This window comes from Ursus americanus, chromosome 24 (genome assembly GCF_024610735.1).
Source record: "Ursus americanus isolate L20-20 chromosome 24, mUrsAme1.1.p, whole genome shotgun sequence".
Lineage (NCBI taxonomy): Eukaryota > Metazoa > Chordata > Mammalia > Carnivora > Ursidae > Ursus > Ursus americanus.
The window spans coordinates 2221161-2467212 of NC_142150.1; the positions used below are offsets into that span (position 1 = coordinate 2221161).

The following is a 246052-nucleotide window of genomic DNA, read 5'->3' on the forward strand; positions in this document are numbered from 1 at the left end:
CCCGCAAAGCACTCTGAAGTGGCCTTGTTGTTCTAGGGTATGTTTAGTTCTACCCTTGCCCCGAGCGTACCACACACTCCTTAGAAGCCACACTTAAAATCGACACACACCATTGGAAGTCCTGAATAATACATAATGCAGGTAAGGGGTTGAGTAGGTACTAAGTTGCTTACCTGTGTTCTTCTGAGGAGATGGGGAACTGTGCACGAATGCCCTGGGAGGCTCCAGGCTTGAAACTAAAAATCTCCCTCTCATAGTTTGGTAGTTAGAAACTCAACCCAGTAGATCCTTTAAAAAATTCGCATCTATCTCCACAGAGAGCCAGCAATCAGTCCCTTTTCATTGTATTTTTTTTTCCGTTTAAGGAGGACTAGTGGAAAAGGGAGAGCAGTCAAAACACAGAAATCAGTTTGCAGCCTGGACACTTTGAGGAGGTCAGACCCCTGTGGAAGTGGGTGTTTGGGGGCGGCTGAGTGGTGGAGCAGAAGGGCTTAGAAATGGGAGGAGAAGGATGCCAGAAGCCATTGTACTTCTGTCCAGAGCAGGGACACAGGAGGCCATCTGTCCTTCTGCCCATGGTCGCCCTTGCCAGCCAGGAGAGAGTGATCTCTTTTTGTCCAGGAGCAACACCTTCCCTTGGACTTGTGTCCTTTCCTAGGTAATGGGGTCAGCATGCACTCAGGTACCCAGACAACCCTAGATGCCTCCCTCGTCCTAGTTTCTCCTGTCGACGGGTCATGACGATTCTACGTCCTCAATATTGCTCGAATCTTTCTCTTCCTCCCTATCTCCACGACTCATGTTAGTTCAGACCCTTGCACTCTCCTCCTGTCCCTCTGCCTCTAATTTGCTGTCCGTTCTGCCCACGATGGCCTTGTTGAACTGTTCATCTCATGACACCACTCTTGTGCAGAATGACTGCCACCTGCCCCTGCAAATCCACTCTGTCCTGCTCTTGGCCCCGGGGGGGCTGACCTGTAGGGACCACCATAGTGGCCTCCCTTGGCTCCTGGCTGGTTTTGGCTAATGGGGAGTACCAGCAGGTGTCAAAAGGGGGGGACAGGGAGGTTGGGGGATTACATTCTGGCCGCCTCGCTGTGGAGCCACCCTAACCAAAGGCCACAGGTCCTTTTGAGGTGGTATTTGCATGACTCTTTAAGGAATTGCGTCTGCCCCTCACCCCTTCCTACCTAACAGCCCTGATGCTGCAGGCATAGCATTACACCTGGTGGTTTCACTACCTGCCACCCAGACCTTAGGAAATAACCCCTTCACTTAACACTCTTCACATCATCCTCATTTGAGTGTGCCATTTCTTTCTCCTGGGTCCCTAGATGATTGCGTTCTCCTATGCAATACCCACAGAGGCTTCCGTCAGCATTTAAGATCAAGTCTACACTGGTGATCCTAGAATTCAAGCTCCTTCATCATCTGGCTCCCATTTACCTTTCCAACCTGGTTCTTGACATTGGCCTTTGCTTTAGAATCTAATTTCAAGAAGTCTTTGGCGTTGTACTTCCGAGTATGCTGTTCCTTATGCCTGAGCTGCCTCTCTCCGCCTCAGGAAAACGTGACTGTTTTTTAAAGCCTATACAAAGGTATTAAAGGTATATATGGTAAACTTAGTAATTATATGATATGAATAAATGAGAATTTTTGAGAACCTCCCACTTTCTTCCAGGTCCAGTGTCATGCAAAGGCATATCATATGGCTTAATGTTTAAGAAAAAAGGATTTCATGCTCATGCAATCCCCAGGCACAATGTGGTCTTCTTCTCTAGGTTTTGGGGACAAGTGGCAAAGGGAAAGTGAGGGGGCTTCCAGGCGTAAATCAGCACAAGATTGTATAACCCTGATCAAAGCTTGGGCAGGCAACGGCATCTTTCCCAGCAGCCTGTCTCTCATGATCCCTGGATGAATCACCATGGAAAAAATAGAAGATGTTCTAGGGCGCCAGACATATAATCAGTAGAAAAATCTTTCCCTTCAGGGCGTTCTCATTCAGTAAATATTCCCCTGCTGTGAGCTTCCTCCGGAGGGGTGTGCTGGTAGGGACAAGGCAGGAGTGGGGAGAGGAGGGTCAGTGTAGCCCTACCCATTAACTTGGAGCCAGGGCAGGGGGCCCTGCCAGAGAGAGAGCCAGAGGGCCTGCAACAACTTGAGTCTCCCCTCATTTAGGTGGAACAGAACAATTCTCTAACAATCCTTTACTCTGGGTCTGATTGCTAAAGAAACAAGTTTCTGGAAAGCACATAAGAAACTCTGACTAGTGGGTCCCTGTGAGGAAGGGGAGCTAAGGAGGAGGATTTTGCTTCTTTGTGTTCTCCTTTTCCGTATACATAGAATGTAGAGCTGGTATTTTTGAAAAATGCCAGGGAGGTTATCTTCATCAGTGGGATTTTGGACCAATTGCTTTTACTCTTTTTTTTTTTCCGTATTAAAAAAAGACCTAATAAATGTTACTAAAAATCAATGCAGTTACTATACCTCTGAGATTTCCAAGACAGCCCTGAGCTCAGATATTTTCTCCTTTTGATCTCACACATCGCAGAAATGTCCCAGAAATCCTGACCACATGTTAGAATCCCAGTTTCCTCGCCTACCTGGAAGCAGCGTCAAATCTTAACTCAGACCCTGGTTCCCAATTTCTAGTATAGAAAGGATATTTAAAATTTTCATGTCTACTACAAACATTCACTTTTTCCTTTCCTCTCTCAGAGTACCCTCCCAGATGCTCAGAATACATTCTTTTTTTTTTTTTTTTTTTTCCGGGCATCTGAGGCTGCAAACATGTCTCTATAGGGTCGTGTGAGGATGCCAGTCCGCAAGCTTCAGTGGCTCCCTAGGCCCTAGGAACACTCTGCAGGCACCCACTGTATCCAGACACAGGCGCAGGGGATCGCGCCCAACTTGCCCCCATCATAGATCCTGCTGAGACCTGGCCTCTGTGTGGGTTGCTGGTTTTTGTTCTTGTTCTTGAATTTTATCTCTTCTGTGGAGCTTTATCTTCCTCTTCTGGATTAACCTTCTCTTGAAGGCAGGCCTATCATTATATGTTGTTATAAACCAATACATTCTCCGGTTTAATAAGAGTATTTAAGTTGGGTTTTTGCTGCAGTATAAAGACTCATAAGTGATCTGCTCTGCTGAAGCCAGTCCTGGCTCTGCCTCAGGTCTCTGGGCCTAGTGAGGGTCCTAATATCTCCTCTTCCCTGTTTGTCTGGTCCCAGACATGACAGTGCCATCCTGCTGTCAGCCCTGCTCAAGCCTCCGCCATGTATAATCTCTTCTGACTTCCTGTCTGATGGCTGGGGTTCCACTACCCTTGGACTAAGCTTCAGATGACAACTGCCTACCATGTCCTTGACCAGATGAGTCTGGCAACCACCATAGAGTGAGCCTGAGGGGGGAGAGTAGTGGGCTCACTATGGGAGCTCCACTCACAGAGGCTGGGACAGTGAGGCAGGAGCTGACGGGCCCTATCAGTGACACAGGAAAAGAAACAAAGGCACACACAGATTTTTCTCAACAGAAGTTCTTCCTCCTGAAGCATCTCTGTGGACCAATAATTCTTAACCTGTGATCTCCTCCCCTTGGCATAGCTGCTACAGTGGTGCAAGCGAGAGAGGAAGAAGTCATACGACAACTTGGAAAACCATTGGCTGTTATCTCATAAAGGGGAAGATATGCCCATCCTTTACCTAGCGATTCCACTCCTAGCTACACTGGAGAAACGCACGCATGTTTGTACCAGGATACGCATACTAGAATGCTCATGGCAGCACCGTGTACAGTAGTCAAAACCTGGAAACAACCCAAATATTCAGCAGCAGCAGTAGCAACAAAAAGGCCATATCCAGTAGAATATTATACAGCCAGGAAAATGGCTACACCATAGCCACACCCAACCACATCGATGACTCTCATAAACAGAACTGAGCAAAAGAAGCCACACACACGCAAAACCCAACTATGAGTCTATTCATTCAAAGCTCAAAATAAGCAAAACACAAAACTATTTTCTTTAGGGATGCAAACTCAGGTTTAATTCAAGGGACAAGGAAGTAGATGCCATAAAAACCTACAGGAGAGGAAGGTCTGATCAGATAGGGAGATGCAGGGGGCTTCAGAGTGCTGGCAATGTTAAACTTAAAAAAAAAAGATTTTATTTATTTATTTGAGAGAGCAGTAGTGAGCGAGAGCACGAGCAGGGAGAAGAGGGAGAAGCAGATTCCCTGAGAGCAGGGAGCCCAACATGGGGCTCAGTCCCAGGACCCTGGTATCATGACCTGAGCTGAAGGTAGATGCCTAACCGACTGAGCCACCCAGGTGCCCCGATGTTGCACTTTTGTTGGGAGTGATGAGTACATGGGTGATAGCTTTATAGTTGTTATTATATAAAAGGTCCGATGCACTTTTCTGTATGTATATTCATTTTTATCACTTAAAAAATAGAAGCAGGAAAGAGCTTCATTCTAAGAGGAGCTCGGATAAGGGTCTCACACTCTGACACCCTCTGCTTCAGAGTCCATCATCATGGTCCCAGAAGAGGGACATCCCGCCCTGCTCCTGGATCACCCACTCCCTGGAAATCAGTCTCCAGGCCTCAGCTCTGGCAGAAGCAGTCTCATCCTCGACTAAATCTGATTCGGCTGTTCTTGACTGCGTCCTCTGGGCTCTCGCACTCCCAAAAAATCCGATTCGGCTGCTCCTGACCACGTCTTCTGGGCTCTTGCACGCCCAAGGACGTAGCTGAGCATGCTCTGTAGGGAGAGAGTCTGTAATAAATTTCCCAGGATGGAATCTGAACGGAAATCAGTTTTGCCAGATTGCTGGTGCATCATAGCTCAGGCGTAGCCCTGATGGGCCTGGGCCGGGGCTGGCACCTGGCACGCACGTCTCATGTTTGAATTCCTCCTCCTCCTCTGCTCAGGGCGCTGGCATGCATGCTCGCTCTCTGAGTGGGACGGGAGGGTCACACTTAGTTCAAGTACCTTCTCACCAACACTATTTCTGAGCATTCGGAGGGTTTGTCTCCACAGCACTCAGCAAAAAGTGGTGCTCAGTGACCAGCTGGTGTTAGGGAGCCCCGTACACCTCGAGGCCGGGACTGAGAAGGCCGTTGTCCCCGAGAGCCTAGAGTGAATTGTCTCTGAAGCCCCCGGGAGCTCTGTGCAAGGCACACGCGCCCCCTGGTTTGGGGCTTGAGGAATGGTGAAGCTACCCCCAGAGAGATCACAGTCTGTGGGATGCTGGCCACCTGATGGTTTGCTATGTGAGTAGAAGCTCCAGCACCTCTCTGCCTTTCCCTCTTTTGTCCCCAGCAAGGTGGGGTCCGAAACCTGTACTCACCTCCCTCACTAAGGATTTGTAGAGGTTGACCAAAGCTCTCAAGGTGGCCAGGGGCTGCCGGGGGATGTGGATGACCTGCTAAAGATTTTCAGCAATGGATCCCTTGATACATTCCCCCTGGCCCAGGGTGTGCATTCCAGGCAAGCGAACCACATGAACAAAAGCATGGGAAGGCGAAGAGGCGTGGAGGGCTTGGCTGCTACCTTTTTGCCCACTCCCTTGGCTGAAGTTGCCTCTTCCTTCCCTTGGCATCAGAGGTCACTGCTCCTGGGCCTGTGAATACAAAAGCTCAGCTCAGGTCAGCGGCCCTTTACTCAAATGAAGCTGATAAGTTCCTGAGACAAAACATGCTTGGTGAGACCTGTGCTTGGAGAAAGCTCAGAGCAGCCTAGGCAGGCTACAGTGAAAAGGAGAGATGTAGGGGCCGGCAGGAGGAAGTCAGGAAGGAGCCTCTATCACTGACTGCAAATAGAAGCCTCAGTTTGTGGTGCGATGAAATCACCCTATATGGCTTGGGAGGAAATTCTCTACAAGGAGCTGCATGCAAATAGGTCATCAAGTAATGGCAAAAATATGCAGCCAAATGGAGGTGCCTCTGCAGAGTCTGTGTCTCCAGGGACTAAGTAAACTCCAGGAAGCCATAAGGACTCAGAGCTTCATGTCACAGAGGATGGGGGACAACAGATGCTCCCTCTGCCTCCCTGCCCAGCCTCCTGCCCCCTGCCTCCTGCTTCCTGCTTCTCCCTTCCCTACCAGGACCACCCTGAGTCTGATCAGCATCCCTATTCCCTGCTGCTGAGATCAGGCAGGGACTTGGAGATTGCCTGGTGACTAATGCAGTACTTGAACAGGAAACAGACTGAAAAGGGCTTAGGAGGAGCTATAAATAGCCCATGTCCTAAAAAATCTAACTTGGGAAGAAATGGAATTAACACACTGGAAGGAGAACAAGGAGATCACAGGCTCTAAGCAAGACCAGGACTTCTCCTGGGAGATGAGCTTTTCTTCCAGATGGAGCTCCATCTGCCTTGTAGGAGTCAACCCCCCAAGTATACCCTGTTCTGCTTTGGGGTTGACCAGCCAGCCCGGCCTGCCTGCCAATACGATGCCCTGAATTGGTGGTGGTTCTGGGGATCAAGCCATGTAGGGATTATGTGAGGGTATGTGTGCGTGTATGTAATGGGGGTCAGTGAGGTTCGAGGCTCAAGGACAGTGAATGGTCTCACTTCTTGGGGAAACAGGTAACTAAAAAGGTGTCAGGAATATTGCTTCTGCTTGCCTTGATTTCCTCCTGTATACTAGGGTACAGAAGACTTCTCCCATCTGGAACCGAGTGAAGGGCAGGGAGAGTATGTTAGGAGAACTAGCCTTGGATTGGATGGTGGGTCCGCAGACTGGCCGGCCAAGACACTCATTTGCTGAGTAACTTGGAACAGACACTCAACTTCACTAAGATTATCTTCTCTAAGGTGGAAAGGCTGGTCTAGTTCAGTGGACGTCAAAACTTTTCTTTTTTCAAAGCTGCATAACATTTCTCCAAAGGAAATCACAAGGCAGCAGCGTGGACTGGTTAAGGTGGGGCCATCACACTTGTCCACACCCACTCCCCTGTGGTAGCTGCCGAGAAGCCACCATAGGACCCCAGGACTTTACAGAGCACCATTTGCAAACCACAAGATGGGAGCCCTTGACAAGTGTGGCTGGCCACCCAAAAGCTACTCTTCACGGTCCTTTTCTCCTTACCTTCATGTAGAGGCTGGAAAGGTAAAATAATGAAAAATAATACTGAGTACTGAGATTTAAGTAAAGACACCAGTAAAAAACAGAGGAGGGATTTATGTCTCACAACCCTTAGCAAACTTCTTAATATCCTCATTAGATATTGGGATAAACTGATTGCAGAAATGGCTACAGTCCTCCACCCCTCCCATAATTCATATCTTCTGTATATTTACTTATTTATTTATTTATTTGAAAGAAAGAGAGCAAGCGACGAAGAGCAGTGGGGAGGGGCAGAGGAAGAGGGAGAGAGAGAATCTCAAGCAGATTCCCCACTAAGCGTGGAGAACAATGTGGGGCTGGATCCCACGACCCCGAGATCATGACCCGAGCAGAAATCAAGAGTCAGATGCTCAACTGACTGAGCCACCCAGGTGCCCCTCACATCCTCTGTAAATTTGTAGACCCTCTCATCAAGAGACAGAACTGACTTCCCCACCCTTTGAATATGCACCGGTCTTGAGATTTGCTTTGAACAATATAATGGAAAACAGTGTGCCAGTTCCAAGCCTAGGTCTTAAGAAGCCGGTGTCTCCTACTCTGTTAAACGCCTGCTACTGCCACGAGAGCAGCCTAGATTAGCCTGTGGGGAATGAGAGATCAGGTAGCAGAGCTGGGAGGACCTAGCTGGGGCCACACCCAGACCAGCCAGCCCCTGGCCCACTGGCTGAAGACACATGAGCAACGAGACTCCTGAGTACTAATATACGGTGGCTGTTTCTGGCATGTGTTTTGGGGTAGTGTTTTTCTGTTCCAGCTATCTGTTGTGGCATAACAAACCACGCCAAAACTTAGTGGCTTAAAACAATTATCATATACTAATTTATTATGATCTCCCATGTTTCTGTGCATTGACTAGTCTCAGCGGGGCAATTCCCACCTGGGGTCTTTTATATGATTCCAGGCAGATGTCAGTTGGGGCTGCGGTTATCTGATGGTTTGACTAGACTGGGGGGTCTGAGATGCTTACACAGATCAGATGGCTGGGGTCTGAGTCTGGCTATCAGCTGGGGGCTCAGCCGGGGCTACTGACTGCACGTGACCCCTCCACAGGGCATGGGCTTCTCATAGCATGGCTGCTGGGTTCCAAGAGGGAGGAAGATGAAGCTACCAGGCCAGTTAAGGGCTATGACAGTTCTGCTACAGCATCACTTCCTTTGTTTTTTAGTGGTCAAAACGGTCATAGCATCCTCCCAAATTCAACAAGGTAAAGAAACAGGTCACCTCTTGATGGGGAAATGGCAAGATCCCATTTCAAAAGAGAATGCAGGATGGGAGATATTCTTGGCACCACCTTTAGGAGGCAGAATCTGCCACACTTGCACAATATTTTTGTGGCAAAGGATAACAGCTATTTTAATTTTGTGTGGTCCCTTCTCTCCAGCAGCACTGCTTTCTGTCCATCCTCTCTGGCTCCTCAAGGAATTACATGGGGATTGGCAAAGGCTGAGCAACTGGAGAGGAGAGGAGGAACTCTGGGGCCGTGAGAAGGGAGATGCTGCTGCCCAGAGGACAAGTAGCCTTGGCAAATGCCAGAGATGCTTTCTGTCAGAGCCCTGCCCACCTGCTTGGGAGCCCCTGCCAGGGCAGCAACCCGTCAGTCAGCCCCCATGGGGCCAGCTCCCACTACTCCTGTCCCAGCATGCCTTGTAGCCGAGCCCAGCTGCTCATGGCAGAAAGCTTGCGGATGCCTCCCCGGCTGACTAGGGTTTTGGCTTGCTTTGGCACCAACATCCTGTCTGTCTCATTTCCTACTGAGGGGCAAACCGGACTGGTTTCCAATTAATCCCATACCTCAGACAGCCTGGAAGAAGAGACGGCCTTGTAGAACTCCTTCAGGAGCCATCAAGAAAGGGAGGAGTTCCAGAGAGCCAGGAGCAGGGAAGTGGGAGGTAAAAGTAAGGTCTAAAGTCCAGAGTGTTCCTTCCTGGCTGAGGTAATGCCCCAGCAATGCACCTTACGGAATGTGCAGCTCACCTTAGCGTCTGTTCACAGGAGGCCAGTCCCTCCTTGTAGTGGCCTCCCCTTGCCCACAGCCGCTCCCGCTGCTGACACACACCCTGTCCCTTCCATCTGTTGAGAGGTGGGGGTGATCTTTGAGCAACACCCTGCAAATGAAGAAAGAGAATGAGAATGACATTCACTGTAAAACATGCACACAGTGGAATATCTGAACAGAGAAAGTTCCCAGAGTTCCACCCCTAGAGATAAATACTTCTACGTTCTAAAAGTGTTTGTCTTGTTTGTTTTTATAATATTTAACCCAGTTACACTCTTCAGATCACCTCTCTAGTACTCCAGGACCCCCTTTGGTCTGTAGCTGAGCTCTCCTCCCAGGCCACAGCCGTCATGGGGTGGCTAAGGCTTGTCTGACCCATTGTAAAGGGCAGAGCTATCTTGGTAATTGGGTTCAGGATTCCCCTCTGCACCTACCAGGCCTCAGTGAACGGTGCCTTCCTCTTCAGAGACGATCCTCAACTGTAAAAGTCTGCCTTCCCCCTCTCCTTCCTCCAAGGGCAAACAAGAGCACTCTGGAGAGACCGTGGTAATGGAGCTTCTAGATACACAGGCCCCTAGGAGACAGACCCTGGGAGAGGGAGGAGGAGGGCAGGCCTAGACCCTCCAATTCCACTAGCCTCCCTCCCTGCCTCCCCACCCTCGGCTTCCTCTTTCCCTCTCTTTCCTCCATTGTGTCCCCCTGCCACCTCTCTCACCTGTCTCCCTTTTCTTCCCTCTCTTCTTCCTCTCATCAGTAACAGGCAGAAGTCCTTGGCACTAGACCTCGATCCCACAGCCACAGGTGGATAGAGACTGGCTCACAGTTCTCTCATTGACTGTCTGTAGGACTTTGGTTGCATGAGTCACTTTAGCTCCCTGAGCTTTTTTTTCTCATCTCAAAAAAAGGTGATAATGCCCCGGTGCTGAGGACAAAATGGGTTGGTATCTTTGAAGCACTTAACCCAGTGCCTGACCCATGATGGATACCGAATAAACGGAAGCCGACTCGAAGCTGCGTCAGGTAGGCCTCTGCCGTGCGCCCGATGCAGAAGGTCCAGGGGGAGCAAGGTGGAGACCGTTAACAAGTCTTTGTCCTCATCTTTCCACGATATACTGTAGCGGTTTGTTTCCATCAAAGGTGTAGGGAAGCATAAAGAGCTTCCCCTGCCAGCCATTCAGGGACCAGATTTCAAGGGCTTCCGCACGCTTAAAAATGCAGAGCAGCCTGCTAGCAGGGTTGGAAAGTCAAAACCAGATCCTGCCACGAAGCATGTCCCCGTCGCGTCTCCTGGGCTCTTCGGTTTGCCTGAAACCTCCATTTCTACCGAAGCAATCTACAACGGGAGAAGTTCACGTGTCCTACATGCTGGTGCACCTGTCTGTGGAAGGCAGCAGCCCCAGAGCCCCGCGCAGGCCTGCAGAGCCCTCAGAGTCCCCGGTGTTGGGTTTCCCAGGGCCTCAGCAAACGCGCGTCTGCTGAGAGAGATTTAGGCCGGATGGCACAGTGGTTTCGCTCAGAGTGCCAGTTCTGACAAATTGGGGTCGCTGCTCCAAGTACCAGGTTGGGAAGGAAGCGGAGAGTCCGGGTCCCGAGGACTGGCAGTATCTGCTACCGTGGGATCAGCCAAACCCTGGCAGTCTGTTTGAACAGCATGCTCTCATTTCCTGCTGGCTCAGCTCGACCCACGCCCAGTGATGGCTTTCTCAGATGCACTTTCCTCTTCCACTGGGAATGATGCTCTGGCCTTTACCGCCACATCCCACACAAAAGGGAACCTGAATAAATGGAGAGCATTACCTGACTCATGGATTGGAACACTCAATACCATAAATATGAGAATTTCTCTCAAATTAATATATAAGTTTACTGAAATGCCTGTCAACATCTCAATGAAGATTTTCCTAGACATTTACGAGCGAATTCTAAAATTCATGTGGAAGAGAGAAGGCCAAAGAATAGCTTAAGTGACTTTGAAGAAAAACAAGAAGAGACTGACCCCTTCCAGCTATTAAGACCTATTATGAAGTCATTGATCTGAAGGAGTTCATGCAGGAATGGAATAGACCAATGGGATAGAACAGAGAGCCCAGAAATAGATCCGCCTGTGTCTGGGTACCTGGCATATGACCGCGGTGACATTCATAAGGAAAGGACAGCCCATTCAGTTAACAGGGTTGGGGAGTTGGTTATCCATATGGAAAAGTGAGAATTCATGATGGCACATAAGAAAAAGAACGTAAGACTTTTTGGAAGCGAATGTACATATAAGGGACTATATTTATGGCATTGGGGTAAGGAAATATTTTTTAGAGAGGAGAATAACAACAACAAATCCACAGACCAGAAAAGAAACAATGAATTTGCCTAAATTAAGATTAAGACTTTTGTTCAAGGAAAGACACAACCAAATAAAAAGATGAGACACAGACCACATTGTAAATAAGTAAGAACTCCTACGATCAATAAGGAAAAGGCCACCCAGCAGAATATAACGAACAAAGGGTGTGACTTGGAAATTCACAAATAAATGACACCCAAATGTCCAATAAACATATGAAGCTTCACCTTCACAGTAATGGGAAAATGCAAACTAAAATCCCAATGAGGTATATTATCCCCACTGGATTGGCAAGACTTTTAAAGTCTGGCAACACCAACTGCGGATTGCCCAGGTGTGTGCTGGGTAAGATGGGACCTATGGCGGGAAACGGGAGGAATCACTTTGGAGAGCAGTGTATTCCTACCGAGTAAAGGTGAAAATGAATATTCCCTATGATCCAGCCATTCCAATTTAGATATGTAGGGAAAACTCCTACATGCACACAAGGAGACATACACAGGATGCTTTTGTGATATCAGTTATAACAGCAAAAAAAAAATGTCTATGGACAGGGGAATGAGAGCAGATGTGTTGTCTTCACTCAGTAGAATACTAATCAACAAAGCAGATCCTTATGAATAAAATTCAGGTATCAACATGGATAAATCTCAAAAAGGGGAAAAACCAGTCACAATTCGTGTAGTGTGAATCCTTATCAAATTAATATGTTTAAAAATATGAAAACCAGTACAAAACCTTGTTTAGAAATATATGCTTATGCAGTGAAAGTGTGAAAAAATTTATTAGAATGATAAACACCAAATTCATGGGAAGACATGCATGAGGAAACGGATCCCTTTGGGGTTATGATTAACTATAATGTTTATGTTTCTAAAAAACGAAAAACATCTGAAGCAAATAGGGCAAAATGGTAAGATTTGTGAAAGCTGTATGGTGGGTACAAGACTGATGTGTTATGCTTTGTTTGCTTATGCTTGTGATATTAGAAAAAAGTCCCCAGGTCCCTGGTCTTCTGGTTTCTCCCAGATGCACGGTTATAGCTTCGGAAAACAGAGGGCAGAAATGTGTTCGCCTTGTATTTATACCCAGGGGTTTTCCTAGAGATTGTGCCTCTCTTAATGCTCTTCTCACATATGACATTTGATGACTTCACAACGATTAAATTAATTCAGTAGCAGCTAGGTGCCATGCACTGAGGAAACGGAATAATTCGGGCCTGCCCGTCCCTTCACATAGGAGCCTGTAGGCTCGTAGAGGGGACACAGGTAAGTGCCCACGCTGTCATGCATGCAGCAGCTGAGACCTGTTTAAAAACGCTGGGGCTAGCACGGTAGGAGCGGGCCCTTCATTGCACCAACAGGGTGGGTACGCGAATGCAAGGCCCTGACGGTTGAATACGAGTTTGCAAGGCCCTGGGTTTGTAGAGAGAATAGCCTGAGGAAAGGAAACCAGACACGGAGTCCCTGTCATCTTATGGGGCTGGAGAGCAGCCTCCAGACTGGACACGTGCTTCAGAAACCTCCTCCCCGAGGTGGCGGAGACACAGAACAAAGGCAGGGGACTGGTCAGGAAGCCACCGAAGGTGTTTCAGTGAGAGGTGATGGAGACCTAGACTATAACACAGTGATTTCTGTTATCGTTTCCCTGAAAAACTGCAAACGAACAGAGGGCTGGCACGATGGCTGAGTCAGGTTTCGTTTATCTGTGCCGCGCAGCGCCTACAGTTGCATCCTGCATCTGATGGGAGCTCAGTGAAGGCCTGTGGGTGGAAGGGAGGCAGGAAGGAAGCGGGCAGGCCCACGGTCCCACTCCCTCCTTTCACAGATAAGAAGACGGACGGACGGCTGCAGAGGGAGTGATGTTTTCAAGGGCATCCTTAGCTGGACGCTCACGGCTCTAACACAGCAAAGAGCGCTGCAGCCACTTTGCTAACAAATGCATAAGCACATACACCTTTACAGACAGAGACCCGGCAGGTCAAAAGTTCTGATACAACGAATCCTGTTAGAAAGCTGTGCTCTTCATAAGGAAGTGCTTTCTTTTCCTCTCAGGCAGAAAAAGACTTCCTTTAAGACAGATGAAATTCTCTGAGATGAATAACATGAAACAATAGCCCTTCCCCGGGCCTCATCCAAATAACAGGCTCTATTCAGGCGGCTCCATAAACACCTGATTGCGCGCCGTTGGCACCGTGGGCGGGGCGAGCCCAGCAGCACTGGGAATTTTACGAGACTTTTGTTCTGCCACTAACCAGGAATTGGCTCTCCACCCCAGCATAGTCACCCTCCAGTCACCTGAACAAAATTCACCCACACTAACAGACTGCATGCAAAACAGAACCACCTCCAAAGTGCATACAGGTGTGAAATCCTTGCACCCCCCCCCCCATTCCTCCTGTGTCTGGGAGAGACGCATCTTCCTCCGGTCTGGGGCTCCACCTCCTCCCACCTCCTGTGGATCTGGCTCCCACATGCAGGGGTTGAGTCTGCCCCTCTCGCCACTTGACATCTTCCTGTCACCTGGCTCTTTCTTTCAGCACCTAAACACGCTCGAGGCTTTCAAACATCAGAAACCACTCTCTATTCTGCGTCTTCCTAGTCCATGTGTCCCCGTGTAATCATGAGATTCTGCAAGGAGGCCTCCACACTCACTGTTGTCTCCCCCCACCTCACCTCCCATTCACCACTTAGCCAACCCAGGGAGTCTGTGCTTAGTAGTTATCGGGGAAAGAAGGAAGGGAGGGAGGGAGGAAAAAAAGAACGGAGGAAGGACGGATGGAAGGAAGGAGGGGAGGAAGGAAGGAAGGATGGAAGGGGCTGGCATTTATTGTGTGTTTACTATGCACCAAGAAATGTTCTAAGAAATTTTACGTGTATCAACTTACAAAATCCTGACGTCACCGTGATGTGCTATTATTATTTACAGTTTATAGATGAAGAAAGGAGTCATTGAGCAGTTGAGTATTTGCCCTGAGTCATATCAAGCAGAATTTAGGCAAAGGCACTCTAGCTCCAGAGCCAGAACATTCTTAATTTGTACCTAGTACGTGGTACCTTGTAGTTAAAAATGGACTTGTCCCATTCGTTCAGTCAGCTGTTCATTATTTAATCCTTATTGAGACCTACCATATGCAAGGCAAAGGGATAAAGATGTGAATCTGCCATTAAGATGCACAAAGTCCAAAGCGGGAGATAGCCAGAAATATGGGGTGAAAAGAGCTCTGGTAAGTCGGTGGGCAGCGAGCTGGGGAAGCACAGAGAAGGTAGCTTGCTTTGCTTGAAGCAGTGGTTCCCAAACTTCATGATGCATTGGAATCACCTGAGAGCTTTAAAAATTACTGATGTCTGGCTCCCACCCCCACATGTTAGGATTGAACTGGTTCTGGGTGTTTTAAAAGCCCCGCCCACCAGGTGATCTAATGTTTAGCAAAATTTGGAAAACACTGGCTTAAAGGGTAATGAGCAGGGACTTCAGTTTGCAAGCAATACAAAACCCAATTCGAACTATTTTAAGAAAAAATTAAAAAAATAAAATAAAAAAGAGTAGGGGAATGTATTGGCTTACATTAAAAACAAACAAAAAACCCCCAAAAAACAAAGGGTATGTGTCTATGGGTAAGATTTGCTCCAGGTCTCAAAAGATGTCACCAGGGTAAGTGACAGCTCCAGTCTCAGGCTCCCCTTGGTCATAAGAATCAGCCGTCCTAGTCTCTGTACCTTCTTTCTTCATGTCCAATGCAAAGAAGAGGCCTGATTTCCTCAGAGCTCAAATAAAAGCCCAGAATTGTGTTTCATGGGCTCCGCTTGGGCCTGCACCAATTCCTGGGGCCAGAGAGGTGGAGGCTGCCGATTGGCTCAGGCTGAGTCATGTGTCCCACCTCTGGGGCCAAGGATTGGAGGCAGCTTCCCCTAGAAGCCCACCCACAGTGGAGAGTGGAGGATTTGTGAAGGTTCTAGTATGTTCTGGGAGCTGAGGGTGAGGAGTGTCACTCTATTTTCTAGAAGACAGAGATACTCAAAGAGGAGAACAACCCGATCACTTTTGTCTTTTGAGCATGTCATTCTGACAGGGAAAGGATATATGTGGGTTTTATTTTTTTTAAGATTTCATTTATTTATTTGAGAGAGAGAAAGAGATAGCAAGAGAGAGTGCGAGCAAGGGGGGAGAGGGAGAAGCAGGCTCCCTGCTGAGCAGGGACCCCTGACACGGAGCTTGATCCCAAGACGCTTGGATCATGACCTGAGTGGAAGGCAGATGCTTAACCGACTGAACCACCCAGGTGTCCCCATATATGGGTTTTTAAAAAGTCACTGTAGTTGTCAGGAAAAGAGATCCTGGGATCTGGACTGAGACAGTGGCAATAGGGTGGGGAGGAGGGGGGACTCAAGAGAGGGTTCTGAACTCTACGGACATGATTTGTTATCCATCTGGAAAGGAAGATTTAGAAAAAAGAGAGGAACCACAGATGACTCTGAAAATTCTAGTTTGGGAAATTGGTACATTATTAGTGAGATTAGGAATATATATCATTTAGTGCATTTTGGACGATTCAGCGTGACTGTTGAATGAGATGCGTCGCGGACCTCTGGGAGGTCCAGAGGGCAGGTGAACGCAAGGATCTGGAATTGAGGAGTGAGCTGGAGTGGCCGGTGTCTGGGTGATAGCTGACATGGGGGCCAGCAGATATGATGACCTGAGGAGGGCTGTGGACGGTGGAGAGCAGAAACTGCACTCGCCAGCTTGCGGGAGACTGAGGCTGAGTGGCCAGAAAGCTACAAGAGCAGTGTTTTGGAATCAAAGGAAAGGGTTTCGAGAAGGGGGAGGGGTCCACGGCATCATGCAGTGCAAAAACATGACGGGGGGGCGGGGGGAAGGCTGGAAATAGAACATGGATTTGACAACCAGGAGACCCCGTCATGCTAACAAGAGCCAGGCGACTGTGTTTGGGGTGAGTGAGCCTGGAGGCAGATGGACCAAGCAGGGACCTGTCACTCTTGTGAAAGTTCCGCAATAAGACTGTGGGGGCAGGGCCCCAAGGAGAGGTGCCAAATCATTTCTCCATGTTTGCTTTGCAGTTTTGTGTTTGTTTCCCCTTTTTAAAGTTTGACTTAGTTTATGAGAAAGGTTTGAATGCAAAGCTGTCAGGTAAAAACTGAGCGAGAGACAAAGGTTGAAGAGAAAGGGATTTTCCATAGAGACAGAAAGCCGATTAGTTGTTGCCAGGGGCTGGGGCAGAGGGGAGTGCGGAGAGACCGCCTCATGGGTGGAGGATTTCCTTTTGGGGTGCTAGAAATGTTCTGGAACGAGATAGTGCTGATAGTTGCACAACACTGAATTTACTAAATACCACTGAGTTTCACACTTAGAAATGGTTGAAATGGTCAACTTCTTATTATGTGTATTTTCACACACAACACACCCCCCAAATAGTGATTTTACATACATGCTTGGTGGGCTTCTGTGGGTCATTTCATTTCTTCCTTATAACAACCATATGACAACTTTGTGACAACTTTACTGCCCATTTTACCCAGATGACTGAGGTGCAGAGACATTAATGTACCCAAGGTCATACAGCTAGATTCGAGGTGCCCATCCAAGGCGATACAAGTACAAAACTCAAACTCTTAACGCCTCTCCGACCTCGCCCCTCTAGCTGCACAATTTCAGATACGTGTATTGATAATGTAAATTGGTCCATAGCCACCAACGTAGTGATGCCCCAGGTCTGTGGGTGATGACATTATTTTTCATATTCCTCTTTTTGATTGGGCACAGCTTTGATTAAAAAAAGGAGAAAAGCCTATTTTTTAATATAAAGAAGAAAAGGAGTTTAGAGATACAGCCCTTCTCTGCAGATGTTACAGGCATGTAAGAAACAGCTGGAGTGCCTCAGGGACACGCTGTTCCCAGGATGTGCAAGGAGCATGAACCAAGGCGGTGAGGAGACCGCACAAGGTGGTGACATAGAGAAGTCTGAAAGGGAATGATGGTCCTCAGTGGGTGGAAATGAAGAGGGAGGCCCTTTGGAGGGAATAGCAAGCATGAAACCCTGAAGCCAGGGTGGGACAGGGGAGGAACAGGGAGATACAGGCTCAAACCAATGGGGAGGTGTTTCTTGTCACCCCCCCCTTCCGCCCCTTTCCCAGGTCTCTCTCCTCCTACTCTTCCCTGACCCAGCCATGCCACATAAATTTGCTTTGCTCCATTCTGTCCATGGGACAGGCACATCCTCCTTCCAGGATGCTTTCTCGGTCCTCAGGGAGATAGAAAACCTCGAGGGCTGGCCTCTCAGGCATTCTTAGAAGGCCGCTGTGGCCGTGCCTTCCTGCTTTGTCCGGGGATCCTGTGACTCTCGGGCACAAACCCAGAACAGCCCTCACTCAATTGCTTCTTTGATTTTCTCCCAGTTGGGCTGTCAGGGATTGTTGGCCAGTGGGCGGTGCTGAGTGATGAGTTGTGCAGAGAAACAGTGGATTTCTTTCCGCCAGAAGTCAGATTGCTTTTCAGACATGGTGGTACAGAGAGCGATCAGCCCCCTTCAGCTAAGACACGGCCTGAGCCAGTTTGCTTCATGTGCAATTTCAGCGTGATGACCAGCGGACCTACAACTGATTCCCTCTTGGCCATGTTAATACATCTCTGGGGGTATGTCCTCCTCGTTTTCTGTCATGTCTTTGGCATCTTAAACATTTTAAACTGATATGTCGAAGAGTCTTTCCTATTCCTAATGAACATACATCACATTTGCGGCCTTTTATAATCAGTGAGATAATGCTCCTGATGAGATTCAGGGTGAGTGAGTGACAGGATTCAGGCGCAAGAGCGAGATAGACCAGGGTTTGAATCCCACTTCTGCCAGTTCCTAAGACACAGTGTTTAACCTCCATGATTTGAGTTTGTCCAAGTGTGGTGGTTAAATTTATGTGCAAACTTGACTGGACCACAGGGTCCCCAGATATTTGATTAAACAATATTTCGGGGAGTGTCTATGGGAGTGTCTATGAGGTTAGCATTTGAATCGGTAGACTGAGGAAGGCCATTGCCCTCTCCTTTGGGAGTGGACCTCATCCAATGCCTTGAGAGCCTGAATAGAACAAAAGGGCAGAAGAAGGGAGAATTCACTCTCTTAGCTTGATTGCTGACCTAGAACACTGGTCTTCTCCTGCCCTTGGACTAGGACCCTCACTCTTGGCTCTCTGGGTCTCAGGCCTGCAGACTCAGGTTAGAACTACACCACTGGCTTTCCTGGGTCTCCAGCTTGCAGATGGTAGACGGTGGGACTACTTAGCTTCCATCATCACATGAGCAAATCTCCCATAATCCATTTCTCTATCTCTATATGTCTCCTATTGGTTCTGCTTCTCTGGAATGCTGACTAATATACAAAGTGTAAAACAGGGATGATAATCTCAATCAGTAATTCTCAGAAGTAATCCCATAGGGATGTTGTGAAGAATAATAATGTATGAGCCCATGCTAGACTCCCAGGAAGTGGCAGTTTTATTTCCCCTCGTATCAGGGTTTCTTCAGGGAAACAGGACCATTAATGTGATATGGAATAAGGGATTGTCATAGGGACTGGCGTTCACAGTACAATCGTGGAAGCTGGTGAAGTGGTCTCCGGAAGGCAGGCGCCTCGTGTCGGCTGGTGGGCCTGAAGCTGTGTCCATCGGCAGAGCCGGCGAGTGCCAAGAAAACTTGTGAAGCAGGAGAAATCAAAAGGAAACTGAACTCGGACAACCTAGAGCCCTTGAGGAGAAGCCGGAATTTGTGTTTATTTCTTACCACCTCCACCCATAACACTGTGGGGACCCTTCGAAGTAGCTTATACCTTCTGCCAAATTGGTGCGTGTGCACAGGCCCTGGACTCAGAGATGCGGGAGCAGGCGGTCTCTAGAAGCCCGGCTCCCGCCCCCGCCCCCACTCCATCAGCAACACGCACGCGCCGCACGGGTGCCTAAAGCCCTGCACTGACCTTCCCGGCGTGCGGCCTGCGGTCACTTCCACCTTCCTCATCTCGTGCACATGTGCCTAGAGGCCAGTCCTCCCCGGGAACCATCCAGCAAAGGGAGTTCTGGGAAACTCACTTCTAGCTTGGCAAGTTGCTGGGATATAAAACGACCACGCTTACAAAAGAGGGGAGAAAGCAACTAACGCTTGCATGAGGTCAACAGTAAGCCTTCGCGTCTGGCGTCTGATGTGATCCATACTCTGTGCTTACGAGCAAGGGCTACTCTCTTCATTAACTGGCTCGCTGGAAGTCACGCTGCTGGGGAGAGCAGGGGTTGGAAGCAGGTTGTTGGAGCCCGAGCGTGTACACACACCAGAACTTGACCCGTGAGGCTGGCTCTGGCTCCGCCGTGGAGAGTCCCTGCAGACCCCACTCGTCTGACCAGGGGTGAAGGACCCCTTCTGAACCAACCAGGGGCCAGGTTGCCCTGCGTGGTCTCCTGCCATGTAACCTGCATCGAGGGGAAACGTTTGAAGAGAAAAGCAGTTGGGCAGGAATTCGATTTTAATTACAATGTATTTACTACAGAATGCACTGAAGCTAGAGAAGAGCTTAATGGGGGGTTGGTATGTGGGTGGGTGGAGGTGAGGAGTGGATAATAGAGGGGAGGTCAGCATGACATGACTATCCGCGAGGTGAAAAGCATGAACTCCTTCTGCGAGTTAATGCGCGTCCTGGTTTGTACCAACCCAGCAAATAGCCATGTGTCCCTCCTTTCCCTTCCTCCCTCTCTCCCCTGCAGCCTGGGGGAAGCCGAGGCCCCTGGGTGCTAGGCAGGGGCCCCTCCTGGCACAGCCAATCAGCACATTCCAGTCCTCTGGCTACCCTACGGGTTCAGGTAGGCATGTGACCCAATCCAGGCAGAGTGGGTCTCAGGACTCCTGCTTGGAATGCTGGGTCAGAAATGTTCTCTTTGGGATAAGGTTGCTTGTGGCAACAAAAGCTGTTGGCACTGGCTGCAATGAGGAAAAGCAGCCAGAAGACAAAGCCAACACGGAGCCAAGAGGATTGCAAAGAAAGGTGGCTGGAGCTCTTACTTCTGGTCTCTTCTGTCCTAGGAGTCTCTTCCTCTCCTGTTATGGGTTAGGTCTCTTCTACTGCATGTGGAACACACTGACTGCTAGCCCTGACTTCTGTGGAAAGAGACAGCTCTATCTATAACTGCTCCTGAAGACCGAATCTGCTTGCACCACGGGCGTGTTTGTTGCACCAGTCACCACTGGGGCCTACGGTTGGCCAGGCCTAGAAGCTGTGCCCAGTCTTGTAACTAGGAGAGTGTATAGAGCACAGGCTCAGATGTTAGCTAGGCAGATTCACCCTGCCCTGTGCTGGCTCCTGGGAGAGCTTGGGCGAGGGGCTTGACTTCTCCAAGATTCCATTGTCTCCTCTCTAAGGTGTGGATAATTGTATTCACTTCAACTCAAGTTCAGTGATGGAAGTGGCTATGTCCCTGACCTGGAATTGCTCATAACAGTGCCTCGTAGAGACTCTTGTTCTCGATAGCCTCATTAATATCAGCCCTCAATTTATTATTCAAAACCCCTTATACGTCATTTCCTATGTACCGGGCACTTTACTAGGCACACATGTCCCTATGACTATTCCCCTATTTCAGGTGAGGAAGCTGCTGCCCAGAGAGGTTAAGTCACTTGCCCAAGATCACACAGTTAACAAGTGGCAGAGCTGAGATTAAAACTCAGGCTGCTTGACTTCAGAGACTATGTTACTAACTCCTTAGTTATGAACCTCTCAGAATAACTGCACTATACGTATTAGTGGGGTAGATAGATGATGGATGGATAGCCAGATCAACTTGAGTGACTGCCTTCCCCCCCCTGCCCCCATGAGCTAGAACAGAGAACAGTATCTCTGGCTTTGCTCCTAGCCAGCTGCACTGTGGAGGGTTTGAGAGCTGCCTCCCTCGCTCCATTCAATTACAATAGAGTGCTCTAGAATGGGCTTCCGGTTTGCATGAACGGGAATCTGCCTGAGCTGCAGGTGGGACCCAGCCTGCCTTGACAGTGCATTTGTGGCATTGTTCAACCTCTTGTGTCTCTAAGGACCAGAATTTTGCCCTTGTATTTCACAGTTGGCTTTGAGCGTGCGTGGGCACACATACACATGCTCCCCAGGCTATTTGGGGCTGGAGCTAGACTACTTTCATAACCCTGTGTCTCCTCCTCTCACCCCCCGCGCACCTACTCTGTCTCTGTTTGCTTTGGTATGTCATCTCCTGCCTGCTCTCAGCTCTCCAGCACCGACTTTCCCATCATTGCTGCCAATAGGCACACATTTCCCAAAGTGCCACGGTCTCTCTGAGGGCATTACTGATGTTGACATGGGCCATTTCTCCCCCAAACTGTCTCTGGAAAATCCACTGAAAGTGTGGTAGGCCTGATGAGTGCCTAATGACCTTGAAAACATTTCTATGTCTTATCTATGAAACAGAGCATTCTGGGGCCTATCAGGAAGATAACAGGCTAGAACAAGGCCCCAGTGATCTTGCTTCTCACACACTCCTGGGTCTGTTTGAGGGAGGTAAAAATGTTTCCACTTCCTGGCTTAGAAAGTCCTTCTCCAAAGATAGCTCCCAAGGTGGCCCGGGGCCAATCAGCCTTTTCTCATTATTTAAGAAGGTCTTTGGACTTTGTATAGATACCAGCCTTCCACTTCCTTCTGAAAGCCCAAAGGCCTTTGATAGCAGCATGGGCAAGAACCAGTGAGAACCATAATCACTATTTTACCCCTTCCTGGAACATAAGTACATGAGGAAGGGGTCCAAGGGCAGGGACCATTTCTCATTTGGAGGGGGAGACGTAGGTGGTCTAACTCTTCTCTCTGCCATTCAAATGCTGTGAGAGGCACCCCGGCTTCTCCACAAAAAATCTTTGCATTGGGAATCCACTTAGTTCAACTCTGACCTTTCTTCAAGCAAATTGCTAGGCTTGAGATAAAAAGAAGCCAGGCCTGACACCCCCACAGCCGTCTTGGAACACCGTCAGGTAGATAACCAATGATGATGGAGATCACCAGCTGAAGTTTTCTCAAGGAAGGCACGTATGTGCTGGTAAACCCATGGCTTCTAGTCTGAGATGCAGATATTTTTAGGGATGAATCTGGGCCTTCCTTCTCTCCCTCCCTCTGATGCTAATGTGGCCATCTGCATCTCCCAGACAACCTTCAGCAGCACACGTTCACCGTCCTGAGAAGAGTGGGCTGGGGAAGAGATTATTATTAAATATAGCATCCTGAGCCGTGGCACAAGGAGCTTGAGCTTGTCTGTGTGCTAAGAGGGAGGCCGGGGCCTTGGAGACCTGGAACCCATTCCTGCACTCTGTGACACTCACAAGTGCCTTCCCTTCCCTGGGGCGCCAGCGCCGTCGACGTCTTCTTCTTCTTCTTTTTAAATTTCTTTAATCTGTTAAGTGAGGGATTTAGATGGTGTTTCCTCTATGGCCTGTTCTAACTTTGCATGATCTTCTCTTTGAAGAGCTTAGTTGTATAAACTCTCAGACACACAGTCCAGTGGGAGAAGCCATGGTTGCTGCTGTGTCCAGAAGTGGTGCTGTCATCTCATGTCCCCCATTTCTCTCTACTCTCCAGTGAGATGGCTGGGAAGCGTGGCTTGTGTGTGGAGGTGAGGGGCCCTGGCTCGAGAGGTCCCATCCATGCACTTAGCCCCAGGAGCTCCCAACTTGCCCTAAAAGCTCACCTAGTAAAGGTCTTTCTTACCTGAGCCCCTGAGTTAAAAAAGGCGAGGTGGGAAAAACAAAACCAAACAAAAAGTTTGGGTGGGGGAGAAGAGGCAAAGCTCCTAGGACGACATGCGTAGGTTTTACTTTTGGAGCTACTAGAACTTCTGTACTGAGCAGTGTTCTCCTTGCAAGACTTTGTCAGCCCAAAGTGTTCCTGAAGTAGTGTTAAATGTGTTTAACTTGGAGAACATTGTGCTAGAGATAAGGTGATGGGAATTATAAAAGATAAAAGTAATAAAGAATAGAGCTACCATAGCACCTTGTACTTCTGGTTATTTATCAGCTAGGTTGTAAGTTACATGAACGCAGGAATTATAGCAAGCTCACAGTAGCATTTGTGAATTGAATGAAGGACTCTCCAGCTCCATCCCCAACAGGGGTGTCTCAGACCCAGGCCAGAAGGGAGACGCCTTGTGTCCAGTGAGGCTTTGTGCTGGGGGGCAGAGGCAATGCTGTTTTCTGAAGCTCCTCTGTGTCTAGGGTTTCCTGTATCAGTCTGTAAATAAAGCAGGGCCATGCTGGTCTCACCTCCTATCCCTAGCAGTGCCCAGGCCTGAGCTCATCAGAATGTTTGGGCAGGTCAGGTTCCAGAGCAGTCCTTTAGAGATAGACACGGGCTGCCCAGTGCTCTTGAGCCCCGAGCAGGGCTGTAGCGGCCCCAGTGCATAGTGATAGGCATGCAGAGGCTGGGATCAGATAGCTTTAGGCTCAGATTCTGACCCTGTTACTTATTAACCATGTGATCTTGAAAAGTTACTTTCCCTTACTGAGTCTCAGTTTCCACATCTGTTAAAGGGAACGATAGCAAAGATGCAGACCTTACAGAGCCATCATCAGGACTGAGAAAATGTGCACAGAGACCAATACACTGGCATCACAGGCAGCGTTCCGCCAGAGGGGAGAGCCGCCCCTCTGGGAGTCACTGCTGACTTCTACAAACTGAGCAGGGACAGCTTTTGCTGAAGTTCAACTACAGGAAGTTGATTGAACTCTGAAGATGCTCAGAGAGCTACCAGGTAAGACAATCCCTGGGAAACCCCAAAAGGCCTAGAGTGGGATCCCCTGGTAAGGAGCAGAGAGAACAAAATATTCCCAGGTTTGATGAGGGGCAACCTGTTCTGTTTGTACGTGCCTGGCCAGGGAACACAGGCTCTCTAGAGGGTGGCCTGGTGCTGTGGAAATTCCAGCAGCCTGGAGCCACAGCACACTTTTCTCACTGCCCATGCTTCCCTGTTCTCCTCTCCTGGGTCAGCTCAGTTCCCAGAGCGTTTATGGATGCCTGCATGGGGCCCAGCCGGTGACGGAGCCTGGGCCCTAGAGGTTGACTAAAACACGGCTCCTGCGCATGGGATTCCTGTTCATGATCCCTGCTAAACCCGGGGCAGTGTGCACAAGCTGTTGGTAGGATTTACAGTGTACAGCCGCTTCGTACCCCTCACTAGGCCCCACACTGTTCACACTGTGTTTTCCGTGGACGGTGCTCTCTGCAGCTGAGAGGGTATGGGCAACCCAGGAGCATGGGCAGAGCAGAGATTAAGGCGGCCATTTGACAGCCAAGAGAAGAGGGTGCTTAGGTGATGTGACTAAGGTCACACAGGTAGTCTGCACTACCGCCCCTTTTCCCACCAGCTGCATTCTAAGCAAGGCCAGTCCAGGTGAGGGGAAGAGCCTATCAGCTAACAGGGCGTTTGCTGAAGCCCCGGTGGTCAAGAGGCAAAGCAAGGACGGAGGTCCACAACCCTTACAGGAAGTGCCTTGCCCCTCCTTCACTCCCAAAAGGGGAAGCTGAGGCTTGCTTTCCAGCTGCGCAGGCCAAGGAGCCTTTGGCCCAGCGCCTGCCTCTCCCATGACACTAGGATACTAGCACCCAGGTTTTCCTCTAGCACCACCATTACGCCCCGCTGGTCTCAGACCTGTGCGGGTCTGAGTGGGAGGGCCCGGGGCTCCCTGCGCTCGGGGCAGGGCTACAGCCCACGTGCGCCCGCCGGCAGACGGGGTGACAGCTGGCCCCATGGGGGCGGAGCGGGCGTGGAGCGGGGGTGGGCTCCGCGCCGCACTGCCATTGGCCGCGGGCCTCGGGTCGGGGGCGGGCCGCGCCTGTCATTGGACGCGCCGCCGATGGGGGCGGCTCCCAGCGCAGGCAGCCGCGCGGCGCAGAACTGCAGGCGCTCGCCTGGCTAAGCCTGTGCGGGGTTGCCTTCCTAGTTCCCAGCTCCGCAGGCGGACTGCGCGTCCTGACCGCCGCGTCCGCGGCCCGAGGCGAAGGCAGAAGCTGACCCGAGGCTCGGTGGCTGGCGCGGATCTCGGTAAGGTGGGTGGGGTGCGGGGCTCCAGGGAGGGAGGGGCGGGCGGGCGGGCGCGCGGAGACCGTGGCAGCGGAGCCTGGACTCTGCGCCCTGGCCGGCGCCGGGGAGAGTCAGGTGAGGCCGCAGCATCTCTGGCCTCAAACCCACCCCGCGGGGCGCCCGGCAAACAGGTGGCCCTGCCCGGGGGGAGACCGTGGCTGCCCAATAGGTCTCTGAATCGATTAGAACACAATAAAAGCCTCCCGAACTACCTCCTACTCCACCCCAACACACAAACCCTGCAATTCTAAGCCGAGAAAATCCCCAAACGTCAACACGGAGTGGGCGCGACGCGCCAGCAGGACTGCATGCCACCGGGGCCGACCATCCCCAAACTTTGCTTTCCCATAATTTGGGCTCCGCTCTATTCATGCTCTTCCTTGGCTCTTCAATGGGCGCTCCCCTACCCGCCCCGGTTTCCCTCCCTCCTTAACAACAGGAAGTTAAGTTGGGCCAAATGTCAGTGGCCTGGCCGCCTGCGGGCTGGGATTGGGACTAAGTCTGGGGCCGGGGCGTGGAGGTGGCCAGGGAACCGTGGCTCTGTCCTGTCTGTCGTGTACTCGCCAGCAGCCCAGGCGCACCCCAGGCCTGGGAGCACCCGGCCGGGAGGTCTTTGGCTCCCGCCTTGTCGTGGCTCGACTAACCCTGGGGAGAAGTGGGGTCTTGCCAGCTGTGTCTGCCACCGCTGACCTGACTTCCAGACTGGAGCAAGTGGGGTTAACTTTATCCTGGGTCAGCCTCCACCTGGCAGAGCTGGGAATCATCATCGCCTTGCTGGATAGGGAAGAGGCGTGTTGAAACCAGAGTAAACGTGTGCCTCTTTCCACATTGTTAATTCTGTAACCTGGGTTCTTAAGGCCAAAAGAGCTTTTATTTGGAGGGCCATTGGGCCTTGTGGGACCTAGGGTGGCAGTGTGTGGACCCTCTTGCTGTCAGTCTCCCTTGCTCACTGTAGTCTTCTGTGGTTTCAGTGGGTGGGGGCCGGGGGGGGGGAGGTGAAGCCACTAACTGGCCTCCTTGTGGGCAGGTCCCTGGGAAAGACAGCCAGCAGCAGGTTGGCCCTCTGGTGTTTATGTGCCTGGGTGCCTGGCACCTGGACCAGTTCTGTTCTCGTGCTTTTCCCGGGGCCAACAAGTGGGCCTTAATTCTCCATGACAGCCCCAACGGATGTTCTGAAGACTCCTCGCAGTAAGAACTTGCCTGCGGGCAGAGGACAGATTTATTACGTGCCTGCGGACAGACGGACCCTGCCCTGTGGCTCTTTGGCAGCAGATTTCATGGTTATTCTCCAAAAACTCAGTTTTGCCCTCTTCATTTTAGACGTGGGGAAACAGACTCAGGTAGGGTAAGTTCCCAAGGTCACACAGAAAGGGTTGAGCCAGGATTCAGACCAGGCTTTGCCAGACTAAATTCAGTGTTCTTTCCTACTGCCCTGTGGCTGTGGAAGTGATGTCTGCAGGATCATGGCGCTACTGTACGCTGATATCAGAGAGCCTCCTGGCCTTTGAAAAGATTCTGTGTAAAGATTCGGAGGCCACTGCTTTGGCAAAGCACTTGAACTGACCCTGCTTGGCCCAGGTTGTTCAACCTGCAGACCACCTGCTCACTCTGTCCTCCAGTCAGGGACGAATGGCTGGTATTGGTCATGCTGTACTGGGGAGGGTTTGACCTGCTGGTGTTTGGGTACCATGGCGGGGGGCGGTGGGGAGGAAGCCTGCCTGTGCCATTGACTTGGTCTCACCTCTGAAAGTTGGCTTCTGGGATGGTCTAGGAAGACTTTTAGCTGAAACAACGTCTACCTTAGATCTGATTCTGGTTTTGTTTGTTTTGTTTTGGGGGGACAGTTGTTGAACTCTACTAATTATGGTTGTGAGGTGATTGAGATCCTCAGTTTGAGCGTACCCCTATAAAAAACGGCTTCACTCTTATCTGTGCCTCCTTCCTTTTTCAGTCCTGGAGCTCTGGCTTTCTGCTCATCCCTCTCTTCTAAAAGAAAATCATGATTAGCCTAATACCAACCAATTGTACTTTAGTAAAAAGCATCTTAAGGACTAAGGCTGGTTTTAGGTGTGTTCATTGGAGGTCCATTCCCAGGAGCTGCAAGGAGCAGAGGAACAGCTGGGTAACCCCCCTCTGTCGGTAACTGGGGCGTGTTTCTTCTCTCCGCCCACATCCATACCCTCATCTGGGTGTGCTGTCAACCATGGACCTGTCCCTTTCGCTCCCTGTTTCTGAAAGGTAGAGGTCCTGCCTTCTTGATAGAGAGCCTCGATTCTGGCGGGAGGGGTAGGGTATGGACGCAAGAAGATTTGGGCTGAATATTACTCATCTTAGAAGCCCTGCCAGGGCTAAAAGTCTCTATTGTTTAAAGAGCCAGGGAAGGGAATACTGTTTATCATGCTGGGACTTTTCATTGTTTATATCAGTAGGTCCCCACATTAGCCCTCCAAAGAAGTAGCTGGGGTTGTCTCCATTTTACAGATGAGAAGATTGAGACTAGGAAGGTTGAAACCACCCCTCTCCTTCACATGGCTTTTGAGTAACCAAGCTAGGATTCTGGTCTCAGTCTGTATGAATGAGATTGCGGTGCTGAGTTAAGGACTGAAGGAAGCAGGAAAGCCTGGTGCTGTGCTCTGCACTCTGGAGGGGTGGTGTGTGTGTCTCCCTCGCTGCACTCACTGTTCCCCAACTGCTGTTGTAATTCTTTGCGAACATGGCTTCCCACCCCGCTATGAAGTGGCTTTTAAAACCCTCGCAAAGCTTAACAGATTTCTTTCCTGGTTCTTACAAATCCTCCTTGCTCTTTGCTCCATACTCCCTTAGCTGTTTGTACCAGTCTTCATTAGGCTGTCCACCACAGTGTATGGCAGTCCTCTGTTCTACCATATCCACGAACATTTTCAAACACAAAATAGAGACAATAGTATAATGAGCCCCATATACTCATCTAGCTTCAACAGTCCTCAAGCTTACGCTGGACTGGCTTCATCTCTCTATTTTTCTTCCCTTCCGTCCTTTCTTCCTGAAGTATTTTAAAGCAAATCTCTGATACTAGTCATTTTGCTCCTGTCTAATCCATTATATATCTCTTTTTAAAAGAATGTTGTTGTTTTTTTCCTCATAACCACATTGTCATTATTGCATGTAGTAAAATGAACAGTGGTCCTTTGGTCTCATCTGTCTGTATTCAGAGTTCCCGGATTGTCTCAGAAAGGACCTTCGGAGTTGGTTTGTTCGAATCAGGATCCGGTCTGTGTGCTGCTCTTGGTTGCTGGTGCTTTGATGCCTGTTTGAATCTGGAGCAGCCTCCCCTCCACGTTTTAACCAGCCATAACCCTCCCTTTCAAGTGCCCACCTTCCCCACTGGCCGGCAAACCCTTTGAGGCTGGAATCCACTTCTGTGCCCAGCTGGATCGCTGTGTGGCGTCTGGGATGGGGCGGAGGCTGGCTGAGCCTCTGTCCCGTGGCGTCACAGCCACTGGATGCGTTTTGAGTGAATGAACCCTGTCCTGCACTTTGTGACTGCTTGTGACTGTGTTTAGATAAGAGGTTTAAAAAAAAGATGACTTGCTCGCGTGTGGAGGTTTCCTCAGCAAGCGTCAGTCTGTAAACATCGTGACATAATAGGAGAACTATTCCCTGGGCTCCCCACAGCACTCTGGTTCGTGCTGGGGAGCCCAGATGGCCGCCTCTATGCCCCGATCAGCAGCCGGTCTCCCCCGATCATCTGTGGGGCAGGCGGGGACTGAGGTCATTTCTGCCACGGCTTGGAATCCTATCTTACTCAGCCTCAGGCACCACCACATTCTGACCCAGGCACTCGGCATCTGGGCTGCACGGAGAACTCTGCACACCTCTATCTGGGCGGCATGCCTTCCCTGTGCCTTCCCGAACCCCCTCTGACCTGCCCCACACCTGACCCGGTGTGGAGCCTTTCTCTACCCACAGCTGGGCTTTCAGTGTCTTGTCTGAATTTGTGGTGAAGAGATAGTGTTGCCTCTGGCAGCTTTGTGGGCATGGTAATGAAGGAGACCGGAGGCTCAGGAGGGAAGGAAGAGGTATGCTTCACTCCTGGAGTCCCTGTCAGACCTCTGTAAGATCTCACCCACCCGGGACGGGCCCTCTCTGCGAGCAGCACTCAGAATGAGGCGTTGTTTTTTCTTCTTCTTGTCCTTTGTTGTTGTTTATTTTGTCTTGGGTGGTGGTGTTGTGGTTTTTCACAGTCGTTTCCACCAGGCAAGTCCTTCTTTTCCCACGGCAGTGCCAGAGTTGATTCATTTTCCTTTATCTTTAGTCATCTTTTTTAGTATTTTCCCCAAATTTTTACAATAAAAACATTTTTCTAATGGAAAATCCAAACACTTGGGGTCCTTTTCCTCTTAAAAAAGAGAATTTTCTTCAATATGGATGGGTGGCCAAAATTATACATGCATGTTGTACAGTAGTGTATGTGGGTAAGGTCACAGAGCTGTTGGGGTTTTGATATTTGCTTCTTTTGTTTATTTGTTTTATGACATTATCTTAAAGAACTTACCTGGGCTTCCTCAAATTAGGGAGTAAAGCTGGGGCTTAGGAGACAGGGAGCCGTGGAGCCCACACAGCCTCACCCTCTCTCCCATTCTACCTCCTCCCTTTCCATCCTGAGAATTTCATTTTGGTTTCCCCAAAATGAAATCGTTCTAATGGTAGGCTCTTGATTTTGATTTTTTTTTTTTTTTTAGTTCAGGGAGGTTGAGCTCTCAGAGGAACACAGAATGACATGGTTGTTAAGGCCAGGTAGGCAGGGCAAAGCTTCCCCGTTGGGGAAGTGCCTGATAGCCAACACCCCACGGACCTCACTCTGGGGGGGCACTGACCGCTCCCTCCACCATTTCTGTTTCCTCCCTGCATCTTCTCCAGAGGTAGAAAACGTGGCTGGTCTGCACTGATAAGTCTCCTCCTTTCTAAAGCACTGATCATCTGCTCTCACAAACTCAGGGCTGGCAGGGATGATAGGGGACATGCGTCCTCTGGTCACAAACGAACTTTCACTGCAAGACCGGATCACCGTGCAGTCTGATTTTTGAGACCCTTCCCTTCTCTGTCCGCTGCTGAGGAAGTGTCCATCCCTGAAGAGCCTTTGGTGAAGGCCAGGTGTGATATCGTTTCTTAAATGTAATCGCTCGGTACCCTCCACACACCTAAATACTACTGTGGTCCATCCTAGGAGACTCTGGCCTGTCGCCGCGGTGGCCCGGGACTGGTGTGTGGACAGTGCTGGTGTTTTTAGGGTTGGGATTGTAGCGCATTCTTTGCACTAGTGTTTCTCTCCCCTGAGGGGCCGGGTAATTTCCGTGCCTGCATCCCACCCCGAATCCCCACCTCCCAGCCCGGATCCCTGGCTGCACTGGCATTCCTTCCAAGGCTGAGGCAGATTGCTCTTTGGGGAATGCACAGGTGTTGGCGGGTCTCCAAAGAGGGACTTCTTTCCTGCTGGTTTGGGGCTCAGGTGTTTCTCCTTCCCGGGTGTGAGGGATGTCCAGTGCAGATGTCCTTTCTGCAGGCAGCGAGAGGAGGGCTGGCGAGGAGCTGGACGGTGGCTTTTGATCTCTGAGCTGCCACAAGAGAAGGTTTACGGGACGTCTGCAGACTGGAGCTCCTGACACACCCAGTCCAGAAGCCCAGCCCTGCCAGAGGCGGGAGTGGGAGTTTAGGAACATCCCGTTCTGGCCTTGCCTCGGTAGTATCAGTGTGTTATAGCAGATGTGGAAACCATGGCTTTGCTCTTGTGACTCAGAATGGCTGGCCTTGGCTACATATCTTAGTACCGACTGTAACTGGCAAAGATTTGTAGGATCGCAGAGTTTAACTTGTTCCCCGGGGCCAGGAGACGAGGTGTAGGCGAGGATGAAGAAGTTCCAGAAAAAGCCACTTGGGCCCTTTGGTCCCTGGGAGAGCTGCTGCCTGGAGCAGAGGGGGCCCAGGGCCTGCTGGGAGCTTGGCAGAGCCACTGACCCCTCTGGCAGACAGCCATTCGTCCTGGAGGTGCAGAAGGGGTCAGTGAGTGTAGTGTGTGCCGTCCGTGGCTGCTGTGAGGTCAGAGTGCTGACGGCTCTGAGTATCAGGACACAGAGGCTTTTGCACAGCTTGATGCCAAGGGCAGGTGAGGAGACCCCTGCTTGAAGGAGGTAGGGGTCTGATGGCAGATGAAAGGGAAAACAGAAGAGAGGAATAGGTGGGGCCCTTGGGGAGGCCTCTTTCCAGAGTTCAGAGAGAGGACTGGGTCCATCTCTTTCCTCAGGGAATATCCTGTGGGGCTTGAGCAAGTGGTGGAGGCCAGGAGAGCTTCTGGGCTGTCTGCCTGGAGCTGTAGGACAGGACTGTTGGGAAGGAAGGAGGAGGCTCTGGATGAGGTCTCCGGCTTCTCCCGGGTCCCCGGTTTGTGGCAGCCAGGGGCCCAGCACGCCTGCCTGCTCCAGGTTTCCATCTCTAGCCTGGGTGTGTCTGTTATCTTGTACCTGACATCATGGACTCTCTTAAAAAATGACTCACTCACCCACACACAGACACACACAGATGCAGGGCACCCCCCCCCCTTCATGGATGAGGGTAACATACTCATTCACTCAGAACAAAGGTAATTCAATGAAAAGTCTTTCTCCTTCCCAACCTCCAGCCCTCCATTCTCTTCCTCAGTGGCATCTGCTCTCCCTAGTCTCCTGTGGATCCTGGCAGACAGAATCTAGGCATCGGTTTGTGCCTGTCTCCCCCTTTGCTCCTCTTTGGACCTGCTGGGAAGCACCCAGGTTGTGAAGTAGCAGGACCCACATGGCTGTTGACACTCGGTGGTTCTTTCAGTTGGCCAGAGCTTAACTATTTATTGCCCTTCCCCCTTACTTTGCCGCTTCTCCCCATGCGGAATCTCCTGGTGTTAAGATTTGTGGGTGTGGAGAGCCTGGACATTAAGAATAAACCTCAGGGGCCTGTTCTGTGATAATAGGCAGAAACAAACAATCCCACTAAGACCTGGGTTCGAATCCTACCATGTGGCCTTGGGCAAGTCTGTGAACACTAGTATTTTAGTCTATATAAAGGAAGTCATTACACCTACATCAAGGGGTTGATGTAGAGATGAAATTAAAATATTTGTCTGCTAAGCACCCTGCAGAGGTGGGCACTCAGAAATGTCTTTACTTCCACTTTTAAGGAGTGACCCATTTTCAGAACAAGTGACACGGGCCTAGAATCCTCTGGATGGCTTCCTGGAAATCCTCTTGGTGGGTTCCTGAGCTCTTACATCCCTGCAGCAGGTAGCTGGTTCTCCATTTTCTGTCCAGTGCAGCCCCTCCCACCACCTCCTCCTGCCCTGGGGAGCCCAGAGTCTCCGCACCACCTCCTTCTGTGTCCCTCCCCACCCCCACTGGTGAGCAGAACACTGCTGGCCGCCTGGAGAGGGCTCTGGGCTGTTTATGGCTGCTCTCCGGGGTGTTTATGTTGTGATCTCTTCAGAAGCTCCTAGCAGATGTCTGGTTATTGCTGAAACTTCATCTTTATCTTCAGCACGAGAGAAGAGAGAGGCTATTTTTAAAGATGTTTAATTGGCATGGCTGCACAAAGCGGCATAGATTGCCTCCAAGCTTTGTTCTGCGTTGTTCCTGCTCTTTACCCACTCTGAAACCTTCCGATCCAGGCTGAGAGACCTTATATGTCCTGATTTTGGAGCAGCACTTAAATTTGGCAAGCAGTTGTAATCTCTTAAAAAGGTAGGTCAGGGAAGCAAAGGCGACCAGCTGCCTTTTTCCAGGCTGGGACAGATGGCAGCGTGAATGAGGAGCATTTCTGTGTCCATAGAAACCAACACCTGTCCCCAGTTCTGACCCTTCTTTTCACCTTTGGTGTCACCCCCCCCCAAGCTGCCTGCTGATTGTCTCGGAGATCTTTAGCATTGCCTTTCCCTTTGGACTCAGGTGGGGCTCCAGGTGAGCAGGGAGTGGAACGAGGGTAGTTTCAAATGATACTGACCTTCTAGGAGGGAGGGGGAGAGAGAGATGGAGGCCATGACTCATAGGACCTTGGGAAGGGCCCTCTGTGATCATCCAGCTCTCACTCCAGCTGCCATGGTTTTTACTTATGGGGAAACTGAGGCTCAGAGGTCTGTTGGTACTGAGCAGAGGCCAAGGAGGTGCGGTTCCTTGCTCAAGATCACCCAGCCAGGTGGGAGTCAAGTGTGTTGTCCCTCCACCATTTCTGCCAAGCCATAACCCTGTGGTTTGTCTTGGGCAGCTTTAACTGCAGTTGGCCTTCCCTTTTGGGGACAGAGCCCCGCCCCCTTTCTCACAGCTCTGGCATTCTTCGAATTTAGGATGTATATACTTGGAGCACTGGCTTGCTCAGTTGCTTGGTGCAAGGTCTTTCGTTATCAAAAATACCTCCCCCAGAGACTTGGGGCCTAAAATTCCTGCCTTTGTTTTCAGTCCTTGTCTTCAGAGGGCCTTTATAAAAAATATAGGATTGAACTGGGAAGGATATGTTGACAGGTTAGTTTATCTCTGATTAGCTGTCAGCTGAGGACTGAACCAAAGGGGATGAGTCAGCTGGGAAGAGGTGGAGGAGGGAATCAGGACTGTAAATAGGGTGCTGTCAGGGAGGGCATGGAGCTCCATGGCCAGGGCTCTTGAGCTCAGTGTGCAGCTGCTGTGCTGGGGTTGCTGTGATGAGTGACAGGAGCAGAGCCCTCACCTGATGCACGGAGGGGCATTAGACAAGCTATACCGATGCCCACATATTAAGGTAGAGTGTGGAATGTGCTTCGGAGAGCCTCACAGTGGAACCAGGGGAGACTTCCTGTAGGAGGTGGCACTTGGTGGTTGAGATGGGCCTTGGAAAATAGGATTCCCATAGGCAGAGATAGCCAGGGGTTTGGCACAAAGAAATGTGGAAAAGTGTGGGCACATTCAGGGAGCCACATGGTAGAAACATGGGAGCTTCCTGGGGGAGCTGTGGAAGTGTGGAAGGCCAGAATTGGGCCAGCCCTGAGAGCTGGGGGTGAGGGTGGGGAAGGGGGGGGGTTCTGCAGGTGTCAGATGCTCCTGGAGCATTGTGGGCCAGCCTCTGAAGTAACTGATCCTCCCTCGCTTGTGGTCTCACAAGCACCTGAATATCCCCTTCAGGTAGGTGCTGCCCCAGGCTTCTGGTGCACACTTTGGGTTTACTTCCCCAGTGCAGGGAGATGCTTGGGAATGCAGGTGGGGCAGGACTGGATGTTTGCAGGCAGCTGGAACATGTAGTGGCTTGGCTGACTCCCCAGCCTTTTCCCTGGCCCTCTGGACACCTGGCCATGGGGAGGGGACAGAAGCTAAGCTCAGCTTCCGCAGTTCCAGTGTTAACCTGGCAGGTGGGAGGCATGGCAACCCGGTGTGCTTAAGGCTCTGACATTTGAGCAGGGTTGCCAGCACCTGTTCTCTGCCACAGAGGTCTCAAAAACACCCTTGCTGTGTGTCATGAAATCAGTTGCTCCTGCAAGCAGCAAACGGCATGAGTTCAGTGCCTGTGGGAGCTTTGACGGGGAATGTTGGGGGGATGGGAGGTGGGGGGGTAGGGCACTGAACCAGCTTTCATCTTTCTTTTTTCTAGTATTAGTGCTATGAATCTGAGACCACATTAGTTCGTTGATCAATTTATTGCTCATTTATTCATTCTACAACTAAGACTCCTGCAGTTTCCTTTATCTCAAGCATGTTGTCCCATTGACCGTGGTTTTCAGAGTGGTAAAACCTTTGGCAAGCCGCTTACTTTTTCTGAGCCTCAAGTGTCTCTTCTGTAAGATGGGTGTGATAATACTCACCTCCCAGGGTGGCTGTGAGAATTAAATGGGGCAGTGTGCACAGCACACTTGTCATGGTGCCTGGCCCCTAGGGAGCACAGAGGCCCTTCCTCCTCGAGTCTATTCCCCAGTTGGCCCACAGGAGTCAGAGAGCATAGATGTGGAGGGCTCCTCTTTGCTTCTGGACTCCCATTAGAGTACTGTTCTCTAAGTGACTTCTACCTTTAAGTAGTGACTTGTTAAGAGAATGGCTCAGTCGAAGCACCTACGTGTGCAATGAAGAGAGATGAGGCGCCTTTCCCTTTGTGGTGAGATCCTCACCATCAGACCTTGGTACCACAGGGCTGTTCTGTTGATGCGTGATTTCTCCACTGTGGTGGTCCAGCCTGGGCTTGCACATCAGAGCTGACCTGTGGCATCTGTGGACTCCTCCAGTCACCTCCCTAATGGCTCCCGATAGCTTCTGGCATCTGAACGAGTCTTTTCTTTCCCTCCACATGTCAGCTCCTCGGACATGAGGAGTTTTAAAGATTTTTTTTAATTAATTTATTTGACAGAGAGAGAGACAGCCAGCAAGAGAGGGAACACAGCAAGGGGGAGTGGGAGAGGAAGAAGCAGGCTCCTAGCGGAGAAGCCTGATGTGGGGCTCGATCCCAGAACGCTGGGATCATGCCCTGAGCCGAAGGCAGACGTTTAACGACTGAGCCACCCAGGCGCCCCCGACATGAGGAGTTTTTAATTCCAGTCTGTGATACCACCAATTGGAAGAAGTACCACTATTTCCTGTACCTTCAAGAAAGAAAAAGTGCTTCCAATTAAATTGTGGAATGATGCTCTGTTATCCCTGAAAAGAAAGAAGAATCCTTTTAGACTTCAGACGTAAGTTTATATCCCATAACACTTGTATGTACAAAAAAAGGAAAGCAAATTGGTTAGGCGTTTCTAAAACATCTTCAGTTTCAGAATCTGACTCTTCCAATTCACTTTTTGACTCTGCCATCTTTGTGGCTCCTTTGACACATTATTATATTTTAGTAAAGTGATGATGCATTTCTCAGTCTTACTTAGATGTTAAGGGGCTAGAAGATACATTCTGCTTTCAGACGTTTTATAATTGAAAAATGCACATCTTCTAATTAGTAAAACAAGGTATTTAAAGACAGCCCCCTTGTTCTCTCTTGAGTTTTCTTCCAGATTAACAATCTGTGATGTGGGTTCAGTTCTTTTTACCTTCCCGGTGGTTCTCCTCTGAGCAAACTCCCATTTGTTAAGATTCTCATACACTGAGGGCAGTGCTCAGACCACATATGGTATTTGTGGTGTGGTATGACCACAGCAGAGGAAGGGAGCTATCACCTCCCTGGTTTAGGCCATTCTACTCCTCATAATGCAGCCCAAGATTGCGTCAGCTTTTCTGACAGGTACATCACACCATTGACTCACTGACATTACTGCTGACCAGATCTTTTTAACATGTGCTGCATTTCCTCTGTCCTAAACGTGTGTGGCTTTAGAACTTAAACGCAGAGCTTCCTCTTTTGTTCCCATCTGATTCAGAACAACCATTTTTGTTAAATTTCAACTTTGTTAAATTCGGTGCAACCATGTTCCATTGAGCTCTTTCAGGATTGTATTAAGTATGCCTTCCATATCCTTGCTGGAGGGGAGGTGGGTGGGGGGATGGGGTAAGTGGGTGATGGACATTAAGGAGGGCACATGATGTAATGAGCACTGGGTGTTATATACAGATGAATCACTGACCTCTACCTCTGCAACTAATAATACACTATATGTTAATTAACTGAATGTAAATAAAATTAAATTTTAAAAAAGTATGCTTTCCATAGCATCACCTGAGTTGCTGATAAAATGCTTATCAGGAGAGAGCCCTCCGGCTTGCTACTAGAGCCCTCCCCTCAGGCACCATTAAATCTTTCATCAGCTTGCTTTGGGAATGGCCGCCTAGGCTGTCCCTTTCCTGAATCACCACCCGTTTGCTTTCCTGACTTCTGGCCAGACGTCTTGAATCTGGATATGCCGCGGCTGTTGTAGTTTTCCATCTCCCACCAAGTATCCCGTCACAGGAGGAAGCGAACTCTCGTTGACAGCACATGTCAGTTCCCAGAGGGCCCTCAGACTGCTTGCGGGTGTCCCCGGGCTGCCCCGCAGAGATACAGCAGGAGGTTCAGCGGTCTCATCTGCAAGAGTTTCCAGTGCTCTGGGCCAGGGGACTTTCAGTCACTGAAAACATCTAAATGGACCAAGCTTCTCCCCCATCCCAGCGCCCATTCTCATCTCAGTGTCAGATCCTTGTCAGTCTAAAATGGCTCTTACAGAGGGGCCCCTGTGCACCCGGAGTGGGGGCCAAGGTCTGACTTCCCAGGGCCCCTTTCTGCCCCTGGACTTATTGACTCCAGATGCCCCCGCAGACCTTCCTGCCCTCTGCCCTCTGCTGTGCAGCCTGAGCGCATCCCAGGCTTGCCTCCTCCGCGTGGCGCGGGGACAGGCCTTGCACCACTGTCTTAGGGTTCTCCTGGTTATGCACTCTCCTTCCAGTGAGGGGATGTGGGCTTTCTTACAGCTGGCCTTGTCAGGGGCCCCTGTTCTGCAACATGTACTGTAGTCGTCTGCGTGCCAAGCGCTGGGATCAGGGCTCTGTAAACATAAACTCATTTAGTGCTTGTGCCAACCCCATGAGGGAGATCTTGTCATTTGCCCCACTTACCACTCAGGAAATTAAGGCACAGAGGGGTTAACTGATTTGCTCAAGGTTTCACAGTTAGGGCAAGAGGGGGAGTTGGAGTCTAGCCAGTTTGCCCCCAGAGTCCAGGTCTTTACCTCTATGGTGAGCTGCTTTAAAAGGCCCCTCCCCTTCCCTCCTCCTCACTGCCCCTCCCCCCTCACTCCTTTGCACAACTGGAACTGCTTTGGAGTCTGAATCATTGACTTCCTCAATTTCAGGTCCCAGAGCCCTTCCGTGCTCCCAGCCATTTGAAGTCTGTGAGAGTCTTCAGCACCAACTTCCCCTTCTTGGTCTCATAAATTTCAGAGGAAATGATTGCTTTTCCTTCATAGTTCCTGTATCCTCCTGGTCACTAACCCATTTTGCCATTGTTGTGGGAATCAGGTTGGTCCTGTTTCTATGGATACTTCCTCCCTCTTCCTCAAGGTGAGGCCAGCCAGGGATTTCAGCCAGTGGGGTTTCAGCACTTCCCTGTGGTGGTTCCCCTCCCCCCCCACTCACCGCCACCCAACACCCGAGCTCTTCTCTGGCTGGCCTGAGATCCTATCAGCAGCTGACCCCACGGTGCCCACGGGGACCTTCCCTTTATGGTTCACGTCTTTTCTGAGCACACCTGTGTTCTCCAGAATATTTTCCTCTTTGTTTCATGCTTTTTTGTTACATAGAGATCCCGTCTTGGGGGCCCCACCCAAGTCCATCCCTTTAAGAGATAAAAGCTGGACATTGAGAAGTGTGTGTCAGTTACATAAAGAAAGAATAAATATTTATGTTTGTGGGTATATACATAAACATTGTCAGGGGTAGGCGCAAGCCATGAGAGCAGTTTCCTGGTTCCGAGTGGGGGCAGACCGGGTAGATGCGGTCTGTATACTTTTGTGAGTTTTGATTTTTGAATGTATTTCCGACTCAAAATTTAAAACAACAGAACAAAAAACCCCAACCACAGACAACCTGGTTGAGTCAGTGCAGTGCCTCCTCGTACCGCATGGGCCTCTGCTCCTCAGGTGCGCACGGGGCTAGTGACAGCCCACCTACCTGGTAGCGGGACGCAAGGGGACCCTCTCCTACAGCCTGGCACTTGGGGGGTCTGAGTAAACCGCCTCCTCCCTGACTCTCTTCTTTGAAGCTCCGAGGGAACTTGAGACTTTGCTGCCTCTTGTAATCGCAGTTTACTAAGAGCTGGTGCTCCACACGGGCACCTGGGCCTCAAGTGTTGGTTTTCCGCTGTGACTCACCAACAGCTCACACTGCGGTCTTTCCCCCCTGTTGAATTCCGGGATTTGAGGTAGCTGGAATGCTCCGAGGGCCTGGGTTTGCCTCCAAGAACGATGTCCTTTCCTTTTCCAGACCTGCAGGATTTTACAGATCATCTCTTTTCCCACCATACTCATCTGCCCAGCTCAGGGGCGTATGATTAGAATGGGTCTAACACCCTTTGAAAACAGAAGCCCATAACTGGGCTTGCAGATAACCAAGGTCAGAGCAGACCCTGAAGAAAAAAATGCAGGGCGTTGGGAGAAGCCAGTGCAGGCACCTGTAATTGAGGAAATGACCTGGTTAGGAAAGTGACTTGTTTACCTTGGGCAGGTAATTGGGAAGCAGACTTTGAGCACCTACTGTGTGGCCTGGGCCCTGTGCTATGGGGAGGGCAGTGTGAGTAGTGTCCAGCCTCACCTCTCAAAGCGTTCACTACATACTCGAGAAAACAAGACATACAGCTTTAAAAAAATTAAGTAGGAGATTGTGGTAACGGTTCAGATCATAGAAGGCAAATCACAGGGTAGTTCATGACTAATTCCATAAGATGGTGGAAATAGCAGTGGGTAGTTTTCTGGGGGCTGGAGAGGGCCTGGAAAGCTTGGAAGGGAAAGAAGGAGGAGGAGGAGAGGAGGAGGCTGCATTTGATCTGGATCTAGAAGGGTCCATGAAGTGCAAATGGGTACGTGGGAGGAAGAGGAGAGCATTTCTAGTGGGTGTAGAGGCCTGGGGAGATGGGAAATGGCTTGGTTTGAAGGTGGGCAGAAGGAGAGGAAGCTGGACATGTGAATTTAGGACAGAGGCAGGCAGCCTTCAAAATGACAGGGAGATGGAGAGAGTGTGTGTGCATGCACACGCCTGAGTTCAGAACAGGGATGGGAGGCTGTGGGCCCAGGGTCTCGTAGGGCACTCTTGTAAACCCTAGGGAGAATGAACAAGAAAGGGTCTGGCTGCCAGGCACCTTAATCTAGACATCTACAGCGCCTACTCCAGAAACGTCTTCCGGAGCAGAGGAGGAGGCCAGAGGCATGCTAGCCATTCCCCACCATTGTTCTCTTTGCACATTTTCTTCTTAGGCATGTCAAATGTCGATTCACTTGGCAGATATTTATGAGTTCTTATTCTGTGCCGGAAGCTGTTCTAGGTGTGATGGTTACAGAAGGGGAAAAAAAAGGTAAAGTTCCTTGCCACATAGACCTTATGTTCCAGGAGGGGGAGAGAGACTATTAACAATGAGGTTAAATGTATGAGGCCAGGCAATGAGGTGGACAAAGAGTGCTAAGTGGAGAAAAAGATAGGATGTTCTGGGTGCAGGCGGAGGGAAACAGTTGAGGAGAAGGCTGGAATTTTAGTTGGGGTGGTCAGGGAAGACCTTACTTGCCCTGCCCCTGAGACTTAGAAGCTGGCAAAAGAGAGGTCTGGGGCCAAAAGGAAGGAGGCCAGGCCAGATCCTGCAGGATCTCGAATCCCCAGTTGAACCTCTTCCCACCCACTGGGGGCTTCGGCTTTAGGCAGCAGGGAGCCTTTGAGCGTGCTTGAGCGGAAGAGTGCCACGTGTGGTGAGATGTCCCTGGTGACTTTGTAGAGGATGGGATCTAGGGGGCTGAGGTTCCAGATGACCAGGACCCACAAAAGTCCACTAGTTTGACACCTCTGAGTTAGGTACAGTGGGGTGGAGCTGGGAAGCAAGAGCAGTGGGGCAGGGGAGGGGGAGAGCAGGTGCTGGCAGAAGGGGACTGATGGCAGAGCTTAGATTGGAGGGGGAATGACGACCAACGCACTAAAGTTCTTAGAATTTAGGGCTTGGCGTCAGTTCAACATTCTTGCTGTAACTTTATTTTAGAATAGTGTAGTGCTTAAGAATGTGAGCTCTGGGTTTGAATCCTGCCAAAGTGGCCTTGGGAAAGTTACTTATCTGCCCTGCGCTTCGAGCGCCAGCCCCGTCAAATGGGGGTGAAGTAGTACTTATCTTACAGGTACAAGAATGCTTAGCACAGTCCCTGGTATATGGGAAGTACCCAGGAAGTATTCGCCGCTCTGACCCTCCTGCTTCTCTCTCCGTATTTAGGTGTGTGTCAGTAAAATTAGTGTGTTGGGCATATCTTTCCTGTGGTCCTAAAGCTAAGTCAAATGAAGAAAAGTATGCTCTTAAGGACTAAATGAGGTAATGCATGTGATGGGTTTAACTTAGCGGCAGATGAATACTAGTTCAAAGTACTATTATCACCGCATATCATCATGCAGAAAATGATTTTCCAGTGGAAGTCCTTTGTAAGGTCATTTATTTAACCATCGCTTACCGTGCCTGTGCTGTGCACTAGACACACGAGGTCATTTCATCTTTGCAACACCAGCCGGAATCAGCCTTGTTAACCACATCTTACAGATGGGGAAACTGAGGCTCAGAGACATGAAGATTTGCCCAAGGTCGCACAGCCAATAAGTGGCAGAGCCAGGATTTGAGAGGTTTTTTTTCCCTCTGACATTGAACTACCTTTTATACTAAGAACAATTATTCCAGGAGTGATCTGTTATGTAAATGTACATTGACAATTAGGCTACGTCAGTCTCCCTTGGTGCTGGTGGTGACCTGGAGCCTTGGGGAATACAGAGCCACGGCCAACTTCGCAGATAGACCAGGGGCAGTGTCAGAGGTAGGACCCTGGACCTGGAGTCAGAGTTGCACGTGGGTGGGAGATACTGTGGGTCAGTCAGCACCTTCCCTCAGTGACTCATCCCCTCACAGCCCTTATCAGAGCCTTTCAGCCACAGAGAGAGTCGTCGGCCTGAGACCTGCGTTGCTTGACTCAGCCCCTGGTATGCTGGAGGAGGAGCAGCGTCTGACGGGAGCAAATCCCAGCTCTACCACCTACTAGCTATGTAAGGCCAGGATAGGAGTGAATTTCTTTGTGCCTCAGTTTTGTTATCTGCAAGCCCACTCATAGTAATTTCATGACAATTAAATGCGGTAAGCCATGCAAATACCCAGAATTCCCTGGCCCCAGCAAGCCCTGAGAGTTAATATTATGCTAGTAACTATTGTATTATAATGTTATAAAAGCCTCCTTTGACCTCTGAGGCCAGAATAAAGTGTCCCACCCTCTCTGCATGGGCCCTCCATGTGTGTGTAGCTCTTTACAGGACTGTGAGCGCTCCAGACCAGGAATAGGTCTTAGTGTGTGTGTGTGTGTGTGTTTGTTTGTTTGTTTTGAAACCCCTGGAGACAAGTGCCTTGTCCTAGAAGATGTGGAAAGAAGTTTGCCAAATGGAACGGGTTCCTAGTTTTCCACTTCGCCAGCAGCCGCATATTCTGACGTGCACACCCACCTCCCAGGATTATGGAAAGCGTCTGCTATTTCTCGGGCTGCTTCACAGTTAGCCAAGCACACTCACATGCAGGTTTTACTCGGTCTTCACCGTTGTCCCCTGTGGTCATCGGTTATTATCCCCATTTACTAGATATGGAGACGGAGCCTCCGCAGGGTTCAGTAATCTGTCCTCAGACTTGCAGGCAGAAGGTAGTGAAGCGGGTGGTCCCCTGCCCATCCGAGGAAGCCTGGATCTGGAGGCTCAGATCCACAGAGCCTCTCCATCCATTCCCCTGTGCCCTTCTCCTGAGGAGGGCTGGGAGGAGACCATGGGACCAACAGACCTTTCTACACCTCTGCCTTCTTCCCCCCACCTCCTTCAGGACCTGTTAGTTCCAGAAAAGCACAGGACAGTGGGCTTGAGCCAGGCCAGGGATGGGACTTGCTTAAAGCACCTCCACTCTAATTTCCCTTCTCTGTGGGTCTGAGGCCTGGGCTGGGGCTCTGGGCTCGTGGGGAGTGGAGACATGGGGAGGGTACTGTAGCTTTAAGCCTTTGGAGGCTGGGGGATGGGGGGGTGGGGGGCTGGGGTCTGAGCATAGACACTCCTTAGGGGTACCTGGCGCTGGAGGCAGAGGAGGCTGACACCCATGCTTCTCCCAGGAGGAGGAACAGGCGCTAGTTGCAGGGCCCAGAACCATATCCAGGGTGCAGGGGAGCTCCTGGGGGTGCCGAAGTAGCAACTGCTAGGCGCGGGAGGCACTTCCTTTCTAGGGGGAAAAGAGGTTCCAGCAAAGGTGGTACTCAGCCCAGGGCTCTAGGACAGACCTGAATCCAGACTTCTCAAACTCCAGAGCTGTTGCTTAAGCGGAAGAATCTTCTGTTTAGTTCAGCTTAGCGGGCTGTTTTTGAGGAAATACCTATCATGTCCCAGCAGGGGTGGGGAATAGAAGTCCAGTGGGATAGGGAGCCAGCCGTAAAGAGCTCATGTCCTGCAACTCCCTTTTTGCCTCTTCTCCCTCTGGGGAGCCTTGAATTCTGGGTTGCAGTGGTGACACTTCCACACACGTGGCAGCGTTCAGATTCCTGGTGTCCCAGCGCGTGGGCTGGAGTTTGGGCCTGGCCGGTGACACGGCAGCGCGGGCAGGGAGCTTGCAAATCACATGCTCATTGCGTTGGGTGCTGGGCCTGCTGTGTGGACAGGGGTTATTGGGCCTTTCAGGTTGTGATTCTTGGTTCCCTCCAGGATTGTCATATGACCAAGGGAGCAGACACAAGAGTGTCTCTGGGGTGTGGGTGAGAAAGATCCTAGGTGGAATGGCCCCCAAGATGATGGCTCGGGCGGTCCCTCCCTCCCTCAGGCCAGCCCTGCTTCTTGTCCTCTGCTGAGCTCTGCCTGCCTGCCTGGCCATCTCTGCCTCCAGCTCCTTGCTTTCCTGTTTCTGGTCTGCAGTGCTTTTCTTCATCCTCTTTGCCTCTCTCCATCTCCAGGGCCTGGATTTAGCCCTGCCTACTCCAAAAAGTCTTCCTAAACTCTCTCAGCCCAAGCTGCCCCTCCTTTCTCCCCGCACCTCCTGGGCGGAGAGGGCAGCCCCGAGCTCAGCGGTTACGTGTTATGTAACGTGTTTTGAGCACCTACCCCAGGGCAGGCAGCAGACAGAGGCGAGGACTTTGGAGTCTGGCTGGCCTGGGCGTGTGTTCTAGCTCTGATTCCTGTGAGCTGAGTGACTTTGGGTAGGTGTTTTCATTTCTGAGTCTCCCTTTCCTCTTCAGAACTTGAGAATGTGGTACCCACCTCACAGGGAAGTTGTAAACTTCTGCTGAAGTAATCCCTGCAAGGCACTTAGCCCGCCTGCTGTTCCTGGCTATTGTCAGTGGCTCTCCTGTGGCAGCGGTTACTAGCCTTTGACAGGCACTGCTGTATTTAATCCACACCCTAGCTTTAAAAGGTAGACCTCATCCCCCGGAGAGGAGCACAGGAGCGTCAATGTGAAAATGATGTGCCTGATGTCTCAGGACATGGAGGCAGTGAGGCTGGCCTTGAGGCCGGGTGCCCGCTGGCTGGCTTGGCCACAGCATTCTTCCATCTACTGCCTCGGCTTCTCGTTCCCCTGCTTCCCTTACTGTTGGGAGCTCTTCACATTCTTTGCCAGGACACTCAGCAAATGCTCATTGAATGATTTTTCCTAGCTGGTTTAAAGGAAACCAGGTGGGGTCAGGCCAGGGGCAGGAAATGGGACCCCTTGAGAGCATTCCAACCCCTTTCAGATTCCCAGCTGATCCAGCTTGGCCACGGAGCCCTGGGGGTGGGGGTGGGGGTGGGGAATTGCTTGCCACCCTAGCACCAGGCAGTGCTGGGTCCTGTGGCCATCACACCCAGCCCAGGCAGTGCGACCAAATCATGCCCTGAGGGAAAGTCAGCCTGTTCCTTTTGATTTATTTATTTTTAAATCGCAGAGCTATTTAAATAGCAATGCTATGAAAAGAAAAAGAAAAGTAAGGGAAATACCTGTCTGGGTAGTCCCCTGTGACTGGGGCAGCCACTGCCTGAACCTGTCTGCTCCAAAACAAAGAAGAAGAAAGCCACCAGCTGGCAGGGGGCTCGGGCGCTGTGTGGCACTGTGACATGGGTGTCTGCAAGGGTCCGTGGGGGAGGCCTCTTACTGAACGGCTCAGCGAACCTCCCGCACACCCACAGGGACAGCCCGTGCCCTGCCAAGGCTGCTCTGCGTGACGGAGCGTTGTCCCCGGGGAGGTTGGAAGCGACCACTTTTGCTCCAGCCAATCCCGTCTGTCCCAGCCGATGTCGGCATCTGCATAGGCCTCACTCAGCTGGTTGATTGGCGTGTGCCTGCACAGACTCTGGTGTCGGGGACTCGGTGTGCAGAGGTGTGTGTCCACCCCCAGCTAATGCTGCCGGAGATGGGGAGGCAATCGGTGTGATTTTGCTCCCAGGCTGGGGTTTTGGTTTTTTGTTGTTTCTGTTTCTCTGAAACTCTTTAAAACACACCTGAAGATGGAGCTGCTTTTCCTGGAGGGAACTGAGAGGACGCTGTGGGAAGGCCCCAGGGGGACAGGAGTGGACTCTCTTTGCTGGCGGGAAGAGGAGACACTGTTGAGCATGGTAGCTTCACCTGTCAAGTCAGAAGCTCTTGGGAAAGGTGACTGCGAGTCAAAAAACAAAAAACCAAATCCTGGGAAACTCTGCATGGGCTCTGACTGGCATATCCTGCTTAAAACCCACAGATACGTGCCGTGTCCATAGCGTCACAGTGTGGTTCTTGGGGATTAAAGTAACTGATGAAGGAAACGTGCCCAGGGACTCCCTCCAGATACCATAATGCTCCCTGTCCTGTCAGCGCCTGAAGGCAGCCCCTTCCTCTGGGAAGCTGTCTCTGGGTGGGGCTCGAGGGCGGCTTGTAAATGAGGGGCAGCAGCCCATGAGCATCTCCCCTGGGTATTGGAGTACAGGCCTGAGTGGCAGCAGAGGGGCCTGCGTGAGGAGGAGGCCTCAGGCTCGGGTCCAGAGTATGCTGGCATCCATGGCAGTGTCCCTGGCAGGTGGACTGGGCATCGGGCACCAGAAGCGTGACCTCGATGAGTTAGGCATTGAGCTCTCTGAGCCTCAGTTTCCTCCACTGGAAAATGGGTTGGATGAGCATCCAGCTCCTAGGGCTGACCTGCAAGTTGAAGGCGATTGCCCCAGGGAAAGAGTCACTCATTTAAGGGCTCAGACAAGGTGGTTTCCCTTCTCTTCCACACCTTCCTTCCTCCTCTAACAAGAGTTCTCTCAAACAACTGCCTGGAGTTTTTTGCCACACCGCTGTGAAGTCCATGAAAATCCTCTCTCCTTTCTCTTCTTCCTCTTTCCGACCGCTCATTGTGAGGAGGACCTATGTCTGAGGCTGGGTTCCCAGCCAGGGTCCGCAGGACGGCACTGTTCGCCTCTTTGGTTCCAGCATCTTTCTCTCCCAGGAAGGGCATGGGTTTGCAGAGACACCTTGCTGCATGTCTGCTCTTCCCTGGCTGTCTGGGCCTCACGGACAGTTCACGGCCGTCTTTTCTCCCCGGGTGGGAATTAGTGACGAGGACGCAACCAGTTGCCGAGTGCTGTAGTTAGTTGAGACTCTTGGTTTCACGTGACAGGAATCCAACTTGAATGAGCTTCAGCAACAATGGGATACTTGGAAGCTTCTAGGGGAGACTCAGACTCAAAGGAAATGCTGCAGAAACAGGTGACCTTCCCCTGCTCAGTGGCCCATGGCTGCAGGCAGCTCCCAGCTGACCCCACAGAGCCCTCTACTCATTCCAAGAGGACCAGGGCTTCCCCAGGTTTTCAGATTAGAACCTGGCCCGACTGGGAGCAGGTGCATGCCTTGTGTACTCGAGATCGTGGCCAAGGAGGAAAGATACCGGATGCACCCATCTTGAGTCCCATACCTACCTTTTTGGCTGAGGAGTGGGCGATGGGGTGGAATCTGTATTGGAACAAAGGGAGAAGGATGCTTGTAATATTAATAATTAAGAACGATACTAACTCACTTGTATGGAGTGCTTGCTTTGTGCCAGACATTATTCTAAGATCTTTACCTGCATCACTCATTTAATCTTCGCAGTCAATTCCATGTTCTCTACTGGGGAGCTGAGGCACGAAGAGGTGAAGCAACCTGCCCAAGGTCACACAACGGGCTAGTAGGAGAGCTGGGGCTGCAGCCAAGCAGGGGAGTCTGCATGCGCTCTTCACCGTCCGCTCTAGCACAGACAGTCACACCCTGTGTCCTCTCGGTCTCCATGAGCTATGCGCACGGGTTCATCCTGACCCACGTTATCTCACTTCATCTTCAGAACAAGCCCGGAGTTAGGTACCAACGTCAGTCCCATTTTCACATAAGAACCTGAGGCTTACAGAAATTACATGACTCGTCTGGGGCCATTGGACTAATTTCAAGCGGCAGAGCTGGGGTAGGAAGCCAGGTTTGCCTGATTCCAGGGCCTGAGCCCATGACCACGTCTCTGGGTAGCCTTCACATTCAGATGCTTCTCTTGATCTGGCAGATGCTCACCTGGTACCTGGGAGGAAGAGCAGAGCTGGGTCAGCCTCTGAGCCTTTCTTCTCTTTCCAGGGGATTGGGGAGTATGGTGTGGAGACCTTGGCACACACTCCTGAGGGGCCAGCTTTGTGGTTCTGAGCCAGTCTTGGTGTGACTCATGCTAGCTTACACCAAAGAGTTCTTGAACAAGCCTTGAGTGCATCTCACCTCTGGAGTTTTCCAGTTCTTCATGCAGCAAATGGTGACGGAGCATCTAGTGGTGTCAGGCCCTGTTCCCAGTGCTTGGGCTCCCTCAGTGGAGACCTGACTCTCTGGAGCTAGGCTGGGAGCACAGCGGAGAGAAAGGTCCCCTGAGATACTCTCACGTCCCTCGCGATCATGAAGTGACTCAATCACACAGGAAATCTTTCCTGAATCACCCAAGTCAGGTGCACAGAGGCCTGAAGACTTGGTGCTTCTCTGCTTGGGACTGGCAAGATGGTAAGTCTGGGAGGAGACATTGTTTCCTCATTCTGTTCCAAAGGGAAGCATTGTGTCAAGGAGCACACACAGGAATGGTGTCAGGCCAGCTCCACTGTGAGTCCCAGATGCTATGGCCAGGTGAGGCGCTTGCTGGGCCATGCCTCAGTATCCCCCCGTCGCGGGACTGTACCACCTGCCTCCCAGGGTTGCTGGGAGGATTGTCTGAGCTGGCACATGCTAACTACACACTGCCATGCCTGGGCATGGCTTAATCTTTTTAATTCTTCCTTTTAACTACTGACGAGCTTTGTTAGGTGTCTCCTAAAGTCAGAGCCCTTAGAGGGGAGCAAGTTAGAAGGGGTCTTTGGTGAGGAAATCACCAATTAGGTCAAACTTCTCATTTTATAGATAAGGAAACTGAGAGCCCTCAGGGGGAAGGGAGGTGCTGGGCCCTAGGACTTTCTGGTTTAGTGGAGTTAAGGGAAGTCAGAAGTATGTTTAGCTGTGGGTCAGACAGGGTTTGAGTTGGTCCTTGGAGTGGCTGGATTACAATGTGCCCAGGCCTCTATGGGAATCTGATCAATGGTCGGCCCTTATAGACTGGTCCAGAAATGCCCACCTGCATCCCACTGGGCAGTCAGTCCAGTGTGCTTCCTTTGAGAAGCAGGGGGGGCAGAGAAGTGGAGTCCTCCAACCTCTCTGAGTCTACAGCTCGGGCTGATAGAGAGTGGGTGAGGCAGGCCAGCCTATTTGTTGGCTGCCATCGGCCTGAGAGGTGTGCCTTGATAATGATTGATCATGGTGGGAGTGATTGGAACTTCTGCCCAAGTGGCTGTGGGGACCCGCCGCAGTTGTGCTGGGACCCCTCTCTCCTTAGTGTAGTGGGAAAGCCCGTGAGCACTGGGTCAGCCAGCCGTGGGCTTGAACCCTGCTGTGCCGTGGAGCTGTGGCAGGTGCCTTCTGCTCTCTCGGCCTCTCCGTCCCTGTTTGTGAGGAGCCACTGGAAGAGAACACATCTGGTCTACCAGCGTGCGTCATGCATGGTTAGTGCTCTGTAGACAGTAGCTGCTTTCCCATTCATAGACTGAGAATTCTGAAAGTGAGTTCAAGTCTGAGGCTCTAAACACAGTCCATGGTGTATAGAGAGCATACATGTGTAATCGATTCTGTGGGCAAGTTGGCCCACTGCCCTGCTGAGCAAAGTGTGCCTCTGTCCGTGGAGTATGCGTGTTACCTCTTGTACAGCTCAGATTTCTCCTCCGTGTTGACTTTTGTCCTCCTGAGGCCACCTCTCAGGAATTTGGAGTTGTGAAAGTAAATTCTTAGAAGTGCTTCAGAATGCTGGGCTCTATTTCCAAACAGGTGCAGGGGCATTTTTCTGCAGAAGCAGTCGGATATGTCCACACCGTTTGGGTGGTCAAGGGAAGCCAAGATAGTAGTTTGTTTAGGAAACTCGGCCATGACCAGATGGTCTGCTTTTAGAACTTCCTAGTTTATTTAGTGTTTTGGACCCTTTCCACCTCAGGAAATATGGCAGATTTCACATTGGTGACTTATTACCGAGGTTTTACACCAGCTTGACTTACTTTCAACATGTCTTCACCTTAGAAATTCTGGCACTTTCTGTTTCTACTAAAGCAGCTACTGAAGTAATCTTTTCCAGACCATCTTACTTTCTCTGTAAACCTTTGCATAGCGATGTGATGAACCCTAGAGTGCACATTCAGCAGACACGGTGGGATTTGTTTAACCACCTAGCAGTTCCTTTCTTCACATGCAAAACTTGGAGCACAGAGAGAAATTCTCTGGGCATTTCCTCTTGTTGGGGAGTGTTCCTAGAGGGTAAAGTCCACAGCCTGTGGGACCTCGTGGCAGGGAGAAGATAGGAGGCCGTAACATAAGGTAATGTAACTGACATCCATTGCGGGGCTCTTGTTTTTAAGGGAACGTGGCAACCTGTGCATGGCTCGTCCCACGAGGAGATGACTTTAGTCACGGCGATGCCTAAGAATCAAGTAAGTCTCTTTCGTGCCATCGAGTTGCCCTTGAGGAGCTGGCTTCAGGCTTTGGAAAGTGTAGGGGCACTTGTACTCTTTCTTTAAGCCCAAGTGAGCGTGACTCAGTTTGGAGACACACTGGTCGGTGGAGGCCTCCCTTGCCCTCCCTGGCCCTCTTTCTTTGCCTGCAACTACTGCGGTCGGTCGCACGGCCCTCTGTGCTATCAGAGGAGGGAGGGAGGCGGGGTTGAGACTGAGGCGTGTTTCGAACCCATGTCAGTGGTCTTCAGGTGGGCGGACTCTCTGCCCCTTGTCCTTTTAGTAAGAGCAGCAGCTCAGCTGTCCCGACTCCAGTCCCAGCCCCTATTGTGTTTCTGTCTCCGGCTGGCCCAGATCTGGGCCAAGGCAAGAATCTGGCCGGGCAGCTTCTGGAGGGAGTGACTGTAGAGCACTGCACCATGAGTCCAAGATTTGAAACTGTGATTACAGCATCTTCCTCTGCTTGGGTTCCCCTCTGAGGAGAGCAGAGCCGTTCACCTCTGTAAATTCAGCAAGTCCGTAGAGGCTTAGGGCTAGGTGGGTGGGTACGGACAGTAATCCATAATGACTGGTTAGCACAGTCACCCTCAGGAACTGTTGTGGGAGCCCCGGCCGCTCTCCCCAGCTCCACTCTGTTCCCCTGCTCTGTCCTCTACAGTGCTGCCAGAACTTTCTGGAAGATAGTCTGACCATCACTGCCCTAGTAGCCCTCGGGGCCCCCTCCTGTTAGACCTCACCCTCACTTCATAGCCTTGTTTTCTGCCTCTCTCATTTACCCTGGCTTTAGTCCCACAACTCCTGGAACAGATGTCCACACTGGGGACGTGCCATTCCTTCTAGAAGCTTCCTTCCCTTCTCCAGGCAGAGTCGACACCTCCTCCTCCTCTACACTCCCATAGCGCTTTATTTGGACGCCAGGTACATGACTGGCTGAGTTAAGATTTGTTTGCTTGTTTGTCTCACTCCCTCGCTGTGGGAGCCTTGAGGGCAAGGACCCATCATCCAGCCTCCCTGTCTGAGCCAGGCAGCACCATCCTGGAGACACAGTATTAGGCACGTGGCAGGTGGTCAGCAGCTGTTTGTTGATTGAGGGAGTTCAAACCCCAAGATTTCTTCAGGGCTTTGTGGTTCATGAAGCTTTATGTCAGTGTCTTGTGGGAACCTCACTCCCTGGGATGGGTAGTCCTATCATCCTCACTTATTTTATAGACATGGAGACTGAGGTCTAGGCAGTCAGCTAACCTGCCCCCCGGCGGCAGCTCCTAAGGACCAGGACACATGTCTCCTATGGCCATGCTAGTCTGGTTTCTTTAATACTGAATTTTATAATTAGAGAGAACCCAAGAGATGATTTGGCACAAACCCCTTATTACCAGATAGGGAAACTGAGGCCTGGCCTGAAGATACTTTCTCAAGGTTACTTGCCTAATTGGTGCCAAATGGAGAATTGGGACGTGGACCCTGGACTTCCAGTCTAGCATCCTTCCTCTCCTCCTCCTTCCTCCTCTGCCTCCCTTCTTTATATAGACATCAGAAAACATTTTGGTACCATCATTCTGCATTTACAAGAGGGTGAAGGACTTACAGAATGCCCTGAGTCAGAGGGAACATAGAGATGAATAGAACTGGCCCTGCCTCTAGGAGCTTCCCTGGAGGTGTGAGACCAGGGCAGGTCCTGGTGGAGGGGTGGGTGAGTGGAGTGAAGAACGGAGGGGTGGGGAGAGCATCAGTGCCCAACCCAGGGCTGGAGCAGGGTGGAGGTCCCCATGGAGGGGCAGCAGGCAGTTGGGTCTTGTATTTAGAGGCTGGCCTGGTGGGCACCAACGATCTGCAGGAGGGGAGATCCTGAAGAGCAGGCTAGGAAGGGGTTGGCTAGACCTGGGGAAAAGCTACTGCAAGAATTCTGATTCTTAGTGTCGGGGCAAAGAGGTCCTGATAAGTCCATCTGCTATGACCTGAGAATCCTTCCTCTTTCCTGGAGAAACACCGAATACAGAATGTGTCCACAGAGGAGGGTCAGGCAATGGGCAATGTGTCCCATCATTGTCTAGAATGTATATGGGGAGGGATGTGTGTGCTGGCTCACCCCTGTTGTGCTCCCATGGAGTTTTGTTTTGTTTCTGATTGACCACAATTCCAGCTGGTCTTTTCCTGTCTCTCAGTCACAAGGCTTTGCTGGGTCTTTCATTCACCCAGGCTTGATACAGGGCCAGGCAGGTCCTGGTTACTCTGTTTTCACTCTGTCCCTTCTTGCACATTCTGGGGCTTACAGACAGGACGACTGGGACTGACCACAGGCTTCATCTCTAGTAGCAGGTTGAAACATAAGCTTTGCCCAAATTACAGGGAATGTGATGTTTCCCAAATATGTACCTTGGATTATTTTCTGAAGATGACCAGGTTATAAACTTCTCGAGGGCAGGAGAAGCATGCAGTGTTTTATCATTGTTGTTTACACCTTAGGTTTACCTTGCACTCTACATTTTATGAAGACTGTTTCATCTTTATAATAAGCGGGCGGATTCCTCCCATTTCACAGATGAGAAAATTAACTTCAATTTTTACCCTGCCCAGGGTTGTATAGCCACCTAAGGGCTGAGCTGGGACACAGCCCAGGCCTCCTGTTTATAAATTCCATGATCTTTAGACTCTGCTAAGCTCCAGCCATATGTAAATCCTTGGAGGGCATAGGACTTAAGAGGAGCTCAATCAATATTTGTCGAATGAGTGAACTTTGGCTATTTGGAGGGGGGGCAGGTGGGAGGCACTCTTAACCATAAATGGATCCTCTTTGGCAGCAAAGGGAACACTACCCCGTGAAGTATTTGCATTTCTTGCCATGATAAGGAGCTGGTAAGTTCTCTTCTCACCCAGCCTCACCTCCGGGAACTGGGTCATGCACACTGAATAATTAATTCCTTGAATCTTTTACTCTGAGTTTCCCTCTCCTGATGCTGAGGTGATCATTGGTCTTCGAAAAGTTCTTGGCAGAGGCAGATCCTACTGTTTGTTGTCAGAAACATTCGGATGACCCATCTGATTGCTCATGATGACTATTCTTGGCCTTATCAGGTCAGGCTTCCAGTGAGTTAGTTCAGTCTACCACTTCTCCCCACCAGCCTCCTTTAGGCCAAGGAAGAGGGATCCTTGTGATTATCTTAGATATTCAGGGTTCTGTAGGGACAGGAAGGCCCACCCCTCCCTTCTCACTGACCTCTGAACTCCTCAAGATTTTGCGGCGAGGGCTGGGAAAAGAACAATTAGACATGTCAGCTTGGGAAGGAACCCATGGGGTCAGGGAGACTGTTATCAAAATATCTTCCGGGCCTGCTCTTCCCCTAAGTGGCACGTGGGTCATGTTTCTTAGAGTCTGCAGGGGATCCAGCTGGCCTCATCAGAGTAACCTAACTAGGTCTCGAGGTCAACAGAGCAGAGTGGGAAAAAGTGAGCTAAGGCCAAAGACCCACATTCTAGTATCAATTGTGCACAGCGTAGCTGCATGGCTTTGGGCCACTCACAGAACTTCACCTGCCTTCCGGTTTCTCATCAAGGAGATAAGGGAGGTGTAAAGGGTTAGGTAGCATCCAGGGAGCTTCCTAAAATTCTGTGACTTTTCAGTGCTCTCTCTGTCATCGTGACTCGCACCGCCTTCTTCTCCAGGTCACCCCCTCCTCAGGTAGCTGGAGCTTGCTTCTGTTGGCCCTTTTCTCCTGGCCTTTGTAGCCTTGCCACCTCTCTCTCCCCTGCCCAAGCCTGGGACATGCCAGAGTACAGATAAGAACTGCCTGTTGCAGCCCTAGCCTCTTGCCAAGCTGCATGGGGAAAGTCTAATGTTTTGCTAGAGTTGGGAACCTACGGGGTGTAGGTGGCATTGGAGGGGGGTGAGGAAAATCTTTGAGTGAGAAGAAGCCAACCCAGGTGACCAGAGGTTGTTGGGATAGCCACACTCTCAGTGCCACAAGTTTTCTGGAGTTGAGTTGTTGAGTTGTTTGACCAGAGAGAGTGGATATGTTCTGAAGAATATGGCCCCAAGCATCTCCTCTTCTTGCCCGGCCAGGCTCTGCGCTCAGGAGTGAGCAGACACTCTGGAGCAGTAAAGGTCATGGTGTTGGTAGAATTCTGCTCCGTGGGAGCCATGAGATGTCTCAGACGAATAACTAACACAGAAAGGGGAAGGGCTGAGAAAGGTGGGTTTGTCTCTAAGATCAATGATCGTAGGGTGTCAAAGCCGGGAAGGATCTACAGATCATCGAATCTGATTCTTCGGTTTTATGGGTAAAGAAACTGAGGCCCAGAGACATAAACGAGGCCCATGAAGCAAGCTAGGGGTAGAACTGAGATGAAGGCCAGGTCTCCTGATTCCCAGCCTCAGGAAGCCAAAACATCCCCCGAAGTGGCTTCTCCCCGAGAGTCATGTTGCCTCCTCGCGTGGGTCCAGCTTGCACACTTCCCACGTCTCTCTGTGACCCTGAGCGTGATTGTCTCACGTGTTAGCAGGGCCCCCCTGCTGCCACCTCATTGTTTATCGGGGCTAATAAAACCCGGGTGCAGCCGCACGGAGAGGTGGAGGCGTCTCCTCATGCGCAGGCTGTTGGGCTTGAGCTTCGTGACCTACCACGACTGGGTCGGCATTCTTCTGTTTTATGGTGTGTCTTGGGGTGAAAGGTTAACCGAAGACGGGAAATGAAGGCTCTGAGTGGCCCCTTGTGGGTCTGTCATTCAGATAAAAATCACCTTTGTTGCTAAACTAAGGGTGTGGGTTGAGTGCAGCCTGTGCCCTCTCTTACCCCGAGAGAGGCCACTTTGGGTGGGAGGCTGGCCACCTTATCGCGGTGATAATGGCACGTGAACCAGGGCGGGAGCCATTCACTTTTTTAAAAAATAGGACTCAATTTGGCTTAGCTTTTCCTACTGAGCTCCAGGAAATGAGCAGGTATTAGGTGACACCTATGACCTTGTCAGTCCCTCATAGCAGCCCTCAGAGAGGTGACGTGGTTCCTGATTGTGTGAGAAGGAAACTGAGCCAGATACAGGTGAATTAACTCACAGGGGCCAGGGCTCAGAGGCGGGGTGTCTGACTCCATGGTCTTTTCGCACTCCACATTTCACATGGCCTCTTTCTCAGCACCGAGAAGGGTAGGCTGGAGCTAAGCAGGCCGGGCATTGATTGGGGCATGAAACATTTATTATGCGACTTCTGAGTGTCAGATCCTGGGCTGGGTTGTGGGGACGCAGGGGTGAGTAAGCCCTAATCCCTTTATTCCTGGGAGATTGTGCCCTGGGCTGGCAGCTGGGCAGATGCGTATGAAGTGACAGCTACTGTCCTAAGCACTGTCATAAACACATCAAATGCTCTGGAAGCTCTGAAAAGAGAGCCTCACACAGGGAACACTGCACCAAGCAGGTGCTGGGGGACTTGGGTTTTGAAGGACAAAGAGGAGATTACCAGGCAGATAAAAATGCAGAAGGTTTCCGAGTAAAAGGTGTGGTGGTATGAAGGGTCTCCATTCGGTACTTGTGAGTAAGGGAGAGTTGTGTGCCTGTTTTCTTCTCAGCTGAGGGTGAAGGGAGTGGGCATTTAGTTGAGAGATAAACTGGGGGAGGAGGAGGGGTTTGGCACCAGACTTGCTAATTATGTGAGCGTCGTTGAAATAAACATCCCTAGGGACCAGCAAAGATTCTCCAGATATGAATTCTCCAGGCACGTGAAGTACCTTTCCCTGTAGAAACGTGCACGGAGCTTGTTTTCAGACGGCGTGTGTCCATTCTGTGTCTTGTGTCTCACGCAGCGGCGGAGTGTTTATGGATGGGGCGAAGGCATCCGAGTGGGACCCGCCACCCTAGCAGCTCATGTTCAAAATGTCTCTGATTCCTCTTGCCAAATAAGCTGATAACAAACACCCTTGTGAGTTCATGTGCAGACTGTCTCTCCAGGGACCGTTTTTGCATTCCAGACAGGGCCACACAATCATTCCGCAGGAGCTGGGCTGTGGGGTGAGAAGGCTACTTAAAAATAAAGACCAATGAAAAGATATAGCTGTTTTTAAGGATGATATTTACGAGACACAAGGATCCAGGAAGTGGATGACTTGCCGTGAGAGAGAGCCAGAATCTTTAAAAATATCAGCTCTGTAGAGCGGGAAGAGTCATGGGGGAGAGAGAGCCCTTCAGGAATCCTAGACTCTCTCCTTGTAGATGAGTTCTCACCGAGATCTGCCCCAGGAAATCCATTTGGGAAGCAGAGTTTTGAGCCTGACTTGTCCTGCCCTGGGAGGAGGCGCGTGAACTTGGAGCCAAAGGCTTCTAGGTCCCACATCACAGTCTCTTTCGTGGCCCTTGGGTTTTGCTTTATTTTTATGAAGAAAGAGAGAAGATCCTTTCAGACAGTTGTTGCTTATTTTAGTGAATATGTTTTTCAGAACGTAGACCAAACACCAAGAGAGGAGTCCAGCATCTTCATTCAGCCAGCCCAGATTTCTTACGTTGGGATGGTGGGCCACTCTCTCTCAAATCTCCACAGAATATTCATCAGCGCGGTCCCACCTATAGTCTTCTCCCCTGCACTGCTGTCTGTTGGGCTGCGGGTCAGTGAGGGGCACTTTGACCACCGAATGGGGAGTGATCAGTGTAGGCTCTGGTGCTGGAGCGCTTATCCCAGCACCTCTGAGCTCACAGGAACGCGGCCTTTGCGTGTCACTGGGAGCACGGGTCATCCGTGTCCTCAGAGCTGTGCTGTCTGCCCACACAGGTCCACGTTGCCCTCAGCACCAGCCTCGTGGCTGCCAGCGATGGCACAGCACAACCTGGCAAGCCGGTAATCTCCTCAGAGGTCAGCTCAGCGGCTGGGTGTCTCTTAGGGGCTGGTTCTGCCCTGTCTTATTGGAGACGCCTTTCTGTATTTACTATCTGGAAACTTCATTGGTTTTAAACAGCTTTTGGGGAAATAGTCCCCAGCAGTCATCAGTTTCTCTGCACGGTGAGGAAGTAGACAAAACTCTCTTTCTCTCTGTCTTCTGCTCAGACACATTAACTGCCTCCCGATAACAGTGTATTTGACTTGGACGGAGAACCCCCTCGGTGGGCCCTGCTGAAAGGAGACACACTTTTTCAGAGCTTCCTCACTCTGTCTGTCTCTGGCTTGTTCACTCCCCCGAGGTCCCATCTGAGAACTTTTCAGCAGTGTTCATTTGCCTGGCACATGGTCATCAGTGTCTGTGGCGAAGATAGGAACAAATAAATAGCCGGCAAGTAAATCCTCCGATTTCCCAGCAGAAGCAAAAGGAAGCGAACAGGCCTCAGACTGAGTTGCCTGAGTGCTTTCCACGATCCAGCCTGCACTCCAGGAAAATTCCCTCTGGTCCTTGGTGCACAGGGATTTACAGATCTCCCCTCCCTGGACTGGGCCTCGAGGGAGGGCCGGATGATCTTTGAGCCACATCCAGAAGGTTCCCTGCTCAAGACGTGAGTCTTGTTTTCAGGGCTTAACACAAATAAACAAACCACAATAACAACAACAAACCGTGGGCCATGCTGGGCCCAGGGAAAGCAGAGTCTGTCCGTTCTGCTGGCTACCCCGGCTTGCCCAGCACGCTCCCACTTGGCTGACTGTCCCACTTAGGAACCTCCTGCGTGTCCCTGTTCCGTCATGCGGCTTCTCGACAGCACAGGGGACTGCATGTTTAAATCACAGAGCTCGGCTTCTCAAGCGTGTTGACATGTGGGTAGGCTTTGAACAGCTGTGGGGCTTTCTGACTCAGGCAGGGCTGAGCTGTCCGTGCAGGGGCGCACACCTGCTCACAAAAGCTGAACGCAGTTTACAGGCCCCTGTATGGAGACCGGGGTGAGGCGTGTGGCCGGCCCGACTGCTAGCTGGGGGGACGGCCTCATGGAAGGAATGGGCAAGCATCTCCCCTTCCCCTGCCCTGGGCACACCCACACCGAGGCCAGCTGGCTGTCGAGGTCCAGGAAGGTATTATTTACGTGGCTAATAACATTCATGATGGTATAAACAACAGAGCAGTCTAATTACATATCAGGGAATTGATTCTGAGATTAAAGGTCTATAATTCAAATGAAAAATTTTGGAAGTCTTTTAAAAGCTAACTCTAAAGTTGGTATGGTATCTGCTGTTCTGTTCCTCCTGAAACAGATTTTTACTGGTAGATGTTCATTTATTCAACAGACGTGTACTGGCTACCTACCAGGTGTGGATACCACACTGACACTGAAATTACAAAGGTAAAAATGAACAGACAACTCGAAAATGGCTGAATTAGTCACAAAGGGGCATGATATAAAAAGTCAAATTATTTGAATCTTTAATGTTGATCGAATGCCAATTGTGTACTTAGAACTGAGCTGGGTACTCTGGCAGATAGGGAAAAACACCAAAAAACAAAAGGCAGTTTGTTTTTTTGTTTTGTTTTTGTTTTATATATTAATTGTCCAGGCAAGATTAATGCACAAAAAAAATGTGTTAGGTTCAAGGCTAAATGATGTGCCAGATAGTCTGGCCTCTGCCCCTCTCCCTGTGTTGTGACTGTCCCCCCACCATCGTGTACTTCCCCACCCATTGCAATTTCTCAGAAGCTGGGGACAGAGCTTGGGGACAGAGCTCACCCACAATGCAGGTTCTCAGTAAATGTAAAGGGTGGAACCGGATGTGGTTAGTGACTCCCAGACCTGGCTTTGGGCCACGTGTTCCCCAGGGAGCTAAAAACATCTTGCCCCTTGGCCCTCAGGCTATAGAAGTTCTGTTGGGGAGCGGGCCCAGGAAGTGGACCCTTCGGGGTGAATCTGCAGTGCGGCCGGGGTTGGTGGCCTCTGGCATGGACTCCAAGAGTGAAAAGAATGCATAGGAAAGGAAGGTCGGTAAGGTGGTGGGGCAGCTGTGGTGCCCGAAAATTCTAGCTCCTCCCTGAAGAGCCAGCTCTGATGCCACTGCTTGGAGCTTTTCTTCTGGCTGCCGGTCATTCCATCCCGTGTCCACATGTCTGGTATCACGGCAACCGTTATCCGTAATTATTATTTAAATTTGATCCCCCCAATAGATGGTGATGTTCCTTTGGGACCCAGCGCATAGTAAGCCTTCCGTTAGTACCATGGGGCCCGCCCTGCTCCCGAGGATGGGTAAGATTGGAGCAGGGGCAGGAGGAGAAGGCCGGAGGCTGGATGTGGGGCACTCCAGGGCCCACCTGCCTGAATCAGCCACGGGAGCTGGAGTGCTAATACCTCTGGGAATCGAGCCTAATAAGGAAATGGGGGTTGCACGAAGGGCCTGGGGAGCCTGTCAAGGGAGTGCAGACGTCCACAGACAGGTGTAGGAAGCCCCAAGGGCTGTGGGAACAGGGTGGAGGCGGTGCTGGCAAGGTGGGAAGTAGAGGCTAGGTAGGAGGCCTCTGCAGTCATTCTGGTGGTGGTGAGACAAAGGGCAGTCACCCTTCAAGCCACCACAGAGCCTGGATTTTGCAGCTGCTCTTGCTTGGATTTTACCCCTAAGCAGTGGTTGTTGGGCTTCTACCGTTGCCAGGCCGTGGGCTGTGCCCGGGGAGCTTGCAGTGCAAGGACACGGGCAGACCTGTGAGTGGAGCAAGTGCAGCAGGACGGAGGAAGCCATCACTGGCACCTCCACAGGGTACGGTGTGGGAAAGGGGTGAAGGGAAGTCCAGCTAAGACTTCAAAGAACAACAGTGCTGTCTGGAAGACTGCCTGGCCAGGCATCATTGTGTTTCATCCTCACGTAGCCCAGTGGGGTCAGGACTATTATTATCCCCATTTTATGGATGGGGGAACTGAGGTTCAAAGAGGTCAGGTAACTCATCCGGGCTCACGCACCTAGGCACTGGTGGGTCATGTTTGTAACAAGTCTGCCTGACTCCAGGGTTCAAACTGGGACCCCTGGTATTCGGCTAGCTTCGATGTTCTGGCCCTGGAGCCTCCTGGGACTTCACCGAGTAAACTCACTCCGTGTGGCCATGCTAGACAGAGCAGCACGGGCCAAGGCAAAGGCAGGAAGAGTCCGGTTTATCAGGAGCTGTCGGTGGCTCAGTAAGTCAAGAGTACAAGGGAAGGGGAAGCATTTGGGGGCAGGTAAGGGGGGAATCATGAGGGTGGTTTCTGTTTTGCTCTGCTAGGACATTCGGACTTGGCCCTGGAGACTGTCGGGGGGCTGCTGAAGGATTTGAAACAGGAACAGAACCTGACCAAGTGTGTGTGTTTGGTGTGAAGGTGTCTTTGGTGGAGCTTGAGAAATAGGCATGTGGGTTGGAGGGAGGTGATCTGGAAGCAGGAAGGGCTTTATGAGGAGATTTTGAGGGTTCAGGTGAGAGCAGAGAGGAAGGCAGGTGGTAGTGGATGGGGCTGTTGGGGAGACAGGAGTGGGTGATGGACGGCCCGGGAGGTGGGCAAGAGGGGCAGGGAAGGGGGGACTCTAATGGTTTGGCCTGAGGGTCTGGACGTAGATGGTGCTGTTCACTGAGTTTGAGGGTGCAGGGGAAGGACAGGGGAGGTAAACTGACCACACCGGAGGTCTCTTTACGAGAGTCACTGCAGTTGACTCACGGGCTTACGAGCTTATGGGCCCAGCATGCCACAGAGCCCATGGAGGGATAGCTTGATGGGTCACCAGGACATAGATACTGAGTGAACTACAGGAGTGTCAAGGTCCTTGAGGGTGAGAGGAGAGTGAAGATCAGAACCTTGGGACGCATCAAAATCTCAGGGGCATTTAGAGAGAGAGGAGTCTGCAAAGACTGAAAATGGGAGTGACAGTGAGCAAGATAGGGTCCCAGATGTGATGATGGGATTGGTGTGACAACCTTGGGTGTGAGGCCTGGACCAGACTCTGTGTGAGTGGGAACCAGACGGTGGTGGATGGATGGAAGGGGAGGTGGAGGTGAGGGAGTGGACATTGCCAGGCAACCTAGCCTGGGAAAGGAAGGAGGGAGAGTGCCATTTTGTTTCCTCCAGTGAAAGCGATATAGACCTAACTATGATTGAGTTTGTGCACATTTTTGGGACTGACTTCATGTTGACAAATTTACACAACAACAACAACAACAACAAAATCGCAAAGCTTTTGTCAGGCAATGGTAAAAACTAGCGTTTTTTTTGGCTTGACAAATGCGGTCACTTGGCACAACTCTTTAAAATCTGGGGCCTTTGGAAGACAGACTCTGTGGGACACTGCTGGGCTGCGAGCTTCTCGGGGCCGGGACTTCTCTGTGTCGTCCCAGACTTCTGGTCGAGGAGCTGTGTGCAGAGCAAGCAGGCATTATTGAGAAATCCTTTTCATGTTCATTTTGCTAGGATTTCTGGCTCCTCCCCAGCATGCATGTCTGTCGTCCAGACCAGTTACTGGGGTCCAGGTCCCTGAGAGCTAATGTCGGCGTGTCAGGGGATGCGATGCCATCCAGATACAAAGGTTCGTCTGGGGAGTGGGCTTAAGGACGCGCCAGGCAAGGACTCGGCGGGAAATGCGGGTTTAGCTCTCCCGTCCCGCATACGTTAGAGTAAAAGGACTGAGCTACCTTTTCCATTTGTGTGAAAATGCACCAATTTCTGCCTTGGTTCGGCTTGGGCTGCCTTGAGCTTGAGGTGGTGGGATTCATCCCCCTGCAGATGCCGGAATAACGCTTAGCACATCCATGAGCGTGCACCGTGAGGCTCCTCATTTAAATTTCACAGAGACTCCATTGTTTGTTCAAGGGAGGGCTCGGTGGCCCAGAGTCCGTGAAGTTTCCGCCACACCACATCAGCTTCCAGGGGCTCAGGAGCTGAGGGCTGGGGGGCGTGGGGGCGGGGGAGGGCATTGAAACCAAGGAAATGACTAGCGTCTCTGTCCTGTTCTCCTGTCCAAGGCCATTCTCATTTAGCGAAGAGCTGTGGATTTTACAAACGGTATAGATGTGTGTGTGTGGTGGGGGGTGGGGTGGGGGCTTAAATGGAGGGGTGGGCAGGCTTATTCTGAGGGTCAAGCGACTTTTCCAGGATATTGAGGTCCTAATGAAAAGTAAGCTATAAAATGGCGGAACTGGTTGTTTTGAAAGTTGACCGCAACAGTGCTGGTAGTGAGAGATCCCTCTCACGTATCACTGGGAGAGAAAGCTTTCTACACAGGACAAATTCGACACACCTACCACACTGTGATTTCCCTCCTGCCTCATTGAAGGGGATGCTTCCTGCCCAGCAGAAAACCCCTCGATTCTCGGTGACGTCCTGCACTGACGCTCATGTCTTACGTGTGCGAAGTCCAGATGTTCCTGGTCACAGAGGGCTTTCCCACGGGTGGGCACTTGGGGAATCTGGCTCCTCTCTTCTCATGGCTGGGTCGTCTTCCAGCTATGGTTTCCAGGGCTGCCGTGCTCCAGGGGAAGTGAAAGAGCATGGAGGGTCCCCAGGGGAGGTTCTTACGGGGCGTTCCCAGAATGTGTGCGTCGCTTCTGCTCCCAGCGCATTACCTAGAACGGGTCATGGCGGCTCACAGCAGCAGGGAAGGGCCCGGGGGGAAGGAGCAAGGCGTCTAGCGACAGCTAGCCTGTCTCTGCCGTGCCCACCAAAGCCCAAAAGTTAGCGTCAGCTGGATTTCTGTCGGCATATTCGCCACTGGGAGTGCCTCAGTCTGACGGTGCTTCGAGATCTCATGACCCAGACCTGGGCATTCTGGGGTTCGACGGAAGAAGAGGCGTCCCGGGCCTAGACCGGAGACCATGTCTCTGCTGTGGTACACAGGGCAGTGCTTCCGTACCTTTTGGCTCCGTCCACTTCGTGTGGGAGCACTACAGGTATAGCGGTTAAGGACGTGGGTCCTGAACTCTGGCTGCGGGGCTGCGTCACAGCTTCACCACTTCTAGGCGCGTGACCTCGGGCTGTTGGCTAACTTTCCTAATTCTCTGAAAAATGGGATAACAATAGTGTCTAACAATGCCTGGCTTCGTTACAATGATTAACTTTTTAAAACATATGAAGCGTGTAACACATTGCCCAAGACTTTGTAGATGCTCATTTAGTGAGAACAGTTCTTCCGTTCCCAAGGATCGGGTATCCATTCATTCATTTAGCACATACCGTATACAGAGGGTCTCGTGCTAGGAACTCGGAGTAGGGAAGTACAAAATTCACAGAGGAACTTGCTATAATCGAGGCAAGTACAGGATGCCGTGGGAGGGATCCGACCCACTTGGGGCTAGGGAGCTAGGGTGTCTGGAGGAGAGGGGCCTTGGAGGAGGACTAGGAGTTAGGAGGGTGAGTATTTGCTCGCATGCCCTGCTTAAGAGTACCAAGTATGCTGTGTGATATATCGCACTTAATGTTTTTTGAAATGGGGAAGCTTCTTCAAAAGGATCCTTACCCAGTGTCCCTGAAATTGATGTTAGCCAATGAAAAATACGCCCAGCCCTGACTTTGAGAGACAGAAATCCCATCTAATGACACGGCCATTGTTTCCACTCATTCAAGCGTGATGGCGTGCCCAACAAATCTGAGCTGATCTGGACCTTTCGTTAGGGAGCTTTTAGGGAATCTGTAGGCTGCAGGGAAGAATGTTCCCTGCTTTCACAGAACTGCAGTCTGCTGGCAACACTGCCCGGAATGGTCAGAATGCAGGGGCATTCTCCCCGGGCAATGCATGGTGGGCTCAGGCAGCCAAGACTGGGGAGCCAGGTGTTGGAGGAAATTTCACAGGTGCCGAGTGTATGGGGGGCGGGTATCAGTGGTGGTTGCCTGGGGAAGACAGAACAAGAGAGAAAATTTCAACTCATCAGTACTGAGCTCTTCCATAGGCTTTCTGGAGTCAAACAAGATTTGGAAGGAAGGAGGAGAAAAGCCTAGATGACTTTATTTTAAAAAAAAAAAAAGGTTAAAAGTTATTTCACTGAGCAAGATTTTTTCATTAGCTGAATGATTTATTTTGCTTATTACACTTTAATTCAAAAGTATTTTAGAAAATTAACTTCAATGTTAAATAGGCCACAAATTCTGTACTCTGGCCTTGGACAGCTCCTACTATTAAGCGGCCATGATGGTTGTTTTTTAATGCATTTCATTTTTTTTTTATTTCTGTGGGAAAATATACATAACATAAAACTTACCATTTTAACCATTGTTAATTGTCGAGCCCAGTGGTATTAAGTACACTCGTGATGTTGTCCAGCCATCACCACCGTCCACCTTCAGAACTTTTTCATCTTCTCAAATTCAAAGTCTGTACCCCTCAAACACTAACTCCCCATTCCTCTCTTCCCCCAGCCCCTGGCATCTACTTCTCCACTTTCTGTCTCTGAATCTGCTTATTCTCAGCACCCTCATTAAGTTCTGAGATAGGAAGCCCTCCTGGAAATCAAAATTGAGAGTTCACAGTGTTCCTGGGCACCCTGTGTGTGACTAAGACGATAAGGGGGACACACGCAGAATAGACTAAGTTTTTATTGCTAAGATGAGCCCAGTGTGTGTGTGTTGAGATACATGTAATTTTGTTACCTCCTGGCCCATAACCAGGTATGCAGGTTTCCTCCTTGTGGGTTCATGGGCAAGGCATCCTGCAAGCCCAGCAGGAGATGGGGGCAAAGGTGTGGCTTCTTGGAAAGAGGCCCGAGGTCCAGAGAACAGAGCTGGGGGGCAGGGGGAATGCAGCCTTGGGGCCTCGTCCCTCACCTGCTGGAATGCAAGCCCATTTATCGGGTCAGCGTGGTGCCCTGGCTCTCTCTTTTCTGGAGAAAAATCATGCTGCTGGTGTGGTGGAGGCCTTTGGGCGCTTGCTGGCCTGAGGAAGGTAAGATTCCCAAAGCCTACCTCCTGCTGTCAGGACCATGGGCTAGTCAGGGACCAGAGACTCCTGGACTTGGGATGTGTGTACAGGAGGGGCCTTGTACAAGTCATACACACTCCTGGTAGAACATTTGGGAAGTGCAGAAAATATAAAGCTAAAAGTAAAAGTCATCCGAAAGACCATCTCTCTCTCTCTCTCTCTCTCTCTGTCTCTGTCTCTCTCACACACACACACACACACACACACACACACACACACACACTGTCACATTGTTCATGTTTGGTTTGTTTTTCCTATTCTGTAGATATTGCTTCATGGAGTCAGAATCCTATTGAACCTGAAATTGCATTCTGCTCTCCTCACTCTGCATTAGGGTGTAATAAGCATTTCCCCATGGATTAAATGTCTTTCTAAGTATTATTTTTAAAGGACCGCCTAATACTTTATTATTTGGTTGCACCATAACTTATGAAACCGTGCCCTGTTGTTGACGCGTGTAGACTCTCGGAGCCTGAAAGATCTTCAGAGACTCCAGGACTGGACCATTTTTTGTACACGGTGACTTCAGCAAAGGCAAGCCATACTAGTTCTGTCTATATGGCGCCCATCAGTTGGTGACTAAGTGTGGGTTTTGAAGTGAGCTGGAACGGGGCCCCTTTCACAGCATCCCTTGTTGCTGCCTGTGGGAGTCAAGGTTACTCGGTAGTCTGTCTTTTCTTCTGCCAAACAAGGATGGGTCAATGAGATCAGGGATATAAGTGTCTGGGACAGGTCTGGCACGCTGTCAGCAGCTGAGCCACGCTGCCTTTGGTGTCCTCATGAGGTGGCGTGAGGGGCGGGCCCAGACTCCTCATGCCTAGGCCGGGGTTCTGCCCACCTCAGAGTCTTTGCTTCTCCTGGGAAGTCCTTGAAGAACGGCTTAGTGGTCTAAGCAGAGGTGTGGAGCACTGGCTAGAAATGCTTATTGAAGAATGTTTCAAGTAGGGATGTGTGTACATACATACATAATGCACATGCATACACATACCTGTACATACATGCACACGTGCACGTGTGCGCTCACACACGTACACACAGACACACACAATAGGAAGCACATATGGCCAACTTACTCTTACATGATAGAAAAGCAAGATGGGCGAGTTCTGGAATGACTCCTTGCCCCTGCCCCCCAAGGTCCTTGTTGCAGAGCAGAAACAGAGGAAAGAAGAAGACCACCCCACCCCACAGACTTGTTGTGAGGGCTCCTTAGGATAATGCTGATGGAAGACCCTTGCCTGCTGCAGGCTTCTGGTCACATGGGCCTCTTCCTGGACCCGTGACTGGTCAGTTTAGAGGAATCTGGCTCATTGGAGCGGGGAGGGATCTGCTGCTGGGATTCCAGGAAGAGGTGGATGGAGGTGAGGAAGTGGGAGTGTGTGAGGTCACTTTAAGCCAGACCAATGGCACCAACTCGCTGTTGAAAGAGTAAGGGAAGGGCTGGGGCTGGAAGGGCAGGAGCCCCAGGACCTTCGGCTCTCAGTGGGGAAGCTAGATAGAAGGCAGGGCCTGAGCTCCCCACCAGGGCCAGTGTAGACGGAGGGCAATGTAGATGGAGGACAGTACCTAGCCCCATGTGGCAGGCTAGGAACTTGTTTGGGCTCTCACAATGTGTCTCCTGGATACATTTTCCTGGGCCTTTCCTCGCAGGGCTCCAGATGGCGTGTGTCAGAAAAGTGCACATGTGGGTTCGGCCTGCGTGGAAGGAAGGGCTTTGACTTCCTGTGGACGATCTCTGGGGTTAAAAATCAGGAACAGAAAGAAGCTTGTGGACAGACAGGGTTGATCTCCCTGGGGAGTGACTAAGACGAATTAATCTCATTCAGAGGAGGCAGGGGTGGAGCATGCGTTCCCAGGAGGCAGTGTGCTCTCCATCTGGGGAGGTGAGCAAGGGGAGGCTGGGGACCACTGGCTGGAAGGAGGTGACAAGGGCAAGGGGGCCCTTGCAGTCCCTTCCTGACCCTGGGAGATGCCCCTCTTGGTTCACCTTGGTGGCTGTATGTCCTTGTAGATGGAAAGCCAGGCCTCCTTGGCCGGGTGAGAAAACGAGGCCTGCGGGCATCGCCGTGATCCTGGGCTCCACAGGGATGCAGTAGATGTGGGGGGCATTTCTCTGGCTGCCTCTTGCCTCAGCTCAGGTGTTGGGTCCAGGTTGCTGTGACCGAGGGTCTTCTGTGTGTGAGGCTCAGAGCTGGGGCGTCTAGTTCTTCTGATCACCCTGCGAGTGCTTGGGGGGTAAACAGCCTTGTTTCATTGCTTAGGAAACTGGCCCTGCCTGGAGGCTTATTGGCGGGGTACCTGGGAGATGATAGGTTTGAGTGGGGAGCTTGGCAGTGTCCGTGGCAAGGAGATTTGGATTCTATTGTTTAGTTCTTATTGAATCTGCTTATTTAATTGAAGTGCAAGTTGACATGATGTATTGGTTTCTGGCGTACACCACGCTTGTGCAGTCGCCGTCTGTGGCCATGAAAGTTATTACAGCGTTACTGACTCTGTTCCCTGTGCCGTCGTTTCCATCCCTGTGACTGTCTTTAGAACTGGAAGTATATACCTCCTAGTCCCCTTGTCCTGTGTCACCACCCCCCACCCCAAGGGGTTCATCTTTAGATTACGTTTACCTTGAGACATACCTTGCCTTTGAGCTTTGAGGGTGTGGTTGAGGGCTGAGCGTTTCTCCTGGGCCAAACCGCTGCTTTGTGAGAAGGTTCTGCCTGGTGTCCCTCCGGCCCTCAAGTTTTTACAGAACTCTGTCATTTATCCACCACCTGGTCACCCTGTGTGCTGCCACTTGGCAGGTGACGAGGCCAAGGAAGACAGAAGGCGGGGAGGGGGGGTTCCTAGATGTGAGCTCACTGGAAGCTCTTCGGCCGGGAGTTTCCTTCTGTCATTTGAGAGGTACTTAGGGGCTCTGTGTCAACCTCGAACTTGTCTCCCAGATGCCCTGGACCGAGCCCATTACTCATGTTGTTGCCAGCAACTGGAGGCCCTGAGTTTTTTTAATTTGTAGCAGCCAGGGGCAGGGCAAGGGGGTTGCTTTGTGACTCATAAAGTCACACAGGCAGAACCACAAATAAGGGACTCCAGTTGGCAAAACCAAATTGCTTCAAGGCTATTCTTGGAAACTAAAGCATCACGTCTTGTTTCTTCCCAGAAAACTCAGAAACCTTTCATATTTCTGGGTGGTTTTATTTATATTTCGTATCAAACTCTAAAAAGCAACAGCTGGGTGGTGGTTGACAAGAAAAATTTTAACAAGAGCTACTACCCAGGATCCTCTGATGTAACTTATCCTTGAGTTTCTTTTGGGGAAGGAGAAAGGGTATCCACCAGAAGAATTCCACTCCAGGCTCTGGAAGAAGGGGCTTGGCGCTCAGGACACTTTCAGTTCATGACTGAAACCTCCTTCCTCCCCACTTTATATTTGAGGGAACTGAAATCGCAGAGGTTAAGTGAGTTGTCCAAGGCTACACAACTAGGAAGTGGATTTGAACCCACATCTTCTGAGTTGAAAACCCATGGCTTCTAATTTTAAAGTATAGATAATTCCTTGACCTGGGCAGCTGGTCCCTTCCTTCTGGTTTGAGGACGTTTGGGCCATTTGAGGAATAGTAATTACTGTTGGTAATCATGTAGCTGCCTGTGCTAAACATGTCATGTCTGTGATGGAGTTTATTCCTTACGGCCCTAGGAAGCGCGTGCAATCACCTCATTTTACAGATGAGGAAACAGGCTGAGATACGTTAGGTCACATGCCTCGCTGGTACGTGAGACCAGATTCACACCCTTGTCTGGCCGACTCGAAACACTCTGAGGCTCTTCCGGAGGGAACCTACCCCTCATGGGTGTGAAAGTCATGTTTAAGGTCTTTGACTTCAACTGGAAAGCTGATTTTACAGGTTGAGACCAGACCCTTCAGCCCGGGGAGGCAGGTCTGAGCCTGGTACGAGCTGCTGGGATACAGTCCAAGGCAGCGCTGTCTGCTGTCCTGCCATCTCTCTCCACCACCCCAGCCGCCCCCGTATCTCCCTCCAGATAAGCGCAAGCTCCTGGAGCCCTGGTGCCCAGCCAGCCCCCTCCACATCACCTTTGGCTCTCCACTGGAGCCCTCAGATTAAGTTGTTCATTTTCCTTTTGGGGGAGGAGGGGCGGCAGCTGGAGTTGGAAGGAGACAGGTTCTTCCGGTTCGTAAATGATTCTCTGGGAGTCAGGTTTGGCTTGATACCTCCAAACAGTTCACCATTTTAGACAAGGAGGAGTTGGCGACTTAAAGAATTGATTTACAGAAGTATTTTTCAAACCGGTATGTTCCCCAGATGCAGATGTGCCCCACGTGAGGGATGCAGCACACATTTCCACCTCTGCCAGGTGCCTCCCAGGGCCGGGCTCTGCCATCACACACCTGTCTCACCCTTCATAGCAACCCTGCAAGGTGGAGATTATTGCGTCTCTTACAAAAGAAGAAACTGAGGCCCAGAGCTTTTGTGGCTCCTGTGAGGCCATGAGGGCAGCCAGGGGACACACTGAGCTTTGGACTTGGGCTCCAACAGCCCTGAAGCCTGTGGCTTTCTCTGCACCACCTGCCTGTCCCCAGAAAGGACTGCAGGATACCGGCTGAATTCGAGTAGTTTTGTATCTCTCAGTCAGCGGCCTTGTCCTTTGTTCAGTGCTGGGCACAGAGTGGTTCCAGAGAGAGAGACTGAGGCTATTCCTTGGCTCTGAAAAGCAAACGAGCCTTGCTCCGTGTTTATGCTCTCTGGGTGGCAAGTCTTGTACCTGGGGGAGAGCTGAAACAGTAGAAGGCAGTGTTTATGTGAGTGATGCCAAAGTGAGCACTGCAGATGTTTAAGGAGCCGAGAGAGCATCTGGGAGGGGATCCATGTCTTATCAGCACCTGGCAAAGCACAGGCCCAGCTCTCCACGTGTGGTGACTTTGCTGAGGTGCAGGGAACAGAGCCACCAGGTCAGTGCTCCTGGAGGACAGAAGCCTGGCTCAAGACTGGAACTTGGCTAGGCCTGGAGCAGGGAATGTACCTTCAGCTGAGCACGGTGCCAGGCACGTTGGAGGCTCCCAGGGTGGAGAGGAGGAGGGGGAGGGGTCCCATGCTGTTGCCGCTGCCCCCTTGGCCAGCAGCGTCTGGGTGTCTGCCCCCAGCTGGCTGCTCCCTGCAGGTGGTACCCGCCGGGCTGCCGTACAGCGTTCATGTGTGTGCTTCTCTCTCGCGGGGCTCTCCCGGTGGCTTTGTCCGTGGCCGCCTCCCTCTCCCGTGCATCCCTGCCACCTCCTCTGCCCAGAGACTCCTCTCGGCCGCTGCTCTGTCTCCTGCACCCTGCAGCCCACAGGAGAAGCCAGAGCCCCTCCATGATCTGCCCGGGATGCCCCCACCACCCCTTGTCATGAGGTTGGAACTTCAGACACCTTGAACTTGCTGTCATTCTGCAGCCATCCTGGCTGTTTCCAGACTCACACCTGTGTGGTGTTTCTTTTGCCTGAGAACTTCTGTTCCCTGGTCTTCTAATGAAATTCACCTTGTTCCTAAAATTGTAGTGTTTGGGCATCCCCCGTCTGCCCTGTGGCTCCTCTGGATACCTCTAGGCTCTGTTGGACACTTCCTTATCTGGCTTCCACGCCCTGTGTTTGTCTTTTAAAAGCGCTTGCCTGTTGTCTTATAATCAACTCTTTATACACCTGTCGTCCTCACTAGGCCCCATCTCTGCATCTCCGAGACCTAGGGTGATGCGTGGCTCTTGCTTAGGCACCAGTAATTGTTGCTGAATGAATGAGTAAAGGATGAAGGAAGAAAATAAACACCATTCTCTGCTTTTAATATTATAAGGCCAGCCCACAGTCCAAATGCACCCACAATAGTGTTTCTGTCTGGAGAGTGGGAAGCCGCCCAGCCCAAGGGCCTTGTCTCTGTGTTTGCTGACCTCCTGCTGCCAGGCCGCTGTCTGGGGGAGCGTGGTATGCTGTATCGTCTTGTTTACAGACCCTCTCGAGCCCTCCTGACAGCTGGGCCAGCCCTAGATCCTCTACGCTTGTCTTCTTGCACTAGCTTTGGATTCTGGAAAAATAGCTATTGCTTTGGAAAATCGACCCTAACTTATTTTTGTTCCTTTGAAACTTGAATGACTTTCCTAAGAAATGCCTGAGGTTAGAGTGGTGCAGAGAGACAGGCCAAAACCCAGGCGAGCTATTTTCGTGATGTGAATGAATACCCATCGCATTTTTCCTTCCATCGGCCTGAGCACTTGTTCCAAATAGCTCACAGCTTGGGCTCACAAAGCACAGACTCCTTTTGTACGTCGGGAGGAGACCCACGTGTGTCTGTGTCTTTCTGTATGCCTGAGTGGATGCCGTGCTTGCTGCGGATACGAGGAGCAGAGAGAAGTTTTGAGAAGTTGCCGTTTCTCGTCTGTATAGGGCAAGGACCTGCCCTCTGGTAACTAATGGAGGAAGACTTTCAAGTTTGGTGTCTAGGGATAGGTGGGAAGGCCATGAAATCAAGGGAGGCACATACTTTGAATGTTTTGGTCCCTGCACTGTTCTGTGGTTAGGTTACACTCATATTAGTCGACTAATTTACAGCGCCATGAATTAAAGGTTTTCAGTGGTGCTCACAAAATCTGTGTGTTTCTCTGCTTTGCCCTCCCCCCCCCCAGTTGTTATTTCTAGAACTGTCTGGCTCATAGCAAGATTGACCAGGTAATGCTGACATCAGCCAGGGCGTATCTTTGAGCAATCTCTAGTTCTTTACAGCCTGCGAGAGGAGTGGGGGTGTTGGGGGGGGGAGATTGCCAGCAAGACGGCATTGCCAGGTCAGAAGGGATGACTGTACATTTTCTATAGATGGTTTATGTTTAGCATTAAGTATTAATATTTAGTATGCTTAACATCCCAAAGGAATTTTATTTTTCCCTCTCAGCACCCATCCCCCCCACCCTGCCCGCATTGCCACGGAGCTCACCTCTGCCCTCACGTACCTTTGCAGGCGTGACGCGTCTCCAGGTACTTCATGGTGTTCTCCTCTGGCCTCTCCATACCACCGCTCGACACAGCTCCTGAAACATGGGGGAAAACGAAGATGAGAAGCAGAGCCAGGCCGGGCAGGTTTTTGAGAACTTTGTCCAGGCTTCCACGTGCAAAGGCACCCTCCAGGCCTTCAACATCCTCACACGACACCTGGACCTAGACCCTCTGGACCACAGGAACTTTTATTCTAAGCTCAAGTCTAAGGTGACCACCTGGAAGGCCAAAGCCCTGTGGTACAAACTGGACAAGCGTGGATCCCACAAGGAGTATAAGCGAGGGAAGTCTTGTATGAACACCAAGGTAAGGGAAAACCCTGTGATTTCTTATGTGGGGCATGCAGGTTGGCTGCTGGGAGGTTAGGAAGCTGTGGCCATTCTGCCATTCTAAGGTTCTCAGTAGGCGTGGGCGTGTGTTAGCAATTTGCTCAGTCGAAGATTTCCTTTGTCTGTATGTGCAGAGCTTACCCTGGGGGGGAGCTTCTGTCTAATCCCGATGGCCTCGGCTTCACTTCTTGTGTCCTCTCAAAGGCAGAGAGACAGAGGCGTGCTTGGCATTATCCTCCTTCTACGATTACCACGACCACTACTACTTCTAGTAGCTACGATTTATTGAGCAACTTCCGTGCGCACTTCATAAACATGGTCTTGGCGAACACCTTCATGGTCCTTGAGGCCATTTTAGAGCTATGGAAACTGAGAAGTCAATTATCTTGCCCAAGATCACACAACAAGGAGGCAACCTTGGTCTTTCTGTTTCTAGAGGTTACGGCCTGAATTCTGTTTCCCTGGGAGCCAACATTGTAGAAAGATCCCTTGACTTTAATTGGCTAAGAAATAGGTCTTTGGGGCACCTGGGTGGCTCAGTCATTAAGCATCTGTCTTCAGCTCAGGGCGTGATCCCAGGGTCCTGGGATCGAGCCCCGCATTGGGCTCCCTGCTCCGCCGGGAGCTGGCTTCTTCCTCTCCCACTCCCCCTGCTTGTGTTCTCTCTCTCGCTGGCTGTCTCTCTGTCAAATAAATAAGTAAAATCTTAAAAAAAAAAAAAAAAAGAAAGAAATAGGTCTTTGGTCCTTACTGCCTTTTCCCCCCTCTGTCTTTCCCTTCTTCCCCCCAGCCTCTTCCCCAGGATGCCTTTCTGGGCTCAGGGTCACACTGGCACTTAACCGTCCACAAGCTGATTACTTCCCCCACTGTTTGGCCATAGGCAACATTGGTGAACATGGCCTAAGCAAGCCACGCATCATATCACTTCTCTCACTGCGATGCCTATTGCCTAAGGGGCTGTCAGCCCCGGGCAGTGGTCCAGACTGTATGTTTAGGTTAGAAGTGAGCGTGCTGTATTTAGACCTCACAGGAGGTAAGTCAGCCAGAGCCCTTGGAATTTTAGTTGGTGCCAATCCCAGACAAGAGGATTGAACTCTCCATGGTGATCAGGACTGTTGTGTTTTTGTTTTGGTGATGAGGAGCTGGTGAGTATACCGTGGGATACAGCCGCTTTCCCTTGCCCCCAAGGGGACAGCCGCCAAAGCTGCTCCAAGCCTGGGGCGCACTGACTTTACGGGGCATAGGAAGAGCGTTTCACCGGCCAGAACTTCAGCCTGGAGCTCTAGCCATCTAGGTAGTGCCCATAAGCTGCCAAGCTTTAGCCCTTTACACTTAAGCGGAGACAGAGTGTTGAAGAAAAAGGAGAGAAAGGGGTGCGGCTGGTCCCCGAGGCACCACCCCCACCTATCTGCTGTAACTTCATGGCTCCTTGTTCACTGGGAAGCTCTTCAGACTTGGAGAGGGAGGCACTGTTTGTTTTCAAAGCATCACCCTTTTCAGTAACAGCATGTGGCGGCTTTCTTTTGAAAAGGTCCCGTAGAAGTCAGGTGGCCAGCCTGCAAGATGTTTTCTCAGGAAGGTTTTCAGAGACCTTATTCTGTGAGGAAATGCCAGGGCCTCATGCGCCCAACAGTTTCGGGCTGTTGAGAGGACTCTCTTGGTGATCTGAAGGAGGGAGTGAGCCGGCAGGGGGATGGGATGGAGGCCTGGCCACCAGGAAGATGTGCTCTTTTTCGAAAGTCACCAGTTGGTTGGTTGCCTCGCCTGTCTGGTCAGCCCTTATTTTACAAGGTTTGATGGTTGAAATAGAAGAGTCCTTGTGGACTCCTGTGCTTGGTAGGTCACCACTGGTGCCTGAGATACAAAGGGATAACACTAATATCTGTAGTTAACGATGCTGAGTTGAGAGTGCATCTTGCTCAGGAATTTTATGCCTCGTAGGAGGAGGAACAAAGAGTTTTCACATGTGCGGTAGCCCATCTCCTAAAATCTAGCTAGATCCTGAAGCGTGGAACACATTTGGAAATGTCCTCTAAGTATGGCTCGGACTGTGTGAGGTCACGTGAGCCGCACACTTCAGAAACCCAGCTCAAAGCTAAACAAAAAAGGGAACCGTTAACTGGTATAAACAGGAAGGTCCAGACAGTCTTTCCCAGCCTCTCTCCTTCCATCTGTGTCTTAGACGTTTTGCTCTAGGTTGGCTCCATTCTTCCGTCCTGCAAACAGATTTTCTCCATGTTGGTGGCCTCTAGCTCGCATCTTTATAGCTCTGTGACCCAAAGGCTAGACTCTCTCCTCTTGCTCAATATTGAATAAAATCTCAGGGAAGGATTTTAATTGGCCTGTCTGTGGACCAATTATTGTGCCCAAACCAGGAGCACTGGCTACTGTCTTTGGTAGCCCTTTCAAGCGTCACATGATTGACGTCAGGGAGGACAGGCTCCCAAGGTCATGGAGGTGTGAGATGGATAAATAGCAGGGGCTGTTTATGTGCGTTTCTGTGTGTAGAGTCTCTCTCCATATTGGATTCATGTGGATGGTTAATACCCAGCTCGAAGAGCCTACAGCGTGTAGTCCTTGTGAGTCAAACAAAACACAGAACATGGGTCCTCCCTCTCTCTAACGTGAACAGACCTTGTCTCACTCACTCACCTGGTACAGGTGTCCTCGGGTGGAGTAGTTCATGCTGAGCATAAGCCAGACAAGAAGTGCTGGGTATCAGCATGCACGCAGATGAGCACTGATGCTACGACATATAGCACAGGCTATGAGGCGCATAGCCAAGCTCCCAGCTGGCCACAGTTAGAGTAGAAATAAATGCAGTTCAGCCAGAACCCTCACCTTTCCATTGTTGTGGACATCTCAGCACCATCGGGAGTGGGTCTGGGCTTTAGCATTTCACAAGCATTTCACAAGCTACCATGTGCTAAGCACTGTGCTGCTGTCTTCATGCCGGCAGTGTGTGTGTGTGTGTGTGTGTGCGCACGCACGTGTGAGTGTATATGTGTATATGTATGTATGCATGTATGTTGTCAGTGGTGGTTGGGGGAGAGGGACCAGCATCTATTTGGAGAAGAGAGCCTCTGGTGGGGGTGCCAGGGAACAGGGAGAAGGACCTACAGTGTCTTTAGAGCAGTGGCTTAGGTGTCAGTTGCACAATCTAACTTGGGATCACTGGTCATTATTGGTTAGTTATGAGGGTTTTGTCAGGCACCTAACGACTCTGTCCTTGGGTGTGATCTGTTTTGATAAGGATACAGTGAACCAAGGATCAAGCCAAATTAACTCTTTAAGGACTAATACTGGCTCCGCATCAGGGTAGTACCCTGATCAAATGTCATATCCAGTCGCGTAACGTTCCTGGGGGAAAACAGCCCAGAAGGAAAACGAAACAAAGCAAAACGATACAATGTTTGATATGGGAATTGCCATCATCAGGAAATCATGAAGCCTTGTCTTTTATATGTACCTAATGTCAGAAGGAACTTGAGAGGATGTTGTGTACCATCTCTCCATTTGACCCGTGACATCGAGAGACCCAGGAACCTGAAGTTATTGATCTGAAGCTATAGGGTGGCTTTGTCAGGATTTGGACTCTACTGATGGGTTTCCTCCAATATTCTTTTGTTCATTCACTCAGCAGGTGTTTCTAGTGTTCCATGCCTTACTAGGCACCTGATGGGGGAGGAGGCTTGAAAGAAGAAGAAGTGGCTCTGAGCAGTTCGGGAGACACATTATTTCTGTATTTATTGACTTATTTAGCCATTCATGAGGTGAATAATTATTGAGCAGCTGCTACGTGCCAGGCACTTGTCTAGGTACCAGCCAGCCATGAACTAGCTCCGTGGCCTGGGGCAGGCTACTCAGATCGCTGATCCGCAGTAGTGCTGCCTGTAAAATGAAGGTGGCAGTGGTCCCTCTCTCACGGAGTTGCTGTGAGCACTGAGGCAATCTGTGTGAAGTATTGAGAACATCATAAGTGATCAGCAAATGCTTAGCCGATATTTTCGTTAATATCCTAAGTGTATGAGACAGGTGCATCCACTGTCCTGCAGAAGTAGAGAAGAGCAATGACAGCGGGACTGGGGCAGTCTGGGAATGCTTCCCGGAAGGAAGGTATGATTTGGAGCTTGACATATGAGAAGTTTGCCTTGCTTAGCTGAAGGCAAAGAGCTGTATTCCAGGGAGAGTGTGTTGCTGTGTAAAAAGAAAGAAAGAAGGTGTGGGTGGGGAGAGAGGGTGAGAGCCAGGGAGAGCAGAACAGATGGATGCAGGAGGAGACCCAGAAAGAACGGCCTCCCGGGGACAGGCTGTGAAGAGAAGGTCTTGTAGGCAAACAGAGGACCGGGGACCATTGAGGATGAGCCTGGATTCCTGTTCCAGGGTTCTTTCTACCACCCTCTGTGGGGTCGCTCGGTGACCGCAGATAACCAGTGCAGACCAGAAGGCATTTGTACATCATAAAAACAAGAGTGCAGGAAATGACTCATGAACTCTTGTCACCAGCAGGAATGAGGCCAACCTATAAAATGAAAACGGGTGGGTTCTCTGGTGAGTAGGAAATGTCTGGATTTTGTGAACATCCAGCAGGGTCACCGCGTACTTTTTGTTCCTGACTGTTACCCTTGCCCACCTCTGCCTCTGCAGGGGCCCCCCCGGTGGTGGGTAGCCCAGGCTTGGGTGATGCAAGGGCTTCCCGAGACTCCTAAGCCAGCACGGCAGGAGGTAGGGAGATAGGGTGGGAGGGGCGGAGCTTGCAGGGAAGGCTGCTATCTCCTAGTCTAGATAAGCCTATCTGACATTCCGGACCTCTGAAATCACTCACCGCTGCCCTCACAGCGGGGCTCTGCTGTGCTGGCGGGGGCTCGTCAGGTTCCACTCTGCCTAATATGGACAGCTGCAGGCAGAGACGATAGGGCAGAGGATGATCTCTGGGGTACCCGTTCCTGCAGGTGACCTCTGGCTTTGCCTGCTTACCTGTAACGGCCTCCCGGTGCTGCTGTGTTCCACGGGTTTTCCAGCCTAGATTACGAAGGGTTTGTGTTCATTGCTACCCTTGTCACCACTGACTCACATGGAGTTGGCGGGCTCAGTGTGAGTGTGTGCGCTGGACATGAGATATGAGCTTGAGTGAATCCAGTCCCCCAGATATTACCCTGAGATAAAAAGCTCTCTTTTTTGGCTGTCTTCATAGGAAGTGGTTAATTTGGGTTCCCTCTGGTTCATTTTATAAATACAGTTATCAATAAAGACTTCTTTGTCTTTTTAAGAAAAAAAACTAGTTTCCTTTAAAAAAAGAAATGTATGCTTATGATTAAAGAAAAAAAAATTCAAGCAGGACGAGAACAGGTAGTGTGGTAAGTGTATCTTTTCCCCAGGTGCCCAGGTGCCAGCTCAGGAGGCAATCACCGGACCACCTGCTTTTCCTGAAAGTCTCTGCACGTGTGTGCGTGTGGGCGTGTGTGCGTGTGTGTGTGTGTGTGTGTGTGTGCACGCGCGCAGGCCCTGATGTGGGCATCCCCCCGGCTACTTACTTTTTTACTGGAAAATGGTTTGTTTACATATTGGCACCTTGCTTTTTTCACTCAAATATATCTTGGAGATTGTTTTATGTTAGTATGTGGGGCTCTAATCCTTTTATTATTTTCATGGCTTCCATTTCACAATTAATTCACCTGCTTCCTCATTCCGAGTCTCTTGCCATTTTAACTAGTGCTACAGTACCTTTTCTCCCACATACTCCGTATCATGAAAACGGATCTGTGAGATAGTCGTGAGGATTCCGAGCCAAAGGGTAATGTGCATCACATTGAAAATACCTTAGGCACTGTGGCGTTCTCCCTGGAGGTTCTTCCAGTGGCCAGTCCCCACCGACAGTGCAGGAGAAGAGTCCTTCTCCGAAAGGGGAGCTACCACAGCAGGATATTGCCTGCTGGGATCTCCTTAGCCTTACTGAATGGGCGTTGGGATGGACACCCCCTGAATCCTTGAGTCTGGGCTGGGGGGCTTGAGCAGGGCCACTGAGTGAAGAGCAGTCCAGTAATAGTAAAGCAGGGACGGCTGCCACCACTGTAACAACCACAGCCGCAACCACAGCTTCATTACTGTTACTAACACCCGACGTCTGCATAGCACTTTAAGTTGAAAAATAGTTGCATATACATGGTTTTGTTCAGAGGTTTGCTTTATCAGTGACTATGAATGCTCTTTAAAAGGGGAACAAATACAAGTGTATACTTTCCTCTTCAAATTTTGTCAAATAATGGGAGCTCTTAGAGCCTTAGCCCACGGAGGATGTATACTGCTTGTGCTGAACAGGGGCCCCTTCCTGGCTTAGCTAGCTTGCTCTCTGTGTGATTCAGTTTAAGCAAGCATCACCTCCTTCAGGGGGCCTTCCTTGAGCTCTTCTCCACTTCCTCTTCTCTTATTCCATCCTCAGCCTGGGTTTGGTGTCCACTGGGAGCTCCAGGCTCTGGTCCTACGAGATCTGGTTGATCGGCATCCCTCCTTGATTGCTTTTTATGTCTCTTTCTCACTGTGGGCTCTGTGATGATGGGGACATGCCTGGCTCATCCCCAGGTCTCAAGCACCCAGCTTATTTTTAAACCAGATATCAGTAGAGAGATAGTGGCCTGAGGGTTAGTGGCTATATTCTCTGATTCTCTAGGCCAGTGCTGTCTAGTAGAAATACAAGTCACATATGTAATTTAAAATTTTCTCATAGCAACATTTAAAAAGGACTAAAAATGGTGAAATTGATTGTAATAATATATTTACTCTGATATATCCACAATACTGTTTTAACCGGTAGTCAAGATTAAAAAATATTGATATATCTCATATTCATTTTTTTATTAAGTCCTAAAATCATGTATGTATTTTACAGCTCATCTCAATTCAGACTAGTCACATTTCAAATGCTCAATAGCCACATGTGACTAGTGGCTGTTAAACTGTATAGTGCAACCCTAGGCATTCCATCACACTTGTCACCTTGTAGTAGCAAGATGGCTGCTGCAGCTCCAGCCATCACATCTGCTTCCAAGACCAGAAGAAGGTAGAAGGTGCTGCTTTAGCTACAAACATTGCCTTATCATGTGGGCAAAAGTGTTCCCAGAAATCCCATTAAAACCCCATGAGGGCAGGAGTTGTTGTCTATACTTGGCTGATTTCCCAGGACCTAGATTAATGCCTGACAAATGGTAGGTATTTGTCACAGGTTAGATCTTCAAAAACAGATGCTTAGAAGGCGTTCGGAATATAAGGTGTTCATTAGCAATCACTGCCTGTGAAAAGAATGGGAGAGGAAGCAGGATTGGACAGAAGACTGAGCCCAAGAGAACCAAATGCCTGCAGGTTCAAGCCATTGGTCATTTCCTACTTGGCCTTTCAGCAAATGAGTTTTGCAAAAGACAAAGGGTGGGAAGCCACAGTTCTCTATATAACAAGTTCCACAGGTAGGAATACAAGCAGTATACTATGTAACTTAGTTCTAAGAGTGTATACTTAGGGATGGTAAGTTGTAAATATAACAGTATATACATACATTCTTCCATGCATTCTTTTATATTACATAAAAGCTCTTCACCTTAAACTTCACTGTAGCTTCTTGGGAAGAAAACCCAAATATGTTCTAACTTCCGAGCCTGCTCAGAGCCTTCCGCTGTATGTACCATGTTTTATTGCCACCTGGCATACTCCCCACCCCCTCTTATGTGTCATAGTCTTAAGAGATATAAATACAGGGTAGCAAGCTGTCACCAGACGCTTGTCCACGGAGTTCAGCAGTGGGAAGGTTTGTATTTTCGCATCCTTTCTCTGGGAGAGAGCTGTCTAAATCTGGGGAAATTCCTTTATGTCCGAATCCAGGGAAGCTAGCATGGCGATGCTTACTCCACAGCTCTTTGATGTTCTCTCTAGCTTTAAGAAAGTGATCTCTTCCATTTACTTCTTTTCCCCATTCTTTATGCTTTTTTTTTAACTGTGGATATATATGAAATTTGCTATTTTAATTTTAATTGCCATTTTATGTGTACATTAATTAATTATATTTACCACGTTACAGAACAATTACTGTTTCTATTTCCAAAATTCATCACCCCAGACAGAAACCCCGTACCCACCAAGCAAGAAGTCCCCTTCCCCCTACTCCTCTGCCCCTGGTAACCTCTGATCTACTTTCTGTCTCTATAAAACTTCTATTCTAGGCATATCAGGTAAGTGGAATCATGTAATATTTGCTGTTTTGCGTCTGGTCCTTGTCTCACTTAGCACAGTGTTTCAAGGTTCGCCTGTGTGGTAGCAGGTATGAGAATCTGCTCCTCTCTATTTTTTTTCAACTTTAATAATATATTTTATTTAACCCAGTGTATCAAAAATATGATCATTTCAACATGTAATTACAATAAAAGGATAAAATAGTTTATTTTTTTAAAAGATTTTATTTATTTATTTGACAGAGATAGAGACAGCCAGCGAGAGAGGGAACACAAGCAGGGGGAGTGGGAGAGGAAGAAGCAGGCTCCCAGTGGAGGAGCCTGACATGGGGCTCGATCCCAGAACGCCGGGATCACGCCCTGAGCCGAAGGCAGACGCTTAACGACTGAGCCACCCACGCACCCCTAGTTTACATTTTTTAACTAAGCTTTCAAAATATATATTTACTCTTAACAGCACATCTCAATTTGAAGGCTAAATTTTAAACAGAAATTTTAAACAGAAATACTTAATCTGTATTCCGATTCCGTAAAATTTATAGTTGAGAAAGTAGACTCACACACGTGCAGGTTACCCAACCACACTCCACACTCAAAAGTTTTCCAATAGCTGACTCGAGTAGGAGGTGCGGTTTTTTTTTTTTTATTATGGTAAAATGTATATAACATTTACCCTTTAACCATTTTAAGTGTACAGTTCAGTGGCATGAAGTGCATTTACATTGTTCTGCAACCATCACGCCATCCAGCTCCCAACGCCCCCCCTTTTTATCATCCAAACTGAAACATCCTAGACTATACTCATTAACCAGTAATTCCCCAGTTTCCCCTCCCTCAGCCCCGGCCGTCACCATTCAGCCTTCTGCCTTTATGACTCCGACTACTCCAGGTGCCTTACGTAAGTGGAATCCTGCAATACTTGCCTTCCGTGACTGGCTGATTTCACTTTGCATTACGTCCTCAAGGTTCATCTGTGTCGTAACATGGGTCAGAATTCCCTTCCTCCTGGAGGCCGAAGAGTTCCACATTGTACGTGTGTAGACCCCATTTTGTTTGTCCGTTCATCCCTTGATGAGCACTTGGTTTGTTTCCACCTACTGGCTGTTGTGAATGCCGGCGCAGTGAGCCCGTCGAGCTCCTGTTTTCTGTGGTCGGGGCGATCTACCGAGGAGTAGAATCGTTGAGTCCTGTAGTAATGCTGCGTTCCACTTTTGAGTAACAACCAGACTCTTTCCACCTACTTGTAATTTTTTTAATCGCCACCCCTGAGTTAAATTTCCCACAATTATTAATCCATGAAAGAAGTAATTTTGAGTGTCTACTGCAGGCCAGGTACCAGGGAGACCGCAGCAACGAGAACAGCCGAAGTGCCTGCCCTCTTGTAGTTTGTGTTCTTCCCGGAGGCAGAGTAAGAGTGTGTGCGTGTGTGTGAGTGGTGAGTGCTAGGGAGAAAGTCGAGGAGAAAGCAAGGAGAAGGAGCTGTGGGTGTCCTGAGCAGAGGTGGGTTGCCGTTTTACAGAAGGATATGCTAGGAAGGCTTCTCCATGACAGTAATATTTGAGCAGAGAACTAAAGAGAGCGAGAACATGAGCATGTAGGCTCTTGGAGGGAAGAGAATTCTAGACAAAGGGAACAGCAGCAGGCCTAGACGTGCTGACAAGCGAAGGTGCTCAGTGTGTTCTGGGAACAGCAAGAAGAATGTAGAGGTTGGACGGCACCAGGGTGGGTCCAGGACGGGGGCCCGGATGTGTGGACCGTGAAGCCTGTGGGAGGACTTGGCCTTTTACTCTGAATGAGACACAAAGCCATGGAAGGCATTTGCGTGGAGAGTCGCATGAGCCTTGGTCATGGAAGGGATGTGGAGTCTGAGTGATACTAGAAGGGGAGGTACACCGGTCTCCCAGCTGTGAGTAACAGCTGTCTCAGGCGTAAGGAATTCACCGCATCCTGTGCACGTCATGTCTTCGAGGCGCTGCGTGTCCTTTCACCACAAGCAGCAGATGAGGGAAAGGCTACAGCCAGCCTTGCTGCCCAGATTCGGGCAGACTTGGTCATTCTGGTTTAAAGTCTTCTCAGAAGGAAAGAATCCTCCTGGGTGCCCACAGAACTTAACACTACCTAAGAAGTATGTCCGTCAGTTTACTCTACTCCCTCACTGAGTAACTGCTAAGTGCTGGCTCTCTGTGCTGGACACGGGAGAGGAGGATGAAGACAGGGAAGACCCCGCACTCACAGGCCTTTCTGTCCACTTAGGAGAGAAGAGAAACACACAGAGATCATTTTATCATGTCATCCCCAGAAGGTCCTTATGTCGTGGGTGTTGTGCTAGAACTGGGAGAGAGGAGCTGATTCTAGAGAGGTGGCAGGGAGGTGGCATTTAAAGCTGCGATCCCTAGGTGAGAAGCAGGCAGCCAGGCAAAGAGTTGGTTGTTCAGAGAGGACAGCAAGTGCAAAGGGCCTGAGGTGGGAAAGCTCTTGGCCAGTTGGAAGAAGCAGCCAAGACAGGGCTGGGGTGAGCAAAGGGGATAGTGGAACGAGGGGAGGCAGGGGGTGAGGGCCAGGAGGCAGATCATTGAAGGGCCTTCCATGTAGCTGTTGTAACAGTGTTTGCCTTTATTCGGAGAACTCTCTTTGCTTACTAAGTATCGTGATGTTGCCTCTGTTTCTTCATCTGTGAAGTGGGAATACTAAGAGCTATCACCTCACAGGCCTGGGGTGAAGGTTATATGCGAAATACACCTAAAGCACTTAAAGTACCTGGTAGCGGTTAGTTTCCTCCCTTTTGAAACTGTCGTTGCATTTGTGACACAACTTTCTTGATTCATTTTTGAAAGTCATCTTCATGCTCTTTCTCCTTTTCCATAGGACATACGAGGGGTCCTCTAGGGGCTTGTATCTGACTCCTTTGGCCTCTACTGGGGGTGCTTTCTCAGGGGTACCTTCCTTACACTCAGCTGTCACTCCCCGTGATATGATGAGAGATGACTCTCCACAGTCGCTACCTTTTTGAGCCCTGTGACCCCACTTGTGTACCTGTGGTTTCTTTAGGATGCCCCTTGGGCACCTTTAAACCACATTCACCAACTTCTTTTGGATACCTGCTTCTCCTCCCCTGTTTCTTCACTTCCCCTTCCTTGGCTATTCATTCATGCCCATCCCTTGTCCTGCATTCCCATCTCCCCCACTTTGGTGGCAGCAGTGACCTCCTACCTAGGTGGTCACAATCGCCAGTCTCTGGACTCCCTCTTGCCTTTCTCCCTCTCCAGCCCAGCTACACACCCCAGTGGGGCCATCTTTCCGAAGCACAGATCTGACTGCGGCTCTTTGCTCAAATCTGTGGCTCCCTGGCGCCTGTCGTACGGTCCCGCCCCCAGCTTGGCCTGGTGCCCTGACTGATCCGCCCACCCCTACCTCACCAGCCTGGTGTTCCAAAACTCCCTTCCCACGTACCCCATCCTAGCCGCACAGTGCTCCTTGCTCCCCACCCCTTCCCCATCCTGCTCTAGCCAGCATTCCCACATGTCCGATGCCCACCCCCCTGGACCCTGTCCTCAGAGGCCCTCCGCCTTTGCGGTTCCAGCAGCTGCCACCCACCCCTTCCCCCTCAGCCGCCCATTCCCAGGGCCACGCCTAGCAGTTTGCCACCACCCAGAACTGCTCCACCTCAACTCACCTAAAATGCTCCTCTCCAACCCCACTCAGAGCTGCTGCTCCTCTCGCCAGGCCGCCCTCTCCGCACCTGCCCCTGGTTCCCATCCTTGGCCGGCTCGTCCCTTGCCTGCCCCGCCATCAGCCTTGCCTCTCCCTGCCTTCCTCTGCTTGCCCATCCTGGGGCAGTGTCTCGCTGCCCTGACAGTGGGCTGACCCCACCCTGGGAGAGCCGCCTTGAACTTGCCCTGGGGGGGAAGGTAGCAGAGTGGACGGTCTGGGGACAGACATAGGATAACTCCGTGCTGAGCGGCCTGGTACTGCCTTTTTTGAAACAAAGCCTAGCCTGTTGTCTAACTCCCTCCCTTCCTTCATCTCCCTCCATCCGATGCTGCCCCCTCCCTTTAAGCAGCTGCCCCTTCTCATGAAACTGATGTCATCAGATCTGTTTCTTTCTCTCTTCTCAACCAAATTCTTGGGGAAGATGATCTCTGTATTCCTTGCTCCCGTGGCTTCACCTCCCTCCCGTTCCAGCTTCCTTCCCACCATGCTAATAAAGATGATCATTTTCAGGGTCCCTGGGGGCCTCAGAGTTAGCCAGACCATGACAGCTGTTGTATCCTTGCCTACTCCGTGACTTTCAGACATTGGACGTGGCGGGTCATCATCTCCTTGAAACTGTCCTCCCTAGAGAGGTGCCTAGGTGAAGTCCACGAGCCCTGGTCACTGGGGGAGGGGAGAATGCAGATTATGCTCCCTTGCAAGGAATTGTAAACCTGAGTGTCACCAGGTCCAAATTCTCCCAGTGTTTTCGTGCCTTCCTGGCAGGAAGAGTTGTCATAAAGAGCCCATCGTTGGCCTTTCTGCTGCCGCTGCTGCTGAGGTCAGCGACAGGTGTGGGCAGCGTGGATTTATGGTCCCTGCTAGTGCTGCAGGAGTCTCTTGTATTTCCCCCCTCTCCACCCAGCTCAGACTTACTGGGCGCTCCAGATCCTCCAGAACGACTTACCCTTTATTAGAGTTTAGTGATGCGTCACAATGGGATTAAGTGTTTCTGCTCAAGAAGCACTTCTGCACCTAGCATCTGACTTGATTCTCCTACTAACTCTGTGAGGTAATAAGGGCTGGTGTTGTCATCCCAACCTTATAGATGGGGAAACTGAGACTGAACCGTATTAAAGGGCTTGCCTAGAATTTCATGGGATAAATGGAGGAATGAAAGAATGTTCAGAACCAGGGGTCTCAGACTACAGTGCCCAGTGAACTGACCTTTGTGTGAGGACCTCACTGTAGGCACTGACAGTGTCAGAAATACGAAATCCATTGTACCTCCAACCACACTATTTCTTCACTTAGTATTGAACGTCAAAGTTAGGGCGGGGGTGGGGGGTGGTTCTCAGACATCATTCCTACCTTTATTTTCAAAAGAAATCCTGTCTGGGGGCGCCTGGGTGTCTCAGTCGATTGAACATCAGGCTCTTGATTTCTGGCTCAGGTCACTATCTCGGGGACATGGGATCGAGCCCCGCATGGGGCTCTATGGTCAGTGTGGAGTCTGCTTAAGATTCTCTCTCCCCCTCTGCCCTTCCCCTGCTGGCACTCCCAGTCAGTCAATCAGTCAGTCAATATCTTAAAAAAAAGAAATCCTTTCAAAAATATTTACGGTGGATACCATGAATTTGTACTTCCTAGTCATAGTTTTAGAATTTCACATTTGAGTGTTTGCTTATTAGATACTCTCAGTTCACGTTCTGGCACCATGAAGCTCTTTTGACGGATGTAGTAGTTTGAAATTTGGGGTTAAAGATGGAATTTGGGGGCGCCTGGGTGGCTCAGCCATTAAGCGTCTGCCTTCAGCTCAGGTCATGATCCCAGGGTCCCGGGATCGAGCCCTGCATCGGGCTCCCTGCTCGGCAGGAAGCCTGTTTCTTCCTCTCCCACTCCCCCTGCTTGTGTTCCCTCTCTCACTGTCTGTGTCTCTCTCTGTCAAATAAATAAATAAAATCTTGAAAAAAAAAAAGATGGCACTTGCAGCCTTATATCAGCTTTAGCATCTAATTTATTTTATTTGCACAAATTTAAAAATACGGCGTTGTAAGTAAAAGGGTTTTCAACAGCTTGCTTTGCAGTCTCTCTGATGACATTGATCCAGTAACTCAAACGTGCAGTAGGTGGATCTAGCTTGTTTTAAGGTTCAACTTCGATATTCAAATTTTTTGATCCGTAAAATGAAGGTAATATTACCCCCTTCAAGGAGTTGTTCTAAGTAGGAAATGTAGCCGCTTAGATGAAAGCCCGCAATTTTGTGAGCATTCAGTAAATGCAGACTTATTATTTTGCCCTACAGGTTTGAGGCAAAGGTTTACAGGTGTCCCCCATGCTGGGGATTCCTCACAGTACTGCTCTGCTCTGTGGTGGTTTGGGTTTGGGTTTGGGCCTTTAAAAAATTTTTTTTCCTCAGAGCAGTTTTAGGTTCACAGCAAAATTAAAGGGATGGTACAGAGATTTCCCACATACCCCCTGCCTCACCCATGCACAGCCTCCCCATTATCCTCACCCCCCACGAGAGTGGTAGATTTATCACAACTGCTGAGCCCACACTGACACATCCTCATCACCCAAAGTCCACATTTATCTTCGGGTTCATTCTTGGTGGTGTTCATTCTATGGGTTTAAACGGAGATGTCATGTATCCGTCATTATGATATCATGCAGAATATTTTCATGTCCTAAAAGTCCTCTGTGCTCTGCCTGTTCGTCCCTCTTCCCACCTTCCCTGCCACTGGCAACCATGGTCTTTTTTATTGTCCTCACAGTTTTTTGACATTCTTTTCTAAAATGTCACGTAGTTGGAACATACAGTATGTAGCCTTTTCTGATCAGCTGCTTTCACCCAGGGATATGCATTTAAGTTTCCTCCTGGCCTTTCCTGGCTTCATAGCTCATTTCTTTCTGGGGCTGAATGCTATTCCATCGTCTGAATGTAGCACAATTTATCTACTCACCTACTGAATGGACATTTTGGTTGCTTCCAAGTTTTAGCAATGATGAATAACGCTGCTGTAAACATCCTTGTGTGGGTCTTTGTATGGACATAAGTTTTCAGCTTCCTTGGGCAAACACCAAGGAGCCCGACTGCTCCTTGGTCATATGGTCAGAGTATGTTTAGTTTTGTAAGAGACTGTCTGTCTTCTGAAGTGGCTGCACCCATTTGCATTTCCACCAGCAATGGATGCGGGTTCCTGGTCTCCGTCCTCATCAGCACTTGGTCTGTCCGTGTTCTGGATTTTGGCCCTCTAATAGCCACGTACTGGTATCTCATTATTGTTCTAATTTGCATTTAATTTGCATTTCCTTAATGACATGTGTTGGCAAGTATCTTTTTGTGTGTTTATTTGCCACCTGTTATGTTGTGAGGTTTGGTTAATTAATTTTCAGGAGTTTGGGAACTTGGATGGTGCAAAATTTTTATTTTCACTCACCCCTAACTGAAATGTAGCATTGTCCCCAGTCATGAATGTAGGCAGCAAACCTGCATTAGGAGTGCCTGTGGCTTTATCAACAATAGAAATCACAGATGTTTCCATTTGTCCTCTTGCTTGTTATGGGTTGCTCAGACTCTTGCTTACACTCATTATTATTTGGAAATCATAGGGTATTAGGCCTGTGGCTAGATCTTATTATTTAATATGTTAGATCTGTTCAATGTGTTAACATTCTGTTTTGTGCATTTCAAGATGTTATTCTAAGAAGGTGTTTATGGGCTTCACCGGGTTGCCAGAGTAACCCATGACATATAGAGGACCCCTAGTTTGATGAAACAGAGCTAGGAATGACGGCTAAGAAGCTGTGTGGGGTCTGCCCATGCACAGCAGTCGAGCATGCTGGGAAGAGCCTGGGTGCAACCCGGGTCAAGTCTCAGCTTCTTCACTTACTAGCGTGTGACCCTTAGTCAGTCACTTGAGTAGCTTGAGTCCCAGCTTTCTCGTCTCTAAAACAGCAATGTTAAAGCATACCTTACCAGCTTTAGCACCACATAAAGCATCATTGCTAGCCCAGAGGAAGTCCTCAAAAGCGTAAATTCCTCTCTCCCCCCCTACTCTGTTCTGTTTCCTCTTCAAGGTTCTAGCAGATGGCCTCTTTAAGACCTTTTTGAAATGTGGTGTAACTCTGTGTCTTTCTTTTAATTAAGACCAGACCAGGTGGTCCATTGTTCAAGTCAGAGCGAGTGTCTTAATGCCCTGTGGGAATGGCAGGCTTCTTTCCCGGAGCAGCAGTGAGAACCACAGGCTCTCAGACCTTTCCTGGCCCTTCCTCTGTCCACCTTGGCTTTCCCTGGCTCACCTCCAGGCTGACTCACAGGTTGGGAATGCGTAGGCTGATCTCCCTGGCGGGCCTGCGATAGGGCCTTTGGCGTAGCATGTTCTAAGAACAGTGCCTACACTTAGTGTCTGGACCAGCTGATAGCAGGCCTGGGAAACCCATTAATCGGTGTCCTCGGTGGCTCTGCAGGCCCTCGGCCGCTCGCGCCATTTCTCCTTCTGTTGTTTCAGGCCAACTGTTCTTAGGTGGAAAAACGTAGCCTATTGTTATCTTGGTGATAAGGTGCTAAAGCGACAGAATGCTTCATTATACAGGAAGTTAGGAGTATGGGGGGAAATGTGGCTAGATGCCATCATGACTCCATATCCTCCTTTTTTGTTTTTCTTAATTAAGCACTGAATCAAAAAAGGCTTTGTGGTCGCTGAGATCAGATGACATGTGTTGTGGTTTTATTTTCTGTTGTTTAACTGTCCTGGGCCTTGGAACCATATTCGGCTCCAACTCAATTTGCAGAGTAGGTGAAAATGTCTGGTGTGCCCGGCTGAACATCGCACTACTTGTTAGAAAGATTGCCAGAGTCTCAGCCTGATGGGCCTCCTTTCGGAATACACTAGGGGAAGAGCATTGTCCATACTCTGCATGTCCTCCTCCCTGTTCCAGCCAAACACAGAGCCTCCGCTCCAGCTCAGAGCCCAGAATCTAACCACCTCTGTTCCTCCCAAGCTTGTGAGAGAATTGAGTGCAAGGAAGCAAATGTTTCTGAGACTGAGCTGAGCTAAGAGGGATTGGTGGTGTGTCTTGTATCTTTACTATCACTGGTGGGATGCTGGCTGGAAACTTTTATGGCTGTGTGACTTTCAGTGTGTTACTTAACCTCTCTGTGCCTCAATTGTAAAATAGAGAAGATAATGGTACCCAACTAATTGGATAAGTATAAGACCTGAAGAAATTCATACAGTAAAGCACTTAGAATAGTGCCTGACACAGAGTAAGATCATTACCTTGGTTAGGATTACTGGTTGTCAGAGCAAACGAAATCTGAACAGTGGGGCTCTTTAGACCTCCGCTGTCTCCACGCCCTGGGAGCTGTTTCCTGTTCACCTTCCTCCTAGTGGTGTCTGTGCCCCAGGGAAGGGCGCCCTGCAGGCTGTAACCACTGGGCATAGCTGCCCCCTGAGGCTGCAGAGCTGGAGCTCAGCTGCCCCTCTGCAGTCCCAGCCCCAGAGAGGTAAAGGGGAGAAAGGGCCAGTCTACAGTCTGCCCATGGGACACCAAGCTCCCGAGTGTCCTGGCCCGTCTCTCCCAGAAAATGACATTGGGGTTTTGTGACGAACTTGTCTCGGCTTTCTGGGAGGCTTCACAAATCGATTCTAGACATTTTATTAGACCAAGCCCACCCCTAGGTCTTTCCATGTTTTTACTGACACAAGAATGAGCTCATAGGAATGACTTGAGGGACCCCTCACTTCAGGTTGCTAGGAGAAGGGGGTTGGGTGGAGCTGAATCTGGGGGTTAACAGCCGCAGTGGTAACCACTGCCTACTGGGTCCTGTAGTTTTTAATTTCTCTGTCAAGCCTACGGGGCTGGTGAGGTTATCCCGGTTGCTCAGCCTCTGGGAGCCCAGAACCTCTCCAGTCCTCTGGCCCTCCTGCGTCTCTGCCTTACACATACGTAGCAGGAGGGGAGGAAGCAAGGTTTTGTGTGGCCTGGAAAGTTATTTAAAAGAGTCAGTGGCCAAAGGAGGGGATCCTCACCTGTCTCCCCCCAAGATTCCTCCTGTTTCATGAGGTGTTATAAGGGACTTAGAGTAATGATTAGCTTTCATCCAACACACACACGTGTATTTAGGGTCATGATCTCTAGATGCTGGACAGAAAGCAGGGAGCTCCCACTAAATGTTCGCTGTTAGAATAACACCATGATTTAGTGCTGGAGGGCACAGTGGGGAATACTCCACGCTTGACCAGGTCTAGAGCACTTTCCTACACAGAAGACCTTCCTTGCCTGCATCCTTTCTTGTTGGAAGCCCCTCGTGCTTCCAGTCCAGATGACAGCGTCTGGCCATCTCTGAGCCATCTCCTGCTGTGTGGGCTGGGGCTGGAATCCGAGCATTTCGGCATCTCTGTGATGTCGGTAGATGTGGCTGGTACCGTTTCATGGATGAGCAGACTGAGGCTGGGGGAGACCAGGGGCCCGAAATAGAGGAGGACTTCAGTTCTTAGTTCAGTTCAGTTCTAGCTGGTAGTGTTCTTTGACTGCACTGCGTGGCTCAGCTGTCCTCAGGGAGGAGGCAGCAAGGATGTCCACGCTCATCTACAGGGTGTGAGAAAGGAGAAGCTCTGGCCCTCTGGAGGCCCGGAGGAGGCCGGGGTGACACCTCATACCCTGGCATGCTTCCTCTAAATGGCTCCACCTTGAACCCCAACCCTCTCCTGCAATCCTGTTTCCAAAATCGGGCCGGAGACTTTGACATCCTACACGCCCTTCAGCAGGTACCGGGTGCCTCCCGGGTGCATAGTGGGTGCTCAGTGGTAGAGTCCGAGGACTACAGGGTGGGCCGTGTTGCTCTGACGGGGTTGGGGTTTCCGAGCTTCCTCACTCGGGGAGCGGAAGCTCTGGAGCTGGCTGCAGGGGGAGACGATCCCTTAGGATTAACTGGAGCCTGCAATTTGCTGGGAACGGTGGGAAGCAGCAGAGAGCTCTCCAGTGCTTAATAAGTGGGTTTTGAAAAACAAACAAGACCTTGCCCACGCAGGGATGAAGCAGAGGTTAGATATGGAGCTTTTCTTTTTCTTTTTTTCTTTTTTTTTTTTTTGGCTTAGTTGAATAACAGACTGGAAGGAGTTCTTGTAGGCAGGGCTTAGTCCCTTTCAAACAGGTCCGTAAGTTTATTGAGAGGACCATATGCTGTCTATATTAAGAGTCAACTTAATAACGATCATTTCTAAGCCTTTATAATTTATAAAGCCCTTTTCACATGTATTCAGTGTATATGTGTAAGCACCATCTGTAACCTTCTAAGGTTATTATATTAATAACACACACTCTTCATTCTGCCTGTTACATAGTGGAAACCACACAGGTTGGCCTGTAGTCTCTGGGCCTCAGTTTTACCCATCTGCACCGTGGGGATGACAGCTCCTATTAGGGGAGATGGTGTGAGGGAATGTGCCCCTCCCTGGTTCAGGTGCCTGGTGGGAACCTGGGGAGCAGGGGCTGAGTTGGCTCTGAGAGTGTGGGCAGTTCAGGGGTACCCAGCACAGCTGGTGGAACTCCAGACATCAGCTAAGGGGTGGTGCTTTTCTGGAACTATCTCCTCAGAGGGTGGGATGTGCCTCTTCCTGGAGGCAGGCAGGCGGGAGAGGCGCAGGCCCCAAGGACTTCTGACCTGCCTACCCAGGCTGCCCTCCAGACCTGGTTCTCAAGGATATCTGACAGGGCCCCTGGTCCACCACCATCCTAATTCTCATCAAGGAGGGCCTCTGAGTGGTGATCTGTGTTTCTCCCCCAAAAGTTTGAAGAGCAGTGCCCCAGTCTCTGTGGAGTGGAAGTGGACAGCACTCTTCTGCTCCCACCTGAGGCCCAGTGCTGGTCCTTGCATCACTGTGAGCTCCAACCCTCCCCTCTCTGCTCTTTTCCCCTGTGGGATCTGCCTCTCCCCTGTCCCTTTCTGTTTGTCTTCCTCTGTTCTCTTCCTGCCCCCTTGCCTTTCCCATGCCTTCTTCCTTCTTCAGTCCACAGAGCTGTTTGCTTTTTAATTGCGAAGGGTTTTCTGTCTCTTGTTCCTTATTCAAAGCATCAATTAGTTAATTGGTTTCATGTTCAAGGGAGAACCATCTCTAAGTCTGAGCTTGAATTATGTGCTTCAGTTAAGTTTTCTTCTTTAATAGTTAGTGAAGTGTCATGGCCGCAGCCCTTCCCAGCGGTGTGGTCCCTGCGTTTGCATCTGTGCAATGGGGAGAGTGATGCCCCTGTCAGGGCTAGCAGTGGCCAGATGGGTGGATAAATGCAATCCAGACAGTGGCAAGCCCCCCAGGTAATTTGAATTACCCCAGGGATGTGTTGATGGTTGCTGAGTGGTCCCAGGCAAGGGCCTCAAGTTTTCTGGATCTGGCTCCAGATTGACTAAGACTCTGTGGTTTTGAGGGCTTTGTTTCCATGGTTACTTGGGCTGGAATGAGCCCTGTGTCAGCCGCTGCTGGTGGAGGTGACCCTGGGCGTTCTCTGATTGCGGACGAGTTGTCTGCATCTGTTTGACTCCCTGACTCTGCCTTACTTGCTGGATTCTGCGAGTTGCCTCCCTGGAAGCCTCCCTAACTCTGTGTCGTCTGCGTGGGTGGGCCTCCCAGCCCCCCCCCCCCGGGCTCCCTCTCTCCCGTTTCCCCTCCACCCTTCCATACCAGATACCTTTCTTCGCTCTCCGCTTCCCCCACCCCATCCCATGGGGTCAGTGGCTTGCTGGTAGGGAGAGGCAGTTCTTGGAGGGGGAAGGAAGAGCTTCAACTGACATCGCCAGAACTTGTCTATTATACTCTCTGACCATCTCACCATTGTCTTTTGCTCCTCTGCCTCCACCCATTCTTAAATGTGGGCGAGCTCCCTCTTTTTCCCCTAGACCTGTACTGTCCAGCATGGGCGCCATTAGACTCATGGCTAGGGCACTTGAAATGTGGCAGAAGTCCAAACTGAGCTGTGCTGTCTGTGCAAGATACATCCCTCATTTCAATGACTTACTATGAAAAAGAAATTGTACAATATCTCATCAATACTTTTTATATTGATTACATGTTGAAATGATAATATTTGGGATGTGTTGAATTAAATACACTTATTATAATTAATTTTCTCTCTCTTTTCAGTCCCCCCCCCCAAATTTAACTACTAGAAAATTAAAAATAGCATGTGTGGCACACATTATATTTCTGTTGTAGTGGTTCTTAAGTGGTAGTGATTTTGTCCCCCAGGGCATTTGGCAATAGAGATATTTTTTTACTGTCATGCTCAGGGGAGAGGGGGTTGCAATTAGCATCTGGTTGGTAGAGGCCAGGGAATGCTGCTAAGCATTCTGGAGTCCATAGGATAGCCCCCAACGACAGCAAATGACCCAGCCCCAAATGCCCAGAGTGCCAAAGCTGAGAAACCCTGTTCTGTTGGACACTCTCGCTTTGGGTGATGTAGTCTTCTCTTACAGGCAATGACTTCAAGATCAGAGGTCCCAGGGCATCGCAGAAAGAGCATAATGGCCATCGTCAGATACCTGCAACCACGGGCAGGTTACCTGACACTTCAGAGCCTCCGCTTCATCATCTGTAAAATAGCCCTAATGATGCCTACTCTAGAGATTTCTAATTAGTAAATGAAATTGACATATACCACACCTGACACAGAGTAGGCTTCCACTGAATAGAAGTTACTGTTCTGTTAAAAATTGGAATCTCTTCCTCTCTTGGCTCTGTGGATCAACTGTGGGGATTTCTACACGCCTTCCACATTTTTCTATGAGTACCTGACACGCAACAACTTGGAAACGAAATCTCTTTATGGGTTATGTGTGTCTTGTGTAACCCTTTCCATTCCCAGCTAATGGGACCTCTTCACCCAGCCTGAGAGGGGCTTCCTTCCAGAATTCTGCCCCTGCTCTTTCCATATCCCTCTACTGTGTGCTTGGTGAACTCCATCTTGTTCAGGAAACTTCAGTTCTGTTTCTTTTTTTTTTTTCTTTGTGCTAAAGTGGGAGTACCTGTGGGCAGAACATGCGATGTGTCCACCTCTATCCAGCACTCAATGTCATGCCTAGAAAAAAATGTGTTAGTTGAGTGGTTTTTGAATGAATGCATGAATGAATAAATGATACATATCCTTTCCTCCTTGGCTCATGGGTAGAAGCAGGTACCACAGGAGCTAGGATAGTGTTTTCCAAATGCCTTATTTTTCCTTTTAATAGCTCTGCAGAGCTGAAACCATGTCCTTACCTACTCATCCCTCCCCCTTCTACCCGCGCCTTGTATTTGCCCAGGGGAAGCAGTTCATGCTATCTGGAGGCTTATGGTAATTCTTCCCCTCCGGGGTCACAGCCAGGACGCAATACACCTCTGGATCCCAGAAGTCCTGCCTTCCACATGTGGACTTCCTTTACCAGCCTAGAAGGTGGTGCCCCAGACATTCCACTGGCCCAGGCCTGGCCCCTTGCAGAGGGTGGGTGACCTAGACGCCCAGGCATGCCTTCCTCTTGGTGGCAGAAAGAATTCCCCAGTAGCCCCTAGCCCGGCTATGAGGAGAGGCTTTCCAGAAATGTGCCCTTGAAGATGCTTTGATAAAGAAAACGTGTTCTTTAGCAGGTGGTAATCATGGGCGGGCACGAGGGTGCAGGGTTGGAGTCTCCCAGTGTCTAGACGCTGTGATCTGTTCACAGTTTTGAAAACATTTTAATTACAAGCCACTTTACAGTGTAAGGTAACCCACTTTGAAGAGCTTCTGGGCAAGTTTGCTCATCTCTTTTGTGGCAGCTGCAAGTGGAGTCAGAACCCCTTCGCACTGGTGAGAGTGGCCCGGAAGGCATGTGTTTTCTCTGCTGTTTTCTGCACGATGTAAAGCCCCTTCACTGGGGAGGAGCCTCTCTGGAAATACTCCGGGATGTGTCTTCGGGAACTGGCAAGGCACATCCGGATTTGGGACTTCCCTATACAGCCTTCTGTGGGTTGGGTAGCGGATGGATGGAGGTACAATGACCAAATGGATTTTCCCTTGGGCAACATCAGGATTTGCTCTCACCTCTAACTGGCTTCGTGACTTCGGAAGTTGTTTCCCCTACCTGACCCTAACTATTGCACTGGTGGGAGATGAGAAAATCCCTGCCTCTTTGCAAGTTTCCTTTCTTTCCTTCTCCCCAAAACCTATGCTTTGAAACAAATTGTTTCACAAATAAGCTTGCATATCTTAGATAATATCTTCCCTCCATTTTTGAAAAATCCAAAGGCACATCACTACTTAATGAGCATTTCTTTTTTTTTTTAATTTTTAAGATTTTATTTATTTATTTGACAGAGAGACAGCCAGCGAGAGAGGGAACACAAGCAGGGGGAGTAGGAGAGGAAGAAGCAGGCTCCCAGCGGAGGAGCCTGACGTGGGGCTCGATTCCAGAACGCCAGGATCACGCCCTGAGCCGAAGGCAGACGCTTAACGACTGAGCCACCCAGGCGCCCCATGGGCATTTTCTAATAAGCCGCAGATAATCTGTGTACCCACTAAATTGATAAAACCCCAGCAAAATTAAGCAGGAGTGGTGGTTAGTAGCTTGGGGCTGAGTTGGACAGACCTGGGTTTGAAACTTTGCTCTGCCTCTTAGCAGATAAATGTTTTTGAGCAGTCAATGTCACCAGAGACAAGGAGATAAAATAGTTCCTACCCCATAAGTTAGTTTCTGTCTCATTTAATGAGATAGTATGTGCACAGCCCCCAAGATAGTGTCTCAATAAATACCAACTTCCAATATTTTGGTCAGTCTCTGCAAGCATCCCAATTTGGGGTAAACGTATGGTTTGGTTGGGTTCCTTTATTTACTTGGCAAGCAGCTCCTGTGGATCAGGGGCTATTCTGGCCCCTGGGGATACAGCGTGAATGAGCAGGGCAAGTTACTGGCTTTGATGGAGCTTTCATTTCAGAGGGAGAGAGACAGACAGTGAACTAGTTAACAAATAAAAAGGAGATTGAGGGTTGTGGCAAGCACCCTGTGAAAACAAGAAAAGGTGATAAGAATAAATGGGGGTGGGGTGTGGAAGATACCTCTGAGGAATGTGATCTTTGAGCTGAGACCTGAATGGTGAGAAGCCACCTCTGCACAAGAATCCAGGGCAGGGCTTCTAGGCAGCCGGAGCAGTAAGGGAAACCCACCAGAATTCGGGGGATGTTGACAAAGACTCCGGGCTATCAGGAATCCCTCCTTGGATCCCCTAAGGTAAAGGGGTCACTGTGGAGGGAGGCGTCAGATGGGATGGTCTAAGCCAGCAGTTGGCAAAAAGTCTAAAATATTTGCTGTCTGGTCCTCTACAGAGGAAGTGTGCCGACCCCTGATCTAAAGTCCCTTCCAGCTTGGACCGTACACACCCCTGTGGGCTCGGGGGGCACAGGGCAGCTCACTGGTGCAGGGGCCAGCAGCCTGGCAGACTCCCGGGTGCCGAGGCTCCAGGCAGGGCTCAGCGGCCATGCTACAGATAACCCTGATAAAGGCAACTGCCCCAAGGAATGTGAAACACTCCCAGCCTTGAAACTGGCCGGATTGCAGCATCCATGTCCCAGGGTGAGCGGGACCATGAGGTCTCAGAGGCAGAAACGCTGCTTTCACTTAAAGAACTTCTGCTCAGGAAGAGGGGAGGGGGGCGACGAGCTGTCGGTCATTGCTACCGTTTATCGAATGCTTACTCCATGCTCTGCTAGGTGCTTCTATGAACAGTTCTCGAGTCCACTCCCATCACAACCCTCGTTGGTAGGAGCTACCCTAATTCCTTGTCTGTGGTTCGGGAAAAGGAGGGTCAGGTAACTGGACAGGAATGAGCTGCTGTGCCGAAAGTCACGCAGCTGGAAAGTGGCCTTCCTGCTTCAGAACCCGGGCCGCTCACTTCATGGCCAGGTGAACGGTTTCCCAGTTTCCCGGCAGGGAGTGTTTATCTGTTTGCATGCCTGAACAAAGTCCTGCTCAGAGCCGGAGCCGTAGTCATCCAGTACCTGCCTAGGAGGCTGGAGACCCTATAAAGGAAAAGGATGAAGGAAGCCACCCTATTCTTCACAGTATGTTCTTATAGCGTATTCTTACCTGCCGTCTCCTCCTTGGGGAATACCCCGGGGCTCTTGGTGGAGGGTTTGCTGGTCCAGATGTGGCTGTGGAGTGGCAGGGGCCCTCGGCCCAGAAACAGCTGCTGGGCTCAGGTAAATAGTCTCTCCTTTGCTGACCTCAGAGCAAGAAGGGTCGGTGAACGTGGAAGGAGCGCCTGGCCTTTCCTCACGAAGATCCATTACCAGGCCCACGGTGGCCTTTCTGTAGAGGTCAGCCTGGGCCAAGGCTGCTGTCCACTGATAGGGCCAGCCTGGCCAGTCACCCTGTGTGGCCATGGGATGAGGTGGCCCCAATGGAGGAGTCAGAGTACCCATGAGAGAGAAAAAAATGGGCCAGAAAGGGGCAGTGGGCCCGAACCCTTGGGAGAAGTGTGTCAGAGAGGGCAGTGTAAGAAGAAAGAGCCTGATGGGGAAGTCATGAGGACCACGCAGGGACTCTGGGCTCTGGGCTTTGTGAGCTGTGTGATCCTAGGCACGTGTGCGACTTGAGTGTGTGTTTTGGAACCAGAAGCCTGGCTCAGGATGCCAGCTCCTCCTTCCTGGGATGCAGCCTTGGGCACTCCATTCTACCATTCTGGGCCTCAGTTTCCTAATTTGGGGCTGCTGTGAGGTTTGCCTGAGTTAACACATGTGAAGCACTTAGCTCAGTGTGCGACACCGAATTCAGGTTCAGTCAATGCCAGCGTCCCCCGAGGCTCAGTTCCTCACCTGCAAACTGGGAAAAGCCGTGCCACCATTACAGTGGAGGTGAGTTCGTATACTTCAAGCATCTGCCGCAGGTTGGCTTGCGCGCTTCTCCTGACCTCAGGCAGCCCCCGGTCATGGCACCTGTTGAGTGGAAACGTGTGTCACCAGGCTGCCATGGTGGGGGTCTCCGGGCTGGAAAGGCGTGGGGTGATGGAGGCCCAGCCTGTGTTCAGCCTTTCTCACTGGGTTAAGTTACCATGGCTCCGGCCGGAAGGGCTGTCCTGCCATTGCTGTAGTTTTCTTACTGGATCCTGCTGGCGCCTGCTGCTCTCCCAGCCGCCTCACCAGTTTGGCCCCCAAAGGGCGCTGGTCCACCCAGAGCCTGCCAGCTAGGCTCACCTCTCTTTTTTTCTCATCATCCCTGAGCGCTGAATCTGTGCCAGTCTAGTTGCTTGGGATACAAAGGCCAGCCGGAGATGCCTCTGCCTTTGAGGAGGTCACCCATAATTAGAAGTCACTGGCACAACGGAGGGCTGTGTGGATTCCCAGTCTGCTGCCTCCTGCCCCCGTCACCTGCAGCAGTCTCCATGGCCAGTGACCAAGGGCGCGGTCTCCGACGCACCTCCTGGGTTTGAGTCCGGGCTCTGCCTCTCACTACCTTCAGCTATGGCACTGCCACGCTGGGTTCAGGTGGCTGCGAATGAGGGGCTGAGTGCTGGCTATCGTCACGTACTGTGGGGACCCCCACCTGACCGAACTCACAGGCTCTCAGAGCCTCGGCAAAAAAAGTGATAAACACGGACTAGTGGATCTATTTCTGGATGCTCGATTGTTTGTGTATCTTAGCTCTACTTTTCCCCACATATGGATCATAACTGGCCTGAGATTTCTTAGCTTTGAATATATCTGGCCTCAGCCCATCTCAGAAGGCTCCTTCCGCTGTTCCTCCTCAAGGAATGTGAGATTCCTCCACACCCCTTTTTTTGGGGTCTTGGAAGGGCCTGGGACTTCTGTTTTCCTGAGGGAGAAAAGGGAGCCAAGACAGCCAGCTGCTCTGCCCCAGACCCTGCCCCTTGACTAGAAACTTCTGGCTGATAACTGCAAACACCAAAATGCCAGCACCAGAGCCCAGGGGACAAAAACTCCCAGGAAGAAAGACCATCGACGGAAGAAACCCACACTCCAAGAAGCAAAATAGAGTGCAATTTGTCACCTCAAAAGAATATGTTTAAGATACGCACATTTCATCATATGTAAATGTTATCTTAAAAAAACAAAAAGGATTTGTACAAATCTTGAACTCCAGTCAAAGATATTCATCCTCAAGTATTTGGGAGGAAATGTACTGATTCTGCAATTTAGTTGGAATGCACCAAAAAATAAGATTAAGTTGATGAATGGGTAGAGGGACGGACAGACGAATAAATATGTGATAAAGTAAGGAGAGTAAAATGTAATTATAGAATCTAGGTGGTAGGTACTTGGTTATTCATTAAAATTCTTTCAACTTTTCTGTATATTTGAAAACCTTTGGGGAAAATGTTGCAAAGAAAATATTGTAAAGCTCCTAGATTACAAACAGAAAAAAACAGCCCACAATGGAAAAATATATCAGTAGACTTGGAAATATTTACCAACATTTAAAATGCTGTTTGGAAAGCTGGATGTTAATATGAAGGAAAATAAAACTAAGCCTATATATTTTCTACAATAGATTCCCCTTTTTTTGTATTAGAAAATACATAGTTTTATTTTATATATTATGTATATAATTGGGGAGTGGAGAATGTTCCAGACAGGGGGCAAAGCAAATGAAAAAGGCCCTGTGTGTACTTAGGCCATTATGGCTGGAGTGCAGAGAGGGAGGGAAGTGTGGCTGGGGCAGAAAACAGGAGAAATTGGAGGGGAGGGTCATGTAGGGCCCAAGGCCACGATAAGGTCTGATTTTGAGCTCTGTGTGCCGTGGGAAGACACTAGAGGTTGTGAGCTGGGAGTGAATGATTTGACTTTAGAAGGATCTTTCTGTTCCTTTGGGGGAGGGGACAAGGGTGGAAGCAGGGCCCTCCCCCCACTCCCTCCAAACCCCTCCCTCTTTCTGGCCCAGACCTCAGTGTGCCATTTCTTCTGTCTCCATATCCTTGGCCTTGAGCCTTCACTCACGGGCCACCTCCTAGAGGGGCCTTTCTTACCGGTCTCCAGTTTGTCCCTCCAACAAGCTTCTGCAGTCATCACAGGTCATCTCCAAACAATCCAGCTCTCGTGGTTTCTGGTGTACTTTTTCCCTCATCCTAGCCAGCCAGTCTCTGAGGCTTGGGAACACCAGCCCTCTCTTGCATCCTCCATCATCGTACAGGCTGCCCAGTGGTCCTTACGTGTCATGGTGGAGGAGGGGACACGTCAATCCTCTACCACCTAGCGCCCCCACGAACCCTGGACGAGTGGATATATAAGCTTGTGATTTCAAGCATGGACTCTGGGGTCACGGGTTAGCTCCCACTCTAGTTCTGTGACCCTGGACAAGTCCTGTAAGCTTCCAAAAGTCCGGTTTTCTCAGCCGTCAGACAGCGATACGTATGATGAGTATGCCTAACTCGGGGTCTCTGTGGGAGTGAACGGGGTACATTTCTTACAAAGGGCTCAGGGCTCCTGCACATTGTAAGCAGGCGGTAAGCGCAGGCCTGATTTCTACCGCTGCTGTCATGACCACTTTGTATTGCTCTGCCCGGTACGGGAGTACAGGCACCAACAAAGGTGGGACGGGCCGGAGCTGGCCTGATTGATTGGGCGCGTTGTCATCTGCGGAGGGACATCTTGCGCTCTGTTGCTGGGTGGGGGGTGCTGGGCGGGGGCTGACACGCCTGCCCTGACGTCAGGGGACTCACACCCAGGTGGGGAGGTACCATGATATACCCACAGCACCAGGTGGCAGGAAGCACAGTGCTGAGGGTCATACGTAGAAGTTCAGACCAGGGATCCAATACCAGTGCACTCACAAGGCTGAGGGGCAGAAGGTGTGCCAGTGAAACTGTCCCCGAAAATTCAGCCCCTGTGGCCACTGGGTATAGTTGCTCCTTGGAGCACTGGCTCAAGCTGGAAGGGAAGGACAGGGGGAATGGAATATTTCTCAGAGGGATTTGTGTGTTTTTGAGAGCAGGCAGGGAGAACAGGATATCTTTTTCCTTTTCCTTTCTGTAAATTTCTGAAGTCAATAAGTGGTGGTGATTGTTACTCAGGAATAACTGGGTGTGACCCAGATATAGGAGAGTCAGGAGCGGAGCAGGGCCCTGTCCAGTCCAAGGAGATTTCGCTCCCCACCCAGAGTGGCCCTTGAAAGCCCCAGGAAGAGCCCCTGCCTGCCCATCCAGCCAGCAGAGACTCCTCCCTGGCTCGAAACTTCAGTGGCTTCGTCTCTCCACTTGGTGCTGCCCCGTGGGGTGGGGATGTGAGCCCCGGCCTCTGCCGCAAGTCCCCGGACTAGCATGTGGGTGGCGCCTACGATCGGAAGACTCTCGGTCCTGTGATTCCAAGGTGATCTGTTTACACTCCTGGTAACCCACTAGCAGTCAGGGCCCTCCTGCCTGGCTCAGATGAGCAGCTTATCCCAGTGGCCAGCCATGCCGGGAGCCAGAGCCGGGGAGCCAGCCTGCAGCTCAGCATGCTACCAGGGAGATGACACCGTGCACGACCTCACAGGGCTCAGCTCGCTCGCTGCCAGGGCCGCCCGCGCCCCAGAGGCTGCCGGAGGAGGGATGCACGGCCCGTGGCCAGACCCTCACAGCCACGGCCACCTGCCGAAGTAGCTTCCTGGACTTACATGAGCTCTGGCTCCCTCCAAGCACAAGAGGCTTGGCCTAGACACCGGCTTAGGCCCTCTGCGCAGCGGCCCCGTGCACACAGCCTGCAGCCCAGCTCCGTTTTGCAGGCCAGGGCGTGCCGGGAAGCAGTGAAAGTCCCCTCGCTTCATGCCGACGGCACCCCGAGCTCTGCTTTACCGTCCCGTCAGACGCGCAGTTCGGAGCACAGGCCTGGGACCCACTTGGCTTCTATTTGTATCCAGACTTGACCACTTCCTCATCATGGGGCCAAGCCAAATTTCTTACTCTCTTTTGCCCCTGTTTCTCCGCTCACAACTGGGGATAACAAGGGCACCTGGAGCAAGCGCTGAATTTCTTCTGGTCCTCAGCTTGATTTACAAAGCCGAGGTGATGATGACGCTGACCGCAGAGGGCCGTGGGCAGGACTCGATACATGGTGATTGGGATGGCGCCTGGCACCTAGAAACTTCTGAGCGCGATATGGTTTACATACTGGAATCCTCCTCTGCAACGAGCTAATGGATGGCAGGCCCTGGTCTGCCCACTGCCTGCAGGTGCTGGCTCTCTGCGCCCCGCCCCCCGGAAACGTCTGCACACACAGCTCCCCAGGAAACTGGAGGCAGAGTTGAGGAGCGGAAATCAAGTCTCCAGACTGCTAACCCCTGGCTTGGGGTTTCCCTCTGGGGACTGAATACCTTTTGCATTCTTGGCACAGTCCCAGGACACCCACCCACTTGTGGATTGGAAGCTGCGCCGTGTCATTAAGAAGTGGGGAGTGCTTGCGGGGCTCCTCCTGGGTGGCGCGAGAGTCCTGCGTGGCCAAGCCTGCCCATCTGAGGGCCTTTGACCGTGGGCTAGTCCCCTCGTCCCCTCTTCCCACCCCTCGATAAACAAAAGCTGATTTTTCCATGTGGTGTTTGTCTCTCCACGAATGCGGAGGCCTGAGCATGGCCAAGCTTATCTATACAATGGACTTCCTGCTGGTGTTGGATCTGCCCCACTCCCCACTGGGTCATAAATTTATGTCGCCCGAGCACACTGATCTGCTGACCTCCGTGATGCTGGTGGCCTTGGCAGACCCCAGCTCCCCCCTCCCCTGCCCCCCGCCTGGGTGGGAAATGCAGACATAAACCCTGGCTGACATGAGCAGACCATCCCAGTGACTGACGGGGAACCAGAACTGGGTAGGCGGGGAGGGTGTGAGAAGTTCATTCATCTGTCAACTGTTTATTGAGGCCTCTTGTGTGTCAGGCCAGGTACTGGGCTCTGAGCATACAGAAATGCGGAGGACACGGGGGACAGCTTTTGAGGAGCACTCCCGCCGGCCTGGGAAACAGATGTGGGTAATTATAACACGCAGAGCTGAGTTCTGGGGTAGCATTAAGGACAGAACCTGTGGACGGAGTGTAATTTGGGGCTCAAGGAAGGCCTCGGGGCTGAGTTTTAATGAAAAGTTTTCTTCCCTTGGTAACGAATCCTCAGCAGTGAGAGCCCAGACGGGTGAGGGAAATATGGAGAGTTTTTTTTAAGTGTGTTATCACAACCCCTTGCACCTGTGGTCTGTTTGCACCAGGCCAGACATCCAGCGCATCACCTGTGGGCATGCTGGGGCGGCCGCCTTCTCTCCTGTCCTCTGCCCAGGCCCCTGGCAGCTGCAGCTTTCGGCCTCGGCTCAGAACTCCGAGTTCCCATGTTAATCATAACAAGTGTGTTCTGAGAGGAGCTGGCGTGGCCCCTGCCAGCAAGCCTTCTCTCCTGTCTTGATAACGTCTGCACCGAATTTTCTCCCTTTGTATAATTAGGTATTTGCTTTGACTTGAGATTACAGTGTGACTGGCGTCTCTGAAATTTCAGGCCCGAAGTATGTGCTGGGGCCCAGAGTGGTGGGAAAACTGAGCTTTCGCCAGTTTCAGGTTATCTGGGAGGGTGGGGAACAGTTCACCGGCTACTGTCGGCATGAACACTGCCCAGCAGCCCCACAATGGGTGGAAAGGGAGCTCCTGCCTTGCTCTGGGAGCAGTGCAGGGTCAGGCCTGGTGGACAGAAGGACGCAGGATGCTCTCCCTCCTTCTCTTCCTGCCCTTCTTCCCCCCACATCCTCCTACCCCCCTTCCATCCCTGGCCCTGGAGTGATAGGACTCAGCAAACAGGAAAAGATGCACTAACTGCAAAGAAATGCAGTGAATCCAGGCTTAACCCCAAAGGCAACCTCAGAGTGTTAGGGCTTGGAATCTTCCTTTGAAATGCCCGTCATGGTCTGGCTATGTCAAGCCAGAGAGGCTGTTTGGGGTGTGAGATAAGGAGTGGTTCTCCTCTGTCTGCTCCAACCAGAAGGGAAGCAAAAGGATTTGCATACCCGCTCCCCGACATCTCTGGAGTGAGCTGTATCTCAGCAGTGACTTCATTTCCCCTAATGGGGTTTCCACAAACTCCCTGGAAGGTTCCAGCCAGTAAGCCATACTGATTGTGGTGTGGGAGTTTCTGATATGCTTGTTTGTACTTTCCCTTGGAGACCCCAGAGGCCCCAGAGGAGTGATAACTGGATGATGGAATATTTGCTAGGGGAAGGGAAATGCACTTTTTAAAGATAAGGTTTGATCCTGAGCAGAGGGGAAGTTCCCAGATGCCTCTGCAATGTTGAACAGTGAGGTGTGGGTACAGGTCTTCCCTATCACCTCACTGGAGTATCCTCAGGGATCTAGACACCCACCCCCTCCGCCCCAGGTGGACTCTGGCCTCTTGAAGGTGCTTCAGGGGCTGCCTGGGGGTGGGGTGGGTGTGGCACAGGGTCTCTGACTCTCTCAGCCAGAATACCGCTGTTGTCCTCTGTCTTTACATGGTACTGGTGACTTTGTTTAAGTAGAAGGGCTTTGCCCAGGACATCCAGTTAGGTCATTCCATGTTGTCCCTTCTCTCCTAATAGGCGTAGCTTCCTTGGGGAAGGACCCTTGTCTTGCTCACCATTGCAGGATCCATTGAGACCTAGTATGGGACTGGTATAGAATCTGGTTTTTTCCCCTCTGCTCCCCATGGCCCCAGTGTCCGTGGGACCAAGGCCATACTCCTTCACTTGGTGTTTAGGACCTTCAGCATCTGGCTCCAGACTGACCCTCATCTCTTTCCTCTCCTTCCTTTCCGTCCTCCCAAAGTATCCTCCTCTCCATCCACCTTGAACTTCTTTGTCTTGGAATGGGTGATCCCCTCTGCTGAAACGTTCTTTCTTCTTTTTATTCCTGGCAGAAGTAGGACAGAAGTAATAACAGCATGATGGGCTCTGGAGTGAGATTACCTGGGTTGGCATCCTGGTTCTGTCCCTCTGGATCTGGGAAACCAGGGGCCCATTACCTAGCTGTGTTGTGCCTCAGTTTTCCCATCTGTGAAACGAGGATAACAATAGTTTCTTCCTGTCTGATGTTTTGTGAGCTAAAACACATGACTCATGTAAACTGAGTGTCTGGCATGTAGTAAGGGTTCAACAGATGCAGGCTCTGCTGAGGGTGAGGATGGTGGTGAGGGTGAGGATGAGGGTGAGGATGGTGGTGAGGGTGAGGGTGATGGTGAGGATGAGGATGATGGTGAGGATGGTGGTGAGGGTGAGGGTGAGGGTGAGGATGATGGTGGTGAGGATGGTGAGGGTGAGGATGATGGTGAGAATGGTGGTGAGGGTGAGGATGATGGTGAGGATGGTGGGGAGGGTGAGGATGGTGGTGAGGGTGAGGATGATGGTGAGGATGGTGGTGAGGATGAGGATGGTGGTGAGGGTGAGGATGGTGGTGAGGATGGTGGTGAGGGTGAGGGTGAGGGTGAGGATGATGGTGGTGAGGATGGTGAGGGTGAGGATGATGGTGAGAATGGTGGTGAGGGTGAGGATGATGGTGAGGATGGTGGGGAGGGTGAGGGTGATGGTGAGGATGAGGATGATGGTGAGGATGGTGGTGAGGGTGAGGATGGTGGTGAGGGTGAGGATGGTGGTGAGAATGGTGGTGAGGGTGAGGATGATGGTGAGGATGGTGGTGAGGATGAGGATGGTGGTGGTGATGATGGTGAGAGTGAGGATGATGGTGAGGATGGTGGTGAGGGTGAGGATGAGGACGGTGGTGGTGATGATGGTGAGGGTGAGGATGATGGTGAGGATGGTGGTGAGGGTGAGGATGAGGACGGTGGTGGTGATGATGGTGAGGGTGAGGATGATGGTGAGGATGGTGGTGAGGGTGAGGATGAGGATGGTGGTGGTGATGATGGTGAGGGTGAGGATGGTGGTGAGGATGGTGGTGATGGTGAGGATGATGGTGAGGATGAGGATGATGGTGAGGATGGTGGTGAGGGTGAGGATGAGGATGGTGGTGGTGATGATGGTGAGGGTGAGGATGGTGGTGAGGATGATGGTGAGGATGGTGGTGATGATGAGGATGGTGGTGAGGGTGAGGATGAGGATGGTGGTGGTGATGATGGTGAGGGTGAGGATGGTGAGGATGGTGGTGATGGTGAGGATGATGGTGAGGATGGTGGTGATGATGAGGATGGTGGTGAGGGTGAGGATGATGGTGAGGATGGTGGTGAGGGTGAGGATGAGGATGGTGGTGGTGATGATGGTGAGGGTGAGGATGGTGAGGATGGTGGTGAGGGTGAGGGTGAGGATGGTGGTGATGATGGTGAGGGTGAGGATGATGGTGAGGATGGTGGTGAGGATGGTGGTGAGGATGGTGGTGATGATGAGGATGGTGGTGAGGGTGAGGATGATGGTGAGGATGGTGGTGAGGGTGAGGATGGTGGTGAGGGTGAGGATGAGGATGGAGATGATGGTGATCATTGTTAAACACCTTCTCTGTTAAATCTTTCCCAGCTTCTCAGGCCGGGTCAGCATTTCCTCTTTGGGGCCCCCAGTGGAACCAACCACAAAGAGTTCTGGTTTCTTATCCCACAAGTCTGAGTTTGCCCCTAGACGGGGTGTCCCTAGAAGACAGGGACTGGGTCGCAGTGACAAGAGTGAAAGCACTTGTCTACACTAGTGTGTACCAAACTCCATAACACGTGCTTTTTCTTCTCATACGAGTATTTTATGGAGATATAATTCACAGACCATATCATTCACCCTTTTAAAGTATATAATTCAATGGTTTTAATATATTCACGAAGTTGTGCAACTGCAACTACTGAACTCTAAAATATCACCATAAAAAGAAACCGCATGCCAATTAGCAGTCCTTCCCCACTCCCCTCTCCCCCTCCCCTGGCAACCACTAATCTACTTTCTGTCTCCATGAATTCGCCGATTCTGGACATTTTATGTAAATGGAATCATGTCATCTATGTCCCTTTGTGTCTAGTTTCCTTCATTTAGCAGGACGTTTTCAAGGTTCCTCTATATCTCAGTACTTCATTCCTCTTTAGAGTTGAACAATCCGTCGTATGGATAGACCACATTTTGTGTGTGCATCAATTAATGGACACTGCAGTCGTTTCTGGTTTTTGGCTATAATGAATAACGCTGCCATGAACATTCATGTACACGGCTCTGTGTGGACGTGTGTTTTCATTTCTCTCAGGCTTTTGCATAGGAATACAATTGCCGGCTCATATGGAGACTCTGTGTTTAACTTTTTGAGGAACCGCCAAACTTCCAAAGCATCTGTACCATTTCACATGCCTGCCAGCAATGTATGTGGGTTCCAGTTTCTCCACATCTTTGCCAACACTTATTTTTGTCTGTCTTTTTGATTAAATCATCCTAGTGGGTATGAAGTGGTATCTCGTTGTGGCTTTGACTCGCGTTTCCTTGATGGCTAATGAAGCTGAGCAACTTTCCATGTGCTTATTGGCCACTTGTATAACTTCTCTGAAAAAAATATCCATTCAGATTATCTGCCTGTTCCTTAATTGGGTCATCTTTTTTTATTGTTAAATTCTTTACACATTTTGGATGCTAGTCCCTTATCAGATTTATGATTTGCAGCTATTTTCTCCCATCTGTGGGCTGTCTTTTCACTTTCTTATGGTGGCCTTTGAAGCACAAAAGGTTTTAGGAATGAAGTCCAATTTATCTCTTTCTTCTTTTGTTGCTTGGGCTTTTGGTATCACATCTAAGAAACCAGTCCTTTTTTTTTTTTTTAAAGATTTTATTTTTATTTATTTGAAGAGATAGAGACAGCCAGCGAGAGAGGGAACACAAGCAGGGGGAGTGGGAGAGAAAGAAGCAGGCTCCCAGCAGAGGAGCCTGACGTGGGGCTCGATCCCAGAACGCCGGAATCACGCCCTGAGCCGAAAGCAGACGCTTAACGACTGCGCCACCCAGGTGCCCCTAAGAAACTATTCCTAATCCAAGGTCACAGTGATGCACCAAAAGCTTTTTAAAAGCAGTCTTAGTTTTGAAAATTCTATGGGGAAAGAGTAGTAGACCCATTCGCAGAAGCTAAGAGGTCAAATGCCACAGCTGGGGTTTAAGCCCAGGTTAGTCTGACTCAGAATGGGTCAAGTGTATCTTCGGCTGCCTTCCCCCAGGTCCCCATACCTCTGCGTCCTCCCAGGTGTGGCACAGTGTCTAGTTAGGCCCATAGGTAAGGTACCATGGGTGGATGAATGGCAGGCCCCAGCAGGTGCTTGGTTCGTACATGGCTGGTTGATTTGAGTGGACCATTACATGGCCGGTTGATTGACTAGGGGTTTGTGTCCACAATGCTAGAAGTCACTGAATGTCTCTCTCCTCTCTTGCCTCTGCAGTGTCTCATCATTGGGGGAGGACCGTGTGGTTTGCGCACTGCCATTGAACTTGCCTACCTAGGGGCCAAAGTGGTGGTGGTGGAGAAGAGGGACACCTTCTCCAGGAACAATGTGCTGCATCTCTGGCCTTTCACCATCCATGACCTGCGGGGCCTGGGAGCCAAGAAGTTCTACGGGAAGTTCTGCGCCGGCTCCATCGACCACATCAGTGAGTAGAGCCGATGGTGGCACCCCTTTCAGGAATGGGGCTGGCCCTGGGTGGGGCACGCCTCTCCACATTGAGGGGTCTCCGGGATGTTCCAGCTTACACGCCCCTGGGGGATCCATACATTCAACCCGCAGACATTTTGTGCGGGGCCTGCGTTGTGCCCCACTGTGCTGTGAGCACCACGAGGTCAGGGCCTGCGGCGTGCCTTGTTCGCCGGTGTCTCCAAGGCGTAAAGAGTGCTTGACACGTGGTAGGTGCTCAGTCCACTTCTGTGAAATGAATGGATGAAATACGGGAAACAGAATTGGAGGTGGGTAACACGGTCCGCACTGTCAGAGCGCTCACCGAGATTTTGTCAGGAAAAAACTGCACGTTAACAGAGTCGTCAGACTTGCTGGAGGAGTTCCGGCGAGGGAAGCACGCAAAACCATGAAATGGGCCAGGGTGTTGAGGGCCTCTTGGACATTGTGGTGCTGGTTCTGGGGGAAAACGTGGCAGGTTTTAGAACAGAGGAATGACACAATCAACAGGCCCTGTTCCAAGTTTCCTTGAGTGGTAAAAAGAAAGAGGGCATCATGGCAGGGGTTCACCCAGGCAAGGAGGGGGAAGTAGAAAACATGGATTTCAAGGCCCTGGGCCAGCGCTGCACGCCGAGCAGGCTCAGGTGAGCCCCGAGGCCCTTCTGCTCTGTGTTACTTGAGCCTGGGTCTCTCGAGGCAAGATCTGTGCAGACGGGCTGTGGGAGTACAGACTTCCCTGTCGTGCTGAGCAGGGAGGAGGTCTCTAGCCATTTTGTATATAAAACTGTGTCCCATAAAAGTCAGGAAGGTTAACACTGTGGCGAGAGTTCAAGGGCTTAAACAGATCTGCGGCCCAAATCTGTCTTGCCCGTTTGCTGTGAAACTTGGGTCAAATTCCCTGCCTTCTGTAAGTGCCGAGTTTTGTCTTCCGTACGTGGGATGAGTGCCTGCCTCCCAGGACCACCGAGAGGACCAAGCGAGGTCAGGTTTGTGGTGTGCTTATCACTGTGCCTGGCAGGTAGTAGGTCCTCAGAAATGCTTTGCATCCATTGGTGTTCAGTGAGTAAGAGGCAGCCAGGGTCCCCGGCTTCAGATGTCAGAGCTGCAGTCTCCCAACCCGTGGGAGAGCCATGTTCTCATGAGGATGGGAACTGGCCGGAAAGGGCATGCGGCTCAGAGGAATGACTGGAGACGGTGGTCAGCCACATAGGGTGTAATTTAGTCACGGATACAGGGAACCTATCAGCAGTGGCCCCAGACTTTATTCCCACTCTGGGATGAGAAAATTCCAGGAGTCCATTGGAAAGAAATTTGGGTTTGCCCAGAAGGCTGCAGTGTCAGCTTTCGGGATACTCTCAGCCAGCCACAGAAGAATGTATGTTGGTGCCCAATTCAGAGCTACAGCATTGAGCACCTTTTTCCCATCAGGACCTCCTGAGAGGCCGAGCTGGGCACCAGGGGACCTTGTGAGGGACCCCCGTCTGTTGGGCTGCCTTCCCTGCTGGCTGGGGGCCCCTCTCTGCCCCATTGATGGGGCTCCCATTTAACCCCTCGTTCTCAGAAAACTCCCAGTGTGCAGAAACATTGTCAAGACTCCGGATCTGAAATTCTGACATTCAGGGCACTTGTTGTCAAGAGCGGTTCCATTGCCTGTGAGAAGGGAGTCAGGGAGAATTTATTGAACATCTACTGTGTGCTAGAACGAGATAGATTAGGAACCTTGACACGATGAGGAGAGGCCAAGCCTCTGCGTAGGCCTGTTTCCAGGCAGGAGAGGGATTGGATTCTTTTAGCCCCGGCTGACTGCCTTCCTTTCAGACCAACCCTGGTCTGCAGCCCCAGCTGGGCCCCAGCCCCCAGCACGGCTCAGCAGTTCCCGACAGTTCTGTGTCAGCATCCTCCTCCAGTTCCCATAGGGCTGCTCCAAACCTCCGCCACAGCCTCCTGCTGCTGAGCAGATGGCCTTCCTCCTGTGCTCTGGGGAGGAGAAGCCACTGGCGGGCACTCCTGGCCCCAGCCCCTCTCCTTCCTCCTGCACTGGCCTCCGCCCAAGTACCCGAGTACCGGTGCCTCCCCTCGCCCCATGTCTGACGCAGAGCGGCTGCTGTGCTCCACGCTGCTGCCTCCTGGTTTCCTGCCCCTTACCTCACTGCCCCTCCACCCTCTCTAATTTCCTTTACTTTTTCCTATTTTAAAGCATGCACTGTAGAAAGAGGGAATGTAGACTTTGTCTATGTGTCCCATTCATGCCTCCTTCCATTGCAATCTGACTCCTTTGCCAGCCCCCGTGAAGGAGATTTTCACTGAGATTTCCACCCCCAGAGCCTCCTAACTCCTAAGTGCCCCAGCCTCTTGCAGCCGTCATACTCCCTAATCTGTCTGTGGGATTTGGTACCCTGTTGGCTTCTGTGACTCAGGCCCTGTTCTGCCACTCCCCTGCCCCGCCCCAGGCCACCGTGGCCTGCCCTAGTCTGTCCACCTGCGTTTCCTCCACTAGAGTGAGGTCCGTGTCTCTGTGTCCAGCACAACACCTGGCCCATTGTAGATGCTCAGTAAATGTTTAGTGACCAAAGCCCACGAAGTACAGAGGGACCCACAGGAAGTCTCTCGCTCTACAGAAGAATATCTGGAGGCATACTCATGTGTGCTGAATGGCCAGGGACGAGGTAGAGAAGCGAGGTGGTGACACTCGTTGGGGGGTTTAGGGGAGTGGCTACGAGGTGAGTTACCATGAGGCCGGCTCTGTGGAGAGAATTCTCCTTCTGACGCTGACCCTGGATGGCTCAGAGCTTAGGCCCGGTCCCCCACAACATGAGCCATTTCGTCACTGACTTTACTCGTGGCCATTACTCTCTAAGTCTACTCCTCTTTCTGTCTTTGCCTTGTCAGACCTCTAGCCCGTCTCAGGGAGGAGGCAGGAAAGGGAGAGCCTCCATCATGACAGCATTTTCTAAAAGCTAAGGCACAGTCTTGAAATAAGACAGGTCTGGGTCCACATTCTAGTTTTGCTGCTGTATGACCTTTACCAAGTCACTTTGCCTCACTGAGTCTCAATTTATCATCCATAAAATGGGAATAATTACCCCACAGGGTCACGGTAAGGGTTGAATGAGAAAACACTGAGTGGTTGGCACATAATTAGTTCTCAGTCGTGATCATTGTCACTACGTTGCTTTTGCCAGAGATCACTGAGCAGCGATGATAGAGGACCCTGTATACAGAGGCACTCAAGCACTGCTACTGACGCTGCTTCTCTTCCCCCTTCTTTTCTAACAGGCATTCGTCAGTTGCAGCTCATCCTATTCAAGGTGGCCTTGATGCTGGGAGTTGAAATCCATGTGAACGTGGAGTTTGTAAAGGTTCTAGAGCCTCCTGAAGATCAAGAGAATCAAAGTACAGTATAACCTTCCTCCTACGTCCAGAAGTCAGGTGTTGCCAAGGGGGGATCGCCTTTGTAGCCTCAGAGAATGCTCCCGTAGGAGTTATTCTTGACGGCAGATGTTGGGCATGATTCCATCGAAGGATGTTTTACCTTTTCTGCCCAATGCTGGCACTTTAGGTTTGCTCTCTCCTCCCGGGGGATTTCTTAAGCCATTAAACCTATAATTTGGTTGCCCTGTCAGTGGGAGGTGGTACTTTGACAGACGAAGTCCTAGGTAATTAGGATAGAAGACCTAGATTGGGTCGTTTGATGAAGTTCGTTCCTATGTTCTTCAGGCAGCGTGGGAACACACACGGCCATGTGGCTACACTTGTACCCACGTGATATTTTGAAAACCCAGTTAAAAAAAAAAGTGAAGCTTCTAGAACAAATAGGAAGTAAATGCTTGTGATATTATTTGGTATGTAATGTTCTGAAGCCTTACTGAAGCAAAATTGACAAAGCACAACATTCGCCCGTGGTGGGTAGGTCTCATTATTTAGCCATGTTTCCCTTTTTCCTTTTAGTGCGTTCACGCAGGTGCTGATCTCACACACAGCACGGTCAGAGTGTTCATGATGCTTCTGCAGCTTGTTTCTTATCAAAAGCTGCTGCTGCCTGGGCAGGGCCTGTGGTTTGGGCAGCTCCGTGTCAGAGACCTCAGAGCCTCACGGGCTCGTTTCGACTCTGGCCTCTCCTGTCCTCCGCCCAGAATATTTCAGAATGTAGGAGAGGCCCTCGGTGGCTTTTGTAGCAGGACGGCATCTGTTACTGAACTTCTAGGGACACGTGTGCCCTTAACCTTTCTCAGACCCAATTCTGAGTGACCAGCAAGGTTTTACCTGGAAGTATTCTCATCGAAGGCTGTGTGTTGCCCAACAGAACATTTTGAGCGTAATGAAGTGGGAAGTTAAACTGTTTTCATGACACCCTGCACGTCCTTCGGGTCTGGTTGGTAATGGGAAAGCAAGGAGGAATATAGGGGAATATGAAGAGAACACGGTAGAATATACTGAGACAAACAGGGTTCAAGTGAGACTGGCCTGAGAATCATTGAGGATAGACTCCCAGCCTTTAGAGAAACCAGTTAAATCAGGCATGGGGTTGGCACTGCTGGTTTGCCTTGTCCTGGATTGAACTGATACTGAAGCCAGAGGGACTCCAGGTAGAGCATGAATTAGGATAACTCTGGGTCTTTCCTCTGGCAGCTCTGTCTAGGGTGCCTCTACCTAGTGATATTATCTCTTTTTTCCTGGCCAACACCGAAGGGACCTCCCACCTTTCTCTGCCAACTCAAAGAATTGTTCTGTTCTGCAGAAATCGGCTGGCGGGCAGAATTTCTCCCTGCGGACCACTCTCTATCGGACTTTGAGTTTGATGTCATCATTGGTGCTGATGGCCGCAGGAACACACTGGAAGGTGAAGACTCTTCTTCTTGGAGCTGAGGAAGGGGGGCATCGGAGTTGAAGGGGGGCTGCAGAATGGGGGCAAGATGGCAGGTGCCATAATCGGACGGGGGCCTTGAGAGAAGGGCAGACTTCTGCCGTGCCTGAGGCTGAGCATTGAGAGGGCGGGCATTTCATGGTCTCTGAGTGTCAGGCTTCCCAAACCTGTAAAATGTAGACAATAGAATCTTCTCAGAGCATTGTCATGAGGACTAGGAAAGGACTCGTATGTGAAAATGCTTTATAAAGGTAAAGTGTTATGGAAATTGAAAGTCAACATGCATTTATTGAGCACCTGTCCACGAATCCGTGGTACTAAGCATTTTCCCACTTCATCTAGGTAAGACAACCATTGTTATACTCTCAGTGGCCTTCTTGTTCTGTCACGTGTAATACCCCAGCAGGAGGAGCCCATCTCTTCTGTAACTTTTAAGCACACTTACTGCTGGGCAGTAAGAAAAACTTTTCCCAGACTGTCAGGGTGCAAAACCATGCTTCTCTGAGTTCTGGTGTTGAAAGCATAACACGTTTTCTTGTAGTAAGATCTGGTCAGGTTGGGAGAAGAGTGCCACTGCCAGAAATGTCTTCAATCCCTTAACCCGTCCCTCAAAGGTTAATTGACCCGGAGGTTGTACTAATTGGTGCTAACTGTATGAATACGAGACCACAGATTGTAGACAAACTGGTCCCATGTGACCTTGCTCAGATCGGTGGCTCGATCTGCTCTTCAAGCTTGCCCTGCTTGAGGGCTGCAGGCTGCGGATTTCTGATGGGGAGGACACGTCCTCTGAGGACAGAACACACTCCTGGAAAGAGAGCTGATGCTGGAGGATTCGGGAGGTGTGGGCCGCCTAGCTGGCCTTCTGTGCCATCAGGACCCTTTCCCCACTCCTGCGCCTCTTTCTTCATCTCCATCCCTATACTTGCCTGACCCCTGCAATCAATAACCCATATCAGACAAAGACTTTTTAAGCTGCTAACCTGGCTGTTGTGCTGTTGGAATTTACGGGGCCTTTTTGGTGGTTGGGTGAAACCGTACGTCTGAATATTTGCCAATCCAAAATCCACACTTCGCCTGAGTATAGGCATTTTGTAGACAGGAAAAGAAAGGTGAGAAGAAGGAGAGCTATTTAGGCAGCTTAGCACCAAATAAGTAGACTAGAGTGGGGTTTTTCTATATTGGCACTATTGACATTTGGGGCCAGATCATTCTTTGTCCTGCACACAGTAGGATGCTTGGCAGCATCCCTAGCCTCTCCCCGCTAGACACCAGTAGCACCCCCCAAGTTGTAGCAACCAGAAATGTCTCCACACATTGCCAAGATGCCCCCTGGGGGCCAAGGTCACTCCCAGTTAAGAAATACTAGACTAGACAATAATGGCCATTTCTGACTATTTGAATAAAAGTTGAATGAAGAATGACTTAAAGAGGAGGTATTGAGAAAAAACCCAAGGTTTCTAGTCAAAGGGAGTATTGACAGAGAAGTTTGGGAATCAGCATGAGGTTTGAGTATGCGGTGAGCAAATGTAGGGGGAGTTCCCAGAGGAGGCTGAAGACAAAGGCATGTCCAGAGAGCCTGCCCTTGTGATGAGAACTTTGAGTTCAGCTAAGTACAGAACAGTGTCTGGGGCAGAGGGAAGATTCAGGACTGTGGGATAACCAGATGCTAGAAAGAAAGGGGATTGGCAGAAGATGGTCCGCTGAAGTGTGACCACCTGCTTGGGATCCTCTGTGTCACCACCATTAAAAAGCAATTTTAATGTAAACCATCAGCAACTAGAAGAACCCCAAGGAATCATTGTATTAAATCAACTGCAAGTCAGACTTTTGTCTGCTCATTATATGTTTACTGAGTGTGGACTAAGCTCCCATCATGGGAGACTATCCCCACCCCACAGGAATTCAGTCTCAGAATCCTACTTTGCACAGGGGGGGATCCCTGAAAAATGCTAACCACCGAGTTTTAATCGCAGAAGTTCCCAGTGCACGTGTCATGGGTGTAGGTGGCAACAGTGCCTGACAAATCTCCGGCAGGATGAGCCTGCTGGGAAAATCACTTTGGCCTTTTGTTTGTAGAAGCCTAACCAGACTAATTAATCCTATAGATTTTAGGAAAGGAGAAAGTCCCCCTGACTGAGGCCTCTGGTGATGTGTTTCTTCCTCGGGTATGAACCTTGGCATTTCCACCTGCCCCTGTTCTCCAGAGATCAGAACTCTGGTTTCACTGGCCTCTGAGGCATCTGAGAACAGCTTCCTCCGTAATCATTCTCAGTTTTCACACCAAATGCAGAAGAAAGACTCCCTTTTTCCCTTTTTCCTCATGCAGGATTCAGAAGGAAAGAATTCCGTGGGAAGTTGGCTATTGCCATCACCGCCAACTTCATAAACAGAAACAGCACAGCTGAGGCCAAGGTGGAAGAGATCAGTGGTGTGGCTTTCATCTTCAACCAGAAATTTTTTCAGGACCTTAAAGAAGAAACAGGTGGGACCTTCACCTTTCTCTAAACCAGACCATTGTCTGTGCTGGGCATTCCCAGCTCTTGGGATTGAGAGACTCATTCTGATAAAGAGGAAGCAGGGACTTCTCCATAGGATGGAAATGGGCAGGGTTCCTTCAAGGACAAGTGAGCCGCTCGAGGGAAAGTTCCGGAGGTTGTACATGAAAGCGGATAAAGATGTATTTACTCAGCATTTACTCAACATGCCCCTTGTGTGCTGGTATTCAGTGTCGTGGGATACAAAGTGGAAGTTGACGTGGTCTGCTTCCCAAGTGGGTCCTTGTCCAGTGATGGAGACCCGGGTAGACCATCCTGATGCAGGGACGTTGGTCTCTGCCTGGGGTAGCTTCAGGGAGCCCTCTGAGGAGGGAGCCAGTAACCAGGGGTTGGCCTTTGAAGAAGTGTAGGTGCTTTATTTCAGTCTGCCTGCTGCCCTTCCCCATAACGGACACCCAGGGATGCCCCGGGAACAGGTACTCGCCCCAGGGCATCGGTTGTCCCCTAGCCATGGGCCTTGAGCGTCTTTTGAAGATACTCATTCATTTACTCAACGAATACTTACTGACTGCCTACTCGGTGCCAGATGCTGCTCAACGGCCTGAGAAAGAGCAGTGGGCAGAACAAGACCCCTGTCTTGGAGCTTATAGTCTATGGGGGGAGATTGTCAATAAACAAACAGCTAGCCTGTCAGTCAGAAAGATGGTAGAGAGAAGTCAAGCGCAGTGAGAAGAAAGAGGGATGAAACCCTCTGCCAGTTAAGTAAATTCCAGCCTAAAATCTGTATCTCTCTTGGAAAGGCAGTGTAACAACAGTGTTAAGTAAAATATTTTAAAAAGATTTTATTTATTTTGAGAGAGCGTGGGTCAGGGGAGGAACAGAAGGGGAGGGATGAGCTGAGGGAGAGGGAGAGAGAATCCTCAGGAAGACTTTGCACTGAGCGGGGAGCCTGACGTGGGGCTCGATCCCAGGACCCTAAGATCATGACCTGCGCTGAAACCAAGAGCTTAACTGACTGAGCCACACAGATGCCCCTAAAATTTTTATGCTAGAAATAAATCATCCACACTTAGCGTCCCCTAGCACAGAGATAGTTCTCATTTCCATACACTGCTTTTCAGTAACTGTCCACCTGCACCCTCGCTTTTTACATGGCTCCAGCTCTTAGCAGAGCGTCACTACTGTCTGTGATTCTGGTTTTCTCATTCGGCATCGTAAGCACTGTCCATATTGCCGCCGAGTCCTCCTGCTGATCAGTTCTGCAGGCTGCAGACTAGCTCATGAAGTGGACGTGTGTCCCTGCCAGAGCATCTAAATCTGTGGCTGGAGAACTGTGGTTGGCCACATGGGTCTATATTCTCTTCAAGCTAAGAATGGTTTCAGTATTTTGGAATGGCTGAAGAAAAAGCAGAAGAAGAATATTTTGTGACAACTCGAAAGTTATATGGAACTCAGGTTTCCAGGTCCGTAAATGAAAGCTTATTGAAACAGCCACACCCGTTTGTGCACGTGGCTGCCTGTGGCTGCTCCCCCGTGAGTGGTTGTGGGCCCAGGTGGCTCGCAAAGCCCGAAATACTTACTGTCTGGCCTTTATGGCAAATGTGTGCTGGCCTCTGATTTAGACCTTTCAGTTGCTGACCGTTACAGAGCAAACCGCTCCTGCTGGAATATCTCCAGTCGGTTTTCTAGGAATGGGATTCCTTGTTGAGCAGACTGTGCCGCTGCCTGGCCACGAGGATGTGTGCTCGTTGTGTCACCCTCTGAGTTGCACCATGGTGGCACAATTTTATTAGAGTATTTTCTTCCAGCATATTGTGTTCCTCTGAATGATTTAAGAATTAGTCCAACCCTCCCTTCCTCTCAAATACTAAGAAGATAAATACTTCAACAAACCACCAAATATGAATTATGACAGGACATTGAGTGTGTTTTCCCAAATGTTTCAATGAGTTTCCTTTAAATTTCGCTGGGATGGTCACCTTTGGCCATGTTTCACAGTGCCCCTCACACGGTGACAATGATGAATTTCCTCCGATTCTCTGGGGGGCCCAATGCATGGATGGCTGTTTCCTATTTAACGGTAATAAAGGGGTTCCTGTGGTTACCCAGCACGCCCATGTCGACTGCTGATAAGTGATTTTCTGTCTGTTCCTTTCTCTCCTTTTGAAGAAGCGAAGCCAGTGGTTCTCTAACGGACCCGTGCATCAGAATGACCTGTAGGGTTCGTCAAAGTGCACACTGCTGCCCTACCCTCAGAGTTTCTGATATACTAGACCCAGGGTGGGGTCCTGGTCATTAGCATTTCCAGGTTCTCAGGTGATGCTGATGGTGCTGGCCAGGGGGGCCGCACTTTGAGAACCACTGAGCTAAGCTCTCACAGCATTTTCTTAAAATGCAGAAACCTAGTCTATGAAGTGTTTTTGCAATTGCTGGAAGTGCAAAGCTCTACAACCCAGCCCTTTAAACTGAGTTGTTCCCGCCAGGGCATCTGGATTTCCCCACACACAGGGGGATAGAGGAAACATTGCTTAGCACAGTCTTGAAAGAATTCACACAGCTCTTTGTTTTTGTTTTTTTTTTAAAGATTTTATTTATTTATTCGACAGAGATAGAGACAGCCAGCGAGAGAGGGAGCACAAGCAGGGGGAGTGGGAGAGGAAGAAGCAGGCTCCCAGCGGAGGAGCCCGATGCGGGGCTCGATCCCATAACGCCGGGATCACACCCTGAGCCGAAGGCAGACGCTTAACCGCTATGCCACCCAGGCGCCCCTCACACAGCTCTTTGAATCTCTGGCCACATGGAGGGCATGGTGGATGGAACTTGGAATTAGATAGGCTGGGGTTCAAATCCTGTTTCTGTTGTCGCTAGCTGCTATGCCCCGGTCAGCTCTTGGCCCTTCTTCAGTACTTCGCTCTAACTTGGAAATACTGTCTGCAGCCCCTAGGGACTTGGAGGTTTTTCTTTTTCTAAGTGCTTTAATCATATTGCGATATGTAAATCTATCAGATCAACATGTCGTGCACCTTAAACCGACGTCACGTTATATGTCAATTACATCTTAATTTAAAAACACATAATGTCTTTGGGGCACCTGGGTGGCCCATTCGGTTAAGCAGCCAACTCTTGATTTTGACTCGGGTCATGATCTCAGGCTCTGTGCTCAGAGAGGAGTCACTTAGGATTCTCTCTCCCTCTGCCCCTCCCCCTGCTCCCCTATGCGTGCTCTCTTTCTAAAATAAATAAATCTTAAAAAAAAACAGCACATAGTGTCTTAGTGGTACAATAAAAGCTAGCCGTGTGGAGTTGGGTAAGGTTTATCTTTTCCAGCTTTCCGTGCTTTAAAAACTTGCCTGACGTGAGTATATGCAGGTAAGTAGTGACTTGTGAGGCGGTGAGGCACAGAGACACTGAGGGAGTAACACTGAGTCCATGCACGCTTCTCTTTGCAGGGATCGACCTTGAGAACATTGTCTACTACAAGGACTGCACCCACTATTTTGTCATGACCGCCAAGAAGCAGAGCCTGCTTGACAAAGGTGTCATCATTAATGTATGTATCTCTTGGCTGCGATGTCCTGTCTTTCCCTTTGTGACCCAGCAAGTGCAGGAGCAGATGCTGTCCTGCGGGGAACTGAGCAAGGGGTGGGGGAGGCGGGAAAGAACCACCACCCGCCACTTTCCTCCTCCGTGCTGGGTTTGAGTGTTGGATGAAGGCGTCCGCGCCAGTACACGCAGACGTGTTTCTGCAGAGAGCTGTGGGCTGGGCTGAGACCCTCACCCAGGTGTTCGTGTAAGTCTTTGCCCCCAAGAGATCAGCCGAGTCTTTTCCTTCCCCATGTCTCATGCAGCCCTGCCCCTGTCTCGAGAGGTCCCACGCCATTTGCAGGCTGATGGGGCTCCTTGTCCTAGTGGGGCGCTGAGACAACATTTGCTGGTGAATTTCCCTCTGTGGCTGCCTTGTCATGGTGGGTGGCGGGGAGCTCTCTGTTCTTGCGGTCAGAAAGGCTCCACTTGAATCTTGGCTCTGACTCGGATTAACTCAGGACTGTGACTAAGCGGCTCAGCTTTTCTGAACTTCAGTCTCCTCTGGAAACTCGGAATAATGGTTTCTGTCTGAAAGGGTTGTTTGCAGGAGTAAATGAGAAAGTGTATCCAGAGCAACTGTCCTAGTGCCTGGCCCGTATAAGGGGTTTATAGATTCCCTGCGTAACTTCTGTCTGGTTTGGACACATGCTTTTTTGTCCTTCTGGCTTCCTGGCCTCTGGCCCTGCCTTTACATCTTCCTTCTTCACCAGAGCACCAGGTTGGAAGAAAGCACATGGAATTGGGGTCCCTGGGCTGGAAGCTTCTTTGGTCAGGTTTCCAACCCTTCCAGAGCCTCCGTTCCTGCCCCGGCTGCTGCCTGGTGCCTCGAGATAAGGATCCTGCCATCCGAGGTCAGCCTGCTCTCCACGTGTCAGCCTGGAGCCTGGGCGGCGTGGTGACCATTCATTGTTGCTTGTCGGAGAAGAATGTGTCTGTCCTCTTGCCACTTTGTGCTGGCTGCCGGCCGGGTGGCATGAGTAACCCAGCCGTCCCCTGGGCCTCCTGCATGCGGCTCAGGTCCCTGCTGAGAGCCCGAGTTGTAGACAGGAGGACAGCGGTTGGAGGAAGCTGACTGGGCCCAGTTAGCAGATGTGTGAGCAATGGCTTCAATGTCTGGTACTCCATAGCTGACGAGGTCTGGGGGAGGTGGGGTGATGCCCCCTTCTGTCCTCTGCTCCACAGGCATCCCTCCTGAAGTTGCCTCGTCCATCGGGAGGCCTATGGCAGATAGTGAAGGACTGTTTGGGTTCCAGGGCTGCAAGTGCAGTGGGCACCTCTGCAAAGGAGGGACTGAGGAGGCTTTTAACAGCACCCCCACCCCCAGGGATTCAGGCAGAGTTTGACGTGGGTTTCCTATTTCACTGGCTGAGTACTCCAGCCTCTGGGACACTAGGCTCCCTCAGGGCATCCCAGGGCATTTGTCCAGGCCATGACATGTTGCTCATGGTGACTCAACTCTTTGGCAGTTGTCAAAGCCCCCACATACTCCCATCTCTCTGTCACAGCACAGGTGGGCAAGCATGACTCACTGTGAACCCATCATGACTGTGGAAGAGCTGGGAGCAGATCCCAGGCTCGTGGGTGTCCTCACCACAGCTTTTCTTTCCTTCACAGACTCCAGGGGCATCTTCTGAGCTGGCGCTGAGGGTCCTCTAGGTATAAGACAGGAATTCTCATCTAGAAATTACAGGCCCCGGGCCAGACATGAGAGAGCTGGACGGCCATTCGATTCAGGAGCTCTGGCCTTGAGTGTCCCTGTGTCCAGCCAAGCTCTGTAGCATTTGCATAGCTGGGAGCTGGTCCATCTACCCCGAGCCACTCAAATTAGCATTCTTGTCCTGCTCCCAGAGGAATGGCAAGTCCTCTCACATTTCCTCTCCCTGCTTGGGTCAGCATCTTCCTAGAGGCACACAGAGGTGCTGAGTGAGTGTGTGTTGAATGACTGACTGATCTGCTTCCCCATCTATTGCTGCTGACCTCTGGGCTTCTTTCCATGGCTCCTGAAGGGAGAGTGAAGTTTCTCCTCAGGAAACCATGCCTCTGGGCTCCCAGCTCTGTCCATCTTGCTCTCCGTCACAAGGAGGGTGGCCCCTTGCCCCGGGACCCTGCCTGTGCCGGGCCACATACATACAGGCTAGGGCTCCTGGATGCAGCAGCCTTGGTCTCGCCACTGTGGGAGGGAGTGCTGTTGCCAGGTGGGCAAGGTGAGCACACATCATAGCTGGTCTCCTGATGCCGAGCCCACCCTCATTGGAAGCCATTGCCTGACCTTCTCTTCTGGTCTCCAGCCTTCTTTTCAGCTCAGTACGTGGGGTGACTGTTCTTCCTGTCAGATTTTCCACCTGTGCTATTCCTGCTGCTTCTCCCTCTGCTGCCCCTCCTCTTTGCCTAGGACTCAGCCTCTCCTTGGTACCTGTGCCTGTGGAAAATGGGACCCACCCTCATTCTCCTGCCTCTGTCTTAATTTAAAACTCCTTCTCCAGGCCTGCCCATTTTACTTAGTGCCCCATTCCCACCTTTCTCTTCCTTGTCCTTGCTCTCACCCCATCCCCGTGGTCCTGCTTCTGTATCCACCCAGTCCCCTGGAACCTCCTGCCCGACAAGGTCCCGTGGCTCCTCCCAGCAGCCCTGGACCAGGTGGGCTCTCAGCCCAACACAGCCTGGGGGTCTGCTCCCTGGGCAGGTTCCCATGCTCCTGTCCGGGCCACCAGCACCAGTGACCTTCACTGTGCGGTGCTCACACTCACTGGCCAGCCAGCCCACCTGTGGCATGCTTTGAAGAGGGGCTATTTTCAAAACCTCCCCATTCACCCTTCCCTGTCTCCTCTCCACACCTTTAAGGGTGGGAACTGGTCATGTGACTATAGGAACAGGTGCGAGAAAGGACAAGTGAATAGCAGGAGCCTGAATGCCACGACCTGACAAAGGGCTCCCGGGCCAGTGCTGGTGCGATCCGGGTGATGTAGTTTGGTGTGAACATGTTAGACTTTCTGGAACAAGGTATTTGAAATCATGGTTATTAGGAAAATTGACACGGGGGTCGCTCTGTTTGTAGATGTGGCTGTGCCCTCTAAGACCTTTGTGACTGCTCCTGTTGGGGCCTGGGTGGGTCCAGGAATGTACTTCACCATACACTATGTTTTGTGCCGTCATGAATTATAGGGGACAGAAATTGCCATCTACTGAGCACTTCCCACGTGCCAGGCATCAGGTTGGGGGTTTTATGTATATGATTTCTTTCGGTCCTCACTGTGTGAAGTGGGTTTTGTTATTCCCATTTTACATATGAGACAATGGAAACTCAAAAAAGTTCAGCAATTTGCCCAGATTTGCTCAGTGAGCAGCAAAGGTGGAACCTGACCTCATGCTCTGGATAACCCCAAGGCCTAGTTGGTCTTACACACGGGTTCCCGCCACACCCCTGGCCCCCTTGGGATCTGCACTTTCTGTGTCTCCTTTTGGGAAAGATAGCCTTCTGGTTTCTTAGCCATATGACGAGCAGATCAGACTCTGGGAAATGTCCCGCGGGTCCCTGCCAGCATTCCTCAGGGATGGATATCCTGCTCCTGTAAGCCGGGGCCCTCCTCCTTCCAGTGGGGGGCGTGACAGTTAGCACCTTATGTAAGAGCAAAGCAGAGCCCGGAGCAGCCCTAGCCTCTCAGGAAGAGAGAGAAGGTTTGAGAGCTCTGCCAGGCACCCATGTCTTTTCTGGTCTTGTTTGACCACTAAACACAGCGTGTCTGGACCATATTAGCTTAGCTTAGTCCACTATGAAATCACTATTCCTTACTTGCTCTCTTGTCTATTAATTTTACTGAAAGTTATTACAAGAACCAGCCGTCCGAAATTTACCACAAATTTACCATTATTGAGTAAGCTGGTCATTACAAGACTACACTATGTTCTCTGTCAAAATTCCTACGTGAGACAGTTCTTTTAGAATTTAGTGCCAGGAAAAAATTTCCTCCCCTAGGAATTTCTCCGCCTCCTTCTTTCTGATAAGGAGAGCGTTGCCGTAGACCACATTTCCCATTTGCCTTGGATGCCAGGAAGCTCAAAGCCAAGGGTGAGGCCTAATCACAGCTCTGTCAACCCTGATGGATGACTGATTTGGTTCCTCTTGATTCCTTTGGCCCTGATTTTCTGTTTTGCTTAGCTTTGCTGTGCAAGCCCAGTCCAAGTCCTTTTGCAAACATGTGGGTACGAACGCTTGCCCATTGCAGGGCGGACTCCTGCACGGTGCTCTCGTTCTCTCCCCAGGACTTCATCGACACAGAGATGCTGCTGTGCGCAGAGAACGTGAACCAGGACAACCTGCTTTCCTACGCCCGCGAGGCTGCAGATTTCGCCACCAATTACCAGCTGCCATCGTTAGACTTTGCTCTGAACCACTACGGGCAGCCCGACGTGGCCATGTTCGACTTCACCTCTATGTACGCCTCCGAGAACGCAGCCTTGGTGCGCGAGCGCCAGTCACACCAGCTCCTCGTGGCCCTGGTGGGCGACAGCTTGCTCGAGGTAGCGCCTGCGTTTGGAACCCCCCCTACTCCCGGTGGAAGACAGATCTCTGCATTTCTGCTCTCGTGCAGCCAGGGGAAGGACAGGCTCCCTGCCAGCGGGCCAGACTTGGCCAAGCCCATCCTGGCCTCCGGCTTGCACCTGGCCTGCCCTGTCCCCTGACCCAGAGGGGCTCATTCTGCCTTCCTCTCCCCACTCTGGGCTCTCTGGGCTGATCACTTGGTCAAAGTACGAAGCTAGTCGGCCCTGCTCCAGCCTTCACAGGTGGTCCTCTTCAGAACCTGGACCTCTTCAGAATCCTCAGCTGGACCCCAACTTCTTCCTCACGTGGGGAGCTCTCTGGGGTCCTATAACATGGAGATCGTAAAGGGTGCAAAAGGGCACGTGGGCCCCAAAGTCCGGTTTCCATCCGTGGCCTCCCTGCTCAAAATGCTTCCCAGAGCATCGGCAAATGCAAGCATCCTTAGACTGAACGAATGTTTTCAGCAGGGTTACATTTTTATCTTTAAAGTAAGCACTAACCAAAAAATATTTATCCCGAGTAAGAGTCAAGTTCCAAACCATGTTTTGGGTGCCCATGGGACAGTTCAGTTAGAACTTAGCTTGGCCAACCAGCCCTCGGTCACCATGGCGTGTGGACTGTGATCTGCCCCCCTCCACCCCGTCCCCGGCTCCCTTCTCAGCATTCTCTCTTGCTACTCTGCGCTGTTCCTCTGTTCCTCCATCAGGCCTTTGCCCACGCTCTCCTTGAATGGATCAAGATGAGAAGCCTACCCGTTCTTTAAAATCAGCATAAATGCAACTCTTTTGTGAAGCATTCCCCGATTTTCATCTCACTGCTGGGGGGGGTGGTGGGGGGAGTTTGCCTGTGCCTTGTTTGAGCCCCAGAGCAGTTTTGCTGTCCCTGTGACACAGCACCCCTTCCGTGTGACTTTGTGCTGTAGCTGAACATGTTTGTGGTGAATCCTGGGGAGGTGCCCTGTCACCCCACACTCCCTCCAGTGCCTTCCCACGGCTCAGCAAGCACTGAGTGCTGGACAGAGTGGGATAACAGGCTGGGGCGGGGGTGGGGGGGCGGCATGAGAACCAACTGGAATTTTGCATGTTTTTTTTCTCCAGCCATTTTGGCCCATGGGCACAGGCTGTGCCCGAGGCTTCCTGGCAGCCTTTGACACGGCATGGATGGTGAAAAGCTGGGACCAGGGCACCCCTCCCCTGGAGCTGCTTGCTGAAAGGTGAGTACTGACTGCCAGGCTCCCAGCTGGGGGCAGGGCTGGTTCCAAAGCTCAGACAGGAAAGGGAGCAGGGCTGGATGAACCTGGAGCCTTTGTCCTCTTTCATTTCCTTCCCACATGTGGCCTGATTTGATCCCCAGGATCCCCAGGGAAACTCTCTGTGTTACGTTCTACTCCCTCCAGTGACTTCTCTGGGGGCCAGGACCTTAGGACCTGAATGCAGAAGAGAAATCCTGACCTGGAGTGGCCCTGAAGTTGGGGTTCCCAGCACAGCCCAGTCACTGTGAGCAGGAAGAGGTTGAGGGGAAGCCTCAGCTGTGGTGCTGAGTGTCCTCCCTTGTGGGGGGGCTGGGTTTTGGACCTCTCAGGCCTCTTCTGCTGTTGTTGAGATCCAGGGCTCCCTCCCAGATCCCTGCTGCTGGCCACGTGGCTGTAACAGCTGGCAGAGTGGGAGACGTCAGGATGGGCAGGCAGGGCAGGCCTCTGCGGGTCTTGGGTGTGGAGGCCTGTGGTCATGTGGGACAGGAGGCCACAGGAGGCAGCGTGGCTGAGTGGTGGTTATAGCAAAACCACAGGTCTCTTGGCTGCCAGCTCTGGTGTCCCTGCCCTCTGCTTAGGGGAAGGAGGCTGGCATTACTGCCTCTGGACCCCGTCCCACCCCTCTCCAGCCCTTCAACTGTCCCCCACTTTGTGAGTCTCAGGAGGCACGGGGGCCAGACATTGCAGGGACGAGGTGCACAAACACCTCTAAGAAGCCCTTAAGAGCAGGGGGAGGGGTGGACGGGGACACAGGCAGGAGGCTGCCCGAGCAGTCCCTGACCCCTGGGCTCTGCCTCATTCTAGAGAAAGTCTTTACCGGCTGTTACCTCAGACCACCCCGGAGAACATCAACAAGAACTTTGAGCAGTACACGCTGGACCCAGGGACACGGTACCCAAATCTCAACTCCAACTGTGTCAGGCCCCATCAGGTAAGTCCTTCCCTGGGCCCCATCGGGGCCACCCTGCCCTGAGCGGTGGGTGGGAGGTCACGCAAAACCTTGCCGTGCCCCTGGGGCGGAGGCCACCAATTGGACCAGTTCCTCTGTAGGAGAGCACAAGAGACAATGGAGTCAGCGTCTCTTAGCCCACAGGAAAGAGCTAGAACACACGCAGTGTCTGTCCTCGTCTGCACACACGCTGATGTGTTTACTGTCACTGTGTCGCTAAGCACACCTCTCTCACAGTCTACTCGGCCAACCATCAGGTCCTTTCAGTTCCCAGTCTTGGAGTCGCATTTCCTCCCGTTGACTCAGGAATCCACAGCCGCTGACTTCTGGCAAAGCACAAAGATGGTGTGATGTTTGTAAAATCCACCAGTTGCGTGTTTTCACACTTGAGACCCCCCCATTTGGGTGGACAGCTGAGATCCTTTGCTCCGCATCTCAGGTTCTCTGGGCCCCTGGACTGAAGTCATGCCCTCCAGCGACAGAGGGAAAGGATGGTGATGTGGAGTAGAAGCTGGGCCGGCCCTGAGACCGGCCTCGGGGAGATACCGGTGGGCAGCTGCGTGGTCTCTTTGGCTTGTAGGTGAAGCATTTGTACATCACTAAGGAGCTGCACCAGTGCCCTCTTGAGAGACTGGGCTCGGTGAGGAGATCCATGAGCCTCTCCAGGAGGGGTAAGCTGCCATTCCAGGTCCTGAGCCAGGCTGCTGGGGTGCAGGGTGGGGGAACGCTTTGCAGGGAGGAGGCCTGCGGGGTGGCCGTGGGGCCCAGGCCCTGCAGCCCACTTGGCTCTGCTGCTATGACCCATGTGACCTTGGCGAAGCACCTCTCCTCTGTCCTTCCATTTCCTCGTCTGTAAAACCAGGACAAGGACAACCCCAACCGCAGATTGGTTGTAAAGGAGTGAATATGTGTCGAGCACTTAGGACATTAAAGTGAACCACGGAATTACTGCACCGGGCCTTGCTTTTCTTTCCCTGTTGCTTCCAGTATGGAGATATTGTCTCCCCAGCTAGATAACAGGCCCCATGTGCTACGCTCTTTTCCTAGTGGAGGGAAGGGATGGTTAAATCAATGACTGCCCAGCATCCGTCCAGCCTTGTTCAGGTCACCATCCTGCTGAGAGACCGCTCCGGCTTCTGTTGCCTGCCCAGACCCCACCTCTTCCCCGCCACTGGCACACACAGCCTTATCAGCCTCCCCTCCCTCCCCCTCACACCTCATGCCCCACTGCTGCCGCCCCTGTTGTACACAGCCTGGCAGGCCTTTCTAGATGCTTCCTGCGGCAAGGCCCTTTTCTGTTTTCCTGGAATGCTTCTGTCTGATGACTCCCTCGACACTCCTCAAGAAGCAGCTCAGTCGCACCTGCTCCGTGACTCTCTCCACCCCTATCTGTCTCCCCCTGCCGCAGAGTTAGACATCCGGCCCAGCAAGCTCTTAACCTGGTGCCAGCAGCAAACCGAGGGCTACCAGCACGTCAACGTCACCGACCTGACCACATCCTGGCGCAGCGGCCTGGCCCTGTGCGCCATCATCCACCGCTTCCGGCCTGAGCTGATGTGAGTCGGGGTGCAGGCTGCACCTGCTGAGCCCTCCATGGCCCAGGGGGACTCTGGAGACAAGGGGAGCCAGGGATGTTCTGCTGGATGTGGCATCTTGGCTCAAAATACACCTTTGGTTTGAGTCTTTCTTAAGTTTGTTCTTTGCTGTTTGCACTGATAAAGGTCAGCAGTTCAACTGACCTGTGTTTACAGGCTCCGTGCTCACACTTGTCCCCGCATCCCCTCCGTCCCCGTGCTGGGGAAACCGAGCATTCACACCTGGGCACTGTCCCCACAAGGGAGAAAGTATTCTGGGGACCAGTTCAAGGGTTTTACAGCCAAAAGAATTAGATCTGAGATGCAGACCAGTTAGCTGTGTGGCACTGGGCAGGTCACTTAGCTTCTCTGAGTTTGTTTCCTGGTCTGTAAGTTGGGAATAATGGCAGCATTGACAGGGAAGATTGGACACACTTTGTGATGTTGAAGGGCCAGTACATCTATTAGTGTTAGATTCAGGCCGACTGCAGAGTGACCACACACCCACAAGCACGTTCATCCGGAACCTGAAAGGAGACCTACCGGAGGGTAATCATCTGGTACCTTTAGGGAGTGAGGCTGCTTCAGGAAGGGGATGGGGCGCTCACTTGTTACTTTATATGTTATATATCCCTTGATTCTAAAAGCACAAGCACATAAAGAAACTATTTAAAAATAAAGAAACAGATAAGTTTTCCAAAGGCATAGAAATTATTTTCTGATTGTTTCAGCCCGGGCAGCAGTGACATTGTCATGGCCTACATCTGATTTGGTCCCCACCCCAAGCGAGAAGGAGCCTCCCTGGGCAGTAGTGGGTGGGGGGCAGTGGGGTGGGGAGGGCAGCCGGGGGCTGGGGTGATTGGGGGCAGGAGCTGGGGGCACGGCTCCCTTGCCCCTCCCCATGTGCCGATACCCAGCAGAATGTCACTCACAGTGCCGTTTATGGGTAAGTTGGTTCAGCTCTTCACACCTCTGTCTCCTGTCCCTTGTCTTGATTCTCCAGCAACTTTGACTCTCTGAACGAAGATGACGCTGTGGAGAACAACCAGCTGGCCTTTGACGTGGCCGAGCGCGAGTTTGGCATCCCCCCAGTGACCACGGGCAAGGAGATGGCGTCAGCCCAGGAGCCCGACAAGCTCAGCATGGTCATGTACCTCTCCAAGTTCTACGAGCTCTTCCGGGGCACTCCGCTGAGGCCTGTGGGTAAGGCCCTGCTTTGGGACAGGCTTTGCTGTGCCCTTGGACCATCTCTGCTCTGTGCCCATATCTGGCTGCTCTCCACACCGGTGTCAAGTGTGTTGAGGCCGGCCCCTGCCTTCCCTCACACTTTGAGGCCAAACTGGGGTGGACCCCACCCGCCCAGACCCGTGTGTGCGAGTGGGCGTGCGGGGCAGGGGCCACGTGAGGCCGAAGGTCTGCCCCTGTGCCTGGGACGTCACTGAGTAGAGCTGCAGCAGGCCCCTACACAGCCCCTTTTTATCTTCAGTTGAGGGTGAGGGAATTATTTGGGGTCTGATCTCAGTCATATTTTTATTTCCTAACAGATTCTTGGGGCAAAAACTATGGAGAAAATGCTGACCTCAGCTTGGCCAAATCCTCCATTTCTCATAACTATCTCAACCTCACATTTCCAAGAAAGAGGACTCCACGAGTAAGTTTCGGCCTGGTTTTTGTTTGACTTGTCTTTGCCCATGGCTGGGGCAAGGGAAGGAAGAATGCCATGCGCTCGGTCTGTTAATGCTGATAAATGACACAGATCAAGTGCCCACGGGAGACATGAGTAAAGCGCAGTTTAGTGACCCGGTGCTGTTGGACGTCCCCCCGGCGCCGTGTAGCTAACTTCAGTGACATAAACTCGTTATGGAAGGGCACGGCACAGAACTGACAGGCCATGCCGCTGAGTATTTGTTTAAGGAAATCGGATTAGCCCTGCCTCCTAAGAGAAAGGTGCAGACGATTTCTCACTCGTTAAGCAGTTTAGACTCGTTATACCGTGGCCGTGAGGGACAGAGTGTGTGGTGACGCTACATTTATACATATTCCGTTCCATTCATTTCCTTCCTTCCTTCCTTCCACACATGGTGCCAACTTCAGGGCTGAATTTTTTCTAATTTTTTTTTTTTTTTTTTTTTTAAGAAAGAGACATAGCAGGGGAGGAGGGACAGAGAGGGAGAGAGAAAATCCCAAGTAGGCTCCACGCTGAGTGTGGAACCTGACGCGGGGCTTGATCTCACCACCCTGAGATCACGACCTGAGCCAAAATCAAGTGTCAGACGCTCATTTCGGCTGAGCCACCGATCGCCCATGTTTTATTTGTTTTTGACGAGCGTAGCAAATACACAGAGGAGAATAAGGTATGCCTTTGAGGAGCTCAGAGCTGGAAGAGGTTCCCAAGCTTCCCTGACTGAACAGCACCTTTAGTGTCTCAGTGATTTTTATCACAGTGCCCCTAGATCAAAAGAAATATCTAAAAGGTCTGTTGACTAAGTAGTTAAGTCCAAATAACTTGGTAGGGGTATTTTACGAGGTGTATAACAGACTTCACCGCGTTTCCCTAGAGAAGTTAAAGTACCCTACGGCTCCTCTGCAAGCTCACTATGGGGCCGTGGGGTGCTTTGGTACACAGTTTGGGAACTGTGACGTTTGGGAGCCATTATAATTTCATTCGAATGATGGCATGTCTGTAGTAGGTATGACACAAGTTATCTTATGTAATGTGCTCATTTTACAGATCAAAAAGTGGAGGCCCAGAGCTGTTAGGTGGCAGGTAGTCCTACAAAGCTTGCCTATCTCCACAGGGCCCCAGAGGGTTGCAGGCCTCTGTGTGTGTCTCAGACTCTAGGTTGCCGACAGTCTCCTACTCGTGGTCAGTCATGTCTGGTCCTGCCAGCCCTTCCGCCCAAGGTGGGGCTGTGGCCACGTAGCCTTCTGTCTTTTCCTCAGCTCTGTGAGCAGTGGTCACTTTTTCCACTGAGGTCTGCACCCTGGAACACTGGAGCCTTCGGGCTAACTCCAGGAGCGGGCACACACTGCTCCGCCATGACCTGTCTATAGGAAGGAATGGGCTAGCAAGGCCAGGGCTGGGGAAGGAAGGCGTGCAGGGCTGCTGGGGTTTTCAGCAGAGCAGCAAAGGAGCTGAGCTGCACCCAGCCGCTCTCTCCCCCTCTGCTCCCTGAGCTGCCCTGTTCAGAGGCTCTGTGTGAGGGTTGCGTGGCCTACCACATGTCCCACTGAGTGAAAGTCGTCTTCTGGAGGCCAGTCATAGGCTCGTTCCTCCCCAGCCCAGTTATTGTTTCTGTAAGGATCCCCACTTCGGGCTTCCTCATCCGAGCAAGCCAGGGCAGCCTTTTTGGAAACTCTCTGAGCCAAACATTGAAGGCCTTTCTCCATCCACCTGCTTTCTCCCACCACTTAGTCCACAGCTGAGAACAGCAGGGGAAACTGGAGAGGAATGTTTAAACCTTTCACTCGTCCCACCTCTGTTTACAGAATGACGGGATTATAACAGTCTGGCCAGCCCTGGGTCACGTGGTGGGAATGGTCAGCAAGGCCAGCCAGGCCCTCCAGGGGCTGAGAAGTCCTCACTCCACTTCCCACTGGCTCTGCTAGAAAATGCAGGGGGTGTGGGCAGGCTCTGTCTGGCCCGGCCCTGGCTGAGTCTGAACCATGTGTGCCCAGGGGCTGCCCATCCTGAGAGGAGTCCAGTCCCCCGACAGCTCCATTTATGTCTAGGATTTGCCTTGCTGTTTGGATAGGTAGAAAGATTAGGTCATGGAAGTAAGTGCTTGGCATGGGCATTATCTGTCCTCTTTCTCCTCATACTGACTGAAGGCTTCCTCTGGGCGGTTGGCGGATTAGTAAGGCCACTGGGCCACATTCTGCCTTAGTCATCACCAAAATACCCCAGACGCTGTCCTTCACTCAGCGTCTGTGCAGCGATCGGACGACATGCAGAGTGTCTCCTCCCCAGCGACCTCGGGTCTTCTTCTATCTGGATACTTTTTGGTTTGGGGAACCTATTTGCAATGCTCTTTGGTCTTGACATTTCTCACAAGCAAAGAGTACTAAGTGCAGTCCAGTTTCCCCAGGAGGGGCATGGACCGTGGGCACACCCAGAAGACGGCAGCGCAGTTAGGCTCACACCCTCTGCGCTGTCGCTCCTGTGCCCCAATGGCCTAGAGACACAGGCTCGGCCACGAGTACCCGCATGAGTATGCCATAGCACACACCCAGCGTCTGGACACGCAGATGCGTCTGCATTCAACCTCACCCCTCTGTCCCCAGCCCTCCCCCACCCTCCCCCCGCCCTCACTATCCCTCAGAGGAGGTCTTGATGTGGGAATTGAGAAGCCCGCGTTTGTTCACAACACGGCATCTTAATCCGGAGAGGCTGCTGAGCCGGCCTTAAAAATCTCTCTCTCTCTCCTGGTTTTCACGGTTGGTGTTAAATTGTTGTCTCATCCCTAACCCCTGATAGCATCCAAATCCCAACAGAACTGATCAGCTTCAGGCAAAATAGAAGACCTTGTTTACTTTTAGAGAATGTGACTTCCCATCAACCTGCCAAGAGAGTTGTCCCTCTGGTGAGTGGTAAACTATTGAGGTTGACCGATTAGCTTCGAAGACCAAGGGCCAAGCCTGGGGAAAGGAGCAGAGCTTTGGGATTATATGTTCCTCTTTAAAAGCCCTCGGTCCGCTTCTGGAGGTCTGCCTCTGACCCTAAAAGCATCCGCACAAAAGGCTGTGACGTGGGAAAACTGCTGGGGACTCCCGATCTCCTGTCACCATGGACCTCAGGCGGTATCTGAACATACCTACACGGTCCCTGTCCTCCCGCGTGTCCCCTCCTAGACCTACGACATGTAGGTCATTGCTGGTTTTATGGCCCCTGTCCTCATCGCACACATGACAGTATGGACACACTCAGGCACCTGATGCTTGTTTTCCCCATTCTGAGCCCACTCCTTTGAGAACAACACAACACAGAGGTGTCACTTGTCTGTGAAAAGCCCATCCCAGAGGCCAGGGTGGTGGCCTCAGGGTGTTTGTCCTCTCAGCTGGCTGATGGTGACGCAGGCTCCCCTCCAGCACTGTTGCCGAACAGTGGAGTTCACAGAGCACGGCTCGTGTGGGTGTCTGGTCTCAGCAGTTAGGGTGCCCGCCCAGCTCTCCTCTCCTCACCCCTCCCACACAAACACTTTCCAAAGAGCCAGGTGCATGAGGTAAGGAAACATGTCCTCCATCCAGACTACCCAGTGCCTGTTTGATGCTGGGTTCTCGTCTCGGTGCTGGGGATAGAGCAGAGAACAAGACAAACAAGGATGCTGCCCTTACAGGGGTAATGTCTGAATTCCTCTCCCCTTCCCCAGCTGCTCTCACAGAACCCCCACCCAGCAGCCATAGCTCCCCATGAGGTTTCTTTTCTTTTCTTTTCTTTTTTTTATTTATTTGACAGAGAGACAGCCAGCGAGAGAGGGAACACAAGCAGGGGGAGTGGGAGAGGAAGAAGCAGGCTCCCAGCAGAGAAGCCTGATGTGGGGCTCGATCCCAGAATGCTGGGATCACGCCCTGAGCCGAAGGCAGACGCTTAACGACTGCGCCACCCAGGCACCCCCCCATGAGGTTTCTGGTGCTTCTTGGTTCAGAGACGTGAGGAAAGTCCCGGAGAGTTGAGAGCGCAGGTGCCAAGGCCGCCCGGCAGCGCAAACACAGCGCGTGCGAGCCGCCCCTCTGGCCCCCGTGGTTTTAGGCTGACCTCTCCTCTGTCCTCTGTGCAACACAGCCGGGCATTCTGACTCACTTACAGAATGGGAGTACATTGGAAGCCAGGCAGACAAATATGGATTCAGGTCTGCTGGGGATTTGGCACACGCTTGAGCCTCTCTGAAGGTTCCTTTGCTTGTCTGCAAAGTGATTGCAATCACATTGACATGGCATCACATCCCGTCGCCGTGAAAACGGTGGGAACAGATGCGTGCTGCAGGTCTGAGCCCCGGCCCGGCCGAGTGGGAAGGGCTCCGCAGATGAGCGCGCCTGTCCCTCGGGAGTCCCGATTCAATGCAGGTGCCTGTTTTCTGAGAAAATGAGTCAAGCTAGCGGGATTGGACACTTGGTTCTGCACTGCAGCCATGATCAGGGCGGCACCTGACGGCGTGCAACAGTTTCATAGGTATCTCCTTTGCTCCTTGTGTTCACTTCGGAGGAAGGCAGGGCCTGTATTCTCAGCCCAGTTTTAGAGAAGGGAATCTTGACTGTGGGGAGATTAAATTGCGGTGTCCTGCAGGTGGTAAAAGTCAAAGTCAGAACTAGAATTCAGATTTTCTAATTCTGTTAACTAGCGTTAACCTGAGTAACAGTGCCTAACACTTACATAGCGCCTTATGAGAAGTGTTTTACATCCGTGACTTCATTAATCCTTACAACAGTTTGTGAGCTAGATAGGATATCCAGGTGAGGAAGTAATAGATAAGGAAACTGCAGTCAGAGAAGTTAGGTGATTTTCCTAAGGTCACGCAGCTGGGAAGTAAGTCATGCCGGAACTCGAACTCATGACTCCTTCCTACTCTGTTACGGGCTAAGAGAAGAGTTCTCTCACCAGCGTCACTGGCCTAAATATCACTGCTGCCTCCCACTCAACCAGGCTGTTGCCTGCAATGGCCAATCCTTCTTCCTATGCCCCAGCTCTGAATTTCTCCAGGGTTAGGCTATACTAGCTAGTTAAATATAAAGGTGGTTTCCTGTGGACTAAAATCACATGAAGTCGGGCTTTATGGGGACATGGTTATCTTGATCAAATAAATAATGATCAAATAAATAATCAGACCAACAAATGCATATCTTTTTTTTTTTAATGGAGACACCAATTAGTTTAATAAATGCCCTCTGGTGTATGGACTCTTTCAGATCTTTGGGAAATCATGATAAGAAAGTGTTCTTAGGGGGAAAGACAGGAAGACATTAAGAGCAAAAGAAAGTGAGCTCTTTGTGTATTCTCATGCTCTCTCTCTCACTGGGCACCATAAGTATTTTCTTCCTCCTTGTACCCCATTCTTTGTAGAGCAAAATAGAATGCAAGGAGATGGGGGTACTAAGGCAGTATTGGCTTGCAGATAGAGCTATACAGATAAGAAAAAAATAGGTAAATCCCTAGGTTTGAGTTTTCTCCACTTTTCTGTTTTACCCTCGCTCTTTGGTTGAGAATCGGTGCTTCCATGAGAAATCTGTAGGGAAGGGTAGACACCGTTTGCGTATGTGTGTTGCCAGCCTTTTCATAGAGACTGCGTTTTATTGTCCTATGGGTCAGGCTGAACTAGAGGAGTGAACGTTGCCCCACCCACTTCTTTTATTTTCCCTGAAGGATCTGGGGTCTTCTCAGGTGCTGGGCACACTCCCTCCCAGGAGTGCTTCTTGTGAGCCTGTGGCTAACCAACTGGGTTTGGATCTACTTGGCTCTGATGTTGAAACAGTCAAGCCCTGAGCTATTGAATGCAAGAGAGAGTAAGAGGTGTTGCTCTTTGAGAGAAAAGCCAAGTCTTCGTTTAAGGTGGAAACAACAACAGAACAACAGAAAACCCTAAGATTATGCATGCAGCGTCCGTGTTGGGAAGGACATCCTGTACTTTCTCAGGCCCCAGTCGTGGCCAGCAAGCCATTCACAGGCAGTGGAGGTGGGGGCCCAGATGGCCTGCGCCTCCAAGACCCAACATTGTTGCAAATAAGGTCATCTGTTTCTCTTGGTGTTTGCCCAAGCGTTTGGGTTGAAATCATTTCCATTCACAGAATGATGATTTATTAGAAGCTGAGAAAAATGTTAGAGGGAAGGCAGGACCCTTTGATCTGTTGTTTTGTGCTGCCTGAACAAGGGAAGGGTCAAAGTTTTGAACAAATATCAATGCCTTTAAAAATGTCAAAGGTGCTGGTAAATGTGGGAAGGGGGCAGGGGTGACGGGAATACAGAAGCAGGGGAAGCACGTACTTTCTGCTGGGAGCAAGTGGGCACACAGTCATGTGTGCTGGGGGCTCCAAGTTCTTACTGTAGAACAGGCAAGAGGTAAAAGAATCTTCCTGCGGTGCATGCAGCAAGGGTAGGAGGGGTGGGGCAGACTGGGCTGTACCGCTGGGTTCGAGGGGAGAGAATGGCCAGCAGCCCTTCCCTCTGCCTGCCCAGTGGGACAAAGGCCTGCTCTGGGGGCTCTGAGTGTGCAGGAGGCTTGGGGGTGGGGGTTCCATGGCCCTCAGGGGGCTGGCCATGTGGAGAAGGCCCCAGCTGGAGACCGGCGGTAGTAGGGTCTCGCTCGGTAGTCTCTCCATAAGCATCTTTGCTGCAAGCACTTTTGCTCTGTAACTAGCCATAAGGCAGTGTGCTGTAAATGAGAAAAACGCGGAACACAAGATGGGCATTCGTTAAACAGGACATACTGAAACATGAAAAACAAATAACAAAATTAAAAAGACTTTATCGTGAAATACAAAAGATTTGAATCCTTCAGAATATGTCGCGTAGACTCAGGGCAGCACTGCGCCAACAACTGGGTTCATTTCATGGTCTTTGGTTCATACTATTACACATTTTTTGCTTACTGATTCTTCTCCATGTTTGACATTACACATTTTCTTTTTTCACTCAACTTTCTTCCTTCATTAAGAGAGGTATCCAGGGGCGCCTGGGTGGCTCAGTCGGTTAAGCATCTGATTCTTGATTTCAGCTCAGATCATGATCTCAGGGTCTTGAGATTGAGTCCTGCTTTGGGCTCCGTGCTGGGTGTGGAGCCTGCTTAAGATTCTCTCTTCCTCTCCTTCTGCTCCTACTCTCTCTCTTAATAAATAAATAAATAAATAAATAAATAAATAAATAAATAAATAAAGGAGGTATCCATTTCCAAATATGAGGATGCTGTCTACGGCCATACCACCCTGAATGCGCCTGATCTCGTCTGATCTCAGAAGCTAAGCAGGGTCGCCCCTGGTTAGTACTTGTATGGGAGACCAAATATGAGGATGCGTATTTGTGACTGAGCTTTATATTGCCTTGTGAACACCTTCCGCGTGTTGTTTGCACTTGGATATTGTCACGTGTCCGTCAATAGACATCCCAAAGTTCTATGGGAAATGTGGGTTCAAAACTCTGCACCACTGTATAGACCATCATGAGGGCTAAGGTTTATATAATATAAAAACAGGAGTACTGTGCCAGGGGAGAAATGAAACCAAGCTGTCAGTCAGCTGATGAAACCAAACTGTTAGCCCATTATCTTTGTATGTGTTACAGCAAAATTGCTTTATATCCAATGAATTGCATGGTAAAAGTGCTTGTGGCAAAAGTGCTTGAAGCAAAGCTATCTGCAGCAAAGTGCTCATGGCGGAAATACTGGACATGGGTAGGTAGACAGGTGTAACTCCAGTGGCAGGATAGACCCACCTGGCAGGGCGCAGAGGAGGCGCCAAGTGCCTCCCCACAGCCTCACTCCTTCTGTGCAGCTCTGCCCATCCCCTGCGGGAGACAAGACTGACATTGCGTGTGCCCTTTGGTGACCCTTGCTGGGTCACTGCAGTGGGCTTGTGTAGAGTGGGGCTCTCCAGATTTCAGTGTTCAGATTCAGGGAGCAGAAAGTAGGCTGGAAGGGCTTATTGGTAGGACATCCGTGTATTTGTTGTCTAACCAGGATACTTTGGAGAATGGAAGGGAGCACTATAAATAATTCTGCTGGGGAGACAATGAATCAGAACGCGCCTGGGCACACAGAGCTGTATGATCACCATAGTTTTTAGACCATATCTGATGCTCCCTTGAAGTTGATAAAATACGGTTTACTGGCATTTCCAACGGTGACCAAATGGCAGATGTAATTTGCCATCAAATCCCTGGACAGCTGCTCTGAGCCCCGAGAATCCCCACCTGTGAAGTGAGCAGTGGCAGCTCCTTGCAGGAAGGGGTCTCCTTATGGCAACGTGCCGAGTGGCAGCAGCAGGCCTGGCTGTGACTGCTCGGAGCCCAGGGTCACATCGACCACAGAGAGAGTCCCCGCCCTGCCCGTGTCACGGGGATTCTTTGTGCTTTGGGATGTTGCAGAATGATCTTTGGGGATGTGATTTCACCTCCTGTGACAGAACACCCCCCGCCCCCCCGCCAGGGTCAGTAAGGCTCCCTCCTCTGAACAGAACTCTGTGATCCCATTTGTCACAGTACAGGGTGAACCGTGTCCGTCTGTCTCCTGGCCTGGCAGCTGTTTGCGGGCAGGGTGGCATCCCCAGGGCTGGCGCAGGGCCCGCCCTATGGCTTCAGGGCGGCTGGTGGAAACGCAGACCTCGCTGGCCCTGAGCTCACCATGCTTTCTTGGCCGCTGCAGGTGGACACCCAGACTGAAGACAGCGACATGAACAAACGGAGGCGGAAAGTCTTCAACAACCTGGATGAGGTTCGTGCACACGGCGTCCATTAAACAGGCTGATTGCCTGACGGCCAGCAGCCACAGTGTTGGCCTTCCTCCTTTCCTCTCTCGTGAGCCACTCGGTTCCAAGTGTGGCTTGATGGAGAGACCATCAGCTCTGGTCCTTCCTCTGCTGCTTCCTAGCTGTGTCACCTGGAGAAACGGAGCCTCCCAGACTGTGGCTCACGTCTGTGAAAGGCAGATGATACGTTTGAAATGCAGGCAACTTTTTGCAGGATTTTTGAAAATTAAATAAGAGGGCAACTATAATGTGCCGAGCATGCTGTCTGGCACCTGTGCTAATCAATACAGCATCACTATTAGCAGGAAGTAGTAACCAGGTACCGGCAGTCCCTCTTGTCCCCTAGCCAGTTTCTACCTTTTGTTTTCTGCACTTGCCTTTAAGGCAAATGTCCCGGTGCCCACAAGTGCCACCTTCTGGTGAAAGCAGAAAATTACAGACTACTTTGTCAAAACGAGGCACGAATCTCTCTCCAGACACAGGTTCTCAAAAAAGTGACCTTTGTAACAAATAGAGCTATAAGGCCCAACCTAGGGGTGTGAGGAAGCTGCCTGTTGCTTACCCCATTTTCTGGAAGGGGCAAAGGGGCGCTCTGATAACAAAACCCTGAACGGAGTTCAGTTCACGTCTTAAAATGTGCACAAACACATTTTATCCAATGAGTTCAAATCACCTTTGTCCAAACCTTTTCTAGAACTTCTTCGATCCCTTCAAGAGCAGTCGCTTCTCCATGTCTTGGTGCTAGTGTGAGCAAGAAGCCAGTGAATAGGGAGATAGCTGAGAGGAGGAAGCAAAAGCTGATGAACAGGGTGGGGAACAGGCTTTCCCGGTTATGGGGTGTTGGCTCTCACTGTAAGTGCCTGTGATTTGCCTGTGCGTCCTCCCTGGAAGTTTCCCTGTGATGCATGACGTCTAGGTGGAAACCTGCTCCTGCCTTTCATCCGTGGCTTCTTTGAGGGAGTGTCTGTGCTCTCTCTGTTGCTGGCAGCACAGGAGTCCGAGCGTGGGAAGAAATCGGTTGCACCTGCCCCTTCTGAGATGTTTCTAGGCTGACCCGAGCCAGCTGTTTTACTGAAGTCAGGTTTCCCTGAGCAATAATTCTTTCCACATTCTTGCTACTCCGAGTGTGGGCCAGGACCCAGCAGCATCAGCATCACCTAGCAGTCGGTTCGAGATGCAGTGTCAGGGTGCGCCCTGAGGGACGAATCTGAATCTGCATTTGAAAGAGCCCCGCAGTGATTCCTATCTGAGAAGCTCTGGTCTGGGTGACCCACTGCCCTGGCGGACTTTGGCCTTGTGCAAACAGTGACCACTCCAGTAAACCCACCCCTTTCCACTCAAGCCTATATCGATATGCAGAGTTGCATTCCCCACTTTGACGTGGGGAGTGCCTCTTTGGTCTGTTTGTCCAGTACTAGAGAGTGGCTGTGCATACAAGGTTCCCCGGCGCTGCTCGTCTTAGGGAATCTTCAAAAAAGGAAATCCTCTTCCCATGACTTTTCTTTCTGTTTTGTTTGTTTTGTTTTAAGATTTTACTTATTTATTTGACACAGAGGCAGCGAGAGAGGGAACACAAGCAGGGGGAGTGAGAGAGGGAGAAGCAGGCTTCCTGCTGAGTGGGGGAGCCCGATGCGATGCGGGGCTCGATCCGAGAACTCTGAGATCATGACCTGAGCCGAAGGCAGCCGCGTAATGACTGAACCACGCAGGAGCGCCCATGACTTTTCTAAGTGAATATATCTTTGTTGTCCCGAGAACATCTGTTCCTGTGAGGGAGACGCACTGCCTCCTTGGGAAAGCAGACTGCCCGCCCAATAGGATGGTGGCGTTTGCTGCTGAGGCATATGAGGGCAGGTCCTTTGATAAGGAGAGCAGACGTTGAACCAGCGAATGCCGGTAATCTTCCAAGTTCTGTTTTTTAGCAGATGAGCTAAAGAAGGCTCGCACAGAACTCCATTTTATGAAACAGCACAGCCTGGTGACCACAGCCAGCACCTCACCAGCCAACAGACACGTTGAGATCATGGACCCAAGCACTTCTGAAACTTTGAGGCATCTTCTCCAAAACCCATAGCCCTAGTCTGACCATGAGAAAACTGACCATGACTCAGTACAAAATAGCTAACCAAATTGTCAAAGGTCGTGAAAGGCAAAGAAAGATGGAGAAACTCTTACGGAGGAGGGAGATTGAAAAGACGTGGCTAAATGCCATGTGGGACCTGGGCTCGTGTCCTGGAACCCAAAGGACATTGGTGGGAAGCTGGAGTAGTCCGAATCAGGTCTCTAGCTTAGTTCATAGAATCGTGCCAGTGTTCATTGCTTAGTTTTGGTAACAGTACCACGATTATTGCAGATGCTAACGTTGGGGGCATCTGGGTGAAGGGTATGCAGGAACTCTGTGTGCTATCTGTGTAACTTTTCTGTAAATCTAAAATTATTTCCAGATTTTAGTATATGTGCTGCCGAAGCGAGCACTAAAATTATTTCCAGATTAAAAGGGTTTTTTTTTTAAAGATAGTGACCACAGAACAGGGCGTTGAAGTTGGGAGTGGGGCGCAAGGAGAGAGGAGAAAGAAGCCCAAAGCCTGTGTCTTGCCTGACACACCCCCTCTTGCTTCCTTCACCCCCGACTCTTCACCTCTGGCAGATACATGGTGTGTTTGGAAAACTGTTTTGCTGATCACTTCATTATTATATTTGACTTTTGCAACAACCAGATGAAGTGGGTTATGCCCCCATTTTACAGATGAGGAAACTTCAGAGAAATGAAGTAAATTGCCAAGGTCGCTGGGCTGGGAGGTGAAAGAGGCTGTTTTCAAGCCCCATCTGGCTCCCAAGTGGGCATGCCTGTCCTTTGGGAAGACGTGAGCATCGTCTCAATGGGCCTCACCTTCTGGTCCTGCCACACTTCCTCAGACGCTGGCGTTCTTCTTCAGGAAAATGCTCCAGTGTCCCGAGTCCCCGGGCCCCTTCCTGATATCTGGGTTCTGGGATCCAATAACCAATGTGCTCATTTGGCCTTTGCAGCCTTCAGCCTATCCCAGCCGCGGCCTGCGCTCCAGTCCAGAGGGTGGCAACGGGAGAGAAGGGGGAGGCCAGAACAAAGTCAAGTCCATGGCAAGCCAGCTGCTGGCCAAGTTCGAAGAGAGCTCTCGGAACCCCTCGCTCCCGAGGCAGGTGAGTCCCGTCAGGTGCCCACTGGACCTGCCTTCCTGGTGACCAGCACCTGCTGAGAAGCCAGCAGAAACGTGCAGGCTAGTGGTGGATTTCAGGTATGCCAGCCAGGCCTGGCTCAGGTGAGACGGGGGCTCCTTCCAGATCGGGAGTCAGCCGACTTTTCCAAGAAGGACCAGATAGCACATTTAGGCCATAGCAAAGATATGAGGCTTCGGGAGCCCCCTGTCTCTCTGGCAACTACTCCCCTCTGCCGTTGTAGCGTGAAGGCGACCATGGATAGTACCCCAGCTAGTTGCGTGGCTGCGTGCCAACAAAACTTAGTGTACAGACACAGGCAGCAGGCTAGCTTCGGCCCGCGGACCGCAGTTGCTGATGCCTGTTCTGCCCTGGAGAAGAAATGCAGAATTTGGTTTTGCCTTGTAACCATGACTTGATTTGCAGCCATCTTAGAGATGGTGCAGCGTCAGCTTTAGAGATGCTGGCTGCCTGGGAGTCTGAGTCCAGCGTGAGAAGACCTGTGTTCCCCAGGGGAAACTGAGTCACAGCTCTCAGCTCAATGGGAACCAACCTCCCACGTGTTCTCTGATGTCCTCTCCTCCGTGTTCTCCCGGGTCAGGTCGGGAGGGCCGTGGTGTCCGGTCAGGGCGGCTGGGAGGCTGAGGGAGGCAGAGTACCGTGGGGCAGGCTGCGCACTAGATTGCTGTCAGACTCTGACTCCACGGTCTGCTGCGTGGTTCCTTCTGCTCCCCTGGATTCCTTTGGAATGCCACTGTCAAAGTACAAAAGCTTGGGACAAGGGGTTTGGTTCTTTTTTGGAGAACGCCTGTCATCTAACAGAATTGGGCTCCTCTCAGGAGGAGGACAGACCCTTGGTTCGTTAGCGTCTCTGGCAGTCATAAGTAATGTGCCCGGTCCTGATGGTGGGGCCTGCCCCTCCTGGACAAACTGGCCTTCCCCAGGAAGCCAAGTTTTGTTAGAAGGGGGCCATTTCCATGAGACTTGTGACTTTTTTCTCAATTGCCCCTTCTGGAGGCTTGGCCCCTAGAGGTCCCCAAGTGTCATTTGGGGGGTCTCTTCCACCAGAAGGAATGTAGCATCCCTGTCATGTCATGTGCAGGAGACTTTGCCATTTCCAGGAGGACTTCAGGGCTGGCCACCTGGGCTTGGCATAGGCTCTGGCAGCGCAGGCCTGGTGCCCCAGGTCTGAGCCAAAAGCAAGGCCTCCCTGGGATTTACACGTTGTCCAAGGGAGGGGGACTCCAGGACTTGCTGTTCACACGGACAGAGAACCAGGGTTCAAGTTCCCTGCTGGGCCTGGCTCGCGGGAGCTCAGCCCACTGCTCTCTCTGCACTTGCAAACTCTCTCTGCCCGCCTCCCTTCCTCTCCTCCCTCCAAGTGTCTCACTCACCTTTTCCTTCATGTTTCCTGTGGCTGCTTTTTCGGACTCACCGTCCTCCTCCCAGGAATGCCGTGTCTCAGGGATAGGTAAGCCTGTCCTGCGCCCTTCCTCTGACCCACCTGTTAACTCTCGCTGCCCCAGGCCGGAGGAGCCCACACCCAGCCCATCACCTCCTCTGAAAAGGCAGGTAGGGCTCCTTCCAGTGGACCCCGTCTTGGTGAAGTCAGAGGGGACTTTGATCCAGAGGGGTGGGCTCAGTGCTGTCTGTGTGCCCCAGGTAGGGCTGACTGTAGCTTCTCTGGGAAGGCAGACAGAACTCGAGGTGACCACCCTTATAGGTAGGAATAACCAGGTCTGCAGCCTCTTGAAATACGTGCCAGTCCAGAGTGTCATCTGCCCAACTGCTGTGCTCGTGATGCTTTACTTGCTTGGGGGAACAGGCTGCACCCCATGGGGTATTTGGGGGACGCCCGGGACACTTAGCGTTGTTTGCAGGCCACTTGGATAAGGGACTTCTAAATAGATGGACAAGTGGCAGGGATGGTGAAATGAGCTCAGGGGGCCAGTTGCTGCACACCACTGAAGGGGTAAGGCCGGGGTGTGGTGAAGGCCTCCTCCGGGTGCCCGAACACATGAGGACCGGCCTGGGCCAGGGAGGCAGCTGGCGGCCGTGGCCTCTCCCAGCCGCATCTCCGGGTTTGGTGTTGAGCAGAATCACTGTTCTTGAGCACGGTGTTCAGAAACGTCTAGCCAGCAGCAGGAGGTTGGTGTTGCTTCCGTGCGTGGAGGCTGCGCGAGGTCAGTGAGGGTATATGCCAGTGACGTTAGGCCTGGGTGCGTAGAAGAATCATCTAGAGAGCTTTTTAAAAAAATACCACCATCTGGTACCCACCCCCAGACCAGTTAAACCAGACTCTCCGGGGGCTGGGCCCAAACTTGGGTGACTTTTTCTAAGTGCCCTAGGTGACTTCTGTGTGCAGCTAGGACCGAGACTGGGCTTATACAGGTTTTGACCCAGTGGGTCTGGGGTGAGGCCCGAGACCGTGAATCGTTAATGAGGATGGCAGGTGGTGGACATTTCTGAAGTTAGCAGGGCCTCTGACTCACAGTGACCCCTGCTATGCCCTTTGTCCCAGGTCCTCCTGGGGGAGGGCTCACGGCAGGGGGGTGTATGAATGGGGCACAGTCGGGAAGGAAGCTTGACTTTCCTTTTCTCCCAGTTCCCCTCGGTGGTTGTGACGGGGCACGTGCTCCGAGAACTAAAGCAAGTGTCTGCTGGCGGCGGGTGCCCGAGCAGGCCCTGGAGAGCCAGAGCCAAGTCTGACCTGCAGCTGGGTGGGCCCGAAGCCCCTGCCGGCCTGCCTCCTGCCTGCCAGGGAGCCCTGGCCCTTTCCGGGGTGCTGCGGCGGCTGCAGCAAGTGGAGGACAAGATTCTCCAGGTGAAAGCCCCGCTCGTGGCCCTGCCTCTGCCCATGTTGGGGTGCCTTCCTTCCCTCCTCTGCGTCCTCTGCCCCGGGTGGGTTCCTTCTTGTTCTGTTCACCCCCTGTCTCCTGACCCATCCCGCCGCTCTCCTGGAGGCAACCACCATCGTCTGTCACTATCTCTCTCTCTTTCCCCTCTCTCTCCTTGCCTGCAGAAGAGGGCTCAGAATTTGGCCAACAGGGAATTTCACAAAAAGAACATTAAGGAGAAGGCGGCTCACCTTGCCTCCATGTTTGGACACGGGGATTTCCCGCAGGTAAACACGGGGCTTTCAGAGCCCCCAGGAACCCAGATGTTGCCCATCTAGCCGAGTGGGCACAAGTCCGTCTCCGGAGCTTCATTTCCTCCTCCCTCCTCCTTTTCTGGCCAGAGGGGCTATGGACTTTTCAAGCCACTAAGGAACTTAGGCTGGCATCTAAAAGAGACTCAGATGAGCAGACGCAGAAATACTGGATCAGTCATGACAAAGGGAGACCAGGGTGGTAACGTAGGCTCAGGTCAAAGGAAAACGTGACGGGCAGAAACCTATGCTGTTAGATCCTAGACAGGCCTGAGTAGGGGCTGAGCTTCCTAAGAGGCAACACAAAGAAGGAAAGCTGGTCAGTTGCAGGCGTCACATCACAGTGGCTTAAAGTGAAAGCATGATGTTTCGAGGCACTATGGAGGTCTCTCCGCGGCCCTGAGCAGGGAAATCCTGAGTGATGAGCCAACCACAGGCTGTAACCTCTGCTCTGCTTTTCCAAAATGTAGCATCAGCCAAGCAGAATGCCTTTGCCTTAGAATGGCAAGCACAGCCCTCTCCAGGCCAGGTAATGACCTAGAAACTGGCTAAAAAGAAGAGGCAGTGCGTGGCAAGGAGAGGGAGGCGTTGGTGAGGTGCCACAGTCCATGTGTGTGTGTGTACGGGGCTCCCTTGCTTCCAGCAAGCCTGGTCTCTAGAGCAGAACTCCTCTGCTGCTTTCACTCAGTCTCCTCCTGACCTGTGTCCTCTGCTAATGGGCAGGGTCGTCCTGGGAAGGAAGTTTTGCATCCAGGTCCTTTCTGGGTCCCAGGGGGCCATAGAGGCGCCTGCTGTGGCCATCTGGCCCGCAGTGGCCCGGGCTTCTCCTTTCCTAAGTTCGCAGCTCCTTCACAGCAAGCTCCAGAGCGAGAGCTCTGCGGCACACGTCCGCGGGAGCAGGACGGGTCTGCGCCGGCTGCTTTGCTGGGATGACAGAGCTGGGACGGTTGTCACAGAGCGCGTATATCTGGGAGCCAGACAGCCCTGCTGGGCTCCCAAGACAGAGGCTTCTCTTCCGTCCTGAGACACAGCCCTGGATTTCTTTCCCCCTCCCTGAATGCATAGGCATGGGGCTGCACGGTGGAGGCGCGCATCACTGTGCACTTCCCAGGCATAATCACCGTTTGCTCTGTTTCTGTTCTGTGCAGAATAAACTACTTTCTAAAGGCCTGTCTCTCACTCACCCTCCGGCTTCTCCCTCCTGTCTTCCGTCTCCCGATCCAGCTGCTACTTCCTCTCCATCGACTGTTGACTCTGTTTCTCCTGCCAGAAAGGTAGTCGTCCTGAGCAATTAGCTTCCCCCACTCCCTGCATGTCCTGAGATGTTCTCATGCTCTGCTTGACCTGCATAGACAAGCATCTGGAGCTTGCTTTGGCTGCTTTGGCTGCGATGAAAATGCGATCCTTTACAGCAGTCCTGGATTCGGTGGTTTCTGTGTTGGAGCAAGCAACAAAGTGGAACAGGCGAACACAAAAAAAGTGTCCAACCGTGCTGTTCATCCAGCAAGCATTAATTGGGCACCCACGGTATGCTGCCATGTGCCAGATGCTGACACAAGGAGGACGGTGGCACAGCTCTCTTACTCCACTTTGGAGGACAAACAGCACATTAGCTTAGAAATGAACACATTTTACATAGGAGGTTGCCAGTTTTTGGCTGTTTTTGACCTAACAAGATGGCGGTCTCACATGGCGAATCTACTGCTTTTCAATACTATCCCTTAATTCTGAAAGATATAAAGGGCAAGTTTATAGGAACCCAGCGGGGAGAAGCCTGGAAGGGATTCGCAGAGGAGACAATATGGGAACCAAGTGTCAAAGGTTCCATGGAAGGGAAAGGGCAAAGGTTCTAGAAAGGTCTGGCATGTGCAAAGGAAGGCAGACAGGGCTTGTGTGAGCAGAAAGAAGATTCTGGTGCAACTTGCTTTGGGAATAAAAGTATTTAGGGGAGTGTGGAGGATGAGGGTGGAAGTCAGTCCACTCTTCATGTTAAGGAGTTTCATTCTGCCCTCTTAGAGCCACTGAAGCCACTGCTCTGTGTTCTAGGAGGATGACTCGGGTAGCAGGGCAGGGTTGGCTCAGAGGAGGGGAGGAGGGGAGACGCTACCTTTAAGTAGATCATGAAATGCAACTCGAGAACAATTTTTAAATCGGGTTTCTGGAGCACTTTTCATGGTTTCCACTGTCCTCCTGTTACCAAGTATGCTGAGAACACTACCAGGCTGGGGTGGGAGAGGGCTGGTCTCCAGGAAGCTTGGCCCCCGACTGGATGAGCCCGAAAACGAATGTGAAGCCCACTTCGTCAGCTGTTGCTCGGGAAGTGGGTTTTGGTCTCTTCCTCGCAAACTGTGCCCCTCCGAGCACACCAGTCTGTCTCGCTCCCCAGGCTTACCTCGGCGCGCAGGGCTGAGTGTCGCCCATCACAGTTACTGCGCGGTTGCTTCCGTGCCGTTAGGCTGAAGCACAGACCAGCAACCTGACCTGTCTGGGCTTCTGTATTTTCTCATCAGCAAGAGAGTGATTCCTGGCTCATGTGGCAGCGAACTGTCTCGGTGGGGACTGGCATTTTTGTCATCGTCATCACCAAAGCTCCAGAGAAGCCATTTTGCCCAGCTTGGGAGAGGAACCTCCCCTGGGGGGTGCTTCCTGTTACGGTGCCCTTGACCGGATGAGAAGGGGCCCGGGTGCCTGGGCACAGATAGGCAGCGGCTCGAGCTCCTGGCTGGGCAGCTGGGCCCGCACCATGCTTCTCTCCTGCCCAGACCCCTGGCTGGCCCTGGTCAGCATCCCCTCTAGCCTCTGCCGTTCTTTCATGCTCAGGGTGGCCTGGCTTGAGGGCAGAGCTGGGGCAAGAAATGCCTCCACACTTCCCAAGTTCCCTGACTTGGTTTCCAGTAGGCGTTCGAGCTCCGGGCGCTGGCATCAGGCAGTCTGCCCAGGCTCATGCAGGCCACCAGGGTCTGACAGAGACACTTCTTGTCAGGAGGCATTGCTCCATCACCATCACGCTCCACTGAGGTCCTCAGCTGCTCCTCCATCGGGCTCCGCAAGCAGCCTTTAAACAATGTCACGCATTAAGCGAGCCAGCAAGTGATCATTTGGCCATTCCACAAACATTTATTAAACCACAGACGGCTCAGTGTCAGGAGCTTAGGCCCTTGGGATGTCCATCAGTGATCTGGAGTTACGTTCCTTCCCTGATGAGGCTTGTATCCCAGTGGGTGGAAATTAACAATCAACGATAACGTAATGTGTAGGTAAATTATATAATACATCAAAAGACAAGATATACTTCCTATGGAAAAATTGTAGCAGGTAGCTGGGAGCTGGCATGCTGGGGAAACAATGTTAAATGTGGTTGTGGGGGGAACATGCCTCCTAGGAAAGAGTACTGAGCAGGAGGAGAGCCACAGGTAGGAACATAAAGGGGCAAGGAGGCCTCCTGCCCCCAGCCCAGTGTTCTCTGTACGACAGCGGCCGAGCATGAATGGGAGGCCTTGTCAGACACACGAGCTCCGAGGCTATAGCCGTGGAGAGCGCCACACCCAGGTGCACCGAAAGCTGCAAATGGGGTGGGCTGTGGGCTGGCCAGTCCCAGATCCTCTGCTCCCCGCTACAGCTTTGCTCCTTATTTCTACTAGGTTGTGGTGGGACAGCCACCCCCTGTTTTTCTTATCCCATCTCCTTAGCCAGCCTTGGCCATCAGGTGATGGTGTAATTGGGCCTCTCCCAGTGAGGCTGGGAGTGAGTGGAGATCTCTTAGGGCCACCCTGGGACAGGGAGCAAGTCACTCTTTGTGCCTTAGTCTCTCTGTTTGTAAAAAGGACTTAGTTTGGACTGAACGTTCACAGCACCATCCAGCTCTCACTGTGAAGCCATTGTGGACAGGAACGAGTAGTGAGTTTCCAGTGTTAGGCAGCCTCAGAGAGGATATTGCCAGTGGCCCTGCAGTCTCCCCATCCCCCACCACCAATCTCCCTCCCCCTCCTGGACCCCACCCTACCCCTGATTCAGCACTGGGTTTTGTGCATGCAGAATCTGGCAGAGCGACAGCCTCCCCCACAGAGAGAACTGGCTGTCGCTTAAAGTCAGTGACAACCTGGGGACAAACTTCATTCAGTCCTAAAGCAGCTCTGGGAGCCTCTCCTTTGGAGAGAGCCTGGAGCAGTGCTTCTTTCCAGGTGATCATGTGCTGCTGTCATTGCCCAGGGGCCCAAGCTCAGCTCCATTCAGGGAAGCCAGAGGAAGGAAAATGCACTTGGAAACTGATGTTTAGTCCTTGGCAAACTTGAGACAGGCAGCATGTCTCTATTCCTGCCCTAGAGCCCTACAATCCAATTCTGAGGATCCAGGGATAAACCCCCCACCCCCACCCCATGTGGGAACAGACCTAGCCAAACCCGGGTGAGGACCACGTGTTACAGGGGTGCAGACTTGGGTCACCCGTTCCGAGAGATGTGGCCAGGGCTATGCCTTCAGACGGCCGTCTCAGCTGGGCATTTGCTCTAAGATTCAGCGATGCTGCTGGGAGTTTGGCCTGAAGGGTCACAGGGCATATTGAGGTCCTCTCATTTAGGGTCTAGATCTTCACCAGGGTCTTGTCTTTCAAAGAGCCAGCTGGGGATCATGTCCAATCGTATGTCTACAGCACTCATTCAACTCGTCCCTCCCGTCAAACCAGCCCTCCTGTAGTGTTATGACCCCCTATCAACCATCAGTTAACTCCTTGTTTCAAGCAGGGAGCCGCTGTCGATTTGGCACCTGGCATGGCTGCTGGCCATTTGTCAAGGCTGGTGAGCTCTTGCAGGAACAAGATGGTGGCTGAATGTTTGTGCCGAGGAGCAAGGAGGGTGGGGTGCTGTGGTTTGTCTTTCTGGATCAGAAGAACAATGTGCATTACAAAAGGAGCTTTTTCTACCTGGAGGTGTTTGTTTTAAAACTGGATTTGCAGGGCTTATGGGAGAGATTTGCACATTAGAGGAAACCTATGTAAGTCTTGGCCGGGCACAATGTCTTCCTTTCATTTGATGCAAGGATAGATCTCAAGGCTGCCCCCAACCTCCTCGTCCTTCTCTTTGTTCCTGGGATAGGACTGCCTTTGGAGGTGTCCTGTGCACATCCCAGCCTGGGGGATTTTAATTTGCAGCGTGCTGGTGTGTGTCAGGGAAGCAGGGTGCTCTAGGGAGAAGAGCATGGGCTTAGAGTCAGAGCACCGAGGACTCACCATGTGACCTTGGAGGAGTTGGTGGACCTCCCAGCGCCTCAGTCCCCCAACCTATAGACTGCAGGTGACAGCAGCTGGCCCTGAGAGTGACAGGAATGATGCAGTAACCTGGCAAAGGTAGATTGCCTGAAGTGTCCAGTAAACGTGCTCTTTCTCCAGAGGAAGAGAATTTTCCAGAAGAAATCTAAATGAGATTTATGAATCTGAAATGCATGTTGATTCCTCTCTTTCTAAAGGCAAAGAAGTCACCTTCAGATTTCCATTTCCATCCCAGCCACTTAAGAACAGTGCGGCCTCAGGTGAGTTAGAGCCTCTCTGAACCTCAGCTGTCCCATCTGCGAAGGGGGATTATGAGACCCACCTCGCAAGGCTCTGAGGGCCACACACGTATGACCATAGCACAGTGCCTGGCGCCAGGAGACACAGATGCAGACGTGGGCACCTATGGGGAGGTCACAGCCCAAAGGCCTGCCCGAGTCTCAACTCTGAGGATGTCATTTCTGGACCCCCTCAAACAAGGTGGTTTCAATCCTTGCCCTCTCTCGTTCTTGCCCTGAGCATATCACTGGGCACCCAGACCCACAGCCTGTCCTATGATGTTTCTCCCCCAGGGACTCCTTAGAGGGGAATTTTGGCCCCAATGGGCCCAGGAGGCCTCCTCTGGCCCTGCCTGTCGAAACCTCCCCTTCCTGTGAGCCCTCAGCTTTGAGGTCCTAGAACCTCCACCCTTATCCTGCCTGAGCTGTGTGAGTCCATGATGCTTATAGCAGGCCAGACACCTGGTATTCTTAGCTGAGTTCCAGGCCCAAGGGGGAAGTTAGCATTGTTTGGACACAGATGGGCCCAGGAACCTGCTTCCTCCTTCATTCAGAGCAAATGCCCTGTGCCAGGAGTGCAGAGTTGAGTAAAACACAGTCATGACATCAGGGAGTGCAAACGAGAAGGGAGCTGGGCCAGCTCGGAGCTGGGTGAGAAAGGTTCCAACATGTAGCCAGGGACTAGTGGTCACCTCTGAGCTCAGAGTGCCAGGATTGCCTCAGAAGTGCCTGCTTGTGGGGATCCAGCCATCTGCAGCCTCTGGGGTGGTGCTGGGGATGACAGTTATGTCACCATGTTTGAATCTGGGTTGACTCATCGAAGAGAAGCCAATGTGCTCATTCTGAGTAGGCCATATTATTCTTGCTCGTGCAGAGGAGGGAACCCAAGTGACCTAGAGTTTCCCAGACTGAGGGCCATCTAAGAAAGGGAAAGAGTTCTAGAACGTGGAAATGTAAAGCCATGCCAGTGGTGGTGCTTTGAACTCATTAACTCCCTGCAGAGTGTTTCGTGGGAGCCCCACACCATGTGAGGTGTGGCCTGGATTCTATGGTGACCATTTTTTGCAGCCCTGCGAGGATGGTGGGGTCTCCCCATTTTACAGTTGAGGAAGCTGAGGCTCACAGAAGGAAAATGGTGTATGTGAGATTAATCTAATATACTGTGAGATAATGGCCCACCAGGCATGTCCAGCCATTCCAGCTTGTTCTAATTAACTAAAAAATAATTAGAATTCGAAAGGGCGAAGAGGGTAGTAGGAAATACTCCAAGTCTTCAAAATTACAAGAATATTGAAAGATACATTAAGGTTTGCAAAAGCAGCCCCGTGGCCCTCCAGAATAACCAGTTCTTTAAAAACTAGTGACTGGGACGGGATCATTTTTGGCTAAATCTAAACAAACTCTCCCAATTACAAGCTCCCCTCTTGCCCAGTCCCCTGCAGCAACATATAGGGCCTGCCTTTTAAAGCATTAATCTCCTTGCTGAGAACCCCTGGATCTCACTCTGAGGTCAATACCAGGATGAGTTTTCTGGAAGTTTCTCTACAAATTGACTCTGTCTTAGGATCCCAAGAGCTTGGTTGGTTAGAGCAATGCTACTCAAAAGTGTGGTCCATGGGCAGGCACTGGTCTGTGACCCAATGAGCACAGCAAGTGAGAGTGAGCATTAGACACTCGGAGAGCAAACTGACATTGCCACACAACCAGGTGTGTGGTCTTGTTTCCAGTACTTCACGTTTATTGTGTCCAGAAATACCAGGTCACAACAGACTAGAGTTTTTTTGTTTTGTGTTGTTTTAAGCAAAACCTGGTCGTTTACCACTGATGGTTTGAGGAGAAGAGAGCTAGCACTCGTCTGGCTGGTCATGTCCTCACTCTGCTGGAGCCAGTAAGGCCTCCTGTTGCCAAGAAACGGAAGAGAACCCGTAATCCTCAGGGCGATGTCTGCCTCCACACTGGTCTTTGGGGTGGGCTTCAGGGGACACCCCCCTCACCCCTTGAGATGAGTGCTCCATCACGGATCTCCTTGTGACCTCTGCAGAAAGTCCAGTCCACCTCTTGGTATTGGCCAGTGACTCTGAATTGGTTTCCATCAGGTTGGGAAGGGCATGTGGGAGACCCAGTGCTGCTCTCCTTAAGGGTGCTTTCATTATTCTTAGGAAAGCCGTGGCAATGGGCTGGGGCTGTGATTGCAGCTGGGAGAAAGGAGTCTTTTTGGGCCATACTGAAAGACCAGGTTTTGTCTTCATCCTAGGTCACATGGCCAGGTGACCTGGACAGGGCCCTGTCCTGGCAGAATAACGAAGCAAGTCTGTGAGCACATGCATGGCTCTGGTGACACCTGCCAGCAACCTTACAGCCCTAGGCGTGCTTCTGTAATTGTTCCTTAAGTCAGGATTGCACAAAAGCTCAGCGGCACGAAATGCTTATTAGCTAAGTGGTTAATAAGGTCCCATTAGGGACTTGTATTTAAGGCTTCGGAAAGTATAGGCTCAATCCCTGCTAACTCAAGGGAGGCGGTAATTGCGCGTGGGTATCATGGTATCACCATGGAGTTTTTCTGGGAGAGCGCCTCAGAGCCAGTTCACACACTGGGCCACAGGAGACAGCCACACAAGGGCAGTGTGGGCCGAGAGGTAAATCTGACCTTCTCTGTCTTCCCTCCCCTCTTTGCTTTGATATAAACCCAAGAAGTACTTGGTATTCTTCAGCCCCTTTCTGAGGGGCGGGGGTGGGGGGGGTCCCAGTGGCAGATGGAACATCAGGCAAACAATGGCTTATTGTCCTGACCCAGTGCACCTGAACCTTTCTTAGAAGCAGGAGCAAGTTTCTTGGCACGTGTGACATCCTGTAAATGGCAGAGAGTGTGCTTGGAAGCAGAAGCCTGATATCTCCCAGCTGGGGCCAGCTCGGGAGGTGAAGTGGGTCTGGGGTAACTGGCCTGGCCGCTGCGGCTCCCAGGAAGAGGCAATCTTTGTAAAGTCTGAGGGGCTCCCGTCTGTCTGAGCCGGGGGGTCAGACCCCCCACCTAGCAGGCCCACGGCCTGCCACAATCCCCAAGAGCCCCGCATGTGGTCCAAGTGCCTGTTCCAAAGTGGCTGTGAGCGTGAGGGCTTCCTTAATGAGAAAGGGAGCAGGGGACCCCTGGGTCTTGTCGTTCTCCCCAGCCTGCCTGGCGTCCTTGCGGCGGCAGTACTGTTGCTGGAATCCAGTAAGTGGGTCTCAGCTTCTGAGGCTGGGCTCTGCTACCGGGAGCTGGGGGACCGCTGCCATTCCCACTGCCGTCCCCTGAACTCCTCGCTTTATAGTTGAGGCTTCTGTAGCAGATCAGATGTGACCTCCCGGGAGCAGTCCTGGGTTGAGATTGAGGGCATTCCTTCAACCGCTCCTGTCCCTGTTGTTTGCCGTTGCCGCAGCTGTCCCCCTGTGCCACTGTTCTCTCCCGCTGCACCTCCCAGAAGCAGGATTCCGAGGCTGGGGAGAGTCTGGAGCCTGCCTTCTTCCTGGATCCTGGGACCAGAAACAGTGCTTACAGAATCCCTTCCTGTGGTGTGTGCCTCCCTGAGGAGGAGACCGTGCTGCTCCCGGGGTGGCTTTTCATAGCTGGTGGGCAATGGGGAACAAGGTGGGATTTGCTGCCGTGTCTGCTGGGGCTGGCAGCTCCACCTGCCCTGGCTCCAGGACACCTGGGTGGGGAAGCAGGCACTCCCCGGTGAGGGTGGCCATCATGCCCTCAGAGCACAGGCACCTGCACCTGCCGGGCAGTGGCGCCCAGGGCCCCCACGGAGCTGACTTGCCAGCACGGGCCTGGGGCCCCCGGGCACTGCCGCCTGGAGCACATGGCGAGTACCCATCCTGTGGCCTCCCCCCCCCCCCCCCCGTCCCAGTCACCGCTTCTGTAGGCCTGGGGGCGTCTCAGCTCAGACACCACCATTGCTCCCCAGCCATGCAGAGGCTGCAAGGCAGGCTGGGACCTGCTGCACTTGGGAAACGGGGAGGGAGGAGTCCAGCTCCTCCTGGCCCGGCCCTGCCGAGCGCCAGGCACTCGAATGCCCGTTCTCTCCCTCAGTTCTTCCTGCACATCCGTGAGGCGGGCACCATTTCCCCAATCCTACTAAATAAGGAAACTGAGCTCCGAATTTGAGAGTTTTGTGCTCAGTCTCAGAACTGGTGCATGGTGAGCTGGGGTCCTAACCCTTCCTCCCAGGCTGGGGTGGGGGATGAGGGGGCGCGCCTGCTCAGGAAGCAGATGAAGCAGCAGCTCACAGCCCTCCAAAGAGGAGGGATCGCTGCGGGAGGGGGGCTGCCATACAGCTGTCTGTCTGCGAGGTCCTGGTTCCTTCGGGTATGAGGGCACCCAGGCTGGGGCTCAGGAGACCTGAGAAGAGTTCTGAATCTTGCACGAATTTGCTAAGTGGCCTGGGACAGCTCCCTTCCTCTCTCCGGGATTCATTTACCCCATCTGTGAACCAAGAAACTCGACGAATTCTGAAGGCCTTGCTCACCCACAGGGCTGGTTCTACAAGTCACCTGGCTCCCCCCAGGGCCCCAGGGTTCCATTTCTGTCCTTCTCTCCGTCTCCAGAGTGCCCACTGCCCGCTCTAGGCTGGTTTTGCCTCTCCTGGGACGTTGGGTGCTGTTTGCATGTGGGTGTGGAGCCCTGTCCCACATCCAGTCTGTTTGCGCTTTCCTTCTCAGTGCTAACTGGCCTCTACCTTTGTCTCTGTCTCCTCTACCTCTGCTCTTGGGTAGCTGACAGTAGGGAAAGTGTCCAGCGGAATAGGGGCTGCAGCTGAAGTCCTGGTCAATCTGTACATGAATGATCACAGACCTAAGACCCAGGCCACCTCTCCAGACCTGGTAAGGATGCACACCCCTCAGCCTTCACCCGCAGACACCGGCTCTGGTCTCCCAGGGAGAATGGCCTGGCCCACCCGCGGCCCCCTTCTCGTGGACAGGAGGTGTGAGAATGGGGTAGACCGGTGCCGAGGTTAGAGGGAGGGCTGCATTTTCTGAGTGACAAACCTCACTCAGCTCCCCTATAGGTCATTTCACAAGGCAGAGCCTGTCCCCTGCTGTCTGGGGCTCGGAAGCTCAGTGAAAAGGCCAGGCAGGCCACCCCTTACCATCAGTATTTGGCGCCCAGCCCAAGTAGCCCTTTTGCACTGGCCTGAGAATCCAGTAACAGAAAGGTACTCTTCCCTCTGAATTCTCCCTTCTCCAAACAAGGCTTCCTGCTGCCGTCACCGCCATTTGACTGGACCATTCTTTTGGTTTCCTTTTGACACATCCCCTCAGGACCCCCCAGGCACACCGCTACCTGGCCCTCATCCTCCACCCTTGCATTTAGGAATTTGTCTGGCAGCCCCAGGGGCTAGAGGACACAGCCTCTCCCTTTCCTGCAGTTCTCTTCAGCAGTTTGGCTGCCCCTTGCCTGGGCTAAGTCACTGCAGGGGGACAAGGGTGTGGAAGGCGTTCTTTCAAGGACCTCCCTCTGGACCCGGGCAGCACTTATCCCTGGGGCAGATTCCTGGGGACCGCGTCGCTGGGCATGCATGTTTGTGAGGGATGCCCACTCTGTCAGACGGAGAGACGCCACTCCCACCCCAAGCCGGAGCGGCCAGCCTCGGGAGGAGCCCCTCCTGGGCCTCCCTCGTTGCCAGCTGGCCTGCCGGGGCACAAAAGGAACAGCAGCCTGTGCGGGGCTGGGGTCTGTGCTGGGAGCGTGTCCTCCTGCCCCTCAGTTTCGGCTGCAGCGCCTGCAGTGACATGAGCGCACACAGGAGCCCGTGAGGTCCCCATGATGGAGCTCAGAATTTTCCAAGGGTCTCGGCCTCACCCTGCGAGACATGGTGGCAGCCCTGACGCACGGCACTTCCCTCCCGCCGCCCTGTGCCCCCAGGAGTCCATGCGGAAGGTGTTCCCCCTGAACCTGGGTGGCAGCGACACCTGCTACTTCTGTAGGAAGCGCGTGTACGTGATGGAGCGGCTGAGCGCCGAGGGCCACTTCTTCCACCGAGAGTGTTTCCGCTGCAGCGTCTGTGCCACCACCCTGCGCCTGGCCGCCTACGCCTTCGACGGTGACGAAGGTAACTCCCAGGGGCCGGGGACAGCGCTGCTCTCTGGTCTGGGCTCCTGTCCTCTGGAGGCTCTGGGACGCCCCAGCGCTTCCCAAGGAATGTGGCGTCCCCGGGGGAGCTGTTCCGGGAGCTGGGAGATCCTGCTGGAGAGAGAGGCCACCTCCGGCGGGCCCGGGAGGCCACGAGTGCCTGCTGTATACTGGCAGTGGTGGCACCTACTGTGTGTCCTCACCAGTATCCCCACCTTCCACGGCCCCGTGAAGGCAAGAAAGTCACACCTGGCAACGAGTAACATGCTCGGCACACACCTGCCTCGTAACAAGGGTTCAATAAATGATGATATGTTAATGTTTTTATTTACAAAGTATGTCTTACAAAAGTGATCATAATAGCAGCCTCCCCTCTGACAAGCAGCCTGCCAGAATGAACCGTTAACTAGCCACATAACCTTGGGCCTGTTACCTAACCTCTCGGTCCCTCCGTTACGTCATCTATAAAACAATAATAGTTCTTAGCTCATAAGGTTGTTGCGAGGTTGTTCATGTGAGTTAATTCATGGGAATCATTCAGAGCAGTGTCTGCTATATTGTGAGTCCTGGATGAGTTTTTCCTGTTGTACCATTGTTACCGAGGTTACTATTGTAACGGCGAATAAAGAAGGGTTTCTGGAAGGTCCCCAATCGTCCTGGGCCATGGCCGGGGACCAAGGCAGGCCGCACTTGGGTCTTTTCCTCCCCATCACTGCTGCCATCTGTTCTGAGCCTTTCCTACCTCCAGGGGCCCCAGGAAGGACTGCGAACTGGAAACAGTGCTGATATCTAGAGCTGTCCATTCTGCAGCCTGGCAGCTGGCCTTGGGAAGGGACTTGGCCTCGGTTTGGCTTCGGGACTGTCTGAGGGCTTCAGCCCCATCCCCGTCATCCCCACCTCCCCGCATTGCTACAGCCTGCCTCGAAGGCAGCAAAGGGTCCTCATCTCAGTGTGGCTTCTTTAAGACAGGGGACAGAAACCAAGTGTGAAGTCTCCTGGGCTTACTCCCAATATTGGCATTCCTTGACCTAGACAGGGGCAGACATTGGCTTGTATCTGCTGCGGCTCTAATTTTTAGGAGAAAAGCCGTGCATGCACATGTGTGTGTGTTTCTTTTTACAGGCAAGTTTTTCTGCAAGCCTCATTTCATTCACTTTAAGACCAACAGTCAGCAAAGGAAGAGACGAGCAGAGTTGAAGCAACAAAGAGAGGTATGTTTTGTCTTGAAAGTGCTGGTGAAACAGGGAAGGCCCCTGGGTAGGAGAGTTTTCAAGGGTCCCTCCAAGCGAGGCCAGAGTTTCTGGCCCTGGAGGGGCTGAAACCCACAGGTAAAGCTGACGGTCCGTATTGTACGTGCTGCGTGGAGGGTCTTTCTGCTGGAGCCTGTTCTGCTAGCCCCCTGCGTTTATCCCATTCTGGAGGCTGGCTGCCCAGTGAGCTTTCCTGTGTCCCAGGAATGGGACTGTATGCCTAGCCATGTGGAAACTGCAGGGCCCCCCACGCGTGGGGCTCACGTGACCACAGTGTTGTATGCAGGGATGCCTCCTGTGGGGCCTACCTTTCCCTAAGTGTTTTCCCCAGGCTCTCGGATGTCAATAGAGTGACAGGCTGCTGAACGTATGGACAGCTGGTGATAGCGTCCCCTGCAGCAGCTCTCAGCAAATACCTTCTCTCCCGCTTGAGGAACCACCCTCTCCAGCGAGGACCCACACAGTGCAGCTCTTTTCAGATTATACGAGCCAGAGAGGCTTAATGTAGAAAAATGGGTAAATGAAGTGTGTAAAGAAGGAAAGTTAAATCATCACCACTCTTCTGAGAAACCCATAACTACCACTTTGTGACATGGCCTTATGTGAATGTCTTTTAACCTGGTTGGAATCCTGTCACTACACTTTCATATCCTTCTTTTTATATTGTAACAGGATATCAAGAACCATTCCCCATAACATTAAAAAGTCTTTCGGAACATCATTTTTGATGCCTGTAAGAGGTGGTTGATAATAATTCAACAAGTTCCATGTTGCTGACTGTTGATGTTGTGTCATATTCTTACCTTACAGCTATTTTCACAGCGAGCATCTTTGTATGCACATCTTTGTCCCTGTTTCAAATTATTTACCGAGGACAGATAATTGGAAATAGGATTTCTAAGTCAAAGGATGTGTGTGCATTGGTTTTTTTTGTTTTTGTTTTTTAAAAGGACGTGTGTTTTGAAGACCTGTGAACCCTGTGGTCACATTGGCCCCAGGAACGCCATGCCCATATTCAGCCCCCGTTCGGCGGTGTATGAGGGCTGTTATTTGGGGGTGCTGGTTGTAAAACGTAGGGTCTGCTGTGGTCCGTTTGCGTTGGCCGTTTCTGTCTGCTTCATCGGAGCAGCGCTCCATGAGAATCAGGGACTAAACGCCTCTCTCTGCTCCCTCTCTCAGGAGGAGGGACCGTGGAAAGAGCAAGAGGCCCCTCGGCGAGACACTCCTGTGGAAAGTTCTTGCGCAGCCGCTGCCATTGGCACGCCCGAAGGCAGCCCTTCAGGTATCACCAATTCCTTCTTTAGGAAGGCGCTAAGCTGGCCCCTGGTGCTGCCGTGGGGCCTGCTTCACGTTCCCCAGAGCCTGCTTAACTGGATTCGGGGACTCCTGCGTGCGGCCGGCCTTCATTTCAGGGACAATGCTTACAACTACTGCTACACGTACGAGCTCCTGAGCCTCGGGCTGCCCCTCCTCTGGGTGTTCTCCGAGGTCCTGGCCTCCATGTACCAGGAGTCCGAGGAGTCCCTGGAGACCCTCCGCAGCTGGGTGCTCAGATGCTTCCCGGTGAAGCTCCGCTGAAGTGCCCGGCTCCCCAGAGCGCCCTCACATGTCCAGTCTAGACGGCAGTGTGCTCGCAGTTGGCCGAGGCTCAGGCCGGGAAGCCCGGCATTCTCTAGCCAGTTCGCTCAAAGCCAAAGAGTTTCACACCGGCCACCTGCGCCTGACTCCGTCAGGGTGGACATCTGCTCCCGGCGCCGGGGCCAGACGACATGAAGGATGTTTTTTATAGCTTTGTACTTCTTTTATACCAAAGCGAGCCATAGATCTAGGTTTACATTTCAATTTTTAACTTTTGATTCAGCCAAGAGAAAGCATTTTTCTTTTCCTACGAGTGTCAGTTTTTCTAAACACGGTTTGAAGTTTGTAACTGCTATCACAAATCCCTTCCACGGTGCAGTCCATGGTCATGGTCGCTGCCTGCGTGAGCGTGCCACCCCCTGACCAGTGCCTTTTGACGTACGTACCCCGATGCCACTTGTCCACGGGGACAGGGTTTTTGCAACACGAAAGCATCAACAGTGTAGAAGAGAAGAGTAGATCAGAGTAGAATTAACCTTACAGGAGCACACAGCGGTAGGTAGTCGGCTGTGGTCTGCCCTCCCAGAGGCAGGGTGACTGTTTTGCACCCCTGTTTTGATGTAAAATTAGTAGCTCAAAGGTTTTTCCCCTCATAACCAGACCGCAGCCAAACGACTGTGGGGTTTTAAGCACATTGCCACAAACATACATCGTCCCTTCCCACTAATGAGCACTGCCTGGGAGGCCCTGTGGCCCCTGGCCGTGCGGAGCTCTGGCGAGCTGGCGCATTGCAGGAGAGGAACTGTGCCCCGCCCCCCCACCGGGGCTCCTGATCCGGTCCTCCGCCCAGGCTGCAGACTGAGCCAAGGCCACTCAGGGTCCGTAGTGGTCAGGCTGAGGGAATAATCTGCCCTCTCGTATCACATGCTTTGGGACTAAGGCTGTTTGTTAGCACCTCAGGGTATAGGATTTCCGGGAAGCATGATCTGCCCGATGAGCCCTGCTTACAGACATGCTGGCTGCTTAGCCACTCGGCTGCCATGCATATTTGGTCAAAGCAGCCAGAAACCATTTGTTTTCACACTGTCAAAGGAATGTGTTTGACCTCCTGTGTCTTGACTGGCAGGGGAGGCTGGGAGTGGAAGCTGTTTGTTGACTGATACAAAGAAATATGCCCTATTAAGGGCAAAAACAGGCCTCGGGCCTACCTGTGTTGTTCACTCTGGGCTCCCGGGGGAGGCCTCCACTCTCCGCACCCTGCCCTGCCCAGACGTGTGCCGCTGCTCAGTCTGCTTGAACAAGGCAGAGGCCTTCCAGCATGCTCAGGATACCTACAGTCGCCAAGCCAGAGATGGCTCGTGCACTTGTGACGCTGGAGATCTCCTCTAGATTAAGGAAGGATGGAAGCTGGTGTGCGTTAGGAGCCAGGGCGCTCGAGAGCTTGGAGATGACAAGTTTCTATAGGGCAGGAAGAAGGGGAGAGGCATTTCTACAAACCCTTCCTTGAAGTCCTTGGAGAAAACGGGGGCATGGCTGTGGCCCAGTCCGTGGGAACTGGCACCTCGGTCCTCGTTGGAACCGTTCTCAGTCTGATGACTTGCGTTGGGTTTTTCCAAATTTTTGCTGGAATTTTAATATTCAACATGGTGGGAGGAGCCCTGGATTCATGCTATGTTTGATTCTTGAGGTCGTGACGTGGACACATGCACAGCTGTGTCACTGCTCCTGTCTTCAGCTCAGGGTGGGCTGAGATGTTTGTGGAGGGCTCCATGAAGCCAGAGTTAGACTCTCTGAGGACGTCATTTACGGCCAGAAAGAGACTGGTTTGAATTACTCTGGTGAGACAGGGTGTGCCTGTCAGAAGCCAGAGATGTTTGTCTGTTCTGAGGCTTTGAACCTTCCTGGTGGGCAGAACCGAAATGCATGGTGGATCCCGGGAGGCAGACTCCTCTCGGCCTCCACAGCAGATTCAAGAGTGAGTCTGGGACACGGGAGTAAAACTGGGGCAAAGAGAGATCGGGGGCGGGGGGTCCTAGGACACGTGTCGCTCCAGGGGAGAGCGGGGGAGCGTTGGCCTAGGCCACCTACACGCATCCGCTCTTGCAGACGAGTAGGCGGTCACTACCAGAAAGGTCCATCTGTCTCAAGCAAGCAGTGATCTGTTTGGGAAAGTTGCTCTTTTATCAATGGTTGCCTCATCTTCAATTCCCGTGCCTTTTGTGTTATCTTTTTCCTTTTCCCCCCCAAACTAAATTCTCCTTTCTGTCTCTCTCTTTCCAACCTTACACTGTGGCCACCAGTTCGTTTCAGCCTTCCAGTGCTACACCCACTTCTTGGCTGACACACTTCTGCTCGGAGGTGACTGGTTTTCTTGCCAATTTTCAGAGAGTGGTACTAATGCCTAACGTGCTCTCCGTGCCGCACCCTCCCCGCCGCGGTCCTGGTTGTGCTAACTGCGAGCATCTTGCATACTAACGGACTTGTTCCATGGCATGGAGGGTTAGCGATGTGGGGTGATGTTCCGCTCGGAAGCCATGTTTGACTCTACTTACCTCTGAGCCGGCCGCCCGGTCCACACTGGCTGCATGCCTCCCATCTCCGCGGCTCCCCGTGCAGCCCGCATGCGTGCCTTTCCCCTTGCGACACCACTTACCTCTCCGGGACGGTGCCCCCAGCTGTGAGACCGCATGCTAGACAGGGCTCCGTCACCTTGGAAAAGAACTTCGGTCTAGTAGCTGCTGAGACAGTACATGCAAACAAGCGTTCTTAACTTGATTCTAGTATAAAGATTATTGATCAAAACCGTGGGTGACTCTTTTGGGAAGGGTTTAAAACAAAAACGCCCTCAGCCTTCATCACAGGCTTGACGCATGCTTTGTATTTTGAACACACAGTCACAACGTCGCTGGCAAACCCTTTCCCTACCGCAGCCTGTACTGTAGACACAAGGGCTTTTGCTGTGGCTCCTCGTGCTGTTCTTGGCTCATAAAGCCCCAGAGGATGCAGAGGCTTCCATTGGAGCAGTCATTGTCCCGGGCCGGGGATGGCTGTGACACATGACCAGCTCAGGCCAGGTCTGGAGCAGCCGGTGTCCACGCCCCCTGGCTCTGCCCCAGACACATGCGCCCTCTGACTCATTACCTGGGGCAGCAGGACGCTCCAAGTGCTTTCAGAGAAAGGAGCCGTGCCGCCGGCTCCGGGGGAGCTCTTATGCGCCGGGCCTCGGGGTCTCAGGCGGAAGGGGGCATCTGTCCTGCATGCAGCCCAGAGCCATGCTGACCCCGCGGCCTGTCTGCACTGCCCTGCATGCTGCTGCGTCGCTCACTGCCTTGGCGCGCGTTCTAGCCAGTACGAAGTCATCGCTCTTGTCTTGTCTTCTCTTGCAGAGTCTCCCTCCCTTTGTAGAATGTCAACCAGAGAGGGCCCTCCTTCCCTCTCAGCCTTCTCTTTAGCTAGCCCCCCATCCATCTCCTCGCAACGCATGTCTGTGACCTCTGGTAGTCCTTTACAGTGCCACACGGGACCCTGTATTTTGCACACAGCAAATGATGTTTCGCTTTATTTATGGTATTTGATGCTGTAAATGAAAATAAATATGGTTCTTTATAAAGCGCATTGTTTCCTCTCTTCTTTGCCATGGAAGCTGTCCAACCTCGAACACGGGGGCTGGTTTAGGGGAACAGTCTTCCCTAAACTGCTGGCGGGGCCTGCACTCGTGGTGACATGGGACGCTCTGGGGCTGCGCTGGGCACCTCTGAAAGGAAATATTACCCAGGGGTAATATTTGGAAAAGGTCCCCTGGGCCAGGCTTTGGGGTGTCTTTCTTGAAAACTCTGGGACCTTTCTGTGTAGATTCTGGACGTAGCTGGGTGAGGGTCCGTGTCACACGCCAGAGCTGCGAGCGTCAGACTGTCCTCACGGCTCCTGCGCTCATTTCCCCCACCCAAACCTCGGACCTGTCGGAGTGCTTTACTTAGGAACCGTTCACTAACTTAGGTTCCTACGTAACAAAGGTTGCTCTCACAAGTCTTAACGCTGGTCCAGCTGAGTGAGGGGTGAAAGGTAAGGAGGAAGGACCAGACACTGGTTTCAGAGTGGCAGTGAACGTGGCAGGGGTGCTCATCCAGATGGAGAGCCATCTGTGATCCTGAGAGGCCTCCCCTGTCCCCAGAGGCTCAAGGCACTCAGTGTCTTAGGCTGCAAGGCTCTGTCTGCAGAGCCATTCTGAGGACAGAACCCATGGCAGGCTCTGACCCATTCCAGGCTGACCTTCCCTGACGGGAAGGCTTCAGAGTCTCATGTGGCTGGTATGGGCAGTGCCAAGGAAGTCTGGTCCTCAACTTCCCTGGGTTGGGGTGGCTGCCCTCACCAGGCTGGATGTAGCTGGGCTTCTGGCGCTGGGATGAGCCTCTCCCGAGGGGGCGTTTCTGGGGCCCTGGGCCTTTGAGCTCAGGTGCCGCCTCCTGGGACTGCTTTCCGAGCTGCCTAGGGTCGTGTACTCTTACCCAGGTGAGATATTCTTTCCCTTCCATAAAAGGAAGGGTGTGAGGGACTGAAGTCAGGAGCTGGTTGGGCAAGTGATTCATTCCTTTGTTTATTCCTCTGTTCAAGTATTTGTTGAACACACACCATACCCTAGACATATTCCAGGTCCTAAAGACGTAGCAGTGAACCATACAAAGTCCCTGCCCCTCCCTGTGTCTCGGAACATATGTATCTTGGTGTTGTGCACTGGATTTGATTTGTTTTATTTGCACATACACTCATTTGTTTAACTAATATTTACTGAGTGTCTGTGTGCGCTGGGAATATAGCAGGGGTAAAATAGACGAAAGTCCTCACTGCCATGGAGCTTATAATTTGGTTTTGATGTTCTGATTTGAAGTTGGTATTAATGCAACATTTCCCAAAGCATAGCAAGGGAACACCGGTCCAAGAGGGGCTTTGCACGCGAGAACCTCCGTAGGCACGAAGTTCGAGAAGTGCTTTATAGAAATCATGCTGGTCCTCCCAAACCTTGGAGATCCACAGGCTTGCTGGCATGGTCAAAGTCTCTGAGGGGTCCTCCAGTAAAGCAGCTTAATTAACTTTTGCTGAGGTGGGCTTTCCCGTACCTATTTGAAGTGAGTTTTTGTTTGTTTGGGGTGGGTTTTGTTGTTGCTTTGCATGTCACATTCTACGTAAGTGTTTAGGAGAATATTCTTTAATCCAGAAGTAGTGGATTAAAGGCTATAAAAAGTAGCATAATGGAATTAAAGATTAAATAGAATCAACTATGGATTAGATCATAGATTAGATCATGGGGTGGTAACTTTCTAAGCTTTAAAACCTCTGACAGAAAAAAAAATACGTGGGCTTCACATTATGCCAGTCTGACAGTATACATTTTAAAAACTTAATATATAACGGTACAAATGAAAGTATTCAGTAGGCAGCCAGACGGGGGGAAATGTGAATTAGACACAGTAACAAAGAAGTTCATTGCTCTGGCCTGAAACAGTTCGTGCAGAGGAGGTGTTCCCGGGCACCTGGCGGCGTTGGGGACCCGCTCGTGTTTGTTGAGTAAAGACCAATGATAAATGTGCAAAGGCTAGGAATAGACAGTTCTCCCTCAAGCGAATTAAACAAGTAAATGCTAAAAAGAAAAAGCGAACATTTATAGCAATTACATTCGAAGGAATGTAAATTCATTATCTCCTACGTCCTGAATTAGTAAAGAAAAAGCGAAATAGATTGTAAGAGAAAGAAGAGTCTGGAGTAAAAAGTAAATGGGGACAGTCTTTTCTGGAAAGCAACATGGCAGCAATTATGAAGACCCATTAAAGGGCTCTGACCTCTCGGCGCAGTAATCCTACCCCAGGGAACTTATCCTAAAGAAATAATCCAGCCAGAGAGACCAATCTCCGTGCACCCTGAATATTAAGTAGAGTAAGTGGGTCAGGCAGGGTGGGTGGGCTGTTCTCCTTTATGTCCGTGAACTCGTTCACTTTTACAGCTTTTTCTTTAATGCCTGAAATAAGGAAAAGAAGTGACTACTGCTGACTGCTCTGGGGCCGGCCGTCCTTGATGAAGTGTTCCCCCCTTGCTGGGCACAGGGCCAAGCCCCTCGTGTGCGGGACCTCGTTAGCTCCTCACCTCCTCGTGGCCACCTTGCAGGGCACCTTGACATTAAAGGAGTTGTCTGATGCTAGGGGGGGTGTCGAGCAGTATCCTCAGCCGTAGGGGAACGGAGAGTCACCAGGCCCTGGCCGGGAGTCGGACGCTGCTCTCAGGGGAGCCTTGGCACAGGGGGAGGCCCTGGACCTGGCCAGAGACCCGGCCTTGACTCTGGCACTGTGTGGACTCAGTGGCCTTGGGCAAGTCCCTTCTAGAAACAGATGCCTCTGACTTAGGGTTTTGTGGCGGTAGAATCGGGGAACATGCCCATTAGGGCTCTCAGGGCAGCAGGAACTCTCTTGCTGAACTTTAGATGGCACCTTCCTGGTTTTGCGCAGTAGGGAAGACTTTCGTGGTCATTCTAGATCATTCTAGATCAGCTGGAGCTCAGCGTGCCCGACAGGATGTCTTTAGGTTGGCCTCTTGGCCACTGCACAGAGGTCTCAACTCACACTGGGCGGCACCATCTATTTTTTCTCCTTTTCTGATCTCAATAAGCATTCATAGACTAAATAAAGACCCTGACTTCTGACCCGGGCCCCAGACGGTGGAGCCTGTCTTGGGTTTGGGAAGGTTGCTGGCATCAGTTCATGGCTCCAAAAGGAGAGCCTGGAGGAGAAGTTGACATTGTGTGTCCTGCTGCCTCAACAGAGCCCTTTGATTGATTGGGAGAGGGGAGTCTCAATTTTACTTGCATTTTGCCTTCCAAGGGGCACGACCCTCACACAGCGTCTCTGGTAGACCTGGGTGGCCCATGGGAGCAGGCCTGAGGCTGGCCGCAGAGAGTAGTTCCAGTGGAATCCCCCTGGGTGTCAAGGCCCAGGCCATGGGCTCACACGCATCCTCTCCCACGCCTGGTGTCCTGACACAGGAATCCAGGTGGCAGGCTTGAGACAAGAGGTGGGGTGGGGAAGACTCTGCCGCCATGGCACGTGGTTGGCTTAACTTGCCTTTGACCTCCTGAGTCTAGTCCTCCTGCCAGTGTCTCTAACTGAGACTACGAGAGGGCAGGCAGCAGGGGGTTGAGGAAGCAGGGGTAACTCCACCACCACCCAGACAAAGAAGCCAACCTCTCAATCTTGGGGGGCCTAGAAGTGTCTAGAAGCTCAGGTTTCTCCTCCCACCACCACCCGCATGAGGCCCCTCCAGGCCTGGTGCGTCCCCTGGCGTCCCCTGGCCGTGAGGACTTCATCAGGGCCCTGCAGCAGTGCCTGCCATTCCCATCTACTCTGTGAGCCGAGGTCTGCTCAGCTCTGGGATGACCAGCTGCCCCAGCCATGGGGTGTGTGTAGGAGCAAAGGACTGGGAGCCCCAAGACTACTTCCCTTCCTGCTTCCCTGGGTTGCTGTTGGGGTTCCTACCCAAAAACTTAGAGTTCTCCACCCCCAACCTCGTTCAGAGAAACCGGAATGTAGGTCCTGGCTATGCCCGAAGTCGGAGACCCCTGCTGAGGCCATGAGGGAGGGGCCTGTAGCTGGAGAAGGCTGAGCCCCAGCCCCCAGTTGGCTTTTCCTTTACCTGAGCTGGTCTCCGCAGGGCCCTTGGAGTGGAGCTGCTCACCCTGGTTCAGGGCGGCGGAGGGTGGGCCTGTGAGTACACACGTCTGCACACAAACAGGCCTACACACTCAGCCCGGGGTGCCCGGCAAGAGTACAGGAGCGCAGGACAGCCACACCTGAGGCCCAGGGCTCCCCGTCCATTTCCTCATTCCCTGAAGACCCTTGGGAACGGGCATTCCTGGCAGTTCACCTGGGGTGTCACTCTCAGAAGCCCCAGGATGGCAGCTGCAGCCATTACGTACCTGTACCTTTGTCTTTGAAAGGGCCACAAGCCGTGCAGGACCTTGGTAGTGGCATAGACAACTGTGCCATCCCCTGGCAGTGAGCGGAGGGAAGCCCTGACACAGGCCCCTTCCCAAGACCCTCTCCCATCCTACTGGGGGCTTGTCAGCGTCCCCTCGAGCGTCACTGTCCACCTTGCAAGGGGGTGGGGAGACCGCTCTATGCTTGGTATCCTGGACATTTGCCTGTTTGCTGTCAGATACCCTCCCTGCCCTCCCCCTGCTCTGCTCTCGAGTAAAGTATAATCCCTGCAAACTACATTTCCCAGGCTCCCTGGTACCTGGTTCCTGTTCAGTCTGACTGTTGGGTGCACTGGTGGGAGGGTGGAGGTTGGGATCGAGGGAGAAGCCAGGGTATCCCTCCAACTCTCTGCGTCCTGGGCAGTGGCTGGGTCTTCCCCATGGTACCCACTCTTGCCTGGCGGCCCTGGCGTCTGGACTCACTGGCTCCTCCTGCCATTGCTTCAGCCGGCGGCTTCCTGCTCTGGCTCATCTCTGGACTGTCTCCTGACCTGCACTTGGCTTTTTGGTTCATCCAACACCATCGTCGTGAGTTTCCTGTACTAACTGTCCTCTGTGGAACTTTCTGGCTTGAGTTCTGTTCTCCTGAATGGATCCTGATAGACTTAGTTTCATGGCTCTTTAACAGCAGGCAAGACAGCAGAGGGAGTTTTTCCAAGCCGAGAGCCAGAAGTAGTTCTGGCAGTTAGGAGCTGTGTGACCTTGGACAAATGAGCCTCGGTTTCCTAATCTGTAAAATGGACTTAATGATACACAGGAGAATATGTCGCTTTGTTGTCTCCCGGGGTTCTGGGGTAAAGTGGAAGGGTCTCCAGACTTGGAGAGAAAACAGAAACAATTTCAGTAGCAGAACGAGGGCAAGGGTCCTCACACTGTCACGGTAGCAGGGGTCTGGCAGGAAAAGGCCTTGGGTCTTGGCTGCTGGGGGTCGTGTGAGGACAGACACTGCCTGGCTCTGCCTCTGGAGTGCCCTCTTTCACCAAGGAGCATGGGAGGGACTGAGATGCTCAGCTCTGAGGGAGCTGCTGGATCATTCTCCCTCCCCACCCTGTGCACGTCCTCCCCTGGGGGCCCCGGCCCTGTGTAGACCTGGCCTCTCCCTGTGGGAATAGAGAACTTCAGGCAAAATCTCCGACAGATTGCAGACAGTCCAGGGGGAGGCAGGGCAGGTGTGCACACCCGGCCCCTCCCCTGGGATTGGCCACTGACACAGCCGCTATGTGTCCCCATGGCGGCCAATCCAGCTGACTCACTGTGGGGCCAGGCTGAGTTTTTCTCCTGGCGCCATGTTCTTGCACTCACGCAGTGAATACGACAACACTGTCCTTTCAGGCTCTCAGGATGTGAGAGACGATGAACATGGATAAAGGCCTCGATGATGAGTTGGTGTTGCTTTCGTTGTTGCCTTGGGACTACTTCCATCGCTCGTACTGGGGCTACTGGTCTGTGCATGCAGACAGGAGTCCCCGGGGAATGAGAGGGGGGTCTGGAAGTAGAAGCTTGAGAGGAGGGATTTCCTCCTGGGGAATAGCACTGAACCCCAGAGACCCAGCTGTAGCCTTTGGCCCAAGCCTTGGGGGGAGAAGGAAGGGGAAGAGGATGTCTGTCTTTGGGGCTTTTTCTCTGGGCGAGGTGTTGGTCAGAGAAAGCCCCAGCTTCTTTTTTTCCAAGTCTCTACCTCCTCCCACCCCCAACCCCTCCACTGATATCTGGGCTCCACAGTGAGAGACCCCGCTGTCCCGAGGGCTCATCGGTCAGCCCCGTCCACTGCTCCCACCCCGCCACCAGCCTGAGCCCTTATCCCGTTGCACCCCTCGACCCTGCTGGCCAGGTCAAAACTCTCTAGGAGGAGGGAGGATACGAGCAGACCCCCGGGTGTCCCTCGAAGCTTTGGGCTGGTCCCCGAGGTGGTGCCACCCCAGCCCGGCGCAGCTCACCTTTGCTGCCCACAGCCGCCCTGTCCCACCGGCTGCTCTTGCCAGCCTCGCCCCTCTACCGGCCGCGCGCGCTCAGCCTCTAGTTGTCCTCCAGGTTGTCGTGGCCCTTTCCCTGGTCTCCCTGTCCCCTCCTCGGGGGTCCTCCGGTCCACCTTCTACTCAGCAACCACTTTGATGATGCCAGTCCTCAGCCTCCAGACTTTCAGGGGTTGCTCGTGGAGGGAAGAGTGCCACTCTTCACCTTGCCCTTCAGGGCCCTTCCTGGTTCCATGTCAATGGAATGATGTTCCACTGGCTTCTTTTATATACTCTCCTGCCCCCCAGGCACACAGACATGGTTTCTGCTCCCAGGCAGATGGCAGGGCTCTCCCTCACTGCTTTGGCTCCCAGAGGTCCCCCCCGTGGAGCACCATCTCTCCCTCTCCTGTCCAGATCCTACTCATCCTTTACCCACTAAAATGGTGCCTGCCACCTAAAGTGTTCATTGTACAGAAGTCAGATCTCCCTGCCCTTCTGCTTTGTCTCACCTTACTCTTAGAGGGTCTGCCTGAGAAGGCAGCTATCTGTGAATATGCCTCATGTCTGCCCTGGGACGGGAAGAGACCCTTGAAGGTGGAGCATGGCTGATTCATCTCCAAATCCCCACCACAGGCCTGGATCAGAGGCCAAGCAGCATCTGTTGACTATACAGGTCTCCGTGCTCCCCGCTCAGGCACACGCACCTGTACTCAGGTGTAAGCCAGGTGTAGAATCAGGTCTCTGCTACGGTAATTCTGTGTGATAAGCCTCCCGAATTTCTGGGGCTCGTAGCATCTATTTTTTCTGGCTCATGGGTCTGTGGGGTTGGCTGAGTAGCTCTGCTGTGGGCTGCAGGTCTAAGGGTGGCCTGGGCTCCCACGGGGTTGGGTAAGGCTTCGGATATGCTCCATGTGCCCACAGTCAGGGACCTAGGCTGCGGGGACAGCAGCCATCTGGGACAAGCTCTTCTCATGGCAAACTAGCAAGAGTGTGGGTGGACTAGCCAAACAGCAAGGCCATTTGAAGCCACTGCTCACGTCACAGCCACTCATTTCCACTGGGCAAAGCAAGTGTCACAGCCAGGTCCCATGGCAGTTGGGCAAGGAAGCACCCCTACCTCGCCTAGTAGGAGGACTGCAAGGTCACAGAAAAACACAGCTCTGTTATGCAGAGGCTGTGAAAGACAGGAGCATAATTCACGCAGACTCCCAGAATGAAGGCCATGCACATTGGCATCCATGGGTCTGTTCTGCTCACAGCCATATAGACGGATCCCTGTCCACTGATGTCTCAATCTCTCTGTGCGCCTGTTTTTTCATCAGCAAAATGGGGATAATAATACTTGTCTAGAAGGTTCTATGAAGTTTAATAGACTTACTATGCGCTAAACACTTAAAGCAGTTCTCCGTAAAAGTGTTCAATAAAAGTAAGCTGCTGCTGTTATTGTTATATTATTACAGCTACTACTACATAGCATCCAGTTACACCTGTTCCCCCGGTGCCTCCCACGCACAGCTGCACCAGTGCAGAAGTGTGCAAACGCGCACACACAAGCAAGCGTGCACGTATGCCGGGAGTGGCAAACTGGCCACCCACTGGCCGCATCTGCCTGGAGATGTGTTTTGTTTGACCTACACGATATTTTTTAAAACATGAGGCATTTCACGTAAAAATAAAAATGTCTTGAGTCATCTTCATAGGTAGTAAATATAATTAGGGAGTAGCTAGCCTCCTGCAGGTGGGGGTGTGAAGAGCCCAGCGTTTAGGGGTTGGCTCGGAGACAGGATGCCTGAGATGGAGCAGCCAGGGAGGCAGCGAAAGAACCGGGTCCCCGGAGCAGGGAGGGGTGAGGGCAGCAGCAGCTGCAGGAGGACCCCAGAGCTTGTGAATTGGACTCAGCAATACGCAGGCCACCGGGGGCTTTGGGGGGCGGTTTGGGAGTCATGGAGACACAGGCTTGTAGGAGATTGAAGAGTTGAGTGACGGAAGGTGCACAAGGAACGGAAGCGAGTGTAGCAAACTCTTCCAGGGTGATTGGCTGGGAAGGAGGGAGAAGAGGAAGAAGGGTTGCCTAGGGGCCAGTCATGGGAACTGGGTTAAAAATAGTTTTCTGAAAATGGGAGAGGCTTCAGCAAATTGCAAATACTGATGGAGAAGGTCATAGAAAACATAGAAGTCTGTGGCATGGGGAAGAGGAGGTAATGACCTTGGAGGAGGGTTGGTGAGGAGGGAGCCAAGTGCACGTGAGGGGTCAGCCTTTGAAAGGAGAGGGGACACCTGGCCCGCTGTGACCAGAGAAGGGGTCACCCAGCTAGTTTGTAGCCAAAATGGAGCTGGGTCTCAGGCGGCCTGTTTTGCTTACTTGTTCATTGATTCATTCAACAGGTGTTCATCGAGCATCTACTCCCTACCAGGTACCATCCCAGCAAGAAGGGAAACAGACACAAATCACTGCTTATGTTCTAGTCATGGGAGAGAGATAATAAAAGAGGAAAATTGTGGAGTTTGTTAGAAGGTGATATGTGTTATGAATAAAAATAAAGAGGAACAGAGAGGGCCAAGGGCACGGGTTGCAGTTAAAATAGGATGACAGGGTAGTCCTCATGGAGAATGTGCCATTTGGCCAAATACTTGAGGTAGTGAGTGAGCGAGCCCTGCGGGAAGCTGGCCAGGGATAACATCTCCTAGGAAGAGGCGAGAGCGGTCCACAGAGCTGAGACGGGAGACAGCGAGGTGGTCACATGGTCAGAGCAGACAACGGGACAATAGTGGGAGATGAGGTCATGGGGGCCGCTGGAGGGTGTTGAGCAGGGGAGCATGATCCGACTTATATTCAACAGTTACTTGGGTGGCTGTGTTAAGAAGACCAGGGGGCGGGGGAAGTGTGGCAAGAGGGAAAGCTGGGAGACCCACAGAAGCTGTTTCCATAATCATGGTGGCTGGGGCCAGGGTGGTAGCAGAGGAGGTGATGACAGGTGACTGGATTCCTGACCTATTTTGAAGGTGGAGCCAGCAGGATTGGCTGATAACTTCAGTGAAGAATGAAAAAACAAGAGAAGTCAAGGATGCCGTGAAAGCATTTAACTTGAGCAGCTGGAAGGCCAAGGTCGCCATTTGCTGAGATGGGGAGGGCTGTGGGGGAAGCAGGGTCGGGGGCGGTGGGGCTGCAGAGCTCCACTCGGACGTGAGTTTGATGTGTCTGCTAGACATCCACGTGGAGATGCCAAGTAAGCAGTGGGATAGAGAAGTCTAGATTCAGGGGAAATGTCCAGATTGGAAATATAGATGCAGGAGTAAGTCATTGTTATCTAGGGTTATTTGAAGCCAGGAGACAAGATGAGACTGTCATGGGCATGAGTAAGAGAAGAGATTCAAAGACAGTCCTGGGGCCTTCCAGTGTTACCAGATCAGGGGGAAAAGGTATACCCAACACAGAAACAAAAAGGAAAGGAGAGCAGCCAGTGAGGAGAAGGGAGCCAGTCTGTGCTGTCCTAGAAGCTGAGAGGAGAGCTATTTCTAGGAGGGAATGAGCTTCCGGGTCAAATGCTGCTGATGTGTCAAGACAAGAATGGAGAAGTTGCCACCGGGTTTAGCAGTATGTTGGACATTGTGATTTTGATAATGGCAGTCCAGAGGCTGGTGGGCCTGGGTGGTCCCTCTGAACATTCTAGGACCCTCTCTGGGATTAAACGAGATGTGTGTGTTCATGCCCTGTACACAGAGGTGCTCTGAATCCTGGTGCATCTGGTAGGCTAAGTGGTTAGAACAGAGGATGAGAAGGTCAGTCTTGGAGTGTCCAAGTAGACCCAAAGCCTGCTGCCCTACCCACCCCCCACCCCCAGCAGTCTGTGCAAGCTTCTGGAAGGGAAGCAGGTACCCTGCAGGTCCTGTTTATTCCCATCATCTCTCTAGACCCTCTTCTCCTCCCAGCAGATGAGCCAACCTCCCCCAAGAAGCCCAAGAGTGTTCTGGAGCCAGAGCCCAGTGATGTGGAAGGTGAAGCCACCTCTCTCCTGCCCTCAGAGTGGACCTCAGTGAGGATCAGCCCTGGGGAGGATGTAGTTGGACAAGACATGATGGCTGTGTGTGTCCTGGTCACCAGTGATGACGGCAGGTATGCTCAGGCTGCTGCAGGATGGGGACAGAAGAGGGACTGGACAAGAGTGACAGCATTCAGGGACTGGTCTCCTCTCCACTCACTGACCGTATGACCTCTCTGTACCTCCATGTGGTCATCCATAAAATGGGGACAATGGTAGCACCTGTCTCATGGACAATTTTAAGGATCTAACAATTAATTTGTGTTAGACCACGTAGAACAATGCTTGGCACATAATAAGCACTGCAAGTGTTAGCAGTTGCTGCTTTCTCAGAGAAGGGACAGGCTCTGGCCCACTGACTTCTCCCCGAAAGGCAGTTGTGATGTAGGCTGCAGCAAGGGGTGCCAGGTGGGTGTCACTGTCACAGTAAGATGTAAGATGGCGATGCCTGGTGATGGGGAGGCTGGGCTGGAGACGGGAGAAGGCGTGAGAAGTGAAACCCTACTGCCCTAGATGAATATTTCCTTGGAATGCCGTCCTTACCGCCCAAACCAAAACCACCTAGAGTGGTCATTAGGTGTGCAGACTCCAGGCCTCCCCCAGACACTGAATTCATTCAGGAGGTCAGCTAGCAAGAGGGACCAATTGCTCAGTATGTACTAGACTCTGAGGATACAGTAGAGACCAACACAAGACAAAGGCTTTGCCCTCACAGGGCTCTCATTCAAACTGGGTAGACAGTCAGCAAACAAGTAAATATTTAAGAGGAAAAATATCACCTGTGGTCCAGGTAGAACAATAAAATAGGAGTCTATGATAGTGACTAGTCAGCTACTTTTGATCGGGTAGCCAGGAAAGGCCTTGTATCAGTTGTCTATTCTCACAGTCGTGCTGAGTAACAGAGCATCCCGACAGCCACCACGAATTCTACTCACTGTGGATTCTGTGGGCCGGCAATTTCAGTCAGGCTCAGTCCTGCGGTTCTTCTGATCTCAGTGGGCTCCTGTGTGTTTGGGCCAGTAGGGTCCCGCTTCTAGAACATGGCTAGCTGTCAGCTGGGGTGCCAGGAGGCTATTGGGCCATGGGTCTTTCATTCTCCAACAGGCAGCCCATGCTTATTCACATGGTCCTGTGAGAAAGCACAATCATGCCGAGTCTCTTGAGGTCTTGGCTATTCTATCACGTCTGAATGGTCACAAGTCCAGCCCGGATTCAAGGGGTGGGGAAATTGGCTCCACCATTATGGGAGGAGCTGCAAAGATCCATTGAAAAAGGGTGTGGCGCCAGGAGGGGAAAGATTGCAAACGTTCTTTGCAAACAACAGACCACAGCCTCCCGGAGGTGACATTTTAACTGAGAATTGTTGACAAGAAGGGACAGCCATGTGAAGACTGAGAAAATGGCATCCAAGCAGTGGAACACCAGCACATCAGCCCAGGGCACGTGTGAACCTGATGTTTTCTAACGTGGCTGGTACACAGTGAGGGGAAGAAGAGCACGATATTAAAGCAGAGAGCACGGCAGGAAGAAGGCTGAGTAAGACAGGGCAAGGAGTTTAAACTTTATTCTAGATCTAATTGAAAGCCATTAGATAATTCTTAAGTCAGGGAGTGACATTTATTTCCAAAGATCAGCAGGCCTTAGAATGGAAAATGGATGGGGCAGAGGTAGGTGGAGGTAGAGGCAGGGAGGCCTGGTGGGAGCCTGCAGTGCAGGTAAGAGACGAGGGACTTGGACCAAGTTTGGGAGCAGAAGAGATTTACTGATGAACTGAACATAAAGGTGAGAGAGAGCCCAAGGGTGACTCCCAGACTTTGACCCAGGTGACTGCATGAAAGGTACAGTCATTCCTAGAGTGGCCTTGAGGAGGACAAGGTTTTGGGGAAGGTGTAGGTTTGTAGAGAAAATCAAGAGTTCTCTTCTGGACCTGTGGGGTTTGAGATGTCTACCAGATGTCTTTGCACAGTTGTCAAGCATGCAGTAGAACAGAGAAGTTTCTGGGAGGCAGGACTAGAGACAGCGATTTGGGGGCCAGTGGCACATAGAGGCAGTGAAAGCAAAGGGAGCCGATGAGTTACCTGTGGAGTAAGACTATCTCTTTGGGGGCGGGGGCGGGTGGGGGGAGGCTATCTTCTCATTGATAAAGAAGAGCTGAGCCTGGATGAGGGCCCCAGGGCATTTGAACATTCAATGGGCAAGCAGAGAAGATGCTGGCAAAACCCACAGGAAGGAGAGAAACCAAGAGAGGTTGGGTTGTGGAAGCTGAGAGAAGAAAAAAGTTTCAAGATGGAGGGTGTGGTTCACTGTTTCAGATAAGAATGGAGGAGCTGGAGAAGTGACCTCTGGATTTTCCAACAAGAGGATTGGAAACCTGACTGGAGTAGGTGTGGGAAGAATGTGAGAGGAGAAAACGGATACTGCCATGCAGATAGCTAGTTCATGAGGTCTGGAGCCTTCAGACTCTGGAAGGGGGGCTGGGAACGTATGTTTTAGCAAAGCCCACAGGTAATTCAGACACACACGTCTGCATGAGCACCACTGCCTTGGAGTGCCTTAGCAGTCACTGAGATAAAGAGCAAGGCCCAGAGAAGGAAGGCCCTGCCCCAGGTCTCACAGCCTTCTAGGCCTCAGTTAGGACCATCTCCATTGTAAGAGGCAGAAACCCAACACTAGCCTAAGTAACAAAGCATATACTTCAGTTCCTCTGACTGGGAAGTCCAAGGGTAGTCCTCTCTCCAGGCACGGTTGGAGCTAGAAACTCAAATAGCCACTCTCTGCTGGTGCCCCTCTGCACTTCGAATTTACAACCATCCACAGGGAGGCTATATCCACGTATGGAACTCTTGGCTACGGAGCGCCGCAGCCCGTGTCCATCAGTCCATGTCCATGTCCCAAGATCTCAAGGTAGACGTCCGATGGGTACGACTCACATGGCACGCCCAGCTCTGGGACCCATCAGTGAAGAGCCGTGGGATGCCGTGGCCAGCAGGCTTGGGCACTGTGATGGATAGAGAGTCCACCAGGGCACACAGATGGGTAAGGAGCAGCGATCCAGTGGAAAGATGCGTGCTGGACTTACATACACAGAGTAAATAGTCACAGCCCTACTGGTTTGTGCCTTCCCAAGCCCCTGGGGGACTGTCTGTGCTGTCCCTGCTGCTGAGGACACATTTCTTCCACTTCTCTGCCACATGAATTCCTACCCATCATTCAAGGCCCAGATTAAATACTCCTCCCTCCAACCCCGTAGCCGTCTCTTTTCTCCCACCCATTCGCACAGGATACAAGCAGCGCTGAAATGCCTAAAGTTTCAGGACAGGTCCTAAATGATAAGCTCGTTTTGCACCAGAGAGCTGAGGAGTCATGCTCAGGGATGGCTGATGGTAGGTAGACCAGCTGTCCTGCAAGCACATCAGTGTAGGTTCATGGGGCTTTGTTCTGCTTGGATCCACGCCGGTGTGTGTTTGCTAGTCTGTAAAGCACCACCAACTGGGTGCTTAAACAACAGAGACATGCTTTCTCACAGTTCTGGGAGCTGGGAGTCCAAGATCAAGGTGCTAGCAGGGTTGGTTCCTTCTGACAGCCATGACGGGGAAGGATCTTTTCCAGGCCCCTCTCCTCACTTTGTAGATGGCTGACTTTGTGTTCCTGTGATGTTTTCCTTCTCTGCCTGTCCAAATTTCCTCTTCTTGTAAGGACACCAGCCATATTGGATTAGGGCCCATTCTAGTGACCTCATTTTAACTCAGTTACCTCCTTAAAGACCCAGTATCCAAATGTAGTCACATTCTGAGGTCCTAGGGGTTAGGACTTAATATGAAATTAGGGGGACACAGTTTAGCCCATAACCAAGCCTAAGGCCGGGGTTGGGGTACGGAGGTCACAAAATCACTCTCTCTGCCCCAGAGCGCCGTGGTCTGCTGGAGGCAGTGATGGGCAGGGCACAGTGGGGGTGTGAGGTGAACTGCAGGGCTCCCCGCTCACCCACCCTCTCCTTCCTTCTTCCAGCTCCGATGCAGAGCCAGACTGTCCCGGTAGTGAGGCCTCCAGCGCACAGCCCTGTGAGGAGAGATCCCGGCGGCCAGAACCCCCGCCCCTCGCAGAGCCCCTCACCAGGCACAGCTCCCTGAGAGAGGCCCCGACCAGGAAAGTCTCTCCATGGTGCCCTGAGGAGTCGCAAGCTATGCATGGTGAGCCGACAGCTTGCCTGGGTGGGAGACAGCCATGCTTGATCCTGGGACATGGGGAGGGAAGAGAGAGTCCCCATGGCCAGTTTTTCCTCTCGGAAGATCCTGTGATAGGTCCAGCCCTCAGGCTCAGAGGCAGTGGGGCTGGGGTATAAGTGGAGTGAGGGGACTGGACCTAGGCCCAGCCTCCTTCTCCATGAGAAGCTTTGGAATCTCAAGTGGGTAGGTGGCAGAGGGGTCTGACTGGCTGTTGTGTGTCCCAGGCTGGCAGAGATAAGGGGACCCCAGCAACCTCTTGCCTGGAACAGTCTCCTCTTTGAATATCTCCTTAGGGGCCCATCTGGCATTCCATAGCCCACTAGGGAGGGATGTGGCTTAGCTGCCATTGGACCACAAGCAGCCGGGGGCAGCACAAAGCCATTAGTGGTGCCTGGGACAAGTGGAATGCACTAAAACTTTACGCAGTAATAAATACACTTCTACTAAGCGCCTGTAATGGCTGAGGGTTTTCCCATACACGGCCCCATTTCATCCTCAGAACGACCCCGTGGGGTAGGTAAGCTCACCATTTTACCCGTGAGCAAACAGACGGTGTTTCCCCGAGGTCTCACAGCTAGTAAGCGGTGCGGCCCAGAGCCAGGGCCTCCACACCCTAAAAAGTTGTGTTTAGCAGCCCAGCTTGTTTTAATAAAGGTGGTCTTGAATCGAATGCTTTGATTCAGTCCATAGCAGCTTGCAGCCTCAGGGTGGGAAGAAGGAAGCTAACAAGCTTGCCACCGTGGGCACCAGCAGCCTTGGCTGCCCTGGGAGAGCCGGTACTCAGCTTGTCCTGCACCTCCCCCTGGTGGCTGAGAGCAGAATTTCCACCTGAACCTGGAAACAATCTCACAAGGGTTGGTTTCCCAGGAAAACTAGGCCTGGGGTTGGCCTCCTGAAAATTCTGGATTTATCCTCCTCTGTGAGTTTTGGGTGTTTTTGTTTTTGTTTTTGAGGACAATTGTCATCAGAACATATTTGCTCAATACCATTGTGGTGGCTTCTGGAAAGGCTTTGCATAGGCTGTGAACAGAACCCTGTGCTGTGCCCAGCGAGGGGCAGTCTGCCTCTGTCTGCTTTGCTGGGCCTCTGTCTCCCTGGGCTCCAGCCTCCTCATATACAGATATGAAACCTGCCTGCCTTTCATCCCTTCCCTCCATTTCTCCCCGCTCCTCGATTGCCAGGGGATTTTAGGCAATTTACAAGAAAGACATAAAACAAAATTCTACATCTCTCTCTATAAAAGATAAATCCTCAAGATCTGGGATAAGAAAACGAGTTTAGGAGGTAGAGACCCCGGAGAGGCAGACCGTGGGCCTACGCAGTTGCTCTAGTGGAATTGTAAATTTGATCCTGAGTTTTCTGGCAGCCAGAGTTAAAAAGGAAACACAATCATTATTCTCCTTGTTCATAAGAAAAACAACATACTGGTTTGCGGCAAGTTCCAGATCTCGTACCACTTTTCCTAGTGCTTCATGTCAAACAGCACTGAGAGATGCATGAGTTCACGTCCTGGGCGAGGCTGTCTCGTGCAGCATCCCCGGCTGGCAGGTGAGCGCCTCACACACACACGTCTCAGCAAGAGCAGTTCTTCCAGGGGGACAGGGCTGGACCAGGACTAACAGGGCAGTGCGGCCAAAGCAGTTTGTTTCTGACGGTCCAGTGTGATTCCAGGCTAAGATACGGAATAGACAGAGAAGTGGACAGACCGCATGACTTGCAAGCAATCCTTATTGGTTTCACCTTCGTGCATCACATTTTTGGTCGTTGCTCGGCAGACCACATCGTACGGTTAAAACCGCCAGTGCAGTCCGAGCACTGTTTCGTGTTGCTGGTTACTTTACCGGGTCAGGCAGGGTTGATATCATGTTGGGCGTGTCAATGGAGCTTCACTCAGCACAGTTTTCACTTGGGTAAATGGCTCAGAGCGCAGCCAAGGGAATGCTAAACAAGGCCAAGATACGGCTTTAAGAGGACTCCTGCTTTGCACAGCCATGCTCATCTGGCGTTACTTACGATTGCCAAAGGGGGAGATGACCCCCAAATCCAGCAGCCTGTGAATGGATAAACAATTGTGCTATATCCGTGTAACAGAATATTGTGCAGTGTTAAAAAGGAAGGAAGCTCTGACACAGGGTACAACATGCATGTATCTTGAAGACATTATGCTAAGTAAGCCAGGCACAAAAGAACAAGTATCACACGATTCCACTTCTAGGCGGTACCTAGAATAGTCAAATTCATAGAGAAAGTCGAATGGTGATGACAGGGGCAGGGGTGGGAACGTGGGGAGTTACTGATTCGTGGGTACAGAATTTCAGTTTGGGATGAAGAAGAAGTTCTGGAAGTGGACGGTGGTGATGGTGGTACAACAGTGTGAATGTACTTAATGCCATTGAGCTGGACTCTTTCACGTGGTTGAAGTGGGAACTTGCATGTTACATAGCATTTCACCACGATTTAGGGAAAGACTTCTGGGACTACCTTGGCTCACTGAGGAACCTATTGTATCCTCAAAGTTTTTAGCACAGAGCATGCCCAAGAGGGTGGCCTCAAATAGAATTTAAGCCCTGTGTTATCGAGGCTCAGTAGAAAAGGCTCAGTATTGCTCCCCCAAAACACCCAGTTCAGTGGTTCTTTAAAATCTTGTTTAAAAGGCAGATACCTAGGGACACCTGGGTGGCTCAGTTGGTTCAGTGTCTGCCTTTGGCTCAGGTCATGATGTCAGGGTCCTGGGATCGAGTCCCACGTTGGGTCCCTGCTCAGCCAGGAGCCTGCTTCTCCCTCTGCCTGCCGCTCTGCCTGTGCTCTGTCTGTCTGTCTCTCAAATAAATAAAATCGTTTTAAAAATTTTAAAAAAATATATAAATAAATTTTTTAAAAGGCAGATACATAGGTTCCCACCTGTAGAGATTCTGATTCAGAGGGTGTAGCATGGAGCCAAGTATCTGCGTGCTACAGAAGTGCCAACTGCTTCCATGCAAGGGGGCCACGTCCTGCACTTTGGAGAGTCACAGAGGAGCAGCTTCCAAGAGGGTCTGTCTGGATAAGTTTGTTGTAAAATACACACCTACACAATTAAATGAATCAATCCAGAGCGCTGGGTTTGGGGCATAAACCAATTAGAGCTGGGGGGGGGGGAGCAGACAGCCCCATCTTATTCGGGTTTAGAAAAATTGGTATTTCTCCTTTTTTTTTTTCTGGCAATAATTTGACAACAGGATGATTCAGTGACCTACGGGGCATACCGCTTGTTTGTAACAAGAAAATGATATCATTAGCATCATATGGCAAAATACTTACCCCTTATTCCTTTTGTAGTAGGTCATACAGTAAGATCTCCAAAAGTGCTCCCTGTAAATAAATATAAATAAAATATAAGCTGAAAAGGGGAACCAGGCTGGCTTTATGCTGCTCAAAACGACTGGATCAAATCATTGCTACCCACCCTGTTGTTCCTATTATGGTAAAAATGTACGCATGTGTGTCCTGGAAACGCCAGGAATGGAAAATTGCTTGTGAGTTTTAGCCAGTTTTAATAAGTTCCATTCCACAAAGTGAAAATGCTGAGGAGAAGCCATAAGAGCTTGAAGCAGTGTTCTACATTTCTCGGAAGATTCTCCAGCAGCTGATGGAGGGGCTAGCGTTGGTCAGCAGGAGGAAGCTGCTTTGGAGGCCTGACTGCCCCTGTTGCACACCGGCCAGTGGGGCAGAGCATCCCCCTGCACCTGCGGGAAGAACGGGCCTGAGCTGGGGGGTGGGGGGTGAGGAGGCTGCGCCCTGCGCCCATCCACACAGGCTCCCCCCAAACCCATGGACTCGATATGACAGCAAGCCTGTGGGACAGGGAACCCACCAGATAGAAGAGGCTCACATCAGCTCCAGGGACAGTAAGGGAAGGAGGGGAGTCAGGGATCTAAGGAGCTGGTGGATCTTGTCCCAAGGAAGAGAAGCCCCCAGAAGTGGTTGCCACCGGCACCCCGCAGCCTGGCTGATGAGAGCTGACGCCCAGTTCAGAGCACTGGCAGGGTGTGGGATCCAGGCCTTCCTACCGAGAGAGGGCTGGGCCTTGGCTTCAAACCTTCCCTACCCCATTTTCCCACACCCACATCACTCCTGGGGCGTTCTTCCCTTCCACACCCCTAGTCCCACCTGTGTGCGCATTCAGGCGTGCATGCCGTGCCCCATTCTGTCTCTCGGGTATGAAGGAACCACCACAGGGACCTGGAGCCTAAGGCCGAATTTGAGGGCCCAGTGTGGGAATGGGGTACATTGGCAACTCTCACACCCTAAATGGCCAAGGCCACCTTCTTCTGCATGTGATGTTCATCTTGCTCGGCTAATTCTCAAGCCCCAGCAGGGTGGAGGGTCTTCAGTACACAGTCCATGGAATACTGGCTCCCACAGGGTTTGGGAGGCTTTGTGGGGGAGGGGGAGAGGAGGTAGAACTTTCTGCAGCTTCCAGGCTTCGATGAGAGCAGGTCCGGTTTATCTACTACACATATGGGACATTGATGTGAGACCAGCTTTGAAGAACTGTTCTGCTAAAAACGAGCAAACAAGTGTGCCCCAAAGCATGTGCCCGTATGGACATGCATGTATACGGTGTGCACATACACGTGTACAGATGTACGTTCGTTACGGGCGAGTTAGAATGGTGGCTCGTAATTGAGGCATTTTCTGAATAATGGCAGTACCTGTCCCATAGCAGGGTCTCAATACATACTCGATGAGTGAGCAAATAAAACGTTGGAAGTACGTGTCATAGGGGTGGGAAGATGCAGTCCGGAAAAGGAAGGGGCTCTGTCAATTATTATTATCTATAAAATGTGCCATAGGAGAAAACCCCATGGTTATTCTGTAAGTTTAACAGACTCTTTCCCCTGCCCCACGTCTCCCCTGCCTCTTTCTTTTTTCCACCACAGCTCTGCAACGGGCCAGTAGCTTCCAGTCTCCAACTCCCAGCAAATACCAGAGCTGGAGAAGAAAATTCCAGTCGAGTGAGTCATGAGCTTTCTGGGAGTGGGTGGGGAGGGGCATGGGCAGTGTCTTCTGCTCAATTCTCAGGGGCAGCTGTTCTCATTCCAAGCATGTCCTCTCTGACCTGGCCTCCTGGATGTTAGGGGCAAGGAAAGAAATAGAAGTTTGACTGTTTCCACTGCTGACTCGAGGAAGCATTTTCCAAGGATGTGGGACCTTTCCTTCTCCTTCAGCTCCCCAGTCTGGCATCATGGGGCCTTAGAGCTCTATAGTTGCTCCTGGAAGGGGTGTTAGTAATCATAGGCACCAAGCTTTTTGAAACACAGATGAGGAAACTGAGACCCAGAGCCTCTATGTATTTTCATTCTGTGCACGGGAATTGGACTGGGGACATCAGCTGAATGACCTCATGCAATCGTGGGCAAAGCAGTGAAGGAAGCCACACCCACACCCACTCACACACCCATCCATACAGACACACCTGCTTCTTTTTCTGAGCAGGCTTTGATCCCAGCATCCCTGAGAACACGGCTGGGTGAGTGAGGACTAGCGGCTGGGGCGAACGCCAAGGCATCCGGTTCCCAGTAGGGGGCGCAGTAACCCCGCTCACAGTGGCGCAGCAGCTGGGGCTGGCCTCATTCTCTGCGCTGCCTCCTTTACAGGGCAGGCATCCCCTCCCTGGCCCTCTAATCCATACCCAAGTCCACCTTCCATCTCCCCCTGCCCCACACTCTCTCTGGGCTTTGCTCTGGGAGAGGTGGACCCAGGAAAGCCTTGGGTTAGACAACACTTTCTAAAAAGAGCCATTGTTGAAGTTGGAACAGAGCACTAGTTAGTTGGCTCCTTCCTTCTGAGTCAATGAGGACTCCTGGCCTATGAGTCATTCTCCCAGCAGCCCTCAGACTCGAGGCCCCCCCTTCCTTGGGTGAGGCTGGGATAATGGATGCCTCTGGAGCTGGACCACAGCTGCACACTGGCAAGCCGCTCCACCTGGGGCACCCTGAAATGACTCTGGAATCATCTTGCAGTCCCAGACACTGAGGGTGACTAGAAAAGGGAATTAATGTTTACAGAAGGCCTGGGTCACTTCATTTCCCCCCCCCCTCCAGTACATCCTCAGATCACAGGAATTCTGCTTCTATGGGGTGGTGCTGAGGGGTGGCCCATTTGGGTACAGATTCCACCCAGTGCTTCCAGCTGACTTCACTGAGCTCCTGGAGTGCAAGGGGCTCTGCCTTGCCCTCAAGAAGTTCCCACTCTGGGGTGCGAGCAGTGTCTGATGGGGGCCACTCCTCGCAGGTTGGGGATGCTGGCGGAGGCACAGACCGCTGCTAACCAGCAGCATGGTTTCTGGGATGGGCCTGAGGACCTCGGTGCGTCTTCAGTGATCCCAGGTGTTGGTTCTCAAGTGTATATAAAAGCTGGTTTGAGGGCAGGCCTTGCGTTGGGGTCATTTCTGTGGGCCTGGCCCAGAGAAGGTGTGCAGTCGTTGTTTGCTGAATGAATGAGTCAATGAGTGAACAAACGAACGCCTGAACGAGGAACAAGCAGGCTAGACCCGGCGCAGAAACAAATGAAGGCCATGGGTTCCGCCTGCGCGGGCAGCTGCCCCTAGAGGGCGCTCTGAGACCGTGGGAGACTTGAGCATTGCCTGCCCTCCAAGTTCTGCGAAGCTGCACCCTGGGATCCCAGTCTGTAAAAAACCCTCACGGCCGTCATTTTGGTCATCTTCCTTGTGCCCAAGAGGAAACCCCAGTGGGCAACACTCGTCCTACTGTAGTAAGGAGCACAACCGGGGGCACCATCTCCTGGGTCCGTTCCCTGCCCCGTCCAGACGGGGTCTGGCCCCAGCGCCAGGTGGGAGGACAGAGAGAGATGTGTGAGTGCCCTTCTCACCCTCCCTGCGCTGACTGCAGTCACCACAATGACCTCTGGAATCAAGGGGAAAGGTCACCGCCAGAGGGCCCAGAGAAGAGGCCGCTGAGCCAAGGGAGGCTTGGGGGCTGTAACCGGGCCCGCTCTGCTCATCGAGCCCTTTGCATGACGGGACCGGCAGGGCTGGCAGCCCCCGGGACTGAGGCAGCCCGGCAGGACCGTGCCAGGCATCCAAGGAAAACAAGAAGGAATCTGCAGAGAAGGGTCCGAGTTGGTGAATGAGGAGTCCCCGGGCCTACAAGTTAGAGAAATTCTGGCGGGGGTAGGGGTATGCAGCCCCTCGGGGCAGGTCGACAGTTCCGCAGTGTCTTTATTGGACACAACCTGTGTGCGTGGGAGGAAGAGAGGGATCAGAGTTACTATTTAGCTAGATGCGGCGTTGGCTTTGCCTTCTGCACCGGCCACCACTTGTTATCCCGTTTTATTCCTTTGGCCTCCCTGTGAAGCAACACTAGCCATCCCATTTTTCACATGAGGAAGGTGTCAGGCAGCTGGTGTGGGTGTGAAGGAGGTGGGGTTCCAGGTTCCCTTTTGCCATCCTCTGAGGGAACCCAAAGATATCAGCCGCCTCAGGCAGGTGAGATCTCCTGTCGCCTCTCAGCTTGGCTCTGGCCTTCCCCTTCAGTGCATGAAGAACGTGTGTGCAGAGCGGCCTCACTGGTGGGGGGGGGGGGGTGTTGGGGATTAAAGGAGAGAGGGAGCACCCCCTGGGTCATGACCTTGTGAACCCCAAGGCTTTCCTGTCAGGTTTGGTTCCCAAGGTGTCCCTGGCTCTGTTTCAGAAGGTTCCAGAGAGCTTCTAGGGGGAACAAAGAAGCAGTCTGTTGAGCTGAGGGGACTCTGAGACATGCTGAGGAGTTTGATTCAGGAGTCGGCAGAGGGAAGAGAATGAGGGGGCAAGGAAGAGGAGGAGGAGGAATTTGGCAGGAATTTGGCAAGCCAAGGACAGGAAGCAAGGCAACAAGTAACTCACGGCGTTTGCCTTTTTAGGCTTGAACCATCTAATTGTGGGCTGCAATGGGGGCTTGGGTGACAGGCCGGCCAGCTGCCTCCCCCACATCGGCTCCTGGCAGCCCAGGGCCTTCTCCCAGCAGCTTCTTCCTGCCACCCTCGGATCTCTTCCCCTGAGTTATCTTCTCCCTCAGAAGCATTCTGGAGGGCTTCGCTTTGGAATCCTGCAGAACATATGTGTGTGGTGGCCATCTTTCCAGAGCCCAGGCCTGGGATACATGTTCTGACACGCTTGCCTGTGTGTACAAGGAAAGCAGGACAGGATCCTGAAGAACCCCCCTGTGTAGTCCTCCTGTGCAAATGGGTCTGGAAGGAACTCTTCTGGGGGTGGGGTTGGCCTGGCCTGTATGGGTTCCAGAGGAGGAGCACCTCATCCGAAGCTTTGGGGAAACTGAGGCCAGGGGATTGTCTTGAGTTAGGAAGTGAGCCAACATCTGAAGGCTGGACGCCCTGAAGAGAAATTGGAATGGGTCAGCCCAGCGGCCACAGGCAGGGAGTCTGACAGGAGTTGGTCCTGGGAAGTCCTGAGGGATAGCCTCCTTGCTGGGAGGGTTCACAGGAGAGCTGGCTGGGATGAAAGGTCAGACACTGAGTGGACAGTTCTGAAACGGAGTATGGCATTTTCTGAGTCCCTCTGAGGACATAGTATTGGGATGGTCCGCTATAAAAGCAAAGCTTTTGAGATTTTAGATTTAAGGTTACTAGAGGATGCATGTGTGAACACACGAGAGAGAGAGAGAGAGAGAGAGAGAGAGAGAGAGAGAGAGAGATGATCTAACAGGCTACAACTGTCACAATTCAGCAGTTACGAGACGAATGGACTCCAGCTCCCACAGTGCAGAATTAGGCCGTCCTCAGGGCCCAGCCACACGCTCCTTTCTCATGTTGCTCTGAGCGCGCAAGCTGCATCTCGTTTGTCCCCTGACCAACAGGAGCTTGGCACGAGGCCCACTCCGTATGCTTCAAATGAGTTGATACTCATTATAACCTCCCTCCCTAGTGTTCTCTTAAACTCTCAAACTAACCATCTCGCCTGAGAGCCCCTTGGCGCCCATGTGAGACGGAAGAGCCCGATTCATTAGCGGGGCCGGCCTGCCCTGCCCACGCCCACCGCTAATGGTCCGGCGTCTTGTGGGAAGAGGCCTCAGGTGGTTTATTGACTAAGTGACTTAATGCAGCCCAGACCCCAACCACAATGGCTTTAGGGGAAACTTTAGAGGTAGGCTTTAGAGGTAGAGGAAACTTTCTAAGAGACGCCCGGAGACTCCCTGTTCCATCTCTCAGGAACATCCTCACGGGAGCGTGAAGTGCAGTGGTTCCTAGACCTTCCGTCCTTGGACCTCTGCTCCCCTGCAGGAGGCTGCCACTCCTCACCCTAGTTGGAGCTTCTCTTAAAACTTCCTCTTTTCATGATAAAAGAAGGTAATAATAGCTCTGTAATGAGGAGTGTGTGCTTTCCTTGTAGGTTTGACGCCAGTGAACAACAAAAGGACTATGTCACCTTCAAAGGAACCTGCTCCTCTTTCTTCTTCCTCATTGTCTGCTCCCTCATCTTCCCCGCCATCTTTTTCTTCAGCCAGTGTCCCGGGGAATGCTCTGGATGGCGTCTCCCTACCTCAGGTAAATGCCCCTTGGGGCCCACACAGGTGTTAGGAAGGTGAGCTGCTCATAGCCCACCTACTTCCACATTGAACTCTGGACTCTTAGCACTCCTAGGTCACCCAGGTGCAAAGCCAGGGCCATGAGATGCTCTGTCAAGAGTCCACCCAGGCCTTCTTCACTTGTCCCTTTCATGAAAGCTCATCCATCCCGTTCCTTCTCAGGCAGCCCCAGGGCACAGCCACTCACTCAGCAGACTTTGTGGGGCACAGACTCTGGACAGGACTGTGGTATGCAGAGATGCTAGGATATAGGCTCTGCCCTTGAGGGCCTAGGAGATGACCTTGAGGAGCTCACAGCTGAAGAAGGCAGACACAGACTGAGGCTGCCTTCGGTAGCAGCTGAGACTCTTGGAAGCACATCCCCCTTGAACAAAAAATGGTATCACTGAGATACTCAGCTTTGCACTTTATCCTTCAATATGAGTTTATCAAGCCTCGGTTACCTGCTGGATCCTGGTCTAGACTCTGGGAAATAGAGTGCACAAGACAAAAAACGTTCATGCTCTGGTAAGCTCCTGTCCTCTGACCTGCCCCTCAGGCTCCTAGAGGTCTTGGCAGGGCACAGCCACTTATAGAATTTCCCTATGCTCTTCTTTGCCAAGGGCCAAGTTCTTGCATGCTAGAAATGACTACTTTCTCAATGGTGCAAGGCATGAGTCAGATTTCAAAAGGTCATTGAAAAGTCCTAAAGGCCATCCTTCTGCCACCACAGCTCCAGCCTGGAAGAGTAACTGTCTCTCCTTAACTTAATCTCCAAGGAGGAAGCCTTGGCCTCTTGGTTGTTGGAGGAACATACTTATGGGTGCAATGTACCCCCTTAGTAGGGACCATGGCCAAGCCAGCCATGGGACATCTGTCCTCTCATACACATCTGGCCACTCACAGGGGCCAGGCCAGCTCTGCTTGGCCTGGCCTGGGACCTTGTCCATGCCTTTGCCTTCCAGTCCGGCTTCCTACCCACCTAATCCAGCACCCAGCAAAGCCTTTGATCAGTGCTGATACCGGGACTCGAGGCAGATCCCACCAGGTCCCAAGACAGCCACTTAGAATGCAGAGCAGCCCTTTGGAATCATCCTAGACAGAATTCTTTTAGACCTTGTATGTCTGAGATCTGAAGAAAGGAAGGGAGGGGGGCCATGGCTGAGATATGCCTCCCCATATAAACAAATGCTGGGAATTCCTAAATGTCCATTCATTTTGCCCATCCCCTCTAGGTAACAGCTGACAACCTGCCCTCACAGGTCTCAAGAGGTCACTCCAGCCCTTCCACTCCAATCTTTCTGAGGCGTGCCAGAGCCCAAGGGGTACCCAAGGACATGCCCCTGTATCTGCCTCATGGCCAAGTGCTGGAGCGGGCAGAGTACTGCATGGTATGGCCCGGTGAAGGTGATCTTGCCAGCCCCCAGCTGCCCAGCCCTGCAGAGACGGCTTCTGATGGGTGTCAGGAAGCAGAGGCCCCTCTTGGGGACACCAGAAGCATCCTCAGAGGCCCACACCCCACTGGAGGGCAGGACAGGTGCTTGCCAGACCAAGAACTATCTCCCAGAGCCGGAGAGGACCTAGGGGAGAAGAACACCCGACCCAGAAGGGGAGAAGAGGATGGGTCAGAGGTGGCAGAGGGGAAGAAGCTGGGCTTGAAGAAGTTAGTCCTCACTCCAGAGCAGAAGACCAAGCTGCTGGACTGGGACGATTCCATCGCTGAGAGTGTGAGCCTGGAAGCTGGGGCACAACCTGCTCCGAGAAGAGCCGGCAATGGTAGGGGAGGCCGTGTGCTGAAATCAGTGAGTCCCGTGCTGCTCCCCCAGACAGCAAAAGAGACCCCGCCCGCCCAGGGAAGGGCTCAGGAGAAGCCGGGGACCCCAGCTGAACGGGCTCCACCCAAGTCCCCACTTCGGCTCATAGCAAATGCCATCCGAAGGTCCCTGGAGCCCCTCCTCCCCAACTCGGAAGGTGGGAGGAAGGCCTCTGCCAAGCAAGAATCAAAGACCTCACCCACCAGACAGCTGCACGCTGGCATTCGCTCATTCAGCCTTCGCAAAACCAGCTCCAGTAAAGACGGCAACCAGCAGTCCCCGGGGAAAGACATGGCGAGCAGGGCCTCAGCCTTCTTCTCCCTGGGCTCCCCACCTGCCGGGGCTGCGCAGCCCTCGTACCCTAGCCCTCCTGACCTTGCCCTCCGCACCCATAGTTTGCCCAGCCGACCATCCAAGGTGTTTCCTGCACTCATGTCCCCACCCTGCCACAAGATGGAAGATGTCCCCACACTCCTTGAGAAAGTGAGTTTGCAAGAGACCTTCCCAGATGCTTCTAGGGCTCCAAAGGGAAAAATCTCTCTCTTTCCCTCTCTCAGACTCAAAGATAAATCTTTTGAGAGTTCCCTCCAAGAATCCAAACAAAGAAAGGACCTTCAGGACCTCTTTAGCACCCCCAGGGGGGCAGGGGAGCCGGTGGACAGTGCCCAGCGTCTGGAGAAGCTGGTACAGCCTTTCAGTAGGACCTGCCTGGGGCCGAGGGTCCATCCTCCTTCCCCAGACAAAGACGCAAGTAAGTGGCTCTTTCCTAACAAAAGTCTGCAGTTCCTGCTGGGCAGTTAGTCATTCTTACCCGACTAACAACAGCCATCTTTCACTTTCTCCTTCTTTCCAAATTAAATTCTGATGAAAGTAGGAAAACTTGAATTTGAAAAACTAAGAAAAAATTAAGTTTGAAATGATGTTAGAGAGAGTTTTGAAAAAGACAAAGAATCAGCCATAACCTCACCACTTTCCCACTCATTATTTATATGTGGCAACTTTTACTAAGCTTACCCCCAAAATTGTATTTTTAAAAATCAATATATCATAGCTATTACGACAGCACATCGTTTACATAAAGGTGATTTGATGGCAGTAGACTATTGTTTCTAGTGGAAATGTTTCACTAAGTAAATATTTTTTATTTAGAAAACAACTGTTTTATTAATTTATAGATATATAAGTATATATAAATTATACATATGAATATATTTGTATTTTACATATGGTATTGAATGAACATTTTTATGCATATAGGTTTTCCTTTCCTTTGAATTATTTTCGTTTTAGGTTAGGTTCCAAGAAATGAGGTTACTGGATTATAGATGCGAATATTTTTAAGATTCTTAATTTGCACTAACGAATTGTTTTTTAACAGTATGGCTAAAGGATGCATGGGAGTTCTCTGTGTTGTATCTTACAACTGCATGTTTTAAATATGAATTAAATGGAGGGAAGGGTACCAGTTTATATTTCACTGCTAATGTATGGAATATTTTTTTCACCATACTGTCACCTGTGTTGAGTACCACATTTTTAAAACATTGCTGTTCTACTAGTCAAAAAACGGTGCCTCTTTTAAGCTTGTATTTTTTTTTATTTACTGTTTAAACACACTTATGTATTTTGTTACCAGTGGAAACTTAGGCTTTTTTTGTATTTCAAGCTGATTGTAATTTTTTAAATTATTGAATTAATTAATATATTAAAGAATTGGAATAATCCAACAATACAGAAATATCTGAAAAAAAAAAGTATCTATTTGCTGCCCCCTCTTCTCCTTACCAAAGTTTTGGTATATATCCCTAGAGACAGTTTAGTTAAACAGTCACATGATTTGTTTTGTTGTTGTTGATATTTATTTGATGGCTTTAAACAAACTGTGATTCTCCTATCCCTATTTTTTTATTTATTTATTTAATTTTTAAAATTTTTTTATCTTTTTAAAAGATTTTATTTATTTATTTAACAGAGATAGAGACAGCCAGCGAGAGAGGGAACACAAGCAGGGGGAGTGGGAGAGGAAGAAGCAGGCTCATAGCGGAGGAGCCTGATGTGGGGCTCGATCCCATAACGCCGGGATCACGCCCTGAGCCGAAGGCAGGAGCTTAACCGCTGTGCCACCCAGGCGCCCCACCTATCCCTATTTTTTTAAAAGATTGTATTTATTTATTCGAGAGAGAGAGAGAGAGAGAGAGTGTGAGCAGGGGGAGGAGCAGAGGGAGAAAATCTCAAGCAGACTCCCCGCTGAGCACTCCATGTGGGGCTCGATCCCAGGACTCAGAGATCATGACCTGAGCCAAAGTCAGACACTTCACTGACGGAGCCACCCAGGCGCCCCTCTTACCCCTGAGCAACTTTGTTTTTATTTATTTTGTTAACTTTTTTTCTTATTTACCTTTTATTTTAGAACTTTAGTTTTCAGGTGAAAAATCCGTTTCCTTCTTTGGTGCCTGACCCAGAACGCTGCGTAGATTAACAAGAGACTTGACGTTTGGTCAAGCTCAAGATAAACACAAACAGGCTGGAGTTTAGCTACATCCTTTATGCCCCATCGTAAACTTGAGTGTGTTGCACGTTTTGGGATAGCTAATACATTCACGCGGTTTAAAATAAACGGGTACAAAATGCTCAAAATACATAGTCTTATCTCCCTGCCCCTGAGCCATCCAGGTCATGTCCCTGAGGACAGATGGGATCCTCAATTTCTTAGGCATTCTTGCAGGTCAGTTCATGCATAGGAGAGCAGATTTACATATTATACTCTTTTTTACATTTTACAAGTTTTAGTATACTTTTAATTTTACCTTGGAGAGCACTGCATGTTAGCACATGACGAGCTTTCTGTTTTACAGCTGCCCGTATTGCCTTGTGTGCGTGTGGCTGTAGGTAGCGAGGCCCAAGGGTGCACACTGTGCTGCAGTGATGAACCGGGAGCGTAGGCCATTTGGCACACGTGGAAATGCTGGAACAGAGGATCTGTGAGTCAGGGAGTTTGATAGCTGCTGGTTCAGCAAAACACGAGGGCAGGGCTTCCCTGGTTACACCAACCAGCGAGCTACCCAACGTTTTTCTTAATCGTTACCAATCTGATAGGTGATTATCTTCTCATATGTTAAAAAGTCATTTGTATTTCCTTTTCTGTCAGCTCTTGCTTCTGTCTTTTGCCCGGTGTTCTGTTGGGTTGTTGGTGTTTTTCTTAAGGATGTGAAGGGACTCTGTTAAAAGGGAAATTTAGCCCCGATTTGGGATAGGAATGACAAATTTTTTTTCCAGCTTCTTCTTTGTGCTTAACTTTGTTTATGGTGGGGTTTGTCATATAAAACTTGTATTTATATAGGGTAGGTATAAGCAGTTTTTCATTTTATGGCTCTTAGACTTTATGTAATAGTTCAAAAGAGCTTCTTCCAAGTTTATAGAAGAATTTTCTTATAGTTTCGCTTCGTCTTTCTCATTTGTTTTAAACTTTTTTACATTTAAATATTTATATCAGGAAACTATCCTAATATCAAATGTGAGGTATGGATCCAACCCTGTTTTTGTTTTTGATTTAAGCTGTCTCCCTGGTTATCTTAAAATAATTTAGTGACTAACCCATCTTCCCCTCTCTTATGTGAGATGACATCTTTGTCATGTATCAAATTCCTGTACTTGGACTGAATTCGATACCATCCATTATATTCCGTTGAGTTGTCTGTTATGTATCAGTACCACACTGTTTTAATTATTTTACTTTATATATTTAGGCCTTTTTAAATTTATGTATGTATCATCAGGTAGGAAGAGTTTTCATGATTGATCCTCTCTTTCAAAAATTTCCTGGCTCTTCCTGCTTTGTGTGATATCCTATATGAATTTAGCACCAGCTTGTCTATGTACCCCAAACATCCTGTGACTAGTTTTATGGGATTAAATTTATAAACAAACTTGGCAAGAGTTCACAACCGTATAATACGAATTGCCTTTCCGTTTGCTCTCTTTTGTGACCCTCCTCCAGAATATTTTTAACTTTACATCTTACAGGTCTTGCGTATTTATTCAGTTCACTGCAGTGTATTAGTTCTTATCGCTCTTGTAGGTAAGACCCTTTGATCCACCTTCCTGCTCTGGTTTCTGTACCTGAAATCTACTGATTTCTGCACAGTACTTTCGCGCCCATCCATTTTGCTGGGTTCTCCTTGCTTATAAACTCTTCCCAATGGCTTCTCCCGGGTCCTCCCCAAATATGCAATCATAATGTCTGTAAGTAATAATAATTTTAGGGCTCTTGGGTATCTCAGTCGGTCAAGCTTCTGCCATCAGCTCAGGTCATGATCCCAGGGTCCTCGGATCAAGTCCCACATCAGGCTCCCTGCTCGGCAGACAGTCTGCTTCTCCCTCTCTCTCTGCCCCTCCCCCGGCTTGTGCTCTCTCTCACTCATTCTCTATCTCAAATAAATAACATTTTTTTAAATGGTAATTTTACCTCTTGTTTAAAAGATGTATACCTCTAATTTATTTTGTTACCTTAGTTTCTTTGGTTTCTAGAATCGCCAGAACAATATCAAATAAAAGTACTGATGTGGTTTCCTTATGACATTCCTAACCTCAATGAAATGCATTAATGAGAATGCTTTCCCATTTAAGCATGATGCCGGCTGGCTTCTGGGTTGACCAGGATAAATTTAAACACTCTAAGGAAATTGCCATCTAATCCTGTTTTATTGAAAGTATTTTAAATCATGAATGGATGTTGAATTTTATCAAATGTCACTTCAGTGCCCTTCGAGATGATTGTAAGATTTTTTTCTCCATAGTTTGACTAATGCCATGAATTACATAATAAATTCACTGATATTGAACCATCCTTATATTGCTGAAATGAATACCATTTGGTCATGATTTCTTACTATTTTAATATTCTTTTCTGTTCTGTTTGCTAATATATTTTTTAAGATTTTTTTTATTTGTGAGAGAGAGCACACACAGGGGAGGGGGCAGAAGGGGAGGGAGAGGGGGAGGGAGAGGGACAAGCAGTCTCCGAACTGAGCACAGAGCCAGTGTAGGGCTAAATCCCAGAACCCCAAGATCACGACCTGAGCCGAAACCAAGAGTCAGAAACTTAACTGACAGAGCCACCCAGGCGCCCCCTGTTTGCTAATATTTTTTTTTAAGATTTTTGCATCAAATTCATTAGTAAGATTGGCCTTTAGTTCACTTATTTCACATTTATATGACTTCCATATATGCTGATTACAATAAGCGGGGTGAATGTGTTTTTCTGATTTACTTATCATGGAGAACTGTTTCATTTATATTTACTAGGGGATGGTATGACTTCCTTGGAACAGAATGAGAAGGTTGAGAATGGAATTAGGTTCAGGCTGACCAGCTAGGGAAATAGTGTCCTGGGCCCATCTCATGGAAGAGTTTTGTGTTTCTCTCAGGTGTTCTTAGGTCGGTATCCTAAGGATGTAAAGATCTTTACCTACCCTATCAGATTAGGCCCATCAGTTTCCTTTTATTTCTGTGCCCCTGCCCAGCCCACCCACCAATCATAAACACACACAGACACACACACATACACACGTTGACATTGCTCTCTCCACATTTAACTTGAGGGTACACTCCCATGCAATGGAGAGAGAAAACAGTATTCTAATTGAAAATGAGAAACTCAAAACGTGTGTGAATGGAAATACCTCGAATTTATGATCACTTGAATGAATCGACTGAAATTTAATTTTTCTTGTTTTTATGACAAAACTTTCTGGGTCAATTAATAATATATATAAACTTCTCAGGGTCTTTAAATTACTTAGGGGCATAAACTGATTTCAAGCACTTACCAGTGCCAATTTTATACAAACAATTTTAACGCAGATTATCATTCTTGTATAGAATTAAACAAGGCACCCTGAGAACGTTTTTTTATTTTTGCATCAAATCTTTATTGCAGTATAAAATAGATACAATCAAGTACACAAATTATTAAGTACACAACTGATGAATTTTTGTAAAGTGCATATTTGTACAACTGCTCTGAGATCAAGGTGTAGAAAATCAGCCCTTAGAGGCTTCCGCCAGGCCTCTCCCCACATCCATGTGACACCCCATGAAAGTGCTTACCCTCTGACTTCTGCAGAGGGGTTACTTCTTGGGTTACTTCTTGGGTTTTTGACTTTATAAACATTGACTCTTTCAGTAGGATGGTAGGCAGAATTCTCAGAGGGTCCCGTGCTTTCTGCCCTGTAGAATCTCGTCCTCTTGATTCCGGTGGGAATGTGAAGAGGATGGATCTCACTCCCATGATTAGGTTACCGGATTTTGCAAACGTAATTAAGTTCTAAACCAATTGACTTTAAGTTAATCAAAAGGGAGATTATCCTGGGTCAGCCTAACCTAATCGGAGGAGCCCTTAATAAGGATGGGGCCCTTCCTGAAACTCGCAGGGTGAGAAAGATAAGATCCTGCTGGCCTGCGAGAAGTAAACGAGAAGTAAACTGACACGCTACGAGAGGCCCCATGGCCAGGAGGCCTCTGGGAGCTAAGACGGACCTCCAGCTGGCAGCCAGCAAGAAAACGGGCCCCATCTCCTACACCCACCAGGAGCGGAATGGTGCCAACAACCAGGATGAGCTGGAAGAGAGCTCGGAGCGGCAGCTGAGACCCCAGCATGGCAGACACCTCAGCTGCAGCTTTGTCAGACCCTGAGCAGTGGACCCAGTTGAGCCATGCCCCCCTGCACTTCCGACCTATACGCTGTGAGACGATAAATGCATCTCGTAGGTGCCGAATCTGACTTTATTGCTTCCACAACAACAGAAAATGCAAGTCTATATTGTGCCTGGCTTCTTCCGTGAAACATTATTGGGGTGTGGGTGGGGGACCCATATTATTCTGCGTGGCAGTGGTTCGCTCTTCTCCTCGCTACCTCTTGTTCCCTTGTGTGAATATGCCACAATCTACATGTCCGTTCTGAGGCTGGGCACTTAGGTGTTTTCAGTTGCTTTTGTGGTGCATAATGCTGCTTTGAGCCTTCTTCGACCGATCGCTTCTGTTGGCTGTTGTCAACGATAAAGCCGGTTGCTATGAAGAGTGTTAAGGACAAATTTTAATTAATCATATACTATTGCAACCAAAGAGAGAGTCCAATAGGAACTGAACTCACTTCTGATTTTTGTAGAGGTGGCTGGGTGCTTTACAGGGAGACCGAGGGAATAGGGAGGGGCTGAACAGAGGCTCAGTAGCGTCAAGGAAGTGAGAAATTACAAAGGCTCAGTCGGTATAAAAGCTGATTAGGCCAGTTACGTGTGTTAGCTGGCAGTTCTTGAAGTCAGGATTCCATCTTCCCATAGAGACTGGGAGACAGAGGTCCTAGCCTTCTCGACGATCACATTTCAAAGGACTGGCTTTCAGGTCCTTGGGAAAGACGTTCTTGAGTGGTAGAGATAGCTAAACATCTCAAAGGGACAGAGGAAGGATCTCATGTAAAGCCCTTTTTAGTAACTGCTCTAAGAAAGGGTAGTCAGGGACCTATCAGCAGGTGTAGCCTGGAACAAACACTAAATTCCTCTGTCAGCTTTTGAGTTTTCTCAGGCAGGTACTTTTTCTTCCTACTTCGTTCCATGTAGGAAGAAGTGGGGCTAAATGGTTTATGTGGGGAGTCCGTAGTTTTTACAGGCCAAGGCCGAGGCCTAGCCAAGAAGGCTCAGAGGAGCTTGCCTAGAGTTTGTTCACAGACAGACTCTTTGTCTGTATCTGCGTGGAAGCAGACTTGATAGGTCATGGGGCAGGCATGAACATGGTTTGCTTTAATAGACACTGTCCCACGGTTTTCAAAAGTGGTTGTACCAGTGTATACACACTCGAGCAGGAAATGAGCGCTCCCCTTGACCTCCATCTTTGCAACACCTGACAGTCTCAGTTTTGTTTTGTGCTTGGGTGTCACCATTTTTACGGAGGTATCTCATTATAGTTTTAATCTGCATTTACCTGCTAATGATGTGGCACGACTTTTCACATGCTTATTTAGATATTCTCTTGTGAAGTCTCTAGTCAAGTCGTTTTGCCCACACTTCCGTTTGTAGACAGCCCTTTCCTTATTGATTTGTAATCTGTCTAGATTCTGGCTATAAGTCCTCACTGTCAGATATGCATATTATAAATATCTACTCCCACTCTCGGACTCACTTTTTCATTCTTTAAAGGTGAAATATTAATAATAAGCTTTTATAAATAAACACTATACTTATTTTAATGCAGTCATATTTATCAATATTTTCCTTTATTGCTGGCCTTGCACCCTGGTAATGAGACCTTTCCCTACTCTGAAGTCATAAAGATGTTCTGTGTTACTTTTTAGAACTGTGCCTTTCAATAGGGTAGCCATGATTTCACACTTGAAATGTGGCTAGTGTGAGTGAGGAACTGAATTTTTAATTTAATGTTAAAAAATTTCAATTTAAATATTGAATCAATGGAAAATATTCTTCTATTAAACACAGTCTTTTGCTTTTTGAATTACATTTTACTTTAACCATTAAAAATGTGTCACCTAAACAGGAATGGATAAAACATGTACCAGATTCTGAAGACTTAGTATGAATGAAATAATGTAAAATATCTCAATAATTTGTATATGACCACATGTTGAAATGATAATATTTTTGAAATTTGGGGCTAGATAAAATATATGTTTAAGACTAATTGCATCTGTTTCTTTTTACACTTTTTAATGTGGCTACTAGAAAATTTTAAGTTACGTGTATGGCTCATATTATATTTCTATTGGACAACAGTTATGGAAGTTTTATTATTTTACCTTTCACGGTTTAGTCTACTACCAAACTAGGATAGATTTTTGTGTATTCTGTGAGGTAAAGGTGTATTTAATTTTTTATGTTATCCACTTGATTCAGCAGCATTCATTAAAAAGGCTGTCTTCACCCACCCTCCCACCCCCCGTCATTGCTGTAATACTTTGTCATAAATTAGGCACGTCTGTTTTTGGACCTTCTATCCTGTTCCACAGATTGGTTTGTCCTTGTGCCAGAGTCACATTGTTTTCATCAAGTGGTTTTATAATAAATCTTCGCAGCCTGTAATGGGCCCTCCACTTTGTTCTTCTTCAGGACTGTCTTGATTATTCTTGGCCTTTTGTATTTCCATGTGACTTCCAGAATCAGTAAGTCGATTTCCACAAAACTATTTTCTGAACATTTGACTGGGATTACATCGAATCTATAGATAAATTTAGAGAGAATTAATATCTGTGCAATATTGAGTCTTCAAATCCATGGACATGACACCTCTCTGAGGCCTTCTTCAGTTTCTGTCCGTGTTTTGTGGTTGTGGCGATCTCGCACATTTTCATTAGATACATTCCCTGGTATTCGTTTTTTGGTGCCGTTATAAATGATAGTCTTTAATTGATTAATTTACAGACATTTGATAGCTTTAGAATAATGAGTCTTTTGATCTAAGAATATACAATGTTCTTAGTCCTCTATTTAGCCAGATTTCCTAAAATTCTAGCTATAAATCCTTTATCAGATATGTATTCGCAAGTATTTTCTCCTAGTTATGGATCACCTTTTTATTTTCATCGTGACATCTTCCAAAGAATAGGAGTTTTTGTTTTCATGAAGTCAAATTTCTAAATTTTTCTCTTTTATAATTTGAGTTATATTTAAGAAATCTTTGCTAAACCCAAAGTGACTAAGAATGTCTCCTGTGTTTTCTCCCAGGACTTTTTACAGTTTTTATTTCAGGATTAGATCTATAATCCAACTCTAATTAATTTTTATAGTGAATAAAATGAACTTCTTGGGTTCAGTAATTTTCTAGAATGACACAGAACTCAGGGAAACACTTACTTACATTATATTACTTATTTTATATTATAAAGGATAAAATAAAAGACGCAGATGAACAACCTGATCAAGAGATGCATAGGGCACAGTCTGGAGGAGCCTCCAGCGCAGGAGCTTCTGTCCCCACGTACCACCCTCCCAGTGTGCGGAATGGTCCCCAACCCAGGAGCTTTCTGGACCTAATACTCTAGAGATTTTTACAGAAGCTTTATCACATAGGTATGATTGATTATTAATTTATTTTCCAGTGCCTTCCCTATCCCCGGAGGATCAGAGGTAGGACTGAAAGTTCCAAGGTGTAGTCATGGCTTGGTCCCTCTAATGACCAGCCATCTTCGAGGAGCTCACCAAGAGTCACTTCATTAGAACAAAAGGTGCTCCTGTCACAGGAAGTTTCAAGGGACTTGGGAACTCGTCACTCAGAATGACAAGCGTTTCAGGAGCTCTGTGTCAGGAACTGGAGTCAAAGACCAGATAGTGGTGGGAACGGGGGACAGAGACCAAATTATATATTTCTTATTATTTTACACTATCCTACAAATAGTTGATTATCTTTTAAAGAAGTTAAAAACCAAAAAGGTAATTATTTTATACTTACTATTGTTGGAGCTCTTCATTCCATGTGTTATATCCCTTCTGCTACGGGACTTCTTTTGACATTTTTCTTATGTATATCTGCTAACAACAAATTATCCTAAAGCCTTTACTTTTTTCTTCATTTTGAATGGATCATTTCACTGGATATAGAATTTTAAACTGACAGACTTTTCTTTCAGCATTTTAATGATGTTTCATTATCTCTTGGCTTATTTAGGTTCTGATGAGATGTCCATGGACATTCTTATCTTTGTTTCTCTATAGGTAATATATCATTTTTCCTTGTCTGCTTTTAAGATTTTATCTCTATCTCTGGTTTTCAGCAAATTTATTATCACGAGCCTTGCTATGATTTTCTTTATGTTTACCCTGCTTGTGGTTTATTGAGTTTCTTGGAACTGTGGATTTACAATTTTCATTAAATTTGTGTGATTTTCAACAGTATTGTGTCAATGACTTTCCCTATCTCCCGCTATCTCCTCCTGGCACTCCAGTCATGTGTTTTAGACCACCTCATATTATCCCAAAGATCACTGAAGTTCTGTTCAGCTTTTCAGTCTTTTTTCCCTCCGTGTTTCACTTTGGATAATCTCTATTGCTATTATTATTTTCACAGACAAGTTTCCTCTGTAATGTTTAATCTACTATTAAGCTGATCCAGTGAAATTTTCATTTCAGGTTTTGTATTTTCCATATTTATAGGTTCCTTTTAGTTCTCTTCTCATTCTGTTCATGCTGTCTTTTTAAATTCTTGAACAGATTTATAATGGTAATTTTTAAATCCTTTGCTAATTCCATTATCTCTGAGTCTGCTTTTATTAGCTGAGTTTTCTCTTGACAATGAGCTCATTGTCCTGCTCTTTTGCATATCTAGTAATTGTTTTCTGGCTGCTAGGTTTGGTGACTATTACATTGTAGTGTGTTTAGCCTTTGTTTCTTCATTTAAAGAATGTTATATAAACAGTAAAAATGTTTGGCAGACAGTGGTGCAATTTGAAGATCAATTTGTTTCTTTCAAGGTTGTTTTTAAGCTTATTTGGGGTAGTTTATAATAACCTTTACCCTAAGGCTAAATTATCCCTATTACCAAAGTATGACTCTTCTGTGGCCTCTATTCTAATGCCCCCAAAGTTTGTTCTACCCTCGCTGGGTGGAACTTGAGTATTTCCCAATCCTGTAAAAAGTTTTAGGGGTTATTTAGCCTATCACTTCCCAACAGTCACTGGCCCAGCCTCATGCAGTTTCTCTCTATGCATCCAAAGTTTACTATTAAGCAATAGACTCAAGGGGACTTCTGTGCTTATTCCTGACGTGCTCTTTCTGCATCGCTCTCTCCTCTACCCACCCCCACCCTCGACACATTCCAGCTGCCTCCACTCACTCAAACTCTGTTCTCTGTCTTCTCAACTCAACGAACCTGCTAGATTGTTTAGGTTCTTCCTACCTGCACTGTGGCCTGGAAAGTGCCTCTAGGGAGGAAGCTAGTGTGATGTAGGGCTTCATTTGCTTCTGTTCTTACCTTTATCACACTTCTGCGTGTTGTCCAATGTCTGGAAGCAGCTGCTTCGTATATTTTGTCCTGACTTCTAATGCTTTGCGGTGGGAGATCAATCCCAGAATCAGTCACTCCATTCTAGCCAGAGTGGAGCAATGCTGCCACATTTTTTTTGTAACTTTGCAATTGAAAAACAAACTTCTAGAATCAGTGGTTCTGTGGTTCTGTGGTAGAAGAGAGTAAAGGGGAAGAGATTCAGAGGTAACTATATAGAACGTTTGCCAGAAGTTTAAGAAATGCATTATATTCGGAAATATTTTTTCTCGATTTCAAAATAAGATTCAGTGGAACTATTATATTCATTTTTGACAATTTCTACTTTAGGTTACATACTTCTCCTGTACAATGAAGGTTAATTAGGCAGTGTTGTTAATATTGCAGTATTGTTGATTTGGATCAATGATAACGATGAGGCAGTTGCTGCTGCTACTGATGGTGGTGGCAACGAGACTTATTTAGGCACCTCCAGTGAACCAGGCACTGTGTCAGGCTCTTTCCATCTATCACCTTTACTCTTCCACTACAGTGCTGCAACTGAGAAGTTACGAGCTCCAGAAACTCAGGGAGGTAAAGTTAATTCCTCAAGCTCACATACTAAGAAGTGAACATTCCGTAACTACCTTACCCCTTGGTAACCTAGTAGCTGGAGCTGGAGGACAGTCTGAGCTCACCACCAATGGTGCCTCCTTCCATTACTAGGCTGCCCTCTGATGCTCTCTTCACCTGAGCTTTCCCATCTGGCAAATTGTAGTGGGAAACAGTTAACTCCTTCCCCAGGGAGGCTGTGCTATTATATAGATGTTTTGCATTATTTTGCTTTGAATAACAGCATATGTAAATGCGCTCCCGAGGTTAAAATTACCCTTATTTTTTAAAACTTGGCCTCTCCCACTGGGGTAAATAGTTGAAAATTACGGGGAGGAAAAGGCAGGCTGGAGAGAATGTGAGTCACTTGGAATTGCTTCCCCCCCCCCCCCCCGCCGAACCATATTTCTATTCGGATATAAGCTGCCACGGCAGAGTAAAGATTCGTACATTTCCTCTCATGGCGTCCCCCAGGTTGTGATAGCTAGCGGCCGGCGTGGGTTAATCCAGACGTGACTCATTGACTCTGCATCAGGATGACGTGCAGGGGCAGATGTTCTTGCTGAGAAGAATAAAAGCCTCCTGTGGCACCTGGAGGACTCTACCACACACGGTCCCCAGGCAGACCACAAAGAGATTCTAGTGAACACGGGCCCTTTGCTGCCTCCAACCATCTACCTCTCGTTCAGAGGTTGGCGTATCTCCTGGACTTCAGCTCTCCCCTGGGCCCTGCATTGTTGAGCCCTCCCTATCTTCAACTGCCTTTCCTGGCATTTGAATCATCACTTCGATGATGTGATAATATCTGCAAGTTGGGAAAATAAAAGTGGCATTTGTTTAGCCATAATTAATGAAATATTTATGTTGCATGAGACTATGTGATAAAACCTTAGGCTTAGAGTCCTTTTGCTTCTGATTACATTTGGGATTTTTTTTTTTTCTATGACCAGACATTCTGACGCCAGCTCTTTTACACTGAGCAGATGTCATGTAGTAAAAATGGGTGCCAGATGCTGTGAGCCACAGAAGGGCGATTTGTTTAAGAGCTGGCTCTGACTTTTTTGCATTCAATTACTCTGCAAAACGAACCTTACACGAGCATTTAGGTAACTCAGCTAACTTCAGACAAGCATTTTAATAATAGATTTCATCTCTGAATGCATTCTAAGCAACACACCATATAAATGGTGTTTAAGGAATTAATTGATTTCTGCATAATACCTTTTTTTTTTTTTAATATGAAAGGAGAGCTGCAAAGCTCTTGGCAGGGACCCAGAAATGTAATTAACGTGGACGGCCAAATTTTCAGTTGCCCTTAGGTACGGCCTCCTCCTGCTCACGGCAGGTGCAGCGAGGGAAGGGCAGGGAGGAACGGAATGATGGTAAGAAGGGAGGAGGGAGAAGCAGTTTTGGGTCATGAAGCAGGAAGAGGCACTGGGATTTCAGTGAGTTCTCCTGTTCCCATTTCAGATCCGAAACACATCCCTATCCAAGCACAGGTGACAGCGGCCACCTCTTCCGCCTCTTGCACCAGCTCTTCCTCTGCAGATGAAGATTTCCATCCCCAGCCTTCCTTGCGGTCAAAGGTAACAACACGTGGCAAACCAAAGAGGGCCTTGGCTTGTGGGGCCCATTTACCATCCAAATTTCAGACCCAGTGTGGACCCCAGCTGCAGTGGATTCGTTAGGAGGATTGCGTTTCATTGCATCTGACAGCGACCGCTTTTTACCTGGAACGCCCCAAGAATTAGCTTCTTCTTTTTTTTTTTTTTTTAACTTTTAGAAGCTTGCCTTTCTCAGAGACTCCAACTGGCAGGGGAAAAAAAAAACAGACATATTTACTTAAAATCATTTGGTGACTGCAGCTCTTAAAGTGAGTTTAATATGTGGTCCAACAAGCAAACCATCGAAAAATTTACAACAAGCAGATGCATATTTCCCTGGGGGAAACACAGCTTCATTTAAGAAGCACTAGAGGCAGATTGCATGGAAAATGTTATGTTTATTCTAATCAGAAATATGAAATGAACCATGCAGTTGCATCTAGACGTGGATACTCCGAGGGTCCGTGCTATGGAAGGGACTCTCTGCGTGCTGGTGAGGGAGATGGCTGTTCTCTTTGCTTCATGAACGTGTTTCTGGAAAACACTTTCAACTACTCCCATACACATAGATTTTTAAAAATGCAAACCTTGTTACCCATCTTTAAATGTGTCTGTGTGTCCCATACATGAAGACACATCCCACAACCAAACCTTACCCTCGTTTTCGTGATCCCCTGGGGCTGGAGCGTTTTCGCTGGGACTGAGGGATGAATGGTTGGACCTAAAATGCTTCCCAGGAGAACAGAGAAGCAGTTCACTGTGCTAACAGTGTTTATTTTTTGGAGCAGTGAGGATCTGAGGAGAAAGGGAGAGAACCAAATTTATTTACTTAGACTGAACTTTTCCATATCTGGCATTAGGAACTTTGGCGTCATCTCAAGTCACTCAGGGGTTCCAGCTCCCCACGGCCCAGCTTCGAGCAAGTCAGGAGGGGCTGAGACATGGCATGAGTGGGAGGGGGGGGAGGGAGGGAATGCAAATGAAAGAGAATGTGTCTGTGTTTCTCATTTCTAACTGTGGGCATCCCTGATTAGTTCAGTAGTCAACACAAGTGAATTTGGTGTGTTATGTTGACTCCCTTTCCTGTCCCTCTCACCCCTTTCAGTAACCTTGAGTTAAGTCTGTATTCAAATGAATACAGACATTCATCAGCCATTCTAAGAGCCATTCCAACACTTAGGGAGAATAAGAGAATGGAATGGCCCAAACACATCAAAGAGCAAGACCATGAGATCTAGGGCGGACCTTGCAAGTAGCTCCTTGTCCTCCTGCTGGCCCAGAACAGAGCCTGTCAGCACTCAAGTTTGCAGCGTGGCAAAGCTTGCCTGCTTCACCTGGCTTCTGACCAGTCTTACAGGAAGGGAAGCTGGCCAAAAGTTATTTCTTTACTACTTCCCAAGGGCACACCCTGAAGGAACAAGGGTTTTCCCTGCTCTGGTTTCTTTATCTCTTCTGTCCCATACAGGTGTGTCCCCAGCCCCTTGGCACAGAGCCCATGTCAGCTCGAATGAACCTTTGCGCAGGAAACCGGAGACAGGAAGTGAACACTCCACCCCTTCCCTTTGCTTGGGCCCTCCCCACCACCTCACCTCCCAAAGCCAGGCCTGGACCTGGGAGAATGAGGCAGGCACTCGTCCTGGGTTCTGCCCAACCTCTCCCCTTCTCTGTCCTTTGTCTTTTCCTTCCTCACCCCGAGCCTCTCTCTTTGCCTCTCTGTGCTGTCATTGCCACCACTGAGGATATAAGGACCGTGCCTGGCACATCATAAGACTGGCTGAGCGTTTGTGAACAAATCGTCCTCTTTTCTATGTCAACATCTTCTAATAAAAGGCAATAGCGACTTTCTTTCCTCCTCCAAGTTCTGGTTTGCTAACTCGTGATAAAGCAGGAAGGGTCTGGCGGCTCTGCTGTTCGGAAGTGTCAAGATGGTGTGATGCTGTCGAGGCACCCCCCCTTGAAATTAAATGGTCTTAATTTAGGAGGAAACCTTGATATTCCTATAAGGCGGGGGTCCTAGATGTGCCTGTGCAGTATTTGGCATAGGAAAGGCCATGTAGATCAGCTGAAAACGTGGATGCTGGATTCAGACTACCTGAGCTAAACTCTTGGCTCCACCAATGACCGATTGTGCCATCTTGGGCAAGTTATTTAAGTCTAAGATTTGATTGCCTTATATCCATAATGTAAGTGTGATTGGAGAAATAAATGATTTGATACATGTGAAGTAATCAGTGTAATATCTGCCACATAGCGCTCAGGATGTGCTGGGATTTATTATACAAATTAGTAAAATGGGAGCTCAAGAGGTATTTGTGAGTCCTTGTATAGAATGAGTTAGACAGTCTCTGGGCAAGAGCTACCGGTGATCTCCACCATGCCCCTCTGCCCTAACCTTTCCAGAAAGGTCCTGGCTGCCTAATGGTGGGGTTCCACCCCCCCCCAAATGGCCCAGACCCTCTGTTCAGAGTGGTTGACAGTCCATCTGGAAGTTATCTCATAGAAATAGAGATGATATGATATGGAGTAAGTTTCAGTTCTGAGAGCTGAAATTTCCTTCTAAGGATGAAAAAGATCTTTAGGATTCCAGATCCTAAAGAGAATTATAGAAAAATGAAATTTCATCAAGACAAATGTTTTCACTGACGATCTGCAGACACCCTGAAGTCTCAAAGCTGGCTGCTTCCCTGGGGTGTATGATGGTCTCCCCATCCAGATCCATGGAATGGGTGACTGAATGACCAGCATCCATGAGGCCCTGGAAACGCACGTGCTTTTCAGGCATGATCTCTGACCTCTGTCGTGGACCTGGATTCCTCTGGCAGTCTCTGGGGTACGCCTGTTAGGTCCATTCTTCCCTTGTGCATGTAAACTCCCTTTAACGGACAAACATCCAGTTCAACCGTAGATACTGACTGCCCAGGCGCCAGGCGAGCTGTAACACATTTTTAATTCCATGTTTGTTTCTGCCAGTGTTAAAGAGAAATCTGCAGTGTGCTCTAATCTTTACGCTAATATGTAGAAAGTGGATGAGTATGCTCCAAGAAGAGAAACTCGGAGCAAAACTCACCCGATTTGAACGTTTACTTTGTGTACAGAGGATGTCTATGCATGTGCAAATCACATACACGGATATATGTTGTGCACACATATATGACAAATAATGGATTTTAGCTCATCATAATCGTGCTAATTTATAATATGATAATCTAATAATCATGCTACTAATAATAAAAAATCATGGTATTTCTGTATTTATCCCATATCTTTTTCAAGTATTCTACAAAAGGCTTGACCCACATTCTCTCAATTAATTCTTATAACATCCCTGCAAGGTAGGCATTTAATCATTTTCACCACTCTGAAGTCCAGAAGGTTGTGTGGCAGGATGACACACAGCTCGGCTGGGATTCAATACCAGCTTTGCCCGGCGCCCAGGCCCCCTGCTCCACCAGCATTCTCCACTGTCTCTCCAACCAGAAATGTCTCCCCTGCTTTCCGACATGCGGATCTGGCCACACTATCACTTCTCCTTTCTCTGGTGTTTCAAACCGGGAAGTGCACACTACCGGGATTCACATCTATTTTCAGTGCATCAGTTTTGAGTGTTCTGGATTTTCCAAGCCCAGGCGTACCTGAAACCCAGTGACATGAATGACATATTTGCACAAGCAAAGTGAAGCAGGGAAGGGAAGCAATCTTATGCCTACCTCAAGCCAAGAAACACTTGGATTTGAATGATTTCGACACAGTCCTCTATTCCCAGGTTTAATTAGGCAATGTAGACCCAACCTGAGGATTGTTTAAAGTTGTCAATTGGTTTTCATGGTGTGTGTGTAAGTGTGTATGTGTGTGTTTATGTGTGAGTGTGTCTGTGTTTTCCTCTCAGGCTCATCCTTCTTGGACCTTATGGTAGCACCTGTGTAGAGCATAATTTTTGTGTTATTCCTTCCCTTGACTGAGCCAGATCAGTTCTCTATAAAGCCAGTCCCACCTACATATCTACATAGACACCACCCCCAACCCCAAACACACACACCAGTTTCCCAAACCAGGACCTACTAGCCACATGGGACTATTTAAAATTACATTTGAATGTATGAAAATGACATGAAATTGAAAATTCAGTTTCTTACTCATGGTAGCTCATTTCAAATGTCCAATCGCCGCATGTGGCTAGTGGCTTGCATATCTTAGTACAAATATAGAGCATTTCCCTCATCGCCAGAAGTCCTGTTGGACGTCATTGTTCCAGAAGTTAAGCAGTGGTTTGGTTGGAGCAAGTAGAAGCCTGTATCATTATTTTGCAGATTTTAAACCCATTTTTCTCAGATACATTTTTTCTTCTCTATTGGTTTTTATAGGAGAGGAAGACACTCAGAAGAAGAAGGAAGCTGGAGAAAGCAACAAAACAATTGGTTAAGCAAGAAGAATTGAAGAGACTTCATAAAGCTCAGGTCAGAAAACAAACTTGACTTGAATAAGTGAGCCTGGGGTCTGGGACCTGGGAGTTGGTTTGGAAAACCCTCTGGAAGTCTCTGTTGTATCGGGGGAGACGGGGCTAGGGGAAAGGTCAGTCTCTCTTCTCTGAATGACCAGATCTGTGGCCATTCTAAAGGCCCTGACCCAACCCCTGGTGGGACCCTGGGGCCTGAGGAGCCCAGGTGTTGGCACTGGCCCACTCCCAACTGCTTTTCCATCTGCCAACGTGTGTCCTGCAAAGGGAGCCTGGAATGACAGCCAACACATGGCCTTGGGAACCATCCCAAGGCCCGACTGACACATAGCGGTGGACTTGGTCTTGTCCTCTGTGAGGACACAACCTTCCCCTGACTTCCTGCCAGTGTCCCTGCTGAGCTCACAACTATTAGGAGCTGTCTCTGTTCCAAGGTTCATCACAAACATGAACATGCAGCATTTCAATACAGATCCCTGTCTTGATAGTTAGCTCTGACATTTCTGCCCGAGCGGGTCTGCCCGCACCTGTCGCAGACAGGCAAAGGAAGCAGAAAGTCAAGGCATTCTCCACGGCCCTGATGACCCCAGACTTAGCCTGGAAGAACAGTGGGGTGTTAGGACAGAAGGACTTAGAATGACCGCTCGTACTCATGCAGTGTTCCCTTCTGTTCGTTCCATTTACCCCTTTATCTGGCTGTGTTGTCCTGTTGAGGAAGGAAGCCGCTTAACCCAAACTCCTTTCCCCTTCACAGTGACTGACAAGGGAGCCACTGCTTTCACCTAGCGGACAGGGAAAATCCCCACAAAGTCCCTCTGTCCCCTCTCAACTTCTGAAACAGGTTTCCTGGAAACACTGTAGCTTGGCCTTGTGAGAACAAGGTAAGCCTTTAGGATACCGATTGGCAGACTGGCGATCTCCCTCCTTATGTTCTCCCTCCAGACCGCAGGTGGTAATAAGAACCATGATAGCCTTTGGAAGTCTCCTCTGCCGGTGCTCACAGCAGCCCCTTCTAGTCTCCAAGATTTTCATCCTTAGTTTCCAAAGAACGACCACTATGTAGTCCGCTCAGCCGCCATAACAGCCTCGCACAGACTACGTGCCTTAGACAGCAGGAATTTATTTCTCATAGCTCTGGAGGCTGGAAATGCAAGATCGAGGTGCCTTCAGGACTGGTGTCTGGTGAAGCCTCTCTTCCTGGCCTGTAGACATGGCCTTCTTTCTGTGCCCAGGCGGAGAGAGAGAGAGAGGTGTCTGTCCTGTTGCTTCCTCTTCCCATCAGGTCACCAGTCCTGCTGCATTAGGGGCTCGCCCTTACGGTCTCATTTAACCTTAATTACTGCCTTAAATGCCCTCTCTCCAAATACAGTCACACTGGGGGTTAGGGCTGCAATGTATGAATTTGGGGGCAGGGGGACGATTCAGTCTGTAACAACCATATAGCCATAAAAGCACAACAGTCAGTCATAAAGTCATTTAAATATTTCCCTTCCGTTAGTGATTCTACGTCCTGCCATCAAGAGATGGATTTATAAAAATACAATTGTCTTAAAAGAGACACAGAGGGCATGAAATCACAGTGGTGTTACCTAGAATGCCCATCTATTTCAGATTTTATGTTAAACCCTGGGACGTAAACCCTCTTAGCTGGGACGAGGAGAGCCAGGCGGCTGCTCGGGCCAGACCCCTGCTCGCGTCTCTCCACGGGGCTGGAGGTATTTCAGTGATTGTGCTCTGAATCCAGGGCAGGCCGAGAAGATGGGGAGTTAAGCAGGAGAGGGGGTGAGACAGAGCTGCAGTGAGGAAGGGAGGAAGAACAGGCACATTCTACCGGCCCAGACAGCTGCCGGCCCCTTTCATGCACCCGTTCGGCCAGGTGCAACGTCTGTCTTGCCGGGAGATGTGCCTTCTGGCAGCATGCTGTTTGAAAGCAGCGGAAACTGAGGGGGAACAGCGTGTGTAGGGGAAAGGCTTTCCCCTCATGTTCCTTCCTAATGCCGACAAGAGGGAAGTAGCCAGTAGGGGAAGGAAGACCGTCCACGCAAACCCGAGTGTGAATAGGTGTCCACAGGGAGCCTCGGGAGTCTTGCCTCGTAATCTGCTGCTAACAGCCGCTGTGCACGTGCACGTCCAGTGGCCCCTGGGTGTTAGCCCTGCGGTACAGTGAAAGCGTGTTTACAATCTGTAGCTGAGGAGGGGAGCTGGACACGCCGAGCAAGGTGCCCGAGCCCCAGGAGTTGGCCCGGGGCCTCCTGCTGCAGCCCAGCTTCCCGGGAGCTGTCTGCTGGCTCCTCTTGGGAAGATGGGATGCGGCCACGCTCTGTGTTGGCCCCCAGATCCTCATCGTACTCCGAGTAGTAGCTGCCGTTCTGCATACGCTATGAGCACAGTCAGAGGCCAAGGCTCAGAAGGGTCTGGGAGCCATGAGAACCTCCCCTCGCCCGGCATCCTCTGCCTGAGGGCACGTCCGTGTGGTCGGCCTGGTTAAAGAGGACTGTCTTCATGTCTCCATGGGGGCAGACTGGGCTTACAGACAGACTCCATGCTTTGTGTTTTCACACTAAAGAAGGGAAACATCAGGATCTAGTTATTTGGGAATTCGGAGGTCCTTACCCAAGGAGGGACAGCATGAGGGACAGAATCAGCCCCTCACGTGACTCTGCACCTCAAGAGGCCCCGTGTGACATGTGACCCTGGCGTTGCAGGCCATCCAGAGGCAGCTGGCAGAGGTGGAGCAGCGGCAGAGGGCTTCGGAGATCCAAGGCGTGAGGCTGGAGAAGGCGCTGAGAGGGGAAGCAGGTAGGCGGCCCGGCGGATGGGAGAGGCGGGTACGGCTCCACGTCCGTGCTCTGAGAGTACTGCCAGTCTAACCGTGTTGTCCCCGTGGAACTGTTAACGAGGACATGTGGCGCCAGGTTTCCAAAATCAAACTGACGGTCCAGTTTGAAATTCCTAGGGCCCTGGTCAGCCTGTGGGCCTTGTAACTGGGTTTCTGGCCTGCCCAGTCTCACTTCTGCAAGTGTGAGTGTTCTTTGCAATCCAGGGGTTATGAGAAATTCAGAACTATTTGGGTGTTCAGACAACGTTAGTAGTGAATCAAAGCCCGGACTTGGACTCAAAGTCCTCATTTCTTCCTTTTCTAGCTGTGTCCCGTGGGCCGGTCATGTTCCAAACTTCTATGAACTTTCATTTTCACCTCTAAAATGGGGATATTTGTGGTTTCCTCTAGAACTGACATAAGGATTAAAGAAGAAATTATATATAAAATATATATATAAAGAAAATAAATTAGTGTTTTGCCTGGTACAAGAAATGGTAAGTGTCCCACCAATAGCTTCAGATTCTTAGATCCAAACAAATTCCTCTGGTGAAGACCTACCGCGTGGGAGACATGAAGACAGCGGGTCTGTAACGATGAGCACAGCCCAGTTTCTGCCTTTGAGAGGTTCACGCTCCATTGAAGGATGCAGGCACATAAATAAATAGACCACACTGCAGGAGAACACGTGCAGTGATAGGAACAAGCATTCGGGGAGGGAGCATGGGAACACAGTCACGAGCTTCCTCACTGACCTTGGGGAGAAGGGCACTCAGGCTAAGCACCTGGAAGGGGCTCTCCATGATGATGGAAACCACAGGAAGAACAGGAATTCACCTATTCACCTAGGAGGTGAGGAGATTGTTCCAGAAGAGGGAATGGCACCTGCAAAGGTCAAATGTGAAAACACGGGATGTGCCTCATTGAACAAGGGGCCAGCAAAGGATTTGGAGGTGAGGGATGGCTTAAAGAAACCTACGTTTTTCGTTTTTTTTTTTTTTTTGGAAGCTGTCCCAGTACTAGTTTCCAGCTAGTGAATTGGAGGGGCCCTTAGAGTTAGGGGTGGTATTGTCTCTTTAGTTTTCGGATGTGCTATCTTTAGCCTTCTGTGTTTTCGATCTAATGGGTGAAAAACCAGACCCTGAAAACATATCTCTGCGAGCGATCGCATAAGCAACGTGGTACTCATTCAGCAACGTGGCGGAAGGTTGGGATTTCAGTCCTCTTAGAAGTTCAGTTATGTGATATCAGCAGGGGCAGACCCGGATTTCGTGAGGCCTGAGGTTTGTACAAAGTCCCGCGGGCGAAATTGGGAGGGTTGTTCCCAGAGCCTTGCGAGGTCTCAGCCAAGTGAGGGGCCCCGCGGCATGAGCATCAGGAGCCGTACGGCTCCCAGGCTTCTGCGCACCGGGGAGGTGCTGGAGTCCAACTTGACCCCTCCGAGCCTGAGTCCTGGTGTGGAAAGTGGGAGTGCTCATCATACCAGTGTCTTGGATTTGTGCTGAGGATTGGTAAAGCTGTTCGTGTGGAAGGCTTAGCACAGCACATGGCATGGGGTAGACGACTAGTATTTGTTCCATTTCTTTTTTTTTTTTCCCTAAGATTGTATGTATTTATTTGTGTGTGAGAGAGAGAGACTACAAGTGGGGGAGAAACAGAGGGAGAAGCTGACTCCCCGCGGAGCAGGGAGCCCGATGCAGAACTTGATCCCAGGACCCTGAGATCATGACCTGAGCCGAAGGCAGACGCTTAACTGACAGCCGCCCCACTGTCCCTGTTCCTTTCTTACTAAAATACACTGCGCATGTCCTTGCAAAGATAACCCCAATCGGCCTATCAGGAGTAGACTTCGTGACAAAAATAATCACTGTTTCTTGCCTGGAGTGAGAGTCCCTGCCTGTCTGTACAGCTGTTGCTAGGGCGTTCAGTACAATGAGCTGCCCTTGTTGGCTGTACGACCAGATTCCCCATCCAGAAGGCTCTGCACTAGTCTTTGGGAATCCACAGATTTCAGTGAGAGCCTTAGAAATGGAAAGGATAAGCCAGCAAAGCTGGGGCACATTTCAGTTTGCTGGGGAGGCAGGATGGCATGGTGGGGAAAGGCACCCAAGAGCCCCGTGTGCAAATTCTGCTCCGTTGCGTTTAGGCTGCGTGACCCTGGGAGAGTTGCCTAACCTCTTGGGCTACAGATTCCTTCTGTGAGAAATGGAGCTAATGATCCTCCCATTACCAGGTCACTTTGAGAACGAAGGGCACTGGTGGGCATAGTGCCTCCCAAGAGCGCGTGCCACGTTGCAGGCATTCAACAACTGCCGCCTGGTATCATTTTTACAAAGTACTGTTCAACATCCCCACACATGCACTGTGAAGGAATTGACTCGCTCATCTTTGCCGCTTGAAATTTACATTCGAGACACCAAATTTTTCAGGCTTCTGAAAATCGCCCTCTCCCCCAAGTGTACAGGAAGGGTCTTTTGAATTATCAGCTAAAGAAAGCCAGCTTGTGTTCTCAAAGGTGCGTCGACCCAGCCAGAAGATGGATTCCCTTCATTCCCTTTACATCCTTAGTAATTTAATTCCCCTGTCCAGTTTATGGGCCTTTCCCCCCTTGATTGTCCTTGTGTGGGTGACAGAAGCAGATGAACATGGGGCTGGAGCCTAGAAGAGTCGAGTCAAGGAGAGCGGCCCCACAGGAAACCAAACGGAGGATGTGCGAACCAGGCATCGAAATTAATACACTCCAACTTGTAATAACATTTGTGCAATAATAATATTCCTTTGCAGTTTAATATTCTATTCAGCCCCTTTAAAAGATTGCCCTGGTGCTTAATGAATGACCAATGCTTATTAGGTTAAGTCGTATTTGAGCTGGCCTGTGCTGCTCTGGTTCAAGTGATTTAATGGGAATTATTTAATAGGTATTATTAGGATAATTAGAAAATGATCGCAGTTAGGCAATAATATTGAGCTATAAAGGTTGTGAATAACCAAATTTAGAGACAGGCCTGAAAACATGAGTAGTCTGTGACAGTTATGCAAGGCTCCTCTAATAATTACGTGCGCCGGTCTGAAAGGCGCTTTTGTTCCTAGGAGTTATTCATTAGGCGGGCATTGAATTAGAGGAACATGCGGGGGTGCGGGACGGAGGGCGATGATGGCTGATGAGCTAAATGAGGCTTTGATGAGCTCCTAATTGTCGTGACAACAATTCCTTCTTTCTTTCTTCCCAACAGTCAGAAATAAACTCCCCCACCCCCGGGAAGGGTTGTTCCCCATTTTGTCAAGGAAAAAGAAACAAAGAAAAACAAAAATCCAGCCACCCACCCTAGATGATAAGTCATGATGTCCTGTCGGTTGGGTGTTGGGAGGCAGGGAGAAGTGTTATGGATGGATGTCCTTGGAAAAGGGAATGGATTCCCCTGGTGCTCCTAGCTGCCCGGAGTTAAGGTCCAGGATGTGCAGGGGCCTGATTGCCCTGGGCCCCCACCCTCTATGGGGAAAACGAGCCAAGCTTTGCGAGCCACTTAGACTCTTCTTGGTCAAGGCGCTCTTAGCCACTGCTTTGTTATCGATGTGGTGGTCAGTGTTAAGTGTGAGGGCCATGGAAGTCCCCAATTTTGCAAGAGACCATCATTCAAATTTAGATGGTGTGGATAACAGAATCTCCGCTTTCTTTCAATAATTGGAGGCAGGTAAAATCTGATGAAGACTGAGAGCAGCTTGGAAGAAGAAAAGATTTGTCCCTAGGGGAGGTATATGGGAATTACTTTTCCCTTATAGCTCTACCAACTTTTTGGGAAGGTTGACCAGCTGGTTGTCTGCATTGAGCTGTTTGTTTGTTTGTTTGTTTGTTTGTTTGTTTGTTTGTTTGTAAGGTTTTTTCAGAGCCAGATGGCTTCTCCTTCACAAAGACGGAGTTTACAAAGTAATAGCAGGATGTGTGAGGCTGCCAGTAGGTGGCAGCAGGAGCACATATTATGCCAAGGGAACGTGCAATGCTAAGCTAGCCAGGAAGAGGGAAGTAGTTTGGCTTACACTCTGTGGTTTTTATCTTGATGGCTGCTGAGGAACAGAAGAAATAATACTTTTCCTTGATAATGTAACACGAGGTGCCCTGAAAAGAACGCAGATACCGCAATCAGACACTTGTGAGTTTGAATCCCCACGCCATTCGTAGAGAATGCCAGGAGTGACAAGATTCCAAAGTCGATGGCTCAGCAAGCCAGGAATTTGGACCTTGAGAGCTTGTTTGGAGGTTCTAGCAGGGGAGCGCAGCTACTCGTATACCCTTGACCGAAGAACGGTCCTCCTCTATCGGGGAAGGTCGTCCTCTTCGACCGAGCGCGCAGCTTCGGGAGGGACGCACATGGAGCGGTGAGGGAGGAAGGGGACACCCGCCTAGCCAGCCAGATCAGCCGAATCAACCCTGGCGATCAATGGGGTGACAGATGTCGCAGCCAGATCGCCCTCACATCCAGCAAGCCAGGAATTTGGATGGGTTTGCCACAACTCTGTGCGCTGAAAGCAAACAGTGAAACTCCGTGCACCGGAGCACAGGAGTTGTCTACTCCCCGCCCAGCAAGCAGCAGGAACGCAGCATGGTACGAGTTACCCTCTACCCGAGTGACCTGGCAGGCCCAGATGGCAGCTGTGCACATGGTGGATGGTGCCACGGCCCGGAAGCTCAAGGCAGGGCCCTCCGCGGCATTTACAGCAGGCACCGGCAAGCCAGCCCCTTCCCAGGAAGCAAGTAGTTGTACAGTAGTCCTGCTGAGGGATCCTGACCTCCTTCTCAGAAGCGTCTCCCTGGCTGGTTGTAGGAGTTGCTCGGGCTTGGAGGGTGGTGAGGCCTCACTGTTAATCACACTCGGCAGACATGTGTGGGGGTGCTCAGGGTCTACTCAGGGTCTACTGCAGATTGCCTTACCCAACAAATAGTAATTATGCACCAATCGCGTGTGCCCCTCGGATTCCAGCCTCAGTGGCCACCCTGTAGAAAGTCAGTGGCCTTCCCACAAACATGGGCCCTGTGAGGGTGAGCCTGAGATTCTTTTCCTGAAGAAGAAGGCTTGAGTCCTCTCCGCTGAGTGGATTCCTGGGGCATCGAGGTCTCAGAGTTAGCGGCCCTAGAGCATTGCTTTAAACACAAAAACCACCATGACAACAGCAAGACGTACATTTTATATCACAAGTTAGCCCATGTAAATATATACTTGAATACAATTCATCAAGAAATAATACTGAATTTTGCAACATATAAAAGACTAGTACTTTCCATTCCATCTTATTTTTAGTGCTTGTGATGACCCATTAGGTTAATTTTGCAACCCTCAGATTTAAAAAAAAACACAGTCATAATGATCTTTACCTGGAAAAATATTTGAAACTAGATTACCAAGTGGCCGACTCAGTCAGAAATAGAGAATGCAGTTCCCGAGAAGCATGGAGCAGCAGAACAGGGGACTAGATGCTGTAACCGCCCATTCACCACAACAACTATACTTTCCAAAATACTGCTGGGCTCCCAAGTAAGTGAGGTAAACCTCTCAGGGCCAAGAAGAAGGAAGAGTAGGAGAAGAAAAGTGTGCTGAAACTTACATGTGCCAGGAGGGAAGCAAGCATAAAAAAGAAATCCAGGGTTGCCTTGAGGATAAATACCAGTGGTTTTAAAGTTTAAGCCTTGGGACTAAGGAAAAGGAGGGAAGCTAACCTCGAGAGTCCCGCATCATGCCAGCTCTTTAAATCCCTGAAAGACAAGCATCGATCGTCTACGAAAGAAACCAGGCTTTCATTTATGATCTCGGGATTCAGACAAATTAAGTTCAATAAACTGTGAGATGATAATAATAAATAATCCTACAAAACACAAGGAAGTGAGCCACTAAGAATGGCAAAAACGACACATTTAAATGGCCAAGAACTTAAGCTATTATTAATTATTAAATACAGAATATGTATGTCTATGTGTCAGACATTTACAGAAACAGATTACACATAAAAATGAGCAAGCAGAAAGAAACACTATAGAAGAGGCCAGGCAGCACCACCTTCACCTTAACCAGCCGTGACCACAGTCAAACGTAACACCACGAGCTTCCGGCTGTGACGTACCGAGAAAGACACATCATCACTTAGGCAGCAGCAACGCTTAACCTGAATTTAACCATAAGGATATAATCAGACAATTGCAAACTAAGAGACCATCTGCAAAATAACTCACAAATGTCAATGCCGTAAAAAAAACAAACAGCATGGCCATATCTAGGAACTGTTCTAGATGAAAGGAGACTAAAGAAACGTAACAACTACATACAATGCTTAACCCTTTAGGTTTAAGTTTTTTCAAATAAAAAGCTGAGAAAATGGCCAGGGATTTTTTTTTTAAGGATTTTTAAAAAATAAATAAATGGAGAGTCTGAAAATGAAAAATACATTCATTGAAATTAAAAACCCAGTGAATGTACCACACAGCAGCTTGGACACGGTGGTAGAGAGAATGAGTGAATTGGACACTATATCTGAGGAAATGAACCAGAATGCAGCACAGAGAGAGAAGGAGATGGAAAATGCCAAAGCGTGGTTTGTGGACACAAGATAAAACGAGAAGGTGTGGTATGTGTTCGATCAGAGTCCTGGAAGGGGAAAGTAGAAAAAATTAAGGTTGTGTATTATTTGAAGAGATGATGGATGAAGCATGAGGACAAAGCATTTATAAATGTTAGCTTTCTTTTTCTGCAAATGGGTGAAAGCCATGAATCTATAGATGCAGAGGTTCCAGGGTACAGAAATCAGGATAAATTTGAAGTACATCCACACTCTACCTTGGCACAACGAAGGAAAATGTAGACCATCAAGGACAGAGATTATCTTAAAGTGGATAAAGAGTAAAGATAAATCATCTAAAAAGGGAACGAAATTTTTACTAACAGCCCTTTTCTCAGTGGCAATAATGGATGTTACAAGACAGTGGAGTAATAGTGTCAAACAGCTAAAAAACCCCAACTCTCCAGCGAGAACAGTGTACACAGAAAAAGTGTATTTCAAGAACAAGTGCACAATAAAAAACGTTCATTTTTTTCTCAAATAGAGTTAACCATGTATAAACAAAATTCTAGACAATATACTTTAAGGAGAAAGGGATATGCAGAAGGAGGATCTGAAATACGGGAAAAAATGGTGAGTAAAAAAGTAATAAACACGTAGTAAATCAAATAAACCTTGTTGATGTAAAATAACATGGAGTTTTAAAACAGAACTGAAGTACCGAACTAAAATAGATATAAGTTTGGAGTTGAGTGATTGGAAGCAAAGTGTCCCAGGGCCCTTATACTGTTTAGAAGAAGGTTAAGAGAATAAGTTTAAACTTTGTTAAGGTACTAAAAGTACCTACTTAAATTTTAAATGTAGACACTAAAACAATAGACATAAAATTAGTAACTTCCAGATCTGTTGGAGGAAACAAAGGGAAAAGAAATTTAAAAAAAAATAATGATCAGCCAAACAAAAATCCCAACTCAATTCCAAATAAAAGCAAAAGAGCATTTTAAAAAGATAAAAAGATAGCCCAAAGTAGGACATAGAAGCAAATCCAAATACCTCAGGAAACATAATGAAAGTTAATGAACGAGACAACCGTATGCTGTTTAGCAAATCCGTATAAAATACAAATACACAAAAAGCTCTAAAGTAAAAGGATGACAAAATATATACTCACTAAATAAAGCTGTGGATAACGTATTGTGTTCAAAATTCTCCATAACAAAAATAATTGAGAAACGAGGAAAAAAATCTGGAGGTAATTACATTAAAAGCAGATAAAATAGCCTTTAATACCAAAATGATGATTAGGAATAAACAGGAATAAAATTACTACATAATTTTTATTATGTTTTAAATATTTTATTTACCTTTTCACTCGAGAGGGAGAGAGAAAGCATGAGCGGGGGAGAGGGGCAAAGGGAGAGGAGCAAGGAGATGCGTGCTCAGCACACAGCCCTATGCGGGGCTTGATCCCAGGACCCTGATCATGAGCTGAGTGAAACCAAGAGTCAGAAGTTCCACCAGCTGAGCCACCCAGGTGCCCCATATTACTACGTAATTTTTAAATGATCAACTCACCAAGAAGATATCACAGTTTTAAATGCATATGTATTGATTACAATAGGCTCAAAATATATGTAACGACAACAACAAAAACGGATGAACTACAGGGGGAATTTCTACTACCGGGGCAGGAGATTTTTAGTATATCTTTCAATGATAGTCAAGCAGACAAAACATTAGTATAAATGTGAACAATGCAACAAATAACCTTACTTTAAAAGGCATTTATAAAACCCTCTACCCCACACTTAGAGAATGTATATTCTTCTCAAGTTCACGTGGTGATTTATAAAAATTGACCATACTAGTTCATAAAATAAATCTCAGAGAACCTGAATTCTACAGACCACATCCTGTAATACCATGTACTTACCATGTGCTTGACTTAGAAGTCAGTAGCCAAGAGATAGTTTTTAAAACTATGCATTTGGGAAGTTAAAAGATATAGTTCTCATGGATCAAAGAAAAAAATCAAATGGGAATTTCTTAAAAATATACTTGGAAATTTAAAATATACCAAATACGGAAAGGAGAACAGTAGACCACAACTCAGGGGATGCAGTGAGAATGCTGTTGAGAGGTATAGCCTTCAGTACTTTTATTGGAAAAGAAGAAAGGCTAAAAGTTAACGAGTTAAGCCTCCAACTTAACTTAGAAAAAGCAAAAACAAAATAAACCTAAGAAAGAAGATAATAAGTGGAAAGAAATGAAATAGAGTCGTTGTGAAATGAAGAGGATCAAACAAGCCGAATGTTGGTTCTTTGAAAAGACTAATAAAAGACTAGAAGCAACCCTCTTCGATTGGTTTTTAAAAATAAAATAGAAGACACAAGACAGAAAACAGATTAGGAATGAAAAGGGCAGACATAACCAGAGATATAGCAGATTTTAAATAAAGAATATAAATGAATATTTAATGCAATTAATTTTAAAATTTGGCAAACTAAGGGTGAATTAATAATCACCATGTTAACAAATGAAAAAGGGAAACTATATAAGTCTTTTCAATATAAGAAAAAATATCATTCGACAAAATTCAACACTCATTTGGAGGAAAACTTTTAGCAAAAAAGGAACAGAACAAGATACAATGTTCTTAGTTTGAAGGATATCTTTGAAAATATTGTAGCAAACATCACTGTTAGATGGTAAAATAGTAGAAGCATTCCTTTAAAAATCAGAAGAGAAGAATGACTACCCCTTCTATTCGACACTCCCCAGGAGACCCTAGCCAGTACAGTAAGACAAGGGGGAAATGGCATAAAGTTTGGAAAGAAGAAGCAAATTTTTGTTGTTTCCAGGTAGTAGAATTATCCACATGAGAAGCCCCCAAAAATGCACAAATAAATTACTAAAAATAAGAGCCTATATGACGGTGATTGGATATAAGCTTAAAATAGAAAAAGCAATTACATTTCTAGATCTCAGCATAAAGCAATTAAAGAATGAAAGAGCAAACATGTCCCTTGCATTAGCATAAAAACATATGGTACCTAGCAGAAAATGAAACAAAAATGTACACGACCTTTATGAAGCCAATTTTATTGCTTCACTGAAAGCCACCAAAAGACTCACACATAATCTCACATACACGAAAACCTGGTGTCAGCCTGCAGTGGCATTGCAGGTCACGGGTAATAAGTGACTCTGGGACAAGTGGTTTTCAACAGAGGAGAAAGATGAAATTGAGTCCTACGTCATACAAACAAATCCATTTCGTAAGGATTAAAGATTTTAATATGAAAAGTGAAACTTGAGAAGTTAAGAAGAATCTTTTTGACCTCAAGCTGGTGGTCTGTAGACACTCTAAAGGAAAAGAAAAGAAAGATAAGCCACGACTTCAGAAACTACATCTGCAACAAATATAACCAAAAAAGGATCAGTGTTCTAGACTGTGTAAAGAACTCTTACAAATCAATAAGAAACAGAGAAGCAAATATTTGCCTACATAAAAAATAGGCAAATAATTTGCAACGACACGGATGGAACTACAGGGTATTATGCGAAGTGAAATAAGTCAATCAGAGAAAGACAATTATATGACTTCATTCACGTGTGGAATTTAAGAAACAAAACAGAGGATCATAGGGGCAGAGAGGAAAAAATAAAACGAGAAACCAGAGGGGGAGACAAACCATAAGAGACTCTGAATCATAGGAAACACACTGAGGGTTGCTGGAGGGGAGGGGGTAGGGGGATAGGGTAACTGGGTGATGGGCATTAAGGAGGGCACGTGATGTAGTGAGCACTGGGTATTATATAAGACTGATGAATCACTGACCTCTGCCTCTGAAACCAATAATACATGATATGTTAATTAATTGAATTTAAATTAAAAAATAAAAATAGGCAAATAATAAAAATATTTACTTCACAGAAAGAATACTCATTTTAGTAACTAGGAAAATGCAAATGAAGACTACAATGAGAAACTATTTTAAACTATTAAATTACCAAAATTTTTAAAACTTGATAATACTAAGGATGTGGCAAGGATGAGAAACCAGGGAAGCTGTTTATTCAATGTTAGTGGGAGTATAAACAGTCATAGCTCTTGGGAAGACACTTTGGCTTTCTGCCGTGAAAGTGACTGACCTTTTGCATACCATACTATTCAAAAAGTTCATTTGTAAGTGTGTATTCCAGAGCAGAACATGAAGAGCAACTTCGATATCCATCACCAGGAGAATGGATCAGTTACGATATGTTCAAAGATACCCCCAAAGTGATTTTGACTGTTGAGGCAAGGAAGACTCAAAAAAACTACTGTAAGTTGTTTCATGGAAAAAAAGAAAATTGAATGGAATGATTCAGTTCAACTCGTGTTTGTTGAGTACAGCATCAGTAGAACTCAGCACGGCTGGAAGGCAACTCTCTCATGCACCACATTTTGGGAAAATGCACAAGAGAAATTAAAGAGGGGACTTGTAATGCAGGATAAAAGTCTGGCTGGAACCTGTGGGTATAATGCAGCAAAGAGGCTGAATCGGGCCGGGGGGGGGTTCTAAAGACAGCAAAATAGTGCCTTTAAAGCTGTTTCTTTTGGATTGAGAACAAGGAAAGGAGAGGCCCAGTGCTGAGGCAGATGGTGTAAAGTTACATGATGACAAAAGGCAGAATTTCCAACTCTCAGCTTTTATGTTTTCTTTATCAAGGAAAATGGTCCTCCATCTAGAAACGTTAAACACATCTAGAAGAGGGAATTGCATCTGGATGAGAAAGCTGGGTGAGAAAAATGAGCGAGCAATGAATTCAGGTTTCTAAGCCCAGGTGAAAGATGGTATATAGAGTAGTGTCTTGGGTGTGGCATTACGCAATCAGAATTTGTCGAGTGAACCAAATTAACCCCCTGGTGTTTGAAATAACTGGTAGATGTAACCTCCGTCTTTGGAAATCCATAGAGAGTCCCAGAACCAAAGACTAAAGGCCAGTATATTTTCTATGTTTCATATCGCATGGGAAAGAAATATGAATTCTGATCCTTGTCAAAATTCTAGAAAGAATTATTAAAGAATTTGTGAACATTTAGAAGGAAATTTAGAGAGTACTAGGAACCACTGGTGTTTACTGAGAAGCTGAGAAAACAAATGTCATTTCCTTTTCTGGGTGGAGTTGTGAGGTTTGCAGTGCCAATGGACATGGCAGACACTGGGAAGCTTGATTTCAGGAAATTACTTTACCACAGTTTCCTGTAACAGCCTCATGGACAAAATAGAGACATGTGTGCTGGATGATGGGGTGCAGTTAGAGTCTGTAGCACAGCCTCGCCCGAAGCCTGAGAAGGGTCCTAATGATGGGCCAGATGGCTCTGTTCTTGGTCCAGTCCCATCCGACATTTTGTTTTCAATATTGCATAGAGGTCCAGGATGCCCATTTATCAATTCTGCAGAAATCCCAAAGTGAGCACTGTGTCAGCTCGATAAAATATCCAAAAAGATTCCCTTCTGATGGAACAGAGTAGACAAGATGATACGTAACAAGATACATAGAAAGTCTTGAGTCAGGCGAAGGGAAAGATCAGTTGTACCAATAGAACACGGAGTCATCAGACGTCGCCAGCACCAGGGTGGAAGGACCGCCTTCGTGTGCAAGGTAGTAAGAGCCCAGTGAAGACACACGGCAGCCAAGAGACCTCGGCAGCCCCAGGGTGCCGGGCAAGGGTGCGGGAGGGTCTCTCCACTCTGAGCTGTTGATACTCTGATTCGGACTTGCTTTCGGCTACATCCCCGGGTGGGCAGCCCTCTGTGACACAATGATAAATGACCTGGGGGCGCTGGCTCTGACAGAACGCTTCAGTGAATCCTGAGACCTGTCTTCAAATACACGAATGCCTTCTGTGTGAAGGTGAAGTGTTCTCTCTTTTCCTCCAGAGGGCAAAACTGGACTCAGTGGCCGGGGGGCCAACCCATCGAAGGCCGGTGGAAAGAAGGCTTCTGTCCGTCAGAGCAGACAGCCCTGTAGGTAGCTCCCCCATCACGTGGGGCATTGTCGTAGAGGCTGGGGCGGAAGGAAGGAGAGGGAATTCCTGGAACAGATGACCCCAGAGCGGTCTTCCATCGTGTATGTTACATGATTTGAATAATGACCGTTTCCATTTATTGAGCTTAAACCACGTGCCGTGCCTGGGTTAAGGTGTTCGTGTGCACAGTCCCACTGCATTTCCCTCACAGATGAGAGGCCTGGGGCTCAGGGAGGCTATGCTAAGTGTTCAAGCCCACGTGGTGGGGGGTGGAAGGGTGGAGGTTGGATCCCAAGTCTGAGTTTAAAGTAACTTTTATGTTACATATCATCTCTGGTCTATATACTTTATTCTTTGATTCCCGTCTGTGTGGTCGTAGCAAGGGACGCGCTGTATTCTATTTGGCTGTGCAGGGTTGGTTTCCCTGCTGAACTGCAAGCTCTCAGTTTCCCTAAGAGTTGAAACCAATGCTTATTCACCCCTGCCCCTCAGCACTGTGAACACTACTCAGAAGATGTTAGTACTCAACATGTTTATAAATTCATTCATTCATTCATTCATTCGTTCATCCGAGAAACCTAAGGAAGAAGAACACCTTGCTTATTTCTCTCCCTCCCTCTCTCCCTTTTAATCCTTTCTGTGTAAAACTTCACTTTTTCAACCACCTTGCGTGTCCCTTTGTATCCTACAGTGTAAAGTACAAGAGCCTTAGCACGGGGCCTCTATGATGAAATCCTCAGACACTCCCAGACCTCACCCTGCACCCCTCCATCCCCCTTAGCCCTGCCTGATCTCTGTCTCTACTGCCTTCTGTCCCATCCCCACGTCTTTGCTGACACTGTTCCTTCTTCTTGGAAATGTCCTCTCCCATCCTCATTATTTCCTCTCCAAGTGTTACCCATTCTTCAACATCCCAGTTCAAACACCCAGCCAGCCTCACATCCTGACCAGGAAAACCCTCCCTTCTCCATTTTCTCAGAGTACTTTTTTGCTGCTTTGTTGTTGCAAGAGTTTCCTAATGGTCTATTTTATTCTAGCTCTTTAAATCCATCTGATTCGGAAGAGTCTTAAAGGAAAAAAAAGAGATGGCAGGCGTTATGCCTTACTGCGTCCACATTTCTCATGATAGGTAGCCTTATCTGTCACTGTGTCCCCAGTACCTGAAGCAGTATCCAATACCTATTCAATGAGTAGGTATTATTAGACGAGTGAACGAACTGTGGGTGGATGGATGAAATGGGCAAATGAATGAATTCATCAGAAGTCAAGATCTGCATTATAGCACCAGTTTACCCATTATTTATATAATTTGGGGGCACTTCATATAAATCTCTCTAAACCCAAGTGTCCATATCAATAAAAAGGTGGTTAAGAAGACAGGGAGGGGCACCTGGGTGGCTCAGTCATTGGGCATCTGCCTTCGGCTCAGGTCATGATCCCAGGGTCCTGGGATGGAGCCCACTTCAGGCTTCCTGCTCAGCGGGGAACCTGCTTCTCCCTCTGCCTCTCCCCCCACTCACGCTCTCTCTTTCTATCTCAAATACATAAAATCTTTAAAAAGGGGGGGGGGAGAAAAAGGAACTCATTTTTACAGATGACTTAGTAGGTACAAGGCAATGTGCTCGGGGTGTGACTCACCTTACACGTTTATAAGAAGGAGGGAAGGAGTGAGGAGGAGGGGGTAGTGCTGTGCAAGCTGCGAGAAGCCTGGCTTAGGATAAAGCTCACTTGAGTTCAGGTCCTGGCTCTGCCACTTACTCACTGTGAGCTTGGGAAAATTAATCTTCTAAACCTCTGTTTTCTTCAGCTATCAAGTGGTCACAGTAAGCAAACCTACTGGTGAGTTTGTGATGAGGATTTAGTGTGATGTCCCATTAACGCATGGAGCCCACTGACAGGCATGTGATCACTGCATAATACACAGTAGCTGATTACTGTTGTGTTACTTGTGTGTCTTGTTGTTCAGTTTAACCAATAAAGAAGCAAAGGCTCACGCATAACTTCCGTCCGCGCTGTTTTCCCCTCTGCTTATGGGACACTCCAGTATAAATCCTTCTAGAATGGCCATGAGCTTTGCAATACAGCCTGCGTTCTCAGTTCAGGGTGAAATACTAAAAAGCCACCTCCATGTTGCTACTTCTCAAATATGCCCAGATTTTAACATTTTATTATCTAAACCTTTAGCATCTAACATTGCATATCTAAAAGCGTTGTCAGTGTTCCTATGGTTATTCTTATGTTTAATAAAGGTCATAATCTAAGTTATAAGAAGGTATGAATATAACTCCCCCAGTGAGACTCAAAGCTAATAACATTCTTTTCTCATCATTCAGCTTTTCTTTGTGCAAAAAATCAAAATGCTAATCACCGCCCCTCTATGATTAAATGTAGCACGGGCGTCTCTGCCCCACGAGGGAGCCACGCCCCACCTGGGCACTCAGTAATCATTTGATTTGGAGGGGGAAGGGAGGAGGAGATAGTAACCAGCAGAATGAGTAGGGTTTTCTTTGGTGGAGAATGTGAGGCATAAACATACGGAAGTTTTACAGAGGATGTACCAGTAGGCAGGAGAAGTTTCATTTATGGCAGGACATGATCAGGATTGTATGACCCTTGGAGCTGAAGGATCCTTGGCCCCAATGTCCAAGAGGACCTCGCCCCCAGAGCGTGCCAGGTGGGCTTGATTAGGCAGGCCCGCAACCTGCGGCATCAACAGGCCATCAGGGGGCTGCCGCCTGCCGAGCCCTTTCCCGCTACAAACAGAGCCCACTAAAGCAACGCCTACGCGGGTTGATCGTGGGGAGAGAAATGCCAATCTAACGCATTTGCTGTTGATTTCTTAAGCAGATTCAGGCGCACAAGATGAAGCAGAGCTCTTGCAGGAATGGTTTAAGCTGGCTCTGGAGAAGAATAAATTAATGCGATATGAGTCAGAGCTCCTGATCATGTAAGTAAGGCAACACAGATAACAGCGAGTCCTAAAAGCAAAGCGGGTGGGAGTCGGGTGGCTCGCCCTCCCAGGTTGAAGTCCCAGGAATTTTTCTCCTCGTGCATACAGAATTGTGATTGAGGCAAATTGGTATTTGGCGTCTTGCATATCATGTTGTCATTACTGCGGAGAATCTTCGTCGTCTGTTCTCTCTGTGGAGTCCTGTGGCTCAAATAGGTGTCAGGCGATGGGTCCAGGGTTGGAGAGCGTTTGGATGAGGTATTTGCAGTCTATCCCCCCCCCAACTCCGGGCCAGTGGCCGGGGGGGGAAGGGGGGCACCTGCAGTCGCACACCTGCGGAGGGGAAGCATGTATCTGGCCTCTGAGTGTGAACCCTGGGAAGGGCTTGGGGAGATCCGCCCGGCTACTTCCTTGCGTATTTAACATACTGAGGGACTGAGACCCCTCCGGCTGTGCTCTCTGAATGAGAGGTTGCAGCCTGGTGGGCGATCAGAAGGTAGAGCTGGATCTCCTGACATCGGACAGAGCCGAAGGTCACTCAGCCAGATGCGGACATATCTTTGGGGGTAACCATTCAACCCACTACACTAACCTGACCCCAGAATTACACATATTCACCTATGTCGTCACGAAAGTTAATGGACCCACTTGCTTCTTTGGGGGCAAGGCTTTTACTCTAGACCAGTGGATCTCAACTGCGGGCAATTTCACCCCCCAGGGGATATTCAACAATTTCTGGAGACATTTTTGGTTGTCACCCCAACCTAAACACCTAAAACACCAATAGTGTCAAGATTGAGAAGTCTTAGACCCATGGCAAGGCTCCGAGTAATCAAGAACCAGGTCTGCTCTAGGCAGGCTGATCCCAAGAGAAAAAGGGTGTGAGCTAGGTTCACCTAGTTCCTCCCAAATTTGCCTCTTCCAGGGTGGGAGTGAGTAAGAGTGGGGGTTGGGGAAAGAGACCAGGAGTTACACTCATTGAGCTTCATGGACGTGGAAAGAAAGTCCAGGATTGAGGAAGAAGACATCTTCCTTAGTAATTATTTTTTCAGTCACTATTTTTTAATTGGATACACACGCTGAAACTCAGAGCCACACTTGTCCTTGCCCACCTGACGGCAAAGCCCTTTTTACACAGTCATACCATCCTCCTGTGGACCACATCTGAATCACAACGTTCATTCAACAAAAACGTATCCAACACATTCTGTGTGCCAGGAACTGTGCTGGGTACTGTGCAAAGAAGAATAAACAGGGCGATGGTCCCTGTCTTCCAGGATCTCGTGGTTTCGGGGGAGGCAGACATGCAAACACACAGCACACCAGCAATAAGAAAACATGGCGAGAGCTCCATGGAGGTGTGTGGAAGGAGCAGTCCGTGCGTAGGTTCTCCCGTGAGAATCAGGGAAGTCGCTTCTGCTGCTGCGCTCAGTGCCTGGCTTCCCTAGTCAGCGTGTGGTCAGAGGGAACCTCTTCTCCGAGAGACGCCAGAGGGAAGAACTCAGGCATGGGAGCTAGACAAAAGCACGTGGGAGCTCTGGTAAAGGATAGGCTTTAGTTTCGAGAAAGAGCTGGTTCAAAAGGACAAACATCTTAGACAAGTGACTTGAGTGCTTTGGGAAAGCAGATGCCGAGACAGGGTTAGAAGCACAAGAGACAGGGCGCCTGGGTGGCTCAGTTGGCTGAGCGGCTGGCTCTTGATTTCAGCTCAGGTCATGATCTCAGGGTTCCAGGCTCGAACCCCGAGCTGGGCTTTGTGCTCAGTGGGGAGTCCGCTTGGGATTCTCTCACGCTCCCTACTGCTCTCTCTCTCTCTAACATAAATATATAATTCTTTTTAAAAAAGAAGAAGAAGAGACATAGTGGGATAAAGGGAACGGGAGGGGGAGTAAGAGGGAAGTCTGCAGACCTCTGTGGTCCTGACACCCGTGAAAGGAGAGGGGGAGGAACGAGAATTGGGCAGAGGGGCGTCCGAACTGCGGGGCAGCCCGAGAACGTCTCAGCCAGGCCGAAAGGAGCAGAGACGCCATCAGAGGCGACCAGCTCCAGGACTGCCGGCTGTGCTCTGTCCCTGGCTGGGAGCTGCCCGGGGACAGCGTGGCCTCAGCGCCACACTGAGTGGACTGTGCCTCAGCAGCCAGCTCTCTGCACTCTGCCCAGAAAGTGCTCTCCTAAAGGAAGCCTTGAGTGCTGCGCTTCCGTGGGTGCCCAGAGTGGGCCGAGAGAAGTTCAGGGTCAATAACAAAAGGCAGACTATTGAACATGGCAGGGGGGTTGGCCCAAGTAGTAGGAGAAGTAGGAAGGCGAGGGCAGCCGCGGCCGGGCACAGCAGAGCGACCCCAACGCCGTAGCGGATACACGCACACTGCAGTGGGGCTGGAAGGGAAGGCCCCGCGCTGTCAAAGGCAGGGCCCTGTTCTTGCCCTCCCCCCTTCGGTGTCTCTGTAGCAGTGAACCTCTCTCGCCTCGACCTCTCTCCTCTCTCTCAAAACTCTCCTCTGGGTTTCTGTGATGCTGCACTGCTTGTTTCGGTTGCTTTTCAGAGCTTTGATAGCTTCCTCCCTGGTTATATCTCTTGTTTGGCTTCTCAGTGTAGGCATTTCCAAGCTCCTGTCTTCAACCTTTCCTTTCTCTACAGTCTTCCTTTTAGGGATCCCATGGTTTCAACTACCACCTCTGAGCCCTGCGACATCGGTGTGTGGTCCTCATTTCTCCTGAGCACTCCAGGGTTGGGTTTCCAAGGGTGGGGGCCTCCACATTACGCACGGCCTAGCGTGTGGGCACCTTGCACGCACATGGGATATCCCCAGGCATGGAAAGGCCAAGAAGTGCCAAACTGACCTTCACCGAGAACTAACTTCGCTTCTTGACTCTGCTGTTCCTGTTGGTGGAAACACAGAGACCCCAGCTTGACAACTCCAAAGCATCACTGACTCTTCTTTCCACATCTCCTACCGCCAGATGGATAGCTGTCTGCAGGTTACCGCTCTACCTGGACAAATGGCTCGCCCCTGTGTCCTCCCCCTTGTTTTGTTGTTTTCCACAATCAGAGATTTGGGAGTTGGTAGAGGTGATACTTGAAGTCACGTTGCCCCTAAAGGAGACAAGAATTTTGGGTTGTCATTGCTTCTCCCCTGGATCATACTATAGCCATGTCTTAATGATCCATCCCCAGAGGGTGGCCTGGATGGCCTTCCAGACGCCCCCTGGGATCACATCCCAGCCTTCAGCTGCTCCATCGCGTCTACAAGCCAGCGTATCCCAGCAGCCCTTCTCGGCTCCTTCAGCAGCAGACCTTTCCATTTAGAGAGATTCCAAGACCCCAGTTTTAATAAGAAAAAAAAAGTACAGTAGCCATAGTCAGTGAGCTTATGTGTTTCTAGGCAGATCTTCAGTATTTATAAGGTGTGAACGTTTTCTTACCCCCAGGGCCCAAGAATTAGAATTGGAAGATCATCAAAGCAGACTGCAACAGAAATTAAGACAGAAAATGCTCAAGGAGGGTGAGTACAGCGATGTGTGTTTGGGTCCCTGTGAAGGACATTTTTCCCCAGAAAGGGACTTGCACAGAGCACGGCCCAAAGCAGGCGCTCTTCCCATCTTGCGCGAGCAGCCTGGAGGCGAAGGGGGAGGCCGGAGAGGTGGAAGCCCACCGCCCGCCCAGCAAGGCGCTTCTGGCTTCGTTCACCTGGGCTGTGTGGGCAGCATTGGACTCCATCCCACAGGCTAATAGAACAATACAGTTCATTCACTTTCCCATCTATTCAGTTTAGAAATACTTCGCCGAGAGTCTAGTGTGGGCCTGGCGTATGAAGAAGAGCACCCCTGCCCTGGGGTCTCACTGGAGAAGCCAACACAGAGACAGATGATGAGATGAGATGAGAGCCAGGACACAGGCGCCCGAGGAAGGCGGGCCTCGTTCTGCGGGGCACTAGACGTGGTACCGGAAGCAGCCCCCGCCCCTCCCCGCATGGGCAGGGCCAGGGCAGCACATGTGAGAAAATGATCTCCACCACGAAGGAGGGAGAGTTGAAATAAATTCAATTGACACGCTGGCCTGATTTATGTGTTCATTGGCTCCAGCACGCTAGGCGTATTTACCGCTTCGTACGTGCGTGTTCGTGGGATCAGATCTCTGCATGGCTTTCCTGCACTGAGATCTAAGTCTAAAAGGACAAGTTCAACAATTTCTGTATACCTCACGGAACAAACATGGTACCTCCCTATGGGGTTGCTGGTACAGGGCAAGCACCTAGCAAATATTGGATATTAGTAAATATTAACCATCGTCATGGTTGTTTTTACTTAGTCATTTTATCCCCATTTTACAGTTTAGAAAACTGAGTCTCAGCACACTTGGCATGCTCGGCACGCTCAAGGTAAGTAGTGAGGGCGCTGAGATTCAGGAACAGACCACCACAGACTCAGGGTCTCCTGCTCTTTCCCACATAGTAGTGAGTTGTGGGCTTCTTTTATAGCAAGGAAATTCTTTTTCTAGCAAAATCCTTGTAGGGCTGCACTATATAGAACAGATAAAATTGGTATGCATCATTTGCATTTGTCAGAAGGGCTCAGATGATAAGCCAACATTGAGAGAGAAATTTTTTGTTTTTCTGTGTTGATTATCAAATAAGGACCAACACTGGAATAGACCTAGATTAACAAACCATAGAGCATAATATCTGACTTACACATCTAATAAAAATATAAATTTGCTCCATTTCAGGATGGTAAAATAAATACCACCAACAGACCCCATTCGCCACCGTTGAATTTTCTGTTTTTTTAATTTTTACTGAGGAGTGAGGATCATACATTTCTTCAGTCCTCTCAGGTGTGCCAAACAAAACAAAGCTTCTTCATTTTAACTATACCTGAGCTCTTCTTCCACAACAGCTTTATCCCATTAGTTAGCAAGAGAGAAAAGAACTTTGTTTATCCCTCCCTAGTATACGCAGTCTGATGCAATAATTTAAACAGTCCCTGTAGGACGTGCTCAGTCTCTCTGGGACGAAAATGCTCAGTCTGGGCGATGGCCGCCTCTACCTTCTGCTTTTCCCCGTAAGGCCAGTAACCGGGGGACGCACGTTTGTGTGACTTCTCGGTAGGTGTCTGTTCTGGTTGCTCTGAGTCATTAGCCCCCGCACCGCTGTGTCCTGTCACTGGGCTGCTTTCTGTCCACTGACATTTGCAGCTAAGGACTGTGGCTGGCCTCCTCCACAGCCTGGCCACCCCTCAGCACGCCTGGAGCCTGCGGGCATGCCCCGGCTTACTCAGCCTCACCTCAGCACATCCTCCATTCGGCTTGGCCACACGGTCTCCACTGGGGGGACCACACCTCTCCTCAACATGGGGGAGCCCTATGGGAGGCCCACTGACCAGCCGGTGGGCACTTCTGGGCCTTACCTGGGCCACACAGAGCAGGTGGAGATCTGGGGACACAGACTCGGACCCTTCCCTGCCCAGCCGCAGTGTCCTACTGCCCCATGTTTACACATAAGGCGCCCTTCCAGCCAGCTGCTTCCCAGAATTCCAAACAAGGGGCAGGGTAAGGATCCTTTGGCCCTTAGTGTTCCCATCAAATGGTGTGACATTTCCTGGCCCAGAGTCGAGAGGCTGGAGCGCAGGGCTCTCACCCTCTGCTTCTCCTCTCTTCTCTCCATAAAACATGAGGTGCAAAGGGAATCGTGCTTCTCCACCACCCTTCTGTCACGTGTACCTTCTTCCTGACGCTGTCCTCAGAACTAAGCCCGGCATGAGAAACAGTGGCCCTTTGCTCCAGGATCGGGCTCACTGCCTACTCCCCAGTTCGTTACAGGGAATGGAGGAAGGTGTTTATTATAAAGTCCTCTCCCAAGGCAATAATCTGGTTGACAAGCCTCACATCTGCCTTAACATCTATTTTGACTGTCAGAAAGTCATTACTACCTGTTTCTTACTCTTTCCTTTCCTTTTATAGCAATCTTATGTCCCCCAGGCAATCGGATGCGTCAGGCCAATTAGGAAGAAGCTCTTGTACTCTGAAGGCAAAAGGGAAAAAATAGTTACAGTCTGGAGACACAGTCCCATTGGCCAACCAGAGCCTTATTGTCCTCCCGCCTGCTCTCTACTCACAGGGCTGCAATTTGTCATTAACTACAAATGAAAAAAAGGAGTCTCGTCATTGAAATCGTAGCCACCGATGCAGATGCTCCACTTAGAAACTTTGCACATAGATTTCTTTGTTGTAGTTCAGACATGTTTAGGGAAAACAGCCTTTTTGTTGTTTTGCTGGTTTCTTTTTTGCGGGGGAGGGGAGGCTGGAGGACTCGGGCTTGGCTGATATTCTTTTTCCTCACAAAGGGATTTCCCCCTGTTGCTTTATATATAGTCTCAAGATGAAAACGGAGCTGATTCCAGCACAAAGCACCCTCCTTGCTAATCTGTGGCTTCGAGAACAGTTCCCTGGTGTTAAATTCATTTCCTTGTTTGCTCCGTGGAAATTAAAAGGCAGAACAAGGGCAAAACAATCAAGAATGCCCACGCCAAGAGCTCTCTCCCTGCGTCAAATGTTACCTGAGGTCCCATGCTTTTCCTTTTTTGTTTTTTAGAGAGCCAGAAAGATGAGAATGATCTGAATGAGGAGCGAGAAATATTCAGCGAGATGATGCAGGTGATTGACCAAAGGGACAGACTCGTGGACTCCTTAGAGGAACAGCGCATAAAAGAAAAGGCTGAAGACCAGCACTTTGAAAGCTTCATCTTCTCCCGGGGCTGTCAGCTGAGCAGGACGTGAGCAGGCCCAAGGCGCTCCCCCTGGATGCTGGCTGAGGGCGAATGGGGCCAGGCACACCCCACACACTCACGGTTCCTCTGGCGGGATCTGCCATGCCTGGAACTAAAGTGATACCCTATTGCTATCTTTTCTTAAACATTAAAATTCTGTCATACGGAGTACAGCTGCCCAAGACCCTTCCCGAGATTATAATGAAGAAAGTACAAAGTCTGTTCTGAGATCGGCATATTGGCAGGTCTCACATTGGAGTGACCTTGGCAGATGACCAGCATTGTTTTCCTGAGAAAGTGACACCGGGATCGACTTTCCTGCTGCCTTTATCATTTATCTTCCCAATTCATTGAGTTACACATCTTCAGATTTTTAAGAAGCTGCCTTTTCATTAATATATCCATATTTGCCTTTTTTTGCATGGATGACTGGTTTCCAAATGTCAGAAAGAAGCAGCCGCAGTTTAAAGATTAGGTTAATATTTAAATTGTGTTTCCAGAGAAAAAGGAGAAACCTTGAGATTACTGATTACATAAAGCAAATAACTCATATAGCAGGTGTTAATTCAATCCAGGGTGAATTTAATTTACCAGTTGTATTTATAAGCCTTAATATAATATACGTAAGCAATGAGAGCTTAATACAACATTTGAGCCTTAATTTTATTTAAAAAACAAAAAAAGGAAAGGAAAAAGGAAATAAAACTTTGCCCCTGTAACATAATGAAAAGCAATTCTAGAAAAGGAATCGTTTTCCAGTGCTTTTATGTATAACTGTTGGTGATGGCAAAAAGGGAAACGCATTTGTTGATAAAGTATCAGTGAGGCTGGGACTGCTACTGAAAACACACCCACTAGTGATCCAAGATGAGGATGCTTCCCAAAGGCTGTCTTCTCAGGTCCAAAGAGAAGCATCTCCCACACTCTCTCCAGGGATTCCCCAGGAATGCCACCGGACAAGAACAGAACCACTTCTGATTTCACAGGGGAGCTGAGTGCCGTGACCCCATTTACCAAATGCAGGGGGCAAATCCCAAACTGGGTCATGGATTTTTTAAGTGACATTTTCAGTATGAAAAGAAAGCCAGGGGATGGAGTTTTGTGTGCTTACAGGGGATTCCTGGGCTGTTCCGATGGGTCCTACGGGTACCAAAGAAAACTGATCGGTTTTACATAGTGATCTGTTGTCAGAAAGAATTGGATTGTTTTCCCTCAGTGGGATTCTTTGAAGATTCAGTCTTTCGCTGACAAGAGACGGACTGAGGAACTCTTTGTTATATGTCTGGCCTCTCTCATTTCTGCAAGTGCGTAAATGTGTCACTGAACAGAAGGTGCTTTGCAACAGTTGGCTCTGACCGGAGACCTGACTCTCCTCAATATAAGTTGACCGTGAACCACTGCTGTCTGAGATGCTGTCCGCACACGCCAGTCTGGCCAGCGGACGAGCCAGAAATCAGAAATGTAACTGGATTTCCCAAGCCCGCCACCATTTTGGGCGGTGTGAAATGCAGCCTTTCCGTGGCATACCAAATTGTGAAGGTTGCAGTCTTCTTTTCCTCTCTTCTTTCCTTCCTTCTTCCTTTTTCCTTTTTTTTTAAAAAAAGAATCTTCTAGAGCATGAATTCGTCAATGAGGGAATATGTGCAGGTATCTATCAAAACTGTGCTGTTTATGGCTATTTATTCTTATTTATTTATATATTTGGTGGAAATTGCTAATCTGATTTCCTCCTACTTCTGGCTTTCCTGCGTTATGCTACTGGCACTAAGATATTGGTATATAAGCTATTTGACATACAAATAACCCAGATGTTTGGGGCAGTGAGTTGTATAGTATTAAAGATTTATGGAGATAGTTAAAATAATATTTTCAGTCATTACGTATTTAAAGGTGAGACTACGGATACTCAGGAATTTTAATTCATTTAAAGAAAAAAGATATAGAACTTCAGTTTTTATTCTAGAATGTTTAGAAATACCGGAACCCAGTCTTTTCTGTCAGTTACATGAAAGTGCGCTATTTGGTGGCGGTGTGCATTTAACAGAGGATGGTCACAGGTGTAGTGTCTGGGTCGTTACGATACAAAAGAATTGCCACTTATTTTAATTTGTTCTATTTTCCTCTAAAAGAAAGATTCTCCCACGAGGGTCAAGAAAGAAGGTGTTTCTTGGCCCTAGTATCCTGTTAATAGACGAGAGAAGCAATTCGTTCGCTTTCTCTTCCAAAGACTATGTTCTGGAGTTTAAGGCTGAGTCTTATCTGGCCAAGTTGAAACATAAACCTCATATGTAACAGCCTTCTACTTACACTGGCTTTCAGCTTAACAGCACATAAAACCATTTCAGTGAACACTTCCAAAAGGACACAAGTAATGTGGCCGCTGAATTATTTTGAATAGTTCCATTCCTTAGTCACAAATAAAGAATGTTTCTAAGACCCTCAAAATGTAAAATATTGTGCATTTTAAAGATGATTTTTTTATGCAATATGAGTAGGGTTATGATGAAAACAGCTTCTTCTGTCCCATAGAGGGACACTCATGATCAAAGCTGGGCAATGTAGGACTCTGGATGACACATAAAGCCCCAGACAAAGGTCATATTTTAGAGGCAGGCTGGCAGTTAAACTCAAGGGCTCATGATAGTTGCAAGTTAAGGATTTTATGTAAGATAGACCGGGAAGACAGTTCTTAAGCTTGCCCTCCCAAACCGTTCATCTGTTATCTATTTGTTTACCAAACATTCTCTGATTGCGTTTGGGGTCCTGTAGCCCCAAACAGGTGCTAGCATGAGGGAAGAGTATTAGTCCTCCACTCCACCCACAAATAAATGCAAAGATAAACAAGTACCACTCCCAAATAAATACAAAGATAAAGAACTGTTTTTATTCTGAGTGTAAGCCTATTCTACTCACATTTATCTCCAGCATAAGGACTTTTGCCCCCAACAATTACAGCACTTCTTTGACCACAAAAATAAGTTCGTTTCTAAAACTGTGAAAAATAATATCAGGTTGTACCGTTTCATTTAAACCTTGACTTTGGCAGTGTTAGGCTGCTTGGAATCAATCAATGCTGCCATGCAGCATGTTAATTGCAACCGAGAAAGGAAGTGGCAGGTGTTTCCAACTCTGATGAGCTGCAATGAAATTGATGTTTTCTGTGTTCTGGAGGCAAATGACAATTCAGCAATGTCTGTCTTCCCAGGAAGCAGATTTACGGGCTTTTCCTTCCAAACTGAAAATGGCAGCAAGTCCCACCCAGGTGGCTGATCAGAGAACTACCTCAGCAGGGCAGAGGTGGTAGGGGGCAGCTGGGGCTGCCGCATGAACAGAGAGAGTGGCAGTCATTGGATATGGTGAGCTCGAATGTAGTTTATTGTAATAGGAAGGTTCACGTACAGGGGAGTGCACACTGTCTCACCTACTGTTTATCTTCTAACCTCACTGCTGAGTAGCTTGTAAAAGATTAATTTGCTCCGACCATTGGGAACTATTCATGTGGACTGAAATGCGTTACATGTGTACTGCTATAAATAAATGAACCAAAAATAAATGGTTTTCTGTTAAAAGAATCAAAACGTTCTCCTGTGGGCTTCGTCTGGCACTTCCGAGAGCAGCCTCCTTTCCATTTCTTTCTTTGCCGTGAGAGGAACGGGCCAAAGTTTTGATTTTGAGTGGGAGTCCGTGAATTCACAGTTAAATGCTTGATTCCCACTGGGGGCACCTGGAAGGACTTACCTGACCAGCAAATCGGACTGGATTGGGAAGAGGAGTGAAGTCTCGCCTCGGGTCTGTTCTTCCAACAAAGAAAGTGACCCTCAGAGCTGGGGAGGGGGAGAGATGGAGCCAATCCTGGTTCCACCTCCTTGTTCCTCTTACCTTATTATCTGGCCTGCTCTGATTTTGTATTACATTCACTCAGCAGGAATGCTCCCAACCTGCACCTGAACTGGCCTCTTTCTTCAGTGGGCACTTTCAAGACCGAGTTTATTTATTGGTTTCTGTTCTTAATCCCAATGCATGCAAATTTTCATGCAATGTGCAGCACGGATCCACCAGAATTGCTACATCAGGTTAACCAAGTCGCCAGTCCCCAGCATTTCACACTGAGTTTCCCCATTGTTGGAAAGCTTTTTCTGCTGTTGGAGTATTTGCAATGATCCATTTTTCTTCCATTGAATATTAACGAAAAGTAAACATAACTGCAGATAAGAGCTCCTGTTTTGCAAGTGCTAACATTGTGGCAGCAGGGAAAGCAGCAGCTAAGGCCAGCCACTTTTGGTGGCACTTTGCAAGTGTTTCTATGCTCGTGGTGGGGCTCATGTGCCCTCCTCTGGCTCTCAGAGCCACAGGCTCTCAGCCTTTAGCTGGCCCGTTTGCTGCAACTCACCAGCCCTCAGCTTTCCGGGCATGTGTGGTAGTGTCATGCTCACTCCCTCTCCCAGCTTGTTTCCAGAAAAATGAAAGCCCTGACCATGGTGCTGGGTACTGTGAATTCAGCTCACCTCACCTGCCAGGTGCTGTAATAAGCTCTGTTTTAAGTGCATTATTGCATTTAATTCTGAAAGTGAAATCCTTCAGAGCCTATTCTGGAGATAAGACTAAGACACAGGGGCTCAGCTTACCTGGTAGTCCAGGTACGAAGCAGTGGAACTGGGGCTCGAGCTAGATCTCGGCCTCCAGAACCTGGGTCTCTGACCACCAGGCTATACAGCCTTACCCTGTGTCCCCACCCAGACCTGCACCTTCTGTTCAACCTGCTCCTTCCCTTCCTTTCCTAGATCGGTTCCCATCGTCACCATTCCCCGGCACCTCAGTGCCCAGCCCTGCTCAGGGGAAATCTGGGCATGGAAGCCAAAGCTGCCCCTTAGAAGTGCTTTGTGTTTCCTTCCAGCTTGCATCTAGCTATACTCTAACATGGGGACAATCTTCTAGAACAGGTCAGTTACCTAACCTCCACCACCCCTCACAAAAATATTCCAATAAACATGATACTCTAGGAAGAGGCATCTTGGTTATCTCGGGTGACCAAGTGGCCCTGACACACTGCCATGGATCTCCAGGGCACATTTTGGTCCCAAATACAGACGCGTGGCACGGCGTCATCAAATCCCAGGTCCCGAGGGTAGGGAAGCAAGAACACAGGGCTGAAGGGATGGGAGAAGGCGAGGACAGAGGGAGTGTCTTGGGGACCAGCTGCTTTTGCGGGCCCTCAGATCATGCAGAGGCGGGGGGGGGGGGCAGGGCAGGAGTCACCAGAAAACAGCACTCGTGGTTCTGTGTGAAATGGAACCAAATAACCCGCTATTGGGGCAGCATCTGTGTTTAGCACCGACTACATCTGAATTTAGTTCGTTTCCCATCCCCAGAATAATCGAAGGTGTTGCCATACGAATTTGGGAGAAACGCCTGCGTGTTTATGTGTGGTAGTCCCAACACCGTAAGTGCGTGACTCGAAAACAAATCAGTAGCTCAAGAAAAACCCAACAAGGATGATTGCTGCGAACGTGGTAACCCAAGCTAAGAGTCGGCATTTCAAGGCTCCAGCTCCTGCTCTGCCGTTGCTCACAGCATGCCTCGATTACGCCTGGATGTCTTCATCTGTGTAATGGGGCTGACCCTCTGTTCCTCCCTCCCGCCCAGGTTCCTTTAAGAGTCTGTCTGCTGTGGCTAGGATCCAATTTTAAAATGGGAATGGCCAGAATATGACTTTGTCATTGGAATGGCCGTGGTGAATCTTGAACTTTTCTAATCCCCACAGCAGAAACAGAAAATGACATCTCAAATCTCAGCAGAACGGGGAAGAATGGGGGCAGGTCCCAGGAGAGGAGGCAGAAGCTGTAAGCGAGGCCAGGGACCACACTTCCCACAGCATTGTCACCTCCCTTTTGGGACTCTGGGTCTCTGCGCTGGCCTCTGCTGACCTCTTTGGCCAATGGTTTCTCAAGTACACCCTGAAGACGCCACCTGGCCGTGGTGCCTGGCTTCCCGTTCATGGTTAGAGGTGACATCTCTCACCTTCCTCCCTACAAGGAAACATCTAAAGTGTAAGTAGCCTCAATAGCTTCCCTAGCACAGACGGAAGTGGAGACTTGTTCCTCCAGCCCACCAGAGGCAGGAGGCAGGTGTGGGAGGAAGGTGGATTACCATGACAACCGTAACCTTGCTCCTCCAATCGCACCTGCCTGGGAAAGGGTAGGGGAGACCGTGGGAGCAATATCGTGGCCCGTGACGTGGACCACACACAAACAGAATCACTGGGACCCCAGGTATCCTTGCCTAGCTGGGTCTGAAGTGTCTGACCCCTGCTCCTTTCTCTCCTTAAAAGCTGTCCCTGCTGCTGTTCTGGAGTGTTCTCCAAACCTCTGTTAGACCACTCAAGTAGGAGCCACTGATTTTAGAGCTCCATCTGCACATGCAGTCGGCACTCCGCTACCATGCTCAGGTGAGGACTCCATCTCTAATGTCTACAGTTCACTACTGGACTCTTAAAGGCTAGGTAAGCGGTCGCCTGTCTCAGAGATCTTGGGACATGTCCCGCCATGGCTGGATCAGAGACCATTTGAATGGCATCGTCCTGTGTGATCCTCGACAACACCCACCCAGTCCCCCAGGTCACAAACCAAGGCTAAGGTCTTTCAACTTTCCCTGCCCCGATGCCTTTCCTCACTCCCCCACCCCCATCCTGCCATCTGGCTGCCTCAGACGTGCTCGCTGGCAGCCCGGCCTTCAGAGGCCACTGCTAATACCCCAGAGTTCCCAAGAGGAACACTCAAGAGTTCTCACTTAAGAGTCCCACTCCAGAGCCATTTTATCTCTCACACATTCTTTTCATCAGGAGAGCCCACTTTGCTTTCAGTGATCAAAGACATCCCCAGGAGGCTCTGGCTGGCTTCTCCTCACCACCAGCAACCCGCACCGCCACCCCACCCAGCCCCCACCGCTTTGATGTGGTCAGGCAATCTCTGATTATTGTTTCGCTCCAGACCCTTCATAGAACCCTCTTTGTGATCTGCAGGGGCCTCCTAGTTTGTCCCTTAGATAGTATATTATTTTTACAGGCAGCCACAGCAAAGGACCACAGGCTGGATGGCTTAGCACGACAGAAACGTATTCTTGAGGCTAGAAGTCCAAAATGAAGGGGTGTTCCCTGCAATGCTTCCTCCTAAGCCTCCCCAAGCATCCCTTGGCTTATAGCCGCATAATTCCAGCGGCTGGCTGTCTCCTGTGTCTTCACGTCACCTTTCTTCATGCATGTTTGTACTCAAACTTTCCTCTCTCAAGGACGTTGGTTTTACTGGGTTGGGAGCCCGTCCTCATCCAGTTCACCTGACATCCTATTTTAACATAACTAAGAACATCGGCAATGACTCTATTGCCAAATAAGGTCACAGTTTGAGGTTCTGGGGTTAGGATTTCAATATATTTTTAGGGAACACAACTCAACCCATAACAGAGGGTATTCGCATTTGGGAAATGTAAAACTTTCCCCAGTGAAGACCTCTTCCTCTTTAGCTTAATTGGAGATGATTGTTTTACCTCTATATCCTGGGCTTTTAATCTATACAACAATAAAAGTAACACAGCAAAAGGAAAAGAAAACAGAATGCAAAAGACAAGTTGCTTACCTATGACAGATACAGATCACAATACAATTTATGAAATCTGTCTGAATGGAGCACACAGACTCCAATTTTTCTCTCCATTATCTTACTAGTCATAGTTACTCTTTTACTATTCTTTAACGCTTACCCTACAGGCTACAACACGATTGCTTGATTTATCAAAGTCCAATATAAATTCTTACCTTGACTTCTTCCCAGACAGTGCCTGGACTTTGGAACTCTAACTCCATTTACCCATTTCCCAATTGAAATGATTTCGCTTTTGTGTATTTTAATTTGATTTCTATATTTTCAAACCCTGTAAGACATTATGATTATTTTATTTAGTTAATATCCTTTTGCATTTACCATCTTCTTTGTGCTTTCCTCCTCCGTGTGTCACCAAGCTTCCATCTGGAATGATTTTCTTTACGTCATAACACTTTACTTCGGTTTGGGTCTGCTATTAACAATTTTTCTCAGTTGTGCTTTTTAATTTAAATGCCTTTATTTTCTCTTTGTCTACCAAAGGGCAGTCTTTTAGAGTCCCAGACTAAAGCAAACGGGGAATTTCTTGGGGGTCCCTGGTTTGGTAGCCCCTGAACATTTGTCTATTTATCCTTGTGAGCTTGGCAATTGCCCTGCTCAACCTCCCAGCTTCTCAGCTGTTTCTTTTAAAATTGGGGAAAAGAAGTCCCGGGTGATGGGCTCACCTCTCGGGCATCACTTCTTCTCTGAGACTGTGGCCCGGTAAGCTTTATTAGCTTTCCAATACTCTCAAGAAGATTTACTTTACACTCAGTGTCCAGCTTTTCCAGGTGTTCTCAGTGGGAGGTTTGGCCTGTGTTATGTAGTCTGATGACATGAGAAACTGAATACCGCTTTCCCATCTATGTGTTAGGATTCTTGGAAGCTGTCACATAACACTTTTGGTCACATCCCATTGGTCAAAGTTTAGTCATGTGACTGCACCTAGCTGGAAAATAAAGTCTTTATTCTGAGGAACCATAGCCTAGCTGAAAATGGTGGGTTCTACAGATATTTGGGAGAACAGATTCTAAGGGCTATCGTATTAGTCTCTCAGTTATCGGCTATGTGAGCTAAAGCAAGTTATTTAAACTCTCCGAGTTTCAAGTTACTCACCTGTAAAATGGAGGTAATGATATCATTTATGAGTCTCCAATGAAATGTAATAATCAACACTCTATTGAGCTGAGACTCGTTATCTGCTAGGCACTGAGCAAAGTAGTTTATTTACACTCTCTTGATCCCCCCAACAACCTTATGAGGCAAGTGCTCGTTTGTTCTCATTATGGCGAGAAACCTGAGACACAGAAATTTAGGTCACCTGCACAAGGTTGCACAGATACTTGACTGGAGAATGGCGATTCGAAGCCCAAACCTTCACCACTACCTGCTCCCGCCTTGTAAATGACAACCCCCTCCCCGTGGGAACGGTTGGGGGAAGATGAGAGGACCAGGGTGGGAACATTGCTCGGTGGCCGAGAGCAGCACGTGTTCCGCTAGAAAAATGATCTCCTAAGGGAAGGTCTGGGGACAGAAGTGACCTAGTTTGAGACCAATGGAATTTTGAGTGATGTGGGCCACCCAGGGAGCTGGAGAAGGAGACCATGGAAATAAAAGGGACCCTAAAGGGCACGCGGTACCATGACGTCATTGTATATTGAAGAACCGTATACGTACAGAGAATTGTTGAAATTAAGGGCCCGCTCTGTGAATTTCCAAAGTGAATACACCCACGTAACCAGCACCCAGATCAAAAAAACACTACCCATCCGTAGCCTCCCCTCACGCCTTCCCACCAACCCTGCCCCGTTCTAGTCACTAACCCTCCCAAGGCTCATCATTATCCTGACTTCTAACATCAGAGATTAGTTTTGCCTGTTTTTGAACTTTATACGAATAGAATGGTAGAGTATATGCTCTTTTTGCATCTGATTTTTTTTTCACTCAATATTGTGAGCTACATTTCTGTTGCTCCTTGTGGTTGCAAATTGTTCATTCTCCTTGATGTATAATGTTCCAATGTGTGACTATCACAATTTTTTAAAAAGATTTTATTTATTTATTCGACAGAGATAGAGACAGCCAGCGAGAGAGGGAACACAAGCAGGGGGAGTGGGAGAGGAAGAAGCAGGCTCATAGCGGAGGAGCCCGATGTGGGGCTCGAGCCCATAACGCCGGGATCATGCCCTGAGCCGAAGGCAGAGGCTTAACCACTGTGCCACCCAGGCGCCCCAGACTATCCCAATTTTTTAATGGACTCAACTCTTAATAGACATTTGAATGGTGCTGCCATGAACTTTCTAGAAGATGTATCGGAGGGCACAAATGTCCTCATTCTTCTAAGGTATAACCTAGATTGAAATTGTGGGTCATCAGGTGTGTGTGACGTTCAGCTTTAATAGGTACTGCCCTCACTTTCCTGATGACGGAAATGGAAGCACAGAAGGGGCAGTCATTCGTCCAGGGTCACCCAGCCACTGAGCCAGGACTGGAACCTGGGTTCGCTCTCTCCCAGGGTGGTATGTCTAGGTCTAGATTTCAAGGAGAGACAGACCTAGAGATTCAGCAGCGTCTCCCAGCAACACACATTTCACTTAGGAGCTGTCCTTATCATTAACCCTTGGGTAAGATGAGACCAATGGCCATCATGAGAAGGGCGGCTCACCAGTGGGGCCGTGATTATAGACACCGATTTACAGTGAGGGGGCTGGCGCAGGCTCTTCTATGCATCTTATCAAAGAGCAGCGTGATTAAGCAGGATTTAGATTCAGTCTATTTCAGTGCCAAACCCTGTGTAAGATGCTTTCCCATATATTAACTCATTTAATCTTCTGAACATATCTATATGGACTATGAACACATAATATCAAAATGCAGTGTCTGAACTCTGTAAGCAGACTAGAGCAGTTTGGAACAGCGCTTTCCAAATAATCTATGGTGAAGGACCAATCCATCCCAGACCAATATTTTTGGAAAATACAATTAAAAAAGAATTACCAGAAAGATAAAATGAAAAGATATTCCAAATATAAGCTTCCAATTTTTCTTGTATCAAACAAATATAAAATTGCATTGCTAAATTCCTATAAAAGTTTCTAAACACTCTTAATTTCTGTATTTATATCATTGAGGACCAATCACAGTTTGCAGATCAATACTGGTCTTCAGACTACACTTCGAGGGGGACTGATTTATAATTCACTGCTCATTCCCCAATGTGAATCTCTCTTTCAAGAGCGATTGATAATTAGCGGAAGGAAGGTTTGTAGAGAAGACATCTGCAAAATATGTAGACCCAGCCACACCCACACAAGTACTGTTACGTCAACGGGACTTCACCATTTCACTGTCTTTATCAGCATAACTATTCCAAAAATTTCCTTCACTGAAAAGGTAAGACTTACAAATAACTTTATTTGCGGGCACCTAGCTGGTTCAGTCAGCTAAGCGTCTGCCTTTGGTTCAGATCATGATCTCAGGGTCCTGGGATCCAGCCCCATGTCGAGTTCCATGTTGGGCTCCTTGCTCAGTAGGGAGTCCGCTTCTCCCTCTGTCCTCCCACCCCAGCTCAAGCTTGCTCACACGCTCTCGCTCTCTCTCTCAAACAAATAAAATCTTAAAGAACAAATAACTTTATTGTGCTTTTCAAGAACTTCTCCCAAAACCTTACTGAAATGAATGTAAAACCTTTAAACTTTTCAATAGCATCAAAAGCATTATTCACTCTCCAAGACTCTTTAAAAGGTTTGCCTTTTACCTACGAATCCTCAATGAGTATGATCTGAGCCAAAATTAAACAAGCACCCCCTCATTGAAAGACCTGCCTTAAACCAGATTCCAAAACCTTATAAATATCCCCAATTTGCTCCCCCCTCCCCCACCCCGGCCGAGATACTACTCAGACGCGGCCAAGGCAGGGCTCTCCTTACCACGGTGCACAATGAATTCAAGCTTTGTCAGCTCCACAGCTGATTTTGCTGGTATTTTCTGAGAGCCAGCTTTCAACAACCAAGACTTTGTTCCTCTTTTTTAGTCTTGCTCAGGTGCTTTCAAACTTTAGTCGCATAAACATTACCAAAGAGGGCTGTAAGTGGAAAAAACACACATGAGCAAGATGAAAGAGATCTCCATGGGTAGTTTTTTGTTTTTTAAAGATTTTAGTTATTTATTTATTCGACAGAGAGAGAGACAGCCAGTGAGAGAGGGAACACAAGCAGGGGGAGTGGGAGAGGAAGAAGCAGGCTCTCAGCGGAGCAGGGAGCTCGATGCGGGGCTCGATCCCAGGACCCGGGATCACGCCCTGAGCCGAAGGCAGACGCTTAATGACTGAGCCACCCAGGCGCCCATCTCCATGTGTAGTTTTGATCGTGTCATATTTAGGACCTAAGCCTTGCCTACAGATACCAGTAACAGGTGAAGAAAAGAGAACCGCAGGATGTAGGAGCTGGGAGTGGCTCCAGTGGCCAAATATCAGTGGTAGATCAGCCCCACCACATCACCTGATGTAATCCCTGTTGAAGAACACCTATTCCTCGGTTTCGCCTCAGATGTACTGAATTAGAACTTCTAGAGATGGGGCCTGTGAATGTTAATTACCAACTCCCTAAGGAACGGCGATGCACGATCGGGTTAGAGAACCACCATTCTGTTCCCCCACTTCATTTTGTAGATGACGAGGTGGAGACCCAGATAAGTGAGTGGAGTTGCCCGCGGTCACGCAGCTATTGAGCTGTGTGTCTCCTGATTCCCTGACAGGAGTTCCCAGAGCTGGAGCTCAGATGTTGGAGATATTTGTATGCACCCAATATCCTGAACAAGAATTACTAGTGATGGAGACCAAAATCTATTTTGGCTTCCATATCTCCTTAAGATTTATCAAGGTGGTGGTTGGCTTTGGGAAAGTGTCATAATCTTTCCTTGCTCCTGGGTGAAAATTTTAGCCGTCATCGTGACCTCTCTGCTTTCTGTGAGCTAAGAGGCATCAGCTGAAGTATAATTTAAAAAAAAAAGTATAATTGAAAAAAAAGAATTGTGACTCTTACACAAAGATAAAATGAACACATACTTCTCTGAGAATCTATTGGCGGTCTTGTGTGTTAAATTTTTGTTCTCGGGAACTACTGCTTGTCAGTTTGCTGATTAGCCGGAGTGAAGGCGGATGTGTGATTTCAAGCTTTAGGAACATGTCCTAGGAAGGAAGCACGGGCTGGCCCTCTGGGGAACTGCAGGGGGCACTGGGAAGAGATTCCAGATCCCAGCAGCTACTCCCCCGTGGTTTTTCTTTAGTCAGACCACCTGGCTTCTTGAACCCACTTGCTTGCTCCCTGGGTCTGTCTCTCTGCTGATCCCCCTGCATGCAGCTAAAAACGAACACTCCAGTAACGGAGTCTTCATGACCAGCCCTGAGTGCCCGACTTCTGACAACCGTCTCTAGCTTAGTTACGACTGATTGAGATCATCTGATTGGCTGCTCGCCAAACATTTGCTGTCTTTGGGGCAGGTGGTCACCCAGGGTCAACCAGCTGTAGCTACTTAGAGGAAACAGTTGCTAATGGGCTGTGTGAGGGGGAGAGATGGCTGGAGATCCCCAAACTTCAGGGGGCCAAGCATGATAAAACGTGCCTTTTAATCATTTCTAGCAAGAGTCCTTGAATCTTGGGGTTGGTGCCAC

General features: G+C 50.0%; 1 protein-coding gene and 1 long non-coding RNA gene across 11 annotated transcripts; one reads left to right on the top strand and one right to left on the bottom strand.

Annotated features, from left to right (window-relative positions):
- Positions 1 to 4036: 4036 nt before the first annotated feature.
- On the bottom strand, positions 4037 to 8977 carry LOC148107832 (uncharacterized). Its single transcript, XR_015721503.1, has 3 exons — positions 8926 to 8977; positions 5556 to 5625; positions 4037 to 4763 (listed from the first exon to the last, which is right to left on the bottom strand). It is a non-coding gene; the product is annotated as an uncharacterized LOC148107832 (long non-coding RNA).
- Positions 8978 to 25394: 16417 nt separating this feature from the next.
- Positions 25395 to 236296, top strand: MICAL2 (microtubule associated monooxygenase, calponin and LIM domain containing 2). 10 transcript variants are annotated; one of them, XM_087855273.1, is made up of 37 exons: positions 25395 to 25546; positions 50152 to 50223; positions 72037 to 72377; positions 108636 to 108843; positions 112140 to 112256; positions 113602 to 113703; positions 116057 to 116212; positions 119675 to 119775; positions 124071 to 124328; positions 125448 to 125563; positions 126407 to 126533; positions 127132 to 127222; positions 127960 to 128107; positions 129129 to 129328; positions 129670 to 129776; positions 138472 to 138540; positions 141602 to 141751; positions 143216 to 143338; positions 144372 to 144590; positions 144789 to 144890; positions 146063 to 146188; positions 150375 to 150437; positions 155208 to 155315; positions 156358 to 156544; positions 157687 to 157775; positions 158994 to 159096; positions 173295 to 173478; positions 177413 to 177594; positions 182553 to 182627; positions 187019 to 187173; positions 188429 to 189758; positions 203069 to 203184; positions 207564 to 207656; positions 210361 to 210454; positions 225883 to 225982; positions 229415 to 229488; positions 232576 to 236296. In XM_087855273.1, the coding sequence occupies exons 3-37, from the start codon at positions 72114 to 72116 to the stop codon at positions 232758 to 232760; spliced, it is 5922 nt and encodes a 1973-aa protein (XP_087711399.1). In that variant the 5' UTR covers positions 25395 to 25546; positions 50152 to 50223; positions 72037 to 72113; the 3' UTR covers positions 232761 to 236296. The 10 variants fall into 10 exon arrangements, with proteins under 10 accessions (XP_087711399.1, XP_087711400.1, XP_087711402.1 ...); XM_087855274.1 differs by lacking the exons at positions 143216 to 143338; positions 144372 to 144590; positions 144789 to 144890; positions 146063 to 146188 and having other exon boundaries at positions 225880 to 225982; XM_087855276.1 differs by lacking the exons at positions 143216 to 143338; positions 144372 to 144590; positions 144789 to 144890; positions 146063 to 146188; positions 155208 to 155315 and having other exon boundaries at positions 225880 to 225982.
- The last annotated feature ends 9756 nt before the right edge of the window (positions 236297 to 246052 follow it).

What these genes read in the sequence shown, in the direction of transcription:
- MICAL2 (XM_087855273.1), top strand. Translation starts at nt 72,114, where the DNA reads ATGGGGGAAAACGAAGATGAGAAGCAGAGCCAGGCCGGGCAGGTTTTT. An exon ending in CGCCTTCGACGGTGACGAAG is followed by an intron (nt 156,545 to 157,686) that starts GTAACTCCCAGG and finishes TTCTTTTTACAG; the next exon opens with GCAAGTTTTTCTGCAAGCCT. An exon ending in GGAGTCGCAAGCTATGCATG is followed by an intron (nt 177,595 to 182,552) that starts GTGAGCCGACAG and finishes TTTCCACCACAG; the next exon opens with CTCTGCAACGGGCCAGTAGC.